Consider the following 211,130-nt stretch of genomic DNA (forward strand, 5'->3'; position numbering starts at 1 on the left):
TGATGTTACTTAAATATTTTAATAAAAGATGCCATCTGATCTAATGACCACTAAACTTCGACTGTAACTATTTGAAATTAGAAGAATAAATGAGTGTATAGCAACAAAGAAACTCCCCCCGGGAGTCTCGAGAGCCCGAGGGGGGTCGCGAGATGATTAAATAAATAAATAATTTAAAATTAAAAGTTTTTTTTATTATTATTTGTATTATTATTAACAACGTGTGCATAGACATTTTTCAGGGGTGGACTGGCCATCTGTAGAATTTCCCCGCAGAGAGGTATCATGCAATTGTTTTTGCTTTGTGTCATTAAAAGGTAATTTATTGATGGTCCCTTAGTGAAATCCCGGGTTTGGATGTGAGCGAACCATCTCCTGACTGACCGCTGGATCCAGAGTGAATGTATGTCGAAGATCCAACCTAAAACTACCGCAATGAGAAAAACCTAATTCTACTGCCCTGGGAGCCTGTAAGACTTCTTTTAAAAGTCAATGTATAACTAACTGGCCTCAAATTAAACTTGTAGGAAGCAGGATCTCTATTTTGAGCTGTCTCGTGTAATGTAGTTGATGAACTGAAATCCAACACTTTTTCCAACAAAAGGGGTTATTTTAGTGCATGTTGGCCGGTGTAGCATTACAGCTGTGGGGAAATGGGTAATGCAAACGAGGCCACAGGGACAGGAAGCAGGCAGCTGTTGTCCAAAGGCAAGTGAAAATCCCTGACCTATAAGCAGGAATGGCTGGCATGCACAGCGCTGTAGTCTCTACTGGTGCCCATGCAAAACCCTCTGAGCGAGGTATGCAAAGGTGTTGTAGAGCTCAGTGTCCCTGTTGTTTACACAGACTACACCTGTGCAGAGGTACCATCTATTGCTGTCTCATGGGTTTGTTTCAATTAAAGTAAGTGAGGATAAATGATACACTCCTTTTACACAATTTTTTTTAATGAAAAATGTTTCACTTGACACGTATTAAAACAGCCTCATTATTTATGTGAAAATCAATTAGCATCTTATATACAGTAGTAAAAAACAAAACAAATTAAATGTTTGCAATATTACATGTTCATTGGAATTTATCTGCAACAGGAAGTCAACCCATCGCACAACTGGGATGTAAACTTGGAGAAAATGCCTAATTATATAAATAATTACTGCATCCATTCCCAACAAAAGAAACAACTGACAGAATAAGATTAAAAAATACTATGTGGTATGTCTTCATTAAAAAAAAGCCCTATGAGGATGTTCCAGTTTTGTCTAAAATGTTCAGAGTCACAGCCATTTAGACACATTTTACCTGGCCAAAAGGAGGAATTATACCATTCAGATTTGCATTGTTGAATCGACATCATAACAAATATTAAATACAAATATTAAGTAAAGCTGGTAACAACACTCAAGTATATGCAGAACATGGCTGAGATGACTAGCTGAATGTTGCTGTTCATTATTAGTACAGAGATAAAAGAGAAGCAATGTTTATAACTTGCCATCCCTTTAGGATTATGCTTTAACTTGGCTTAGGCCTATCATAAGTTTCCACTGGCAACTATATTTCATAATACATAAAAACATGCAATCAATAAACATGCTCTATGGAAACAAACCCTTACATTCACACAAGAGCTGAGCTGCAATGATCCCCATGACATGTGAGCTTCATAACTTAAGACGTAATAAATAGACATTGTGAAAACGCATTCTAGGCATAAGTTTGTGCAGAGGATGTCCACAAAGGTATTCAGCAGTTGTCAGTACTGTATCAGCTATTATTAAGTTATGGTGTGTTGTGGTACTATAGGCAGCAGAGGATAAGCCATTCCCATGACAGCTCCTTTTGGTCCCACGGAAACTCTCTCAATTTTAGCATTATAAAATGATACATTGTCAAACTGCAGGATTTATACTAGAACATAATTCAGGGAAAGGAAAATCAAAATACATCATAATGTCTAAACTTCAATATCAGTGCAGTAACTATGTTTTTACATCACATACTCGGCATATTGGGACAATCACACATTGTTTTAGTCAAATACTGCTCTCTGTTAGTTGCAAATATTCCTCTGTTTTATAAATCGGAGGATTTGAATTTGATTAATTAAAAAATGTCTTTACATAATGACATTTGGAAAGACAGGACATTTATTAGAGCAAAAATACCTTGTGGTTATGTACCTGTACATAAAAAGCCACAATACTGCCACAAAGTGTGCACCAGAAACAAATGTCAGTGAAATATTATGCTTGGATTCTGCATAATAGGGTGTAAACCCCTACTCTGTTAATGGTCTTTGAAACAAGACCCAGAAACTACATTTTGACAAACCATAATGTCGTAAGGTTAACGCGTGTCACCAAATACAGACATTAATACCTTCTTTAAGACCCTCGACTGTTGTAAAGGTTAACAACCACTGAAAACACCGCACCCTGACACGAGACATGCTCACACTACTTTGTACACAAAATGCACAAGATCCGGCACCTTCCTTCATGCTCTCTTCAGGCTTCACACCACTTCATCAGACTCCAGGTTGTATTGTTCATACAGGGCATCTAGGATGGTCAGCTGATTCTCCATGGCTGGCAGGTACACTCCCAGGTCTCTGCAAACGCCGCTGGTGAAGCTGCTTTTCAGCTCATCGCCCTCTGTTGACACCAAGGCCGCGGCAAAACTTTGATAAGACGGTGCAGCTCTCAGCGCCAACTGAGGAAATAGAAGCATGCCATTGTTACACGCCAAGAACAGATCAACCTCAGAGGGGAAAAGCATTGTTGGGAATAAGAAACACCTACAGCAAAAACGCCTCGCACGACCCATCCGTGGTACTGCCGGAGAGTCTTTCCATAGGCGTTGTCTGGATGAGAGAAACATGAGCAGTCAAAGTCAACTTTATTATTAATCTTTCAGTTTGTGTGTACAGACAGAGAGATCGAAATACCGTTTCCCACAATCCCGAATACAAAAACAAAAGTATATAAAAATATGTATACACTTATACCTTTGTGAATGAACATTAGTGCAAGACTGTCCATAGCAGTGAAAAAAAAAAGTGTCTGTCTGGTGCTGGATTTGAGAGTCTGAGTGTGTGTGTGGTGTTAAAGTCCATGTCCAGTGGGGGCAGAGGGGACTAAGAACATGCAAACAGTTATATGCATTTGAACGTATTTGTTGACGTGGGGCGTAAAAAATGAAAATCGGACTCACTTAGCGCTCCCGGGATGTCTTTGGTTCCTGCGTTGAGCTCTGACAGGAACTCTTTGAGGAACTTCAGGCCTCGTCGGAGCCACAGCAGAGCCTCTGTGGCCGAGTTGCGGACCCGGGCGTTGTCTGTCTGAACTTCATGCAGCACGATGGACTGGAGAGTGGGGAAGCTGCCTGGGGCTGAAATCAGCTTCTGGTTGATTTTCTACACGGTGAAGAGACGGGGTGATGAAGTTACATAGATTCTGAAAATAAATCCTGATTCTACTCTGCTATTGGGAGCGATTTGCATACAAACTAACCGATACAACTATAAACTATTAGAGAGATATGTCTGATTCTTTACAGAATACAGAACATCTTGGTTTACACACAATACAGTAGATCGTAAAGTAATGTTGATTCATTCTATCATTCACTAGGTTTTGCATACGACGTCATCCTTTCTCTTTAGTTTAATAGTGAAATCTGCTGTAAGACAAGGTTCAAGGTTCTTTATTGTCAAACTAAGATAGCTACAGAGTAATTATGTCGTTGAAAATCTTAGGTCACAGGCTTCTCCAACAATGCAACACAATAATACAGATAAGACAATATTAAAACAATATTAAAATATACTATATTAAAAGTAATACAAAAAGAAAAATAGTTTTTGAAAAAGTGAGGAAAAAAAAGTGGAATAGTGCAATAGGCCTACGAGTCTATATACAAATTATTGGAATGATATATTAGATAATAGATAAATAATTACTAAGTAGTAGTTATGAAATAGTTTCAGCAGTTCAGTTGACTACATATCAATGACATGCACACGTACCTTGATGTTTCCAACAAAATCCATTTTAACTGGTGCAAACACAGTGGATCCCAGCTTGTCTGAGAAGAGAAAATCCATGATCATTTCTTTTGTTTCTTATGAAGTAAATATGCTTAGTTATCTGTACAATGATAATTGTCAGTCTTGAAAATGCAGCGGTCTTCTAAAGCAATGATGAAGAGGGTCGACCACCAGCTGTGAAGGGAAAATAACTGAGGCTTGTGACACTAGAAGACCTAAGAACCTTAGCAATTCAGAAAGTGGCTGCATGACGTTAATGGCGTCTGGGTTTGTGTCGAGAGATGTCATCAATTTGAATGTGTGAGCACAGCTGGAGAGCAAAACTGTAGTTATTAATACAGACCCTTGATTCACTCCTAAGTAAGTCTGATGGAGCTCTTTTGTTAACCACCTGATAAATGCCTTCAGAGTTGGTGAAATAGAAATGATGTTTTTAAAGTTGAAATCATTATTGTGAGAGACCACATGAACATATGTTTAGGAGAGTGTCAAATGTGTAATGCAGACAAAAAAGGACAACCACATTAACATGTGTAAGGTCACAATGAACTTGATAAGATAGACCGTTCGTCCCGAAAGGGTAAATACCACCACTAGAAAACATACAGGTGCAAAGGAACAAATTAATACCATGAAATAATAGGATGATAAACCCAAGAAAGAAAGCTTCCACCTCATTAAATACAGACGATGTGAAGGACATGCACAGATGAAAAGACAAAGAAGAAGGAAGGCTTCTTTATAAAGGTTATAAAAAGGTGAAATGTCCACATGTGTAGCGTTATGAGAAAGAGGGAAGAGTAAGAGGAGAGACTGAAAGTGACCGGCCTACCTAATACAGGTACTATTGCATAGCATGAGTCCAAAAACTCTTGTGTAGGGATACCATTGTCGTCGTCCAGTCTTATATCACTAAATCTAAAAAAGGTAGAACAGATTCAAACAGGAGAATATATTAGAGGGAAGTATGTCATTTCAGTTTTTATTTGATCAAATCAAACAGAATAAAAGAGTACAAACTTCAAAACCAAGCCAGAGAAATGATTCAGTGTCATGCAGTTCAATGCCTGAGACTATTCCTCTACCTTGTCTACAACTTTACAGTTTTTACATTTTATGTCTTAGACTGTCCCACATATTTAAAAAAGACCAACTCCAAAATACTCCCATCCCCCCTCAAGTGAGACAATGTTTTTTTCTTCTCCATTATAATGTTTACGTCATAGCTGAATATTACAGAATAGATCATAAACACACTAGTCGATTATTCAGTAACACTCGTCAAGGTCTTAAAGAAAGACAGTACAATACGTTTAAAACACAGAGTGAAACAAAGAAGCTTTACAAACCCAAATATCAGATGAGGGCCTCTCTGTGTCATGTGATCAAGAGAGAACACACTAATATAAAACACTTATAATGACACATTGAAATGGAATCAGTTCAAACCTGTTAATATAGACCTATTCTGTGCAACACGGTAATACAATATATATATCCACAAACTAAGTCAATGTGCAGTTTAGTCAAAAGCTGCAGCAGGAGTGCGGTGCCTCAAAGACAAAAATACTACATGTAGCTCAGATCCCTAACACTGTCATGGTGAAATATCACAGACCATCATATAGTAACAGTTGTACCCTAAAGGATGTGACCTTCCTGAGTAGCATTTTCATACCTGTGACTCATTGTGCTGAAGAAAGTTTCCACCTGCTCTGTGTCTTCTGGCTCTGCTAAATCTCTCGGGGTCTCGCCTTCACTTTGTGCCTCTTCTTGGTCTGGAACTACTTCCTGTTGGTGCTGAGGCTGGACGGCATCCACTTCCTTGTTGTTGTTGTCCTGCTCTTCTTGAATTTGGTCCACTTTGTGCTTCTGCTCTTGTTTCGTCTCCTCTTGTTCGTCAGATTCATTTTCTTCTGCTGGTTGGTCGTAGTGTTCAATCTCAGGGGCATTCTGGGTAGTGTGTAAAGCAGGATTAACTCCCTGCTCTTGGACTGAGCTGTTGCCGTTGGCAGCATCAATGTCTGAGGGAGAAACAGCAGAGAAGGACGAAAGGGCACGCAGAGTAAGGTTTCAGTCAGAATCAGATTTCATCAGCACATTGTAAAAGCAGCACTCTCTCTCATGTGGAATTATTCTTTTTAACCACTGGCAGGAAACACTGACGAAAACCTCAAGCTCATCCTTCATTTGATGTTTTATTTACAATATATTATAAGCTTCAAAAGCAGCATTACATTTTGAATTGAGTATAAAAGTAAAGTTTATTTCTAGAACACATTTGAAAACAGCTTAAGCTTACCAAAGTGAAAGAAAAACGTATTTGAGTGCATCAGTAGTAACATCAGGTGGGCGTGTTAATGTTTGGTTTCAGCTGAGGCCACACCCGACTGCGATTTAGCATTTGTGGAATGCTTTTCAATCCCTTCTCTTTGTTTTGGGTTTGTTTCCCCATACAGAAAATACCAACACCTCAATTAAAACAATATACATGTTTCTCTTTCATAGCTACTTAATGTCTGATTTGTTATATTATTTTACAGACATTTGCCTATCAAACAATCGCGTATATTCTGTCTACATTCTCTGGATAATGTGTAAGTCTTAACTGGCACTTTGGCATCACATCCATTCTGAACCAAAGTATGTTTTAAAAGAGTTAGTCTGCAAGTAAGTTCCAACAAACTTCAAAAATAAAATCCATACAGGAGACATCATCTGTAAACTTCAAATGTATTTTACTTGTTGAATAATGAATTTGCATAGCATATATATTATAGATAACCCAACATCATTAATAGGGAAAGTCTTAGGTCTTCTATTCCATCGAGGCAGAGGCTTCCCCTGAATAAAAGCTGTTACTGCTAAGGGAAATGCAATAAAGTAACTGGGGCATCCATCACTGTCAGCTCACTAAAGGCAATCAGGTATCCACTTCAGTTCAGATGATGAACACACAGCAACCATGCCATGTTTGATCTGTGCGGGCTTTCCTTTATGGAATGCAGGAATGGTTTCGGTTCAGGGAATGCCGCAGCACGAGCAGGGAGTTGTTGGGAAAGCCGACATACCTGAAGGGGAAGAATGTTGTCCTGGTCCGACTGGCTCTGCTGGTCCCTCTGCGCCAGAGTCAAGGCTCTGGTTGTCCTGTGGTACTGCTTCTCCTGAAGTTTCAGACAAATCTCTCCATCTGCAATAAATGTGTGTGGTGTGTGAGTGTAATTGAAAAAAATTAAAATGGCATGCACTTATTTTGGGCAAATATAATTGCCAATTGTGTCATAATCATTAAAAAGGACACAATATTATAACACCATAAAAGTTGTTTTTCGTTTCAGCCTCATTTTGTTGAGTGGTACTTTAAGATACATGTGACAGTTAATGAGAGGGATAAGCAGTGTAAGCAATATAAATACATAATGACGTAAAAAAAGACAACCTACTTTTCTCCAAGATTTAAATGATTGACAGGTTTGATCTGTTGAAGGAACAAGACATAAGGCAGTTCAAACAAGCCATACAGTTTTTATTAGACGTTATTTGGTTATGAGTTGACATTGTAGTGGTGAAAAATGTTTTACCTTCTGAGGTTTGATGGCTGCTACTGGAGGAGATCCTGGTGGACTGTGTGTTCGCATATCTGTACTGAACGTACGGTTTGCTATATGCATACATTCCTCAAGAGTCTTAAGGAAAGTTGTGCATGTAGACTTCACCATGTTCCCAGTGTCTATTTCTGTCTGAAAAGAGCACACACATACAAATAGATGAGTATACAATTTAGTAAAATGTTTGAAAGAAGCATACTTTAAATGTGGGGTCCTGTCTGGTCTATCAGTAAGCACAAAACAATCTGATGTCTTCTAGTTGCCAATGGCCTGCCCTATACTGCAGTTTCACACCAACAGCAGCTACTCTTATTTCGTTGGCTCATCCAAACCTTAACCTTACCTCCGCTGTGTCTCCTAGCTCATCATTCTCCTTGATCTTGTTTACTTGTTGTAGAAGAAGGTCACAGTACAATCTGAGTTCTGACATCTTAGTTTTCAGTGCATCTGTATTCTCCTGGAGCTCTGTAAGAATGACAGCCATGTTAATGATAAAATACTAGCTGTGGAACTGCAATCCATGCAATGTCCGTTTGGGATGATAAGACATTCAAATACCTTTTTCTCTCTTTGTTCGGTTATCTGTAAGGCAAGCTTTGGCTGTTCCCAATGCCACCAGCCACTTCTGCCTCTCTGCTGCATTGATGGCTCTGAGATAAAAGTACTGCTCTCCTGGTATAGTCAGGTCAACTCGTGTAGAGTCCGAGGGATTCACTGAAACAAACAGGGAGACATGTCAGGACTATATCCAAAAGGCATAAGAAAGTTACACTCTTGAGGAACGAACCACAGTAGACAGGAAATAGTGAGCCAAACTAACCTTGGATTTCACAAACTGAAATTTTAATGCTGCCCTTGCAACCTTTCAAGGCATCTTCTTGAGAGTCATAGTAAAACAAGGTTCCCCCATCGAGTACAAACCAACGAGGTTGCCAGCCTGAAAAAAAGTAATTCATATTTTTCAGAGATATGCAACGTTGCGTTTTAACAAGTTTTATAGGGGGTTCACTTTTCAAAAGTGGAAATCAAAATAAACATTGTGCTCTAGGTTCATGAACAAAGAAAATAGTTAACCCTTAGGTTATGTTAGCAGCAGCTAATCAGTTGTTAAATTACATTATATTGACAGAGACATGCCTAAATTAGATAGCGTTCCTGCAAGACTACATTAATTAGGTTACATTCCTATTTGTTAATCGGCTAACCAAGCAACGTCAAAGAAAAGCGTTAGTTAATTTAATGTGGTGGATAATCTCCGACAGTTAAACCCATGGTAGCTAACGTTAGCTTGCCTGTAAACGTTATCTCCAACTCAATACAAGTGACGTTGTCATGCTAGCTAGCGTTTTTAAAACGAGCACAAAAACCCAAAACACGCAACGTCTGTGGGATAAACTCACCACTTATGTAATTGGTCCATTTATGTAGCATTCCTTCCATGTTTAATTGTGTGTTTAGCCGTTCATTACTTGTTTATCATAACAAGATATGATGCACAGCTGATTGCAGCGACTCCATCGGGCCCCGAGAGTGATTTGTGAAGTAGCGTCCGAGGCTTTGAATGTCAGCTACGTAGATAAAAGTACGTAAACTATTTCGCGAATCGAGCTCTAAGCTCCTTTAAGAGGAGCTAACGACGTTCCTCCCATTTACATCAGATGGATTTAATACTGTGGGTGTGGTTTGTGGCGATTGACACAAAGAAGAACCAATAGAATGAGAGAACACATATAAAGGGCGGGGCTTCTGAAATATTCTATCCAATTGTAGAGGGAGGAGGGCAGACAAGCTGAACAACAGTGGCTGCGTTCATGCAGAAGTTGGCTGCCACGTAGTTGGCATTCCTGCCATGTATTTATTTTTGTAACTTTATTTTATGGAAAGGTTTAAATTAGCTTTTTGTACATTTTGCTAGTTAGTTAGTTAGGTTCTTTCAAAAATGTTTCTTTTTTCTGTTTGTTTGATTTTTCCCTCACTGTTTGTGTTCGGAGGGAAACTGCCTGAGCCAGAAGTGAAAATTGAAGTTTTACATAAACCCTTCATGTGTTACCGTAATTCAAAGTATGGAGACATGCTTCTTGTCCACCACGAGGGATACTTGGAGAGTAATGGCACACTGTTCTTTTCCAGGTAGGCTAATCTATTGCTGTAAAGTGTCATAATGCTGCATGAATTGTAATGCAATTGTGTTAGACACTCCCTTTGCAGGAAAAGTCACTGCTGGAAAAAGCTGTACAAATCTAAATATGTATCTAGACTACACTATGCTGCAGCCCAAAACTCAGCATGTGTGACCCTGTCCATTGAGTCTTTAACAATTAATGCTTGACTCTTTAAAGTTAGGGGCCAGCCATGGATTGTTATTGTACATATCTGTGTTATCAATGTTGTATGTAGTTCAAGGATGCAAGGCTTTTATTGTCATTTCAGTGGACCTTTCTTTCTCTAAATGAAATGTGATGGATCTTTGTCACTCTTGGCAGCCGGAAACATGGGGATACCAATCCAGTGTGGTTCACTCTTGGGATTCGAGAGGTGATAAAGGGTTGGGATAAGGGCCTGAAGGACATGTGTGCAGGAGAGCGCAGAAAACTGACAGTCCCTTCATCTCTGGCATATGGCAAGGAAGGAAAAGGTATCAGACACAAACACACAAAAACATGCTTGAGAGGGTCTGTGGGTTCAAAGCCCCCCTCTGTTCCACTATAAAACACTTTGTGCTTCTTTACAAATTAGCCCTTTTCTTGGTTACAGGCAAGATCCCTCCAGGCAGTACACTCATTTTTGACATTGAGCTTATGGAGATTCGAAATGGTCCCAGGTCACACGATTCTTTCCGAGAGATGGATCTAAATGATGATTGGAAGCTCTGCAGAGAAGAGGTGTGTTTTCTTTTCACAGAATATATAGATATATTTATATTGCTTGTGCTTTATTATTGTTATACTGTCTGCTTTGCAGGTGAGAGAGTACCTGAAGAAAGAATTTGAAAAGCATGGATACTCCCCAAATGATACAAATCATGAAGTGATGGTGGATGACATCTTCAAAAATGAAGATGAAGATGAAGATGGTTTTATATCTGCGAGGGAATTCACTTACCAACACGATGAGCTCTAAAGGACTGACATCATCTAACTTACTGCCAATGCTGTCTATTGTTCCTTTGTAATTGTTATCAAAAATTTGGGCCGACAATTTTGCCCTGTTACAGAAAACAGTGTTTGATTCATGAATATCCTCAAAAAAAGTTTTTTACACTCCAATTGTATTGTTTTTTACACTCCAATTGAACAGTATTGTTTCACATTTGGTTGAACATTTCATGGAAACTGAAATCCATAATTTAATTTATATCTCCATTCTGCACTGACATCCCCACATATGCATTTAAGATACAGTATTGGATTCATTGTTATTTTAAGGGATTTGGATTTTATTAAATAAACAGGTTTGAATTAAACTGAGCTATATTTTATTGTATCTTTACAATATATGTGCTGATAACTGAACCTATGCAGTCAGCCTTGGTGATGTGACACTGGAAGGTGGTACTTTTTCTGTGTATGTCTTCATAAATCACTAGAGGGCACTCTTGTCCTATATTTTGTGTCATAGTACAAACCTTGATTAAAACTCAAAACAGCAATTGTGTACTGTCAGGGGTCCCTCTTTCAGTCTCTAGATGTCATACTGTTTCTGGCAGATCAAAAGGAGATGCAGTTATATACTGTGTCATGCCTTGAGGGAATGGTGGAGAGGGATGCTCTGGGCTTATATAGAAATGTTTCAGTCACTTGCAGTAATGACTATTTATTTTTCTTTTCGGACCATGTACAACAGTAAGGATTTAGCAACAATCACATTGCCTCAATGGCACACAGAATGTAGTCCCTACATTTGCAGGGAATAGACAACTACTTAAAACAGTACTGAAATTACAAAATTGTCTTGCTGAAACCAGAGGATACATATGTTTTGTATTGATAGTCTTTCAGAAAACAAGAGGAGACTGCGTTGTTCCATTAAAGAAGAGTTCATTCAGCCAATCTTCTTTTTCTTTTAAAGCTGTACAACAGTGGAACTCAATCCCAGTAAAGATTAGAGAACAAAACCTACACCTACAGTTTATTTAAATCTAACTTAAAAACATGGTTAGTGGAAAATCAGCTCCGCCAACACTGACACAATCTGCACTTTACAACGCTTTGTTTGTACATGTGCCTTGACCTGTTGCTATCTGGCTACTTTGGGAATATGTATTTTAGTTTTGTTTTTATGTTTTCTATATATGCTTTTATCATAATATAAGCATGTATGTTGAATGTTGTTTTACTGATTGTATTTACCTGTCATTTGAAGTGAATTATTTTTTTTAGGATGACTTTCAACATCTGTCCAGGGACTGCAGATGAAAAATAGCCTGTTGGCTAACTCTGGCGCATTTACAGAAATGTCAATCAATGTGCACTGTCCCTGTCAAATAAAATAAATAAATAATGTTTTAACAGGAGTACTCATAGCTCTGTCAAATTGTATTTATTGTATGTCAAATATCCCACCACAAGCCAACAAAGAACTGTTGTGCATCAACAGGAAGCACACTGTTTCAAAGGTTAAAGTAGCTATAGTGAGATGGGTGTTTGTTGTCAGGACAGTTCTGTTCTTTACCTTCAACCATACAAATCAAAGCTTTGAAAGATTTTGGTTTAATTAATCTTGACAGTCGATTGAAGCTAAAGTTAAATAAAAAAAAGAAGGTAATATTGTCTGATGAAGTTGAAATTGAAGAGAATACAACCTCTTTTTCACATAACATAAACTGCCACACGCATGCTTACAGACATTTATTTTTTAATATTAAAGCCACTATAAAACAATTCAGTTACTCCTTAACCTAACAATAAAACGTATACTAATCTTATTGTAATTATTTAAATAAATGTGAAAGAAGCTGCCGTTACTGTTGCAATCTTTCCTGCTGAAATGATGTTCTAAAGAAGGTTGGCATGCCCCAGTTTTTTTCCTTAGGAACCACAAACAGGTTTCTGCGAGAGAGTGTCAATACTGTAGCGAGTCAGAGTGATCACTGTGGTGCAACTACAGTATGTTTTCTCACAAAGAGGCCGTTTGTTTTCTGGCAACATTCCACTCTGCTGACCATACCTGCAAGTAAAACTGGATGAGTAGGTAGAATATTTGGAAGTAAGAGATAGTATACAAGATAAGGCCTTCCATGTAAAACACCCTGCTAAGGATATTTTAATAGATTGAAAAGAAAAAAGGTTGTTAACAGCATACCTGTGATTCACTGTGCTTCAGGCTACAATCTATCACCACTAGCATAGGGCGGGCCTTATTCTCACTGAACCTCTTCTACCGTCATCACACTGCAGTAAAAGTATGTCAAAAGAAAGAATAAACATTGTGAGAAAGGACAAAGGATCAAACTTTTTCAAACTGAAGTTTTTTTTCCTTTAATAAATGAACATTTGATAAATTACATTTTTTTAGTTGCAACCGTCACAAAAATACATTTTGTTGAATGGATTTGTAGAAAGGATTTACTTAAACACATCAAACCGACTGTGAAAGAAACATGCTCGGTACAGCTGTAGTTTGACTGTTAACTTCTATGGCACATTGAAGTGAATGGCAACTACTGCTGCACCGAGCGATGTTACTGGCATACAAAAAGAAAGAAATAATGGGCCCAGATCATATAAAAGTAATCCCAAAATACAGCGTGTAAACAGAAATTCTACAAAACTGGCAAGCAACATGTGTGCAGAAGAGTTTTGCAATAATTCTGCGATAGGACTTGTAATTAAAAATGGCAATTATGAAATCCACCTTTTGATTAGGGACCATAACACTGAGTACATTGCAAATAAAAATGTTTAATTTACAAACTCGGTCTGTCCTCTAGTTAGATTTGTATTTAGACATCAATTCAACACACGTCATTCTCAACAGCATATATTATTGTGACAAAAGAACATGATGCAGAGTAAAAGACAAAAATAAACATCTTTACAAAATAACTCTTTACAATTGTTGCGAAAAAGTGCTTCATGAGCGCCCAACTGTCTCATATTTAGTTTTTTAATACACGCGTTTAAATATTGATCGTGAATTGATCTGATTTGTATCTACAATTCAAATTTGAACCAGCGTTCCCACTAAAATCACAATATGCATAGTTGTGATGTGGCAACGTTATTTACGCTGCTGCTGTGAGGCTCGGTTAAAAACAGCACCAGCAATGATTGACATATGCCTGGGGAAGATTTCACGCAGCGCTGTCATCATGACTGAGTCTACACCAGGTAGTGACAGCCTTCAAATTAAAGACAGGAGGGAACAGCACTGTTGGAAGTTTAAAATACTGGATCCTTTCCTTATATAAAAATGATGGTCTTGGTAGGTTATGAAAACCCAAAACATACAGTAACAAGACAGAGTCAACACTAAACCAATTCCAACAAAACAGTCATGCGAGAACAAAGGGTTTCAAGTTCAATTTGATTACAAAGTGTTCAGAAACTTCATTAAAACCAAGGTGGCTTGAATTTCCTCTTACACAGAATAAATAAAATGTCCTTCGTTTCTGTTAAAGTCGTGCATGCCCCAGTCCTTAGAATAAGACATCTTCATGCTCAATCATCAGCTGCACCACCAGTTTCTGCTGCCTCATGTCATTCAGGGTTATCAAGGCATTCTGCTCCGGCGGCTGCATGAGCGTTGGACCATAGACGATCCCCAGGTTCTCAGAACTCATTAAATTGTCCTTTGCCAACTGTGTCACCCTGTTAAAAAACGATAACTGGTTATTAAGGAGACTAGAATAAGGCAAACTACAAAAAGAGGGACATGGCTAAAATATTAGAATCTTGCATAATTCCCTTATTTTCCACAAATACCATGAAAGACTGTCGTTAGTCCATTTGCCAATACTCTAATTCTGCTGTACCTTTCTGGGGGAAACACCATTTTTTTTATAACAAGCTAAATACCGGTCTTAAACAGCTGGGCACTGTGATTTTATGCTCAGGTGTAACATTCTGCTGACTATTTTCTTATTAACACATTCATATCTTGAGGAACAATACACAGAAGATGATTACTGAGTATTTATAGAATTAGTATGGCGTAATTAGGATCAACTTCAAAACTAATAACAGTGGCTTTGGCCAGTAAAGCAATACTTTTTTTTTAGTAGAAATGATTTATTGTTGGCTTCAATCTTTGTAAAGAATTTGGATTTGAACTGACCTCTTGAGGTGAGCCATCAGGTAGCGTAGGGTCTCGTAGTGGGCTGGGGGAAGCTGCAGCAAACTCTCGTGAATGGCCTCCAGTCTGGATTCAGCATTTGGAAGTTCTACATGACAATAGAAACATGATTAGTATCAGAGCGCTGCAGAGTACCAATAACACAGTGATAGCATGGAATAGCCCAGAGTGGAGAAGCTCTTACTTGCAGATTGAATAAATTTGGAGTACAAGTCAAACGTGATGACTGGAATGGGAAGATCTCTCAGGTAGAGCTTCAAAGCACCAGCAATGATGTTGATGTCTGCATAGGCACTGGCGCTGATGTCAGCCTTATCCCCATCTGTTGATGAGAACAATCTAATGATTAACATGTCCTTTTACATTTGGATACAATTATAAATAACTGCTGAAGTTCCCGTGTAGTTCACAAAATAACTTGTTGTGCCGTGCTGCAGCTGGAACAAGCTCCTCATTTAAAAGTATGAACACGTGAACTAAAACCTCAGAGACCAGTAAGATCCTGGGGCAAATAAAAAGATGTCAACAAACCTCGGTCAAAGGCGAGCCTCACTTCCTCTACGTGCTCTGAAAAGCCAGACACTCGGTAGAGGCCCTCGGAGTTCATACCTGCAACAGACAATTGGGAAGCTTGTCTCAGTCTTTCAGGGGGTTTCTTTCTCTAAATCACCCCCCATGCATCCCATTATGCTACAAATGAACTGGGGGAAATGCAGGCAACTATCCTAACAAAACTAAATATGACATTTCTAAGTAAACAGAATACTTAAATGTTGGAGTTAAGCATGTAATAATCAAAATGTATCAACAGCTTTCCTTTCTATGAAGTGATTGACAAGTTACAATGTCATGACTGATTTACTGCTTTTTACCTCTCAGCTCTATCTCTCGAATGCACATGTCCACCACCATGGGTCGGGTCGTGTTATGAGCTTTGACCAGTGTGGTGAGGTCACAGCTATACACTTTCTTTATCCTGCGCAGATCCGGCTGGCAGTCGCTGGGAACCAGTTTGGAGCATTGTTTGTGTACATTCAGTCCACAATCTAGAGGAGCACAAAGGCAATAAAAAGAGAGAGGGGGAGAGGGAGGGATTAGCTTCAAACTGATGATAACACAACCATCACAGCGGGCTTAAGACAGCAGTTTGAAAAGGTTTCCCAGAGTCAGTGATGATAAACTACACTGTCAGACAGCACAGCCGCAGCTAAGCTGTCTCCAGCTCAGCCAAAGGTAGATAACAGAGAACATGATGGCAGCATGGGCGGGGGTTCTTTGAGCTAATTTAGCCACATTAAGTGTGCTGGACAGCTGTAAAGAGCGGAGTGGGTGTGAGAAGTACGTCTGCTTGGGTTGCTGCATAAGTTTGAAATTAAGGTTTTGAAGCAGCAATATTTGTCTGACTGAAATCGTTCATCACAAAGACGTTTTTACCGCCTGAGCGACGTTAACGCTTGGCTTCTGATTGCTCTCAGTCAGTGGTTGCAGAGAGTGTAGCAGGAGATAAGAACAAAAATGAAGGCCATATGGAGAGAGAGAGAGAGGACAAAGAATTATGTCCAGTTTCTCATAGCACATGAGGTGTCTGATGATACCAGTGTTTGCCTCTGGCTTATCAGCGTAGCAAAACAACAAACACTCTGTTTAGGAAGAAAGCCACAGAGTACACTGCTGTGCACATCGGTTTCATGACTGTCTGAGCAGCGAACGCATCTTGTGACCATGGAAGACTTGAAAGCTGAACTCTCACACGCAATCAATCACTTAGATCTGCTGCTATATTTGGTCCAAATGTACACAACATTTGACCTGTGTTTAACCAGAATGATATCATAATGAGAAACATAACCTGTAATCAGATGAACGGCATCAGCTTTAGATGGCCTTTTCTTTGCACAGCAACCAGTTACATGGAATTATAAAAGAGCATGTCAAAACATCTAGTTGCTTCAGAGATGTGTTCTCTACTGATGCCTTTAGTTGGCTCATTTATTTAAACTGGCCTTTGTGTTGACTCTTCTGACTGGTGTTTGCAACTGCCTAATGCTGCTTATGTTTTATTGTTTGTTTATTTGATATCGTCAAAATATATAATTTCTGATCTTTTATGAGGTTCTATGCTAAATAATTTGTTTTGATTACTTTCTTGACTGGGATCAAACAATCTTGTGGGGTGGTTAATCACAGACAGGAGGATCTCAACATGTTCATCACAGATTTATAACCAGAAAATAACCATAACATTATAAAATGGGATCAATGAGTGAAAAAGGGGAAAACCACTTTTTCAAACAACCTTCTTAACAACTGAAACCTCCATGACAGGATAGAGTTCTCTACAGTTCATATACTACTTGGCATCTCATTAGTGAAGTGATATTCTCTGTGTCATACATGACATGAAACGTTGATGTTGGGAGTGAATAGTTACCTGAGCAGCGGACACCCTGGGCGATGAGGCCCCACATGAAGTTGGCGCAGTACTCGCACCAGTGTGGCCCTCTAAAGGTGTGTACCTGGGGTTTAGAGAAGACATGGTTATTCATCACACAAACACACACCACACATTGCCATTCATTGCTATGCCCAGTCTAACCTGGATAAACTCCCTTTTGATGTACTGGACAGAGATTACTTTGTGATACCAAGCTACAGTGGATGGGACCCCTCGCCAAATGAGAGCATTTGTATATACAAGGCAGATTAAAGGATTTACTATAATGTGTCTGGCATCTGCTACTGGGCAATCGGATACATGCAGGCAGGCAGTGAGGCAAGCCTGCAAGTCAAAATAACAGATGTACACCGACTGTGCAAATTAGAGATAAGATGGTGAACGGTAGCCCCACCTGTGTGCACATGCACGCACACACACACACCTTCACAGGTACTTGAATAGGTAGCAGTCGACTGCTGAGTGAAGAGGGCATATGGCAGGTGGCGTGTGGATGGTTTTTGTTCTCTTCCAAAGGGAGTATACAAAAAGCTTTGGGGGTCATTATATTCTGCCCGTTAGCTGAAACCCAAGATACAATTGCAAGAATGTTGGGGCGCCCAGAGGCAGAGTATCCCTAACTTCTCCTTTGTATATTTAAAGAACCATAACTCTTTACTGCTCTATACAATGGACCAATCACTTACTCTCTGAAAGAGAGCAGAGGACAATATCAGTCAACTCTATAACAGCTTTTTACAAGCACAGCTGCCTAAAACAAAGATGTATCTGTGAAAGCTTTAAGATCAATGCTAATCAATGTACTCTGCTAATGGCTTACCATAGTATGCATTAGTTCCCCTCAGTGCACATGGGTGTCAGCTGTATTTGCTCTCATCAAACAGCAACACATATTATGGTCTATGATGGGACAATCAAAAAATCTGAGGCATCTGTAAATGCATTACTGTGATTACTTAACCACTTAGGAAAAGTGTGTGAGCCAAAAAGAAAATGCTGTAAATGTATGTGTTATTAGGAGGAATATAATTAAGTTGTCAGCAGCCATTGAACTTTTGATCAGAAACCTACTCACCTTGAAGTTGTGTATCTTCTCATAGAAGCACTGCTTCTCCGGTGTATCTTTCAAGGCGGTCCGTTGCACCAGAGGTGAGGAGATCTGTGGACAGGAGGCCAACAGTTTAATAGGCTTCCACAGAAGGGTTCCCTTGCTCCCCAGTTTGACTCCCAGAGCCAAAGCCAACAGCTGCTGACGCTTCCTATCTTGTTTTTTAGCCTTGTGTGAAATCAGCTCCCCTCCTCTGTTGTCTTCCGCGTCCATGTTCAACTGATCTGGCTCCCACAGACTCTCCATCTCCTCTGGGAAAATATGTGGTGGCCGGACGTTGGTGCTGTGCAGCAGATGCTGCCGGCAGCAGCTCAGCGCAGACGAGGCAGCCACACTCCACTCCTCTGTGACCCAGGAGGGAGACTGATGACAGCTAGCACAGGGTTGACTCTGCATCTGGTCTGAATGCAGCAGCAACAGCGAGCAAGAAGAGCTGGGGGAATGGGATTGGTAGTGGGCGGCCTGAGGGTAGGAGTGTGCCTCACACAATGGCCCTCTTTCACACGCCCAGAAAGGAAAGAGAGAGAGAGAGAACAGGGTCCCTGATAGGGAGGGGCCAGGAGGTTTAGAGGGAGGGCGGTCGGGTGCTGTCAGGACCGCTTCATACAGCTCAGTAAGGCAGGATCAATAGTGCAGACGCCCCCTTTTTATATCGCAGAGTACATTCCCATTAGCGCGCTGCCTTCCGGACACACTCCACTGCACTTAACTGGAGATAATACTCAACTGCCAGCAGCTCTCAGTCAGTGCTGGGTCTCATAAACGGGTCAGGCTACTGCTCAAAGACTGACCAAAGGTCCCCTGGCCTGCAGAGCCGTAGCTGTTGTCGTAATACAAACAGATCTTGACCTCCAGCTATGTCAGTTGGCTGGTGGAATTCCCCACACTGCCGTCCAGACTGGATCTTCCAGACACTCGTGACTGCAGACTACTTCCGCCAATCACAATCATCGTCTCAGAGAACCAGCAGAGCTAGCCCATCAACTAGGATTGGGGGGGGGGATTACTGCCATAATCCTTACACAGGGAATAATCCTGCAGTGCCCAAATCCAAGTAAAATCCCACAGCAGGCTCATTTGCCGGTCCGCAATCATGTACTATTTTAGCAGTGGGGGGCTGATGCTGTGTTCATGCTGAATGTGTCCCTATTAGCTCTGCTTGTAAACAACCATTAAACTGCAACAGAAGGCTTTTGGCTTTTCTAATTAATCAAGAAGCCCTGAACGTGCATAATGCTGACAACAGAGCAGACTACATGTTAAATAACAAGCTTCTGCCAGAGATTGAGTCAAACAGCTATTTTACAGAACAACTCAGCCTTAACATAGAAAAGCTATCACGAAAAAAAGAAGGGTGAACTGATTTATCACACAGGGGTCATAAAGCCAGTAAGCATTGGATGTGTGAGGATAAAGAGCTGGAGAAAAAGTTGAGTGGTGAGGGGGAAAGCAAAAAGAGCCAAGGGGCAACTGCAAAGCTGAGATAAAATGAAAGGATTGGCAGCTTTCTGACACAGCAGCAAAGTAAAAACATATTGCTCAGGGCCTTTCGTGTGACAGCTAGTTTTCTTTGTCTCTGGCGTCTGGGACAACATTTAACTGGCTGATGGCTGCGAGAGTGACGGGACAGGTGAAGATATCTGTTATTGTGGTGGACATTCCCTAAGAGACCAACACATACCATACCATACAATGCGTCTCTACAGCTAAGTCTGAGGGGGCAGATGAGGAATAGACCACTCTGAGATATTTTAGCCCTGCAAGGTTAGAGGGAGGGAGGACGAGGGCTGAGCTCTTTGTCTGCAGGCAGATGGCTTCTTGTCTCTTAAAGAAGAGCTTGAAGAAAAGGACACAAAAGGTGGTCACACAACAAGCCCTTCTCTCTTTTCACTGGCTGGGCTCTTTATCGCTGGAGGGCTTTGTGAGAGCACAGCTGAGCGGACTCTGTTGTGATGGAGTACTTGGAATTATGGGAAAATGGCACAGTGGGCACTGACACAGTGAGACAAGAGGATACAACTACCCACATCCCAAACAAAACAGCCCTAACAACATCTCTGACAAAAAGAAAAATAGACATACTGTGAAGGGTACAGCAATCAAAGATAAAGACTATTATTCAAAAATGGAAGAAATTGGCACTTTTGACACCACTGGAACAATTAAAATGGATGTATTTGTCTGTGTCTGCAACTGAAAAGAAAGGTCAAACTGTGGTGTGTACAACTAAAACACATAATCAGCTTTGTTTTGCATTTTTATAGCATAACTCCTGGGAGAGAACAGGTTATCCACAAACAACATAACAATTTATTTTTGGAAACCTTTTCAGGGCAGGCGAGCAGAGAAGCCTGTCAAGAGAGCCCCATTGAGATTAAACCAGTGTGGCGAGTATCAGGAGGAATACAGGCAGTTTCTGGCTACTGAGGAAAGTCCTTCACATGCAAAGAGGTGATTCAGGAGGATGATCTAAGTGTTGGGTCAAGTACTCCCCCTCAGCTTCTGGGAGTATTTTAATTACACAAGAATTTGCAGTCATGGCCATATGGTGGTGTCAACCTGACGCTGAGTAAATACATGTTAATGTTGACTATACAGTGAAGCTACTGTGGCTGTAAAGCCTCAGGGCGTGGCTGTGTAATTGGTAAACATGAAGTTCAAAAAAGCTACCACAGATTTGAGCCGTCAGGCTGGGTCTGTGCTTCTTGGCCGTGTAATATTGGAGAGGACAGAAAGCGTTTTTCTCCTTTGACTGGCATGTCGTTTTAAACGCTTATTAACAAAGCCTCTTCACAGCGATCACTGACCCAGATCCTCATGTGTAAATCTTGGCAAGAGGATCATGAAGTCAGTTTTACACAAGCGCCAACACAACTGACAGTGTGACATTTAGACAGAGATGTGCTCCAGATTTACTAGCCAAGTGAGGTTAATTGGAGGCGGCAGTCCACAACATTTCAAACATTATAGCTGCAAATCAAACAGAGTGCAACAATTTTGGACACTGTTCAATAACGCACCGTGTTAAGCAAGCATAGTTTAGTCTGCATGTATTGCGGTGGGGAGGAGGGGGGGAGGAGGGCTTCCTCGAGGTTGGTTTAGGCATGTGTAGCTCTAAGCTCATTTGAAACCACAATAAATCAATGGATTGCTGACTGACCGATGGCCATAAGCATTAACGGTTCATGTTTCAAGTGACAGAGGTCCGCAGCAGACACTCCTGCTGACAGGGCTGCCATGTGTCTGTCACTGACTGACAAACTACAGGCTGACATTTGGGAGACAAACAATCCCCAAAGCAAAACATTTGGTCTTCAAGCTGAGACATCGCACGACACCCTCAGATTTAATCCGATTCCAGTTTTTATCCTATTTGGGGTTCCGCCATCTTTATGTTTTTATGTGGCCCATTTATTGCTGTGTTTTTATGTTGTGTTTTCTATAGATTAATATAGCCTATCATTACTTGTATTATTATTATTATTATTATTATTAGGATACAGTTCATCAAATCTCTGGAGAAGAAAATGGAAGTGTTGTTGGCTGGCTGGTTGTGAAATGCCATGATGAATGCTGGAAACAAGTTAAGATTGCCCTCTAGTGGAAGGATAGTTAGGATTCATCTCCAGCTAGAAAACAGACATTCCTCGTTGATAAATCATTCACTGACTTTAATCCCACAACAGCTCATGAGCGCCAGTGAATACAATGTGCAATTTGTCCCACCAGTGATCATTGTGTCTGATATGCATGGCAGGCAGAGCAAAGTCCCAGTCCCCTCGGTCATCATTACCTTTTAGAGGAAGCAACCAAGCATGGCAGCAGTGAACACACCCAGGGGCCACATGGATACTGTACGTCTCACTCAAAGGACAAAGGACACTCTCTCAGTGAAACTCTCGTTCTACTTGAAGTGTAAGAAAAACGTGCAGCGGCGTGGAAGTAGATCAAAATCATGGTATTATAAAGTGTCACTGGGCTGAGGGAAATCTAACAGATAGTTTACAGCTGCCTAGATGACTAAGAGATGTTTCTGATGGAGATGTGGTGGTTAAAAAAAATCTAAACATCTAAATGTAAAATATCGCTTACTCTGACTATAACGACCGTAGGTAATCAAAGTGTTTGGTGTAGAATTAAGAGTATACAAGATTTTGATGAGAAATAAAACACTTTAAAAGGGGACCTATCATGCAAAATGCACTTTTGTACGTCTTTTATACATGAATATATGTCCCCGGTGTTCCAGGGAACTCACCAAGTGTCAGAAAACACAACCCTCTCTCTTTTCCTCCATACCCAAATCTCTTAAAAAGGGGCTGCAACGGATCTGATACAGACTGATCCAGATTCGAACACTTCTATGACGTCACAGAAGTGGCGCTACGGCTATTGGGCCAACTCCACCAATCAGGAGGAGACAGCCACGGACATTGCCGTTCGAAAGCGCTGGAGACGCTGTAGTACATATGCCAGGCCTGTAGATGGTGCTGTTCTCACAGAATCAGCCCATGAAAAGACTGTTAAATTGAGCGAAATGAGGAATGGCTAAAATACATGATCTGTTTGGTATTTTGAAAAATAAAAAGTATAAATATGCCTTATATAGGTATGGTCCTACACTATATTATTCAAATATAGTATGATAGGTCCACTTTAACATTCAATAATGAATAACAATCTTTAAGTCTGAAATAATGAGTAAGCACTCTTGTAGAAGCGTTGTGTTATCAAGGATGATGGAGATGGAGCTGGAGATAACACAATTATTTTTCTTTTGTTGATTGAGCCACTAGTTATTTTGGGAAAACTGCTTATTTATATTCATGTTTGACAATTAAATATATCCTATTCTCATGCAGCTTGACTGCTAACCTCACAGGGAAAATGAAACTCAGGAAGTTACTGATCCCAGTCAGGAAATAGTTTGGTACTCAACCCGCTATTACATCCAGATACTGTATGTCCCTTTTGAACCTTTTTTTGGTAATTAACTAATTGAAAAACATGTTAGTTAGTGATCCCTAAAGGTGCCAGTATCTGTATTGTGTTAGCTTTGGAAGGAGACAGGCTAGTTGTTTGCATCTGTTTCTAATTAATGCTAATTTAAGCTAACCGGTTGCAGTTTTATATTTTCCCTGCAAACATGAGTATTGAACTACACATCAAACTTTCGGCTAGAAAACGATGAGCCCAGTTTGCCAAATGTCAAACTAACCTCTCCATTTTAAAAACCGACAGCAACATTTTAAAACGTTAGCATTTGAGAATGATAAATAATTTCAAAATTATTTATTTAACTACATTGTTGACTTATCTTTCCACCTTTTTATCGATTAATTGACTTACATTTGTTTTTTTCTAATTGAAGAAAATATCCAATAAACAATAGCATCTGTGAAGTAGTGCTTTGATCAATGACACTTCAACAACGTATGGATGCTTGAACTCGGTACCTTCCAGACAGCCTCTCTTACAGCTCCACCAGTCCACACAAAAGAACATCTAGTAATGAAACTCACCCTTTCGTCTCTTTGGAAGGTGACCCTGCGTGGCTCTGTGCGTCCACGGCTCAGCCTGTGCACCATCTTGTCCTTGAGCAACGAGGTGTAACCAAGATGTTCGTAGATGGGGTTAGTGGTCATCTTGGCGATGTACTCCGCCGCCTTGGTCTCGATGTAGAGTGTGATGAGGGCGTCTGTCACAAGGTCGTGAACGGACTCAAACCTCTTCTCCCCGACAAAGTGCTTCCCATCGTAGAAAAGTCTGTAGTTGAGGGTCTGGTGCCCAAATCTGAATCGAGACACAAGACAAGAGGGAGTAAAGCTGAGCAGGGACGGAACCGTTAAGTGTGGATGAATAGAAATGAACCGGAATGATTGGAGACAGAGCAGGGAATGGGCTGATGATAGGACCGGGATTCTGTGCTGAATACTGATGCTGATTCTTTACTGACGGAGTTGGTACCTCAAGGCCAAGGTGTGTGTCCCTGGCTGTCTTTGGCTCTCCCTGATGAGGTACGCACCCTCTGCTCCCACTAGAAGCTCATCGGCATATTCTCGAGAGATCATGCCATGAAACCTGCAAAAAAAAAAATACTTCTAAATATGCCTCCAATGTGATTTGATCCTAAAATACACAGATTAACATTTTGGATGTTCCCCTCAGGCTCTTACCAAAGCAAAGAGACACACATATGCACACAATACACATCCACCCACTTGAACCTAAACCACATCTGATGCATAGCAGTAACGCTAAAAAAATCATTGTCTGCAGAGTATTATTTGAGAACAAAGGCATGAATATATGCGTAGTAAGTCACACTCACTCTCTGCCGTAGTATTTGGGTCTGCTCTCCATCTGTAAAGCAGAACAAGACATATTGGCTGGAGCAACATGATATAAAAGCTCAATTAAACGGCTATGTGAATTGTTCTTACAGCCTGTGTGGAAGATAAAGGACTCCACAGCACAGGGTAGATTATCTCCATCTGTGCCCCCGCGTCTATTCGCAGCTACCAAACCATAAAGCCAAATCACAGAGTGTGGAGGTGAATTAGAGGCAGTGCAAGAAAACAGCCGGTGAGAGATGGCCAGATGCAAAGATGTAATATTTTGTGTGTTACTGTGTCGCCCCAGTGTGTGTGGTGTGTCGGCATTACCAATCAAACAGCACGGCTGGAAACAATTTGTCATTTTCTACATGTCATCTAACATTTTACATTTTCAGAAACTCCTTTCATTCCCTTTAACTGAGGATAGTTCAAATCTCTTTTAAAACTGACAGTCATGAACATAATGAATTTGGTATAGGTTCAATTTCATTTTGTGCTTGGTCTTTACGGGCAGCCACAATCTCGCAGAGCCAGCTCAAAACTTTCGCTTCGCTCATCATAGCATGGCAAGAATCAAAATAGGATGAGACATGCCTCATTTCTGGTGGGCTGTACAATAGAAGCTTGACAGCTCTCCCAGTGAGGGCTGCAGGAACAAGAAGAGCAACTTGTCTCTCAGCTTTATTCACAAAGATGAATAAAGTCTATGCTGTCTATTCAAAGTGTTCCTGTTGTGTGCACTATAGTGACTGTACTCTGTAAGTCATGTGCCTGATGAAAATTGATACAGGTTTTTGCTTCCTGTACTTGTTTCATCTGGAACTCTTCCTGATGTTCTTCCCATGTAAATGAAGGGAGACTAAATGTAACACAAATGTGTTCAAAGTTTTTTTTTAGCTTCACTTCAGCTGTTAGTTATACAAGTTGATATCATCCAAAGTTACAGTGTTATCAGATAAAAAGTCCCTTGTCTATTAAATACTTTATATAACCTATTCTCTTCCATCTTAGCATATGACTGCAGTTCTGTCCTCCATTCAGAAGAGACCAAATTAAAGACATATGAAGTCCCAGTGAAACAGAAGCTTCCTTGTTTACAGTATACACACCGATTTATTAATAATTGTTACTAGCTTACGTAAAAACGTAACATTTCTGTTTTACGGAGGACAAATTATTGTAATGTGAAAATATTGAGATATTTTTGCGTATTTAGTTTGGTAGATATTGTTAAACAGGTTCATAATATTACTGTACCAGGGTTGTGATCTTGAAGGGTTAAAAGTAAATTTCACATTTCATATTGCCTATGGGGCAAATAATAAACCATCAAGTTGGAGCATTGTACTTGATTGTCTAATTCTAGCACAGCAGCACACAGTTTAAATAGCGACTCCTGAGGTGTGGGAGTTACAAGAAGCAGCAAGTCAGTCTCCATAGCTGACTGATTGGTCTGGCTTCCAGCTGCTAAACTCAATCACTTCTTACTGAATGTTTTCAGGCTGCAAACTGCAGCTTGGCTCTGGTGTGGTAGAGGTCAGAAGTCTACCAGACTATGACAATATGAAAAATAAGAAAGCTAAATAAGTTATTCCGCTATGTTTTGACGTTATTTGGTTTTTCTGTATACTTCTTATTCATAATTATAATGCATTTTATTAATATTTTGTGAAGCAAGTTGCTTTTTCATATGAAGTATAAACATAGATTAAGGGGTTGTTATTATGAGGACATCATTGTCATTAATAATAAAATACCAAACAACTGATGTTACAAGCTCCTCGGTTGGGAGGTATAACAGGTTTTCTATTTTTGAATAAAGGACACTCTGGTTTGACATTTTAACCATGTACTTATAAAATATAAAAAACAGCAACAAATACCAATCATTTCAGCCCTATACAGTAGCCCATTGTATACAGCTTTACAGATGTACTGACCGCCTGAGGACATGTGATCCTCTTTGGTCTTGGGGCTTCCTGCTGTAGCTGGTACACTGTTAGAGAAAACAGGGATGGTAATTAAGGCCCTCGGAGTGACGTACACAGCTCAATGCAAGTTGTAATTACATACATTCTGTAGATTCGTTACCAAAATAGCAACCTCTACACACACATAAGAAGCAGGAAACTAAATGGTGCAGAGCAGCTTCCAGACGATGGACACTCCTCAATCAAACACAATCTCCATTTAGTCTAGCTCTGACTCAAAGGTAACAAGGAACAACAGGAGCCATTAGCTTACAGTATACAGACTAAGGAGTCAGAGGTTTACATGGTCATACATCTGCAAACCATTTGTGTAAATCAAGACCTTTTGTTCACTTACCTAATGTGCACAATGCTGCTAAACCCACATACGTACACTTCTAAATACACACATGCTGCAAATCCAAGTTTCTCTGTATTACAGTAGATGTACTTAAAAGATCGGGAGAACTTGAAATAAAATCTAAATCAAAGTGAAAATGGAATTAAAGGATTTGTGCCAGTCTGAGTAATCACCTCAGCAGCTTCACAGAATCAGTACATTACAATTAGTGATCCAAAAGTGAGAGAAGCCAAGGCGCTGCTGCCGTTTTCCTGAACAGGATGTCAGTGGGGATATAAATATTACACCAACGGAATAATCAGTAGCTAAATGTGGTTATTTCTCTTTCTTAATATGTCTAGAAGTTGCGTTTCACTTTTATCTGACAAGCTGCCAAATCCGACTCTATAATAGCCCTTTCTATATTATCAGTTTGAACTGCTTTACACTTTAATGCTCTCACTCCTAAATGGACTTTTAGCAGTCTATCATTGTGTAATATGTGGAGGAGGGCTGAAGACTAAAACAATGTCCTCTTTTTTTTACAACTAGTAGAGTAACATCAGTGAGTGAGGTTTAGCTAAGTGTTCACAGGAGCAGATCCTCCATGCAGGGGGAGGAAGACTCCTCACTGTGAATGTTCATGTTTTGTCAGGCTGACTTAAGCCAACCAGCAAGATCTGGACATCATCCATTCCTGTGACACACTGAGCTCTAAAAATACTTCAGCTGAGGACCAGAGGAGTCAAGGCAAGATGGGAGGATTCAGAAATACAGCATTTTAGGAGAGAATATTGGGAAGGGATATTACAACACAGGGGAAATGAATAAAAAAGATTTAAAATGTACCTGGTTAAAATGTAATCAAGAACAGGCAGTTCCCAGCTGAAATGATGTGTGCTCTGCTTTAACAAAGGCCTTATATTCTGATTCCTAACCCATTTCCTCCCACATGGCAAAAAAACATTGTATAATGAGGTGGGTGTACTGATGATCTGTTTTCAGCTAAGCCTCTTTGCAGGTAGAAAGTCATATTTCTACCCCAGTGACGGTAACCCAATTTACTCAGCGATCAGGAATCCGCTGCTTTGCATTTGTGAATGTGTTGTGTGGGCATGTGTGTTTGATTGTGTGCTTTTTATGCTTGTGTATACAGCCTTTTGAAAGCTGCAGCATATACAATTGTACAACAAAACCCAATCCTTCCAATTATAGAAAAATGTCTCTGTTATTTATAAATCAAAAGTAAATATGCTGTTATTTACAGAAATACACAAAAGGTCAAAGTCAGGTCAATCCCGTCAAAACATGGCTTACTGGCATATAGCAAAAATCAAATTACTCACAGTAGGACTTCCATATGGGCGGTTGGTAATCCTCAGGGTCTGTAAAACACACAAATAAAGCAGGATTCTGTTATTAACTCGCAGTGGTATTTACAGACTGTGCCCTGTTTTTCCTCATTAAAATCTCTATTACTATCTCTTTCCCAGTGGAATGACTGAGAGCCCTTCACCATGGTCATGTCAACGTTGTTTACCCCTTTGTTACAATCATGCATATGGATCACACTGTGCAGCTGCCTCCTGAGACGCAACATTGAATACACTTCAAGGACAATCAATACAGATGTCCGGATATTTTGCGAAACATCTTGTTGGCACACACCTGATCTGTAGTGCCAGCATGGTCCCAAACAAACACACCAATCAAAATTAATGAAAGTAAATACAATTTAGATCTCTTAACTCATGGAAAGACTTTCCACTAAGAAACACAGTGGTTGATTTATGATCATGTGAACACATTCCTGAAATGTGATGGTGCTGTAACATTAGCTTGAAAAGAGTAAATGGCCTGTAGCAAGTGATAATTTAGTGTAGTACCCAGCGGCTAAAGTAATGACTTTCAATAAATATTGTCACTGAAAGAGTAAGAAAGTGGCCACATTTGCCATCGTACAGTGCCAGGAAGGTGTTGAAACGTATGGACCTCATTATGACATGAACGGCATATTTTACTCATATTATATCAATAATGTTGACAAAACTTTTGCCTTATCTCTCCACAACAGCAACTTCATATGTTAAGGAAGATCAGAGAGATATGGTTAACACATACGCAACATTTATTTTATTTTAATTTATTTGACAGGGACAGTGCACATTGATTGACATTTCTGTAAATGCGCCAGACTTAGCCAACAGGCTATTTTTCGTCTGTAGTCCCTGCCCTGGACAGATGTTGAAAGTCATCCTAAAAACAAAAATTCACTTCAAATAACAGGTAAATACAATCAGTAAAACAACATTCAACAGAGATACTTATATTATGATAAAAAAACACATTCAAACTTGCTTGTTTATATCAATATGCTGTTTCGTAGGTCAATTGTAAACCTTGATGATAAAATAATGGTGTTGCAAATTCATTATGTGGAAAGGGACCAAATGTCAAGGCAAAAACAATCGGGTGCAAGATGAAAATGATATCTTAACTGCAGTGGACAAAGATCTTCACACTGTTATGCTCCACATTAATCATTTATCTTTTCATATGATCAAGGCAATGCTTGACCTACAAGATCCTAATAAGGTGTCTGTATTATGTTACAAACAAAGCTATAATTACACATAAGGAAAAATGTATTAACTCAACAGGTACAACTTAAAGTTAGAAAATCATGCTCTCTCCACTGATCATCATTTCATGGTTTGATGCTAACAGTATAAAGCATGATTTCTTTACAGGTTTTAACCCGTAGGCAAAAATATGTGATTTTATATATCGAAATGTTACTGCAAGTCCTACATGTTAAAACAGTGAGAAGATCACACAGCATCAAACATAGCGGCCTATCACAAAGACAGATGACACTAGCTACCAAATATTTAGTATAATACCTCTCATTAAACTCCCAGCGCCACTGCTGAACGACCCAAATGATTGTGTGAATAATGAATCATGCTGGCCTGGAAGATACATGTGGCTCATTTCAAACATTCCTTTGCAGTCATCAGCAAATCGGTGCCACACCTCTCTGGCCAGAGGGAAAAAATAAAACACTCCTGAGAGAGGGAAAACCAGTGTGCACTTGTTGGGTGTGGGTATTGACGTACGGTAAGCAAAATTGTGAAACTTTCTCATATCAAATATTAAAACTAGTTCTCCTAAAGTATAGTATAAAGTACTATTTGTACGCTGCTATGGACAATCTTGCAATAATGCCCATTTCAGTCAGACAACTCACGCGGTTCTTTAACATGTTTATTAGAAGCAGCATACAGTTGAGTTTGGCGTCTAGGCTCGGACCTCATCACTCCACACATATACATGGCAGCTGGGGTGGTGGTGGTGGGGCAGGCAAGCAGCAGCGACGTGGAAGTAGCTGCAGCAATAGCAGCAACAATCCATGCATAGAGAGAGATCTGGCAGGTTAAATAGAGCGGCATATTAAGGAGACTCTGTTTGGTTGGTTGTAGAGTGGCAAGGGGCGTTATGTATGAATGCAGCATAAGTGCTCGAGTTGACTGCCTGAACTAGCTCGCAGGCTTCGCCTCATTCTATGGACAATCTGCACTAATGTATATACATTTGTTTTTATATTCGGGATTGTGGGAAACGGTATTTCGATCTCTGTCTGTACACACAAGCTGGAAGATTGACAATAAAGTTGACTTTGACTTTTGACTAAAGTATGTTTATTATGATGCTATATTATATACAACCGTCTAACTGGCAGCACAGAAAGGGCAGCAGTCAGAGTGTTTCAGCATCATCTCTTCTCATCACATTAGCGCTGTTTCTTTGGACAGAGCTACATTAATTACACACAGTAAAGATAAGTGGTCCATATGATCAAATGCTGAATAATTATGTAAATTATAAAGAAGCAGCTCTACTGAGAAGTGGATGTTTTGAGTTATCGTTGTTACCAAAGCTCTTCACAGTCTGCCTTCAAATACAAATAAACAGGCTTCAGGCTCAGTTTGCTGAAGCTGTGTATTGAACTGGCAACAGTTTGAAAGATTTATTCCACTGCGGCTTGTTTAAAAAGGATGTGATTTCATCTGGTAGGCTGCCAAATAGTCGCTTTTCAATCTGATTCTTTTTAATGATGAATGGCATTTCTGTCTGGAGTATGGCCCGGGAAAGGAAGCTCTTAATGGTTGATTCTGACTCAAACACCGGCACTCACAAACACACACAGGCAGACACATTGCTCAGACCCACTTGCAACCACACACACACACACACACACACACACACACACACACACACACACACACACACACACACACACACACACACACACACACACACACACACACACACACACACACACACACACACACGCACACACACACACACACACACACACACACACACACACACACACACACACACACACACACACACACACACACACACACACACACACACACACACACACACACACACACACACACACACACACACACACACACACACCACACACACACACACACACACACACACACACACACACACACCACACACACACACACACACACACACACACACACACACACACACACACACACACACACACACACACACACACACACACACACACACACACACACACACACACACACACACACACACACACACACACACACACACAAAGAACATCAATAGGAATTTCTAAGCAGCTCAGAGCTTGTGCAGTCTGATGATCAGGGAGAATTTAAAATGCTGGAGCAGCCAAAGGGTTCTTCCCCTCCAAAAAACAGATATTAATTGTGTTGTCCTCTATTACTCTCCAGTCAGAGGCGTTCAATAAAATAATCACCGGCGGGTGTTTGCTAAGGTGACAAAGAGAATAGGTGATGAAGCTCACCTAAGACATTTATCCCCTGAGATAATGTCTGACGCCTGCGCACATGCTCACAAAAAGAAATGAACCGTCAGCACATAAAACAGTTACTTGAGTCGTGCTAAAAAGCTATGTATCCTGCTTTAGCCCTACTATTAGATACCAGAAAAAGAACAAATGAAAAGAGTTTAATTGATAACTGTGGAATGTAAATGGCTGGCAATGTTATGACGCCTTTTTTTGATGATTTTATATGAATATGCTGCATGATTAATAGGGTAATAATTAGGATTGCAAAATTCCGGGAATTTTCAAAGATGGAAACTTTCCATGGGAATTAACGGGAATTTATGGGAATAAACTGGGAATTTTCAAAATTGAAGGTTGGCTCTTCATAGGGATCTTATGGGGAAAGTATATTTTAGCATAATCTTGACTAAAACAAACAGATGCCATTCAAGTACAGAATATCCATGCCATAGCACACTGCTTACGGCATGGCTATTGAGACCACACCCCCTACAGGCACTGTGCATTCCTCCATCACATGCACAGATGATTTTTGAGCCCAAAGCACAAGACAAATGAAGCCACATCTTTTCATTTAACATTTTGGGACTTTGTGGGGATTTTTGGATGGGGGGTGCATTTTTGTTCATTTTTTTAATGAGTGGGGTTGGGGGGGATGAGTAATATTTAACTCAACATTCCTGTTTTCGTTCTTCAATGAAACAAATAATTGTTCAATAAAATAATTAAAACTTGTTCTGTTCTACTTAAAAAAAAAAAATATATATATATATATATATATAATTTTTGTTTAATTTTGCATCAAATATTTCCAAAATTCCCCAGCTTAACTTCCCATGGAAACTTTCTGGAAATGTAACGGAAATGTTCCGTCCCTTTGCAACCCTAGTAAGAATAGGTAAAGAGGTAATATGTAACTGATCATGTTTCCCAACAACATAAAATAGATATCGAGTGGTTGTTGAACTGTAACAATACATTCAATGTCTAAACAAAGATATACTATTACTATAACATTGAATTATTATATTTCATGCCTTTCATAACTTTTACAACGTTGATTGTAACAGAGAGATACACCAATTGCAATGGAGAAGTAATGGCCTGTTAGTGTGCAAATTGCATAAATAAATACAGTCTAATGTAACATTCTTGCACCATAAGAAAGGGCTTTTTGAGTTTGATGGATTTTACTTTCTAACAACAAAAAATTGGTATCACCAGGATATATTGGACATCATTTTTGTTAACACTACAAACAGAAATCCTTTTATTAAAATGCATTTGAGGCATTTCCTGTTTGTAAACACTTCTTCTGCCAGTATATCAGATCAAAATAGGGAAATGTTTGATGGACTTCAGTGATGAAAGATCTCTCCTCTTCTCCCTATACTAGTTATTAATTCATAGTTCATACTAGATGCGACTTCAAGGACCATCTGCAAACACATGAAATACAAGATGCACAGCTGTCACTGTGCCATGTTTTCTATGCTGTCTAATTGCAAGATACTGGCTCCCCCCCATTTCGAACACTGATCATAGACACTAAAAAGGTTGAGAACGAATCACAGACATGCTTTAAAAACAGGACTGTTTTCAAATCAGCCGAGTATACACACTCCTCACAAGAAAACGATAGATCAGGTTATTCTGTTGATTTCCAGTTCAATGTCCAATGTGTTTATGGTCTACATGGTCTCATCTCTGCAGGGGTTGGGGTCTGAAGGTGAGTGAGTTTGTTTTGGTGGATCCTCAATCTTATTTCATTTCAAGCTATGAGAGTGCCGGGCAATAACAACGTCCTTTGTGATACCCATCTCTTTTGGTGAGAGATATGGGTCATTTGTATCATGACCTTGACTTAGCAATGATGAAGTTAGAATTGTAACAAACTCACACATTTTAGCCCAGCGTTTCTAAGGTGTTTTCTTCCTCTGCTACACAATAACTAAACAAGCCTTTCAGATGTGGCTTGCTCAAAAGAAATGTGCTACCTGGAACATGTAGATGACTCTCAGATTCATGTCTTGGAAGTAATGAGCACCTATGTACGTATTGTTATCCTATTTTTTTATTACACTCATTTACCCTTTAAAAAAGGAGAAAAATGTAATGTATAAATGACACAACACATTGTGGAGCACTCAGATACATGCAGGCCCTCACATAAAAGCACCTGCGCGCACAAACACACACACTGTGGTGTCAGTGGGATGCAGCAGAGCTGCAGCAGAGAGACCATCTGCGGATTACTCTGGTCCAAAACAGACATTTCAACACTGCCTTAGTGCTGAGTAGATGACAGGTAACAGGGTGCCTCTCTCAGACATGTTTGTGTGCAACTGGGCTGGACTCCATTGGGGAAACGGTTTGTTATTTTCCATTAAGAAGATTAAGATGAGTTTAGATGAGCTTTTAAAAGCACAATTTAGTTATCTGCCACAGAGTCTGTACATGTAATTAATACAGGATTGGCTACTGGGATATGTTGAACTACAATTGAAATACTTGTGGGACAAACATTCCCCTTGCTGATGCTGTAAAACACGCAGATCATTTTAGTCATTCAGCATACATGACACAAATCCAGTCCGATGTGATTTATACTGGTAAGGACAATAATTAGATGTGGTGGAAAGATTTCGAGGTGAAGTGAGCCTTTGCCAGACATATATGCAGGATCGCGTCGAGCAGATAGCCTCTCGGTAATACATACGTGGGCGACTGTGGCTGCGAGGGAGTGCGGTTGTCTTTCAACCAGAAGGTTGTGGGTTCGATGCCAGCCCATGTGGCCAACATGTCGATGTATCCTTGGGCAAGATACTTAACCCTGAGTTGCTTCCGATGGCATGGCCAACGGTGTGTGCATGTGTATGTTAGGTCCTAGAGTAAGATACACTGCTCTGTATGAATGGGTGTGAATGGGTGAACGACATGTAGTATGTAAAGCGCTTTGAGGGGTCTTAAAGACTGGATAAAGCGCTATATAAGTACAGTCCATTTACCATTTACCATTTACATGGCTGTAACTTTGCCTCTCTGACCAATGTTGTCATTTAAGGCTGAAGGCATACTTTCATGCTTTACTCTTCAATTCATCTTCAAAGCTGTATTTCCTGGAGCAGTCTGGCAAATGGTGTGCTGCTGGTACAGTACATGCTTCAATGCCCTCCCGTGCCAAGAATGTGTAAGAATCTCCTGATCTAGAACCATTTCCACTAAATATCTTTTCCAGGCAAACGAAGAGATTGCAAAAAACATGCTGCAATCCTGCTGCAGTCCTTCCAGTTTGTATGTTATCTTATTATAACTGGACTCAAATGTTCAGGGTATATCCATTATTATTCATGTATAGTGTTTTATACTGTGTGCATATAATGCAGACTAAACATTAAAATGTGGTTTGTGTCCATACCATTGTTGCTTCATTTCAATAATTAGCACAAAGTGCAGAAATAAATCAATGTCTGTGCACATAATATAATTACAGTTGCCAATATCATAAATCAATACTCAGCACAAAAAGCTGCCATCATTGACACAAGTTAAAATTAACCTTATTTTTCACACTCTGCCCCAAATAGCCTCCAAACAAAATGACCTTTTAATCAGAAGCAGCTGAAATAACTTCACCAAAAGCACTTGGTTTGTAGCCAGAACAGAAAACCCTAATATGGAGTAGAAATTGAGCCGAGATTCATTTTTGAGTCAAATGCCTCACAGACAAGATTATTCAAATGCTGTGTCTGACTTCCAAAGAGCTGCGTATGAAAATAATAATACCCTTGTGAGAACCCCTTCATCCCTGGCAGCAGCACAGCTTGTAACCTCTGATAATTATATTGAGAGCCCAAAAGTAATGACAACCCTCCAATGCCACAGAGAGAAAAGAGTTTCCTCTTAAAGCAGCAGTGGTCAAACAGTAAATCTATTGCTTTCTGAAATGCACACATGAGATAATGCTCAGTGAAGTATGTGGTTGCCACAGGGTATATCAGCTTGGAAACAACTGTCTGTCCCTCCCATTGGGCAGTACCTAGGGAAATGTGACGCTGCTGTGTGGTGGGGTTGGGATGCATAGGGAGGGAAAACGTCAAACCAACATTATTTAAACTATACAATATCCTCACCCTGTAATAAATCCTACAGCTTTGCCGTGCAATATTCAATCTTGTTTCTTTTATAGGCGTAAAAAGTCCCCACACATTTACTAGTTTCCTAGACTCCTCTTGGTAAAATGCAAAGTATAGGTGTAAACCATAGACTGTATATATGATGGAAACAGCATATGAAACAAAATGCTGAGCCTGGTGTCATAAAAAACCTCTCCCTCCCATAGTCACACACACTGTCTCTCCCACATGCACGCCCCTGGATGTTAGCGGGGCTGCCACATCAAACAGTGCTCTGATAGTGGAATTTGTACTTTATACCCTGGCAAACATGAGCAATGCGCTTTATCAACACAGAATGGGATACACACTGAGACAAGCTATTTAATTCTAGGTTTGTTTAAACAGCTGCTAACCCACTTTCGGTTCTCATTCTGTAAAAATTCAAACCTGAAATTACATTTTTACAAATTTGCAATAGGTGGGAGCTACATCTCATTATATGCAATGAGGATTTGATTGGAGTTGTGTGCACACTGTGGCAGTATGCACTGTAATATCTCACTGGAGCATAGCATATTAGGATTTTTTTGTACAATGTCAGAACATGTACTAGCCTGGTGCTGCGTTTTGGGAAATGGTAGCCTATAGGCCAACGATAATCCTACAGCCAAAGAAATTGAAAGTCAACAAGGGAGTTATGTAGATGATTGGCAATCTAATGATTACATCCAAACCCAACGTCAGGATGATTTTCACTGATCGTTTATCCTAAATCACAGCAGTCACTGGAAGCTACTTTAATAATAGGCTGCATTTGTTTATTGTTTAACATAAAATGCAAATATAGAATGTCACATCATCGCCTATTTTAGGAGCAGCTTTATACAGGATTATTTAAAAAAAAAAAAAGTTTGTACAAAATGCATACATTTCAAAAGACACAGACAAGCAATAATTAAACTCCCGTAAAGAAATGTTATATACTCCTTTTTATTATTATTATCATCATATATTACGTGAAAGCCCCATTGTGCAGTTCGAGTGTGGGTTGTGTGAACTCTTACCGGAGGACACGGATGAACCTGAGAGGCTTGAGTTACTGGATGCTGCCATCCCAGCCCAGTTTCTCGGCTCGGTTATTCCCGTTTGGCCAAGGTGCGCTCACAGCAGCTCGTCCCCGGCGGTGCCTCCATTGCACTCACGTCCCAATGTGCTTCACCTCTCATGGATCTCTCCCGGTGACTATTTCACGTCTCGTATCGCCCGGAGCCCACCATCCGTCCGTCTGAATCCGCCGAACCTTCCCCTCGGCTGGCTGGCTGTCTGAATCCGCATCCACTGAAGGTGCTTCCGCCACGGATAAAAATAGTCAGACACGCCACAGCAATATTCTCCGCGGATCAGTTTCTACAGAGCATTTCCTCGCATCGGACAGACAGAATGTGTAGGTCTAGATCTATGCCATGCAGAAATCAGCTATGGTTTCCATGTGCCACTTTAAGGATTCTGATAAACACACTGCAGCGTAGACGCGCCTTCTTAAAGTGAAAGTTTGGAGAAGGGTTGCCAGATGTAAGCAAGCCCTGCCAAAAATAAGCCCAGAACTACAGACTTCTACTCTGTTTGCAGGATCCAAGACAGACTGTTTGACTTAAGAACCAAATCTTATAGGAGAGTCATGCAAGGGTCCAACTGCCTGAACCAATTGTTACACCTTTAGAATATTTTTTATCAGATGTCATGTTATGTTCCAAGAGCCAGAATGAATGGCATGAATGGTCTTTTGCGCCATCTGGTGGAGATGGTTTGCCTACAATGTATGGGATCATGACAGATTAAAGTAAAAATATAATTGTATTTGAGGCCTGTGTGAGATGTAGCACAGATTTTTAAGAGAAATGTTGAAGCCTGCTTGATTTGATCAATGTCCCAGCCACAGCTATACCTTCTTCTTCAACTGGATGTTCTTGTAATGAGGAACAATGTGGGTTGATGATTGTTATTTTAATTTTGATGGTGACCAACAGGTGGCTGATTGGATCCGTATTGCTTAAGTACTGATGTGGTGTTATACCTGGAGTGGCAAAATTATTAGTGAAAGAAAAGCACTCCCCTCTCTGTCATTACCATTACATTACATTGCATTTAGCTGACGCTTTTATCCAAAGCGACTTACAATAAGTGCATTCGTCCAATAAGATACAAACTTGAAGAAAACAGAATCATATAAGTACATCAGGTTTCATAGAGCTAAAACATTTAAAGTGCTACTCAACTGGCTTTAGATAAGCCAGTCCTTTATTAGTAAGTGCTTTGTTAGCAATTCTATTGCTCGAAGTGGAGTCGAAAGAGATGGGTTTTAAGTCTGCGCCGGAAGGTGTGTAAGCTATGTGCTGTCCTGATTTCAATGGGGAGCTCATTCCACCATTTTGGAGCCAGGATAGCAAACCCACGTGTTTTTGCTGATGGGAACTTGGGTCCCCTTCGCAGCAAGGGTGCAGCGAGCCGTTTGGCCGATGCAGAGCGGAGTGCACGCGCTGGGGTGTACGGTTTAACCATGTCCTGGATGTAGGAAGGGCCAGATCCATTCACAGCATGGTACGCAAGTACCATTGTCTTGAAGTGGATTCTAGCAGTTACCGGAAGCCAGTGAAGTGAGCGGAGGAGCGGAGTGGTGTGGGAGAATGTTGGAAGGTTGAAGACCAGACGAGCAGCTGCATTCTGGATGAGCTGCAGAGGCCGAATGGCGCATGCAGGTAGACCAGCCAGGAGGGAGTTGCAGTAGTCTAGGCGTGAGATGACGAGAGCCTGGGCCAGAACCTGCGTCGCTTTCTGGGTCAGGAGGGGACGTATCCTCCTGATGTTGTAAAGAGTGTATCTGCAGCAGCGGGTTGTAGCAGCGATGTTTGCAGTGAAGGACAGTTTGTTATCTAGGGTCACACCCAGATTCCTTGCAGTCTGAGTCGGGGAAACAACAGAGGTGCCGATGTTGATTGTCAGGTCAAGAGTGGGACAATCTTTTCCCGGAAGGAAAAGCAGTTCAGTCTTGTCAAGGTTGAGCTTGAGGTGGTGAGCAGACATCCACTGAGAGATGTCCGCTAGACAAGCAGAGATGCGTGCGACGACCTGGGTCTCTGAGCGGGGAAAGGATAGAATTAATTGGGTGTCGTCAGCGTAGCAGTGGTATGAAAAACCATGCGGCTAATGACAGATCCGAGCGAGTTTGTGTACAGGGAGAAGAGGAGGGGACCAAGAACAGAGCCCTGAGGAACCCCTGTAGTTAATTGACAAGGGTCGGACTTGGACTCTCTCCAAGTTACCCTGTAGGTACGGTCTTTGAGGTATGAGGTGAGGAGGGAAAGTGCAGAGCCTGAAACTCCAAATTATTGGAGAGTGCGAAGGAGGATCTGATGATTCACTGTGTCGAATGCAGCAGACAGGTCCAAAAGGATGATGACAGAGGAGAGGGAGGCTGCTTTAGCAGTGTGCAGTACCTCAGAGACAGCGAGGAGGGCTGTTTCTGTTTCTGTTGAGTGACCTGCCTTGAAACCAGACTGGTGCGGATCCAGAAGGTTGTTCTGATTGAGATAACAGGAGAGTTGTTTAAAGACAGCGCGTTCAAGTGTTTTAGACAGGAACGGGAGGAGAGAGACAGGCCTGTAGTTTATAACATCAGACGGGTTGAGAGTGGGTTTCTTTAGCAGAGGGTTTACTCTTGCCTCTTTGAGACTGTTGGAAAGTGACCAGAAGTTATAAGTGTTGATGAAATGGGTGAGAAACGGTAGAATATCAGGAGCGATAGTCTGAAGGAGGTTTGAGGGGACAGGGTTACCAGTACCACTGCTGAAGTACATGTCCAATGGCCAACAGATTAAGGTTGTGTGGTTTTAGTGGAGAGCATTGTAAACTGTAAATAAACTATAGGTTACCAAAAGAGAAAAGGAGCATGCCTTCAGCTAAATTGCTAATATGAAATCAACTACTACAACAGCAGACTGATGTGATGTAATCCTAATGTCCTCACCTGTTCACATGAGCTGTCATATCATGGTCCTCAGTGTTCCTTCCAGATGTGATTAGCTTCTCCATTCCCATGGTGAACTGCCTTTTAGGACAGAGGTGTCTGTGAACACAACAGTGAGCTTTTTTGTAGTCGTTCTGCCCCCTAGTTGCCATATGAATACATGCAGCTTGAACATCCCAGGATTTAGGCTACCACACTAAAATCACTGTTTGAGTTAGTATTTTTTCTGATGAACACCGTGCATGCTGATTTATTGCGTTTTTCGCTTGTAGGACAATTTCAGGTGTACTTGATTAAATGAATAACAGGTGAATCGTCTGCTTCAGTTTGTTTTTGTGCACCGTCTCATTCATGGGTCAGACCGCATCGTTAATGATATATTGGTAACACCTGTGCTTTTCCTACTTTGACAACTACAGTAAAGAAACGACCTCTAGCACTAGAGGTTACTATACATGGTAGGGGGACATGAAGCAACATTATGAGTCTAAATGTGCTCCTTAAATATGTAGCTTTGTGACGTTATCCAATGTGTGTGTCTTATCAGTTTAAAAACAAAAGGTTTACTCACCAATGTCAATATAAAAATATAAAACGTTTAGCACCCAGCAAACAATTTAAGCAACTGAGCTGAGACGCCGGAAGTCTCCGAGTCCTGCAAGACCGAGGAGAGGGCTAAAACGCCGGCAAAAACAACAACTACCACGTGACCTAACATGTCATATGACCTTTTTGGAACTGATCACGTGACTAAACTTGACATCTCTGCACAGTGCACACTTCTGCACTCCTGACTAACTCAAAGACGTCTCTGATTAAAGAGGGACATTTCTCCTGTCGCAGTAGAGTCGGCAGACAACATGAGGTGAGTTTTAACAAATTCAAAGTTGTTTTTGCACTCATTCTGCCTACTGTGCTAATATATTCATGATTACACCTTTATATACAGTCTATGGTTTACACAGACTCACACTGTTTTGAAATGTGAGTGACTTGCAGTGTTGGAAGTTCACACATGAGTAGCCAGGTCTGTAGTCTGATATTCGTGTTATTTTGCAGGCTGTGGAGGGAAACTCTGGGTGTCCTGTTACTGTGGGCCTGTCTGCACTCGACTCACTCACGGGGCTGCTCGTCCTTGTTCTGCCGAAAGTCTCACCGTGTCAGCGGCTTGAATGGAGTCGACCCCGGGTCTCCTCTCTTCCTCACTCCTTATCTGGAGAAGGGAGCCATAGCTGAAGGTATGAGTGCACTCACACAACATAATACGTTTATAATACTACAGCTAGCCCTCATTGTTATAGTGTTCTAAGATTCAAAGGTTTTATTTCCATATGCACAGTAGCTACAGTGTTTGCAGTAGAAGTAATCATAGTAATATAATTAGATGATCAGTTGCTTATATTGCAGACATATTTTCTTGTTTATTCCAGCCAGGAAACTGAGCCTGGTCGGAGATCTGCCAGGTGCCAACGTCAAGAGTTATGCAGGGTACCTCACTGTCAACAAGAAATACAACAGCAACCTCTTCTTCTGGTTCTTCCCTGCACTCATGGTAGGCTCAGACTTCTTTTTTACAGCCGGGGCTTTTCCAAATGACACGGTAAGATTGCTGACAGTGCTGCAGTTTTAAAGAGGATTACAAGGAGGAAGCAGAGATTTTGATATAAAATAGCCCTTCTGGTGCTTTTAATACCTCTGTAACTCAACGTGATTGTACTTAATATGTTTCACTGTGCTCCCTCAGTCAATTACTGATAAGGAATTGCACCCGTGTGTGTTTAGTCAGCTGCTGTGTTATGGGAATTCTGCATAATAGCAGCGTTTTGGTGTTAAGTAAGCATGTATTTCAACCAAGGTTTTACAGATAGTGAGCTATCTTTGGGAACCTTTTTTGATGATCTGTAAATCAGTAGCCAAGTCCCACTGTATGTCACATGACACTTCCATGACAGCAAATGGGCCTTAAAGAATATTTTTTATTTTTTATTTAAGACATAGTATAAGAAATGCACTGCCATTTATGGTCATATCTAAGACACAGTGGTTGTTGAAACCCAAGCACAAGGAAAGGGCCCGTCTTATGATACCGCTAGAAACGGGTCTCCCAAGGCTGTTTGCCTGTGCTTGGAATGAACTAAAGGGCCCTATGAAAGGTTACCTATCAACCGTACCTTTAACATCTAACTTGCTGTTTGTTGAGCCACTCTCTGCCACAAATCTTTGCGTGTAAGCTTTTAACTCAAACTCAATACTGTGTTTTTAAAACAACACTGTATCAAAAAACAAAATATACCCCTCACTGTTTATTCATCATTCAATTAATTTTTATTCTGTAGGTTGTGTACATTACTTTTCACTTTACTGCTTGTTGCACCTGGTTAGAAGCTAAACTGCATTTCGTTGTCTCAGTACCTGTAATATGTGCAATAACAATAAAGTTGAATCTAATCTTGAGCAGGAACAAATGCATTTACTTAGTACATATCTGACATTAACGAATATACACATTTGTGCATTCTTTATAAATGCAAACTTGTCAAGACCACTGACGGAAGTAGTTTTGAAAAGTAATAAGTGGTTCTGTCTTTTACATGTAGGATTCAACCCCCCTTGTACTGATTTGTTTCAAAATGAACTGACACTTGAGTCATTCATTTGTAGTGATATAATAATTGTGGGATTTCTATTGCATCCACTTAATCTGCAACAAAGAACGCCAACGCAATTTCCGCCATTGCAAACCGAGTCAAGCCGACTCCGAGCTGTCCGACTTCAGGCGAGCTTTTTGAGACCTCCCCCGGCTGCAATCGGCTATTCTCGTCTACTTTCGAGGCGAGCCGCAGCTCATCTCAAACAAGCCTAGTGTATACTCTGCAATTGACTTTATGTGTACTGTACTTTCACATCTAAACACAGAGAATCTCTGAAACTTCAAAATCTCTATTATAAAAAAAGATAATTTCGAGATGAATATCTGTTAAATTCAATAGTCCTGTTTTGACATTCCCATGTTGGATGACCAAAAACAATGTTTGACCAGGAACAAAATGCTAATTTAACTAAGCCTGACTCCATTCAAATCTTTGTTGCTATCAATGGTTAGGAAGACAGTTGCGTGATAACATAAGTCTGTCTAAATGTGGTGAATTTATTATTGACCGTTGGTTAATAAACTAAAGTCACCAACAGGTGGGGCTGCGATCTTAACTCTGTGTGTTTCTCCGCTGACAGGCGACCCGAGATAAAGCTCCGGTGCTGCTCTGGCTGCAGGGCGGCCCGGGTGGTACCTCCATGTTCGGGCTCTTTGTGGAACATGGACCATATGTGGTGTTTAAGAACCTGACCGGTAAGAACTGATCCGATACTACAGCAGCATACATGAACTGTAACCCTAACCTGCTCATTCTGAGCCCTGTGTAGTTTGTGTTGTAAGCCTTATCTACTGTTTTCTGATCTGCTCGTATTTTATGTATTTGCAGTCGGTATGAGAGATTACGCTTGGACATCCAGGTATTCAGTTTTGTACATTGACAACCCGGTACGTATTATTTTATTCATCATAAATCCTTTGTGAATATAATATGTAATGCTCTGTCTTTAAGGAAGGGTTTTTGTTTTTCCAGGTTGGAACAGGTTTCAGCTTCACTAATGATGACCAAGGTTTTGCTCAGAACCAGGATGATGTTGGCAGAGATTTGTACAGGTAAGTAGACGTCCATCCAACCCAAACATGCTTGCATTTTGATCTAAAAGTCTGCTGTTTGATTGTTACTTCCTATTTGTATCTCTTCCTTTGTAGTGCTTTAACACAGTTCTTCCAGTTATTCCCCGAGTACCAGTCTAATGAGTTCTATGCAACTGGAGAGGTATGTTGTTTTTTTTAGCTTTGCAAATTAATATTGACAACATGTATATTAGTGGTGTTACACAAGTGGCTTTTTAACTTGTGCACGTTAAAGTATATGTTAATCCTAGATTAAAAAGATATGTAGCACATTTTGGAAGATATTCTTAAACTTTCACGACAGAGTTTTAACCTGTGTGAACTTTCTCCATCTCCTTGCAGTCTTATGCAGGGAAGTATGTTCCGGCCATTTCATATTACATCCATAAAAACAACCCCACTGCCAAAGTGAAAATTAACTTAATGGGGATGGCTATTGGTGACGGGCTCTGTGATCCAGAACTGGTTCGTATCTGGACATTCTTTAACAACATAATCTTGACAAACACATTTTGAATGTCATCTTATTTCTTATCACATTTTAAATTATATATATTGTTTATCTCATGCAATACAAGATAATAATAATAACTATTTTTTCATATATTTCTACACTTGAGACATCAACACACTTCACAAGTGAACGTTTTTCACAGTTCTTTAGCTTCACCCCGTCCGGTGTTGTTGATAGATATACGATGAGTAAAACATTTCACTTTTTTCCATCACAGATGCTGGGTGGTTACGCTGACTTCATGTACCAAACAGGCATGATAGATGAACTCCAACGACAGTATGTCATCCAGCAGACAGACTTTGGGGTTAAACTCATCCAGCAGGAGAAGTGGGTGGAGGCTTTTCAGGTGAGCGATGCCTCTTACATTTGTCAAAATGCAAGATGGAAGTATTTATCATTGTTTGTCTAAATTTGCAATAACTAATGTTTAATGAATACGTCCCTCAAATGCTCTTGTTATCACATCTTGCTGAAACACACATGCTGACCATTTTCTTAACGTCTGACTTCAGGTTTTTGACAGCTTGCTGAACGGTGACGTGGCACCATATCCTTCCTTCTTCCAAAATGCTACCGGCTGCACTAACTACTACAACTACATGCAGTGTCGAGTATGTACAATTTCAAAACTTTTTATACAAATAAATGTCTTCATTAAAACAGTCTTTGCAGCATTTTGCCTTTTGTGCACCACAGGAGCCTGAAGACCAGGAGTACTTCTCCCAGTTTGTGACTCTGCCGGCTGTGCGACGCTCCATCCATGTGGGGAACCTGACGTTCCACGATGGGTCCGAGGTGGAGAAGCACCTTCTGCAGGACGTCATGAAGAGCATCAAACCCTGGCTTGGAGTGTTGATGGACAACTATAGGGTGAGGGGTCTGGGATTATCCATTGTGGTTCTGTTTTGAACAGCAACTGAATATTTGGTTTTAAATTGACAAAACAAGACTACTATCTACTTTTGCCTTGAGAAACTGGGTTGGATATTTTTTCCGACATTACATAAACATGATTTGTTTAAAGAAAATGATTGTACGCTTGATCCATAATACAATAATCATTAGTGGATTCCCCTTTTGAAGGTCCCTCTACTACCTCTCTAATACTCTTTTCCCTATGTGGTCCATTCCTCCATACACCCAGGTCTTAATCTACAGTGGTCAGCTGGATGTGATCGTAGCAGCGCCTCTGACTGAGAGGTTCCTGCCAACCGTCAACTGGACGGGGGCGACTGACTTCAAAACGACTCCTCGCTTCCACTGGAAGGTCCAGCCCAGCGACACAGAGGTGGCCGGTTATGTGAGACAAGTGGGAGAGTTTTACCAGGTGAGCAGGCATCAATGAAAGAAGAAAAACAATGTGAAAAGTAGTGGGTGAACACCTGTTTTAATCCTGCAATCTGTCCTCTTGTCACGCAGGTCATCATAAGAGGAGGAGGACACATTCTGCCTTACGACCAACCGGCGAGGTCGTTTGACATGATTGACAGATTCCTGTCGACACGGGGCTGGATATGAGTTTAAGTGTTTTGGTGCTGAAACGCAGCTGATGAAAGCACATCCACTTTAAAGAGCATATTTTTTATTATTGACTGATTTTAAACACTGATGACTGTCTCAGGCAATGTAAATCAGCACGTGGTTGGATTTATAAATCTTTTTAAATTTGAAATGTTTTGTTGCAGAGGTGATATTTGGTGTGTGCTGCTATTTTATGCGCTGCAATAAAGTAAGATTACTCTGCCTGGATGCAGATGTCTGAATTCCTCCGATATCAGCAAATCATGATAAACAAATAGCCAGACTTACTATCAGGCCTGATTTCAACATAAATAATGTGTGTTTTTTTATTGTGTGAGGAAAATACTCCTTATGATGCATTCAATCTGTCCATGCTTGTTGATGAACTATAAATAAAAAACCCTGAAACCAGTTTGAATAAAAACGTTTTCTTTTTTGTCTTGATGTTTGGGAAACACTCGAATGGAGTTTGCAATCTGACAACCTTTTGTTAAATTGATTTATATTACAGGGATACAGATATGGCAGCACCTGTTGTTGAAACGGATTTGATTCATTAACAAAATGTCCACCAGGGGTCACTGTGCTCAAAGATATTTAATTGGAAAACTATACAAAAACAATCATTTTGCTACCAAAACTTCTGACGTTATTCAACATATTTAAGAAAAGTAAATGCAACAACATTTACGATTATTTGAACTTGGGTCAAAAATCATTATATTACAAAAAATATGGGCCACTGCATATTGTAACAGTAGACAATGCTTGTTGATTTCATTATCGAGTTAGTGACTATTTGTGGATTTAAAGTGTTCTCAAGTTTTAGTTTTTAGTTTGTTGTCATTATACCTCATATGTTTGTGTACTGGGGTTAATTGCCATGTTATGTCAACTATCATGATGTCAAGACAATTAAATAATTAATGAGTATTCTAAACCTTTAAAGCACCTAACTATTTAATGAGCAGTTATGTCTCAAGGACAAGCTTTGGGGAATTGCTGTTAATGGCTTGATGTCAACATTTGTGGTTTTTTCATTGAGTTCTTAAAGATTCTAAAATATTCAACATTTTAATTCTAGTTATCTGCACAAATAATAATTGTGACACTAGATGATCAAATAAAAGTAGTTGTAACATCAAATCACATTAGTTGTATGTTACAGAACAAGTGCTTTATTTTCATACCGTAATGTAACTGCAGTGATACTTTAACATCTGTACATATGCAAAACGAAATGGAGACAATGTCATTATAGACACAACAAATGTACAAAGTTATACAGGCCAGAATGGATTCATCAGTTCATTACATATAAACAATGTATTTAAGCGCTGAAATGAGCCTCGACATACAACAAAAGGCAACAAGTGCTATGTGAACATTATTTACAAACATGTACCACACATTTACTCCCTTCAAAAAGAAAGGTGGTTGCATTACATGTACAGGATTACAGAAATTAAAGACATTATGTACAATATTTATAGTTAAAGATTTAAAATAATACAATTATAACATCATTAATACATAGGAATTGTTCTCCACCTCCCAAAAATCCACACAGACGCACTCACACTGCACTTCCATTTGTCCTTTTTTGTCTGCCTCTGCAATAACAAATGTATTTTTCTGAACCTGGACCCACTGTGAAAAATGAAACTAGAGACTCATGTCTAACTCTAAAAGAGCAACAAATTATTCCAGTTGAAAGTATTTTGAAGTCATTATAATCATTTTCACATGCAAGAGGTTCATTTGGAACGGTCTAACAGTCTAAATATGGTTTAAAAAATAACCTAAAATAAGGCAAGCTTCAGTTCAAAGGGTTGGTACGACAAAGCCCTTTTTGCAGAGTATCCATTTATCTGTCTTATCGACACACACACACACAGAGTCCAGCGTTAACCCATCATAACAGTCCCAATGCTTTGACAAAACTTGAATGTAACCCGTTATAAGGATTACGATTTTCAATTTCACATCCTTCATGAATAAAAAGGGCACACACTACACAGTGCGGGGTCCTTAACTGAGCCTCATCCTACAATATGAGCTCTAGGTTCCCTTCTTTAATCTACACACATGTGATGCATGCCAGGCACAGGCTCTCCGTAAAGCCAAACACAGTTACGTTTCTCGCTGGTGTTTGAAAAAAGGGGGGGGGGGATCACTGAGAATTACTCGGACCTTAATATGGCTATTCTACCCTCTGGCAGGACAGAGGACAAAGTGCATAGACAGCTCTGCGATTGCTCCACCTGTCAGTGGAATGTATTTCATCCATCCTACTGTAAAACACAGTGCATTATGGTCATCATGCTAATGAGTCAACATTCCTGGTCATAGGAAAGAGAGAAAAGAGGGGTTAATATGAGAAGGCGTAAAGTTTCAAGGTTGAGACGGAGATTTAAAAACAGTTAGTACATCCATCCCTCTGCAGAGGAGGCCTGAGAAAGAGAGGAAGATAAATTGATGAAGAGGTCAGAGGTCAGAGGAAAGCGGTTATTTTTCTCCTTGGTCAGCTGGTTTTGCGCTTACATGCAGCAGACATCCATGATAAACCCAGTAACAGAATAAACTCATTAACAAAGCACTCAGAATGAACGGTTTTGATTGTTTGTCTACAGAAAGTCAACAAAAGATTTTAAGAAATATTCAGGCACATTGTGACATTTTGGAAAGCACAGGCATATTCTGCTCCTTTTTGCCAGTTGTGAGATGCCAATCAAACTAAAATAAAAATCATGCTCACATTCACTTTCTCACACATTTCCCCCATCATCCTTTACACACCTGCTGAACTTTGGTCTGCAGAGAAAAGAAGGGCATGCATACTCTAAACCATGGACCCTAAAATCCAGACACACACACACACACACACACACACACACACACACACACACACACACACACACACACACACACACACACACACACACACACACACACACACACACACACACACACACACACACACACACACACACACACACACACACACACACACACACACACACACACACACACACACACACACACACACACACACACACACACACACACACACACACACACACACACACACAGAGAGGCCTCAATAGTTAAAGCTTCAGTTGGTCCTGAAGGAGTGTGTTTCAACTCCTAGCTGCCTCACTGGTATCACAGTGTACAGTTCTGTATCTGTAACAGCATCGTATGTCCTGGGGACCAGAGTGGCTTGGCCATGCTGATCATAATGTGGACATACAGTAGAGAAGATGATCAATACTGGGATGTATTGCTAACATTTGATCATGTTTTCACTGTTGGGCTTGTATTTTATGACACTCTTTAAGAATACCACTGACAGGGAAAAGGTTTAACAGTCATATACTTTTCTAGGAGAGAAAATATCATTACACTTGCTTGCATATTCCTGTCTCCAAGATATCATGGAGACAGTTTGACTTGGATTCAAAAGACAACTTTAAAAGGCAGCCACATCCCACTCACTTAGTGTCTGTTGCATACTTTTAACATACTGTCCATGACTGATATTCAGAGAATGATTTAACTTATCTTTCAGTCCATCAGGCTAACAGAGATGTAAGGTCTGCTAATAGAGAGGACAGTCTGAGGCCTATTTCTCTGTCCTCTGGTTACATTACCACCGTGGTCCATTTTGTACCATTACACAACAGAGAAGTCAAACACTGCATGGGATTAGCAAAACATCCTTTTTGCTAAAAGCACAACAAAAAGAGAGAGTAAAAAAAGAAGCAACAAACCGTTGAACATGTATGCGTTAATAGGGTGGGTCTATAAAAATACATACTGCAGCTACTGTATAAAGAACAGCCTCACAGGCCTTTGAGGTTTTTCTTGATGGAGGGAGATGGAGGGTTCAGCATTTGCAGCTGGTCCCCCTCAGAAAGCAGGGGAGTAGGGGGAGTTTGGGCCGGGTTTATAGTCTGTCTTGTCCCTAGTGGATGGGGTTAATGTCTGTGCGGTGATTTGTTTGCCCGTGCACACTGCTGCCCCCTACAGTTATGGTGGAGGTGGTGATGGTGTTGTGCTGGATGACCTGCTGCTGGGAGCACGCTGGAGCTGGACTCCCCCCCGGACTGCTGTCTGGACCTGAGGAGACATCAGAGACATCAATGAAGACGGACAGCATGTGAGTGGAGTAATATAAACACCATTACCTTCAAGCTCTACACACAGTCTTTAACGTGTGATGTGTTACAGAAAATAAACGATAATAATACAAAATAAACACAGACAAATTGTCATTATTGTAAAAGAAAAATACAGCTTTATTAGCAAAAAACAGATAAATGTCAAACACATGACACACTAAATTCACACCTCATCCGTCACCTGTCATCCCAAATTAGGCCATAAATGGCACAAAAATGGAAAAGTGAATCACAACTCCATAAACACGCCTGATGGAGTTCGGACACATTGAAGGTGACATCTGTATACAAGCTAGACTCATCGATGAAAGTCTGTCCCAGCCCAGACTGGGAGTTGGCTCTCTTCTGAATAAAAGAACCATTCAGCCAAGGGGGATATGAGCCTTTTTTTCCTGAGCTAAAGCCACGCAGGGAGGTGCCTTATCCTAATTACAGAAAATGTCACTTGTATCCATATCAAAGGGTGGGGCTCTGATGTCATGCACGGCTGAGCTGAGGCACAGTCCGGTGATCAGAGAGATTTTGAGGCATCCATGAGAGTTTGGATGCCAAAGTGCCGCTTGTGACGTCTTTCCCACGTCGAGTCTCGGCTGCCTCTGTGCACGGAGGAGGCGCTGTCAGATGGAAAAACAGGTCTCATACGGGATTCAGACTACCAACTCCCAGTCTAGTCTGGCTACCAGAGTGTGCAACACCCATGTGTGAAAGGAAGAGTCCTGCCGCGAGTGTGGGAGCTGGATACCAGCACATAGGAGTGAAGAGTCTTGGCAGTCACTGTTTGTCCATCACAGTTCAGTCTGTAGAGTTTAAATCTTTCCTCTGGCAAGACAATTAACATTTCCCCGCAGTGCTATCTTCAATGTCGGGCTAAGGCACATTGATGAATGTGTGTTTTTAGCCAAATTCCCAAATGTGTGTGTGTGTCTGTGTTTATGTCTGAGCTACTCACTGAGGTAACCTTGGGAATCTTTCTGCATAGTGGTGATGGGACAGTCCTTGTGTGTGAGGAGAAGCTGCTTGAGTTGGGTCACCTCGTTCTTTAGCATGGTCACTTCATTCTGAAATGCAGCGAGAAACACAGAAGCATTTTTAAAAACATATTTCAGGAGAGTCCACAATTTAAGCAGGAGACACTATTAGTTCACCAACTACTAGTATGAGTGTATCGCTGTGTATCAAACATTGTATTTATATATATTTATCATCCTCAGTGTTCTTTTTTTATCCTGAATTAGGCTTTTACATTTTTAACTGAAAACCTGTAACATGGTGACTTGATGTTTTACAAATTAGGGCATTTAAGGCATGGAGAGTCCAGCAAATGTTGCTCTTCAGTTGCATTATGGGAAGTGTAAGATCCAGTGTTTTTGGAGTAATGCACTTTTAATTATAACCATTTGTTTGCTAAGGTCTTTATTGTGTCTAAGTGTAAAAACAGGGTGTCTTGCAGTTCTACAAAGACAGCATATGACTTATCATACTGGACTCAAGTTAATAACAAGGCAACTTATCGCTATCATCTCTGGTGCAAAAAGGGATACTAGTATAAGGTTCTTCATAAGGAACTGAGAAAAACACATGTTGAAGGAGCGCTTTGATATCCCCTCTTTCCCGTTTCTATACTGTCCTCAAAAATGTAAAAAACCTATATATTCAATAATTGTGAGTGGTACATTTAGAAGTTTGGTACACCTAAAGTTCATAGTGTACCTGAAGCTGCATGTTGGTCTGTGTGAGTTCTTCTGCTTTCTTCTCTAATGAAACCACCCACACTTTTCTCTTCTGTCTGCATCTTGTTGCTGCTGCTCTGTTCCGCTCCAGAAACTTCCGCCGACGTTCGTCTGGGTCCTCGTCCACTACCCGCCTGCGCCGCCCTCCGCTTTGTGGCGGAGAATGCATTGTCTGCGAGGGATGCATCTGCTGGGTGGCAGGTGACATCTGCAACAGAAGGGGAAGGTATCAGCATCACTGAGCTCTATGATGAGACTGTCTGCCACCTGTTTCACTGCCCAACAAGCATCTATACATTACCTCCTGCAGCCATACCAAGGTCTGGCAATTTCCCCCCAAAAAAACATCTGGTTGTGCCACGTGCCCTGGGAGCCGGGCCGTGGGCGTCAGGGGTGACAGAGTGAGTGAGAGACTGGGCTGATTCACCAGCCTGCCCACCCCGTTAAAGAGGTGTCAGGAGGCAGTTTTCCACCGCCCACTTCCACTCAGACTAACACCACCAGACACAGTCAAAAGCCTTGTTTCTAAAACTGTACTTACACTGACAGATCTTGACATGTACTTGGCAAGGTCAAGTGTTTTCAGTCTTCAGATCATTACCATTTTATGAGAACCATGGAAAAAACAAGCAGCTTTAATGGCCTCTGTGCATACAGTGAGTGTTTGTATAATGCCTTAATGATGCATTAGGAACATATAGTGAATTGCATTTCTCGATGTCAGACTGTCCTTCTTCCAAAATGCTTAGCATTGCAGAGGATGATAGACAATGCAAGGACAAGTGTCTCACATCATGTTGTTTCAAATGCTGTGAGCAAAACTAAAATTAAACCAAATATATTCTAAGCTAAGATGTTCCAGAACAATTAGCCAAGGCTGTCTGGTCATCAGAACAAACATTTATGAAACCTCTTCTACATCTGAAGACTATTGTGGAAACAAAAGGGCAGCTTGGCAGTAGATTATCGTGTAAAACACAGTTTTCCAAAGACATTTCAAAGCATCTCTTATAATGGCCACTTTACAGCCTCTTCTTGACCCTTGACCTTTATGGAAAGTGTCCTACACTGACCTGTAGCTGACAAACCTCAAAGGGAAAATTATCTTTGAAATGGTTGCCACAAAACTACTTGACATCATAGCAACTGCAAGAGCAAATGTGCTATTCAATTGTCTTACTGTAAGTTTAAAGCACTTTTTTAACTATACTGTGCTGCTATATACTAAACGACTAATAGCTGACCTCAAGACTTCTCAAAGGGCTACTAAAGTGCTGCCTTGTTTTTTGTCACAATACACACATGATATACAGTTGCTTTCAGCTATATGAGGTTTTAATGCGTTATTGAACTTGCGGCTCTGCCTTTGGCTTTTCTAAAAGCTTCGGCTCTCTGGGGAATGTGCTTTGCTTACATGTGAAGCAGAGTGCATCGGATTGTGCGGTGAGGTCTGGTGTGGGTGCCCGGGATGAAGATGGGGATTGTGGGAGTTGTGATGGGGGTTGTGTCCCTGTTGGTGGTGGTGTCCACCCTGTCCGTGGCCCTGGCTGTGGTGGTGGTGTCCGTGGTGCTGGTACGCGTGGGGAGGGGCTTGCAGGTGCTGGTGTGGGTGTGACTGCATGTGATGGTGGGCGTTTTGCTCCTGCCGCGAGGACATCATCTCCATCATGTGGCCCATGGAGTTCATGTTTCCGTTGGCGATGGGACCCGGGTGGTGTGAAAGTGCAGCCTTCAGTCTCTGAGAAGAAAAAATGGAAACAAAACATATTGAGATTTTCTTTATAATATCTTAAGTTTGTACATGCTCTCATCCATCTGTGTGCTGATTATCAACAGTTACAGAGAGCTTCATGTGCTGACTGGGAGATGATGAATGGCTCCATAAATCCATATGTCAGGAGAACAAATCAAAGCCACTTAGGCTGTCCTCTGTCTCTCCTTCAGTCGTGTCATTCTCCCGCTTTACCTACAGTGATTGCCATCCCACCAGTCCCTCCTCCTCATATTCCTAATAGCCTCCCGCTCCTTTATGCACATGTGTGTGTGTGTCTCTGGATGTCTGCCCGTGAGATGAGCTTGTTGGCGAGGTGTGAGCCTCAGACTTCTGCCTTGCTGTTGACCCAGCAGGAGGTTTGTTGCTTTAACCGAGTGGTCTCCTTAGCCCTGACTGTACCGGTGTCTCTGAGCAGCCTGGGAGAGAGGCTCTGTGAAGGTCCGCTTGTGTTCATGTGTTTACTGAATGCAGCTCTCCTCAAGAGTCTGTTTTTATGGGCATCACATAAAGACAACCGCAACATCAGGAAAAAAATCATAATCCAAACATACAAGTGCCAAAGTATGTCTTCAGGCTTCATCTAACGTACACAAACCTAGACCAAATTGAAAAGAAATCCATGTCCTAACCATTTCATGCCTTATTTACATTTAACCGCTTTAGGAATAACAAGTTGAGAGTGTTGAGACGATTGAATTTGATTAATGCACATGTTTTTCCCAAGTGCTGATGTGAATAAATAATGTAAATACTTGAATAAATGCTAAAAGCCAGTCCTATATTCTGTCTATAATTTGTCTACGTTGGACTAAATGTTAGTGACAAAACAAAGGCATTCATTTCAAGGCTACTGTTGAGAATTCCACAAAGTTTTCTATTCTTTTTCGCAGTGCTCTCTTTCCCCTCTCTGTGCTCCCTTCCCCCTTCTCCCAGCTGCTGTCAGTGAGTCCACGCTGTGTCCAGGGCTCCATATCTTTTAACAACCTCCACATTCATGATTCCCATAGGGAATGGCATCCAGCTGGTCTGGATCACAACGCTGAGACACGACCTGAGCACAACATCAGCCCTCCACTCCTCTCACACACTGTTGGAGCGGAAAGCTTTTTTACCAGGAGGGAGGAGACACAGTCAAACAAATCACTTTAGAAGCGGGATGGTCATAAAAGAGCATACCCTCCTGGTTTGTATTATATTTATAAAAAAATGCAAATATGTATTTTATCTAGGGATTACCTAGTAATTGTCTTAACTGTTCTTGGCTTTCCAATCCATACACAGCTTGCATGATATAACTGCACATGAAACCTGCACATGAAACCAGCACAGTGAAACGATGATCTTGCCAAGCCTGTTTTGAGTATAGTTTCTGTTTGTCAAAGGGATGCTTGCCATAGTGGAACAGCTCTACATTTGTGGAGTTACATTATTTTGTGTTTATCTGTTGCCCCTCAACAAGAACGTCATTATACATTTGTTATCTCTTAATGGTAATATTCAGCTGATCACACCCTGCTAACCACGTTCACCACAGCCTAACTCTATAAGGGGCCATAGCCCTTCCGCTTTGACACCAGTAATACAGGGGTTAAAACACCACACTGTGTATACTAACACACAGCGGGGGGCCACAGGCCTGCAGCTGTCCACAGCATCACATTCACACTAAGACTCTCTGAGGGACATAGCTCTGACTTTCTGTAATATCATATAAGTTACACTCTGTATATTGTAATAGTTCTGAACTGTATATCTGTTCTTGATAAACACATGCAGAAATAACAAACAGCCAGTTTACATGCAGCTAAAACAGAAGAATTGATTTAAACAAGCTTACAGTTATTAATCATAATCACCAGTGCTGACGAGGACATCTTCCGTGTATCACAGGAGGAATTCTTAAGGCTGACAGCACACATTAAACAACTTCCCTTCAGCCTTCAGCTTGTCAGTCAGCACCAGAGAGGTGAGGCCCACCCCTCTTGTGAAAGAGAAAACCAATCAGAGTTTAACAATCTCCTGCCACTTAGAGCAGGCAGTCACCTGAATGAACAGAAGCTAAAGGGACCTGCCCCCCCCTCCCAGGTCTACTGTACACTGCTTCTGAGGCCAGAGTAAAGGTCTCTCTGGGTAAGATGCTTATCTGGAGCCACCTGACTCTCTGCCAACACGACTCCCAGGGAGAAGGACAGAGAGGGTGAAAGGGAGGTGAAGGGGTGCAGTGAGAGTGAGAGAGAGAGAGAGAGAGAGAGAGAGAGAGAGAGAGAGAGAGAGAGAGAGAGAGAGAGAGAGAGAGAGAGAGAGAGAGAGAGAGAGAGAGAGAGAGAGTGGGGGAGACGATATGGCTTCTACTGTCTCCTCCCCGCACACATCAGCCCAAGACAGCTAGTGCTCATTTATCAGTGTCTCTGAGAGCTGTCCAGCTGGCAGTGCAACGCTATCTGTTTATTAATTGAATTAGCCGGCATCCGAAGAGGCCCGAGAGTGTCAGAGTACAGAGGCAGGTCAAAGAGCCGAGGGGCCGCTCCAAAAGTCTTACCAGTTATGGTTACAAGCAGGAATGAGACAACATCAAAAAAGAAAAGGACCATGCATGTTTAGTGGATCATACCAGTTTCAAAAGACAAGTTGATATTTAGATTGTTAAACTAAGACAGCATTTGGACTGCAACTACAGTAACTACATTTTCATCATCAATGATTCTGCATAATTTTCTTAATAATTGTTTGGTTAATAACTCTAATTGTAAAATAGGTCCATTGCTGTTTCAAAATCTCAAAGATATTCACTTTAAGGTGACAAACTGACGAAATGATAGAGTGTTGGAGGACTGGAAACAGCAATTTTGCAATTTTTGCAAGAAAAATGCTTTTCCTGTTCATGCAAATAGAAAAAGTACTGCAGGCGATTATTTTGATCTTGATCAACTATTTATTATATAATCTATTGCAACTCCTTACAGTAAATCCGAAGCGAAACCTATCCGATAAAGTAAATAGATCCCAGGGATAATAGAACATATAACGAGGAGAGTATACAGACTACTTATCAAAGGTTATGGCAAGAATTATATTGATATACTCACATTTTTAAGTTGAAAGGAAAACACGTGGTTCAGATTGTGTCAAGTGAAAAACCTTACCGTGAAATATACTTCTTTCTTGAACCTACAGTATGTCCGTACAAGTGCCTGCTACTGCTCCATCTGGACTTGAGACTCCAGCTCAGTAAACTGTCCTCGGCCAAAACTTAAGTCTTTGCATCCATAACCACAATGACGCAACTACGGGACGTTAGAAGAGCGATGATGAGCAGGCTGTGATTCTTAAACACCTTCATCAGCTCCCTAATGACTCTTTAACACATGGTTGTATTTCCCTAGACTGCACTAAGCAAAATAACTTAACCACCACGTTCATTTTACTCTAATAACACACACATACGTATACATTTCTTCTGCAGCAACATGGCCGCTACAGAAAACAATCATTAAATCAGTGCAGGTGTTAGCCTGTGGCGGCTCAGGGCGCTCACACATGGGATGGCACACTGTCTGTCCTGCTGTTGCTGAGAATTGAAAACAACACAGCAAAGACACATCAAGAAGATGAGCAGGCCATGACACCATAAAGACAATGTCAGCTTCTTCCAGGATACATTTATAAACTACGTGCATTTGACACTACATTTCATGCAGTCTGTAAGTGTGCTGAAAGTAGTGAGCTTATTGATTTTCCATTGTTAAAACACCATCTCTGGTTTAGCCATCTTTTGCCCAGAGGGCGGCTGTTTCCTCTGAGACCTTTGCCCTCTGACCTCTCCACTCCCTCTCCTCTTGTTCAGCCTTTCTCATTTATGTGGTTTCAGGGATACCAGGTGATCACCCATTAATGATATTTATTAATGGCTGCCTCCTCTCTGACACGGGGGGCTTTGACTGATGTCCCCGTGAGTGCTCTGGGCACATCCTGAAAACACACTCAGGTTTCTCCTCGCCAGATGACTTCATATCTATTAACCCTGGGAGGATGAAGAAAGAGCACAGAGCAGGTACAAAAGGAGATGATCACGCCCGCCTCAGGATGGGTAAATCACACACAGCCAGGTCAGGGTGAGCACTTTTATTCCCCTTAAAAGTGGAGCAGTGTACTATCAGGGGACCTGTGGCCCTCTGACGCCTTACTGCAGGTTGGAAAGATTGAACCAGTCTGTGGAGTCATTTTTTAAGTGCAAAACGATGACAGTTTCAAATGAAGATCTTCCGAGTCTATGAGGAAACATTAAAGCTTCTCTCTGTTGGTCTGCCAGCTTTTTGTTAACACTACACCAGCACAGTGATCATATTCAAGCACAGCCTTGGTAGTTGAATAATATATAATAATTGTAACTTGCCCTGGCTTTATTTTCTGTGGGTCAAGAACCCCAAACTCACAATCTTAACCCGACATAGTTTCACCATCTGCAGTTAAACCAGGAGTTGTTCTCTTTTGCTTTGCCAAGCACTTAGTGGTTTTAAATCCATCCTTCCCATCTCCATCCCCCCTTACCCACCAGTGCATGTGTGCAAAACCCTCTCTCTGTGCCCTAAAACTCCACACCCCCATTAGTTCCATTTTATTAGATTTCCCTCTCGCCCAGAGAGGCAGTAACGCCCCCCCCCCCCTTCTCTTTCTTTCCTCTCTGTCTTACACACACACCTCTTCCCTGTTCCTCCACCCCCTCTCCCTCTGCTTGCCAAGAGCTGGGGACTGTTAAACTGATTTCCTCGGGGAATGGAGAGGCAGACAGTCTGATGGGAGGGCTGTAATGCCACCCCCTCTCTCGTCTCTCCAGTTCTGGGCCGGGCAGATCAGAGCCGGGGCCGAACAGACCCTCCCTGTGGTTCCAGAGTCAGACGGGGAGATGGATGCAGCCCGGCTGTTCTGCCAGGGCCCGGCGCTCCGGTGGTGCTCGGAGGGACCGTGGCAGTACGGTTGCAGCGAGACACACGCCCACTGAGGAGCATGCTCCAAAGCATGCACTCATACTCTTGGCAGCAGCTTCTCTACTCTGTCAAGTTAATGGATGGGCCTCTGACTCTGGTCTGTATATCCCCACTGTTCCCTCTCTTGTAAAGCCCTGCTCTTGTGCAGCCTACATAGTTATCACTACACCCACTGCCACAATCTTGAATACAGAGAATGCCTCTGCAAGGAAGATAGACAGGGCTTTAATAGAATAATAAACACTAACTCATGTCTTGGTCTGTGGCATCGAAAGCGACAAATTAAGTGTCGTCATGCTAATTAGAGTAACATGAAAAGGGATGAATTGAATCAAACATCATTTGAAAAATACTTTAAATAACAGAAGAGTGCATATTTTGGCTCAAGTAGGACCGTTAACTTCCAACTCACTTTAAAGATATAAATAAGCAGTGTTCCTATTTGTGTTTGGATATCTCATTCAGACGGTGAATATAAATACTCACATTTCAACAGCTTATTTAAGCTATTTCTGTTCAAATCTTCATTGGTATCACACATTGTTAAGACACCCACAGGCACGAGATTCCTCTTGCGCTCCAACATGAGAAGCAATGTATTTTCCTTTTGAAGGGAAGAAATAAAAAGAAGAAGGCTGTTAACTTTATCACCATGCTGAGGACAAAACAAGGGCGTCTAGAAAACAGAAGTGGGTCTAACGTAAAAACATTAACTGGTTGGAGAGATGAGGTAGTGACCTAACTGGTCAATATTGAATACACTTTATCAGCCAGAAAATCTCTGACACGACAGGCTTTTTCTCCAATCAGCCCTCCAGTGTTTGAGTGGTTGTTTTGGAGTTTAGGGAGGGATCTGATCACTGCTGTGGCTCCAGCGAAGGCTCATGGTGGCTGGTCCAGTCCAGTCTGGCCCGTGTGGGGATGCAGCTGGTTTACCCAAGCTTGGCTCGTCCCATTCACGGGCCATGAACCATGACCAAATAGCCTTCACATACACCTCCCATCAGCACAGCTAAAACAACACGCAGTCATCCAAAGACAAACAGACGCGACACTGCGCCACAACCGCCACATTCGTCCAAAACCGCACACACACAGTCACACCCAGACCTGCAGAGCGTTAGGCACCCACTACTCAAATATAAATGTACCAACCCAAAGTCCTTAAAAGACCCCGGTGTATTGTAGCTTTACAATATCAACCATGAACTTTCAGCCAAAAAAGTTAGTCTGCTTTTTATCAAATTTCAGAGGACAGTCTTGTTGCCAGTAATGCTCTTAACTGCTTGGGTTGTAACTACATCCATTTTTAAACAATACTTTCTCACAAGAGGCAATATCCTTACATCTTTAATACATGATAAATGTGAATTTAATATGCATTTAGGCATGTCACTCTAATCTATTTTAGATGAATGCAGTGGTGTTGAATTTACTTGAAATGACCTGGCTCGGCCTCAAAACCTGTTCCTGATGAAGGGTCCCAATTGTCACATAAATGGTATGTGCCACAGTTTTCTATAACCTGATTATTTTTGGAATGATTACATACATCTTTAGAGTATCTAAAGGCAGTGTCATCTAGCCTTTCTCATCATAAATATATTAAACAATGTAGAATAATTCATTATTATCAATGATATCACATTGCTTAGCAAATATAGCCATAAGGGGTTTAATATTATTCTATGGTTCAGAAGTGATGTTTAAGGAGCTAAAGCTGCTGATCGCATTTATATGCAGACACACAATGCTTTCATAACTTATGAATGCGCTGTGTTTATAAATGGGGCATGTGGTTGAACTCATTGTTCATTATTACAACAAACAATAGGACTAACACAACCTGTCAACTGAAAAGCAGCATGTCCATTTACCTTTGATTTACTATTACTACATACAGTGTGTGGTTCAGGCACTCTGGCACTGGCAACACAAGGGAGGCAGAGACAGAGAGGCCCCTCTGTGGTCTGTGTCCAACACTGATAAACTGGCAGACACACATCGATCCAGCAGCTCCTCAGCCCTGCACTCCACTTTGCTGAAAACACTCGACTCCAGAGCAGTAAAGAGAAATATCATATGTGTATAATCTTCAACCTTATCTGCATCCGAGACAATGACTGCTTTCTGTATGCAACATCTCAGCTTATCCATGCCTTGTGTCCTTGTTTGACTGCAGTTTATCACAAAGCCACACATTTCATTTACTAACCAAACATTTGTACATACAGATCTGTATCAAATACTACTAATAATACTATAATCTGCTGACTCTAACTTTATGGTTTGTTTTAGCCCACTTAGGCCACAGATGTGTTTTGACACCAAGGACGATTAATGCCAGAGAGGGTGAAAATACACTGAAAGCAACCACAGTGCACACACAATGGTGAGCATGCCCACAAACATATACAGTACACATATTCTAGAGAGCAGTGAAGCAGATTCAGCTGTGCTCCTAGCTCACCGTCCCTCTCCAATGACCTCATACCCTGACAATGCCACCATTCATACAGATGTTGCTTACAAAACCTGGAGTCAGACTCCTATTGTGTGCGCTGCTCCTCCTCACAACAAGAGGTTTAGCCAGAGGTGCTCCCCTACTACGGTGGAAGAAAATGAATGGATCACGTAATAGTGTAACCATTTACGCTAATAGTTTAACCGCTTACAAATGACTTCATACTAAGATAAACGCTCAATCAATCACCATGTCGCGGAGATAAAAACAGAAACATCTTTGGCTGCTTCACAAGTTTTCTTTTGTAATTTATGAACAGAATATGCATTTTTCACTCTTTTGCTGTATAAGGTAACACTTGAACTTCAAGGCTTTTACCCCACATGCCTGTTTAAAATCTATAACTCTACTGAAACATAACAGTAAGGGTTGTGTAAATGAAATGTTAAAAAAGCTCCATTAGCGTGCTCGAAACACTTTGATTATTGGTCCTCCTGTGTCCTATGAAATGTTTCTTTAAGAGCAAACTGCTTTTTTCCCCCTCTTCAAGTAAAAAGGAGTACATTTAGAGCATGCCAGGAATTATGTCATCCACCCATCTAGTGCCAACTCCACAGCCAAGAGAGCTGCAGTGAAGGAACATATAGTACTGTTTACCTCTTAAAAAAACTCAGCACCTAGCCTGATGCTTAGTGACACATTTATTGTCCTTAGTAACAATGCAAACAATAGATAATTGAGGAGATAATAAATAACACATTTTCATACAACAGCACCAAACTGTTCGAAAAGCCCCTCTGTCTGAAATGAGCAGGCAAGCAGGATGTGTGGAAAGCATGGAGTGCATTTAAAAAGGACACACAAACAATGCGGAATCCACCATTGACAGGAGTAAGGTCATATAGTGGCGCCCACAGATGTTTTTTAAAACCAGCTTGATAAGGGCCTGTTTGGGCTTCCCTTGTTACAGATGAGACATGATAGTGAATGTCTTTCATCATACAAACAAAGACATCAAACCATCTGAGCAGGAAAGTATTCAGGGTAGAAAACAGTGCACATATGAACATGTGTTTATAAAGCACAGTTCCATGTATGAATTATTATGTGTGTAACCTTATTTCTCTGTTGTTTTTAAGCTCCTGGCTCTCTGTATGTGTATGCATGTCTGTGGCTGTCTAAGTATGTGACACAGTGTGAAGAGGATGACAGAGCCTGAGCAGTCTGTGAGTGTGTGTGTGTGTGTGTGTGTGTGTGTGTGTGTGTGTGTGTGTGTGTGTGTGTGTGTGTGTGTGTGTGTGTGTGTGTGTGTGTGTGTGTGCGACTGTTCACGAGGTCCTGTGGAGAACCGGCTCTGAGCGTTGACGTAATGCTTTGGCCGCCGTGCTGTGGAACTTGGCCTCCTCTCTGTAGCGTTTCCTCTACGCTGCGAGGGTCAACTATCCCACAACCTCCAGCACACAACACGCACCATTCTATTCCCCATGACCACAACAGAGCAGAACACAGCCACACCCGGCACCACGAGCACCCAGTGCTTCGCAAGAAAGAGAAAAAAACCCACTTGAACCAAAGCTAATAAAACACTCCCAGACAACCAGCTAAAAGCAAAAAAAAAAAAACATAAGTCGGCTTCGCTGCTCACTTTAAACGATGGCACTTAAGGAGAAAATCAGAGATAGAAGAGAACAAAGATGATGCAGATACAGTCTTTGGCCCAGAGAGCACAAACAGAGAGCTTAGAGCAAGATATGAGTCCCCAAGGGGCCACAGCAGTCCTTCGGCTCATTAACTATTTACACCAGAGACAGGCCTCCCTGCTGCTCTGGCCCACCACAAAATCAATTAGGGTTCATTAGCCCGGGTCCTGGGCATGCTTTCTCTGGCAGGGGAGGGTTAATCCTGCTACCGAGGCCTCCAGTGACCACAAAATATCAAACAATCACACACATATGTGTATACATGCAGAGGGGCTGAGGAAACTAGGCTGAGCATGAAGTGCTTTTACGGAACTCACTCATAATTCTTCCAATTTCTCACTCTCACACAGTTTGGTGTATCAGAATATCGATACCGTCTCTCACCTTTCAAATCCCCTGCTCACTCCGCCTGTCTATCTATTTCCTTCATGTCTATCAAAGTCCCACTCAATCCCTTTCTTCGCTCTCACAATGTAAACGTTGAGCAGAAAGAGAGGAACCAGGTCCGTGCCTCGGGGGTGTGGGGTTACAGTGCGGAGATTTCCCATTGGCGGAAAGTCAACATGGTCGGGGTAATGCGATTAGAGCCGGATTGAGAACGTCGCAGGGGACACATGGGCCTGATCATGGCCCGGTTATCCGATAGCAGGGCCGTATTTATCGACGTGGCCAAGCGCGGATATTACAGACATTAGAGACCCCGTCTATGCTTATGAAACCCGCGCTGGAGATCGCACCCCGATAACACAATTAGTCTCTCACTTTCTGTCCACAATCATGGAATTCCATCAGTTTCGTTCAGACATCAGGGAGCACAATCTCAATTGATCCACAATTGGTTGCTGTGCCTCACGTCTGAATGGCCAACTAACCAGAAAGTTGTATGGTCGAGGGGCCTGTAGCCATTTAGTGACTGCATATGTTTATGGGAGGCCTACCAGAGCATTTACAATTCAATTACACAGATAGGGGTGGGGGAAAAAAGAGCAAGATGTGTCTGGATGACGGCCAGGGGAGAGATAAGCCTAATACACTAATATTGTGTTACCCCAGCGTGTTACCATAGGAACAGTTGAAGAGATTCAAAGACTACAAAGACGATCAATCTTGAGAGAGCAGGAGGAAGAGGGAGAATTAAATGCCCTGGGAATGCTCCCGCTCTCCTCTATCAGAGCAATAACTCTTCTAATGACCTCTGCTATCTCTCTCTCCTCTCTCTCTCTCTCTCTCTCTCTCTCTCTCTCCTCTCTCTCTCCTCTCTCTCTCTCTCTCTCTCTCTCTCTCTCTCTCTCTCCTCTCTCTCCTCTCTGATACTCTCTCTCTGCAGAGTCCGCTATCAGTGAACCTTTCCAAACACAAAGGGCGGCCAATGTTTTTCATCATGGTTTGTGATTTTTATGATATCCAGATCATGACACTTGCTGTTATATCTTAATGTCTCAACCATTTTCAGGAATATTTATTTTGAAAACAAAGGTTGGCTGGTGGTCACGTTGCTACAGTATTAATCAGTTCCTATCACCTAGAGTGATACTGGTTATGCATTTGACATTAATCAGATGTACACTGCATTAGCAGTGCCAACATGCAAAGTCAAACTGAGTGGAGGTTTATTTTCTCCTCAGCTTCTTCGTCAGTCAGTCTTCTAACTCTCACTCTCTCAGTCTCGTTCCCACCGCTCTAACTGCCTGCTTTGTGAAGGATGAGGTCATTCGATTTTTTTCCTTGCTGTGTTAAACTAGTGCTAACAAGTTGCAGGACCTACAGAACATGTTCTGTACATTAAGATATACATCAGGCAGTCGGTGGGCAGCGCAGCCACAACCATATAAAGGGTTCTTTATTCCAGCCAGTCTCCAGTGCTGCACTGGCAGGTTCAGACACAGCTTTGATTACACCCCAAATGATGAAATCCACACAGACCTACGAGCACAGCCTTGCTGGCACAGCCAAGTGGAAAAGAAAGTTGCAACACTTTGAGTTTGAGTGTGTGCACTTGTGTTTGTGTGCATACATGTGTACATGTCCATGTGACTAGATGCATATACTCACCAGTTTGGCTTCTGAGTGCATGGAGGGAATGTGAGCGGAAGAGCAGGAGTTGTTGTGGGCGGGTCCTTGCATACCCATCATATTGGAGCCCATAGACATTTGTGCCTCCATCTGAAGATTACAACAGCATGATAACGTCATACTACATGCTGTGGAAATGTTATTCCAATGCAAAAAAAACGTTTTCATAATATGAATCAATACAAAATATTAATTTCGCTATGATTTATGCTATTTTTACCCACAAGATGCTATCACTAGTTTTACAAAAGAGCATTTAAACCGTGAGACATCATGATTATTCATGGTAAGCTGAGGGATGATGAGATGAGAGAGTATCAGAGCCTGATTTCACATGACAGCTGCCCTGTGCACAGCTCTGTGTGATGATAACTGGAGCTGACCCAAAACAGGAAGCCAGCATGGAGGGACTTAACACAGGAAGCCGGTGCAACAGGGGTGTGTGTGTTTCTGATAATAGTGTGTGGAGTGGCGGTCAGACTGACACATCAAACCCCAGCTCCTCTTGGTGCAGGGTGTGTTAATAAAGTAAACGAGATATAAGTAGGTGTGAGATAGTTTGTATGCATGCATTAGATGTGTGTTACTGCCTGCATCATAGTGACCCTGGTCAGTGTTGTCATGTGTCACAGCTGAGTCCTGAATGTGAGGAAATCAGCTGGTTAAGCCGACAGGGGTCAGAGGTCACTCGAGCAGGGCGATGATGTGAGCAGTACATGCAGGGAAGAAGAAAACCTCTGTGTGTGTTTCTGCATGCACGTGTGGGTGTGTGTGTTGTGTGTGTGTGTGTGTGTGTGTGTGTGTGTGTGTGTGTGTGTGTGTGTGTGTGTGTGTGTGTGTGTGTGTGTGTGTGTGAGCTGCTGTGGCCTCTCAGCTGCTGAACTCTGGGTGGTGTGATGGTCTCCACGGGGGAATGGCCCCTCTCCACCCCTTTTGCCTGACCCCCCGCTCTCCCCCCCCCCCCCCCTCGTCCGCAGAGACTCAGGCCTAGAACCTGACACACAGCCTTAATTGCACTAAGTGTGTTTTGTGTAAAAATATCACCCAAACCTGCACCCCTTTCCTGAACCGTCAATCTTCCCCAAAATTGCTTAGCTCTTAATTTAATAAACATGGGAGGTTTTTTTTTGTCCATACCATAAACAGAGGCTGTCTTGTGTTACAATGAGAACATATGTTGTATCATTAGAATCCTGATACGAGGAGCTTTCTTCGGGTTATTATCATTCCCAGCTTCCCAATGTGGCTCTTGTCTTGCTGGCTTAATTACAAACAAAATCTATGTTCTAAACCCAGAGATAGACTCCTTCATTTTTACAGGATATAACTTCCTTATAAACTGTGGTAAATCATTTGAATGGGGAGTGAAAACATCCAAAAGTAATGCATAGTTTATGTACAGTCTGATTTCACACTGTCGTCACATATGAGTAAGTGACTGCTGCATGTGTGAGTGAGCCCGTTGTTGTACTCACAGGCATCAGCACGGCGGAGGAGCCCGGCATGGTGGGGTCTGGCAGAGTTCCCGGCATAGAGGCAGGCAGAGGCTGTCTCTGTCTGTTTCGTAGGTGCAGCAATGAGGACAGAGAGCCAGGGACAGGCCTGGGAAGACACACACAGAGAGACATTCAGAGGACTTCAGGTTTCACACTGTTATAGATAACTGATGTTACTGCTATTCTTTATCATATAACATCAAAACCAACTAGCAACACCGCTATGGTGCTAGTTTGAACTTCTCCTGTCAGCCATAACTGTTGTGTAAACAAATAAAGACTGCTTAATTTTAACATAGATGTAACCATATCTGATAATATGTGGTACACAGGTTAAATATCACTTGTAGATCAAGGTCTACCATCTCAATGTATTCCGGGTAGAATTTCCTAAGTTGTCTTGAGAGTAAAAAGGAAAAATATATATATATATTTAATTAATTAATTAATTATTCAAATATGAATTATTACAAGTAATGTATCAATGCATATAAAAATACTACCCAAAAAATTAAGAAATATTTTACGAGATTATTTGTGTTATATTCATTCAGTCATGATAATCTATCTTTAAAGGGAAAGTTAAAATAGTTGACAACATCGGCCTACAAACTACACTATAATGTGTGAAAAACCATTAATTTAGTGTGTAATTTCTCTAAATACATGCTGAAGTTCAAAAGTGAATCCCAATCTATTTATATGCTACGTTACATAGAGACAGAAGTGAACAAACTGGTTTAACCTTGAAAAGAAATTCCCACAGTTATTCATTTCACAACTGTTCAATTTCTGTGAAAATGATTCCTGAACTTCTTTTTCATTTTTTTTTGTCCAACTCTAAAGACATAATGGAAAGCAGAGTGCGTGGCTGCGTATTCATGCTGCAGTTGAAAGCTGAGGCATCTGGCCATTTTTGGATTGAAGTACATTTCATGTATTACAATGAATAGGGATGATGGCGATGATTAATGAATAATATTTGTCAAAACGACCACATTTTGTGCATGACAAGAGTCACTTTTGAGCAACTGCTTGGCGGTGGGAGCACTGTGTGGGGGGAAATTCCCTCTTGCTGACCACAAAAGCGTGTGCGAACCAACAGGCCTATCCACACACACGGCCGCATTAATAAATCACATTTAAAGATGAGGCCGTGGCTAAACTTAAACTATTGACAGCAGTCTTGTCACAGTCATCGACTCAGGGCTGCGGCCATCCAAAAACATAATGACATCATTTATACAACTGCCTTCAAATCCCTGATGCAAGAACACTGATTCCCAGCTGCAGGGAGTTACACCACCCACATGCATACAGTAATAGTTCAGTCCTGAGCTTACAAAAACAGCATTCACTACTTGATTCTTAAACAACCTGTATCACAATAATCAATAAGTATCCAGTTATCAGTATTCAGGATGAAGGCCAGTCAATAAAGCTCCATTTCCTAGAGCGTTTAGAAGTTAGTGCAAACAAGACACATTTAGGTTAATATAATCAATTGACCACATCATAGCCTGGATTACCGTAGTAGTGAGAAGTGAAAGAGTGATGGCCAAATGAAGGGGATGGGGGGGGGGGGTGGCACAAGAGCAAACGCTCCCCCACCTGAATAAATACCTGTATTTTTCCAGACCTAAATATGTGCATTTACGCTCCAGACATTTTAGATTGCTCCACATACACCCAGGACCATTACCATCCCGACTGTGTGTCATTCCTGTCTAACATCCCAATTTATCACAATCACACTCATTTAACAGCACGTATGACATCTGAGCAACACTGCGAATCCAAACATTTCCACATGGGAAAAGTCATGAAAGTACAATGAGGTATGCAGTGTAGCTGCGAGCTACATCAACACAGTTTCCCTCTGCGTTTAAACTGCCAGCGTCCAGGAAGAAATAACAGTCACAAGGCAGAGGCAGTGACACGCTGTTGATTTGCTAAATAAAAACAGTTTTGCTGGATTTGTATTCAGTATGATGGCTGCCTGATGAGGGTTTTTCTTGCACTGCAGAAGTTGAATGAGATTTGTGGAAGATGTTTTTGACCAGAATAAAAAACAAACACATCTTTAAAACTATGCTGTAAATCTTTCTCGATCTCTTTAACAACTTGAAATTGGCTAATCCACAGGATCTAATTTAGTTTCAAAACTGGCTTGTTCAATATATCCAATTTATTTTTGGATAATACTGGATCCCAAATATTTAACACATTACAATGCTATCCTTCGCCCGCTATATAGTGTGTAGTGTGTGTGAGAAACGAAAACATTCTCTCTCATCTTTCAGACTACAACTCTCCTTCTTTATTTAAGATAAGACAAAACAATGCATCACAGCGCTAATTGTGACAACCAACCAGCAAAGGTCAGAGGCTCAGGCAGGCCGCTGGTTTTTGCAGGTCAGGCTCCCGCTTTCTAGAGAAGAAAGGCTCCTTTGAAGCCTGTACAGGTTGAGCTGCTGGGCCTGTCACCTGCAGCAGAGCAGGGGGAGGACAAACACTGCGTCCTTTACCACCACACACACCAAAACACAACGTGGTTGTCCAGTGGGCGGAAAGATCTGACAGCACTTCCTCTGGGGATTAACTCAGCTTTGTGCTAACTCCTGCTAATAGATACAGACGTTTCAGAAAATAGCCACTATGAAAAAGATCGATTGAATCTGTCTTATTGTAAAGAGCATTTCCACAATTATTTTTTATCAAGACCAACAATGTTTATTCATTTTTTTGTTTTAAAACTTTGCACTGATATAGACCCTGTGAGGTTGAAACCGGCCAGTGTTTTTAACCAATCTTTCTGTCTAAATCATGGCTTTAAAATACAAATGTCCTTTGCTCTGCTTTAGTGCCGAAGACACTTTCTTTACTTACTTAAAGATATGTGTTTATATTTGTATTTCTTCAATTAGTTGAATAATTTCATTAACTCAAACACATGTCAGCTGCAGCCCTTAGTATCCACACACATCACTCTATTGAAATGCATAATGTCAGCTGTAGCTTGTGATGCAGGGTGTCCATTATCAAAAAATACATTATAATAATTGAAGTGGTTCTTCTTCTCAATTCTTGTCTGCCTTCTGTGTTTATGCACCAGTGTACAAAGATTTTAACAGATTCATGTTGGGCCTGTTTGTGTGTGAATAAGTCCATGTTCCAGTGTGTGCATGTGTGTGTATTCATGTGAGTGAATAATGACAGGCTGTGGCTCCACTGAGGGGATTGATAATAGCCGGGCTGGGGGCCCCAGGGGAGAGCAGGTAGACACTCTGCAGTCCTGACCCTGCACTCTCACATTACTGAGTGCCTCGCTTTCAGCCCGGCTCTCCTCCACAATCCCCGCCCAAGAACCACCACCGCACCACCCCTACACCCCTACACCCCACCTTCGCTCCACTATGACATCACTGCTAGAACCTTCTTCTTTCCCCGAGTCTTTCTTTTGCTTTTATCTCTTGTTCCAAAGTTTATTTCTCTAAGTTATCCTGCGATTTCCTCTCTTGTTCTTCTCCTCCTGTCATTGTCTTGGTAATCCTCTATGACTCTCTTCTGGACCCTTTAGAGTGCCCACACCTCAACTCAAGCCCCTCTGGATTTGCTTGCTCTAACCTACAAATCCTGCAGTCTGCACACACACTAAGCTTTACTGCTCCAATCCCCACAGTCCCAACTCCAACTCAAGCACTGGAGACTTTAAACACAGGGGCTTGGCCACCGTCCAAGAAGAGCAAGAGCGGGAGAGAGAGGTGCAGTCAGTCCACTGACTCATATCCTTCCCTTTCTGACTCTGCTCCAGCAATGATGTAATGCTTTTGGCTTTTCGCCCTCCCCCACCCTGTGCCTGCCCACCCCCAGATTTCGTCCCTCCCTCCTCTCCTCATGCTTTTCCCTCTCTTTCCCTCCTCGACTGGTCCAACATCTCTGCGCTCACTCTTCGCTGAGTGAAGTCACTGCGAGCTCCGGGTATACACAGCAGCTAAAAACTTTCGAACGTAACCAAAACAGCCCAGGGCCAAGTTCCAGACGTTCGGGAGACGGTGGTGCAGTCGCCATGGGAACGGAGGTAAACAGAGGGAGAAACAAGGGCCTCAAACAGCTTGCAGCTGCCTGGCTCTCTGAGTAAACACTACACAGGACCTGCCCCTGATTTACTGCCTTTAATCACTGGTGGGAGGAGAGTGCCATGGGGTTTGGACTGAGGAAATAATATGAATCTGATCAAATAAATCAGCCCTAATGGGTTACGACACAGGCTGACTTTTATTAGCGGGCTAAAGGAGGGATGGATGTTGGGAGGGCGCTGCACTGGGATGGATCTGGGATGGGGTGTCCTCACATTAGGGAGCCTCAAGCGGAGTTTAGCCGCGTCAAAGCACAGTTGAGAAATGGCGGTGGTTTTAACTCTGGAACAAATTAGCTTTGTGGTATTTGTGCACCAAATAGATGATGGGTTGACTTTTATTCTCAACGAAAGTAAAAAGCATGCCACTACATTCCTATCAGCATGAATCAGAAAGAACACATCTTGTTACAAGCAAACCTGGCATCTGTCAGCAGCACCTGACTGATGTTGTAACATTTGGCAAGAGCGCCCCTTTCACTTTCAATGATACTTCATTTTCTCCCTCTTCATCTGCTATAATGTGATTATTAATTAACCTGTTTGACCCTCTCTTTCTTAACTAACTTCTCATTCTCTCATCCAACCCGATGCCGTCTTCCACTATCAGTCTGATCCTTCTGATCTATTTCAATTTCCATCCTCATTTTCCTTTTCAAAATCTTAGTGAATTATTTCCCACACCTTCATTCTTCTGATTGCACTTTGTTCACACTTCCATCCAAACATGTCCATCTTTTCCTTTTCCCTATGAAGGCCTGACTTGTCGAGAACACCCATGTCCTCACATGTGATGCCTCTCTTCTCTCCCTCTTCCACCCTCCTGATCCTTAATTTCCTCTCCTCCATCTACCTCCTATCCCCCTCTTCCTTTCCTCCATCCACCTCTGATCCCTTTCTTCCTCTGCTCTGTCCACCTCTGATCCCCCTTTTCCACACTTCCCTGCACTCCCCAGAGCTGTGAGGCCTGTCCCTGTGTGTGAGTTGCTTGTGCAGGAGCCTGCATGTGTGGTGGCCCCGGGGCAGGGATGACACAGCCCCGCTGGAATGAGAGGGAACAGAGTCTGGGCGTTCCTCTACAAACGCACTATTAAACCCACTGCAGTACACAATGAGCTCATCTTAATTCAGGTCAGATGTACATCCTGCATTCTCTCTCTTTGCTTTTCTCTTGTTCCTTTTATGTAATTGATTATATTGTATACCTTTGTTTTTCTGTACCTTTGTTTATGTGTTCTTTCCTTTCCTCTGCCTGCTCCTACTCCATGTGCATTAACCCTACAATTAGCCCTACTTTCACCCATATTTATCTGTGGAGAAGGGCATTTGTCAAGTTAGAGCATGAGGGCACCTCAGGCATTTGGTAGAGGTCCCGCACTCCTGCTCTCAGGGCAGACTTCCCTCCTTATCACCACTTTGTGAATGCAATCTAATCATAAACAATAATAGGGAAAGTTTTGTTTAAATTGTGAAGTTCAAGTGAGGTCAAAGTATGTCCACGAAAAGCCACTAACTCTCCGTAGAGGTGTGGAGACTTTCTCTGTTCTGGCGCGGGTGTTGGTTGTTTTATCACATGCTTGGGAAAAAAAGTATTATGCAATCTCTAAAAATGTGATATGGAATGCATCCTAGAATCATAAAAGCTATCAGCACAATACAGTACGCTACCATTGAGTAATTGTTCCCTAAGTTCAGAAGTATTATATGTAAGTATATTTTAAAAAGTAAGAGGATTACTGAATATCAAGTAAGGGTGAAAATATACTGTATCTGATAGAAAATTCAAACACTTTATTTGCACACAATTGAAATTACTTAGTCATAGTTTTGCTTTCAAGTTAGACTTCAGATCTGGCTGAATTTATATATGATGATCATAATTTATGTTAAGCCAAAAGGAATTGAAATGTGATCAGTGAAAAATATTCTTCATGAGATCTTTTACCCGGTGATTCTTGATAATCAATCCGCATATCACCAGATCTTTTTCAGAAAACACAGGAAGTTTAAATGCGTCGCCCTATACATGAGCTTTATATGAGACCCCGCTGTTTTGAAGGCATGCAAACCAACATCTATTTCTGCTACTTCTCTTAAAGGCAAAAACGAGGAACTGAAGGGGACGATAGCTCTGAGGTGTGAAAAATATTGTGCATTTAAAGCATCAAGGGAAATATAACCACAAATTGACTTCCTGCAGAGCTTTGCAAGCTCATGTGACCAAATTAAAGTTGCACAGCAATAGCAGGGTGGGAAATTACCAACGAAAAGATGAGTCCTCTGTAGAAACTTGAAAGAAGTCGCGGTGGACTGCTTTAAAATAAAATAAACTGTCCATCTCACATTGGCACAGGAATAGAATGACACAAACTTCTCCTAAAGATCACTTATGTAAGGTATCAACGACAGTATCACCATTTTATAAAAGCACCTGTTTTCATACACGGCCAAAATTGATATAAATGATTTAGGATTACCTCATCGAAAATTGATGATCAGGTATTTTACAAAAACTCTACAGTAATCACTCCTCACCAGCTGCATTCAGGTTGATTGTGCTATGTAATGGAAAATAATGGACTGAGTTCCTCTTCTGAGCCAGAATAAAAATAAAAAAGATGTTTAGTGTCTCCTGCCAACACCCATACCCGCACATCGCCCCTTGCGAGTTAAAGGGTGAGGTTTCCACAGAATGTTGTATCTCACGTGGTTGACTGGTAATGTCCAACGTATTTAACTCTGACACAACTCAGCACCAGATGTTTATAATTTAAAAACAGAAAGCATTCGAATGTGTTGGACGCTGCTTTTCTTTGTATGATAATGATAGCCGTGACATTAAATTCTGCTGGCTGGTTTCTTATGCCTGGACTTAACACTGGTTTGTGTCAGTGCGGCTCCCCAAAGACTTTGTTTAGGGACTTGGAGCAGGAGGAGAGAGAAACAGAGAAAGAGGTCCTCAGGTTTCACAGCTGCAGGCCGTGCTCAACCCTAAAGTAAATGGACTTGAGGAAAGCCAATCCTAATTGATTCCAAGCCTCAAAGCTCTTTAGTAAACATTGTGGAGCAATGAAAATGACTTGTTATACTAATTCATTGGATGCTCACGCCGCGCGTTCAGAAAACAAAGGAGGCAAATGGAGATGAGGTTAAACTGACTTTTTGGGTGATTTTTTCCTAACGTATACATTAACCATAACAATTACATTAGCAGATCCATAAAGTGTGTCAAGATCAAAAGCTGTATAGCCGTGTATGGATCACATACTAAAACAAGAGTGATTAACTGACTAGAATAACATTTTATACTCTCTCAGATTGTTATGTTTAAAATGTAGCATAAACATTTGCACATGCAAGACGAGACATGGGAAATCAAACTTATTGGAGACTACAGTTGAAGTGGCTTAACATGACAACAGGGAACCCTTCCTCTGACCTTCAGTAGTGTCCCTAACACTCAATCAGGACACTTCACTAGCCTGTGAAGTGTCCAGTTGTTCTGTGTGTGGGAAGTTCCTGTGGAGAGACCCTGTGCTCGGAGCCTTTGGTTGGCCCTAATGGCTTCCTGTGGAAGCGCTGCTTCTCAGCGGAGGGGTTTCCTATACTCATTTTCCTGCTGATGTGATCATTTCCAGGCTTGTCGTGTGAATCTACCCATCCTATTCATGTGTTACACCTTCATAGTAAACAAGTTACGCTTCTGCAGGTTGAGCACTTACAAGCACTGCGCGGGAAATTCCTCAAATAATATGCCACATATAAATATAACTGAGGCTTACAGTTTTAAACTACCACTTTATCGCATACATGCTCTGATTAGTTTTTAATGACAGGTGAAATCAGGTGAAGCAGGCACAGCAGAGTCTAGGTTACTGGCTGTGATTTCTGCTCCTCCAAGGGAGTGAAATTCCATCCCTGTTCTGGACAAAGAGCCTGACGGGGTGTCAGTCAGGCTTAGTGATGGGCCTCACATCCAATATTCACAAGCTCCTCAAGCTGTAAATCTACACAGGACAACCTCAACACAGCACAGGCCTTACACTGAGCCATCTCAATGTCTAACGTGCCTGCCACAGGTCTGGTTTACAGTAACAAAGCCCTGGCACATGTTTCAAGGTGGTTGGGGTAAAGGCATAAGGAACAAATGAGGTCAGTGGAGTATCTCTATAACGTCCAACAGCTTATTAATGTGTGTGTGTGGTCATGATTATGTTTTTGAGATATAAAGACAAAAAGTCACTATTACCCTTAAAGACCCATTATGGTTTAGTTTAAAAAAAAAAAACACATAGCTTAACCACACACAGTATGGAGATATTAATCATCATGGTCTGATTATGACTGCAATTAAAAATCCTTTAAACTTCATGAAAAAGTTTATAACTGTGTGAAATAATAAAGCAGCACACCACTCAGATTGCAGTCTATATCAGCTGGTTATTTTACACCTGTAGCATGGCAGTGCATCAGAGAAACAGAGCTCTATAGTTGCGGCTGACATTCCCATACAGTGAAAGGATCTATTTTAGAGCATGAAATGCTAAACCGCTGTAAAAGCAGTCACAGCTAAGACTTCAACAATGAGCTCATCTTGTCCTCCGGGACCCTCTTTGGCATGTTCTGCTGTGGGACAATACTGAATGGACAGCAAAACATGAATTGCAAGCCCTACACTCGCTGCTCCAAATGTAACAAATCCCTGACATTACCTCAGAGACTACGGAGGGATGACATTCCTCATGGACACGAAAGGGTCAAACCTAAGACTGTCAATCTTACAGGGACGCACTTGAAGTGAAAGGATACATCCTCACACTCCACAGATAATTAACAGTCTGTCAGCAGTGAGAGCAGTGCCTCTACCACTCTGTCAAAGATTCAAAAATAAAAACCCACAAAAAACGAATTTCCCTTATTTTTCTCTTACGAGTTTAATAAAATAAAAACCTTTGGCATTTTACTGTATTTTTTGGCCCAAGCCTACTCACCCTATCTGTCTGTTGGTGGATGGAGCCTGAGTGATGACGGAGCTGGACTGAGGGGAGGGCAGGGCCTGCTGGATCACGATGCTGGTGTCATGGTTGCCCATCCGTGAGTGGGACTGCTGGTGCTGGCCTGACTGACCGTGCAGCGAGATGGTCTGCAGCGAGGGAAGGGGAGAGAAAAGCAAGCAGAAAGTAAGGAAACTGTCACATTTTTCCCAGCTGAGGGAACGTTTTACTTTCAGCACAACTCAAACACTTCATCTGTTTGGATCGGTAATGAGGAACATCGTAGGCTATCATTCCCAGGCTGTTGCTGCATTGAGGAAACATTAAGCGTTTAATGAAGACCATGCTTCCTTATTGTTTTGTAGCCCAGCAGGACCGTTTGTTTGTTTTAACTGTTTGTTACATGTGATCTCACATATAGTACATCCCAAAATAACCATGTGCTTTATTCAACAAAATATCTTACCAGTATTGCCCGTATCTTAGCATTAAACAAACATCAAGTTGTAGTAATTTGCATTGAGTCAAATGAGAAACAGCCACAGAGAATGATCAAATACAAAAAGGAAAATACAGGCAAAACTTTTGCATTGTCAGTCGCTTTGGATAAAAGAGTCAGCTAAATGACATGTTATCTACGTGTCTGAATGAAGGAAAGGTAAAAACAAAGTTTATCAACTACATTTCTCACTCTTTACAGACACATGACTATTGGTCAAATTAATATATGACTATTAATATTCATAAAAGCCGATTGCTGTTTTCTTCAAGTTTTAAGCTCCCACTCTGTTTATTGTGATATGCACTTTTAGAGAGTCTTGCTCCGACTCGCCTCCTGCTGATTCAGCAGAGCCTCCCATCATAAACCACACAGGCTGGGGAGGCGAGACAAGGCTGACCTGAGCACAGACGAGCTCCAGAGCCAAACCACCCAGCCGACAGCTTAGCTACAGCCTGCTCTGCACATCTCTCCAGACATTAGATAAGCAGTCTGTCTTGTGGTGATTTGACTAGTACCCATGTTTCAGGTGAAGCTGCCTCAGGGTGGATCTATAATGCGCAAATGACCACGTCTTTGGTCGAATGTGAAAATGTATGGTCAGGTCATAAACGTTGTCTCAGGGGTCTGCGCGTATGTCTGGGAGGAAATAGGACTCTCTTGATGAGAGAGCACTGGAGAGCTGTTTGAAGTTACAGGTGGAGAACCTGATCTTCTTTCTCCTCGTCTGTAGTTGGTGACAAATCTCCAGCTGCTTACCCTGTCTGTCACTGTCAACAAGACTGGTGGGGATCAGTGAGTGCAACAGGTAAAAACAAAAATTACGTTGAAATATAGGAGGTGTATAAATATCTGCGGTCATCAGCTTTTTGAACAAGCTAGCATAGTGTGGTTACATCTATACAAATCTATTAAAAAATGGTGTGCATCAGCTCATAGTGTGTGGGCTGCCGTTGGTGACATGAATGATGATGGCAGCAGATAACAGTTTATAACCACCTGACCTAACCCCTGTGGGTGGCTGTGGGTTCACCTTGATTTTTTCCAGCCTGAGGCTTTTTTTTCACAGTACCTGTTTACTGTCCTCTTCTTCCTGTGCCTTGCAAAACTCCTGCTCAATGGAGCAGTCCAGCTCACTGAACAATCCCACCTCCTCACAGTTCTTCAAGAAGCGTGTTGGCGTGGGCGTCTGGTCTGGAAATCAAAGACAAGGTTTTTTAAGTTTTACCTTCAAATCAACAACTGTTAATAGTGTTTGTCAGGCTGCACATACAACATGATCGTGGACAGCAAAACACTACAGCTTATGGAGTAGAGCAGCATGCTAAATTATTATTAACATAAATGTCAGCTTTAAGCTACATTTCATCTGCAACCCGTTGGCAGATATCCATTGCAACAAAAACAAAAGGACAAAGCAGCAGCAATCCAAAAGGACACATGATACAATAACACACAACACTAAATGACACACTGTGTTAGCAAGACATACTGTATATGTTAGATTTGTTATAATGATGTCATCACATTTGTTTATTTTTCTATAGTTTTGTATGTGTTTTTTGCTAAATGTGTTGAAAAAAGTACAATCAGGAGACGGGGGTTGAAGCGTGGGAGTGTCTTAAGCTAAATTCTGTTTATTTTTGTTATTTTGGGGTCATATGGACCACAGTTTGACTACAAACTCAATGCAGATCTATATTGATACAAAAGTATAATAATAGTGTATTGTTGTTACGTATTGCAATGATTTTAAGAAAGAAAAAAACTCCATTCTGTTAGCGAGTGAGAGATACTGTGCTTGACAGCCCCATTCCAGCTGATGAAGTACAGATCCCACCTACTGAGTGGGGGTCTCATTTGTTGAGCTCGGTCAAGCTGTGGTATTCAACTTGACGTTGTGGGGGGTGCACAGGGATCAGGTTTCAGACAGTTGAAGGTGATTTTAGGATCAGGCTTGTTTCAAAGGCTAAAAGCATACTTCATGGTGTGTTTATCCATTCTGGCTAGACTGAGGATTGACTCAAACCTTCATCATGACCTGTTTACCCAAAATACAGTTCTACTACAAATATACTTCTTCCATTTCAAACAGCTCAAGCTTTATAAATAAAAAAGAGTGTAAGATCCATTTTTTGTTGAGTCAATGGGGTAGGGGGTTAACTTTGGGTCGACAGTTATAGTACTCACATTTTAAGCGGAGACCGTTTAATCACCAGCTTAGAGCAATGTGTTGCTGAGCTAAAATAACATACCATTTATTATATTCTGAGTTTAAGGTCTCTAAAAGATAAATGGTCAGAGCTGTAATTCAGACAACAAGCGATAAGAACACCCGGCCTAGAAAATCTGATCCTGCTGTCCACTGAGCGTAAATAATAGAGAAGACACAATCACGGTGGCGTGGCTTTCATCTAGTGTGACCTGGCTGTTTCTAGGAACGGAGATCTATACTTATGGATCGACTTGGGTTGACACTTGTATATGTAGTACACAATCTGTGTTTCTTTGAACAGTAGATGAATGCGCCGATCAGCATGTCACCTTAGGCGTATACACAACAATAACCTTAAAACAAATGTTAACCAACTTCCCCTACAGTGGGATCAAGACTAATTATTTATCTAATATATCACTTTCCAATTACTTGTATATAGACTCTCCTTGCACTATTTATATTCTATTTTATTTGTACTTACTTGCACTATTTGAACTATTTGATCTGTTTTATTGTGTTGCACTGTTGGAGGACACACATGACAATAAAAGCCTTGAATCTTGAATCTAATGATGATGGGAAAAGTTAATCCCACTTTAGCTTTACACGCTTATTTCTCCAGACACACGTCATCACCTCCTGAAGTGTGCGTAAAGTGGTATGCCCTGAACAAAGCTAAAGGTAATGTGTGTCCTATGATTTACATTACTGTAAACAACTGGTATAGACACGCCATGAAGTTTTCTGATGATAGACAAGTGTGTCTGACTGGGAGCATGAGTCACTGAGGCACACACCTGCAAAGGAGCTGCATGTTTCCTCTAAGCCCTGCTGAGGTAGTGTGTGCGTTTGAATTGATGTAGCCGTAACTCACCTGATAACATGTTGTCGTTCTTTATGGAGGGGAACTTAAGGGTCATCTCATGTTTGTGTCTATGTATCATCAGATGGTCCTCCGTGGGGAACCGCTGTAGATTTAAAAAAAATAGGACTGTAAGAATTGTATGTAGAAAGACAACATTTCACATTTCAACTGTGCAAACTTCAAATAGCACTTGGCAATATGGAGAAAATTATAAATCAGGATAATGTTGAACAAATACCTCTCTGTCAATATTGCAAAACTATTGTGCAATTGACTATTGGTGCATTCACATAATATTTAGACGATGAGATTTTGATAGAAACGTATTAGTAGTGTGGATAAAATGATTATGTGGGTAAAGATAGATAATAGCACAGCAAGTGTCTGGCAGTTTTAGAAAAGGAAAACCACTTTTGCCATATTATGATACAAAATATGTCTCATATCAGTTCAATATAATATCTTTAAAGAGCATTTGTTTTTAAAGGGTATTTTTACACCTGAAGGGTATTTACACTTTGTGTTTGCCTCAGTTCAATGCTATTTTGTTTCTCCTCTTTGCGTGAGGCAGTAACCCACTCCTCAGTGTTTTCCTCTTCATACTACACACACACACACACCCACACCCACACACACACACACACACACACACACACACACACACACACAACACACACACACACACACACACACACACACACACACACACACACACACACACACACACACACACACACACACACACACACACACACACACACACACACACACACACACACACACACACACACACACACACACACACACACACACACACACACACACACACACACACACAGGGTGTTGTGGTTCTCCCCACACACTCACCTGAGAACAACCAGGAGCGTTGCACACATACGGCCTTTCCTGGTCTGAGTTCATCACTCTGCCCACCTTCTCATAAAACTACAAAAAAACAGACAAAAGGAGTAAGAAAAGCGAAACATTTAATGACTTGAATTTCCCCTGCGAGCATCAAGGGGGGAAATGTACACTCATTGTTTCACGCTAATAATGGAACAAAAAATACACTGGATTCAATAAGAAAGCAATCAGCCTAACATACGTAAATCATTTGTTTATTTTCTTAAATTGAAAATCCAAAAATCCCAATAATGAAATGATAGACCAAGTGTGAAATTAGCAATCAAACACCAACACCATGTAGAAATCATAGTTTCAACTAAGTGTGTTCAAATGTTTATTTTCACCACAAAGTGACAGAATCTAGAACACATTGCGCTGGTCTGACAGCTACAACTACTCGTTTACTTTACACCTACTGACAAATCTGTGCTCTATAAGCATTTGCTCAATACACCACAGCCACAGCCACGCATCATGTCAGATGCGCAATGGATTCGGTAACAATTTGAGCTACTTTAATAATTTAGAGTGAAAAAGAGGACCCACTTTCCTAGAAAGGAGGAGTGCCTCGTACGTATCTGTGCTCTGTTCAAAAAATACTAAATGATACCAGAGTCACATAAATATTAACGGCCAACAAATTCTTTAATATCGTGTCACAGTTAAACTAAAGAAACTTAATCATATACAGCTTCAAAGATATATGAAAACAGCTCTATTATAGACTATATTTATGACAGGATGAAAGAGAGAAAAGACCAGAAAAAAACCCAGTGCATTTTATAAGCTTCTCAAGATCAAACCAAGAGCACAACAAATGATAAAGTCTTTAAAGGCCTCCATGTGCACTCTAATCATTGAATGTATTTGATGCCCCACTCACATTAGAATATTAAACCAATAACATTTCCAACAACTTCAGAATTGACCCAGCAAATAGTCTAGAAAGAAATCTAGAAATATGATTCTACTATTATATTTATAAAAAGCATACATTTATTAAAAAAGGTAACCAATATATACAGTAACTGGTAAAGGAACCTAATCATTTTTTAATACGGACTGCATTGTGTTTGTAGTAAACATTAAACATCGATGCAAGTTAACATTAACGTATTTAAATATTTTTGGGGGCTTTATCCCTTTACCTTTACTTCAATATCATGTTTGATGACATGGCTACTGTGGCTATTTTATGTATTTATTTGTTCAAAGTCTTATCGTTCAGCACGATGCAGTGTACTACAATTATTCTCATCGCTGTCAAACACAAACAACCTCTGAGAGGTCAATACATGCCAGGACTACAGATGTTAGGCACTTACTGACAGATGTTTTTACAGATATTTAGTGATGACAAGTATTAAGGTAGTCTTTAATAATCACAAGTCACAGGGGAGCATATTTATCTTCAAGCCAGTGCGTTTATCATTAGCAAGAAGTTTCTTAATTCTGAACATGCAGGTCGTTTGGTTTCCAAACTGGGAATAGACATTCAAACTCTGCACAAAAAGATCCATGTGAGGAGTGACCAAAGCCGCACTGAGACAAGTGAACATCCATGGTGTCTGGAGAAGCACATTGTACTCTAAAGAGGGTATACAGTCTTGAATTATGAAAGCATGTAGGTGGATAAAAACATCTATGACTATGACACCAAAAAAGTGAAGCAAATTGAAGACGTTTGCGGATAAAGAATTGACGGCCCACAATGCATCGTCTCTTTTTTCTGCTGTTTCCTTTTTTCTCAGTCTCCCTCATGTTACACTGATCTAATCCCATCCCAACAAACGTTTCAAATATGTCTGTTAGGGCAGTCATTTTAACATCCTTATAAGGTTGTTCATCATGTATGTTTTTGATAACAAACTAGTTGCAGTACCCTACAGCTCAATTGTTTATCACACACATGCAACACATAGTTTATTCTCCTCTATCAATTCACAAAAACGCATCCGAAATCCAAGTCAGGGCCAAGCATCACGTGTCAAGCATGAATACCTTCATACACTATGTACATGTGTGTCTTTTTCACGGGTACAGACTATTTCCTCAAGCATAGTCAAAACACTAAAATATTGTGTTATGCTAAGCAGTGCTGTTTTCCTAACAAGCTGTACTTCATGAGCGAGCCTGCAGAACAGGGTCTGGACAGGGTCTCTCTGTCAGAGAGCAATGAGCCCTGCTCTCTCTTTCTGTCACCAGTTCACTACTGCAGGGCCCCTGAAAACTCACCTGGTTTCCTTTGACACAACAAACATGACTAACACTGCTGATCCTAACTCTGAACTTAAGCTGGACCGACGATGGAAGTACGAATTAAGAACAACTGCTTCAAAAAGCCGATGGACATGTCAAAGACGTTCTCTACACTTTAGGTCACATTTGTATTTGAAATACAGTGACATCGAACTTTCAGATGTTTGTGAAACTCTGGTTGCCGCTGTCATTTTCCGGCTTTTTCCTGTACACCTGTACGACTTAAATCTAAAACTCTACAATGAATCGCAAATAAAACTGACACCAGAAAGCATTATAAGAAAAAAAGGAAACAAAGTATCAATTACGATGAAAACACATGCAAAGGTTTAACTTTTACCTTTCTGTTTCTAAAAGGGGACTTGGTCATTTTATAACTTTCAGGAAATTTGAACCATATGACACATAAAACTCTTAAACATGAATTCTGTGAATGCCTGTGTGAATTATCCAATAGCTTTCACACTTAAAATGATCAGTACTCAACGCCCCTTTCCTTGGAAGAGCACTTGGCTCTCATTTGATATAGATGTTTTAGTTTAGCAGAGGAAATTTGGTTACACTTTACATTAACTATATCCTGATGTGTGCGAGGGGAAGGATTAGGGCCTGGCGTTCGATTTCAAGAGAAGCTGGGGAGGAATTCTCCAGGTATGCCGCTTATTAGAATTTAAACAATATGGTGAGGAAAAGAGGGGTTGGGGTGCAAAGGCATATGGGGTTAAAGCAAGCACAAACATGCACAGCAATTCAAATCTCCAGCTCCCCATAGCCTGGGCCTTTGACAGCACAAGTTCAAGGTAGGATCACGGCAAACCCTGAGGCAGGGAACTTGGCCTCCTTAGACAATGTCTGCCCTGAACTCCTGCTCTTAGAGTGAATGCATGCCAAAAAAGACTGATGTGATGTAGACCTAAATACCTATCAATTACTGGTCTGTTTCACAACATGTAAACTCCTAACAAATGCAAAGAAACCCCTCAGTGGGCAGTGTTCGCTCACGCTATTTCTCATTATACCATCACTAGAATAAAGGAAACAAGTCCCTGAATGAAATGATTAGAAGGTGTACGAGTCAACCTTATAATAAATGAGCAACAGTTTTTCAAAGGTGAGACGTATGTGACAAAAACTCTTGACGGTTGTTGTGATTTTTGTCATCCGATCTATTTCTACATTAGTATAATCCTCGCCAGAGGAATGTTTCACCTTGAGCACAAGCAGCACCCATCAACAAATAAAGGTCACATTTCATTACTGCAATGAGCCGCTGCACTGCAATCAAGCTGAGCATTGTGTAAAATATGTGAAGAATTAGATCTGCATCAAGGTTACCAAATAACCAAAGATATGGTTACTGTCACTGACTAGAGTCCTTGCTGTTTTTGATGTATTTATGTAATTATTCAGAGTTGTATGTTTAACGTTCTTACTTGACTTTTCACTTCAGCAGAATATTACTAAAATATTCTTATACAAATAAAAATATATGTTATACTATTATTTTCATTAAGGTAAAATGTTTTGATTCTCCAACGTTTTTGTATTCCCTTTTGCAACAAATAATTGGAAAAGGTGAAAAACCATATCTTCCAAACTTTTCCTCAAATGGTTGCTTACATAAAAACTTTAATTTAAATTATAGAAGTCAACGAGCATAACATTATGTGCATGTTTTTAAAAGCATTTTAAGGAGACAAATAAAACTCTATCTTAGTCCAAATGAAATGAAATTATCCGAATTATTATTAACATCATCCTGAAACGTATCAGCTGCTATTTACACAGCCAATTAAAAGGGGACACAATAAATCCGGCATCCGTCACATTAATCTAAAACAGCGTGTATGAGAAAAAAGTGGTTATTGATAGTGTTGTCACATAAACATAATGACAGCGGAGAGTAATAAAATGATTAAAACATCTTTCTTTCCCTCCCAAGCCGTACAAAGCGCGCCTCGTCAGCACAACCTTCCTGAAAGTAACCCTCAACATCTCAGCGGTTAATCAAATATCGACTGGCCTGCAGAATGACGTAATGTTGGTCACATTGCTGTTTAAGACAAAAAATGGAACGTACATTTCACGGGACCAGGAGCATTACTATATTTCTTTTTAACCGGCATGACAGCAATCATTTTCAGGACGATCACTGATGAGCTGCAGCGCGTTCAGTCCGGGACCAACACCGGCTCTGCGTATCCCGAGATGGGAAAGCAAGGCAGTGATGCAGGGAACCAGCTTTAGTGCTATGGAGCTCATAGAAAATATATAAGACGAGCCAAATTGCTGTGAAATGCAATGAAACCATCCGTTGCAATGACATTCGCTTGTTTTCAGTCGGACAAATTCCTGCAGACTGGTCCCCGCTGCTATACCTGCCAGCGAGCAGCAGCAGCAGCGGCACTTGACTCCGCGTTCAACTTCCACAACAGTCAACAGATAGGCCGACGCACGGACAGCCAAGTGAGATGACAATGCACCTACTCTCACAAAACCTACATGATCCATTCCCTCTTACACTTGCAAGCATTCATGAATTGAGAAACAATTAGAAAAAAAATAAAATTAGAGCAGGGCTGCTGAAGCGAAGAACAAAACAAGCTGTTGCATGGGGAAAAAATGAGAAAAAGTAACAAGAAACGTTTTTAACAAACACAACAAACCTGCAGGGGCGCGTGCACGGTCCTCTGCATGCTGGTGTGAGGTTTTCAACTTACCAAACAAGTGTAGAAAAATGTGAAGCAGTCTCTGAGAAGAAACCACGTTGGACTGAGAAAAGATTACAATACGATCTATTTAGAGAAGCATAACGTCACCCCCGGGTGACGTCACGTGGGATTCCTGAACTTCTAAATCATTGCGGTCCGCTTGGAGGCGGCGCGAGCGGGGCGGAGTTTAGCAGAATACACACCCAGAGGCATGGACCGACAGTGCCGGAGCAGAGTGGGTGTGGCGCGAGGATGGAGCTCCAGTACTGACCAATTAGCCATGCAAATTAGATCTGGACTGCATTAACTGTTAACTCTGAACAGTCCCATAAGCAAAGTGAAATATGAAGATCACAAAACGTCATCATTTTAAATACAATACTGGCCTTACTATATAGTAAATACAAAAAAGTTAAGTCAAATAGCATACTGGAATCATTTAAATAGCAAATGATAGTCCTGCTAAGAGGCGAATAAAATGCACTTTTTGTTCTACACTATACAAACAAACACTTTTCAAAGTACAGGTGTTACAGTTAACGACCTAAGCCCTCATGCACATACAACCCTGGAACTGAAGCTGCTAAATTAAATTCAGCCATCATTCATTTTTATTATTTACACCTGTGCTTTAACTACTGTGACATGTAAAAAGATCTAGTGTGAAAAGGTCTTATTGGATTAATTATATACAGAGAAAAAAAAGGATACAATACTTGCCTTTCAGTTAAACTCCAATATTATGTCAATGTGTGTAGGGACTTGTTTGCAATATGAAGCGATGGTGACTAACCACCTATATGTCCAGGTGGCTGTCTGTAATGCACTGACAGTAATGGCTGGATTAACCTGCCATGGGGCCCGGAGGCAAAAATGAGCTGCTGGGCTACTATTAACTCCCTCCATCCCTCCTGCCCTCTGGGGAATGTGTATAGATGGATTACTACATGGTTTCCAATATGCTTTGTGATAATTTGATAAAAAACGAATTAATGTTTAAGTATGCAACATGTCAACTCAAAAGTGATAGAAACAGATTGTTGGATATAAAGGTCTTCAAACTGATTTTTGATACATGACCCACTTCAGACATGACTTGCCTAAAGAGAAAAAAAAAAATATATATTATTCAGTGAATCATCTCTATTAACTAACAAACTAATTTCGTTTTGTTTTTTTATAATTAAAAAGAACATTTGTCTCACAAATGGGTATTTTGCTGTCGTCATATGCATCATCAAGCTTCACTAGCAAATGCATTGAATGTGGGAAACCCATAGTAGTTCCACACTACCTTTCCTTATATGTGCCTTAGCTACAGCACATTAAAAGAGATTTAAAGAGCTTTGGAGTACAAAGCGTTTGTGTTGGAGCTCTGTGTGACCTGCTGGTGCCAACTGGCTGTGATTTCTTGGGCCACAGACACCGGTAGTGAAGCCGTTCTCTGCTTCAGGGATTAATGACTCCTCACACTTTGAGAAATGTTTACCACTCGCCTGCGACCACTCCACTAGACGCACTAAGAGCTCTGTCACTGAAACAATAACGCAGTCTGAAAAGCCCTCATAACTCAGAGCCTCTCCGCCTCTGTCTTTTAACCAGAGCTTTAATCAACGTTTATGACATCCTTTTGTCTCTTTATTGCCAATATATTTCCCAACCAATCCAAACATTATGCTCCCAGAGGAGCAGACAATTAAGGTTGGAAAGAGCCGATACAGTTGAGGTCAGTGACCCACACTAAAGCAGATTTGATCTATATTATACTTAACCTTTTATTATTATGCCTTTGTGCAAGGTTTTTCAGTAAGATCACCTTGGGAACATTAGCACCAGGGAGGATGCTTTGTTGCAGAAGGTGCAAAAGGTGAAGGAAGCTAAATAACAAAAGTGTCATACAGGTTTTCAATTTGTAAACAAAGTTTAAAACATCTTGAGTAAATGTTGACTTTGTAAAACAATTGAAGATAGAGGGTGGATGTTCAATCAAATGGAATGTTACTGTAAACATTGTTTCCTGCGCTCCACACCTTAGAAGACTGTGCCTGCAGGGATGGAAACGTTGGGCACTCAGTATAACTGCATACCATTCCATATTTCAACACCTCAGCAACACACGTACGGTGGCAGTCGTACATTTAGTTTTATCTCAACTTCAGGCAAACAACTCTACTTATCAAAAATGTAAAAGTGCATACATTGATTATGTTCAAATTATTCTCCATGCCACTTGCAAACTACAGTTAGATCTCCACACTGTCTGTTTTATAAAGGATTTTACATTTATAAGAAGTTCTGATGTATAATGTGTCAATAGACTCACATTGCATAACTATCACAATGTTATACTAAAGGATGCAGCAGGTAGACTGTAATTGTTGATATGGTCGAATGTACTTATTGTAAGTCACTTTGGATAAAAGCGTCAGCTAAATGCAATGTAATGTAATGTAATGATATCATGAGGTTTTCTGAATTACTAGAAAATATGTTAAACTGTTGGTCAATGGTTAAAAATCACAAAATATTGATTAATGACTTAGACCTAACATTACTGCCAAAGTATGACATTGTTGACATTGTTTATCAAAGTCTTAATAAGAGAACTCTTGCTAAATTGTCATACTCTGCAGTACGGTGATAGCAGCTAAAAGTGGCTTCAATACACAGCAAAACAGCCGTACCATAATGCAAAATCATGTAGAGTCGTGGTTATGTTGGAACCTATTCAACTTAATACTAGGGAACTATATGCATTTGTTAAAACATAAAACGTTTGTGTTACCCCCCTTATAATATAATCTCCAGAAACAACAACCAAAGGTTTGCAAATGGTGCGGGACACACTGGTCCCGAGACGCCAAACATAAGCGTAGAGTTTCATGGTGGTAGTGAGAGCCTAATTCTAACAAAACATATGTGCTGGGAGGTTCCCAGTAGATAACCCCAGTGATATTCCTGCACTCAAACACTCAACCCTGTTACATTTACATTAGGTGGCTGGTGAATGGTGCTGCCTGTTTGATGGCTCTTTAGATTTATAACAGTGTAGGCTGATGTCCTCTGTGCTCAGCATTTGTGGGTAAGTGCATCACTCTTCCTTCTGACATCTGAATTTGGCTCCTGTATGTGTTCATACTGGATTATTAAAGTCATAGGTAAAAGCATTTATAAATGTTCTCTGGCTGGGTTTGAAAACTGTCAAATAAATGGATGATAATAACAACACATTTATACCTTTCATTTACAAAGATGGGATTCTTATGATTTATAACACAACATAGCTGTTGGATTTATTTGTGGAGGAGTGTGACCGTTATAGTTTACCTTGGCCGGAAAAAATGTTCTGTTTAATTAATACCATTCATAAATAAACATGGTTTGGAGCTGGAAAAACTGTTCCTGCCATCTTTCAATACAATTTAATTATATATTATAAACTGTGCTATTTCAAATGAAATGACCTAGATGTTGGACTACGTCTCTGCTAGATGCTGAATTACAGAAGCCAGAGGAATTTGGGTGCCTCTCTCTACTGACTCCTTACTATATGTGGGAGTTAACTATCTAACAGAGAACAACATTATCGTGTTGGTTATCTCAAACTTGTTGTGTAGGTCAGGGTTTAATCACTTACCAGCAGCTGTGATTTGTGACTTTTCCTGCATGTACTTTCAAATTGAGGATAAACAACCTATTCAGTAAATCTCTACTGAAGAAAGTCACCAACCAATATATTACCGTATCTACGTTTATGGGCTGAAACAAATTAAAGAGTAATGATTAGTTGCAGCTATGCTCGTCAAGCACAATCATCAATAAATAACTGAGGGTGGCAAATGCCAACATGTTAAACTATTGCTGTCAGCTTCCTTAAACGAGAGGCTGTGTGTGATGTAATGCCTCAGTGTTGTCAAGCAAAACTGCAACATATTTTCACCATCGCTTCCTCGCCTTGTCGGGTTGGACCCAATGTAGACCCACTACACCATCAACAGAACAGAACTAAAAGTTACTGCACACCTAATAAATGCAGAAAAGGCACATCTATTTCACTTGTCATATATTCTTACGTCTTACGTGTACATTGTGCAGTCATCCGTCTTTGTCTTGCAACCAATTGCATCACTCCATCCCTTCCACTGAAAACAGAAAACAAAAGAAAAAACTTAAATTGATTCCATGCATCACACAATCCATTATAAATCAAAATCAGAAATTGTTCATTTGTTATAGGGGTGAGAGCATCTTATACATCAAAATGTATAGTTTGCCTCTAAAATAATCAAAATGACCTTGCAGCACATGATGCATCAAGTGACCGTTATGGTATCAAACCTATGTATAAATAACATCGGACAGAAATTCTATTTGAAATGTATAATGTGTACTTTAACTTGTATTTAGCAACATGTAACAACTCTCATGCCAACGTTTGGGATGGTTGATAGAAGGCTTTTCATTACAGAACAGAAAGAGCAAGCACAACTGATCTAACACTGCCACATTGTGGCCATGAGATGTTTTTCAGCTACGTGTTGCTCCAGTGTGTGATCAATGCCACTGTATATCTTCATGCTAATCTCTTAATTCTTTGATTTTGGGGCGCTTAGTGGCCACACATCCAGACTTAGATGGGATTCAAATCAACACAAACACTTAAAGCAGAAAAGTTGATCCATTAATTTTGATATTACGCCCTGAGCGGAAAAACAATAACTTAACATTTTCAAAAACTGTACATTGTCATTAAATAACAATATTCTACATGTAATTCATCGTATTACTAACTAGTAGCAGTATTTAGGTAGTGATTTTGGTATTGATGAATGGGTTAGTTTATTTGTTGACTATTGTAGGCTATTATTTTAGTCTAGTTGTTAAGCATCTTTTTGAAGTTTTGTCCATGTTCATTTTGTGTCTTAACGGTCATGTTGTGTCTCTTTGTGGTCATTTTGCCCCCATTGTGTAGTATTGTTGTGTGTCTTTGCAGTTTCTTTGTAGTAGTGTTATGTTTGTTTGTGGTCACTGGCTATTTTCCGGGGTCAGAAGGTGTCTCTTTAAAAGGACATTTTGCAGGTGAAGAGCAGGGAGGCCCTGCCACTTCCAGGCTCCATTCCTGTGCATGGTAGGCCTATCCCGTAATCCAAGGGTACTTAGTTTTACTGGATCAGTGCTTTGGGAATTGCGCACCGGTACTTAGGCTACCATACACTATCATTAAAAATAAGAATTTTAGAAAAAAATACTTTGGTGTGTAATAACCTTAACCTGTAGCTATTCATTTTTTTTATAAGTAGCAGGGATATTTTGATTTGGTAACTTAAAGATAAATACCAATCAGTTCTATAAATTCACAATTAGTTCAAGTATGTATCCATTGTAATACTCTATTACTTTCTGCTTTTCTACTGAAAGTCAGACGCTTTACTTCCGGTCTGGGTGTCTCTCCCCAGCTGGTTTGACGCAGCCCGGAGAAGTCACCGCGCCGCGCCGCCGCTCCAGCTGTTCACACCGCTGTCCGCCTGCTGTCTCCCCGCTGCTCTGCTGCTGCTGCCCCCATTTCCAATGCAGCAGCGACCATGACAGGCATCGCCGCTGCCTCTTTCTTTTCCAACGCTTGCAGGTTCGGGGGCTGTGGACTTCACTTCGACTCTCTGGCCGAGCTCATCGTGCACATCGAGGATAACCACATCGGTAAGAGAAGTACTGAGCGCCGCAGCCAGCAATGGCCGAGCTTTGCAGCTAGCAGAGGTGGCTAAGTTAGCGAGCTAGCAAGTCACTTCCTGCGTCCTGACAACACTGTTGCTAGGTGTGGTGGCTGTTGATGTTTACTTGTAGATATAACTCTTAATGTTCACCGACTACAGGTATGTATCAATGCTGTATCACTGATAAAACAGCTGCAACACCAGCAGACACACCGACAGGAAGACACTTTCTTTACGCTCCGTCGGCTCGTCGTGCAACATTATTGCAGCGCAAGGCCGGCGCGCGGAGCTCGGAAGCGTCGCGAGTTAACTTGCAGACTGCAGCAGCCAATGAAGATACCCTCACTACTTATCCGCTCGTTTCAATCCGCCTCACAATATAGTGCAGTTTCATACTGTCTGCAAGTAAGGATGCACTATCAGGTTAAAGGTGGAGTTTAGTCTAGACTCTAGGGTCATGTTTATGTTGTTGACCCATATTTATACTATTAATAATAAGTGTCTCATTATATACATACATACATACATGGTTAAATATATATTCTGTCCTGGCACCTTTACCCAAATATGTCAGTTGATGGGGGACAACAAATAATACTCTTTGCCTTTTGAAAAGAAAATAGCTTCCAGTCTTGTTCAGCCTTTCGATCCACTTAATAAGTAGACGTGTTATGAGTCATGCACATGTGTTAAAGATTTGTCATCTGAGATCATCATCACACATCTACAAGTTACCAGCGCCATTACAGTACAACCTTCTGTGAAACAACTTTGTATGATTCATTTTTAGTTGATGTTTTTTTAAGCTGTTGTCCCACTGTGGGTTTAAATTATTTACGCCACACTCAATCTGACCATCTGAAAAGTTACAAAAAAGTACCTTTAAAATTAGACTTTGATAAATTATTGCACGCACTTTTGGAGCAGTTCGTTAGAGACTGTGTTGCCTTTATGCCTGGCTAAGTATATATTTGTACTTTGCTTCATCATACGTTGTAGCCAATTATATTTGATTACTTATTGTACTACTACTACTTTATATTTCATTGTATTTAAATTATTTCCAGTCCCACATGACATGGCTGATCTGCAGTGAACCTGCACTGGCTCAGTCATTACACCATCACACCTAGCTTACTATCAATGCACCCTAAATAGCCTCCCAACAGTATCTCCCTTACTGCCATCATGTCCCACCAATAGACTGTATGGTCCCACCTCGATCAACAGCGCCACCTCTTGATCATGTGGGGCAAAACAATAGCAGTAACTTCCTTTGTGTTGAGATTGGGAAGTCATTATGGTCAAGCTATACAATATACATTTCCCTCAGCTACTGTACTTATGATAAAACAAATCTGATTTCTGAAATTTTAGACATCTATTTTGTTATTCATATGACATTTGATGAGCAATTCCATTTGGTAACCATTTCATTTGAGCATCACTTACTTGTTTGTAAATGTTATGTTCATTTTATTGGAAAAAAAGTTATTACCTGTGAACAAATGTATGTGTTTTTCAAAGCACTTTACTGTAACCTCTGTGTACCAGTAAAAATGTGGCTTTTATTTACTAACTTACTATTATGTAAAAATAGAAATATGGTATTGAGTTTATGATAGGCTAACTTCATTTAAGTTTCAACATAAAAACTGACCTTGTGTATCACAGGTCAGAAACTACAAATGAATTATGTTTAATCTTACATACATTTTGCATTGTATTAGGAACAGTACATTTTCATATCATTTGTGTTAACTAAGCCTATATAGTCTACAAAGTGAATTCCCTGTGTCACAGTTTGACACTCTTAAAGTTCCTACATCTGTTTCCTAATCCAATAGTTCAGACTCTTATTATTGAAGCTGACAAGGCCCAGCTGTCTATGTTGTTCTTGTTTGTTGCTTGACTGGCTTTAATATCCTCTGCCCTCTGATTGTGAGCTGTGCATGTGTCCAAGGTGTTAGCCTTAGAAAAAAACAAACTCCAAATGACTTATTGGGGAATAACGAGGCAATTAGTTGGCTCAGAGTGGAAAAAACCTTGCTGCCCCCCTCCTTTGTCCACTGGCCTGTGGCCACTCTGAGAAGTGCGAAGTCTTGTGCGTTGTGCCAAGTGCCTGTGAAGCATAATTACAGAGAGTGCCTGATTTGGCCTGTCTTCCTCCTCATCTGGTGGCCTGCTGCTGCTTAAAGCACATTCTGCTTTATAATTAGGCGCCTGGAAAACAAGCACACATTCTTGTCCCCATTTTCTTTAGCCGGCCTGCTGTTCAGGTCTGTGAACAAGAGGTGGCGTTGCTCTGCTGTTGGTTGAGGGTTTGTCTTTTTTTAGATGCACGGTCTGTACAGTAAAAGGGATATAATAGGCCAAAACATACTTTGCTTCAACTTTTAGATGGATAGAATTGGAGGGATGAAACCCTCTCCAATGGTCACATGCAGAGCACACAGCACACACTTGTTAATGTATAAGGAAGTTATAATTTTAAGAATACCTATACATGAATATATTGTATTTCAATCATTTTAGCATAGTTTGGTGCCCATATACATCACTTTCCTTGAAGGATATTATTACAGTAACTTTGAAATAGAAAGCCTAAAGACATCATTTTTCATAGCTGACGATTCACAGTGTATTAGCCCCTTGTTATAAGTGGTTAATAAGACTAACACTAAAACACATGAAGCTATATGAAAAATATATTATGTATTTTGAATGTCATAAAACAAATATCAATAAAAATATAGAAAAGTTTCTATCCCACGTCAGTTATAATGTGGATGTGGTGTTTGTCAACCAGCAGATTCAAGTTGATAACATTGTATTGGATGGTCCACTTAGACCTCTGTGAACGCATTGAGCTAACTTTAGGAGAGCTAATGAACCCTAATTCTAAGACGAGAAGAACATTTTGATTTTAAGGGTGTCTATTATCATCTGGCTGGGGACAACAGCTGGAAATTAGCAATGTTGGCTAAAGCTGCCCCATTTACTGTTTTGTGTGACAGTTGATTAATGGGGCCTGTCCACGACACTATATACAAATAAACTAAACTAAAACATTTGATTACCAAGACTAAGTCGTGTTAAGCTTGAAAGATCTCCTAAATAGTCTGGTGTTCTTTAAAAACCTGAGCCAGTGAGATGTTTACCTTGTCACTGAGCGACCAGGCCCCTGTGGACCAGAAGCAAATAGCGATCATGTTATTTAAACCTGTGAGTGTGTGTAATGCTGAGGCATGGTGCACTGATGGACTGCAGTGTCCAGGCTTAGTAACAATGAGTCTGTTTGTGGCCAATTCTCACTGGAGGCTCATTTAGTAGATGTTGGTATGCACCCCCAAAAATCTGCACGGAAGTAATAAATTTAGGAGGCAGTAACTAGTTCCCTGATCTGTGCACCTGGTGGGCCTAATTACATTTCCCCATCCCCCGACACCAGTGCTCCTGTTCCTGTGCGGTGACTCGACATGAGTGGCTCCTGTACTCAATAAAACATTATTCATATAACATGATGTACAGTCTGTGTTGACATCAGACAACATGGGTGTGTAGTGAGGGACAAGTTTGATATTTCTTTGGTTGAAAACCAGATTTTTTACCTGTGCTCTGAGAAACAGAAAACTGTTGGCCCTTTTTGTGCATTACACGATCATTTGAGAATAAAATTGGCGGATCAATCAAAAAATAAAATAATAATTAAATGCAATCTTAATGCATATCACAAATGTAACATTTCTGCAATGAATGTGTGTCTATTTACAGATGTCCCCTTATATTTACCTATGTGTTTTTCTATATATATGACCTAGTTTACGGAATACGTTTTAGTTGCTGTCCGAACCAAACATATTGATAATAGATCATTTTAACCTCCCCAGGTTTTTTCAGTAACCCGCAAAGGCAGCTTACACATGGAGCTTGACTCGGTTTCATTTCCTCCTCAGAGGTCACATCGTAATGAATTACCTGTGCCACCACTCCTGGTTATGTCCCCTGCTGCTCACAGCCGCCATAAACATGTCACCATAATGCTCACCACTCTGCTCTACCCCAGAGTGCATTTGGCCATGAGGGTGCATGGGAGAACCAGACGTGTGTGTGTGTGTGTGTGTGTGTGTGTGTGTGTGTGTGTGTGTGGTGTGTGTGTGTGTGTGTGGTGTGTGTGTGTGTGTGTGTGTGTGTGTGTGTGGTGTGTGTGTGTGTGTGATGTGTGTGTGTGTGGTGTGTGTGTGTGTGTGTGTGTGTGTGTGTGTGTGTGTGTGTGTGTGTGTGTGTGTGTGTGGGTGTGTGTGTGTGGTGTGTGTGTGTGTGTGTGTGTGTGTATGTGTGTGGTGTGTGTGTGTGTGTGTGTGTGGTGTGTGTTGTTGTAGTGTGTGTGTGTGTGTGTGTGTGTGTGGTGTGTGACTGTGTGTGTGTGTGTGTGTGTGTGTGTGTGTGTGTGTGTGTAAGGTCCAGGGTCGTGGAGGGCGTTATGAGAGGGCTACAGGCGTCACTTCCTCCGTTGCCTGAGGAAGGTTTGTTGTGTGATGGTCTCCTGGTTTCCTGTCATAGGGGCCCTAATGAGATCCCTGTTATTGCATCATGTTTTCTGTACAGTATTACACATGCTTACACATATACATTAACATAGTCAGTGCTTCATAGAAAGGGTTGGTTTGCACTTTTGCATTAAGGCCAAAAAAGGTTTGATGTATTCGATATGTTTTCATTCAAGGAAAATGCATCCGGTACCAAACAACTCTGATTTAAAACATAATGCATTTCAAGACTGTGTTTAGTTTCCCTAAATGTTTCTTTTTCTGACCTGCAGCAAATCAGCAGCTTTCATAAATTGTATACAGATTTACATTTGTGCTTTGTCGAGAGATAACTCTGCAGACATGTAGACCTTGCATGAGAATATCTTTAATTGGTAAAGTGATTATTTGATATAAATTATCCATACATTTTTAGATCTGCTCTTATCTTCCTTTTTCTTCTTTATCCCACACCTGACCTGACTTTACATTCTTAAATAAACATCACTTGGGCTTATAGGGACTCATTGTTTGCTTCTGGAATTAGCGGTGGTGAATAAATGCCTTTTTTAGTTTCCCAGAAGGCTTCTAATAGTCGCCCACCAAGGTGGACCACCTGTGTGGTTTGATTAGAGGGCTCCTCATCTCCACTTGAGGCGCCTTCATCCCTCTCCCTGACTGCTGGTGGCCCCAAAAGAATAGCAGAGTCTGCGGGGAAACCGGCCCCAGCAGGCCTCCCTCGCCCCAGTCCCCACCTGAGGTGTGCGTGATTTACAGTGTGTGGGAACAGATTGATCCACTGCTGTTTGAGCAGTCCGAGAGCAGGATGCTGTTCCTCTGCTTGAGTCTCATTAGGGATCTTAGGAGGGATTTCTTGTGCACTCACGCACACACATACCAACACAGAATAGTCTCTGCATTGCCTCCGGCTTTTGGCAGGGGAATTGTCCCGTTATGAGTGTGTCTTTTCCTCTCTGTTTCCATGACTTTGGCTGGAGAGTAGAGAGAGGTGTGCTGTCCTTCTCATTGGGGATAAATCCACTGCTAATGAAACACTTGCTTACGACTGAGGCCTTGTGAGAACCCTCCTGAGCCTCAGGCGCTGAGCTTTTAGCTGTTCTTAGAGCCTACCTGCCAGTATCATAAAACTGCCACTATTTCATCGTTAACCGAGAGGCTTGGCGGTTACCACTGAGTGCATGATGCCCTGCGCCTTTCATCGCCCATGTCTACTTCTCAGTAAGACTGACAGTAGTTTGTTGTCTTAGATTTTTTGTTAGACCTATAAAATGTGTGTTTTTCATTTATACTTAAATGTGGTTTTGGTTTAGTTTCTCTGGTCAACATCAACTTTCACCTTCATGATAGAATTAAGCCACTGGTTTTTACTGTGCGAGTCAGATGCTTCCTTTATAGATGGTTATGTGTTCATGAGAGTGTCTGTACTTTCGATTTATAAATCATGTTTGGATTCTTTAAAAAAGTGTTAGCTTTATGGCTTCTAAATGAGTAGGTATTTTTCCATTAAGGCCCACCCAAAAGACAAGTTGTAGAGCTATTTCGGAGTGATAACCAGACCCAAAATGGACAATCGTAGTGACCAAATTGCAACATATTAGAACTAAATGTAAGAATACACAAAACATCGACATCTTGATTTCCCCTAGTTTTCAGGAAGTGTGGTATTAAATCACAACTAAACTATGAACATGCATTTACAACTAATTTTGAATATGTTTAAATTAGTTGTTAATTGATGGTGCATTTTAATTTTAATTGGTATCAACATTGGATACCATTGATACGTTTAGCACCTTAAAACGAGCTTAAGAGTTGGTAGTCGTATTGTCATACTGATATTCTGTACAAACTGTGAAGTCCACTGAGACAAATGTAACATTTGTGATATTGGGCTATATAAATAAACATTGATTGATTGATTGAAGAGTTAATCTCATTGTGAAATCCCATCGGAAAGCACCACCAAAGTCTAATCAGTTTTCTTTGGCACAAGGACATTTGTTTTAGGGTGTTTGGGTTCAGGCGTACAAACAAACAGGAGGAAAAGCCCAATAATTGAGAATGACTCAGAGTTTTATTACAGCCTCACAGAGGTGTTGCATATTCCTTTAACAAAGACAATTACTATTCCCACACGTTTTCTATCATTGCCATAGTCATTTTCAAATGATATCACTAGGACTGGGATGTTTTGTTTTTTTGGTTTACTGAATATGTGTATTCTATTAAAATTGCACTGTAGTCATAGGTGTAATTGTTGTGTATAAATGAGCTTGTGGATGGAAACAAGCAATAGTTGTAACCACATGGGGGTAGCAGTCCTTCTGAGCTCTGAGGCAGACAGGGAGGCTCAGCTGGTAAGTGGTAGACACTGTTGTTTTATGGGGCATCTCTCTTCTCCCACATGGACGGCAGCGGGGAGAGCGTTTGAAGTCAGGCCCGCTTCACCTCAGGGTGTGGAGATTGGCTATTGTTGTAGATTTAGCACTGCTGAGAAGGAAGAATGTCTGGAGCCCAGCATGGGAAAACTCGGTACGTGTCAAGTGCGGTCATGTTTGAGCAATGTGGCGTCTGCAGAGCAGCTTTTCAAAAAGGTGCCATGGTAATTCAAAAGAAAAAGGCACGTGAGGTGGTACTTGTGCAACAGTGTAGCAGAATATGGCTTCAGACGGACTGGAATATGCATTTAACCAACTGTGAAGTAGCTTCATCATGCAAAAAGAGCACAGAGGGCAATTAGTTCATCTAATAGAAAAACGTGTAAGCAGGATTAAAGGATATTAGAAATACAGGAACTGAAGTCTAGACAGTGGTGCATGACATCGTGTAAAATCTAATTGAAATGTACATTGCACAATATCCTGCATTTTGATTATATGCACTAAATCGTTTTTATATTGGGCATATTACACCCTTATTTGTCAAGTCAGCTGAGCAGCTCCTCAGGTCATGCACACATACTCATACAGCTCACCCAGATTGGCCTCAGTCTGTTACTGTTTGTACATCAGAGAGCAGAACTTTGGAAACCAGTCTCTCAACTTCAGCAACATTCAAAAGATACAAAGTTACTTTTTGTTATGACATTTTTTTAACACAGATGTATGTACAATGCTTGAATATAAAAACGTTTTTAATGTTCAATGTTTTAGTAGGTAGGGTGCTGTGGCAGAGATTTTGATTGAAGGACTTGTTGGTACTGCATCACATATTATAAAAATGTGATGTAAGTGTCTTGAAAAAGTTTCACTCATATCCAATATGAAGTATTGCTTGTGTCTGTTTCTTGGTTGATCAACACGAAAGGTTTGCCATGATTATGTTTCCACTTTGATAATATTGTTCAACGTTGACCGACCCAGTTTTAACATTCAAACTAAAATCTGGATTGAATTGCACCCTTCAAATCCAGTCAATATAATATACCCTATATGTGCCTTGGACCTTGGCAATGCAAGGACATTCAAGGCAAGGTAATACACTTTATCAAACCCTTGAAAGACTTTAAGGATTGGAAGCCAGTGAGGGATCCACTGCACCGGTAACTTCTAGTTGTTGGAGATGCAAACAAAGAACAAGCCAATGCTATCCACAACACTACCTTATATGACACTATGTAACCCCTCTGTCTCTCTCCTGCTCAGACACGGACCCCCGTCTTCTGGAGAAGCAGGAGCAGCAGCAGCCGACTTATGTTGCCCTCAGCTACATCAACAGGTAAAGAACTATTGTTGAGAAAGAAAACGGCTGAATTTCCAATTATTTTTGCAGTATCTTAATTAAAAGCAAATCTAATTTAGAAACCTGACATGATATGGTTTTATTGCTCTTTGGCCCCATGAAGATTTATCAACAAAAGTCCTCTACATCAGTGAGTATTACTGCCGCATCATATGAGCTCAGAGGAGGTGCTAGCAGTCATTTCAAATGTCATCTGGTAGATTGCTTAGATGAATTGCTTCAGTATTTGGTATCTGTTTTTCATTGCTCCATGTGGATCCCAGTCATCTTTGATATGGTGCATCAACAGTGGTTCTTAAAGCCTTATGCAACAAGCCAGGGTACAAGAAGTTGTCTCCCGGCCTTCACAGACACATCTTGATGTGGTTATCGTTTAATTTGTTAATTCCACTTTTGCTTTAACAACGCCTATGTTAACATTTCATTTTTATGATACACGTTAACCAAAGACTTTACTATCCATCATAAACCCTGGTGTAAGGTTTTTTGATTGGAATAGAGCCAATTAAATGTTTTCCGTTACACGTGTTCTACAGTAGCAAACCTCCGATAGCAGAACTTTGCAAACATCAGGACAGACCCACAGTCGCGTATGATACATGAAATGAGATGCAATCTTTCTTTTGATAAGAAAGATTTCCAACTCTGACTGGTCCTTTATCCCACAATGGCAGGTTCATGACAGATGCTGCGCGGCGGGAACACGAGACCCTGAAGAAGAAGGTGCAGCCCAAGTTGTCTCTGTCTCTGACAGGCAGTCTGTCTCGCAGCAGTGTTTCCACTCCGCCTCGCCACACCAGTGGAAACCTCACCCCTCCTGTCACCCCACCCATCACCCCTTCCTCTTCCTTCCGCAGCAGCACGCCTACAGGTACATACCCATGGCTAACACACTCACCTCTCTAGTTAGATCTCCAGAATGTAGTGTCTGCTGGCAGTGAAATACATGTTATGCATTGTTCATTAAGCAAGCAGCAGGGTGGTGTAGCAGTAGAGGAGACTGACATTCAACCAGGAGTTCCGTTTCAAGACACCGTGAAGGCAAGCATCCACCCTGCTGAAGTAAATCTGAACCTCCGCCGGTTTAGACACCACTCTCCCCCTTCTACATTATGAAAGAGGGCATGGAGGCAGTGCAATGTCCTTTTCAGGGTTAAACAATTCACCAAAGACTGGTTCCATTGTCTTTTTACTTAAAAAAAGATATGATAGGATGAAACAGATGTCTCACTTAGCGTGGGAGGTGAAAAGAAAAGCAGCTGTGACAGCTTAAACTACAGTTAAGACACTGGCAGATATCACATAGAGTTTTAACCTCTATCTGCTGCAAAAATGATACATTTGACAATTGTCAGTAGTAATGGCTTTAACGGCTGACTAATAATAAATTGTGACATGTCTGTAGAAAATTCTTCACTCCTGCTTGGTTGCATCTCAATATTGGACTTGGCGTGTGACTCCAATGCAGTGCTGAACTATTCAAACTGTATAAATGATTATCCTGCAAGTGAAAGTCAGCAGGAGAACTTATTAAATGTTTTAAGTTAAACTCACATTCACGCTATGGGAATAGGGGCAGCTTTTATGGTCCAGCTGATACAGCTAATTCTCTGCAGTGTATACTACATAACAGAAAACAGTTGCAGTTATTTCCCTTATTATGTACTTATTTTATAAAGTATACAGTCTTTAAAGTTCTTTATTTTTTTATAGCTCTTGTGGTCATTTAGTTTGTCTTCTGGTATAACATCTTTAATTAATGAATAAAACAATTTCAGACCGCAAGACCCTAATGATGTACATACATTCTTTCCCACAATTGGCATATTTCTGTCTTTCCAAAAAAGTGGGCAATGTAGCCCATTAAGCAGGGATGACAGGAACATTGCCCCGAAGCACATGAGAACAGTCCATACTTGTGAGCCTGGAGGCTAAAGGGCCAGGATTTTATTCCAACAGATTAGTCATCTTTAGAAATGTGCATAAAATCAGAGCTTCCTGGAGAGCAGCGCGTACGATCGCATGTCTGCTCACAAGGCCCTGAGTCTGCTACTCTTTGACTTCCTGCCTTTCACCCTCCCACAGGTAGCGAGTGTGATGAGGAGGATGTCGATTTTGAGGAGTCAGACAGTGATGAATCGTGGACCACAGAAAGCGCCATCAGCTCAGAGTCCATCCTCAGTTCTATGTGCATGAACGGAGGAGACGAGAAGCCTTTTGCATGCCCCGTGCCAGGCTGTAAAAAGAGATACAAGGTACGATCCACTCAGCATCTCTCCTTAGAATCCACATTGTGTAGATTACACCTTTTTCCCATGGCCAGGAATATTACAAATAAACAACTAGATTGTTTTGCGTATATAAAATCAAAATGGATTCCCCGTTGTTGACAATGGAAAAAGAGTTCTTAGTTGAGCATTACAGCATGTCAACATACATCTAGTCCACTTCAGTGATGTGGACTTTTACAGGATTTTCCGTCCACATCTGGTTTGTGTGGTTGGGATAAATTATGTGCAGCTTGAGAACATTGCATTGCTGACGTGAATGACAGAGTTATGGGCGATGACTAAGTCGGAGGCAGCAGCCAGTTTTAGGCATCTGTTTAGGGGCAGAACAAGACATTTTATTTCTCCTCTCTAAAGCCTACTCAGCAAGCAACTGATATTTTAAAAAAAAAATGCAAGATATAGTTGTAGGAAGCTCAGTTGTAGGTGTGACCTCTTATTAGTAGGATTATGTGGTAGAAGTAGTTGTGGGGTCACTCAGCCAAAGGGATGTTTGAGTGTCCTGTTCTTTGCTCCCTACAGAATGTGAATGGGATCAAGTATCATGCGAAGAACGGCCACCGAACCCAGATAAGGGTGCGCAAACCCTTCAAGTGCCGGTGTGGGAAGAGCTACAAAACGTCTCAGGGTCTCCGCCACCACACCATCAACTTCCACCCACCCATCTCTACTGACATCATCCGCAAGATGCAGCAGTAGAGAGAGCGACCAGCACTCTCCCTCAGGCCACCTCCCGACCGTCTGAAGATCACCAGCAATGGCTGTCTCTCATTCCACCCCCTTCTCTCTCTCCCTCTCTTATCCTTCTTTGCTATGACACTATTTTTTATTGCATGGTATAAATGTGTTATTATTTATCCTTAACTTTTATTCTGAATGTTGAATCTTTGTGTACTTCACGGTTTTGTATTTTGCACATTTAGACTATCATTTATCTATTTTACTTCGACATATGGTGCTCGTCGATGATGAGGGCTTGTTGTAGACTAGAGAAAGGCCACATTAAGTCACGAGCAGCCTTGGGCCTCCTGCTTTAAAGGCAGTGTGAAGTCAGAGGAAATATTAGGATGGTTGTTTTAAAGAAAAGAGGCTCAATTACCTTTCCTCTGTCTCATTTGAACCTACAAATGTGACAAAAGAAAACAATCAGAATGTGTGCAGTATAACATTTTTCATACTATGAGATGTAATGTTTATAATCATTGTTTGACTTAGTTACTTTTCCTTTCATATCACAAGTATTCAATACCTTTTTTCATCTGTTTTACTGCAAGCACGCGTGTGGTAGCACCAAAGGATGATCTCAGGTGACGTTTTCAAGCATTTCAGCTCCACAATCCTGCCCAGGGGTTCTGATAGTATTTTTGCAGTTCAGTGGCATCATGGGAACTCTGTGTGTCGTTGCTGCCATATTCTCCCGGTCACTTTCCTGAAGACTTAAGCAGTTTTCCTTACTGTTTTACAGTAAAGGATTGAAGCACTTTTTGTAACAAGTTGCCAACAAATCAGCATTTTTTTGCCAATGTCTCGTTTCTGGTATATGTACAGTAGCTACCAAACGAGGCACAAGGCCTTCAGAGCGGAGGTTTGTAGGTTCTGCATTGAAAGATGTATACCAAACCTCCAGTGTTTTCAGTATTGTGAGATTTCTGTATGTACAGTCGTTGCCTTGAATTGTAAACCATTCCAATCAGTGCAGATCTTTTATATGTTTTTGTTTTTTTCGACGGTTCAGACAAATCCAGCTGAATGCAGACATTACAGAAAGCTCAGCCCACAGTGCTCTTCAGAGGCGCCAAGTCTTATGAAGCCAAGTGATTGTTTAGTCATGAATAGAAAAAGGTTGGGTCCAATGTTAGCCATGTATTCAGCTGTAAGAGGGGCTGTTAAACAAATGCAGCTCCCACTGTGTGCCATAATAATATGTCCGTTACTTTAGATTATATAAAACACCATTGAATCCCAGAAATAATGATCCGCAGATCATTAGATGCCAAAAGTTTATGGATGTATCAACTTTGAGCCATTTGGTAACATCTTCACTGCATTGATGTTAATTGTTAATGAACCATGGTCCAATTAAGAATTGTGACAGTATTGTACTGTCAGTATGGAGGAAAGTCTTGATATAGTGTACAGTGAATGTATTGTTATGTGTTAAGTGCATTAAATTATATTTTCATATGGTTCTGGAGTTAAAAAAACCAACAAAACAATAGTATATGTGTATGAAAATGCAACACCAGAGGTTGTTTGGAGTAACAGCTGGTGATGTACTGTATTTCTTCAAAAAGCTGCTTCATGTAAACTTTTGTTACGTTTAGAATAAAAACCCCTCTGTGTGCCTACAGACTCCTGTGTGATTAACTGCGTCCGGACACGATTCAGATTCAAACAGACTTTATTAGATCTTATAAGATACATGGAACTCACTGAACAAATGAGACATTGAAATAAGTTATAACTGTAAAAGAGAAGAACAAAAGAAAGAAATAAACATAAGCTCAGCATGCACTGATTAGCTGATGATATGAAGGTTCTTAATGATTCTGACACAAAAAAACACTTCAATACTTAAAATCAGAACAAAGGAAACCTAAAATAAAACAAATCTATATCATACACAAAGGCTTTCACAATATCATTGGCTTCAATAAATCTAAAATAGATGATCTGATGATATACTGTATTATCGTTTCTGAATGTAATCACTGAAGACTGTTACCTGACTGCATATAGTGCACCAAGGCTGCTTTCTACAACGAGTGAGCGAATGACTTGATGTTTGAGGGGGGAACCATTTAGTTGGATGTTTTAAATGTAAGTTTGGTAAACACTTATCTCTTTCCCTGATTCATTACATCCTGTAGTCTGATTGATCTGAGTTAACTTAAAGTCGGTACATATTGGTACAACAGTCGTTTTCCCTTAAATTATCTTTTAATCAAAATGAAGGGATATCTTTTACCTATAAAAAGTGTTTGCCTCAGTGGCCCTGTCATATACACTGAATCAGAATGATTTTTTTTATGTCACATCACTTCAAAGTATTCCTCTAAGTTGAAATAACAAAGCGAAGGCGAGTATAGTCCTAAAGATTGGATCTACACACCATTACATGCAGAAAAGAGTGCAGATTATTTTCAGTGGCGACAGGAAGTAGGCAGAGCAGATGTGCTGATTCTCTGATTCTCTAGTCGAAGTTGAGCGTGTGGCTGTCGAAGTGTGTGAGCACATGATTCTCAAACACCTTCTGGTCGCAGTCCAGGGGGAACTGCTCGCTGCACATGGGGCAGATTTTCCAGTGGCTCTCCACATGCTCCTCAAACTTGCTCTGGTCATAGTTGGGGGGGAAGATGACCTCACACAGCGGACATCTCTTCATGTTCATGCTGAAGAAGAAAACAAAGGCAGCGGGAGAAAAGCTCCAGTAAGCAGTCAAGTGATGATGTGGGCAAACCAGGAGCGTAGGCCCATAAAGAGCATCTGTCTGATGCAACGTGGGTGGCCTGCTGCTTGACTAATGCCAACAAAAGGGGGTTGTGCAGCAGAACAAACACTTTACACATGTTACAATGCACAGGTTTAGAAAACGTAGGGTGCGGCAAACTTGGATGGCATTTATGAGAGTTTGTTGAAAGTGAGGGTGTGTTACCTGGGATCAAAGCAGAATGCAGTTTGTCCGTCGGTCACAAATGGGCTTTGAGTTTCAGCTGCTGCGGGCTGCTCGTTGGCATTACCCTGAGGAAGAACGTTTTTATGAATATGTAGCATAAAGGAGGAAAGTAGTATTGAACTGTATTGTAGAGAATAGAGCTTACATTGTTGCCGTTGTGTTGCTTTTCCTCGGACTCCTCGTGGCCTTCGGGCCGGCTGTGGTTGCGGGTGGGTTGGATACACACCACGTTGCTGTCCCAGGAGGGTGGGCCCACAGGGGGCAGCCTCAGCAGCTGGTCATCTGAGAACTCCTCATCTCCCTCATCTGCAGGGAGAGAATTCAGAGACACGTCTACTGTAAATGCAAGTCCATTATTTCCATATCTGTTACTGGAGAAAGCTACTCCAATCCAACAAAAAGGATACCAACCTTTTGAGTCCGACATGTAAGGGTTTCCAAAATGCAGCTTACTGGGGCTCTGAGAGACCAGCAGGGGGGTGGGGGCGTCCTGGGCGTAAGGGACAGGGTACTGCAGGAATAAAGGCACAATGGACTGGATACTCTCCAAACTGGTTTTCTCACTGGCCCCCTGATCTCCCTTTTTGCCGCTGCCCTGTGCAGGAAACAGCAGAATATATATTTTACAACAAACAAAGAACAAAGTCCAAATTAAATGTTTTCGAGGAGCTAAATGCCTGATTTTATCTCACCACGACTCTTTCCAGATATACAGTGCTGCTTACAATCACACAGCACCTCCTGAGCTATAACTTTTTCTCGCTCACACAAACAATTTAATTAGTGCCCTTCATTAAAAAAGAAACTCTTCTCCTTTTCAAAGGGATCGCGACGCTGTGTTTTATTGACGTTAGTTGCAGACGCCACTTTAATTTACAGTCTAAACCTCAAATTGGGTCATTCTGCTCCTCTTAGCTGTAAGAGAATTACCTCGAGGCAATCATTTAGGTCAGCGAGGACCTTGCGGTGGTCCAAAGTAATGGAATGGAAAATAAGAACTCATTTACTTTTACAATTAGAGGCGTATTAAACACAGACCAGATTGGGTGAGGCAAACTTTCAGGGGGAATGTCACTTTTCAAGGAATTCTTAAAAGTGAAAGAAGTCTATAAAAGAGAAAAATGAAAGCTGTCACTTACCCCGTCTACTTTTTCCTTGTCCTTCAAAACAAGAGCTAGAGTGTCCTTAAGTTCCTTCAGCTCCCGTCCCTTCTCAGCCACTTGGCTCTAAGGTAAACACAAGACACACAAACAAAAGAGACATTTTTAAATGTTCAAACATCTGACGTGTTGCTGATTGAAAACGGTATCATTGAAATACTCTCAGACCTCAGGGTTTGACATTAATTGATCACAGCCATAAAAGGCTTCCCTTTGCTAGGGACTGATTTATGTTCAATACTGCGCAAAGCAAAACAACCTGTTTGAATTCCTCTGAGACACTAAGCAAATATCCGCCTGACCTGAGCCAAGCACAGCATTAGCCAGGCAACTGGAGAGGACTCCTCAGAGCCAGCAGCGCTCGTCTCCAGAGTCTGACATAAACAGCAGTAAAAAGTGGTCTCACAGATAGGCCTGCTCATAAACAACACTGTCTGAGCGGCCCTGTTCAAGGGGAGAGATAGCATCAAAGACTCCATCCCTGAGCAAGACCAGCCATACCCAGCGCTAAAATCGCAGTAAGTGTCCAAAGACAGACCTGATTTGAAATCAGCAGAGCATCACTTACAGCAAACGGCCTGACCGCAGTGCTCAGTGTCTGAACTGACCTTGTAGCGATCTTCCTCTGCTGCCAACTGCAGTTTCATGTTCTCATTGGTCTTCAGTTGTGCCTTAAATTTCACCTCCATCTTGGCCAGCTCATCGGCAAACATGCAGCTACGCTCCTTCTCCTCCTGAAGAGCAGTCAGATTTTCAACCAATGCTCTTTCATCATATTCCTCTATCTTACAATACAAAGAATACATACTGTTTATAAAACAGAACCTAGGGGTTTAAATATCTCATTTGTGGACATATGACCAATAAAAGGACATAAATAATTATTTTTTTACCAGCAGCATCTGCTTGCACTTCCTGTACTTGTCACTCCTGTCTGTTGCTTCTCTGCTGATGCCTTTGAGCTTCTCCTGGATGATGGCTTCCAGCATGGGATCAGCAGAACCTGGACTTCCTGCAAAGATAATGAAGGCATGTCAGACAGTTTGGCAAAGCATAATAAATATTTTAAATGCCATTACTCCTTGCATGACTTACACAGTTACATATCACGTACCTGGAACTGATGTGTCTGGACTCACTGATGCAGGGATTGTGGACATCTCTTGTGCTGAGCATCTCTTCGGGTCCTACAGGCAGGAGACAAACAGTGTTACAAATTAACTTTAAATTAAACAAGAATACAGAAAATAATTAATAAAACATTGGTGCAGGCCTAATGTAGATACATATAGGAAGCGTAACAAAAACACAAATGCTACTGAAAACAATTGACAACATGTCACAAAATGTTTGTTTATTTCAAAAAGACTGCAATCCAGTTGAATGAAATCATCATGTGTAAATGTCTTGAGAAAGCCCGCTTAATGATGATAAAGATTCATCTCAGGAGGTTTTGCTTTATATTCATTTGGAACACAGACCAAATAATTGCTAAAGACCTTTAACCTATATTCAATGAGATGGAATAGTATTACAGAACTCTTATGTAAGTTCTGTTCTCTCACAGGTTAACAGTATGTCGGCTGGGACCTACCCCTTGCTGATCAGAGAGTCTGAGCACTTGTTTTTGCAGTCGCTGACACTCCTTGTATTTCTCCTTGTAGTGTTCTGCAGCCATGTGCAGCCGCAGCTTCAGGTCCTCCACCTCTCTCTGCAGCTCCGCTAAAACAGCTGGGTCTGCAGCGGCCTCTTCTTCTGCTTTGGCCTGGCAACAACAACACAAAACTGATCAGAGACTACAAACACTCGTGTTCAAGCATGCAAAGACCCTTGGGAAGTTGTAGCGATATAAAATAAACTTGCAAGAACTAGCATTTAGTAAAGCGATGCAATGAGGCTGAGACAGAATCTGATCAGGAGGAGGATGGTTTCTTCTTATTATTATTTATTTATTTCAGTTTTAACCTAGCTAAGTCTGAATTATAGAAAGAGCTATCGACCCCTTCAAAGGCAGAACTGATAAAACACCCTGTGAGGCATTTTCTGTTTCCATTATTTTTCTTTTACTACTAATAAATGCATACATTTGCTTTGGTCAGCGTTGGCGTAGTTACAAAAGGTTTGTCGGTAATATATAGTACAATTATGATTTATAACATTCCAATATTTCTGTGGTGAAATACCTACCAACATTATTACATATTTAAATCAAAATCAGATTTATTTATCTTTATAATCATTATTATTCTGATTTACAGAGTATTAGAGGTTTTCTATGCTGGCACATTACCTACCACCCAACCTTCCATTATATCAAATGCTAATAAAAAATGTAATGTATTCGACAGAGCCAATGGAATTAATAAGCAGTGATCAGATTGCTAATAGTCCTTACAGCTTCCTTCTTGGCGTCTGCCTTCATCTGCTCCACCAGGCGCTCCAGGCGGGTGCACTGACTCTGAGCCTCAGCCTTGGCCTGGCGGAGGGCATCGGCCTCCAGCTTCATGTGGTACAGTTCAGACATGGTGCGGTCGCGGGTGCTGGAGGCGTCTCTCAGCTCCGCGGCTAACAGGGAGGACTGCTGCTTGTTGGCGTGGAGCTGGTCCTCCTTCTGCCGCAGCTGCTCCTTCACGGCCTTCATATCTCCCTATAAAAAATGTAAATGTTTCCAGTTAAAAGGTTTTTCATTTCTGTAAGCTCATTATAAATGTGTAATAATTGTTCTATTCTTCAAATTATCTTAACGGTCCCCTATTATACCATTTTTAGGCATATATTATAGGTCTCAGATATATAAAAAAAACATGTCTATGAAGTGTTTTGCTCAAAATACCAAACAGATCACCCATTCTAGACATGCCTCATACCCCTCTATTTCAGCCCTGTTACTAAAGTGCTGATTCTGGGTCCATAGCTTTATAAAAATTAAAAAAAGAGAGGAGAGCTCATGCAGGAGAATTCTACCGGCAGATACTTCTTATTCCTGAAACAGTATGGAGCTTAAATGATTTTTCTCTCACGGGTTTACCACAAGGCGAGTTCCTTTTTATATCCTGCTCTCTCCAGTACAGCGTTAGCTCTGAGTGTTAGCGATGCTTGCTAATGTAAACACAGACCATATTAAGTCCAAAACACGTTGCGCATTATTTCTGATAGGGCCGTGGGCCTAAAGCCAGCCCACATTTCTGTAATGCCGTCATGACCGCAGCAAATCTGGATCAGCTCCGTTGTACAACCGTTTTAAGAGATGTGGGTATGGAGGAAAAGAGAGGGTTGTATTTTTCTGACACTTTGTGAGTCACATTGGAGACACCTATTTATGTATAAAAGACATTAAAAAGTGCATTTTGCATAATAGGGGACCTTTTTTGCATAAGCTTTGATCAAGGCAAATACTTTATATGACAAATCTAGTGAGTTTTTGTTAAAGCATTAAAACAATGTGATTTGTACCAATGGGGAGACTTTGGCCAGGATCTCTTTGTACTGTTTCTCCTTCTCGCTGAGGCAGGCCTGCAGGCGTCCCACCTCCTCTTTAAACAGGGCAATGGTGTTTTCCTTGTTCACATCCACAGACTTCAGCATCTGCAGCTCTGCACTCAGCTTGGTGTTCTCCAGCTCCCGGTTTTTCAGGTGAATCTGGTGCGCACCCACACAGAAGTTATAAAACATTTATACAACACCTATCACAATCATGTACCAAAGAACATATGACTAGTAAAGTCAATGCTGCATGACCTCAATTACAAAACAGAGATTGAGGAAGGCCCGTAAAGTTTTCATAGTGCAACAGCCCCAGTGTGATGCTGCGAGTTATATTAGGTAGGGTTTTTTTTGCTTCATTTCCGTGGCGACACTGCGGCACTCCCAGTTCCTGTGCCGTGCCGACCACAACAGAGGCACAGAAACACCAGACGGCGCAGAAGAAGACAGAATAAGGCATTCCCTCTTTAGACTAAAAGTGTGGGCAAGATGATACAGAATTTGTACTTACTAGTAAGTAAAAAAAGAAACAGGGGAAGTCAATTAACTGAACCTCCAAATTGGGGAATCTAATATAACAAAATATATTGTTAACCGTACAGATGGTAAAACTGACACTGACAAAGTAGTCAAAACCAAACCACCGCTAAGCCAATCTCTATTTTGGCATGTATCCTGATGTAAAAAAGGCATAACTACTACCAGCGTATTACCTTGTAGAGTTCCTTCTCATCTTTTTCGTTCTTGAGATGAGACTCGAGTGTTTCCTTCTCTGCTGTGAGTTTCTTCACTCTATCCTTGAGACTAAAGAAAAGGTCAGACAAAATGTTAGCCAAATAGTACATCGGTCAATATTCATATTCAGAGTTCGGAAAATAATAAATTAGTGAACTAAGCGTATGGTATATGGTTCATGCTGTTTTTAATGCACTACTGCTGGAGTCACAAGCTCTCTCCCTGACTTAAGCAATAGGTGAAATATTTAGAAAAAAAAAAGAAAAAAAAAAGGGAGATATGTGATGATCAAACAACCCAAACTAGTGAATCTGCACCAACTCCTCCATCCTGAGCTCACCTGTCCAGCTCGGTTTCCTTTTGCAGGCCCTTCTGGGTGACTCCAATCAGATCCTCCTCCAGCTGTATGACTCTGGCTGTGGCCTCCTTCAGCCTCTTCTTCACCTCCTCTTTCTCCTCTTGCAGGGCCTGGGAAGAATTCTGCACCTCCTGGGAGACAATTAAATATAATGTTTAAAGACCAAAGCCCAAGTAGGGTATGAGAGAAGAATGCACATGATCTAAAATTGGCATAAATCATTCTTAATCATAAAATAAATGATTTGCTCCAATGTGTGCCAAGACAGATACATCTGGAAGGGTTCAAAACTAATATGACAAAATAATTATAGCTTCCTGGTATATGACTTATTTGATGCTATGCTGAGCCATGGCGTGTGAAAGGCTACAAAGCATAACAAGTGTATTCTCTTTGAAATGAATAAATCAATTATGCTACTAAGATGACATCAAAAAAGCAAACGGAAATGATTTTTTGTAACAGTTTCTTAATAGGAAGAATTTTGGAAATCTTTATATTCACACCATATAAAAAAACAAAACATATAAAAGTATAGTCGTAAAGTTAACAGCCACAAAATCTGTAATCGTGTTTTCATCTGAAAGCTGTTTTAAAACCAGCAGATTTATGGTTCAGGACAGTATTATGAATTATTACTGAGACTGAAAACTTAATAGTATGCTATAAAAAAAGAATTACAACTTTGATAATAAAAACATTCATATCTGTCAGAGTGTGATTTATACTCTTTTAGTGGATCATAAGTTTGGCTAGTTCAGCATATGTGTAGTCTTTCGCTAGAGGGTGCTAAGAGACAGATATAAAACTGTCTTTAACGTAACTACAAGAAATAGAAAAGGGCATCAATCATATCATTTGGCACTTTCAGCAACATGTGCTTACTCAAAAACCAAGAACAGCTATTGTAACCAGAGACGAAGGAACAAGGCCCTTTGATGAACTGACTGAACCTTCACAACAGAAACAAACATTTCCCCCCCTCCACTCTGAAAATGACTCAGTCTGTTCTCAGCTTACTTGGCTCTCTCTTCTCAGCTGGGCACAGTTTTCCTTCTCCTGCTCACACTCCTTCTGCAGAGCCTCCTTCTCGACCTCCAGCTGCTCCTTCTCCTGCTGCAGGAGGGCCATGTTTTTCACCAGCTCCTCCTTCTCTCTCTGGGCTTCCTCCACCTTTTGCTGCACAGGAGGAAACATTGCAGAGGTTTATGTTCCCATAATCCTCAGTTTCAAGTAGTATATCATTTTGTTGACCATTGTAGGTCATTTTGTTACCAAACTAATATGAACTTAGAAATGTTAGTGGAAGTTCTGGATCTGACAGCAGCATAAGAGCATTGTTGTATTGAGTAGCACTGCTAAATCTTCTGACAAACAAACGGACAGTAGGGCGAAGCATTTAACATTTTATTTATGTAACAAGCACTTATATTTTCTGTATCACTTAAAGGTGGGGTAGGTAAGTTTGAGAAACCGGCTCGAGATACACTTTTTGTTAAATTCCATGGAATGCTCTTAACATCCCGATAGCAATAAATATCTTAAGTGCTTTGACAAAAAATCCATAAAGAAATGTCATCTGTGGAAGCCGTAGTACTGTAAAAAGCATGACCAATCATTTTAGCCGGCCTGGCTAAAATAACTGGATGGCCTACCTGCCTGTCAGCCTTCCATCTGTGCACAAACTTATCTTGTGCTCTCATTGGTCATGTGTGCGTTCGTGTGTGTTGGAGGAGGGGCTCTGTAAGGAAGTGGCAGATTTTTTTCGGCGCACTCGAGCTGGTTTCTCCAAAATGACCTACCCCACCTTTAAGGTCAGTGAGTGGCATACTTTACCTCAAGGTAGCCAGCCTTGGTGGTGACCACCAGGATGTCAGAGTTGCATTCATCCTCCACGGTCAGCAGCTCGTCCTCTGAAGGGCTGTTAGCACGAAACTGGAAGGGCGTGCTGGCCCCCCGGATCTCGCCTTTGTGGGTCACGTAACAGAACTGGTAGAACTCGGAATCATCGTTGGGCACGTAATATCCTGGGGAGGGATTCAATCCAGTCAGTGAACACAATGCACAGAAAAGCCAGAGAGATATTCCTCCACAACCCTACAACTAACCCCAGTCCTTAGCTTTGCCTAAATTGCACACTTATTCCAAAATGCAGTTATAACTTTGAGATAAATGTGTGTTTAACTTCAATGATATGGATCAGAGACTTAGTCTTTGGGATGTTGTGGGTTTGAATGAAAATAAATCTTTCTCAGGTCATGTTACCATCTATTACTTTATAAAAAGTAGTATAACAGATTAAAAAAACACATAAACTGAAATGTTTTTAACCCCAGAACACAGGTCAGGAAGGGTAAGGTTCTTATTTAACTCTACCTAGTGATTCAGTGTGTTTTAACAATCCTCTGATATGCGGTTATAAAAATGTGTCAAAGTCATATAAAGCCATGGTATGATCTTACCCTGAAAGACCACTATTCGGTTGACTGCGGTGCCTTCCTCATAGTTCTCAGGGAGAGGCGACCACAAGAATGTGTAATAGTCCCTCGCTGTGCTCCAACCAACCTGTGAGACATTGTGGGGAATACTTTCAACCAGACGCTCTCACCACATCAGTGTAAGATAATAGCAATGGAGAATTAACAAGGAGACTTCCTAGAATCCGCTCAGTGCCACCTCCAAAAAATCTCAACGTGGTTTATTATAATAATTACGGGGTTTTTAATCTATGTTTGGAAGATAGGTGTCCCACCATGCCAACTGATAATTTCTATAAACCACTGAAACTCCTGCCACCACGTGCATGTGGTCCAGCCCTTGTCATGAGCCAGTCACTATGTGAAAAATGTATCTACAACTCACTCCTAACAGGAAGAGGGAAATAGGTGAAAATGTTATACATAGGTGACTTGAAAATGAAAACCTAAATGTAATTACACGTATTTGATGTGTTGTTAACTGATGGCTGATGAGGGGGGGGGGGGGGTGGAGTATAGAAAATACATCCATAACTTCAGCCCGGTGCCATAAAACTGTCAAACAAAATCAGAGTCACATCGAGCTGGCTGGCTTTCGGTGTTTGCACACTCAAACACGCACACATCCACAACAAGCCCAGTCAAACCAGCCTTTCACACCAGCTTCTGCAAGAGCACATAGATTAACGTGTGTGACATTATATATCAATATTCATTGACACAGATCAAACTTATCCTTACAGAATTTGCTCCGATGTATAGGCTTTTTCTCCATCAGGCTAGTTTATTTTTTCACCTGTGTACAAACAGCCTACAGCTACAATACTGCAAGTGTTCATCAGAGCCAGAGATAGAAGGCCACGGTGCTCCAAAACCCCCAATTGTTACCACTGCAGTTCCAGCCTCCAGCAGTAAAGAACAGGAAGCAATTAAAACATGCACCTAGTTAGAGAGTGTCATTACTGAAGGCTAGCCCTAACCAGTCCACTCATTAGAGCAAGAGAGGTGGTGCTGGGTGAAAACTCTGAGAGGAACTCTTTCACTTACAACAGAGTGGTCTGCTGTGTATAAACAGGGGGAGAGGAGGTAGAGAAACGGTGTAGAGCCTCAATAAAAACTGGACTTGTGACTGAAGCGATAACACAAGCAACATTGCAGAAGAGAAATCTCAAAATGCAAGCTGTAACAAAGTGAGACCATAGAGTTTATTTATGTTTAAACATGACTATTCAAAAGCATTCCAGCAAAGTCATACCTCTGCAAGAAAGCTGACTGAAGCCTATGGCAATGCTGCTGAGGGAGGTTATGTATTGTCTATGTGTATAAATTCAAGAGAGAGTTGTTCATTAATCACAAAGAGAGGTTGTTCTCGAAGACAGCTTAATTATAAAGCTGTGCTTGCTTTCTCCTCGGCCACTGTGACAACCTGTCCCAACAACATTCCTCCATGAAGCTCAGCACGCACTGCAAAACGCAGTATGGTAGATGTTGCAACATTGAAAGGCCATATTTGTTTTTGTATATTCTAAATATAGCATGCAATGAACTTATATCCAGCCGTTTCTTACTATTAGGTGGCTAAAATGTGTTTTTGGGCTGCCTTTGTCCATGGCAGTACGATATTTAGCTTCTGCTTTCTCTAAACTGGGGCCGTGTCCACCGTGATCTTCTGTAAGTCATATACTGACTATGGATAAGTACCTCATACAGACAGCCCCACTTAAAAAAAAACCTTTAACTAGATATAGCTGGACCGTGACTTATATTCAGATCAAAAGCATATCAAATAGATTTCTAAAAAACTGTGGTAGCACTGCAAACAAACTAAAAAAGACTTTGCTCTGTTTGACCGGGGGCCAGTAGCAACTAAATATGGGGGTAAGGAGCCGACAATGATGCACAGTGTATCCAGGTTATCTCTACCCAAACAAACCTAAAAACTTGGCACAGAACATCTCATCTGTCAGCACTGCCAGGAACATTTACACAATTTACGATCCTGCTCAGCTCTGTGTTTTAGAGGCTCAAGAAATTGCTAATTTTAAGATGTATACTGCCAATTGGTAATAGCTTAAGGCTAAAACACAATGTGATGTGGCATCCAGCTCCAAAAGACTGCTGAACACGGTACTTAGACAGCCTCCAGACATTATGTGATCGTCCTCCAGTAGCCTAGCATGACCTCATTTCTCAGTGAAGCTTGGAAAAACCCTCTGTTAACATACATTTCATAAATCTACAGACGTATAATGAATAGCACACACTAGGTGTATTAATCATTGACCTATTTTTTCAGACACAGTATAAATATAGGGCTTTCATCATTGTTAAAAATACGAATGTACATTTTTATGTCTCATGTTCAGCAAAACTGAAACAACTTGTCTCATAACAATAAGTGCACTATACGGGTATAAGGCAGAATGCAACATAAACACAAAGAGCCATTAGTTAGATTTTGTTTATGATTTGATTTACTTTCAGCTTCCTTCTTATATCCGAGGAATAAAAAGCATGCTGGACTGGAAAAGCCGGCATATGCTTCCGTGTCCAACCACGATTCACTAGAGATGAGGCTAAAACAAATGACTGCCACTGTTTTGGATTTAATGTCCTCCTATAACAAGATCCATGTGGGGAACTAAAGGGGGTGAAACCGCTCCAATCCCTCTTCCAAATAAGCACTATAATAGCTGCATAATTCAAGTTGTTCTCACTACTGAATTAATAGTTGGTTTTCACATTTTCAGTAATACCTTAAATAAAAGTCTTGACACATAGCTGCGAGGTGTTCACTGGCACTAATTTGTTCGTTTTTAAGACCTGGATAAATAACCGCAATGTCATTGCTCCCTTGTAGAAATGGAGCTATCATACAGTAATTTGAAACCGTACTGTTATATTTCTGCTACTCCATTTACACATAACCATAATAAATATGCATATACTGCAGTTTTGTTAAAGGCTTTCATAATGCATTGAAGAGCGTTATTCACCTTGAATATGCCAACCCAGTCCTTTGGATTTGGTTTGATGAACTGCGTCAGGGTGAGGTGACACTCCAGTGCAGCATGGGGCATGTAGCTCTTCCCCACATTCTGGAAGATGACATGGGCAAAGTTTGATGTGTCCATGTTGTCGTGTAATGAAGTCCCGTCCAGGAACAGTTCCATAAATCACTCAGCAGTGGCTACACAGGAAGAGACAAGAAACAAAATATGTGATTAAAAATAATAATAATCAAGTAAACAACCAAAATACCTCTCTTCATAACGAATGACAACGCCAGTTCTATATGACGAGAGAAAATGTAATACTGAGGATCCAACAATGACTTTATATGGTTATTAAATCAAATGTAATATTATCAATTGTGTAGTTGGCAGTTAAGGTAATTTCAAACAAAGCACTATAACATTGCTATTCACTAGGGCTGCTCAATTAATCGTATTTTAATCGCAATTACGATTACGGCTTGCAACGATTACGAAAACAACGTAAGCGAAATATAACGATTTTTTTATTTATTTATTGGTTTTTCAGTTGAGTTATACTTAAAGTTCAGGGTAATCAACTGTTAAAAACATACTGTTTTAAAAAAATTTCTCCAATAAATTGATGTTTTCAAAGTAAATGGATAATCGTTTTTAATAATCGTGATATCAATTATTGACCCAAATAATCGAGATTATGATTTTTGCCATAATCGAGCAGCCCTACTATTCACATATATTTTGTATTTAAACATGTCCTCATTGTATTTAAGCTAATAATTGTTCATATTGAGAACATGGCAAATTGTCAGATATATAACCTTTATTCAAGGCTATAGCATTGCGTTACAATTAGGGATGTACGATATTGTTTTTTTTAAACCAATACCGATAACTTCCTGCTTCTCAAGACCGATACCGATAATAATATAATATATATATATATTAAATGTACCTGTAGTTTTTGCACACCTGGTGGTAAAAAAAAGACTAGTAGTGAGCAAATGACATGAGCATTATTACTATGAACAAAACAAAGCCAAGAGCAGTTTTGACTCTTCAAAGTGACCATGTTTATTTTCCCAAATAAATATAATTGAGTATTTTTTTGAGTATTGCCTTTTTCAAAAGCCTCGTCGATAGGTAAAAGCCCCGGTGCCTTTGCAGCTGGCTTTGGATTCGCCGCTAGTGTAGCAGCGCATGCGTCTTCGTACGCTTTTAACACACCATCGTAGCGATGGCGATGTTTCAGGTGACTAATCAGGTTGGAAGTATTATAGCTCGTTGCCTTTTTCCCTCCTCGTGGAACTTTGCATTTGTTAATACAAATAGCAAGCGAACTATCTAACTCTGAAATAGTCCCATACTACCGACGACATGTTTGTTTACTGTCCTGGCTTCACGGCCACACAACATTTACGTCACAGCCAGGCATGAGCGAGGGAGCGCTGGATTTGTGAAAAACTCCCCTCTTCCTAAACCACTAATACCACAGTACTGGCAAAACGGGAGGAGCCGAGTAAAAACAAGCGCCCCTCATCCCAATCCACCCACACCGCAGTATTTTTGTCTTTTTTTTTACCCAAAAAATATATTTTATATTATCGTGGCTATTAATACTTTTATCGGGTTTATCGGGATGACGTCATAATTCCTAATATCGGACCGATAATTATCGTGCACCACTAGTTACAATCCATACCCATATTAAAATGGTTGTTCCACTATTTGCCTTCCAAATGTGCTGTAATGCATTTGTTCTTATTCGACTCAAACACAGTAACTCTCTGACAATCACAACAGCTTTCATGAATGTCAACCAGCGCAAGGAAACTACTATCTTACATTTTGAGTCATATAATTTGTGTTTAAGATATTAAAAGTACTAGTGTTCAATGGTGGTGACACAAGATTATGACTAGTACCATTATACCAGAATTCCCTTTGACTGGCCTTAGATTTGTTCCCAAAAAATGAGTATAACTTCAATTAAAAATCACTCATTTATTTGGTTTGCTTTTGTGATGAAATATCCCTTGATAAAATGGGCAAATACAGATGACATGTCCCAATCAAGGGAATGTCTGATTTGTTTCTTAGGTGTGGGATTACATTAGCCTTGACTAATTGAACTATGCCTTGTCAAGACATGAAGTCATCAAAAACTCCAAGTTTGCCACCAGAAAGATGTTGTCATATGACCAGCAAAATGGTACTCTTTCAGTGGGAAACATAGGGAATGTTCATTACACAGAAATGTACAGGACAAGAGATGACCTTTCACTTCCAACACATGATGGATGATCAATGCAAAAGGCTGGTCCTGTAGCTACACCCATACAACTTATCAGTACCACCCTGAGTGGTAATGGTGCCTGTCTTTACACCTTACATTGGCATTGTATTTGGTCCACTTCAGCTCATGTGTTTGTCAATGATTGCTAAAACACAACTGATAACAACAATGACATGAAATGATTATATGATACAGTGTCCCCAAGATTGAGGTAATAGGTTATTTCCACGATGTCAAAAGGGAAACAGTTTAAAATTAGAAAAAATAAACCCATTCTCAGAGGTGTAAAAAACATCTAATTACACCAATTAAGTAGAAATACTTTGTAACTGTAATAAACTCCTTTTAACTGTATTGTATATCTTTCTAACTTTTATTTGACTCTTTTCTCGTAATGACGTTGTTATTTGTGGAGTTTTTTCGTATCCAATAGCGGGTTGAAATGAACAAAGGATGATGTATGCTGAACAAATGGTATAATCCCCTGAGGCAAATGTTGTGATATAAACACAATGTATTTGACAATATTTAAACTTATTACATTTCCCAGATCACATTTGAGATTCAAAACTTACTCCTAATAAATGTTCAAATGTTTAATGCTAGAATATGTGACATTCATTCTTATGTGAGTCATTGTGTTACAAGATAATTACTTTGACTAGTTCTTATAGTAGTATTTAACTATGTTATGACTTTTAGATTTATTTTAAGGAATACTAATAATAAAGACTATCATAGTGTCACCTCGACACGACGAATGATATAAAGACTCTGCTAGGTTCAAGTAAGCTTTATTTAAACATAACACTGAGATGACGTGAGTTCTACTTCAGGGTGGATCCACCATTTCGGCCTCAGCTGATATAATCCGACGTAATTGGGCCTGTGGCAGTCACACGCTCATCTGATGGTCGGAAACACCGAACACTATTGTCATCTACAGCATTACCGAATATAAAACGCTAAACAAAACTCACGGTAGTGGCATTTATTAACTGACAAATGCAAGCTAACGTTAGGAGGCGAGGCCTTATGTGAAAACAGCAATCATTATGGCTACGCAAGCTTTGCAGCTAGCGAGCTAGCATTACTTACACCATGTAATGGAAGACATCGTAACCTCTAGGCAAAGAGACATTAAGACTAACGAGCTATATATATATACTCATCCCTGTTAAACACATTGTTAGGTGAGACAAGTTACAACGCCCTCAACGAAAAGAGCCGCTAGCTTGAGAACAGCATGCTAACAGCTGGAGGTTAGTTAGCAACGTAAACACGATAGCAATGCTATCTGTCCAACTACCTTCTAAAAGCCCACGTCAAGATAGAGAATCAAGGAGAACGGTAGAATACGTTTTATATATAAAATCAACTTTAAACATACCCAGATGCCATGATTACCAACAGCTGAAATCCGAATGTATCTTAAAAACAATTGTTGACGCAGTTCAGTGCTTTCCCGTGCCCTCTTCCTGGAATAATAATAACATTACGTCATTTCCGGGTAGGGGAGTCGGCTGGGAATCCCACCCGTCTGAGGAGAAAACATGAGATAGCAGACAGAGAATCAAAGTTACAAAATACAGACCACGATGTTATTGAATATCAATTTCGAATAATATTTTTGAATGGCTTAGTACTAGCTCGAGTATTAAAATAAAGTTGTAGTATTGTTAGTATTTGTATTACATAATAAATAAGGCGAAGTGTACTGTTCAATTATTTGTATTGTTATTATTATTATTATTACATTGCAGCTGATACTACATATTAAAACCTCATACTATACCCGTACAATCAGATTTACTATGTTAATAAGGTATTGTCTTTCAACATATACACTGAATTATATTTATACTATTCATACAGACAATGCAAAGTATCATTACTTTTCACAATATAATATATTGTATTATTATACAATATTAATCATATTATGCAACTTTACTTCCTAACTGGACACTTTAACATTATAACTTTGTCTATAATTGCTATGGTAAAGTTGTATAGTTTATATTCCTGTATTTCTTTTTACCTTTTTTTTACCTAGTCTATCTGTACTCATTTCTGTTGTTGTGCTGCTCCAACATCTGAATGTTTGCTCTGCAAATCAACAAAGGCTTATCCTCTATTTCTTTATTTGCATATTGCATTTGAACTTCCTCGTGCCATAAGTTGGATTTGGCAATACTAAATGTCCCTGAAACAAGAATGATATTAACCAGAAAGTCCTATGAACCAGCGCCATATAGATAGATTATATTATATGGCTCTGCTATGAACTATTATCGTTTACATTTTAAATCCATAGTGTTAAAGACATGTAAAACATCTGTAAACCGGAAACAAAGTCTCAGACCCTCCCCATCAGTTTATTGGCTGAATTAAGGAAGCCGTGTTACGCTGATCTCATTTGTGATTGGTCGTAAGCAGCGTCATTAAAGTACGCGTTATTACGTCATACGTAAGGTCAAGAGGAAAAGAAGCATGGCCGCTGTGTTGAGAGGTTCTCGGTTCCTAGTTGGGAGGTGTAGCAAGCATGTTGACTTTGCATTCGGTAAGGAGAACAAACTTACACCGTGTACCCATTGTGCACGTCTCTGTGCCCACCTTAGCTGCTCTTTATGTTACTTAAAGGCTATGTGTGAAATGAACACACTACTTTGCTTGAAATGTTTGAGTTAATTCGCTACTCTGTTTAGCTGCTGCTGCAGCCGTCAGTTCACCTTACTTGTGATTGGTGAAGGAGCTTTTCTGTTAAAAAATAAGTCTTGTTTTCGTGCCTCAGCTAACCGCGAAAGCTCTCTAATGCAATATTAGAGAGCTGCCTAAGGCAGGACAATTGTCGGCATATTCTCTGGTGGTCTGTCTGTATTTCAAGCCACATTATGTAATGCCAGTCCTTCTGGACTCAGGGAGAAAGTTGAAGGTGGCTCTGTGTAGCCACTATAAGAATGAGCGGCACAATCGAAACATCACATTGTTTTTACTTAAAGATACAAAAAAATCCATATATATCCTTGCCCTTATCATTTACACAACACCGATTTATTGTTTAAAGATGAAGTAGGATGTGTGATTGAACAAAATGTGGTGAAACAATCACAGCATATACATGCTTGCCTTTTTGAAAAAAGTTCTGTTATCAAATAACAAAGTAAATATTGAAAGGGCTTGGTGCCATTAGATTAGATGACTTTGGCACTCGAGGGTAATGCAATGGAAATACATTCCCTACATCTAAACAAGGTTTGTCATCCCTTGGATTGGAGAAAAATGTTTACTTTTAATTATTAACTAACTCAAACATACAGTTGGGACATTTTTGACTAATGGTAAAGCAGGCAAGAATTGCATGTTCTTCATTCATGTAACAATGATTCTGTGTCTTATCATTGATTAATTTGAACATTATCTTCTAGTCTCTGCAAGGTCAATGGCCTCAAAAACTCCGGTGGGGTTTGTTGGTCTGGGAAATATGGGAAACCCAATGGCAAAGAACCTACTAAACCACGGATACCCGGTTATTGCTACCGACGTGTTCCCGGAGTCCTGCAAGGAACTGCAAGAGCTGGGTGCACAGGTGAATGCTCTCAAACTGACTTAATTTGTATACAGTTTACCTTTTTGCTACCTTCTAATTTTGGGATTTTTTTGGTTTCTCAGATTGTGGATAATCCTGGTGAGGTAGCAGACAAGGCTGACCGAATTATTACCATGCTCCCCTCTAGTCCCAATGTCATAGATGTATACACTGGACCCAATGGCATTCTTAAGTAGGTCACACATTGGTTTTCTCTTTCAATATGTACATCATTACCTTTAACACTTATGTCAGGCTCTAACTCATTAACTTTATTCAACAGAAAGGTAAAGAAAGGCTCCCTACTGATCGACTCCAGCACCATCGACCCGTCTGTTTCAAAAGAGATGGCTGCTGCTGCTGAGAAGATGGGTGCAGTTTTTATGGATGCACCTGTATCAGGAGGTAAAATGTACATTTATGATCACGATATATGCAGAATAATAACAATTTCACTGTCTAATTTTGAAATGCATACACATGGTTGTCTAAGTTCTGCAAAAATAACTTCACAAAGACTATAATGTTTAGTTCTGGTTCAAACATTATTAAGAGGTGTTGATTCAGCTTAATTGTCATTTTGTAGGCTAGAGCTGTGGTCTATGTTGTGTCATACTGAGAGGTTTCTAATATTCAGTTATCCCTCACGGATAGAAACACTTAAGAACGGAGGCTTTCGATAAACTAGCAACTAAGCTTATGATTTAATTATTTTGAGAACATACTTAATCGGCTGGAAAATTATTATTAAATCAATCTGTAATTTTATATGTTCATGCTGCAACTAGCAATTATGTTCACTCAACATATCAACCATATTTTCCTTGATTAATCGGGTAGACTACAGGATATCAGCAAATGGCAAAACTTGCTTTGCAAACTCCCAGTGCCATGAAATAGTTTTTTATTCATTAGGGCTGCAATTACATTAATTTTAAATAAAGATGAATCTGATGATTATTTTTCAGATTAATCCAATAATGGTTGGTCAATAAAATCTGTAATAGAATAATGTATGTCAAAGTATACGGTTATGTCTTGTTTTATCAGCCAAAAACATAAAGACATTCAGTAATGCAATATAAAACATAGAAAAGCTGAAAATCCCATATTTGAGAGGCTGAAAACAACTGTTCCTACAATTTGTATTAGTCAATTAACTATTAGTAACTAGGGATGTTCCGATCGCCAATTTTGGGGCCGATCGCCTGAATCAGTATCGGCCGATACCGATCGCAGATCCGATCGAGTGGCCTATGGGGATCTTCCATTTAAAGTGATGTTTACAACTCAGTTAATGGGGCTCATTCACTGGCGCTTCCACAAACAACCAACATAATTATTACATTCAAATGAAGTAGATTATTCAAGTTTACATTCACTTTGGATAATAACACGGGAGAAATGAGCGGAAGCGCTCTCCTTTCCTCTCTCTCTCTCCTGACAGCCCGTCAGTATCGTCTCATGCAGCTCACTGATCCAGGAATGAGCGACCCGACAGTGAAGAATAAACATATGTATTACTAGTTTAACTTGTTCCAGAGGTAGATAAAATAGCTAAGTGTGTTAGGTCTATCTCTTGTGTGTTTCGCTCCGCTCACCGGTCCGTCACAGCGGGCGGAGCTGCAGGATTTCTGCTTCACACACGTTGCATACCGCTATTTTATTGTCATTTTCGGACACCTTAAAATACTGCCAGACTGGTGAAGCCATTTTGGGGAGCTTGTTTTGCCGCGCACAGAGAAAAGTGTAGTGTATTTTACGTCATGCGATCGGCTCTCGCGATCGGCATTTTTTAGAGAGCACCGATCGATCGGCAGAGAGTGAGTATCGCCCGATCTCGATCGGCGGCCGATCGATCGGAGCATCCCTACTAGTAACGGTACTATCTGTCACATAAAAAGATATTCAAAGATATTTAGTAACTATTATGGAAGTCTTAGAACCAGAAAATATTCAGATATGAGAAGCTAGAACAAGGGAATGTTTGTAATTTCTATTGTAAAAGTTAAACTAACTAAAATGTATCAATTATCAAAAAAGTTGCAATTAGTTTCATGGATCAAATATTTATTTTTGCTCTGAATTACTGGAAAGGTAGATTCAACAATCCACCTTGAGTGCTCGAGGTCTGATGTGTATTACAGTTTATGTATTGTATGTGTCAAATGCAGGGACGTGCACAGACATTTGGAGGGGCTATTGCTCTAAACTGAAAAAAGGGCCCGCCCCCGGAAAAAAAAATAAGACCAAAACGATTATTACTTGAACTAATTTGAACAGTAATTCACATCATCATCTCAAAACAAAATAAGCTAAGGCAACTACTTGCATTCGGTGACATGTTTGTTTACTGTCCTGGCTTCACGGCCGCACACCATTTACGTCACAGCCAGGCATGAGTTAGGGAGTGCTGGATTTGTGAAAAACTCCCCTCTTCCTAAACCACTAATACCACAGTACTGGCAAAACGGGAGGAGCCGAGTGAAAAACAAGCGCCCCTCATCCCAATCCACCCACACCGCAGTATTTTTTCTTTTCTTTTTTACCCAAAAAATATATTGTATATTATCGGGGCTATTAATACTGGTATCGGGTTTATCGGGATGATGTCATAATTCCTAATATCGGACCGATAATTATCGGGCCGATAATTATCGGGCATCCCTAGTTTCTACTAGGGATGGGAACGATTAATCGAATATTTGAAATTATTCAGGTATTCGAATATGAGTTATGAATATTTTTTTTTATTTATTTATTTTTTTTGGGAATTATGCCTAAGTTGATTACATATTATCAAATTGAATAATTCAATGTATATATTACGACTATGCCATAGCTAAATGTGTTAGGTGATGTCTAAAGGTGTGTTTTGCTCCGCTCACCGGTCCCTCACAGCGGGCAGAGCTGATCTCTCTCTCTCGTGTCCGGTTATACTCCACTCGCGTTTATGTCCAAATCCATCAGATCTAGCTAGTTCTAGCCAATGATATGGCTGCTGCCCCTCCCTACACGCAGATCACGCAGACTCAAACCTCATCTTAGGCCCAAATGTGGCGCAAATGAGCTCCGCAGCCGTTGCGAGGTTCCGGCGCTAACAGTTCATGAGCGTGCTCCCCCGCCCCCTGTCAACCCTCGCGACACATGAGTGGCCAGCCTAAACAACAATAAGCGCTGCTTGGCAACCGTGTGTGGCGTCAAAGTGCATAGACATTTTGACAGGAGAGATTTAGTTTTGCCGGTATTCAACATATTTTACCAGTCATAGTCCGGTAATTATTTACACTCTAAGAAGAGTCCTACACAACAGACATGGCGTCAAAAAGGAGTAATGTGTGGAAATATTTCGACGAGGTTAGTGAGTGCGGTGTAGAGGTCAAACTATGCCAAATTAAACTTATTTATACATGCTATACCTGCAACCTCCGTTCCAGCTGAGAGGGTCTTCTCTACAGCTGGCCTGATTGTGAATCGCCTCCACACATGAAAGCTGTAGGCCTATAGCTGTCAAACTGTGATCACCAGTTCAATACATTTGACAAATTCGACTTGGTTTCTACACTTATTTGAACATGTATGTATTTCTAAAAAAATTCTTGAAAACAAATTGGGTAAAAAAAAATTCTGAGAAAAGTATGGAGAAAAAATGTTTTGCCCAATTTCTTTTTTTTGATAGGATATGTACATTTCGGTTAATCGGTTAACCGTTTTATGGGGGGTCGAATATTCGAATATACATTTGCTTTCAAATTCCCATCCCTAGTTTCTACCCATGGATGCAATAAATATTATTATCGATATAGTTAGATTCCACCTTCATGATTATGAATCTGTGAGTGAATTGTTTTCTAACACGACCCTTTTATTTATATTAGGTCTTAAAGTGTTTGCATAAATTAGGGCGTGGTCACTTTGATGGACACGTACATGCCTCACTGTCAGCTAACAGCAACTTGTCCACTCTGCTAGGCTACAACCATAGAGGCTACAACGTTAGTTAGTCATAGTACTGTACTTGACGCTTTAGCCGTGTTCGTGGTGATTGTGCCTTTTAGGGAATATTGTTACAAATACCAGACAATTAAAATGTCGTGCTGTGCGCTTGAATGTACTAACAGAACTTCCAAGAAGTCTAAAATGATAATATTATACATGTTAACCCCGTTCGCAGGTGTTTGTGTGCTTGGTAGCTTAGCTTGTTACTTATTAGCCAGCTAAGGACGTAACCCTTTATGCATACATATACATTTTAGTTTATGATTCAGCCTTGGGTAAGACTTTTATAGTCTATGGCTATGACGCCCATAATGCTAAACGGGAGCAAATGTTAATAGGGGACCCGATTATCCCAGTGGTGGCCGCCGGAGCTAACGGAGCCGCAGGGGGCTAGCTCCAGCCGGCGTCCCGGAGCTAGCCCACTGCGACTCCGTTAGGTCCGGGCGGTGGAGTCCGTCTTTTCTCAACGTGTGAATGACAAGCATTAAGAATAACAAAATATAGCTAATTCTCTTGCATATTGTCTCATTTGATTATGAATGTAACGTTTATATAGGGGAACTACACTGTTAGCAGTAACTTGGTATGCATGTATTTCATGTTAGCTTAGCTTCTTAGCCTGAGCTAGCTCTGTTTACTTCCAGTTCGGAGGCAGCCGGTCCCGCCTCTTTGCCCTTATTTGGAGCAGGCGGGATTAGACTCTGACGTCACAGTCGAGCCGTTAGTAGCCGACTCCGCCTACTAAGGGCTTCACGGCAACTCTGCAGAATCCTATGGGTGACGTCACGGACACTACGTCCATTTATATACAGTCTATGGTTCACACTGAAACGAGTTCTTCATTGAAAATGTTGCAGGTAATTACATGTAAGAAGAAGGAGGAGAAGTAGTAGAAGAATGAAGCTGGTGTGTTTCTCGCAGCGAGACACTACAATACTAATTGTGGGCTTATCATGTTGATTCGACCACAACAGAAAAAAAACTCTCGCTCTCTCCAGAGGGGCAGGTCAGCCAAAAAGGGAAAATGGGCCGTTGCCCTGGCAACAATAGCCCGTACCTGTGCACGTCCCTGGTCAAATGCATGTATGAAAGACGTATGCTTTTGCAGAAACGTATTCATATGAAACATATAATTTTCCAACTGCCTAATGTTAATTCAAGTTTAACTTTAACAAGACATCAGTGTTTCAACATTTGTTTTGTTATGGTGGCAAGTCCACAAAGAGCAGCACCAGCCTCTATACAAAGGAGGAGGGGGAGGGGCAGGAGAGGGAGGGGCAGCTTCTGCCTGCACAAATGTTCCTGCAGTAACGTGTGTGTGTGCTCTCTGGCCTTCTTGGGGGTCCAGACAGAAATACAGTTTGTTTGAACTTGGCCTAGTCAACGTCAAGACGGCCACTTTCTTTGAATACATTTTGGTCCATTTTATAGCCCGGCCTTAAAGATTAGTAATGATTGATATGCTTCCTTCCTGTAGTAGTGCACATGGATTAAAGTTGTCCAGATATCCGCCTTGAACTTGTGTGTGTGGTGCCGGCAGCTTAACTGGTGCCAACCAAAGTGTATGTCATACTTTAATATATCGCTTCAATCACCTAAATTAAACGTTTTGAACATCTCCAGTGGTCAAAGAAATCAAAACAAAATACAGTGGCATGGAAGTGACCGTTTAATCCAGTGTGGTTAAAGTTTAAACATTAAAGCACACATGGTGGTGGGGACATAAATAAGTGAGCATGCGTCTGGTACTCGTTTCTTCGTGTGAAAAAAAGGAAAGATGACAAAAGGGCCATCTTTTTTTCTTTTCTCAAACTGGAACGATTGTTCTACTAAAGGGTAAAGAGTTATTAACCGGTGGTACAGAAAATAAATATGTATTGAAATGTGGTATTTGGCAATTTCCTGGAAAAGGATTGTATTTGGGGACATGGGAAATAAACACAAAATGTTTGTAGTATGTTTGACTAAATGGCCTGTCTGTGAGATATTTTGTGAATTTTCAGAATGTCTCTTCAACTAAATAAAGTGGCACTTCTTCACTTTCAGGTGTTTTGTGCTGTGAGGGTATGTTGTAACTTGGTTTTGCAGCTGCTTTAGAGAGAAGGGAGTGGAGTTGAATAATTCCTGGTATAATAATAACTTAAACAATATGAAGTACATTTGTTAATTGCTACATTATTAAGAAAGTAACTATTCAACGTCAACTCTTATTTTTAGATGTTTAATCTCACTTTATGGAGTCAGCGTTCAGTCTCGTGCAGATTTTCAGTAACTGTCTTTTACATTTTCCAACACTACTTGTCTGTGAGTAGCAGAAAAATAACTTGCCATTTATACATGGTTTGCAAATTGCACTTTTTCTCAATACATTTATTAAACACGAATGCTATTCTGCAAGCACTTTAGTGTTTCAGCTGGTCTGTTGTGACTCCCACCTGTCCGCAGCAGCTCAGTCAGTCTGTATTCTAGTCAGGACGCAGTGCTGCTGGCAGACTGCTCATGAGGACTGGGGGAGGGGAAAGCCTTAACACCCATCTTGGCTTCTGTCCATTAGCTTCCTGTAACCTTAGGATTAATTATAAGACTATGTTGGTTTATTTCTTGCCACCCATGTGGCTTGCACCTGGTTATTGTACATGAATACGCTTTTAATCAGCTGTAAACATATATTGAACACAGTTTGGTATATTATACATTTGATGCTGCATTCAGGTAAACATTGAATAAAGAATGTAGTATTGTGCAATGATGAATCCAGAAACTGCCTTTGGTCAATCTGAGCAAGGCTTTAGCTTTGACATGCCCGTCTCGACCAGGCATATGGGTGATCATTCCACCGAAATCTTTTTTAAGACAACTTTCACTGTAGTGTATTGTACTATAATTTGTGTATTATGCATTTAACCCTGCGTGCAGTACTTTCTTCTTGATTGTATACATTTTGTATTGAGTTATGGCGCATTTCCACTACAGCGCAGAGCTTGCTTTAAGCGAGCCGTGCCCGGCCCGTTTTTGGTTGCGTTTCCACTTGGCGTAGTTCCGGCTAGCGGGTACTATTTCACAGTTTTCATAAAACCGAGGTTCTTTCCGGGCCAACAACCAGGCTGAGTCGGGCTGAGTATGCTAAACTAGAGAGAGAATCGCTGGCAAGGGGGCTACAACTACAACAAAATGAACATATTTGACCGTGATTTAATTGTAATACGCGTTTCAAAATTATGCCGAAGTAACAGCATACTGATACCGGTTACTAAAAACCATGAATTAATGCTTTGACAAGTCTGCAGACAGACGGCAGGCGAAAAACCTTTTAAAATGCGTGTTTTCTGAATGGAGATCGGCTAAGCTAACGCAGTATATGCTCCGACCGTCCACACTCACAACAACGGCCTATACAGACATAAATAAACCAGCGACTGTATTCGCCATGACACAGACAGTCTGTGGTTTGTACTTGTTTAACTTTTGTCTAGTTTCTGAACAGATATGAGGAGCTGTGAGCTTGAGTGCTAACAGCTAACGGCTGATGTTGTTTTTCTGTGGTTCTCATTGAAGATGAAGTCACGGCTCCGCCTACACTGCGTTTCTATAGTTACTGCCCCAGCTACTAAACTGTAATGGAAACGCAGCATAAAGTGAGCCAGTCCTAACCAGGCCTAACGAGGCCTAGCCATACCGAGCGAGGCCTTGTAGTGGAAATGCGCCATTAGTTCTAAACTTCTAAAGAAAACTGACACTTTTCAATCAAAAAGCTTGTCCCTACTGTGCATGTGTTTATTTAAAATCATTCATAAAAATGGTGGCAGCAGTAGTTCAGGCTGTAAGGACTAAGCTTAGGAACTGGAGTGTTGTACTAGGTGCCAGTTCATCTCTTGGTTAACTGAGGTGACCCTTGAGCAAGGCATCTAACCCCCACATAGCTCAAGTGCTATAAATAAAACTCCTGCCCAATGCATCCTTATAGTAGGATTGGTTCAAATGCAAAGTCTAAATTGAGTGTGTGTGTGATACTGGGTACATGTGTGACAACCAAAGTTGATGCAACCTATATCCTCCATTTAAATAAAATAAAAAGTATGGTAGGTGCTATTCCAGCAACTTTGAGAAGGCTGTTTGGTAAACGGTACTTACTTTCTCTCATTTTAATGCTTTCAATTAACCAATGCATTTCAACTAAGGCCACTTTGAGAGAATCCCTATTTAATAACCATCTCTGTATGTGTGCACTTGGTTCATTGTATTTAAGCACAACTTTGCCTTCCTAGGTGTGGGGGCTGCCAGTTCGGGAAAACTGACTTTTATGGTTGGAGGAGCAGAGGTGGAATTCACTGCAGCCAAAGAGCTGCTCACCTGCATGGGAGCTAATGTGGTGTACTGCGGCCAGGTTGGAACTGGACAGGTGGGTCATATACTGAATGTTACTGGTGTATAGAGAGTAGTTTTAGTTTTTGTAGACATTTGTCAATTGAATAAATCAAACATTTGAGTCATAAAATACAATTAATTACAGTGGTGTTCAAGTATTTGAGCTTTAACATACTGTTATTTCATTACAGGCTGCTAAAATCTGTAACAACATGCTTCTGGCCATTGGAATGATTGGGACTTCAGAGACGATGAACTTGGGAATCAGGTGAACTCTTGGTTACAAATAAAGTAAATCATATACATTCATTTTAAATCATTGCTCTACATGCAGAAGCAACAAACTGTGTGCTAGTAACATGGAATTTGCCTTCCCTCACAGACTTGGGCTTGATCCTAAACTATTGGCTAAGATCCTGAACATGAGTTCAGGGCGTTGCTGGTCCAGTGACACCTATAACCCCGTGCCTGGAGTCATGGAGGGGGTCCCGTCTGGGAATAACTACCAGGGAGGCTTCGGCACCCAGCTGATGGCTAAGGTCAGTTTAACGACACATCGCACTATACTGTGCTATGACATTTCATCTTAAGGTTTTTACATCGCAAATATCAAGCAATACATTATATGTATGCCTTAATAAGTGTATTGCTATTTTTAATTTGTGTAGAGAAACTGTTTATCTCTATAACCCCTTATAATTTCAGAACAAAAATATACACAAATGCATTCATAATTTGTAAAACAAACATTGTTCTCATTCATGACTCTCTATGAATGAAACCGGGTTAGAATAAGTCTGTCAGGAAGTCATTTCTGTGCCATATGCCGTGCATGTGACAGGGATTTAAGGAAGGCTGTTAAAAAAAAAAAGCTCTATCCTAGGTCAAACCACTTGAAATGATGCAGTAAACTGCTCACAGCCCTCCTAAAAGTGAATCAAGCCCATATTATCACAACATAGAGAAATATTCTCTGTGGTGTATGGACTGTGGTTTTGGGTTTAGAGTTTAATTTTCAGCTCTGTTGGTTCTTCTTATGTATGTTTTCTTTTCTTTCTCAGGATCTAGGCCTTGCACAGAACACAGCCACCAACACGAAGACGCCTGTTCCTCTCGGCTCCTTAGCCCATCAGATGTATCGTATGATGTGCGCACGTGGTTATGCCAATAAAGATTTCTCCTCTGTATTCCAGTTCCTGCGTGAGGAGGAGGAGGAGGAGGGCCAGGGCCAGGGCCAGTAATGTCAGCCTCCCCCCCGTCCACAGCCCTGTCTGGCCTGGCCCTGCACAGGACTAACATAGCATAGTGAGGGTGCATTTCGCCCCGAGGACTTTCTCTTTCAAAGTTGTGAGAGAAATGAAGCAAAGAGAGCTCCAACACAGCAGATCATGTGATAACTTCTCTCCTCTTGAAAATCATGTTTCCTATCTATGTGATCTAGTTTTCTTTAATATACTACACTCCTTTCAGTTTTAGAAGCAAGTCAACTGTCATTTATACAGAGGACCCAAAACATAGCAGACTGTCGAGCAGCGGCAGCTCTGCAGATCTTTCTCTTAATGCACAGACTCCCCTGGGAACCTGAGTGTGACGAATAAAAACTCATTATAGCTCTGTCAACGTTAAACTTCTGCATCCCGGTTTAGTCTTCTTGTATTTAACAATTGTTCATGATCATTTCTTCATGTTGCTGTTTTTGTTTGTTTATGAGTGTCTGCTCTTGACATTGGAAATGTTACTTTGGGGTAAGAGTGTTATATTATATCCTGTTAGAAAATAAAGGCAAATTGTGATGTCTTAACCATTTAGCTATTTCCTTTTAAATGTCATTCATGTTATGATTGCTGGATTGGATGTTAAATTGAACTGGAATATTAGCAGATTATTGTATAACTGGAAGCAGCACATTTTTTCAGTAATTGCTGATTTGTTGTAGAAATGCCATACATTGTAGTTTTGTTGGAACTGCAAAGGGAGTAGCTTTTCATGAACACAGCTTCAATGACTGAATATATCCTGTCCATAAACTTGCATGCAAATGCAGCTAACCCTCAGACACAGAGGAAGAAGGATAGCCTACTAATTCTGACCAATGGCATGGCCATTTAAATTCTGAATGTTTTCTTTGAGATCATGCACTTCAGTGTTTCCTCAGTTTCTCTGAGTATAAGTGAGTTTAAAGCTCCCAAATATTCTGGTTTGAGTAGTGTCCCACGGATTCAGTAGTCATGACAAAAGGCGAACAGCGGTTGGCTGCGGGCAGATGCAGCGGCGGGATGCGTATCGCTGGACCGAAAATCACGCTGCCAAAACTGAGTATTGGTCCACACTAAAAGGAAGCAACCACTTTTGAACTTCGTATTTAATTATCCAGCACACACATCTCTCAAATTAAGATTTGAATAGACAGGATTCCAAAGCTTTGAAACGAAGTTGTGACCGAGTGTTGCACGATGCAGCCAGCATGAGTGATTTTGGGATGTGGACCGCATTTCTATCCCCACTTAGACCAGACCAGGAGGGCGGCATTTTTCTGATCTAGTTCGCCAAGAGCCACTGAGGGGCCAAGGTGCCATAGGTCATGCGATCACAAGACAACCCCATAAAAAGTCCATTAAGCACTGTATGTTAAGAGCTGTGTTGTCATCTGCTTGATAGGTACAGCAAACAGCACACACTCGTCTCGGGCCTCCAGCAGACTGTGACACACACACAGCCTGACATTATCTGCTGCTGTGCGCGTCATTCCTCGTGATTAGCGTATAGCTAACGCAAATAAGCGTTGCATTTAGTCAATGTGTGTTTCTACACATTTGATTAACAGATTTGGACTATGTGCATTTTGGTGCTTGTGATAGCATGGCGTTTTACACTACAGTCGCGAACATACATCTGGAAAAGGATGCATGCATTCAGTCGAAAAGTAAACACTAGACAAAATACGGATGTCTTACCGCTGATTACTATTTGTCTATTTGTCTTGACTAGCTTGTCCTTAATTCATATCGCGTCTGTTGCAACGAAGCAGCGTTTTTTCATTCACATTTTGCATTCGAAGTAAAAGGTAGCCTATTGGAAAATCCGTGGGGCTATAAAGCCTACTGGGTGTGTGCGATATTGCAAAAAAAATACATTTAAATATTGCGTTTTATATAACTGTTGACTAATAAAAACTATGCAGCCTTTGTCAACATACAATAAGCAACAAACATTGCATAGTTATTTGTATTAAGCTCGGTTTGTTTAGCCGTCATAGATTTAACTTAGGCCTATTGTGTTTATGTATTTGACATGCAAGGGGGTCGAACAGTTATAGCCTATTGGATATATTTCAGATTTAAATTGAAGTATTTTGTACATTTGTGTCGAGATGTAGGCCTATATAACTTGGAGGCAATGTGCGTATGATGGTTCGTATTTAGACACGGTCTTTAATAATACCATCTTGATTATAATGTTCTTTTTTTGGCAATCTAACACATGAATATCTTTATTTTTTATATTGCAGTTTTCATTTGGATACGCGTCCAAGATTCTGGTTTATTTGTTGTATGTGAAAGAGGGGGTAGAGTGTGTGTGTTGACGGCATATTTAAATGAAATTTGAAATGCCTCTTTATCAACAACGCGCGATCCATTTGCAATTTACATGGATCTTCTTTTTCGTTTAACTGGCTCATAAGTTCCTACCATCTGCTGCTATATGTTGAGTCAGACAGCCGCCCTCTAATGTGTGAACAACGTGGCTGAGATGATTCCTGTCCAGACAAAGCTCACTTTCTCTACAGACAAAAAAATAGGCAATTTTCCATTTAAATACATTCATATTTAGAAGTAAACTAATATTTAGAATCTCATACTATAACAAAGCATTTACACATAAACCTCTATAGCAAGCTAAACATCATGATTTGGCCTCACATGCAGTCCACTGCTCAGTCTTGCCTACAAGCTATGAACATGGGCCATTAAGATTTACAGCCCCAAAAGGTGGGAAAACTCTATTCAAATTAAAAAAGGTGCTCAAATGTTGGTGGGTATAGATTTCTCTGCATTTGTGGTCCCATAGAAATGTAAAACAAAAATGAACTCTGAAGGTGAAATTGTTTTTAGTTTGACATCAATGTGTTCAGTCTATCTCAGAACCCACACAGCTCAATGTTTCAGTGCCATGTAAATCTGAACTACAATTTTTTTTTTTAAATTATTGCACTAACAATTCATGCTGGATATGTGTGTCTACTTCATGGACCAATGAAAGACAGTGTTTAGCTCTGCGTCCTTCGTAGGAGAAAAAAAGAGCCATGGAGGCTTTTTAAATGTGTAGACGTTGAAGCGCGGGTTATTCTTCATTTAAGATATTTTTACCTAGTTTATTTATAAAACAAATCATCATAGGCCTTAATTGTGACCATTTAGTGCCAATATATTTGTGCCTTATACATTTTATTTTTGTTATGACAACCGTCTGATGGCATTAAATAAAAGGGACTAGTTTATCTGTCTTAGAAAGGAGCACAGTCTGTAGATGAAACCTCTAAAGTCTTTAGCGTGTTTTCTCTTTGGGCTTCCTGGCCTCAAGTGTTTTGGCCAGACTGCAACTTTCAACTTGACCTTGGCCTCCAGCCCCGTCTAACCCGTACGAGGAGAGTGCAGCCAAATGTGGCATGCTTTTTGTATTTTAGTGGACACACTTCTGGAATATACATTAACACGTGGCCAATAGTGTTATGATATTCCCTTTTTAAATACATCCAGAAAAAATGGTGGTTGTTTCCTTTCTTTAAAATGTGCATGCGTTATCATTGTTTCAAAGCCAGATAATTTAGGAACATGACGGTGCATTTTATAAAAGTCTGCACCTTTTGACAGAAGGTACTCTAACCTTTCCATAAAACGAAATAATGTGAAATCCTCTCATCCGGAATAGTGTTTGCTTTACACCAGAGTAAGGCGTAATGCAACCAAAATGGCATGCGTAATTACGCGTGAATTCAATAAGAAATTGTGCTTATTTTGAGAAGTTTTTTTGACGCCGTGTATCACTCAAATCATCCAATAAACGCATTGTGATGGCACTACACGGCAGACAACTTAGTATTTACATCAGAGTTACATTCAGTTTCAAATTCCAATATAATGATATTCGGGGAGAAAATACCCTAAGGGCTTTTTTGTTGCATTAACTGATGTACATTACTTCTTTACAAATCTACAACTCGATCTGCATTATCTGATGTCTAGACGTTTATCATCTCCTTTGCATATCACGTGTTTGGCCCTGGCCAATAACCTTGCGATCTTTATGTACTCAGGCGTGTTGGTATCGTTACTCTGCCTTAGTCCCTGTCTCCGCTCAGTCGAGGGGATTTTAAAAAAGAGTTGGTCGTCTCGATGTAGGGCATGCTATGACCGCTTCATTACTCCTCCATTCGCACTGGATTGACCCTGTGATGTTTCTCTACGACAACGGCTTGGATGAGAGAAGCAAGAATATGGAGGGATTTACTGGGGGCAATTTTGCTGCAAACCAGTGCAGGAATTTGTTAGCGCATCCAACCTCGCTGGCTCCGAGCACCACTTACGCTGCGAGTGAGGTGCCAGTCTCTGGTATGGGGGAGCCTGGCAAACAATGCAGCCCCTGTTCTGCCACTCAGAGCTCGCCCAATGCATCTTTGCCTTATGGATATTTTGGCAGCAGTTATTACCCATGTAGGATGTCACATGGCGGGGTGAAGCCTTGCGCGCAGCCCACTGGTTATGGCGATAAATATATGGACTCGGCTGTCTCTGGTGAGGATTTCTCCAGCAGGGCAAAGGAATTTGCGTTTTACCAAGGCTATTCCTCGGGTCCTTACCAGCCCAGCTACTTGGACGTCCCTGTCGTACCAGCGCTGAGTGCTCCATCTGAGCCAAGACATGAGTCTCTGCTGCCCATGGAGCCCTACCAGCCCTGGGCCATCACCAATGGTTGGAGTGGTCAGGTATACTGCAGCAAGGAGCAGCCACAGTCAAATGCTCTTTGGAAATCTTCATTACAAGGTATTTTTTACTGTTTTGCTACCACAGAAATGGGTCATTTCCATGGGGATGTGCAGTTAAACTTGCTAGAAAAAGGTGTGCGTGTTTGTCTTGCATATATCTGTGTTATTCCACTGCTTATTAAAGCACCTGACTGTAGAAAAATAAAAGAAGAAACAAATATTTCGTTTACTATATGATACAGAGAAGCTGATTAAAATTTGACACATTAAAATATGACACATCATTTCCCCTCTCCACAGACAACATATCTGGTGGAGACAGCTCTGGCCGCCGTGGGAGAAAGAAGCGTGTGCCTTACACCAAGGTGCAGCTTAAAGAACTGGAAAGGGAGTACGCCGCCAATAAATTCATCACCAAGGACAAAAGGAGGAGGATATCCGCGCAGACAAACCTGACAGAGAGACAAGTGACAATCTGGTTTCAGAACAGGCGCGTAAAGGAGAAGAAGGTCGTCGTTAAATTCAAGAGCTCCAGTTAGCTCAGGAGATACAGAAACAGGAGGTGAAAAAAAAAAAACTTTGCTATAATTTATTACATTATGAACGGTTTCTTTGTGGCCATATAGCGGCTCTGTTTTGACCTACACATTTCCTTCCTCACATTTTAATTGGAACCAGTCGATGCGGCCTGTTGACAGAAGATCGGAAATAGTTTGCAGGGACAGGGCGACTCAGCGAGGGATGTATGATGTCCTGAAAATATTGACCAAACAAAATGACATTTGCCCTTAAAGGCTTGAGACACCCCAAGTATGCCCTTTTAATTCTACTATATCCAATCCAGAAATGTAGACTGGAAACAATTAAGGTATTCGTCTTTAGAGGAATACATGATTGACAATTCGTCTTATGCGGTGGTAAACAAATAGGTGAACCTCAACTTCAGTCTGTGATCATCACAAAGAAAACATGCAAAGTATATAGTAATAACATAAAAAGAAAAATAAATATTTTCAATATTCATTTGCAATAAATAAATCAAATATGCAATGACAGCCTACAACACTTATGTTTGTGCCTATAGGCCTACATGAACAATTTGTTTTTGTTTCATAGTTTGGAAGAAAAAACTGTTTACATACATCCCTGCCTTTTGCATTTTAAATAAACCTCTATCTGATTACGCGTTATCACTCGTAAAACAAGCCTGAGCATTTCAATAGTTTGACCACACGGTTTTCTAAAACACTAATTTCTGAACACAGGATTGTATTCAATGTCCTGCATGTCAGTCAAGAAAAGTAGGCTTGTAATTACCTTAAGCATATTTAAACATGTAAATACTATTTGACTGCAACTATCTATTCTCCCTTTTTTGACTGCAATAGCCAGAGTTTTTTGAAAATAAATATTTGAGACGCAATGTGATCTTGTCTTTTTCATTCATATTTTTTGTCAAATTTGATCATGGATGCTTGATGGATCAAGCTTGGCCACATACATTATTTAATGGTTACATTTAGTATGGCTATAGTTTATTCTTTAAAGTGGTGTGTGAGGCCTACAGGCCTGCAGGGTCTCAGTCTCAGTGGGCTTCATCCATTCTCAGTTTATGTCGCCATCTAGGGGCGAAGCTCTGTCAGCACAGCGTCTGCACATTCACCCTGCTATACATCAGGCATATCTGCCTCTGCTCTCTCAGAAGTCATTGTGTGTTTATATGTTTAGAAAAGTGATCTTATTTGTACTTATCTACCATATTATTAATACAAGGAGTCTATTTAAATGTTTATTTTTAAATGTATAAAGTAAAAACATTATTTCTTCGATAGTATATTTATATTATAGAAATATTTGAAGACCGCAGAAATGAGAGGGATTTAAAGTAATGCCATATCTGACCAAATGTAATAGATTGAACCTTTTGAAGCATGGCAAAGTGTAGAGCTCCTGATAATGATAATAACACGTAAAAACAATAACATATGATTTGTTTTTATTTTATACACAGCTATTGTATCTTAATATTTGTTCAAAAACGAAAACGAAAAATATATCTTATGATATATTTTCCATTAATCATGCCTTTCGGTCGTGCAAAAGTAAGGTCTGTTCGTTAATTGTTGAGTGCACTTCAACATTTCGTAATTAAAATGCCTGTCTTATCCCCAATCAGAACATCTCAATAATACAGGACTGTATTATCTGATATAATTCCGTCCTGTTTTATTTAGACATATGTTCCTGAGCAGGTTTATTTTTGTACTTTCATCAAGTCCTCGTGATCTGTTGTTCAGGAAGAAATGTGTTTTCAAGACATCTGATTCGAAACAAAAACTGGAAATATTCTTAAATGCTGGATTTTAACATTATAGTCTGTAAATGAATCGGAGCTAGTGGAGAGGCCTGTTCACCCGCCGTCCAAACCACCCTTTGTCACGCACAACTCGTTTCTTTCGATGCTCGATTGCTATGTTTTGGATATATTGTCTAATGGTGTCAACATACATGTGTTGACATATTTCACGTGATCTTCACCATCGACAAACAGTTTCTAACTGATATTGCAGGCAATGTCTTGATCACAGGCAGGAGCTAATGGAATTGTAAATAGATGCCTTTCTAATTCAGTTATTAGCGAGATTACATGTTTCAATGAATAATTTGGATTTCTGCGGCCACTGACTGAATGTTGAGGAAAATGTTAAATATCGCTCCACCTGGTTGAGATGGAGTCTTAATGGGGGTCCCCTCAGTTGTTCTGTGTAATTGCTCCCCCTACAGTCAAACAGGTTACTGCATCTCACTCAAAAAAGTCCCGTATGTAGGCCTGAAGCATTAATCTGCAACAGCAATAAGCAAATACCAATATAACCAATATAAACTAATTAAGTAGTAACAACGTCTTGTTTAAAAAAGGTTCCATTTAACAGCAAGGGAATTGAAGCGTAAAAGGTATAAGAAAAACGCTTCACTTATTTAGAGGGGCCTGCTGAACTTTGGGTGGGGGAGCTGTTGAGTGTAAGCAATGACCTTCAGACAGAAATCCACATCTTGATTTTGTATTTAACGATGTACACAGTGAAAGGAATTGAGCAAACCAAGCATCTTTCCCAAATAAATTAGAACATTAATGGGACGGAGTTGGATATTTGTATTTATTTGAACGCGTTTCTTCACAACAGTCATCATACAATTGCAGCTGTAAAACCTTTTGTCAGTATTGACAGCTAAAAAAAAAAGACATTTATCAACATAAGAAAATAGCTGGACAATGATAACAAGAGTCATTCATAAATGGCAAGTCATGAAATGTAATAGATGTGTTTGCTTTGAGCAGTTTTTAAACCTGCTGCCTTTGCTCTCTCAGCACATCCGCTTGCAGGCAGATATTCTTGGATGACTGCGGTGTTTTATTTGTGAATTGAGAAAGTTGTTTATGCTTTTTAAGTGGTCGTGTTTTATAGCAGCCTTGTAAACCCGCAACAGTCCAGTACTTCCGGAGAAGCCCCCCCCCCCCCCCCCCCCTTTAGCTGCTCCCAGACTCCATCTTTTTTCTTTACTCTCTTTAGTTTTCTCAAAAAGATTTGAAACGTGCAATAACTTCTATAACTCAATGAGATGTCGTGTGCCCTTTTCTTCGGTTGTGCTATAATTGACTTTAAACAATATGATCCAGATTGCCTTGTTACGGCTGTGACAAACAGTCCATTATAAAGTAACCTAATCTGGGATCATTTTCGTTTCAACTTCAGAAGCCTTACTTTTCTCCCAAAAACACGGTATTTGTCACTTTTAAAGAAACATTTTGTCTGTAGAGTTATTTTGTATTATGAAAAACGTTGCAGCCATTTGACTGAACAAGCTATGGATGTTAATACATCACTTTGCAGTATACACCCTCTCTAAAAAACATTTTCAAATCCTCGTGAATCATTTATAGTGAAGGAACTTTATTTTTAATCTTAAATGTGTATAATCCACGATACAAATGTTAACCAACTAGTTTAAATGACTAGTTATGTTCTTTTGTTTACACCTGTAGGCCTAATGCTTACAATAATTCAACTACATGGCAAATGTTGTGTTTTCATCGACTGCTCAGCTTTTTAAATTATATGAATATACCTGTAGAGATTGGGTCTTTAAACTGTTGATTTTAGCAAGCACATTTCACCTAAATATTATAAAATGGCCCCTTGTGAAATGGACTCAGGAACGAGAAAAGGCACACATAGATTTTCAGGCTGTTAAATTAAACCGCAGTCCTCAAAGTGTCGAAGGAAAATTCAGGGAACCCAGGAAAACATGTTTTTATTTTTCAAATCACTTTTAGCTCTCTTTTAAAAGCCACATCATCAATCAGTGACTGCTCGATCGGGATTTATTTGTATACCTTCTGCTTTCTGCTTTACTGAAACAAATATCATACATTCATTATTCTGAGGTCTGGTGCAGTAAGGCCGAATGTTTTTTTCCATAAACTTAATAAACATTAAACTTAACCATAGGCTAAAAAGAAACGATCAAACAACCTTGACTTTCGTGTGTCTAAGCAATGAAAATGACATCAACACAATTAATTAACCTCTTTTTGTTCAACGTATTAAGCCATAATTTAATTACAATTTCTAAGATGGATTCATCATTGTGTGCGCTACTTATCCAAAGTGGATCTACAAATAAGGAAATGTATATTACTTGTTTTTCTTATGACAACCGGCTGGAGGTCAAGGTTTAGCAGCTTTTGTTTACATTCTTCCAACACGCTTGCTAGCTACTCGATACTAATGAAAACGTCGCAATTATATTACTTGATGAATGCGCCCAATGGCTCGGGTTTAATCGTGTAACCGAATATTTTTTTGTGGTTGAATCTGTTTGAAAACTGTGCTGTAAAACGTAGAAGAGTGAATGTGACAAACTTGGCGATGCAGCCTTGGTCTGACGCTTCGTTCGAGACGAGAGGCTGGGTAATTCATAAAAGAAAGAACATATAATTGTCAAATCTATCATGTAAAACTACTTTAATCTTCACATGAATAACTGTTTCACAAAGTAACAACTCACCGTTGAAGTCAAACCACCTGGGCAGAATGAAATATTGCATTCTCCTAATGCGTCCCTGCACATGACACACATGCACAGGCTTTGATGTATAAAAAGTGATTTCGAACTTAATTTAAAAAGTGGCCGCATAACAGGATTAAAGATACAGTATGTGACACGTGTGTCCACTTACTCAGCAGTGATGACAAATGAAAATGGATGGCAGTGTGGGAAGTAGCCCGTGTCTAAAGGTTTATGTTGGGCGTTGCAAAGAAAGAAAAGGCCATGCAAAGACTGGAGCCCCTTTGGCAAATGCATTTTATTATTCGTAGCCTATAAACAACATCATGTGTTAACATTAAGCTAAACGCATTAGCCTCACTCGAGCAGGCTGCTTCAGGCCCTTTGTATCTACTTTAACGCGTAAGAACTGTAACAATCAGCATGCAATTAAAGTACATTTGGACACAGTGAAGTCTGCAACTGAGTCGAGCTTGCATGTGTTCACTGATCCCAAAAATGCTGGCCCAAACAAGCCCATAGCAACCACAAGAGATAACCAAGCCTGTCTTTACAGGCCTTTGTCTTTTTGTCGCCGGGTGCCAAACTGGAAGGATGCCTGACAAAAGTGCAGCATGACTCGCATTGCTCCGCCACTGCAGTGGGTTAGATGTGTCTATTTATAGCCAGGGGAGCGATATTAAATTCACCCCGAGAGACAAAGAATTCATAACCTACCTGCCAATCTGCTGAAAATAGATGTAATTTATGTTCCAATACAATTGACTCATGTGCTCTTGTTTCTTAAAAAAAGACCTCAAGCTCAGAACAAGTTCTCTATTTTAGCCTATTAAATGTTATTTGTGCCAAGGATTGAGCCTCATAGCAAAGTCGAAATCGTGTCTTTAAAAGGCGTGAGGCGTCAGATGTTAAGGTTAGGGTTAAGATGAGGTTAGAATTTAAAACGAACTTAAAGGTAAGAAAATGGAAGGTTAAGCATATTGGCGTGAAATTGGATCTAATTGCATGTTTTGTTTTTCCTTTGTAATGTAGCGATTTGACAATAAAAGTCCACAAGCAAATCATAGGATTTACGCTAAATAAAACCCGTGTTTAAAATGTGTTCAAAACAGCCTAAATTGTGTCTGAGTAAAGGTTATTGGCAGTATTTTTCCTTTCCCATACGGCCGAATGTCTACTTTATAAACTCATTGACTCATATAGCCTACACATTGAGGCGTAGGCTATCTGTCATTTTGTGCCAGTGGTCACATGGCTTTGGCCCTCAGGAATGGATAGAGATGGATCCCCACGTCAGCTTGTACGTCTAAGGATTTCTGCTCCACCAGTCTGCCTCAAAGTGACTGGAGCGCAGCGCCGTGGAGGAACTATGCGAGGATTATTATAGGACGTTTCCAACAGCAGAATATGGATTTTGATGACCGGATCTCTAGCTCCAATATGTATTTACCGAGCTGCACTTACTACGTCTCCGGAGCAGACTTTACGGGTCTCCCTCATTATTTAACCCAAAGCCAGTCCTCTTGCCCCAATATATACCCATACCAGTCCTCAGCACTGCCACAGGTCCCGTCCGTCAGAGATGTGGCTTTCAGAGACTATGGGCTTGATACTTCCAGTAAATGGCACCACAGCAGGGGGAGCCTGTCACACTGCTACCCGGAGGACATTGTGCACAGGGACGGCTGGACGAGCTCGACCTCCAGGGGGGGTGAGATCCTGGTGAAAGGCAGCTCCAGCGCCAGCCACTCCAGCTCCTCCAACCCGACGCACGGCTTCTATGGCAGCGTTGGCAGGAACGGCGTTCTGCCACAGGCTTTTGACCAGTTCTTCGACACTGCCTATGCGAGCGCAGAGAGCAGCACAACGCCCACAGCACATGCAGCAGACACGGACAGACACACCGCCAAAACAAGCCCCGCTCCGGATCACCCTGACTCGGACTCCGGGGAGAGCTGCAGCCCCAAGTCGTCCTCCGGCCACAGCGATGAGAGACAGAGCAAAGGCAGCAGTGAGTACGCAGCTGAACGCAACAAGGAGAAAAATCTAACGCGTTGCTCTTAAAGCTTTTTATATGCTCTTTTATAAGCACGTAAGGTTTATGGAGGGCCTGTAGATTTCCCCTATAACAAAACTATGTTATAAACGACAAGATCACGTGCTTGGGATTGAAATTGGCCGTGAAGACTTTGGCGTTAAGCTTGTCTTCCAAGATTTCCAACAAGATCTCCACTTTTTGTGTGCGCCAGTAAACTTCATTTATATATAGTATTTATAAAACATAACTCAAATAACAATCTAACTTTTTAAAACACATTCAATCCCCCATATTTGTTTCCATAATGTATTTATTTTAACGTGAATATTTTGGGATTTCTTATTTGATTTATTCTGTGTTGACTGATGCTGAAGCATTTAAATGTGACTTTGTAGCAGATTTAGGCTTAAACCCTGCTCCTTATTCAAATGTAAATATTTACAAATTCACAGGATTAATGGGGATTTATTACAACAACTGCTTTTCGTGGAACTTGCTCTCACTAACACTAAAACAACAGCACTTTACGCACAGTGAAATCACAAACGGACAATACAAGCATATCAGATACACGATACTCATAGTTTAGGCCCACGACCTCTCAGAAAGCAGCCGGTATGGTTTTACAGATTTCAATACGTTTTCACAACTTCCGACATGCCTAACATGTCCCACTATCAAGCCCAGTCTTTGTTTACAAATCTCGGTCCTGTAGGCCTGAGAGGAGAAACACTTGACCTCCAAAGCTCTTGTAGACCACCACTGCTGACTCCAAGCAGGAAATAGACTTGTGATTGCATGTTGTTGTAATGTGTATATTCAATCTCATGTGGTGACCTTTTGCCTTTCTATTTGTTTCTTTCAGGTGGCCAGAGGACACGCAAGAAGAGGTGTCCATATTCAAAGTATCAGATCAGGGAACTGGAGAGGGAATTTTTTTTCAGCGTTTACATCAACAAAGAGAAGCGCATGCAGCTCTCACGGATGCTCAATCTGACAGATCGCCAGGTCAAAATCTGGTTTCAGAACAGGAGGATGAAGGAGAAGAAACTCAACAGAGACCGTTTACAGTACTACACCACAAACCCCCTGCTATAAACACTGAACAAAGACTGTCACTGACATGTACTCCTCAACCATACACGTCCACATTTTACAGGATGGCGAGTTTTGAATGTGCCAGACTTACTAAAGAATTTCACTATTTATACACTATTTTGTCATTAAACACCGTTGGCTTTATTATTATTATTATTATTATTAATATTATTAATAATATTAATATTTATTATTATTATTATTATTATAATCCTTTCATTCGGATGGCCCGACCAATCAACACTTTTTTAGTAATGTGGTAGTGTGTGGTTTGCTTGAACGGATCATTTCTTTGTATTATTTAATGATATTACTCTGCTGCAATTTAAGAAGGAAAAATCATGATTTTTTTCTCCCCTAAATTGTTATACATTTCAATTGTTTTTCCAGATTTACGCACAACTTTTACAGACAGAAATGTTCTAAAATATTGTTCCTGTTTTCTTCTTTCTATTATGATTTTAAATGTATTGTGGAAATAGAACTCCGGTGATTACAAAGCTATTGTGTATTTTCTGGATTTACTAGACTTTACCTAACATTGGTTATTGGTTATTGGTCATTGTTTCATAGTTAGGAAGTAATTGGAGTTATAATCTGATACCAATTAATTCAATTTAAGTATTATATTCGACAAAATTAAACATCTGCGCTTGACCCTCAACTGAGACGCTTTGTTGAGCTCTTGGATTAATCCGGAATTTCATCCAAAAGTTAAACTGATGATAAAAGACCATAACCCTCAAATGAAACATAATCTAATTTTTAGTTTTATATGCCAGCACGTGGATCGTATCAGCTGCATGATATAGGTCTGATGCTTTTTATTCCCTCATGGCTTGAAATGGGATCCGCTGCAGTTATTGTTTGATATCCATTACAAAGGGTTAATTCATTTCGTGGGAGATTAGAAAAGGCTGCTTTCTGACCTAACATGCCTGTTGGGTTTACTGAGACAATCTTGACACTTGTTTGAATGCATAGGCTATAAATGCAATGCATCCATCTAAAACATATGTATTGATTTGTGTGCATACACACGCTCTCATCAAAGTCGGTTGTTGCTGAATGACTTTATTCATTTAATTCCCTGAGAGTCAGCATGGGCCACCACACATTGACATTGCGGCATCTAAAGGGGGGTGGACGAACACCAGATGAATATAATAATCAGGTCAATCTGAATGGTCATTCATTATTCATTGTGGTGGTTTGATCCAAATACTTCACATCAGCCGCATTCCAAATATGTATTTATGCCATCAGGATTTATGTTAAACTGTAAAGGAAAGTCAAAGAAGCTCACATAAACAGATGGGTAAAAGTTGTCTTGAGGTGGCATTGTATCCGCCACCAGGCCCCTGGAAACAACTTAAATGGCATGCAATAAGCTAATAAGGGTCCCGATGCCTTCTTATACCGTGCATCCTGTGAGGCTCATAGGAATTCCGCTTTGATTGCTGCACATCCTCCCAGTTGCTCCAGTAACTTGGCCATAAAACGTGGATTCGTCTGGAGCATTTGGAGTGTAGTGCAATAAAGCGTCTGAGACCAAGGTTATTAACTGTGACTAAGGGGCTGAAAAACAACGGCTGAAAGCATTGAAAGCTTGTGATCACGGACCTTTCCGGCGTCATTTGTTTCAGCATCTTACCGTGGTAGGAATATTCTGCCTGTGTGTTGTGTTGCAGTGTAGGACCAGTTGTCTTCGTCCACTGGGTGGCGCTCCTCAGATCAATGTCATTGCCGTGAATTGAAATATAAAAGAAGTTTGACTCGTCGCTCAGCTGCTTTAAAATACATCACCACCTCACAATATCATTTTAAAGGTAAGTACAGAAATATTATCATGTTCGTGTTATGACTACGGAGGTTTTCCTAATGTGATTCAAGGAGGTGGCTCTGCTTTTCTTGTTTGTCCTACCTCAACTTTATCTATAAACTCAATATGTAGTAAATGTTATGATGTCATGAAAGAGTTTCTGTCCACATTTCCTCAAGAAAATAATGCATTTGTTTGTTTTTTGAGCATTAGATCCAGTGCTATTTATCAGGTTGCATGTTTGAAGTAATAGACAAGTAATTCGCCCTCAGAAATAAGATCACGAGGGCCTGTGTTCCAAGTATTCTGTGGCTCACTAAATTGTATAATCCCCTTACAGTTTCAAACCTAAATTATACTTTGTTTTCTCAATGATAAATTGGATTAATGTTGTTTTGTTGTCATGTAAACAAACTATTTTAAACCTGTGACATTTAGAACCATATACGTTCACTTTAAGGATGCAGCTTGTTGTGTGTCATTGCGCACGCTGGTGAGACCAACATATAGATATTTTCATTATTTATTGTTTACGTTTCTTAAACTAAATGAATTGAATTAATACAAATACAAATGTTATGTTAATATAATACAAGAGCAGCGCAAACTGATACTTCAAACAATCCATGAGGGTTTATGATTATTATCCTCCATTGCAACCCGACATGCTGCAGGTTTCACGCCATATAAAACGGCTGTACATAAACTCTGATATCTAGACTTTATGGCTCCAGGCTTAGAGGAAAATGGAGGTACGATGTTGTATTTCCCCCAAATTTGGAGACATCTTTACGCGGATTTAAATCTGTAGGCCTGTGTTGTAAACTCCTAAACCTTTTGAAGGAAGCATGGGTTTATTTTATTTTGTATTTTGTTAAAGTTGTTAGCATTCCAGGCTGACTATTTGTGTTTATGCCACACGTTTTTTTCTTAATATAATGAAGACCAACTTTGTATCTATTTGTTACTCGTATTACAAAGTAATCCATGTATTTGTTTATTTCAAGGACTTGCAATGTCTACTATTTAATATTAGGCCCAATTACATTCAAATGTCGTTATATTATTATCATATGTAGGCCTGTTGTGTCAAACATTTCATTAAACAAAGGAAACAAACTATAAAGAGATGAACAAAGATATTTATTTGTATAAAAAAACTCGAATTCAACACGAGTTAAAAAATATGCTTCGAGCTTTTCATTCATGTTTAAAATGTAGGCCTTTTGGCAGGTGTTTTTAAACATACATTTAATTTAGAAAATGGTGATTCTGTGCGCAGCGTTCGTGCGTTTCTCAATAAACAGTCACAGTGGAAAAAGGGGCAACAGATGAACTTGTTCTAATGTTATGCATATGATATACACGTCTTGAAGTCTTGCCAATATTGTGTGGCAGGAGTCGCAGGACTATCAAGAAAAAGCTATCTCCAGGGCATTGTTTAGCCAAGGCGATCCCTTCAGTGTGCCTCCATGTCACCTCTACATGCTCGACACAGCTTTCTCAGTTTAAGGTGTCTGGACGCAATCATGACATTTGCACCCACAATTCACACCACAATGATGAGTTTTGTTTCTCTGGTTTGGCCAGCAACGTGGCGAGATGAAACTGTGTGAACTGCTTTTAGACAGTCCATAAGGAATTTTAAGTCCAAACAATCCAATAATCTTCATCAGAGTAGCACAAGAAGGGTTAAGTGTCCCTGGACCAAAGGGTCACACAGGACTTTTGGATCTTTGATGCACCCTGCGCTTCTCAGAGGCACCTCTAGAACCCTTCATTTTTACAGTGCTGTAAAACTGGCCATAAAGCTATGCATTGTACATAATTGTTAGGAACATCTTTAAACAACTGAGTTGTCAAACAGGAAGTTGTTGTTAAGTTCACACATGCAGCTCTGGGCTTATAGCTGGTAATCGAGGCACCGAAAGTGAGATTCAAGGGAGATTTAAAGATTTTACCTAAAACCCTCTGATGCACCACTTTTCCTCCACAGTTTCTTTCTTACGTAGCCTAAAACAAAAATATACGACACAGTGGAGCTGCCTGGCCGGACTGGGAGGAGTCTGTAGCCGCCTGGTGTTTTAATTGGCTGCAGGCTACAGTGAGAAGCGTGAGTATCAGTAATTATTCAGCAATGTTTTGAACAAGAAATGTCAGCCAGAAAGGGCTATCTTCATCCTCCGTCAAATTATACCACAACGATGACATGTCCCAACAACCAAGCTGGAAATTCGTTTTTCGTGGACTCTTTAATTAACGTGAGAACCGACAGCGGTTCATATTACCAAAGTAACGGGGTCTATTTGCCACCGGCGTCGGAATATTCATATGGACTCTCCGGAGGCTCGTGTTTCCCGGGAATCGGTAAGCGCAACGAGCCAAGCACCCAAAGCGTGATCCCGTCTTCTGCCCCGTATGTTCAGGGGATGGAAACGTGGTTGGAAACGTCTAGATCCTGCCGGGTGGATCAGCCCAACAGCCAGCATATGCCACAGTGTTCATTCTCACCGAATATAAAAGAGGAGAGCGCTTATTGCCTCTATGAGTCTGACAAATGTCCAAAAGGAGCCACAGTAGATGACTACTCAACCGCATCATGCCCGGTTACCGGCAGCACTTTGCCAGTCCCCGGCTACTTCCGCCTGTCTCAGACATACGCGTCCTCTAGGCTTTACCATGATGTCCAGCCAAACATGAATCACTTTACTCTGCAGCGTCCTGTCCGCCTGGACAGCCAGCCCTCCCGGCCCCCGGCTGCCTCTGCTGAGCCGGAGCGGAGGGAGAGCCACGAGGAGGCGCCTGTCCCCGCGCCCTGCGCCCCGGCCAGAGACGAGGACAGCCGCCTCTCCTCGGATATCTCCTCCTCCCCTGAGCCCGAGGAGACGTGCAGTACTGAGTGTCCGGAAAAGCCAGTAAAAGGTGAAGAGTTGTGATACAATGTAGACATATGTTGCAAAAAATGCACACGCCAAGTGGGCTTATAAATAGGCTTCCATTGTTTTTTTAACCAATGATTTCTGACCTCAGAGGAATGCATGAGCCTGAATACTGATAGTCTGTTCGTGTATTAACATGTAGGTCAATGCCTGCCATTCACAAGTGTGCTTAACGGGTACTGGTTTATCGGGTATGAGACGAAATTGAACGTGACTTAACAAATCAGAGCCGCGGAGCAGATCCATTGTGCTTTATTAACTGTTTTAGATCACAAACAGGCTGTGCAGTTTATTACTGTGCTATTCAAACAGCCACCAAAGAAATGTAGATTATTAAAAATAGCATTAATTGTTATTGTGTTTTTAAATATCGTCAGGGTTTCATTATCATTGCTAAGGACAAACCAGTAGACCATTTGTCCTGTGCAGGACATAGTGTCAGTTGTCCCCTCATCAAAGGCAAGCCTTTCTATAATTTCAGCAGTCTGTGCAGGATATGTTTGATGTCTTAATAAAGAGCAGTTTAACGGGGCAGGTAGTTTCTGGTAAAATGCTGAATTGCAGCTGTATAGATATCTCAGAGATGTGGCTCTGCGTAAAATGGTTGTACAAATTAGAGCTAACAGAAACCAGTCATTACGCAGACATGTATAGGTGTCATTTTAACAGAAGAAAATGATATTCTAAATGTCCTGTTGTAGTTGAAACTATTTTATAACTTTGACTTCTTTGTTTTGTATTTGATTTGTATTGGTCCATCATTTCTACAGAGCTATAAGGTTTTTTTTCTACGACGTGAGCTAATATACACCTGTTGCCTAATGCCCTGTTTCATTTTAATTGTAGGAGATGGAAAAATGGAAACCACGGCTAATTGGCTCACAGCTAAGAGTGGCCGAAAGAAGCGCTGCCCCTACACCAAGCACCAGACTCTGGAGCTGGAGAAGGAGTTTCTCTTCAACATGTACTTGACAAGAGAGCGCCGTCTGGAGATCAGCCGCGGTGTGCACCTCTCTGACAGGCAAGTCAAAATCTGGTTCCAAAACAGGAGGATGAAACTGAAAAAAATGAGCCGGGAGAATAGGATCCGAGAGCTCTCAGGCAACTTCAGTTTCTCATGAGACTGTCTGCGTCTTTGGCGCCCTCCTCCATCCATGGCAAGGGCGCCTGCAGAGCCCCCCCTTCCCAACCCTACTGTGAGAATGTCCATGGAAACAAGGACCCTACTGCTAACTTATTGATTGTTGTTCTTTCTTGTTTTCACGTCTGTTTTGTTGTTGTCGTGGATATGTATTTATAAATGGCTACATTTGTAACGTTGATCCATTGTGTTTAAAATGTTCAGAATGTGACCACAATGTTTCAGAGTTTCAGGCGTGTACATAGTGTATAGTCAACCTGAGTGAACCATTGGAATTTGCATGCTGGACTAACCCTTGGGACACTTGTGTTACAGTTACATGTACCTTTATGTGCCAACTAAAGAGCCCAAGAGGTCTGATGAATATTTGCACATTTATTTCTGGTAAAATTAATAAAACCATCCCTGCAACTGCAGACTTCTTATTTCATTCATGAAGGGCATGCTAGGTGCTGCGCTTTGTTTAAATCTTAAAGTTGGCACAGGTAGAGTGCATGGTGCTAATGCCTTTGTGTTTTGGAAAGTGTCCGGTCTGTGTGCAGTAAATATCCTTACAGTAGAGGGTGATGTTTTTCATAGTTTAGGCCTTTAATTGAAGTCTGGTGTCTGTGAACATCGCATTGCCTTTTGTCCTTGACATCAGACTTCATTTTAAACTAAATACAACGAATGGAGGCACAGTGATGTTGTAAAATGTATTTCAGAATTGTTTTATCTTTTTAAAAAGTGAGGCCTTGTTGCAAAAAAAAAGGTCAAACAATTACAAAGGTAAAATTCTTCATTTGAAGGTTTGGGCAGCGGCGCATGTGGACTGCCTTGGACTGAAGCAGCAAAATCCCTGTTTGTGAATTGCCGCACTCGTTAGATCACGATTAAAATCTTCTTTTCGCCTTTAAATATTTCCACAAAAAAAAACATTTAATCCTGCCATACTGAGAAACTACATAATTTCTTCAACACACATTATAAGAGATATTGCTGAAGAGAAGAGCGGGCTGTTGAGTGGTTTAGGTAGTCTCATGTTGTTGGGCTTTTATATTTCTCCCACAACACGAAACTGTCTTGATTACCACAGTAAAAACTCGTCGCATCATGAAAAGTGAGTCCCTTATAATTACTCGTCGATTTGTGTTAATTATTTTTCACAGACTGCTTCAAATCACAATATAATTTGAAAAAAAGTGCAATAAAGTGTTTTATTGTTGTGCGTAAAATGAACTTTTTCTATGCGTTTTATCTTGTGAGTTTTCATTATAAAGACAATTTATCTTATCTCAAGGTATGTTACATTTAATTTTTAGAGATACAACCTTTTTTATTACCCTAGCAAAATATTTTGAGCGTCTCTATGTGATCCAACAGGCGAAAGTAAAGATGCAAGCTGTGCAATGAAAGGATTATGGCTTGTCAGTGTCCAGGAGAGGCGGAAAGGACAGACAAGGCCTCGGTTATGATCATTGCAGTCTGCCAGTTGCCTCGCCGTAGGAAATGCCGGATGCGTCTGCTAGCTCCAGAGAAAGGACACAAAGGCTTAGCTTTATTGGTGATATTTAGCTTAGACAGCCAGGTTGTAACCCAAAGAAAAACAACCCAATTGCCCGTGATAAAAAGGACTGTTATATAGCACCCAAATAACCCACCCTACTTTCCGTTTTAGATTGCCTTTAAAGTAGAAGACCCATAATCCTGCAGACCCAGCGATGCGCTTCTCGGAAGCTGTCTCTTAATGCTTTTTGATATTCTAAACTCAAATTATGTTTTAAACACATTTCTGCTTGTTTTATTTAATTCAAAAAGTATTGAAATGTGTTATACAAAAACCACTAACAAGAACTAGTAACGTCTACCAAAGTGAGAGATTTAAAGATGGAGGTCAATAAACTAATATCAATTCCATATAATAAATAATCCCATAAAGCACATTTTGAAATGGAGGTTGTTTTGTGATTTCGCAAATGGAGGCTTTTAAGCCCCCCCCTCATTTCTATCTCAACTATGTTCGATTACACCACCATACGATCTCTTGGCAGAAATCATAACGTTTATTGCTTATAAAACGAAATATTTGCCAATAAAGAAGCGCGGACTTGCTATTAAAATATGGTGGAGAAAATGGTGGCCATTTAGTTGAGCAGCAGGCTGATTTATTATTTATTGTTCTGTCCCACGGTCACGTGTCTGGGGCGCCCTATCCAGTCTTGGGCAAGGTTCAATTTACCGGACGCATTGAGCCCCTAGCTGGTGCAGGAAAGCAGCTCTTTATGTGCAATGAATCTGAATGATCTGAACATTGCAAGCCTGTAAACGCGGTTTATATATATTTTGGGCTTTTGCATTTCTGCGATGTCGACGTTGGGAACGAGCTATTACATTGAGGCTCCTGTTCTTCCCGAGCAGGACGATATGGCACCGAGGTACTCGTCAGCTGCAGGGGTGGAGCAGGCGATGCTCACCGAATATGGCGGACAGGAATCTTGCACTTTGCAGGCGAAATCTTCTATTTTTGGTGGATCTTGGAGTCCCATCTCGACCCACCCTCCGAACACGGCCACTCCGACCTATATACACCACCACTACACCAACGGGGACAGCGATGGTATGTTTACGCGCTCCTGGGCGTTGGATCCGGTCTCTGCGTCCCTGTGTTTGACGGGATTACCGTCGACGGCCATGCATTATGAGATCAAACCCGAGCCTCGGATTGGAAGTGCTGAATGTACAACTTTGGAGACGCACACACCTCTTTTGTCTGACATTGAAAACGGAGCGTCCCTTGTGGAGATTCCCTGCCAAACCACATCCACGTCTAAAGCCAATGTAAGGAGCCCGTCAGCAGAGGACGATCTCAAGAGGGAGATAGAAGCAAGTAAGCAATGCAGTTTCTATTCTATTCTCCGTACTCTTTGAGCTCATTTAGGTGAATGAAAGTGGCGTTAGCTTGGAAATTGGGAGATTTTTTTTGGGACGTAATTTATAAACATGGATATATTTGATAGTGTTTCAAAGAGATGTAATGGTTTAATGGAATGACATGGTCTTTTGTGAAATTAAATAAGACTATTCTCCAATGGGATGGTCACCCCTCACTGCATCATCCTTCATAGGAATAAATAGTGTCATGTGATGTTGAATAACCAAAGATTGTTCCTATTTCAATAATCTTGTCGGGCGTAGCATGTATTTATCAAACTATTAATCCGGAGCAGTCCTGTTTTTGAGTATTCTGAGAGTAACTCTCCTGTCTCTCGGTTTTGACCCCCCTGTTTCCAGATAACCCATCGTCCAACTGGCTTCATGCAAAGCCCACCAGAAAAAAGCGTTGTCCATATACAAAGTACCAAATCCTCGAACTGGAAAAGGAGTTTCTGTTTAACATGTACCTCCCCCGGGATCGTAGATACGAAATAGCGAGAGCCCTAAGTTTGACCGAGAGACAGGTGAAAATCTGGTTTCAGAACCGCAGGATGAAGATGAAGAAAGACAACAAAGACCGGCAGAGAGACAGTTAACTTTGGACTGATGCTGGATTAGAGAGGGGAGGAGGGGGGAGAGGGGGAGTCTGTCTTTAATATTCCTGACCTGTTACACATGTTGTTGTAAAGTGTGTGTATAGTTAAACAATGCTGGATGTTATTGTTTACTATGGTGTCCAGTGTTTCATGTTTGTGAGAGGACAAAGTGTCTCGTCAGAGTTTAGATGTGTTGTATTTGACGCACAGAAATAGTGAGTAGGTCGTTTGTTATTTGCATGAAATGATCCTTGACTATCTGAATGTATTTCAGCTACCTATTTGCATTGTTTAAGTTATTGTTTTTGCAATCTATGTGTTTTATATCCGTCTGTTTTGTTCCATTTGTGCACACTTCAAATACCTCATCCGTTCCTTGTTTCATGTAAAAATAAAAAGTAGTTTGTATATAGCACAGAAAGTAATTATGACTTATTCATTTGGTATAATGTTGCGTTTAACATTGAAACACACTGCGTATTTATAGCACATTTAAACTAAATATAGACTATAAAGACTATTGTACTGAAAAATACTATTTTTCGTTCTCTATTCTTTCTTAATTCCTTTATTTATTTGTTAAGCACATTTTACTTCCGTGTTCACCACAAGAAATTCTAAACTATTTTCACAGAATAAGTATTTTGACTTATTTCATTGAAAATTAATTGAACTAAAACAATTTATTTCAAGATGAAAAAATATGAAATAGTTTATACTATTATAGTTTCTTCTCTCTTGTAACCATTCCAAATATACCCACAGAAAAAGACAATCCTGAGGCCTGTACAAATAGTTTCTCTCAGAATTGTGTTTTTGGCAACCTTACCGGCCTAAAGTATTAGTAAGTTTCTTATGATAATATTTATAAATCAAAAATAATAATATTTGGAAAATAAGAGAGGGATTTGCATTCGATTGTAACATGGTCAATAACTTTAGATTAATACACACATTGTCCTTTTTAAAGAGCCTCCTGTTTAAACAATATTTGAAAATGGAAATTATATTTGAAAAAGCTTGTATCCTTCGATTTAAATGTGTTTACATAAATAGAAACGACAGTATAGACTATACCCAACAACACACAGCGCAGGCACAATTCAAATAAAAAGTCACGAAAGAGTCAGGGCAAATTAAACAACAGCGAAACCCATTTTAGCGTTTAAAGATACTTTCTACTCAATTATTATCTAAATCCTTCCATATATAAATGCACTATCTTTTAGGACATCTTCGGTCTTTTAGCGCGCTACAAACTAGACTGGATGCCCTCCTGCAATAAACATCGATCACAGCCTCAACTGTTTATAAGGTGCGAAAACAGGAAAGCATGAAGGCTCTGTGACAGCAGTAAAGCAGCATTTCTAATGAGCCCCGGGAAAACAGTCAAATATGTGATATTGTTTTAAGATAGGCCTGACACACACGCACACATGCACGCACGCACACACACAGAGGGACGCAGGACTGCAGATGGCTCTGTCTTAAAACCTCTAATTCCTTTACAACCGTCTACCGACGATTAGTCTGTCTCGAAGCAGAGACATCCTTGTGTTGTTTAGTCGCTGCAGCAGAGCTCTCAGGACAACAGACACACACAAACACAACAACATGTTTAACACTCTTAAAAGTTTCCAAATAAGTTTTTTTTTAAAATACGTTATTTGTTGTCCACTTTGACGAACAAGTTGAAAATTACACATTAAATACAAACACACACAATCTTAAATGAGGACAAACACAGTGTGCTGGTGGTGGTGTCACTGCTCCTCGCTGACCTGGGTGCTGATTTGCTCTGACCGCCAGCAGGTGGAGGCAGCAGCTCATCTGAAGAAAAGTGTTCAAACTGGATGGTGCGTTCACGGCACACCAAGAACATTACCCCTTTATTACAGACCTGCAGCAGTTGTCTCGTTTTCGTCGTAAAACATCCCATCTTGCTCAGTTTCGTTTTATGGTCACCCATGGCATAAATTGCTCTTTAAAAATCGTGGGGGATTTTGTTTGTCATGGGGTTTCTTTATTCTGTATTTCATAAAATAGTTTATCAAATGGTTCCCTCTGTGCTTGTGAATATGAGATATGTGATGGGAATGCATAATTCTCACACATCTACAGGTATTGATAAAAAAAAGCATACATATTTATATCCATGGAATCAATAACTATTATACCAAATGACTATGTTATAATTACTAAACTATGTGTACATATTTGTACAGGCACATTCACACATAAATCCTTTGGCATGCAATAACTTCCCTTTTTTTCTCCCAGAGTACTGGATCCCAACTGAGCGATGAACTTGAGGTCCTAAAGTAAGAGATACCCCAAAGCTTACCTCCCTCCCTGGTTTCCCATAATGCCCCCCTCAACCTCATCCAAATCCCCCTATATCAACCCCAAAGGTCACCCACATGCAGACCATTAAGTCACTTATTCCTTTTTTGGAAAACTGTAAAGATAAGCATGATAAAATAGTGACATTACACCATATATTACACTTAAGAAACCTTCAGTTAATGCTCTTCAGAGCGTAGATGGCATTCCTGTGTGATCCTGCATGAATCTTCCATGAAAACAGCCATTTGAGGAGCCATGCTGCAGAAAAAACAGAAAGTTTCTTGGACGCTGTTTGCAGTGACCTCCTGAGACCCCTATACATCAAACCTCATGACACCAACAGAGGAGGCCACAAGTGAACTTTGGAGGAGAAGTTCAGAGGAGTAGAGTCATGAGCACATGTGAGTCTATTGTATCCACTTTATCTCACTGCCAATGGTCTGCTATGAAAGTGGATAGTGAGGCTATTTCTGTGTTTCTGTAATAAGGTCTTAAAACATTACGGCAGAAGATGACTTGAAACTATTCCTAATAACATCACAGATTAATGCAGTTTTCAAGGAAACCATACTTTTAGAATTTGGACTTGGCTTGCAAGTGAACTTATTTCTCAGTTACTTATGCATTTACCTGGATTTCGATATATCCTCATCCTCAATTTGAAATGATTTATTTGCTCAGTGAATGATAAAACATCAATGTCTGCCTTTAACATGCACTGAGCAAGGACACTCGAAAAGGCTGAATATCTCTTAAAGCTGTGTTGTTCATTTTACTCTTATGATCCCAAATGTAACATTACATGTCTTGTTTGATTTCCTGAGAGGCAAGAAGAAGGGCCCAAAATGACAGTATCTCTGATTTTATCACAATATTTCTGCACATGTCGACGTGCAGAACAGTTTGATTTGCAGCCTTTAACGCCCCTGAAGTATCTGTCAAATCTGCTCATGAAACCAGGGGCTCAATAAATAAAACTGTTATGTGAAAATCCTGTCATGAGCACTGCTTTGTTTCCAAGACACACACACACACACACACACACACACACACACACACACACACACACACACACACACACACACACACACACACACACACACACACACACACACACACACACACACACACACACACACACACACACACACACACACACACACACACACACACACACACACACATACACACGTACAAAACGAAGCTAAATGTGTATTCCAGAAGGGTGATGCACGATTGAATACTTCTGTATTTTTTTTACAGTTGTCCCCCACGTGCAGAATATAATGGTGTTCACGGAATGACAAAAACAACTATAACACTTTTATGCATTTTCTCACCAATTTAACCAAATGTAATTTCAACATTTTACATAAAATCGCTTGTGCATAATGTGTAGGAAATCAATATGAAATATATGTGAAAAATCTTAAACATAAAATTGCAATTCGATACATTAAGAATTATTTTAACACTGAAAAAACAGATGGGCATTGTAAGTATCCAAATATTTATTTTTAGTACGGGCATACATTTGCATGACACTCACAAAAAAATAATTCCAAAACAAAGTCAAGACTACGAGTTATAAATATATATTCTTAGTTACCAAAAAAGCACCAAGAGTGGTGACAGATTTGGCCTGCTTGCTTCCCAGATGTCTCTTGTTGTCTCGGAACAGACGGGCAGCGCCGCTCCTCCTCACATCCAGACACCGTCTTCTTTCTGTCTGCATCCGTTCAGCAAGCAACAAAATGTGGCTTTATGTCTGCACATCTCCGCATGAAAACAGCACACTTAAATCAATATGTGTATATATAACGTTAAATATGTCAAAACGCAGTGTTCAGATCATTTTCATCATACATATTGTAGAGATGCATTTGTTATTCACAAGGCTCTTTGTTCTCTTTGTATCCTTGTTGGTTTCTACACCTGTGTCGAATTAAATCTGGCCAATAGGCTATCTGTAAAACCTAATTTTACATTATAACAAATGAGAATACAATGATAATTAACACAAGTGTAGACAATAATTTGCAGCAATAACCAGACATGCTTAACAATGAGCTTCATTTGGTTAAATTAAAAACATATTTCTAAGTCTGTTATTAATTATTATCTTCAGTTAAATTATAACCAAATATTATAGCTGTGAGGAGATTTACCATACGTTATTAAATTCGGTGAACATCCTTAAAAAAAACATAGGTCCAAATAAGTTATATGAAGTAAAAATAAACATTTCAAGCAAATGTGGTCAAATGTAATTATTAGTCTACCAGGCCAGAGAAAGACCGGCTCGCATCTGATGCAGAGAAAGGTATAGACTGAATGGGATTTCTGCTGAATGCCAACACCCACTCACCTCTGCAAACAATTGATCCTATGTAAACGCTGCTCCGTTCGTTTCTATACCACTAACCAAGTCCTTTACTCTCCACAATGTTTTTTTCTGCCAGTATAGTCCTTTTTAAAATCGAAAAACGACCGATTTTCGTCTTCAGAGGGATTTCTGATTTATTATCGAGCGAGTGTGCAACAAAATATTGTGTGCGTAAAGGCCGTGCGTCTCATCCGTCTTTAAAAAAAATCCCTTCAATTCTAAATCGAAAACTTCCTCTACAGCCTAGCTAGAGAGTGGTTGTCCTCTTCCTGGCCATATATGATCTAAGGGAGTGTTAGATGGTTTAAATGTGTTCTTAGGGCAGGGAGCTGTCAGTCCTTTTGGCGAGAAAGATTGATCACACACAGGCTACCAGGGCTCTTTGTTTAGAGCCTGAGCAATAAACAGCCATCGGATCCCCACCTTTCCTCTGCCTCACTATAGTGGCAAATCATGTCTACCCTCCGCTATGTTATAACCAATAATGCTGAGGTGTAAGGATGATGGCGTAGGTCAACATTATCCCTATAGGTGAAATAAAAATAAATGAAATGGGATGTGGGATAGGGAGCTATAAACTGTAAAATAGTGAGAATTCCCTTTAAATAACCCAACTGCTTACTTGCATTGACACAAAATCATGTTTTTCCAGGAGCTTTCCTATAAAGACTTAAATGATAAAATTACCAAAAATACCATAATGTACTGAGAAGATTAAATAATTGTGAGAAAAAACCCCTGCGAGAATCTGATGTCAACATCATTCAAATTCACATTATACATCTATTAAACAACAGTCATTTTTGTCATCTCTCTGTTTTTCTCTCTCTCTCTCTCTCTTCTGTGTGTGTGTGTGTGTGTGTGTGTGTGTGTGTGTGTGTGTGTGTGTGTGTGTGTGTGTGTGTGTGTGTGTGTGTGTGTGTGTGTGTGTGTGTGTGTGTGTGTGTGTGTGTGTGTGTGTGTGTGTGTGTGTGTGTGTGTGTGTGTGTTGGGGGAGGGGTGGACATGTTATTGAATGTCTGGTGCAGCCTTTTCTCTCCAAGCAAACCTCCAAGAGATTCTCAAGATTAACGCCCATGGCCCTGATATCGATTGGGCGTCGCTGCATTACGAGACACAAATATGACTGATGAAATGATTTGTTGAGTGCCACGCTACAAATAAATGCTCATGCACCCACATCACAAATCACATGCACGTACTCGCAAGGCAGGACATGCAAAGAAGGCACGTTTTTCTGTGGGAGGGGGCAGAAGTGAACAAACTGACCCCAAAAAATGTGTAAATAAAGCAACCCCTACCCCTGGAATGAGGCGTTACCCCTCAGACTTTCTCGATCAATCACAGGGGACAGTGGCTTCTTTTGATAAAAAACCCAAATTGTCATTGGGCAGATGCAATCATGTGACAAGTATAGCACGGCCTAATTCCAACGATGTCCTCATGAAGGCAATAGTTTATGGGATAGAGGTCTCCATACGACAATATCTAGTTTAGTCGTTTATGATAATAAACGGCGTATTAATCTGAGTTAATTTTAATGCAGCGAGATTTTCAACACAAGGAGGAGATGAATTACGAATTTGGGAGAGAAAGTGGTTTTATCAACAGCCAGCCGTCGCTCGCTGAGTGCCTGACATCTCTCACTAACCCTGTCGGTGATGCATTTCAAAGTTCATCAATCAAGAGCTCGGCGCTTTCACAGTCGACACTGATTCCTCCTCCTTTTGAGCAGACCATCCCCGGCCTGCACCCGGGCATCCACCCACGCCACAGCCGCGCAAAGCAGCCGCTGCAGGCTGGATCCCTTCCCCCGGAGTACCCGTGGATGAAGGAGAAAAAAAGCATCAAGAGACACCCGACTGCTGCTGCTGCTTCTTCTGCAACAACGACGACTGACTCCTCGCCACTCTACTTCTCCCCCCAAGGCAAGACATGATGATTAATAACCTCCATGTAAAAGGCTCCTCATTGTCTGAGGAATCCCCTCAGCATGAGCTGCATCCCGGGCCTTATGCAACACGGGCATCCCTTTAAGCCAGTGTAGGATTTTGATTTAAACATGCTTAATCTCATCAAGTAACGCACTGACTTGTGATGCAGTGTACTAGTGTTAATGTTTGACAGTAATGGAGAGTGATAGATTATTCTTACACGGGCCAGCAGCTGGCATGTTCATTAATCTTCACCCTCCGTCCTGTCCTGTCCAAGCAGACCCATCATATTCTGCCTGGGGCCCATAAATCTCCCCACTGCCGGCGCTTGCTTGCCACAATTTTCTCCCCGGCTTGTTTCCCTCCACATATACACACTCAACTCGTTGCTGATTTATTTATTTTTTGCCAGCATTTCTCTGATTAAAAAAACTTGTTTATTTTTGTTTAGGTTCCCCAGAGGAGCCAGAGCTCGGAGGGGCATCCCGGAGATTGAGGACTGCGTACACCAACACCCAACTTCTGGAGCTGGAGAAGGAGTTTCATTTTAACAAATACTTGTGCAGACCGAGGCGAGTGGAAATAGCTGCTTTGCTGGATTTAACAGAGAAGCAGGTGAAAGTGTGGTTTCAGAACAGGAGGATGAAGCACAAGAAGCAGACCCATTGCAAGGAGAACCGGGACAGTGAGGGGAAATACGCGTGCCTGGACGACGGGCCGGAGGACGAGTTTGAGCAGGAGGAAGACAGCAGTGCAGCCGGGGGGACGCTCCTGGAGAGGGAGAGGTATTTCCACCAAAATACCTTAACTTCACAACATTGTATGAACGGGCACAATGGGGACAACCAAAGCGCTTTGAACAGCAATGAGAAAAATCTGAAACATTTTCCTAACCCGGCACCCACTGTTCCTATCTGCGTGTCAACAATAGGCCCGGACAATGATAATTCCCCGGGCCTGGACGTCTCTTTGCAGGATTTCCACGTTTTCTCCTCCTCCTCCTCTTTCTCACCAAGTTTGTCAGATTCTGCACATAGTCCCTTGTCTTTATCCTCCGACACGTTTGACCTTTTCTCAGAAACACTCACAACAATCGACCTGCAAAACTTGAGCTATTAAAATATTTCAACATGTTTCATTTGAGTTCAGACACTTGTGTCCAGTTTATACTCAATTAAGTGATCTCAAAAGTAAAGACAAATACATTAGCCTATATGGGCAGTTTAGCCTGCGAGGAAATACTTTATTTTTATATGGATTTCTACTATAAGTGAGAATATTTTTCTTGAAATAAAACTTGACATTTATTGGAATCAGCAGCGCCATTGTCTTATTTCACAGTAAGAAAGTTTGGAGAGCTCATTGATTTTAGGCCTACAATACAATATAAAAATATATTAGCTATAAGAAAAAATGAATTATGTCCATGAATAGTTTATAACACATGTTTACTTTGCAAATAAAGATAATATAAAGAGTTTTATTCAAATGCCACGTGATGTTTTCTTGCAGTATAAAGATTGATGATCTCAAACGTCCTCAAAACAAATAGCAAGATTAATGAGCATTACGAAATACAAATAATAGTTATTTTCTATCTTTGTTAATTTCCATACGTTTAGTTTAAATAACTCTTCGTGCATGCTTCTGCATAGGCTATACTCAATGATTTATCGGACCAGAAAGAAGGAACAAAAAAAGCAAATTCATTGCCTCAGCAAGTTTAAACCCAGAAAAAGAACATTTGCAGTGAAAATTGCCTGCTCGGAGTCCCAGGCCAAAAGCTATGACTTTTCTTGGCTCTAATTAAATGTTATTGCCAATAAAACTCACAGCACTGGGGGTGCTTGTTTATGGCCTGATCCTCGTTGTAACACCATCTTTTTGAAATAAGAATAGCGCTTTATACGCAATCGTTTTTCAATTTTGATGATTTTAAATTAAACATTCAAAGCAGCCGAGACGTTTCCCCCAAGTCGATGTACATTTTAACTTCATTTTAATCTAGAACTATAACACAGTAGCAATAAATAGACCAGATATGAGGTAAATAGCAGGTGTTATGTATTCCATTTATTTATGGTAACATGTAACGATGGAAGTAAATGTATGTTAATCTGAACCAAACGGATTTCGTCCCTGTTTACGGCTAAATTAGTTTTTTCACACCGACTGGTTAGCCTCGGCTCGTTAAAGCGCACAGAAGCCACGATGTCACAGCCTGGTCGCTGTTTCTAATCAGGAAGCTGTTATTAAACGTTAAGGGGAAATGATCGATAAAGCCACAGATTTTTCCTGGAATAAAAAGATTAACAATCCCACTGATCAATTATTCTGACCAGAGTCTGCAGGCAGCGTGATTTAATTTACAGCCTCGGTATCTCTGCACTCATCGTGCTGCTCTCAGCCTCACAGCTAGCAATACTAAAAAAAGGTGGGGTGCTTCAATTCTTACTGAGATGCCATATTAAGCGATGGCTATGGTAATTTGAAAAGATTAAGCCCAGGTGGTCAGATTTGCTTTGGTGCTGAGGCCACTGAGCTAATTTTTAGTCAGAGCACTCTGTGTCATCAAGTCAGTGTCTGCTGGACTGACCACAAGTATCTCCTGATATTTATTATTTGAAAAAAGGTCCGGCAATGTATACCTTTGCATGCTTTGTTTCTCTTTATGAGCATAAAAATAAAACATATAATGCATAGCTTTGCCCCCCTTTACAGGTTTCACCATGACCACCCCAACATTCACATTCATGAATTTGAATATATAATTTTCTTTATTTGTTATGGGTATATGATGGTAATTTGGAGCAGATTGGTCAAGTAGTAAATTACCAACATGTTAAGAATCATACAATCTGAGGAACCAACCACAGGAAGGAGTTCAAGCATGGTAGAAAAGTAGATGAAGCGTTATGGGAAACTAGATACAAGCCTGTGCCAGCAGATCCCTCCCTCCACACATGCACACACACGGGTCAAAGGTCAAGCTGGCTCTCCTCTCCTCTCCAAGCAGAGAGGAACTACTGCCAGGTCAGGAGGGGGTCAGGTTTTGAATGACCTCAGAGGGTTTGTGGCTCATAAAGAAGGTCTTGGTTACTCGGTTCTGAACAGGAAATGACATCAGAAAATGCAAAACAATACTACCATGAAGGATATTATATAAAGTTTGTGTTTGGATTAAGACATTTGTGATTGTAAATCACATGACAATAAACCAAAGATCTATAGAGCTGGTTCAAATTTTCTCAGAATGAATCAACATCAACAATATTGTAAAACTTAAAAAATACATAAAGCAAAAGTGTAAAAAACTCTTATCACTGTCAATAAAGAAAACAACATAGAGAGTGTTACTGGGTCCAAAACACATTGGTGAAGAAAAAAGGACAGAGCAATAGGCTCTACGAACTTAACCAGAGTGTGTGTGGGTGTTAAAGTCTCTCTAAAGCTGCTGAGTTAAAACTGGAGGAGAGTCATTTGGATGTGGGACTGGTTGGCCTGACAGCACTGACAAACAACGTGCAGCACCTGCAGCTAAAGCACGAGCTGAAGCTCTTCAGCCCCTCCAGAGCTGCACTGACATCTCTGTTTCATTTCTCCACAACAACAGGCTATTCAGTTCAAAGGCTGAGCCTTTAAACCTGGATTGGGTGATTCTCACTGTCAAAAAATGACTAATGAATGACTGACACCTTTATAAACAATATGACACCCAGCTGCTTTCACTGAATACACCACGAGGCACAGGGTTGACTTGGTGTATAAGGTGAGCTTTTTGTTGTCTACTTTTGCCAGGACTTGTTTGATTGCATTAGAAAGGAACATTGTGTTAGTCTTTGATTGTCCACTACAAAACGAATTAATGTCTCCCTAATGTGATTAATATTCTGAATGTGATCTAGGAAAAAACTGTGCAAAAGTTAAATGGGCTCTCTCAAACATCTGTTGCTCAAATATTTTTAAAAAACTGGCTCCTAAACCTGCAGAACAGTTTTATATAATGGCCTCCTCAACTATTAATGAGCCCTATTTGGATTTACAATGTTGACATATTCATAAGCCCAAAGTGCTTGCATCATTGTAAAAAAGAGACACCGCCAATGTGTCCAGTGAGTCAGTCACAGACTTAAGTGCCAGAGAAATATTATCTGGAATCAATCAAAAAATATGATCATGTGTTATCCGCTGACTTTATAGGTCTGTAAAGACCCATTGCTCCATTAAAGCATCGACTCCACGTCATCAGGAGCAGTCAAAAATACACACAAAGGCTGATAGACCAATAAACGTCAGTGTGGATGTTGAACAACAGGCAGGTTTCAGAGGGGGTTTTCTACAGCGGAACTATGTGGTCAGATAATAATTAGAACTGTAACTTCCGTGTCCTTCAACTCATTGCTGCTTCCGTGTGTGAAGTCTCCCAGCCGGACGGTCACCGCTGCAAGGAACAAACTCTCAATACAATGCGTGCGATTCCCGAGGAGCTAACGACGCTCATCTCAGGTAAAATCTTTATAAGTTACCGCATATCTGCACACAATGGGTGGTTTTCCGTGTTTATTTTGTGCTTTTGTCACCACGTCCAGCTTTTAAGGGACCGTTTTGTGAAAGAGGAAGCACACACTCATAACAACGCTTTCAGTCAGGTGGACTTTAGTCTAGCTGCATCATGTCAACACACCACGGTGGTGCTATTTCATCCGTGCTGATCAGTATCAAACAATGAGCAGTTTGACTTCGAAGCTGCACACCGTGTTGTTGTGCTTTTGAAAAGTATATGTTTTCCAGTAGAAGACCTGGTTTTTGTCTGCCAAAACAGTGGAACCAGATTGTATGAATGTGTAATCTGATTTATTTTTTTTAGACCTAGAATATTTCATCTCTGATGGATTAAAAGGGGAAAATCTCAGCAAGAAGGCAAAAGAGAAGAGGGATGCCTTCATCAGACGGATTCAAGAGCTCAAATTGGGGTATGTCTTTCTGCAGATCAGAATTGAGGTACAAATAATTTTAATGGAAAATGTGAACGTTTTTAACATTTAATCCCTTTCTCTTCAACAGTTTCCCACACTATTTCAAGGACAGAAGTGAGTGCTTGTCTTACACTTTATTAAATGTACCAGTGGCTCCCAACCTTGTGTTTTAAGCACATAAGGCATGAATCTGAGGGGTCACTAATATCAGGATAAACCCATTGAAATGTATTATCTTATCTTAAAAAATATGATCAACAACTTTGAATAAATAAATACCTCCTGATACACCAAAAATGTCCTCTATTATTTTCTTTTTTTCAAAAAACTGTTTTGTGCTTTTAAACCTTCTCCAAACAGCCACAAAAGGGAATATCCCTCTTCAAATACAATTAATAAATGTCATGGATATGCACAACAGGTTGGGAGCCATTGGGATACAATATAACAGGCACCATTAACAGTTTCTGTTTGTTCTTCTAGGTGGAGATGAGGAGGATGACGAGGAGGAAGTTGACAGCAACAACGATGGAGGCTCGCAGCAGTCAGAGCGCACAGACAAGGATGAAGACGCTGGCGAAGGTAAGCCACAAACACTTAGCAGATGTCCAAACGTTGACTTGCTAACTGCTAACAAGTGGTAGATTAAAGTATTGAAAATTGCACCTTGGCATGAACATATACAAATCTCGGTGTCTGCTCCTTGGAAAAGTGACTTTGAGTGGCACAATGAGGGAGACATTCCAACTGTAACTTGGCAACATACTTGGGAAGCAATTTGGGGGCACTAGTGCTACTCCCACCACCTCTTTCACCCCACCCCTTTGAAAGCTAGAGCACGCTTTATTGCTCCCAGCCAGTCTTGGGACAGAACATTACTGCCATTGCTGTAGTTTGAGAAAAAACATGTCTCCATGTACAGTAGCCCAGTTAACCCTGTACGCTCCATTGGGGCAACCGATGCAATATGTTGTATTTATTTTTATAAATAGAGTATCAGGGATATCCTTGTGATAATGGCCATTAGGGGTCTGGGATTTATGGGCTGCAAACAGATGCCAGTTTTATGGCTGCTCTTTCACACAAAGCAACTTTGACACAGCAGTTGAACATTTGCATTGAAGTTGCACGCTGCAAGGGGAATCGCCTCCAGTGAGAAGCAAAACCTTGCATAGTAGAGCCTCCATAGATTCTGCTACTTATTTTCACATCAGTCAAACAAATAAACCACATACTTGAAGAACATGAAGTTAGTCAGAAATCAATCTGTTTATAATTAACATTTTGAAAACATAATGTCATTTTCACTTATACATCATTAAAAACATGATGGGTTTCCTCAACTGTTCTCCAGGTGCCCAGCAGTCCCCACCTGTGGCGGCTCAGGACCTGACGTATGTCTTTAAAGCGGGATACCTTGAGAAGCGCAGAAAGGGTGGGTGTTCTGATGATGAGATACGTGTTACCCTTTTTTTTAATGAGAGCGTTTTGCACACTTTAATTGCCAAGCTCCTCAGAAATGTATTGATATGTTTTAACCTACATGTCCTCCTTCCGGCAAAGCATCCATTTAATATAAGCCAGCCATTTATTAAGACAAAATAATGATACCTCCTCCTAAATGTAAGGTATTGTATGATAGTAAACCAAAGATTCCATTGGCATTTTCACATTGTTTTGCAAAACAGAGCTCTAATTACACCAGAGAATGATCTACCTCTTCTAGGTTATGATTTGTGTTGGTTTTCTCTCCACAGATCACAGCTTTTTCGGCACCGAGTGGCAGAAGAGATGGTGCGCTCTAAGCCAGCATACCTTCTATTATTATGGCAGTGAGAAAGGTTCTTACATTTTTAATTCCTTTTAATTATGAAACTGTTTGAGAAAATTAAAAGCGGTTGGATATTTAGCATTCTGCATTTGACAGTGACTTTGCAGTTGTTGCATCTAAACTATTAATAATGATGTTTTTAATTTCCTGTAACCAGACAAGCAGCAGAAGGGAGAGTTCAGTATCGATGGATACACTGTCAAAATGAACAGCACCTTACGGAAAGACTCAAAGAAAGACTGCTGCTTTGAAATCACGGCTCCAGACAAGCGAGTCTATCAGGTGCTCTTGTCTCTTGGTGATGATTTGAGTCACTGCTGTTTCTAAGTGCACAAACTAATTGAATAACAAATCTGTACTTCAGATGTGCCATGTTTAAAATTTGGCAAGGCATGTGTTTACATGCACTTCATTAAGCCGTTATTTAAAAAAACCTATTCATTCATTTTACACTGCTGCCTTTGCAATGGCTCAACCTGACACGCATATTTAAAAAGTCTAAATGAGTGTTTCTAACATTCAGGCTCTTCCATACGGAACATTTTGCTATGCATAAATGCAGTATTATTTGCTTATGTTAATTAATATATGTACAACTGGATATTGAACTGACTGCAGTTTTCATTTCTTTTTTTCCTGACAGTTTTGTGCGTCATCCGTGAGAGAGGCGGAGGAATGGGTGAAACAGATAGACTTTGTTTTGAAAGGTTTGAACTGTTTAATTCATAAAGAATGATCAGGAGTATGCTTTATAATGTCGGAAACTCAATTTGTTTCTGGTCAGTAATCTCAAAAATATTTGTGTACGCATTAGTCAAACTGTTCCCCTGACAGGAATCATCCAAGAAGAAGATGATGATGAGGAACTGTACGATGATGTTGATATACCTGCGTCTGAGCCGATTGACGAAGACATCTATGAAGAGCTCCCAGGTCTGATCTACACACTGTGTCACTGTGATGATATCTGTTGTCCCTCACAAAATCATCAAATGACATGCATCTCCTTGATAATAAGGGTTTATTTTCTAACAATCCATATTTCTCTGCCTACTAATTAGTCAGAGAATCATAAGTCATAGCACACTCGTCTATCCATTTATTGTCTGTTTCACCAGAGGATGACTTGCCCACTCCAGCAAAGCCTCCTCCAAAGGTTGAGCCAGCCAGTAAACCATCTCCTCCTGCTGCAGGTAGAAAAACATTTTTAGGAATGAACAAATGAGTGGTATATTTGATTTGTGTTTAAAAGTGTAGTATCAATCCCTATGTACATATAAAGACAAGATAGGATGAGACTGTGGTCAATAAATAACATTCAGCCACATATAGTTGAAAATCAACCTTCTAAGCTACAGCTAAAAAGAAGTGACATTTAGAGAGGAAGTTTCTGTGAACATGCACCACTGAAAGTTAACACAATGCTGGAAATAACTTTTGGCCATGTTAGCCAACTTCCCTTTTACAATAAGTGATGCATTGAAGTTCTGCAATTGCAAAAATAGCAGCCTAACTTTCAAATGTTTCTATGTAAACATTACAACAGCTCCCACAACATGATCACACACTGAGGGTCCTACAAACAGGATGTGGTCCCACTTTAGATCAATAGATAAGCTGAGCGGTAAATATTAACTGCCAAGAAACTAGCTTAGTAATACTACTAACTATTGTTATACAGCATTCTATAATGTGATATTTAGTTAACATGTTTTGCAATCAATAAAACAACAATTACCATACTTGTACCATTTTATAAAAACAATAAATTATGCAATGCACACTGTCTAAAGGCAAACCAACTCTTGTTTTACAAAAAAAAGCATATTGAGATTGATTTGTTTATTTTGACTATAATAGCTTTCTCTACAAAGGATTGGTTTAAAATGACATAAAACTGAGAATGTATCATTATTATATTTTTTTAAGAAGGGTCAATGGTCCTAATTAACATGAGCACTCAAGCCTTTTGTGTAGTGACAGTTTTAGGCAAACAGGCTAATTTTCATTAGCAGCCCCTGCAGGTTGATGCAGTTTTAACCTTTTTTTTCAGTGGTGAGCTACTCCTTTAATTTCTGTTGTGCAATGAATTGAGTGAGAATGGTGACCAACAACAGCACGTTTAAAAATCTGTGTTTTTATAGTCTGCATGCAGACTGTTTGAAAAATATTTTCACTATGTTACTTTGCCAGCATTAACATAAATACTCAAATTGAGCATATAGTATGAACTTGGCTCTTCCTCCAGTTCTGTTTAAGGCTCTCCACTGCCTCCTGTTGGTCCTTCTGCATACAGACAATCACTGCTGTGTCCTACCTGTACACTTAATGTCTTCATCGCTAAAGAAAATAAAACTGTTATCACCTCTCTCCCTTTCCATCCAGTTGATAAGAGCACAGACTACCCCAACTTCTACCAGGGCTTATGGGACTGTTCAGGGGACCAACCGGATGAGTTAACCTTCAAGCGTGGAGATGCCATCTACATCCTCAGCAAGGTATGGTTAGGGGAACCCTGCTTGTCAGATGTTAAATATTGATTTTTCCCTGGGAGTTTTCTTTTTTGGATAATGAAGCCGGGATGAGCTCAAACCCAACTGAAATGCCAGAGATGTACGGTCTGTAGACAGGGTGGTTCTGCTGGTCTCAGACCACCTAAAGTGAGTTGTTTCTAGGCCCTGAGAGGAACCGACTGTTCACATCCTTTACTGGCAGCACCTGGCCCTCCGCCTGGGGGTGCACGGCTGATGGTAAGGGGCAGACTTAGCTTGGTTCTCTCTCTCTGTCGCTGTGATGGGGATTAGTTGTGTCACAACGGAAACTGTTTTAGTGCTGCTGGCGGAGACTGGACTTAGCTGGCACACAGCGCCATTCCATCACTTCCATCTGGACTGTTTCAGCACGCTGCCGCTGCTGCCAGTCCAGGTGGTGAGCAGCCCTCAGCCCACACACCTCTCAGACGTCTCTCTCACCTCGCCAAATAGGAATGTGTGTTCTCAGGAAACCCAGGCTCAGTCCACCACTCTGTTTCAGAGCAGGTGAGGACGTGTAGTGGACGCACAATTTCCGAGGCTTGTCGGCTATATGGCATGAGTGCCAGGTATTGAGAACTGAGGGGCCGTTCTTTACCTTCATTATGTAACTAAACAGGAGCCCTTTTGTGCTTAACTGGTTCATATGAATTGTGGATTTAGATGTGAAACATTCAACAAGCTTGTTTTTGAACATTATCCTACATATAAGTCAAGGTTTATTTTACTTTAAAGATGCATGTCGACACTGTAGTTTGTGTAAAAAAGAAAGAAAAAAGAGTGGGAAATATGCACTGGCTGTTTGGGTTCAGGAGCATGAAGTCAACTGAGACATACTGTGTCAACCGGCCTGGTCCTTTTCCAGATTCAAGTCTGCCATCTAGTGGCACCTAAAAGCAATGAAGACTTAAAAACACGAAGTGAATGATGAATTTCGAACATTATTTAAAAAAAGCTTTATTTATAATTTACACTGATAATTACATTGCTTTTTAGTTAAGAGTATAGGGCGTCTTTAATTTCAGAATATAGTGTAAAATACCAATAGCCAGAGCCTTAAAGGACTTCTTTAATTTATGTTAGTCTGACCAACAGTAAAAGATACAATTGAAAAAAAAAGTTATGCATATGTTCAAACATTTTATTTGATAGTTGACTTGATTCTCAAAATAGTTAATCTTCTGTGGACCAGCTAATTGATTAATTGATTCCACACTAATGGAAGGAAACAAATGCACAAAGCAGACAGACACCATCAATGCTCACTGGCCAAATGCCTGTTTACGACTCCTTCTTCATGTGGAAAAGGACCAAGAATCAAGTTGCCCTTTCACTCAGACTGGGAGTGCCATTAGCTGAAACCTTGGTGTTGGGGGTTGTGGCCTGCTGTGAGGGCAATGACCATAAAACCTGTCTGGACTGCAGCAGCCAGCTGCAGCTGAAGGGACAGTCGACTCCCCCAGTCGCTCCCTCCTTCCTCATTCTCCTTTCTCCCTCTTCCCTGTGTCCCTCCCCCATTCCACAGACCAGAAATAGCTGTAGTGTTACAGCTGCGAGACCCCCCAGTCAGGACCTGGGTGTTGATTATAGGGCTTGACCGGGAGTGAAGGAGAGTGTGTTGTCCGGATATGCTGCACCACCCCCTCGCCCCCCCCCCCCCCCCCCCCCCCCCCCCCCCCCCCCTTAAGTCACAGCACATAAAACTAATCGGGAGATGTAACATCTCACTTAACTTAAGTGGCTGGATGGGTGGATAAAAGTAAACACTGTCCAAACATGTTGCTGCTGTGGTCCGTGTGCCCATGATGTTTTCACTTCATCACATTAAAAACGTTTGCAAACTGATGGATCAGCTGTGGAGCGTTTCATTAGGTAGAGGTAATAATATTATGGGACATAAGTATTATCCAGTTGTGTGTTAATAATGTATGTGTTGTCACAGTGTGTGGTATCATTAGTCTTCCACAGCTCTGATATGTGTTCTCATGTTTTTACCCCGCACTCACTCAAGCATGTCTTATTTGTCAGCCAGAACTACACAATGAGGTGTTGGTGTTTTTCAAAGGCCGGCTGCAGGAAGTCATAACGTGCACACTCACACACTCAGTCTTGCACTACACACTTCATGTCAAGCTGCCATATTATCCCTCAGGGATGTGTGAAGTGTTGTTTTAATAATCTGACACATTAGTTATTTTTTAAAAGTTTGTTTCCTTTTCAATTTTCTGCTAATCATTAAGATGTACTTATTACTTTTTATTATATTCCAGTCCTGTGTATAAATATTTGACATGGACAGTACTTTTTTATCTGACGTGATGAATGACCCATCACCAGACGACAGTCAATCCTAGCCATCACTATTGTTATCGTAATCTTCTTCTACTACCATAAGATCACTTACATTTATTACTCTCTCTGGGGAATAACTGGACACAGATGTGGTCCCTCCTCGTCCCTGAGTTTTGGCATAGATTTTGAACATTCACAGGTTCCTTTTCCTTCAGCCTTGTCAGAACGTGATCTCCAGAGTTGATTCATGTCCTGGAGGACTTTGATGTGAGGTCAGTCTCTTGGCCAGAGAGGGAGAGGGGTATTCTCCTCTTGTCTCAGATCTCTCCTCCCAGTGTCCCCCTCACATCTCAGCATGCTGACAGCCATTTGGAGCTATTACTTGTCATGCTGTGACAGATTTATATGTGATGTGCTCTACACACACTGAGGTTTTTGTGTGCAGGAGCAGGGATGTGTGTGCGGTTTTGAAACCAACAGCAAGTATAGAGGCAGGAAAGCGAACAGGAGATTTAAAGTTGTTGTTGGGATGTAGGAGTGAAAGGGAAGAAACTGTGTGAATTTAACAGGTTGTGTTTGTATTACGATGGTATCAAGATGATAGGGAATGATAGGAAACAAGAGTCCGTGACCTGTAACAAACCCGGGATGTTGTCAGTCACAGTGGGCAGCCTTAACCTGTGCCACCAGGGTGCCATTATACTTCTGACTTCTGTTAGACATACAGTCAGTCTCAAAGTCTCCAAAGCAAGACCGCTGGTTTCTGTAACTCTAGAGTTTTACCATCAGATCATATTTTTAATTTTAAGAAAAACCTCAGCCTGTGGTGTGATCATTGATAGTGCTATTTATTTTTAGAACAAGTGTTTGCTGCTCAGTGTTGTCTATAGAGACAAGAGGAAATTAGTGTTTTCTCCACTTTGTTTTCAGGAGTACCAGAGCTGTGGTTGGTGGGTCGGAGAAAAGAACGGATCTATAGGAATCGTTCCCAAAGATTACCTGATGGAGCTTTACGGTATATAAACACACCCATGTAAGTTGTTCAGACCTCAAGATGGCAGTGAAATATCTTACACCTTTAGTTATTTAAAGAAATATATAACTGTGATAATCCGTTTTATTGTAACTGGTACATTGTGTCACTTACAGGATCTTCCATATCCACTCCAACTGATTGATGATTGGATAACATACATATTCATCTGACTGAAATACATGTTAAAGAGTATTTTTCTACAGTTTCTGCACTTCTTTTTTGTATTTATTTCCCATCCTCAAAACCGTTTTCCCATACCATTTCATAATTTACTTTTGTCAGTGTTTTTCTTTGCAAATGGCTTGATTAATAAACGTTCAAACATATCTGTTGTGTCAGAGCATTATTTTAGTTATTTGTATTCCTTGGACTTAAGCCACAAGGTGGCAATAGAGTCTCTTCAGAGGTCACACATTTCTACATCTGTAACAGAGGTGCTCAAGGCAGAAATACCACATGCTAGTTTTTTTTTATTGCAGTGGGACACAATTTTGTATATGATATTTGCATACTGAAATATGACAGGACAAGATGCAAGAGGAAAATGTTTTAAACATAAATACCTTAAAATAAATAAAGTTATGCAGTACATTCTTGAGGGAATAAACATGCATAGACATGGAAAAAAGAACATGTATCAATAATAGTTAAGCATACTTAATCAAATTGTTTACCTACTGTTATGATATCAGGCCAAAGTCAATATGAAATCTTCTGTATACACCAAATTTGTTTACACAACCCCTTTAAATAAAAATGATATATTTTTAAATATTAGATGTATTCATTTGGTCAGCACTTTTGTTCCAAGCTTCAAAGGGATGCTGTTTCCTTATGACACCTGAGAGACTTTGCTGGGCAGAGGATCACAGCGCGGCAGATGGTTGGCTGTGCTGCGTGCCCGAGTGAAACGGCTGATGTGCACTAATAAGACAGCCACACAGAGAGCAGGGCGCTTATCACCCTCTGAGGGGCTGTTTGACAGCAGGCGTGGTGGTAGCTATTGGCATATCCCACCGAGGTTACATACATACTGTACATTTTTTTACGGCCTCCTTACTGAAATACCAAAGTTGTACTACAATTTTATTTATCAGGGTAACCTGTTCCAACTTTGGTTTTCTGCAGACAAAAGGGGCCTTGTCAAGGTTTTCTCAAGGTTAAGATAAATGTGAAGGAAAATGTGCTCATTAACCAATAACTCACTGCATCTTTCTCTGCTTCTTCCCTCTATTCTTTCTCTTGCTCCTGTCTCTGTTTTGTTGCTGTTGAGTGATGAGCTAGTCGCCTGTCCTCTGGGTGACATTCAAAGCCAACATAAATCCTGCTCTTTATGGTACAGTGCAGCGATAAAGCCTCTCTGCTAATTGGAGCTGTAATGAATTACCATAATTAGTTATTGAATATGCTACATTGGATATGGGGAGAAAATGCTTTGTTTTAGGGGAAGAAAGGAATGTGGTGAAACGATGTGAAATCCAGTGATCACCAAATGCCATTACTGATGGTGTCTGCAATTCCATCATTAAGGCAGATTATGTAACACATGACACATGTTTTGGTGCTAATGTTAAGTTGTGGATTTCACACAAATATTTCTTTATGGCTGACGTAGCTTTCCAGCTAAGAGTCTTCTTTTTAATGTTAGGCTATGGGTTAGGTTGCCAAAGGCAAGTAAGGCTAAATATTGCCTCTCATTTTTATGTGCCAATAAAGGATTTCCTTAATGGATGTCAACTACACCCCCTTCCCCCTCCGTTAGATTTGGACAGCCATATCTTCGGAATATACAGGTTCTTTTATTGCAATTTAACATCAAGATATAATGTTTCATAGATAAATGCCACCGGGCCATTAATCTAGTAGGCACTAAATTACACTAATGATACCAGAATATCACTAATTAATACTTGCAGCCATAAAGATACACTTTTACCGGTCAAATATATATAGATTGAGCTGCTGAGTAATAATAAATAAAATTCAGATTTGCTGAGAAAGGTGATGGAAATATAAAACAAATCTCCCTTCAGGACAGAATCCATTTTGTACTGACAATTTAGAGCTTATGGTGTTCAATTTTCACACAGCCAAGTGTAATATACTTCAAATAACAAACATACTGCATAACTTCTGGGTAAATAACTCTCGGGAGGGACAATATAATATTGTCATTGATAGCTGTTCCTCCTTGTTAAGTATTATCGTGTACCATCACCATTGTGTACCTTAACCCCTGGGGCTGGTGGGACGGCTAAAGACTTGATCTATACCACTTTAGAGAGGTAATCTTGATCAAGCTGTCAGCTGTTTCTGCTGCTCTTTAACCGGGTCATTCAGCCGTAGATCACCACAGCTTCATAGAGAGTTTCTGTCAGGAATAACACTGCCTTATTTATGTGGTAACCACTGGCATTTTACAGGAAATGTATTACCTCTCCAACTTGCCCTCTGTCAGCATTCCATTAAAGCCTCTCCCAACCGGTCTAAATCTTAAAATCTGAAATAGACACTTTTTAAATGCAAGTCACTCTTAATTGAGGTCAGTTTCTGTTAGCATAACTCATGGCAACTGACAAATTAAGGTTTCCTCAGCTAGTTTATGACATTGTGAGAATAAGACATTGGGTATTTAAAGTGAAAGCTAACGAACATTTATGACAGGCTGCCCTGAAATTCATATTTCTGGAGTTTGAGGCTTCGATTTTTGTGCCTTTCAGTGATTTTTCAATATATAATGTGTAATATTTTGAGCTGGAAGCCAGGGTTAGTGGCAGGCCAGTAAATATGGGTCTAGACAGGCCATTTATTACAAGCACCACACCCATCTCTCTCACACGTTTTCAGTGTCTGTTTTTCCTTCTTGTTAATTGCCTTCTGCGAGCTGCAGACAGTGATGTCGAGGGAAGACTTTTATGTCTCAGGTGCTGGTGGCTCCACTGCCTGACAGTGTCGTTTCTGGCCTTTAAAACATCCCCATCATCCCAGAAGAAGATGCTACCTTGATCACCATCATGTCACAGATTATACTTTCCACTGATGAAGGTGCTTGTCATTTCTCTCACTCAATGTATGCACAATTGTTACAAACAGGTCTCTTGTCCCAGGATGTGTGATTGGCAGTCCAGGCTGTCACAGGCAGAGTAGAGCTATGTGCTGACATGTCATTCAGGATAAATCACTCACTATCAAAGTGGCAGTTGTTTGTCCACCTGCAATAAACATCTCCCACGCCTCGCTCCTGCTCTATCTACTCGCAGATTATTTATAAGGCTCCAGCCTCTGTACTCTGGTCCTGTTTACTCTCTGGCTGTGCCATAATATCAGTTCAGTGCTCTGCTACTGATTTACTCTACTAGTTAGTGAGGTGAGTAATGACCCTGGATGGTCTGGGAGGATAGTTTGCAATCAGGACGGGTCAGAGATGTATCAACTGTAATTGCAGCCGTCTCCACACTGTTCCTGTAACATTCTTATACCTCACAACTGTCAATCTTGTGTAAACTGAAACTTCACTCTTGCCACCCTCAGAGTTAAATGATTGTATCCCACATTCAGGATGAGGTCGAATCTGAATGTCAGCTCTTAATTTAGCAGTTTTTTTGTAATACAGCCCCATGACATAGGAAGCACACATTTGAGAGTTGAGTTACAGGAGCTTGCTGAGCAAACAGAGTCACTGGATAGGAGATTGCTGCCATCACTCCCACTTAATGTCATCTGTGGTATGTATCTGAACACAGGGCCAGCCAAGCTGACCTGAGCTTATTTAGTGCCCGGGGTCCGCCAGGAGCTGATGGTCTTTACAGAGTGACCATGGTCTTGAGGTGGACAGAATAACAAAACTGATTCAGGGTCACCATTGAGGGCACTAAGGTAACATGCTCAGTATAACAGCTGTTTGTTTTTTTTAATCACCTGAGGAGTTTATAAGAAATAGTTACACACAAGTCATTCAAGCTGAGTTTTAAAGCATCCAAATTCTCCAATTGGACAGTTTTAGGCAAAAAGTGTCGATTAATATTTCTCTACAATGTACGTCAGGCTTTAAAAAGGCATTAAGACAATTGTGTAAGGAGATCAATAGTGCAGTACATCACTATAACACTTTGCAACATGTTTGAAATAAAAATAACTCACACAATTTCTGATGTCCCACCAAAACATTATTTCAGGGTTGGAGGTATTGGTACAATGGTACAATGGGAGATACCTGTTCTAAACTCCTGGCTGCTGCTCATGAGAGATTTAAACAAGTCCAAGCCACCTCTGCTTTGTTTGTTGTTGGATGCCAAGCATAAGTATTTGTCAACTACTGATATAGTATTTATATTAAATGTTCCTTGTGGTAAGTTTGAACTTTCCACTGTTCTGCTTCAGTGTCAGTGTAGTTTGTCAGTTTTGGTCATGAATGTTTCCCTTCACATGCTGTAAATCATGTTGCAGTTTTGATTGATGCACTCACAGTTCTTTGAGAGAGGGTTTGGCCTCTTGGCCTGCTGGATCTTCTCTCATGTTACTTTAAAAATGTGCTGTAGGCCTACGTGTTGATAGCTATCCTTGTAATAGTGTTGGCAGTTGCTCCTGACTGACCTTCAACAATTGCATACGACCAAAACATAGCATGGTAAAAAAACAGTTACCGCAGCACGCTATTTTTTTTAAAACTAATATGTATTTTGCAGTTGAAATGTTTATTCAGAATGTATCTAAATATATTTTTTATAAAACATATTGACATATAAATAATGTATTGTTTTGATCACCCATTGTCAAAAAGCTGCAATAAATCTATTCAATAAAACATGGAAACCTCTTGTGGACATGTAAATCAGTGGTTCCCAACCGAGGGCACGGGGACCCCTAGGGGTACCTGAGGGGTTGCAGGGGGTACGTAGAAAGATTACGGATTGCAATACATTTCCATACAAAAAACATTTAAAATCAATTTTCATAATTCTGGTGTCCTGCCCCCAGCTATCAATGCTTATGAAAGACAAGCAAGCTCAAGTGTATCATTAAAAGCTCTAGTCTTAACAAAATATGTTGAAACTGCTAGAAGTGAGTCTTAATATTAATATTTTCATTATTGTATAATTATTTATTATTGTAAGTGTAAATGTCAAGTTAAAATGCATAATAAGGGTGAGTTACGCAAGGGATTTTCATCTAAGGAGCAGTTGGGTTACATATGATTACAAAGGGATTTATACAAGAAAAAAGGAAGGTGAATCATCACTAGTTGAGTGAGGGGGTACTTGAATGGAGACCAGCTCAATGGGTACACCAGACAAAAAAGGTTGGGAACCACTGATGTAAATAACTATGAGCTAATGCTAAATCTTAATGGCTAAGAGTCAGAAGATGTAAAGGAATTGGATACATTTGATTGTATGAATCATTCTCCTTTGTATAACTGATAACACATTCCATACATTTTCGGTTTATGTCTCAGCTTAGTTGACAAATAGGCTACACGTTTTCCTTTCTACTTCATGTGCTCTTATTTTGAAGCCTTGAGGTCTTATTTTGACGCCTTGACTCGTCCGCTAATTAAAATGGCGTCCCAGGTGGGTCATTCGCATTTTAAATTATTTTGTTACCTGTAAATACTATGGGTGACTAATCACTAATGCCAGCAGACTGGACTGGACCCAAACTGCCACAACATGTGAAACACGGTAGGCTAAACAACACAACTCATCGCTCATGATGTTACTGTTTGTTGTGGAAAAAGCGTGTAGGAATCTCTGCTGGGCGTTTGATGGAGATGATTGGCAATTAGCAGCGGCTACATTGAACCTATGCAGTGTAGGCTATGTAAAACAAAGATTAATGAACAAAGAGACGTAACTATGGTGTTGAGTTTTGAATTTAAGGAACTCACAAACCATATTTGCTGACGAAGACCTTGGAAGTTGTTTCAAAGTTGGTAAGAAACCTATGGAGTTAACATTGTTTTTGTCAAGAATGAACTTCTGCTCAATTGATTCAAAATGTTTAAGACAACAAGTTTAAACATGTTGATAAACCTCTGCCTTGTACTTTATGTGTAAAACTACATCTGCAGAACTTCAGACAGTCCACATAATTTCATGTGCATATTAATGAATTTGACATGGGCCCTATTAACATATCATGAATGATAATCATGTGAATAAAGGGTAGGCCTACTCATTACATATGTATTACATGAATAGCAGGTGGGGTAATTTGAGTAATTTGTGGCTTTATGCAGACAGTGATGATGGACGGTGTCTGGAGAAGACAAGCTGAGCCGGCCGGTGAATCTACTGCAGAGTAAGGAGAATTTAGGCTCATCATAAAAGATTTCTCCTTGCCTCCTATTTCACTTGGACATTTTAATGTTTTTTTTATTTTCTACCTCATTGCAGCCGTGAGCTGCCTGCTGATTTACACACACTGGCAGCGAAGCACAGAGGCCTCAAGAGACGGTGCCCTCTACCCCTCTATTTTTTCACTCTTTGTTTCTTCATCCGCCTATTCTCGTCTCACTGCCACCATTGCGTCTTTACTGTCACTGACCAAAGAGCTCCACCTCTACCTGACTCCTCATCTCAAACACGACTGTAGTCTGGACGGCTTGTTAGTCACACATGATCTTGTGACACACAGAGGGGCTGTTCCCATGTGCAAAGACACACAATCATAAGGATGAGCAAAATACATCATAGACACTAAAGGTGTCTTACAATACCCACATTTTTACGAGTTCTTTCACTTTTGTATGAGCTCATTTGTAACCTTTAGGGCCCTGCGTGTACAGTATGCATATGAAGATATCTATTTGAACACAGAATGTTTGTGAATGCATATACAGACAGACATGATTTGCTTACTCAAGGCCCATCTTTCTGCAACTGGAAACTTGTCTGATTTTACACACCATATTATTTCAGGAAATTATGAAGCAGTGATCTCAATTTCCTCGTTCTCCCCCAGGCTCATGTGTTGAAGGCAGAGGAGCTCGGTTTCACGCTTATCAGTCCTGATTCCAGGAGACGAGAAGCTGTTGCTCGCTTCGGTACAGTACACTCGCCCGTTCCCAGTAATTGCTACAGCCGTGCACCAAAAGGCGACAGCATGTGGAGGGGAAATAGCAGGTATAAACCGTGCTGAATTGAGGAAAAGGTACCGGGGCTGTTGGGTTTGATAAATGATGGATAGCTCTTAAGTGAGCTCATTTCCATCTGTGACAATAGACTGACAATGAAAAATGTTTCAGCCTTGAGAAAAAGCCTTTTTCCTCCAGATTGAGAGAGGTGTTAGGATGGGTTGGTTGTGAGCGCACACACACACACACACACACACACACACACACACACAGCTACAAGGACAGATGTAACATCTAAAAAAATCATTGTTTGACTGTCAGGTTGTTGAATCTTTTAATGGCCCTCAGTAAATCAGCGCTTAGTTTTGGCATAAAATGTGGGAGACCTTGAACAATTGCGGAGATGAGGCGCTTGTTATTAACAATTCAATTAACCCAAGACCAACATATCCTTTGCTCTTTACCTTGGCTCATGGTATTGTCTTGCTGTATAAAAAGCTACACATATCACCAGCCAGTGCCATTAGAACTGTTGTTGGTGTGTAACTCTGGCATCCTTCCTGTCGGTCTCTTCCCGTATCTATTGGCAGTGCAGCTGGGCTTCTCTGATATTGACTCGTCCGGATTTGACTGAGTTGCAGGCAAAGAGATTTAATATCTCAAGTGGCGCTGAACTCCTATTGCTACTAATGGATTCTGTATAATGTGGCACTTAAAATGCATGAGCAGTCTCTGATTTATCTGTAATTTGCATCCGCTGGAGCGGATCTCCCTCAATACTTCCATTTCTTTTTGGCTCTGTGCAGTCAGCTCAGTAAACGAACCCTGATTGTGGTTTCACATTGTTGCATTTCGAGTTTGAAAATTTGTTATTTCTTTAAATGTAAAACTGTTGAAAAAGGAATTTGGGCTCTTGGGGATTCCGTTTTAATTACATGACAGAGGGAAATGTAAGTAAAGCATGAGACCACTGACATCAGGTGAGGTATATTCGAGCTGTCGCTGCAGAAAGGCATGCTGACTTGTTCAGAGGCAGATGGGCTCCTCCCCGAGGGGCCATTTCCCCTTATCTTATCTTCTACTGTTTTATGTATCAAACAATAAGCATACTAATTAGATTAAAATGAGCTAAAGCATTTGTAAAAATAATTAAAACATGATTTTGATCTTGTAGTTTTCTGAACGGTTGTGATTATGTCCAGCTAAAGACCGAGCCTGAGAGGAGGGATTTTATTCGCTCCCTATGTTTTTACGCCATTTTACCCCTTCAGGGTCACGCAACATGGAGCAGGGAGCTGTTAGCCAATCGATCTGATGGGTTTAAATGTGTCAGTGTTGTCATGGCTGCAGAGCCGTACTGACAGGCTAGGCTACATTGGCTCAAGGTTAACGGCCAGTGGACCGGAGTCACAGACCATTAAAGAGAAGTCAATAGTCCTGGACAGCTCAGACTCACACCAGCAGGGTAAATGTTTCAATTCACGGTGCTGTGAGTCACAAATAAAGCCTTTCTGTTACAGAGTCCTGTTAGCATGGGCTAAACCTTGTGGGGAAAGTGTGATTTACCTAACAGATACAACCACATACATTTGCATAGATTCAAATAAAGATTAAAAAAAATACTGAGGTCAGGAGAATTTTGACCAGTAACCAAATCTAGTCTTTAGGATGTTTATTTACTTTGAATGTATGTGTCTGGGCCAGAAAACATTTCAAATATGCTGCTTTAACGAGCTATTGGATCATCTGGGGCAGGCCTACTCACTGTCCTCAGTCAGAACCAGACATGCAGAAGCAACTTTCAGATGTGCTCTGCAAATCTGGAATGAACTACCACAACATCTGAAGTCCCAACCATGAGTTTTTTTAAATTAAGGCTAAACAATTTTTTTCTGATTACCACTGCTTTTCCTGAGGTCAATTAAATACATTGGAAATACAGTATAGTCAGTATAATACAATGTGAAAGGACGTAAAGGAAGGAAGCAAAGTTAGCATAAGAGCCTAATAATTAATTAATGGAAACATTACTGATTGTAGAATAAATGCACTGATAGACTGAGTGGTAAGGCAGTATAGCCTGTGCACACTTGTGTAAAAAAAAAACGCACTTACTTTAACACTTTAGGTGGACATGAATGCCTTTTTGAATATCTAGCCAAAGCAAACATCTGCAGCATGTGTGTTCGAAGCTGCAGGGTAATGCTGCCCCACATATTGCATATGTGGATGCGCAGTAACACATATACACCACCCACACATCTTCAGGGAAGACACCCCACCCCCCCTCCCACACACGCACCCCAAATTGAGTTAGTGGGCTTTCCTACTGTCTAAACTGTCCTGCTGCTCAGAGCAGATCTGAGGTGCCTCTCTGTTCTCTACAACACTAGCCCATTGTCTGCTCTGAATGTATAATGAATATCACGACTGCTGCAGAGAGACAAAGCTAATCTCATTAGCTGTGCCGATATGTCAGCCTGCCATCTCTCTGTTTAGTGGTCATTACCTCTGCATAAGCATGGTGCTGCTCACTGTGGAAGCACATGCATGTTATGTTCAGCATGCAGGCACATGCACAGAGGTATGTGACTGTAGTGAACCGCTCATAAAACTACAAAGCCAGAGAGAGAGAGAGAGAGAGAGAAAGACAGACAGGTAGAAAAGGTGACTTGTCAGTGCAGCTGGCGTTTTGTTCAGCAGGGAGCAATGCAGCCCGTCTACCTGGTGGCCCTCTCAGACAGGAGCGAGTCCATTGGGATCCCCCAGGACCCCCTACCAGCGCTACACCTGACAGGGGGGCTGTCTGAAAACTCTGCAGAGACCTTATTATACATCATACAGCTTAGCACTGCAGCGGCTACACGACAAGCTTCCAACACCTTACAGTTTATTAGCAGGGGAAAGTTCAGCCACATAAAGAGACATTATTGTTTTTTGCACATGTGGCAAACTCAACCCTTAAGAATGAAAAGTAAATATGGACAGTGCATTGTCTAAGCAACTATATAACATATTAATGTAACAACACTGCCATCTTCAGGCAAATTGTTGCTACAACTTTATAGATGTGCAGACAGAAAACATTGAAAGCCAACATTTTATTAATAATTGTTACATTTGTATTACTATTAACCGTACATGATACATCAAACTTAAATGCCCCAATGAGAACACAATGTTGTTTTTTTAAGTGAAATATATTAGGAGCAGTGCATTTTTGCTTGGGTTACAGGAACATCTCTTCTTGAAAGGTCTAAACATTTGCACTTGAGATGATATGATGAGGCTGTTTTCATGTAGAACCACACAAGCAGCTGAGGATCCCCTCCTGGCTGGTTCCCATGAGATTAAGTGAAGGTGTACTCGCTGCTTTGTTTATTGCCAAAGCCTTAATCTGAAGCTTTGGACCTTGACTGGAATGAGAAATACAAGTATGGAAGATGGAAAGTTCATTTAAGTGTTTAATTTAGGGAATAAGGCAGAAACACTTCTTATATTATCTCTTGGAAAAATACATCAGTGAGTGTATACTTAAAATCATATTTAGCTTAAATGCTCATACATACAAAATAAACTCTACCATTAAAAGTAATAGGCGGTTACTGTAGCTCAACTGATGTGTTTTTCAGGAAGAAGTCACACTTTTGGAGTGGAAATTGACTGTGGCTTTAAAATACCTGTCTGAGTCAGAGTCACAGGACGTGCTGAGGTTCTTGGTCAGATCCTCTTCAGAGTGGAAACGCCTCAGGCCAGAGCACTGAACTGCCTGGGCCACAGTGTAGCGGGTCCTTCCAGTAGCACAGGCCTCCATCTTTGAAGTGCTGAGCTGTGACTGCAGGAAAAGATGCAAGCAGCTGTCGGACAGCAGCACAGGGCTCTGGACTGCCCTGGAAAACAAGGATAATACGTTTATTGTGTTGCTTGTTTATGTGAGAACGGCAGTCACATGGCCTGGTGTTTGTGGAAACTGATTTACCAGTTTTGTTTGTGTTGTACTGTTTTAAGTTCATATGTTTATTGATCTGAGAGATCATTCTTACTGTTCCAAAAACTTCTGGAGTCCTTTCATCCGCTCAGTGATCTGTTGGGCATTGTTCAGACTGAAGAAGGGATTCTTTGGGGGAAGCTCTGGTAGCTTTAGCCTGCAAAAGACACGTATAGACCTTTTTTAAATGATAGCAACCATAGTGCAGTTTACTTTAACAAAAACACTTAAAGTATTTGTTTTCAAATTGTCATTAACTTACATTAGCTGTGAATTTGCTTGTAGCTTCTGCCTCAGCCATACAAACTCACTGTACCTGCGTCTCACAATTGAGATCTTCTTAGTGAAGTGCACGCTGTTGGACTAAAACAGGACACAAGTGTGACACACATGGCATTAAAGCTCCAATACTGGACTATAAAAGTAAAAAACAACATATTTTTTTCATTTTACTTACATGTAAGCAAATTTCATAGTCTATGTAGGCATGCCAAAAGTCGTTCTTTTGTATCCTCGGGTCCCGCACCCAGACACTGATCACCTGCTGCATGGAGAAAGAAGGAGAGATACTGGAATGAATGCTTTGAGAAAAAGGGAAGTGTTTTATTTGCTGGTAGAGGAAGTGCAATAACCAACATGACAAGATTCAGGATAGGAAATTCCCACCAAATATCCTTTGTTGCTCAGTACCAAAAAAACATTTCAGTGTTTTCAGTTTTAAAATAAACTATTAAACTTTAAACCTACCTGATCCTCAGCGTTATCATTTTCTTCACTCATAATCAAGATATTCTTGTTTTAATTTAACATAAAGCCTGATAATGATGTGCTGGCATGTTGCTAGATCCTTTTATTTCCAACTTGTATTGTCCAAGTGCAAAGGTTTCAAAATAAAGTCACAAGACTGAGAAAAGCTCCTCCTCATAACTGTCAGGTCAAATCAACAAAAGTCTCAGTTAACAGGTTTTATCAGGTATATTGCTTATTGATTGTCATTTAGAAACAGTCAAAGCCCATTCTATGCCTTTAGATACTGTTTTTAATTGATATTTCTGAACAGTTGATGCTTCTTCCATGTGATTTAGAATGTGATTGTTACAGTAACAAAAATTGGAAGAGAAAAGCTTCACAAAAAAGTTTCCTTTATTCACAGACTTCACAGATCCATGGTCAACAGTTAGTCAATAATTCAGTAGCATGTGTGTTTTAGGAGGTTTAAGGTTCAGCTGATAACAGTCATGGGAGATATGTTGAGTCAGGACACTGCCATAAGCAGGAACAGTAACATACCCACAGACCTGTAAGGTCACTGGAAGAGAATGACCCGTGTAGTTTTACAGGCTCGTTTCTAAAGTGTTACACTTAACAATCTCATTAGCCATCATAGGTGCACAAAAGTTATTGTTTCTCAAAAATTCACTTTAGAAATATTACTCTGAGTAATTCTGCCAGTACTTCACTTTGTAATAATTTAGTTTTTTAAAAAGCTAATTATATTCTTGTTATAATTCAATGCAGAGATGAAAATATTTGGTTCTTAGCAGCTGATTGGAAATACAGGGACATTTATTGTGGGGAACATTTTTTAAATGTTTGACATCAAACACAAGGGTCATACAGAAACACAGTTAGAGTTGTGGCTATAAACACTTCAGACAATACACGTTCAAAAAACAGGTCTACAGTCTTGAGCTTTAACTAAAAGCTACGAGTTAGTTCACTCTGCCTACAGTTTCGCTATTAAAAAAATATAAAGCACACAGATAAAAACCAAGACATAGCTAAACACAACTTTTAATACTAGGTCACTATATAACAGTAAAAACTACACATGTCCACAGTGATTGTGTCTGCTTAAGCGAGACAAAGCTGCTACAGGTTAGTCTGACTTTAAATCAGCTTCTTCACACAAAGGTTAGTTTAAGTCTCCTCACAAAGGCACAGAGACCTCGTTGAGCACCACAGGACTGAGAATCCATCCCTGCTGAGGATCTTGCACCTGCCAGAATCTGAAAATCTACCTGCAGTGTAATTTCACACTCTGAATGTCAGCTGAAGGAGGACACTTGATGGTTAGGAAGGTTAAACTAAGCTTCAGGTGAGAGCACAGCTGCTTATCAGTTCGACACACTTCACTGCTCCTCGTCCCCGCAGTGCCAGGTCAGCTTCTGCTCGTAGAAGTCGATGACCACCTGGGGACACCTGGTGCTGGCTTCACGAGCCGGCAGCAGGGCCACGTCGTCAGAGTTCTTCCTGTCGGGAAACAAAACAGAGGAGGAGACCATTAGGACGGTGGCCCTTTACTTTAAATGTTTCCGCACACACTCCTACCAGTTTGGAAAAGGGTATTGCAAAAAGAGAGGCTTAGGTGAGTGATCTTTTTTTAGGGGTACAGTCAGTTCTGTAATTTTGAAACATCTAATGACAATAAGGGCCAGAAGGGCTATTAGCACTGTATTTCAGTAAAGGTATTTGATTCACATTAGATATTTAATAATTCTGAGGTCAATTTATTTGTTGTCCTTTTGTATCGTTTACTTATTTTATATATTTGTTATGTTTTATACACATGTATTTGCCTCATCAGAGCACTTTAAATGTTTTTTTCTAAAAGGTTCTCATAAATAATAATACTGATAGATCAAGCTCCCAAAATCTAGAACCTCCACTCCAACTTAAAGCATTCTTTACATCTAAAAAAAATGTAAGGGCTGTTGGAAAGGTTTTTCTGCTTCTTTATCATGGCGGCAGGCTCTGCATAGTGTTCTGCCAGGTGGTCATTGTTAATATTGTCTTTCTTCAACAATAAGATGAAAAACCCCTGACTAGATTCTCCATCGTACTTTCTTTAGTAGAACCCGTGTCGCACGATTGAAGGTTTAAACGTTGACTCATTTGACTTTCACCATCACAAACAGATACCCGCCCCAATGGCATTTACGCAATGACTAGAGGAACTATCGAGTTACCATTTGACGAGGAACATGAGCTCTCCCTTTCTGTCCGCGGCACCAATGATGCATTCAGGCTCGAGGTGAGTGCTGAGGTTAGTGGGGGTGTCTGACTGATCATCATTTGGCTCGCTGTTGCTCTGCACAGTGTGAGCCTGCTGCAGAGACTGCATACATGACTGCAAAGAGAAGGACAAGAACAACAGTTGCAGCAGTTAGAACTAACCACAACGACAGCATCCGCATAGGAAACCGCGTGGTTCGGCCCGCTTCTCCTTTTCTTCTTCTTTACTTTACATGCCTATTGCGAAGAAAACATTTTACTACTTTTACTTCCAGGATCATTGCAAAATTAGCCACTTTTCGCACCATTTAGTTTCAAATTCAACCTTCAAACTCAAAAAGTAGGAACAAATATGTCAAACATGGTCAGAAGTTTTTTAACTACAGACGCTTTACATTTCTGAGTTTAACATGCTACAAGCATTCTTATATGATGTTGTTTATATCCTTTACAGATTTAAATACAGAAGTTCTGTGAATAACATGGAACAAATATTAGTTCACACACTCACAATTTCCGTCTCCTGCTCTGTCATTTCTTCTTTGAGAATGAACTCTTGCTCATTTTGCTCTTCCTCATTAAAAAAATGGGTGTTTCTCAGAAACTCTTGGATGAGTTCAGGACAGTCCAGATTGTCCTCAGGTTCCCATGTGTTGTCTGCACTGCAGTAACATCAAAGTGAGGAGAACATTTTTAATATTATAAAGAAAGAAAAAAACATATCAAATATAATATAAGCAAGCATCCGTCACTCACTCTGTGAAACCTTTCCACTTCAGGAAGTACTCTACTCTTCCGTTAAAGATTCTGCGGAGAATTATTTGTTCTACCACAAACTCCTGCACAACTGGAGTCTCCTCGGTCTTCCTCTGTTTGGCAGTCTGCTTCTTTCTCATACTGCCATGAATACAAATAAAATATATTACAACCAGCGTGTGTTACTTGCAAAACAAAATATAAAGTGTGGAGTTTTTGTTAAAACCCCAAAGTTACGTCAGGAATCAACACACGTCTCCCTGTTGCTGGGTTACATGGCAGTGGTGAGTACAGCTGTGCCCTTCAGACAATGATCCATGCTCTTATTATTGTAGCGCTCCACCTGCTGTTTCTTTCGGTAGCATTACACACTACTTCAGCCCAAAACGCAACACGTTCATATCTACACACGTGTATAGCTCATTCAGATACTTTAGTTGGAGGAAGAAGCGAACAGCAGCCTGGGAACATGTGGAAACGTGCCTGAGAGATGCACAAGACAATACGCTGAACAATATGCACGTACGCTTTCGCTGTTTACTTATTCTCTGCGGACAGCCTGCTGCGGTGCTGCTCGGCTCTGTTCGGAGCACGTCGCTGGAAACTACATGCACACAGCGCCGGAGATGCTGCTTTGTGCGCAAATGTGTCACTCGGCGTGTTTACATGAGCGAAACAACTTTTCATGAATGACTTAAAATTTAAAGATGGCCGTGGATGCTCGGAGGAAGTGGTTGCCAAGGGAAAAGGTCATGCCAGGAAAACCGGGAGGGGACGCGCACACCGCCGACCAATCAGATAGCAGTCCGTCCCCCGTCCAGTGGTCCGGAACAGCCCTGCCACCCATGGGCGTCCTCTGGGTATGGCAGGGGGCTGAGTGCACCTGACATGTTTCACTGGGATTAGAGACTGGTGGTGCCATGGTTTTCCTTCTTTTATCTTTTTGATCATTGTCAGTGGAAGCAAGGTTTATATATTTATTTATTTTATTTGGAGGCTACATGCAGAAAACTATTTATCGAAAATATAAGCTGATTGAAATACGTCAAAAACATTTAAAAACAGCTAAATCATCAAACTTGATATTATACATGGGTTTTTACCATTTGTACTACTACTATTTTATATTGTATTATCATTTGTTATGATATAGCCTACTTATAACTATATTATTTACATTCAGAGTACAACTTTGAGGTATTTGTACTTTAACTCAGTATTACCATCACGTCTCTAGTTATAATTCTATTCAACTGCACTTCAGACAACCATTTAAATGTGCTATTAAGTCTGAATCCACTCATTTTATTTTACCCCCATTGCTGTTATTTAATTACCTTTACCGATAGGTAATTAAATAATTGGCTGTTTTCCAATCTTTATTCCAGACTCAAGGTCCATATCACATACAAAAAGACAAAACACACATCAATAGTGGCTGTTATAGTTTATAACAGCCAATGATTTTACGTATAAAATATATAGTATTATAGATTAAATTATCGAACAGTTACACGTAGGCCTAATTTACATCTCGACAACACTAAATTTGATGCAATTTTAAACAATGTTGCTTAAATGATAAATACAGCAGGTTTTTGGTGTTACTTTAATCAAAAAAAATCCACATGCACTAAAATGTTTTCACGGAGGGGATCTTTACTCCACGACCTCCAAACCCACATTGAGGAGAATACAGAAAAAAAACCTTTGGATGATTTGATTGACAGCTCGCTGTTAGCGAATAGGAGACCCCAAAGCTTGTGATTGGCCAAGTAAGCACCACTCAGAAGCCTCCCTGTTAGACAAAGTTTAACTTTTACTCCCGGCAGTTACGCCATACAAGTTTGTAACATACCACTAGGGGGCGCTGCCTGCTTGTATTGTTCTGCCAGGTTCAACTCCTGCACCCCAGATAAGTAATGAGGATTTATTAATGCTGCAAAGCTCATAGCAAAAGGAAGCAGAACAAAAGGTTTTACCAGCAGATGGACTCACATTGGAGCTGCACAGTTGTTTCATACCATTTCATCCTCAAGGCAGAATTATGTAACATTGGGCATTTAGTTTAAATGAAATGTACTTATGCATGCAGTGCAACAGCACCATAACAAAGTAACACATATACATGGATGCCTACAGTCGAAGAAGCACATGATGATGTGTCACAGTCCTGAGAATTAATACCTATACTTAATTTGAAATGCAAAAAGAGTGGGCAGCCTCTGGGGATGTGATTAAAAGTGATTTCAGTGGAAAGGCTGGCAGAAGCCTGCATGGAAGATGAATGTGGTGTGTATCCTATCCAGAAAAGAAGCTTATTGATCCTGGTCTCAGGGGGGACAAGACACAGGTATTATGCAGGCTGCAAATCAATGTTTTGTCATTTGAACCTGACACATCCACCCAATTCAACTCTCAGTGTAGTGGATACTTATTGGTATGATCATCAGGAATCCTATGCTCTTTGTTGATATAGTTGAAGCCTGCTGTTTCCTCTTTGATTTTATTTTTATTTGATTAAATATTAACACTAATGTATAAGCCATAAGACAAACTCTTCTCCCTGTTGTCTGAACTGTGACGGACCTTTTGGTAAATGTGATACAAGTGGTATCATCCTAGAATTTACACTTCTACACATTGTAAGAGGTGCCAGAGCTTTAATGTTGGCAATAAGGCACATTTTGTTGTTTTTTTCACTGGTTAAAATAAGCTGTTTTAACTTACTGTCTATCATGTCTGTACTTGTAAGTGCTAATAAATAGATTGTGGATTCTCTGCAGGGAAGTATGGTCCATTAAAGAAGTCGCTTTACTGAATTAAACGACAAAACTGGAGGAGGATAAAAGCTGGCTAGAGATGTTTTTACAATATAGAAACCCAAACGTTGTTCTTATTAATAACCTGTAACTCAATTAAGAATGAGTGTGTTGTTTGCTAACCATAAAAAAAAGCCATAGTTACAACATATAAACCCTGCACAAAGAGTGCCAGGTCAACGAAACCAGACCAAGATTACTTTACATCTTGCAGAATGTTTCCCCCCATGCTCAGACCCTGAATTCAAGGCAAGACATGTGTTGGTTATCTGCTGCTGTTGCCCTTTGACCCCTACCGTCGGCTCTTTTGGGGTTTTAGTATTAGTTGCCGTAGTAACCGAACAGCTAATAGGGTTGAGCTGTCGTTGCAGGCGCTGGAATGGCAGTAAAGCATGCAGTGATGTCCTGTCTGGATTTACTGCTCTGCTACAGTATGGATCCCTTTGGGTTATCTTAACCAAACTCTGGAAAGTAAGGAGGTTATTAAAGCTTGAAAATGTCCAGAAATCCTGGACAATCATTTTGTACATGCACAACAATTTAAAGAGGTTTTATTTTGCCTTTATTGGTTAATCTCACAGTAAAGATACATACAACAAATATAGGAATAAAAGGCTATGAGATGCAAGCAATGTCTCCGGCTGGAGGAAAACCGGTGGCTACATTCTCAAATAAATCAACAATTTCAATATTATGGATATAATGGATAGGACTTGACGTTTAAGGGAAAGGAAGAAAGATTTAAGATGTCTTAAAGAATGAAAGTCAAGTTGTACATAAATGATATCCTAAATTACTCAACAACAGGAAAACTGAAGTGATTTGAGGGCTATTTTTGTTTCTAAAACCAAACGGACTGAACCCAAGATTGACCACTGCGCTAAAAATGAATTACAGATGTTGATGAAATGACATGCTCCGCTGTACAGGGTGGAAAGATATATCGTGTTGCGCCGCCATCCCTTAAATCTGCTTAGTTCTCTCCCAGACAAGCACATTCCTGGGGCCCACTGTGAATGCAACTCTCATACACATGGGCCTGAGAGCTACACTCTGTAGCTGCTCTGGGGCAGAAATTAGTCCAGATGGCTGGATCCCGCTGTGAGGGGCTGTGGATGGAGTGAGTAGTGGTCTGTGTGGCTCAGGCCAAGCCTGACTGGACCCTTTTCACACTGAGGGCCCCTGGCTCTCCCTCGGTACCACCTCGAGGCTCTCGGGTTACAGCCAGGGTGAGGACATTCACATCGGTCCTGTTATTTCTAACGAGCGTTAATCTGGTTGTGTAAAGAGCGGTTTAACATTAATATTGATGGCTGCTCTGAGGGGAAAGTTATTCAGTTTAGCTTGTGACTGACCGATTGATTGATTGGACACATATTTGCATAGTGTTTTCTTGGAGATCATTCTCACATTGGGATTAAAGGCAGCAGTGTGAGAGCTGAGATGCTTTACTGTCACCAAGTCTGCCACCACTGCAAGAGCTCTCAGCACCTTCATCAGCTCCACCCGCTGTCCTCAGATCAGATTTAGAGTCGCACACTGAATCAATCTGGCTCTGAGGCCACAGCTACAGTGCAGTTTACGTCCTCTGCATGAACGCAGCGGCGGCAGACAGAAAGGTGACTCTTTGTGAGTAACAGAAGATGTGGGACGGCGGACCACCTGGGTTTGCTTGGGGAAATCTGTCTCCTGTTTCAGAACACTTATAGTGATACAGATACTTTCTTCTGTGTTATTCGATACCTTGTTCTGGCATGGAGGGCTGGAGGGGGTAGTTATTGCTCACTTTATGTCTATAGAGTTACTGTTGATGAATACAGTAGGAATGTATCTTCAGAGTATTCGTTTCACTAACGGTTTTGATTAAAAGACTTGAATGCATTCAAACTCTATATTGTTATACACGCAATGCATACATTTCCTCTTACCTGCATGCTATTTATCAATCTAAATTGTGTTGGTGTGAGTTGCTGAGGGAACAGCAATGTGTCTTTCCAGAAATCATGGCCTGGTTACTAAAGAAATATATATATATATATATATATATATAACATTTCACTACAGTTTGGTACAAAGAAAAGGAGAAAGAGACATTGCGTTGAGTTTTTAAATGTTTTGTTTTGTGTCCGAGCAATACAATCTAAATTAATCATTAGCACCACAGGTAATACAAAAGATATGTACTTATGATTTCAATGTGAATTGTCCATTAAAGCCCTGTATAAGTATAATATGCATCTCATTTTATAAGCTAATTGTAGCTATATAAAACCCAATTATGCAAAAGATCCACAAAGCCTGAATGCCAAATAAATGCGTAAAAAACGTAATATTCACCCCATATAATTTGTTGGGTAGAAGTATAAAGTAGCAAAACATGAAAATACTAAAGTAAATCACCATAATGCCGTATAAGTAGAGTATTTCATTGCTTGACTTGTCCAACATATGGTTTCTGTTTGCCAGATGTGTTGCTCAAGGTTATACTGTTGTACCATAACGTCCTAATGACATCTGTCATTTCTGCCCATAATTTACCAGTTGAACACCCTAATGGAAAATATCCAGAATGTAGATTATGAGTGGAGAAAATCCCTCCTTAAATTCTGTTTAGTATAGCTGCAGCTATACATTTAAATGTGCAGTGCTGTCAGTCCAATTGCTACAGAACGTAAACATGAATAGAATATCACTGCCAAGTCAGTAGACATAAATTAACTGAACTCTTGGCACAGTTTAGGATTCTTCACTTTTTTTTATGGAGGAGCATTTCGATAAAGGTTTAATGATGTCCCCCAATTCCAGAAAGCAAAGAATTAGGGTCATTTGAGCTGAAGAAAAAGTTCCCGACTTTTTTGATGGTAGCGTAAACAGGTGGTGATTTCATGTTTCATGCCTCTTGGCCAGGGGTTTCCACTCCCCAACATGGAGCACATTGGATCCTGTAACACTCTGATTGACAGGTGAATGGCACCAATGACAAGCAACCCCCATCCCCCCCAGGGGCCAATGTGGCACACATTGAATGGGTAAGAGTAGACAGGAGAAAGATCGTCTTTGAACCTAAAAAGACTATTCCCCCCCCCTTCTTCTACTTCTCCTTTTCTCCCAGTCTCTCTCTGTGTCATTCCCCTCACTTTTCTTTCTTTTCTCAGTGCGCTGTGTTTTGTTCTCATGAATTTTGTGATGAAGCTCGTTGACTCGGGGCAGAGTAGAACGGGAGGATAGTTAAATTAAGTCCTTTCAGACAGACATGGAGGAATGTGTCTGTCAGCTCACTCACAGGCCTGTTTTTGTCAGAGGGGTTTTAGAGAGAAAATGTAAGTATGCACTTCAAATGTCATGAAATGTATATTTGTTTGCATACATTTTAAACTTTAGCTGAATGTTACTCCTAATATGATCGAATTTTAGAGGTTTGTTTTCAAAGCTCCTGCAAAATGCTAATAATGATGGCATTTTCTTATAGAGCTTGATTGTAATCATTGATTTTGCGTGATGTAATTTGAGATAAAACCTCTGTCTTTGATGGATGGCGCTCCACTGGTTACTCACAAAGCATTGTCTGCTGCTGTCTACACAGAGATTGTTTGCTTTCTTGTGTCCAGCCATTGTCACACACACTCTTCCATCTCAGTTTCTTCGGATGTGAAGTGTTCCCTTACACAGCTGCCCATCATCACCATCCAGTGAACCCTTACAAGGAAAACTCCCTCAAGACTTGTTTTCTTTCCTATTGGGGGAAGAGAAACGAAGAATTCAGAAAAAAGGATTGGCTCAACTGCAGGATTCGAAAAGAAAAACATTGTAATAACAATTATTAGTATATGAGCTCTTAAGATGCTCATATAACTGGGTTTGGTTATGTTTGGATGGAGCCAGGATGTTTCCCCCTGTTTCTAGTCTTGACACTAAGCTAAAAGCTGCTTGTGGTAACTTAATATTACTATACAGTATACATACATGAAAGTGGCACATTTAGTGTGATTTTCAGTGATGCATAAGCTGTTTCTTTCTGACCTTTACAAATGCAAATGTTCTGTATACATACTGACATTATGTAGTATCTCTTTTACATATTCACCTATGAGGGCTTTAAATAATGGCTAGACTCTGAGTGCACTTTTCAGCGGGTAGACAGCTGAATAGTATCTCATCGTGAGTGGTGAGGAGACCTTTGCCGTGGTAGATCTCCTTGTCAGAGTGCAGCTGCCGACTGTCTGCTCTCATCGAGTGCGGCTCCACAAACCACCGAATCCAGTCTGTTGACCTTTCGCCCTTTCTCTCACTCACAGCTGTATGCTTTGAACTCTGGATGTGCTTCGCATCCAATCAGGATTCAACCCCTAAATGTCCCCACTCTAGCTACATGAAACCAGCCCATCTGCAATCAAAATCTGTGTCTGGTGTGCACAGGTCTGGAAGCTAGGCTTTTCCCTTGAATACAGAGCATTCGCTTCCTAGGTCCTGTGGATCTAAAGCTTTTCTTCCTCAGCCAAAAGTACTTTGACCATGACCCATTCCAACTCAGCCAGGCCTTTAGCAGCTCCATGCCATCTGAAGTGCTTGCTGTTTAGGCTCCAGCATGAGCACATGGTGGGACTAACCAGCTCTCGAGTCTTGCCTGCCTGCCATCTGGAAAATAACAGCTTTAAGCAGGTCCTGCCAGTAATTACCCCTGCAAACTCTGAACAAAAGCCCAGAATACACTGCGGTGAAATCTGGATAATTGATGGAGACAGGCCAAAGTAACGGATAGGCTCCTCTATTCCAAGGGGTGAACAGTTTAGTGTTGGCTTAAAACACTGAAGTCAGGTTTGAGAATGTGTATTTGGCCTTAATTATGTATTCTACACAATAAAACTTACAGATGGCTTTTTAGCTGGAAAAGTGCATAATTTAATATTTAAAATGTGTTTGTAATTGTGGACTTGAAAAACAATTCTTGGCCTCATGTTGTCCCTAAAATCAAACATGTGTTATGAGTAAGAGATACATGTAAATTATGTTGTTTTCATATTTACTCGACAGCAAACACATTCAAGATGACAAGAAAAGAAACATAGAGTTTACATTGTTCAAAGGAATAAAAGGGGACACCTCTAAAGCTCCCAAAAATATTGTAACTATATCCAAAGTAAACAAAGGCATAGCAGTATTTCACTTCCTGGGGTCTCTTCTGGTAGCCTGGTTACCTCACTGTGACAATTAGCATGCTAATTAGTGAGCTTTAGTAACTGTTATAGCCTTTTTTAATGAAGTCAGACTAGCTTATTCTCCCGTTTTGGTCTTTGTGCTATGATGAAGTTAAGGCGCCAGTATGCTCTAACAGAATGTGTAAATTGGTCGAAAATCTCAAACCACACCTTGGGGGGGGCTCTGTCTGACCATTTCTGTACATTTATTAAACTGACAATCTGAATATCATTTATTTTGTATGCAGTGATCGGCTTGGTGTGCAGAGTTGAGACAAAGGGCATGGTTGGTACAGTACATCTCCTTCAAGCTCACATGTGTCATTCTTAACATGCACACCGATTTTAAAGTCACTTTTTGCAATCTGACACAACACTATGAATGTTTTTAAAGAAATGTTTTGAACGTTTTTTCTATTTAATTTATAATGTCCCCACACCTTTTGCTTTCAAAAGTCGTCAACTTACAACTTGTTATTTGTATACACCAACCTTAACCAGCTTCAGAGCAAGGGTATAAGAGTGATGTTTTTATCTAACTAAACAAAATAAATCAAATGTATCTTAAAATGTCTCCTAAACTACTCCTTTAATCATTCTAGTTTCACAGGGAAAAGCCAGATGTGTAACATTTGTCCTTTTTTAAATGTGGCCCTCAACTCTGAGTTAATTTAAATCAAAGCCAACACGGTTCGTAGGCAAGACAGCGTTTCCTCAAGTAGACAGCTTTATTCTTTCCATGAAGTGTAGTTGCTGGGTGTGAAAATGTGTTTCCAGCGGTTGCTTACCACGCATTGCTATAAAGCACTGAAAAACCACAAACTCTCCCTCGGTTTTGAACCCCTGCCTGGATCTGACAAAACATGAAGCTGATTTACATTGTCCATCATCCAAAATGTCTCTTTCACTTAGAGTCCTATCCGGGGCTAATCTGGAAACTGTTACTCAGTGCGTCTTGAAAATAAATTGTTTGCAGCTGAGAGTCGAAAGTAAGGGAGGGAAAATCAGGGGGGAAACAAGTGGCAAAGTCCCTCCGGTGAAATGCCATGTTTAGGCTGATGCACAGGAAACAGGCTCTTACCAGCCAGGAAATTAAGCGGCAAGAACAGGCCAGCTTATATTTCCCCTCCTGCTCTCTGATGGGCCTTGTTAGCAGGAGACACTAGGGCTCCAGCTTTTGTTCACACAGAGCCAATAATAAACAACACTGCAGCGTTTTTAAAGGACTTTAAGTGCTTGTGATGGCTGAGTGGTATGTTGCCATGAGGTCTTGAGTTTCTCAGACCTCCTTATTCCTAAACCCCCCTCTATCTCTGAGGGGGAGCTGAGTCAATGGTCACCATGTGAAAGAGCTGAAACTAATTTATGTGCAAGTGAGGGGATAGAATTCCCTGACTTGTGTTTTATGACTTTTGTTGCTGCCTTTGAGGAGTAATTCGAAATATCTTTTGTATAGATTTTACTTTTATGTCCCTTTTATACTTTTTTTTCTTTTTCTTTTTGACCACAAAGCAGAAACATACTACAGCTATGGTGCAACAAATAAAAACAGCATTTGGGAATACTCAATTTACTGAGTAATAGAAGGTAAATTCATGTTGTACTATGGTAAGGGAGATGTCCTTCAGATTAATGTTCAGCTTTACAATCAACACAATGAATCATAAATCACTTGTATGAAGGGCCAACAAAACAAAAATAATCCGGGAGTTATTTGTTATGCTATAGAGACCTTGAGGGTGAAGGCTAGTGTTACAATTAGACCCTGACATTGTGCGATATGTTCACCTTGACTCAGAGTGATGAATAAAGTGCCACAGCTGCCAGTAAAAAGGAACAAAAACTATTTTTTTTGGACAAACCAAGGCTGAGTTTCTAAGAGAAAAATACCGACATAAGATTTACAAACCACAAGGAATTAAGTAGTCTCAGTTGAATTCTGAATGGTGCAATTGGATAACCTCTTCAATTATGTATTTATTCATAAAGAAGTTAGTATAATCCAAGAAGTAATTTTTTGAAGATGAATTTCAGTAATGCAAATGTCACCTTTGTATTCATGTTAAACTAAAAGAAAATCTATTTTTCAAAGATAGAGAAGCCAGCTGTGATGGTACACATAATGTATAGACCTATATTCATGGCAGACATTTTGACTTGTCACAGCAGGTAAAGCAAAGGTGAAACCATTTTCCAGGTTTCCAGGAGGCTGCAGAAATGAGCATGCACAATATCAGCTCCACCAAAACCAATGCATTCATTTCTTTGTCATCAATTACTTTAGCTAAAACAAGACAAAAGGTTGGCTGTGATAAAGAACAAAAATAAAGACAGTTTCCTTTTGTCACCAAATTAAATTATTTCTCCACATAATGGTATTTATTTTTTCAAAACAAGTAGATGAATTTAAGCTTAGACGTGTACACAGTTTTGTCTCACTTCCTGTTACTCAATCAGGATCAGCATTTTGTACAACAACACTTACATCCTTTGAGACTCTGTAAGGCTCACAGATAAATCTAAATGCTAACGTCAGACAGCAATCATCCAATAGTATTGTAATGTTTACAATGCTCGTCATCCCTTTTAAGCATGTGAGTATTCTAAATATACATATATCATCTTAACAAAAACAAATATCAAGCTTATAGTGGTGCTTGAGGAAAAGTTTGGTAGTACGATTCATCCTCTGGGGAGCATAAATGTATACAAATGGTGGCCCAACCAACAGCACTCATGTGAACATATGTGTGTTCATTACATTATTTTGAACAACAGTAGCCTTACTATTAGTAGTATTATCAAAAGCCTAAATGTGCAGCAATAACATTGTACAGAGAGGACGATAGCTGTCTGAGGCTCCTGCAGAGAGAGATTTCCTGTTTGTGTTCACATGTTGGAAGGTCAGAGCTGGCTGGTTGCCCACACAAACTCAGCGCTGCCTCTCCCCGATGTTAAAGACCACCTCAGTGTGAAGGCCTGCCACGATGGTGGTGAACACTGATTTATGCCGAGGAGCTCAGGGCTAAGTTAAAGTCAATATAAACAATTACACTTGATGTACTCCCGAGTGTACGTGAGTCAGAGGGTTGAAGTACAAGAAAAGAGAAATACTGCTGCCTGTCTCAGCTCAGTGTACATGTTTGCAGTAATTTCTCCTCCCAGGGCAGACAGAGGACCTTAGCTGCTCATGTGGCGCCGGCCATGGAAAACACACTGATAATGGTAAAGTGTTGAGGGGCTGCAATTCAAGCTGAACACGGCAGAAGTGATAGGACACTCAGACGAGTGAAGCCAGAGTGAAACAAAAACCTTTTTACCTAAGTTGTATCCTTCCAACTGATCCTTTTAAACATACATATCTACACAATCAAACATAATTTAGTGAGGTAGAGGCAAAAAAAAGTCTCTCTGGCCTTGGAGATCGCCTGTAGGAGAATTGAAAGAAGTATCTGAAAGTGTTTGCAATTTAATCCAAAGAGCTTTTCTTAAAGTTGCTTCAGAAAACTGGCTAAGAAAACATTGCTACTCTTGATTTTGCTCTGGACTGAGAACAATTCCGTCTTCGCTGGTAACTAGCTTTTGGCTGACTTTTGCATCACTTTTACACTCCATCTCACCAGTGGTTGTTTCCATCTGTTTGAGCGGAGGTTAGAAGTTGACTGGCAGAGGTCCTGCTCTCTGAAAGTCAGCGGCTCGCTAGAGGGGCTTGTTTCTATCAGGGGTGAAACAGCCGCCCGTCCATCACCCTGACAGAGCTGACAGCCATTAAGCCAAACCAGAGGAGTTCCTGCCAACAATCAAAGGGCTTTTCATTGAAGGAATCCAGCTCCGGCCTGTCATCGGGGAGGGGGAGTTTCCAGCTGTCAGCGGGACAAGAGGATACTCTGGGTATCCTCCCTCCCCTTTTTATTCAAAGTATCTGGTCAAATCCATTGCATTGGTCAAGAGCAAATGCTCCGCCTTCTCTTCCTCTCTTTCTGTCTCCCTCTCTCAAAGTAATTTTTTCTTCAAATTCAGAAATCCTGTTATGTTGTGGGGCATTACATAGCTTTTGAAACTTTTCTTACTTTTAAAATCTTTGTTTTTCTTAATTTCCAATTCATGATTTTTCCTTTTTAATTTTCTTTTGAGATACGGTTCACTTGCTCCCCAGTAATGCCAGTGCTCTTACTCACCACATGAGGGAAGCAAAACAAAAAAAATCACCAAGGAGCAAAATGTCTGTGAAATATATTCAGTAATATTAACACACATTATCCCTGACTGTATTAGTATACATTAAGTATGTCCTTTTTCGTCCGGAAATCTATTGTCTGATTGATTATTTGTGTGCTTTATTAAATCATAAAAAGTGAAAATCTGTTTACTGGAGCTCAAAAAGGTAGCAATTCTGTGCATTAAAGCTCTGTGCCCTGAATCTGCAACTTTTCAGAGCAATACTGTAGTGTTTTTCAAATCTCTACATTCAATAATTACACATTGTAATCAAATCTCATGAATTGTGCTCATTTACACAATCACAGCATATTTCAACAAGCTGTCGTAACATTTCTGTCTTACCATGCAACACTTTGTCACACTCGAGCCCTGTCTGATGCTTCACTGGGTCTACTATTATATAACCAGTGAGCTGCCTGCATGAATCAATTATTCATCTCCATTTCATAACACTGAGGATGCTTTGATTATGACAGACAGCCAGACAAGGCAGCGCAGTAAATGGCTAAAAGCAAACACGAATGAACTTCCACTGAGTCTGTGGCTTCATCATATGACCACTGAGGGACAGGACCTACAAATAACACGTGTCTCCACTGCACTAAACGATTGCCCGAATGCTTGATTTGAATATCAGCCCTGGGCAGTCGGGGGATCAACAGAAGTCTATTCCACACAAGTATGTCTGTAAATCTTTCCACATGGGGTTCACAGAGAGCCGTGGTCAATCCAGGGCCGACTGATATATGTTCTTCTTCGTCTAAAGTGTTTCAGGCATCTTTAACAAGCCTCATAAAGGCAGGTGGTGTTGTCAGAGTACAGTGATCGGTTCAAAGGTTAAGTAGTGAAGCACATCTTGATTTATCCGTCAGGATAATCAGCTATGAGCATCTGTTCTGGACTTATCTGAAGTCAGAGATATAATGACAACTGTAAATGTTCAAACGCTTGTTTTTAAGGTGGCTGTGACTGTCTCTGCACTCGGGGTGAAGAACAGCTCCATTTATGTCCACAGAAAATCACGAGGTTAAAACACGCCATACTTCATAATGACGGCCTGTCCTTCATGTCTTTTGTACTTTTTCTGTTAAATCCTGGCTCTGCATAACACCATCTGGGACCCAGCAATGCTACAGTGGTTACAATAATTCCCTGTCACTGCAGCTATGATCAAAGCCCCCTGCTGGTCCTGTTTTTTTAAAAGTACATCCTGCACACCAAAGTCTTATGTTGTATTAAATAAGACAGTTAGAGCTTGGGTGAATCCTCAGAAAATCCTCTGTTCCACCACCCATATACAGGGTGAAAGAACGATGGAGTCTGGATAGCTGGCGTAATCTAAGCGAAATTCAAGTTTGCTGATATGATTATCATCAAATGTAAGATGATCAAAAGCTCAAGAATAGATACTAAATGGACATTAAGGTGAGATTGTTTTGCAAACTGCTGTTTCCAACTTCAAGACTAAACTCTGAAACTCCGCTTTGCTAATGTTCCTGGTTTAACATTTGTTTGCATTATTAATCCAAGCTGATGTTTAGTGAATCTGGGGATGCATGTGAAAAAGCCTCTTAGTGTTTTTTTCTTCCTTATAGTTTCGATTGTATTCAAGGTCTAACCTTCCTGATGCGCTGGTGAATATGTAATTATTAAAATCATCGCACTAATGCCTGCTACTGCTAGCTTTAAAAAAAGAAATGGAAAGAAAAAGCTTATTCATAATAGAGTCTCAGTGATGTATCATGAAAATTATATTCACAAAACAAAATAAATAGTCATGAGGCCAACAAAGCTATTCCTGGTACATTACCATTAGTTTTGAGAGTATGTATTAATATTTATAGTCTACTATACACCATTACATTTGCATGGCTTTGCTCGGCCCAGTCTAGCTTCTATAAATGGATATACGACATTTCCTCTAGATTTACAAAGCGGCGGTAAAGAGCGTTCTCATTACTGTGGTTATGTGTACACACACAGTTTTTAATTCCTTTGCTAGAACTCATTCTCAGAGGTTATCGCATGATTGTTTAGTTTCTATTTTCAGCCTCCGCCGGATAAGAACTCAGGATACAAACTAGGTGCATAAATATCTTAAAGATGTATTAAACATTACACAAGTCCCTCCGGGGTGTTTGTTTTTCGCCCAGTTCGTTAAGTGCTTTGCATCTGTTTACGAGCGTGAACATTTAGTACAGAATATGAGATTGATGAGCAGTGAGTGAGGGAGAAAACAGCAGAGGAGAGAAAGAGAGAGAGGGAGAGAGATCAAAGACTATAGCCCTGTATTAGAAATGTGGTTGGAAGGCTCTCCCTCCTCTCTTCATCCGGCTCTCTCCTGATCATCGACCCTGAGGAGAACAAACTCAATCCATGTTAAATTATAGATTAAGGCCCGGCTCTGACTATGGCTCAGCAGCTGGTGGCATGTTACACCCTTCTGCTGCTGCTACTGTTGCCTCACCTAGCTGCCTTATTAAAATCAACATCAAACTCTCTCCACAGATGAATAACGGGATTTAAAAGAGACTGTGTGAACATGTACAGTAAAGCATCTCTTGACATTGTGCTCTCTGAGAGGCTGTGGCTGTGTTTTGTTGGCTTTGTGTTTAGCATCACTTCTGCGCTCATGAGTGTTTTTCTCGCTGGTTATATTTTATTCACCAATGCACTTTGTTCTTTTAGCTCAGCAATGAGATGATTGGGAAAGTGCTAGTTAACATTTGTATGGATATTACACTCTGTTATGAAGAAAATGGTGCAATCGCAGGACTGCAGAGCAACAGAAATGCAAATGTCACAAAAAGCTATCAATATCCATATCTTCAGAGACTAATATATGACATGAGCAATAAGAAAAAATATTTTCAACTTCAAGTTGTGATAATCAGGAACAGGCGGTCTCCATAGGCTTTTGGAAAATAGCTCGAAATAAGATCTGTGAAAAACAAACCTGTTTGATAAATGCACGTTTTGTTCAGCCGGATAATCTCCACATGTCTACCCTACTTTTATCATTTTGAATCGTAAATCGCCAGAAGCAAAATGCTATGGGCTGTTGGACCATTGGGCTGTGGGAACATTGGGCTGTGGGACCATTGGGCTGTGGGACCATTGGGCTGTGGGAACATTGGGCTGTGGGAACATAGGGATGACACTAAACAAAGCTTGAGAATAGAGGCCCAGACACTAAAGTATTAACGTTTTATATTATTAACACTTCTAGAATTGTAAAGAGTTCATGTATTATACATAAATAAATGTATTATTATATTATATTACCACTAATTAATTAAAAACATTAATTTAAATGTGTTTAAAATAGGTAACAAACATATGCCCTTTTTCCACCAAACCAGTTCCAGTTCTAGCTCCGTGCTTCTGCTTTTCGGGTTCCAAACTGGTTCTTCTTTATAGCCCCAGTTGTGTTTCCACCGCCTAGAGCCCGACTGGTGCTGCGTCATGACGATAACCCTAACCCTGACCATTTTGAATCTGTATTTTTGAATATTGATCTTAAGTTGGCGTGACGTTGAAGTCATGCGACCCTGCTGTACTCGGCTGTAGTTCGTTTATAGCATAACGTTAGCATTTTGCTTCTGGCGATTAGATTTATGATTTGAAAATTATAAAAGTAAGGTAGACATGTGGATATTATCCGGCTGAACAAAACGAGCATTTATCTAACAGGTTCATTTTCCACAGATCTTATTTTTTTACAATATTCCAAAATCCTATGGAGAAATCCCATTGCTTTTTTGTCGAGGGAATGCTTGCACAGCTTATTTCCGGGTAAATAAGTCATCCCTGCCCGACTCTATAGAGTGGTGCAGGGATCACATATTTACCCGGAAGTAATATCCACATGTCTATCCTATTTTTATAATTTTCGAATCATAAATCGAATCGTCAGAAGCAAAATGCTAACGTTATGCTACAAACGAACTAGCCAACTTAAGATCGATATTCAAAAATACAGATTCAAAATTTTACAAGTTGAAGTGTTTGTTTGCAAGAGTGCAGGTACTTGCTTTAAAGCAGACCAGAGCAAACAAACGTAGTGTTTGGCGTAATGACGTACAACGTCCTCGACAACTTCCATAGTCCTATTCAGCCACTTGTTAACAACCATCGTTTTTCAGACACGTAAACTCTTCAGTGGTGTCACTGTTGATGTATTTAATGTCGTAGAACAAAACGTGATCCGTCTCTTAAATGTGTCAACCAAAGAAGAAGGTTTTAGGACTCGTCACTGCACCACTCTATGCCGCTCACAAAAACAACCATGGGGGACTGCGGCGCACTCTGTCTCAGTGACACATTTTAGGCATGACAAGAAGAAGAAAATTGGATTGGACAACAGGAATATATTGTTGTTTTTTTATTGTAAAAGATACATTTAAAAATCAGTTCGATCTGTGTTGTCGTCATATTTATGTCCTCTGAATGCATTTTGAATCCTGTTGGCTTGATCCTTTGGAGTCATGATGATGTCAACACATTTAGAATGCTGTTTACTTTGATGCGTTGTATTGCCTTGAACTCATGTCACATTCGATGTTGCAGCCTACGGGAAGAAACAGATTCTATCACATTTTGTTACATTCAGTGTAGGAAAAAGGAATCCACTTTAAATCGACTCAAGTTGGAGAGCATTTAAGCACCTTTTACAGCAAAAATGTATCAAACATTTCAGGTAGAGAAAAAAGACATAATCTCCAGCCAGACCGCTAACTACCTAGTATTGGACTTTATTGGAGAGGGAGGATTTGGTAAGGTTGCAAAATGTGTCAACCTAAAAACCTCAGATTATAGCCATTAAGATTCACAAAGACAGTGAAGATCAAGTTGAAGAAGTGAGAATGCTAGAAAAAATCAGGAAACTTGACCCAGAGAAGAACAACCTGATCAAATGTATTGACAATTTCTTTTTCCGAGACGTTTCTTGCCTCGCATTTGAGATGTTGGATCAGAGCCTTTGGGACTTTATGATGAACAGAGAGAAAGCATATACGCTTAATGAAATCCGTCCAATCACACAGCAGCTACTTGTAGCATTCAAAGCCCTGAAGAGCATTGGCGTCATTCATTCAGACCTTAAACATGACAACATCATGCTTGTGAACCACCAGAATCAGCCCTTTAGGATTAAATTGATCGACTTTGGTGAGGCCATCCCAACATCTGAAGTAGAAATTGGAACAAAAAAGCAACTTCTACCATACAGAGCTCCAGAGGTGAACTTGGGCCTCCCCATTTCTGAGGCCATAGACATGTGGTCACTGGGATGTATTATTGCAGAGATGTATTTAGCTGCTACCCTCTTCCCTGAAAGCTCAAAATACTTTATTATGAAAGTCATTTGCCATATGATTGGTCAACCAGGAGACCACTTGCTAAATGCTGGAAAGTTCTCCTCCAAGTACTTCATTAGGGAACGGAAAAATAGTCCAGAGTGGAGATTTAAAACGCCAGAGGAGTACAAGGAAGGAACCGGTGTCGAGCCCGACATTTCAGAGTGTGCTTTAGACCAGTATTCAAGTTTGGATGAAGCAATCAAGGATTACGCAGAGGAAAAGGGCAGAGTTGTGTTGATTGACAGGATGGCCTTTGTACAACTACTTAAATGGTTACTTGACCTGGATGCTAACTCACGAATCACACCCGAGCAAGCCCTGACTCACAGCTTTGTAACAATGGGTCACCTGGAGGAGGACTTGGACTGCAGCCCTTATGTAACAGATGCTTTTAGGTGGATGACCATCTGCAGACTGGACCATTCTGATGCATCGGATGTTCCTGTCAACAATTATGAAACTGACTCGAGTGGTGGAGAGAAAGACATGGAAATATCCAGTAATGCAGACGCACGGCCAGATGGTTTCCGTCAAGATCCTCCTATCACATATTGTAGGAAAAGCTCACAGAAAGAGCAACCCATGACTTCCATTGCTCACAATTCAAATCTAGAGAAGTCCAATATTGGCACAAGTTACACACAAGTCCACACCTAATTCCAACGATGGTGCTGCAGCCGCCATCACACCTACTGATCAGGGCGATGTAGACAAAATGCGCACAGGATTACCAAAGAGGCTAAATGTTTTTCAGCGAATGAGAAAGAGAGTAGTTTCCTTTTTCAGACGTTTTATGAAATAATCCCCTTTTTCGACTTGCTCTATCAAAATCAGTCATATTGAAAACAAAACACCTAGAAAATAATTGAAAAGAAATATCTAATTTGATCTAATGGATTGTAATTGCCCCAGAAACTTTTGTTTTCCTCTGTTGAAGTTGGGTTTTCTCCAGGTATGCTGGTTTCCTCCTGCATTATAAATAAATGTAAAAAAAAAAACAAGCACAATCCTAAAACATAATATAGATATTTGAAACCCCCCAGATAGACCATCCAAAGCTTTCAAATAGGGGCCCAGACCCTAAACAGAAAGTCCCCTTAATTTTCCCCTCACGGCACAGAGCTCTGTCTCGTGTTATTGGTACATACCCCCATGGCAGTCTCACGGTCTACACAATCAGCATGGTTCGGATTCTAGCTGGTGCCAGAACATTAAATGAAACAATACTGCAGATACAGCACGGATTATATTGGTTTTGCTGCAGTGACATTTGCTTAGAGTTGTTGTATATGTTTTCTGTATTTCTATATTTCACAATCACAATCTGTTTGAATACTTTAATTTAATTATTTATTTGTGCAAATAAAAATAAAAAGCTCAATTCCACTACTTTGAGTATATTTCAACATTAATGAGTATCGAATCAAATATTATGTTTTAGAAAAATGCTTTTAAGGCAGACATATAAATCTTCTCATACATGCTGATTGCTACCAGCTCTTTTAAACCTGATCATCTGGTTTGTTTACAAAACTGAATGAAGTAAGATGGAAAATATGAAATAACAGAACATACAATATAAGGCCTTTTTAAAATGTATTGCTTGAATTGGTTAATATTGATCTCTTTTATTAAATGTTCTTAAACAATCTTCAACTATGCACCTACCTTTTTGCAGTATATAATCTGTGTTACTACATTTCACCAGTAGACGTCTCTCCAACTCTACTCTGAGCAGCTACAGAGACACTGAAGGAAGAGGTGGGATAGTATAAAAAACAGCTTACAGAAATTACCATATAGATAGTATGTTAACAAAGGGAACATTTCTATTTAAGTATTAAGCAGCAGTGACACTATAAAAACAATGACAAACTCCCGTCACAGCTACATTAAGTGAACAGAGCTAGCTTTTGCTGTAACGTCGGGTACGGGTATGGAAGCCTGTTTGCGCCACAGAAAAAATCTAAAATAAATCCTGTAAGACAATATTATGACTTACTATCTCATTATTTCGACTTATCTCATTATAATGACTTGCAATCTCATTATTATGACTTAGTATCTCATTATTTTGACTTGCTATCTCATTATTATGACTTACTATCTCAATATAATGATTTACAATGGCATTATTTCGACTTACTATCTCATTATAATGACTTACAATCTCATAATTATGACTTTCTATCTGATTATTTCAACTTACTATCTCATTTTTTCGACTTATAAATGATTATTATGAATTACTGTCTCATTATTATGATTGAAGCCGACCACCAGCAAGTCGAAGTAAGTTGCTATACTGTAGCTTTATGCAAGCAGGATTTTGGAGCACTCTGGAAGAGAAAGATATTGTTGTGCTCAGTTCGGTAAAGTTAGAAATATATTGAAAGCTTCAAATTTGGAGGATCAATAACTCAAACAAATCGTTGTAAAAATAAAAACAATGTGACTTCACAACTATTAGGCCAATTAAGAGTTGTAGAAGTAAAAGTCCAATTGAAATCCATATTAAGGTCAGATTTGCTACCACTACAGGAGTTTGTGAGTATCTTTCCGTACTATCCCACTTCGGACCACTGGAAGTCTGAAGTGATCTCTGAGGCGGACTGGCACGCAGACTTCCTGTTTCCTGGTAGCATTGCCGACTGGCCTCCCTTTATTTCCTATGCTGCTGTTAGCCAGTCAAGGGAATCCTTAGTACCACAGGGGTTTGCATCAACATAGCGCCACATAATGTCACCTTGCAGTGCATAAGAGCGGACTGAGTCTCTCCCACAGTTTGCGACCAACACCAGTAGAGGCTCCAAGACACCAGGGTGACTACCCTTAGATTATTCCTGTTTCCAGGGGCGGACTGGCCATCTGTGTGTTCTGGAGAATCACAGATTGTCCGGCAGGCCAGGGCCGTTTTTTTAAAAACATTTCTTTTTAAATTCATCATTTAAGTTGCGCTGACAGGCGACAGAGGGCCACAGTTTCCCTGCGCTAACAGTTCACGAGTGTGCTCTCTATGTGAGTGCTTGAAGTTGGGGTTAAAATTAATAAAAGCAAAGTCCTTCTCAGTCTGCTCCAGGTTTAATTATACTGACCTTTATTTGAAATAGCAAAACAAAGATCTATTAGTTAAAATGTAGCCTTTCACAACTGTAATTTAAAGACTGTAGCGTGTACAAAAGAGTATCGTACTCAAGTACAGGTTAGCACACTTAAAATACATTTTTACCCAAGCAAAGTATATAAATATAAAGGTGCTGATCTGGAAGTAGAACTATGTGCATATATTTTATTTAGATATGTTCATTTTGAGAAGCCTAATCAGCAATGACAAACAGCCAAATCATCCATCTAACATTGAGCATGTTGACATCTGATCTATCACATGTAGGGAGGATCCCTACATCATTCAGTGCATCAGGTTTAATCATATTTTTGGTTCTTTATTCATTCACTCACTTATTTGTTTTAAGGATGATGTACTGTCTGCAATTACATTAAGATTAATAGGGATTATCCATAAATGTATACAAAAAAATAAATACAACAAAATGTCAGTTTTCATGCCATAGCATTTTATTCACAAAACCAGCAGGAGATTGATTCATCTGAAGTTAGCAACTTTTTGTCTCCTCTAATTATATCTTTTCAGTGGACGTTTTTATAAATAGCAGGAGAAAAAGGCCAATTTTGCATAAATATAGTCAGAAGTACGAAAAATTGTGAATGTATAATTTCAGTACAGTCTGTGATCGAAAATAGAAATCTGTATCTGTTCTCAACAATAGTGCAGCGACAATATTCCTACTTAACAACAATAAGTATATTTCTTACAGTAATTTCATGCAAAGCGAATCTCTTAGGGCAGTCAAAGGCATCAAGATAATGTTCGGTATCAACATCAAACATAAAACATGCAGTTTCAACATTATTTGACATGCCAAGTTAATAACTACAAAACATTGTGATGAATCAAAAGAAACCAATGGTTACATAAACTCACATTCTGCTTAAACTTCCTTAAAATATATATGTTGGCATTTTTACTTCCTGTTTGTACTGCTGTAGGTGTCTAAAGCATAGTTCAGTGTTAGGACATACATATATATGTGACAAAAACATGTGCCACACTTGGCTTAGCAAGCATTTATGTGTGGAGTCATCAGTGACATCCTAAAGGGTTTACCGAGACAAATTGTACTCATTCGCATACAAAAACGATTACAGTTACATGTGGGACCTTGTGAACAAAAATAAAGATAAGGCTGCACAGACGTACAGGCTGGTGTTTGTCTCAAAATAATATAATTTATGAAAGCCCTGAAAGGCAAGTGAGGAAAACTAATCTGGTGATCCATTTTCTGAGCCAGATTTAAAAGTGTTCTCATGTGAAAAAAAGGATAATCTTTCTAATTTTATTAATTATTTATTTTGTATCTATTTGAAAACAGATAGTGAAAGTTTTGCTTGGAGTATATTTCTGTGATGGATATTTGTTTCATCTCTTCAACAGTTAAACAAGTTATGGCAGTTTTTGCCAGGATTCTTTGTGTTGTTGTAGTACTCATGTTGGCCACAAGAGGCAGAAATGCACCACGCTTTCTTCCAGGCGGGTTTTGCAGTAATTGTTTCATGTACTTTAAACATAAAGCATTTGTATTGTGTCATAAGTTATGTATGAGTGATTTCATGTCTTTCTGTAAACTAGGAATGTACCCTATGAGACCCACGGGGCCGTATACGATCCCAAAGATCACGTTGTGTTCAAAGCGTCATAACTTCTCAGCTGTTTCAGCCAGAGACATTCCGTGTTTTTCCTCTTAAACTACAGAAACGGCAATAAACAACTCCATTAAGTTTTTCCTTGAGAGGTGTTTACTTATTTTGGTGAAGCGAATGAGCTTAGAGTTTTAAAAGATGCAGATAGTCTCACCTTGATTCTGGCGCATTGCTTATCGTTTCCTCTTTTATAGATCTATTCTCATCCACCATCTTTGTTTGTGACGTAAAGAGTGAAAGAGTCACGTTTCTGAATCGTGGATGCAGTCACAGCCAATCGGAGTCTGATTCAGAGGGTTGCCTGTCTGTTCTGATGTTATGTTTACTGAAACGAGAGCCGGTATAATTCCACGCGCGAAAATAAAAGTTGGAATACGTTCTTTTAGTGTTTTGAAAGTAAACTGAGGTATGGCAAGGACGTTTACTACAGCTGAGGCTTTGGAGCAGATTTTTCAAGGGGACAATGTTGATGAAAATTCAGACGAATCTGCTCAGCATGCCATGTGTGATTGTGGACATGATATATCATGTGTACTCTTCAAAATTGGCAGGACAAAAAATGACAATTCCTCGCAAAAAAAACGCCCATGGACACTGCCCAAAAGAATGGGCATA

At 40.4% G+C, this 211,130-nt stretch overlaps 16 protein-coding genes across 23 annotated transcripts; 10 read left to right on the forward strand and 6 right to left on the reverse strand.

Annotated features, from left to right (window-relative positions):
* Positions 1 to 974: 974 nt before the first annotated feature.
* plekha8 (pleckstrin homology domain containing, family A (phosphoinositide binding specific) member 8) lies at positions 975 to 9,345 on the reverse strand. The gene is made up of 13 exons (XM_034228124.1): positions 9,060 to 9,345; positions 8,480 to 8,596; positions 8,218 to 8,373; positions 8,003 to 8,124; positions 7,633 to 7,791; positions 7,495 to 7,529; positions 7,123 to 7,241; positions 5,730 to 6,075; positions 4,884 to 4,969; positions 4,031 to 4,089; positions 3,217 to 3,418; positions 2,805 to 2,866; positions 975 to 2,715 (listed from the first exon to the last, which is right to left on the reverse strand). Exons 1-13 carry the CDS (start codon positions 9,097 to 9,099, stop codon positions 2,518 to 2,520), a joined length of 1,701 nt encoding a protein of 566 aa, XP_034084015.1. The 5' UTR covers positions 9,100 to 9,345; the 3' UTR covers positions 975 to 2,517.
* Positions 9,346 to 9,438: 93 nt separating this feature from the next.
* Positions 9,439 to 11,308, forward strand: fkbp14 (FKBP prolyl isomerase 14). Its single transcript, XM_034228125.1, has 4 exons — positions 9,439 to 9,789; positions 10,143 to 10,294; positions 10,414 to 10,541; positions 10,621 to 11,308. The coding sequence occupies exons 1-4, from the start codon at positions 9,599 to 9,601 to the stop codon at positions 10,777 to 10,779; spliced, it is 630 nt and encodes a 209-aa protein (XP_034084016.1). The 5' UTR covers positions 9,439 to 9,598; the 3' UTR covers positions 10,780 to 11,308.
* A 1,812-nt stretch (positions 11,309 to 13,120) lies between these two features.
* chn2 (chimerin 2) lies at positions 13,121 to 40,865 on the reverse strand. Of its 2 annotated transcripts, XM_034228112.1 has the most exons (14): positions 40,765 to 40,865; positions 40,194 to 40,292; positions 28,510 to 28,548; positions 26,794 to 26,849; positions 24,847 to 24,878; positions 24,483 to 24,596; positions 24,038 to 24,308; positions 18,483 to 18,566; positions 17,384 to 17,468; positions 15,825 to 15,998; positions 15,484 to 15,561; positions 15,137 to 15,274; positions 14,935 to 15,040; positions 13,121 to 14,468 (listed from the first exon to the last, which is right to left on the reverse strand). In XM_034228112.1, exons 5-14 carry the CDS (start codon positions 24,876 to 24,878, stop codon positions 14,297 to 14,299), a joined length of 1,254 nt encoding a protein of 417 aa, XP_034084003.1. In that variant the 5' UTR covers positions 26,794 to 26,849; positions 28,510 to 28,548; positions 40,194 to 40,292; positions 40,765 to 40,865; the 3' UTR covers positions 13,121 to 14,296. The 2 variants fall into 2 exon arrangements, with proteins under 2 accessions (XP_034084003.1, XP_034084002.1); XM_034228111.1 differs by lacking the exons at positions 40,194 to 40,292; positions 40,765 to 40,865 and adding an exon at positions 37,234 to 37,931.
* A 34-nt stretch (positions 40,866 to 40,899) lies between these two features.
* On the forward strand, positions 40,900 to 46,379 carry cpvl (carboxypeptidase vitellogenic like). Its single transcript, XM_034228110.1, has 13 exons — positions 40,900 to 41,058; positions 41,253 to 41,431; positions 41,624 to 41,745; positions 43,425 to 43,539; positions 43,673 to 43,731; positions 43,817 to 43,896; positions 43,993 to 44,059; positions 44,260 to 44,382; positions 44,649 to 44,780; positions 44,947 to 45,045; positions 45,131 to 45,304; positions 45,579 to 45,761; positions 45,854 to 46,379. The coding sequence occupies exons 1-13, from the start codon at positions 41,054 to 41,056 to the stop codon at positions 45,950 to 45,952; spliced, it is 1,437 nt and encodes a 478-aa protein (XP_034084001.1). The 5' UTR covers positions 40,900 to 41,053; the 3' UTR covers positions 45,953 to 46,379.
* A 2,586-nt stretch (positions 46,380 to 48,965) lies between these two features.
* Positions 48,966 to 85,021, reverse strand: creb5b (cAMP responsive element binding protein 5b). Of its 2 annotated transcripts, none has more exons than XM_034228285.1 (11): positions 84,961 to 85,021; positions 79,943 to 80,020; positions 79,085 to 79,178; positions 77,065 to 77,186; positions 75,491 to 75,642; positions 66,341 to 66,467; positions 64,845 to 64,955; positions 53,284 to 53,607; positions 51,850 to 52,077; positions 51,089 to 51,197; positions 48,966 to 50,077 (listed from the first exon to the last, which is right to left on the reverse strand). In XM_034228285.1, the coding sequence occupies exons 2-11, from the start codon at positions 79,994 to 79,996 to the stop codon at positions 49,923 to 49,925; spliced, it is 1,476 nt and encodes a 491-aa protein (XP_034084176.1). In that variant the 5' UTR covers positions 79,997 to 80,020; positions 84,961 to 85,021; the 3' UTR covers positions 48,966 to 49,922. The 2 variants fall into 2 exon arrangements, with proteins under 2 accessions (XP_034084176.1, XP_034084175.1); XM_034228284.1 differs by having other exon boundaries at positions 84,907 to 85,007.
* Positions 85,022 to 90,390: 5,369 nt separating this feature from the next.
* Positions 90,391 to 103,593, forward strand: jazf1b (JAZF zinc finger 1b). Of its 2 annotated transcripts, XM_034228286.1 has the most exons (6): positions 90,391 to 90,648; positions 98,857 to 98,929; positions 99,057 to 99,083; positions 99,628 to 99,824; positions 101,039 to 101,208; positions 101,764 to 103,593. In XM_034228286.1, the coding sequence occupies exons 1-6, from the start codon at positions 90,534 to 90,536 to the stop codon at positions 101,938 to 101,940; spliced, it is 759 nt and encodes a 252-aa protein (XP_034084177.1). In that variant the 5' UTR covers positions 90,391 to 90,533; the 3' UTR covers positions 101,941 to 103,593. The 2 variants fall into 2 exon arrangements, with proteins under 2 accessions (XP_034084177.1, XP_034084178.1); XM_034228287.1 differs by lacking the exon at positions 99,057 to 99,083 and having other exon boundaries at positions 90,393 to 90,648.
* Positions 103,594 to 103,624: 31 nt separating this feature from the next.
* tax1bp1b (Tax1 (human T-cell leukemia virus type I) binding protein 1b) lies at positions 103,625 to 119,959 on the reverse strand. 3 transcript variants are annotated; one of them, XM_034228077.1, is made up of 19 exons: positions 119,810 to 119,955; positions 117,079 to 117,095; positions 116,127 to 116,320; positions 113,116 to 113,218; positions 112,490 to 112,680; positions 111,674 to 111,832; positions 110,636 to 110,784; positions 110,274 to 110,364; positions 109,531 to 109,716; positions 108,473 to 108,724; positions 107,672 to 107,842; positions 107,192 to 107,264; positions 106,971 to 107,089; positions 106,686 to 106,811; positions 106,057 to 106,143; positions 105,329 to 105,512; positions 105,063 to 105,223; positions 104,897 to 104,982; positions 103,625 to 104,633 (listed from the first exon to the last, which is right to left on the reverse strand). In XM_034228077.1, the coding sequence occupies exons 3-19, from the start codon at positions 116,301 to 116,303 to the stop codon at positions 104,435 to 104,437; spliced, it is 2,514 nt and encodes an 837-aa protein (XP_034083968.1). In that variant the 5' UTR covers positions 116,304 to 116,320; positions 117,079 to 117,095; positions 119,810 to 119,955; the 3' UTR covers positions 103,625 to 104,434. The 3 variants fall into 3 exon arrangements, with proteins under 3 accessions (XP_034083968.1, XP_034083967.1, XP_034083969.1); XM_034228076.1 differs by lacking the exon at positions 117,079 to 117,095 and having other exon boundaries at positions 119,810 to 119,959; XM_034228078.1 differs by lacking the exons at positions 106,686 to 106,811; positions 117,079 to 117,095 and having other exon boundaries at positions 119,810 to 119,959.
* Positions 119,960 to 120,846: 887 nt separating this feature from the next.
* hibadhb (3-hydroxyisobutyrate dehydrogenase b) lies at positions 120,847 to 132,176 on the forward strand. Its single transcript, XM_034228079.1, has 8 exons — positions 120,847 to 120,982; positions 121,848 to 122,008; positions 122,092 to 122,201; positions 122,292 to 122,413; positions 130,273 to 130,406; positions 130,564 to 130,640; positions 130,755 to 130,911; positions 131,434 to 132,176. The coding sequence occupies exons 1-8, from the start codon at positions 120,913 to 120,915 to the stop codon at positions 131,611 to 131,613; spliced, it is 1,011 nt and encodes a 336-aa protein (XP_034083970.1). The 5' UTR covers positions 120,847 to 120,912; the 3' UTR covers positions 131,614 to 132,176.
* A 3,591-nt stretch (positions 132,177 to 135,767) lies between these two features.
* hoxa13b (homeobox A13b) lies at positions 135,768 to 137,778 on the forward strand. The gene is made up of 2 exons (XM_034228268.1): positions 135,768 to 136,413; positions 136,656 to 137,778. The coding sequence occupies exons 1-2, from the start codon at positions 135,780 to 135,782 to the stop codon at positions 136,892 to 136,894; spliced, it is 873 nt and encodes a 290-aa protein (XP_034084159.1). The 5' UTR covers positions 135,768 to 135,779; the 3' UTR covers positions 136,895 to 137,778.
* A 4,916-nt stretch (positions 137,779 to 142,694) lies between these two features.
* On the forward strand, positions 142,695 to 145,061 carry hoxa11b (homeobox A11b). The gene is made up of 2 exons (XM_034228186.1): positions 142,695 to 143,436; positions 144,329 to 145,061. The coding sequence occupies exons 1-2, from the start codon at positions 142,833 to 142,835 to the stop codon at positions 144,559 to 144,561; spliced, it is 837 nt and encodes a 278-aa protein (XP_034084077.1). The 5' UTR covers positions 142,695 to 142,832; the 3' UTR covers positions 144,562 to 145,061.
* Positions 145,062 to 148,502: 3,441 nt separating this feature from the next.
* On the forward strand, positions 148,503 to 151,681 carry hoxa10b (homeobox A10b). The gene is made up of 2 exons (XM_034228185.1): positions 148,503 to 149,305; positions 150,169 to 151,681. Exons 1-2 carry the CDS (start codon positions 148,537 to 148,539, stop codon positions 150,441 to 150,443), a joined length of 1,044 nt encoding a protein of 347 aa, XP_034084076.1. The 5' UTR covers positions 148,503 to 148,536; the 3' UTR covers positions 150,444 to 151,681.
* Positions 151,682 to 152,431: 750 nt separating this feature from the next.
* Positions 152,432 to 157,309, forward strand: hoxa9b (homeobox A9b). 2 transcript variants are annotated; one of them, XM_034228188.1, is made up of 2 exons: positions 152,432 to 153,329; positions 156,253 to 157,309. In XM_034228188.1, exons 1-2 carry the CDS (start codon positions 152,807 to 152,809, stop codon positions 156,276 to 156,278), a joined length of 549 nt encoding a protein of 182 aa, XP_034084079.1. In that variant the 5' UTR covers positions 152,432 to 152,806; the 3' UTR covers positions 156,279 to 157,309. The 2 variants fall into 2 exon arrangements, with proteins under 2 accessions (XP_034084079.1, XP_034084078.1); XM_034228187.1 differs by having other exon boundaries at positions 152,436 to 153,329; positions 153,734 to 157,309.
* A 2,530-nt stretch (positions 157,310 to 159,839) lies between these two features.
* hoxa2b (homeobox A2b) lies at positions 159,840 to 161,951 on the forward strand. Its single transcript, XM_034228221.1, has 2 exons — positions 159,840 to 160,632; positions 161,090 to 161,951. The coding sequence occupies exons 1-2, from the start codon at positions 160,245 to 160,247 to the stop codon at positions 161,755 to 161,757; spliced, it is 1,056 nt and encodes a 351-aa protein (XP_034084112.1). The 5' UTR covers positions 159,840 to 160,244; the 3' UTR covers positions 161,758 to 161,951.
* Positions 161,952 to 164,904: 2,953 nt separating this feature from the next.
* On the forward strand, positions 164,905 to 173,630 carry skap2 (src kinase associated phosphoprotein 2). Its single transcript, XM_034227933.1, has 13 exons — positions 164,905 to 165,144; positions 165,506 to 165,611; positions 165,703 to 165,728; positions 166,098 to 166,196; positions 166,969 to 167,049; positions 167,372 to 167,455; positions 167,603 to 167,727; positions 168,089 to 168,152; positions 168,280 to 168,378; positions 168,564 to 168,638; positions 169,831 to 169,943; positions 173,199 to 173,301; positions 173,418 to 173,630. Exons 1-12 carry the CDS (start codon positions 165,105 to 165,107, stop codon positions 173,289 to 173,291), a joined length of 1,005 nt encoding a protein of 334 aa, XP_034083824.1. The 5' UTR covers positions 164,905 to 165,104; the 3' UTR covers positions 173,292 to 173,301; positions 173,418 to 173,630.
* A 9,835-nt stretch (positions 173,631 to 183,465) lies between these two features.
* On the reverse strand, positions 183,466 to 185,232 carry snx10b (sorting nexin 10b). The gene is made up of 6 exons (XM_034228283.1): positions 185,115 to 185,232; positions 184,825 to 184,911; positions 184,630 to 184,730; positions 184,423 to 184,524; positions 184,060 to 184,269; positions 183,466 to 183,795 (listed from the first exon to the last, which is right to left on the reverse strand). Exons 1-6 carry the CDS (start codon positions 185,145 to 185,147, stop codon positions 183,675 to 183,677), a joined length of 654 nt encoding a protein of 217 aa, XP_034084174.1. The 5' UTR covers positions 185,148 to 185,232; the 3' UTR covers positions 183,466 to 183,674.
* Positions 185,233 to 185,492: 260 nt separating this feature from the next.
* LOC117553844 (chromobox protein homolog 3-like) lies at positions 185,493 to 188,890 on the reverse strand. Of its 2 annotated transcripts, none has more exons than XM_034227917.1 (5): positions 188,665 to 188,890; positions 188,139 to 188,279; positions 187,894 to 188,044; positions 187,337 to 187,497; positions 185,493 to 186,620 (listed from the first exon to the last, which is right to left on the reverse strand). In XM_034227917.1, exons 2-5 carry the CDS (start codon positions 188,276 to 188,278, stop codon positions 186,500 to 186,502), a joined length of 573 nt encoding a protein of 190 aa, XP_034083808.1. In that variant the 5' UTR covers position 188,279; positions 188,665 to 188,890; the 3' UTR covers positions 185,493 to 186,499. The 2 variants fall into 2 exon arrangements, with proteins under 2 accessions (XP_034083808.1, XP_034083809.1); XM_034227918.1 differs by lacking the exon at positions 188,665 to 188,890 and adding an exon at positions 188,393 to 188,647.
* Positions 188,891 to 211,130: the final 22,240 nt, after the last annotated feature.

The sequence above is a fragment of the Gymnodraco acuticeps genome, unplaced genomic scaffold (genome assembly GCF_902827175.1).
Source record: "Gymnodraco acuticeps unplaced genomic scaffold, fGymAcu1.1, whole genome shotgun sequence".
NCBI lineage: Eukaryota > Metazoa > Chordata > Actinopteri > Perciformes > Bathydraconidae > Gymnodraco > Gymnodraco acuticeps.

What these genes read in the sequence shown, in the direction of transcription:
- plekha8 (XM_034228124.1), bottom strand. Translation starts at nt 9,099, where the DNA reads ATGGAAGGAATGCTACATAAATGGACCAATTACATAAGTG. An exon ending in CCGAACAAAGAGAGAAAAAG is followed by an intron (nt 8,125 to 8,217) that starts GTATTTGAATGT and finishes TCATTCTTACAG; the next exon opens with AGCTCCAGGAGAATACAGAT. An exon ending in CATTTAAATCTTGGAGAAAA is followed by an intron (nt 7,242 to 7,494) that starts GTAGGTTGTCTT and finishes CATTTATTGCAG; the next exon opens with ATGGAGAGATTTGTCTGAAA.
- tax1bp1b (XM_034228076.1), bottom strand. Translation starts at nt 116,303, where the DNA reads ATGGAACTGTTCCTGGACGGGACTTCATTACACGACAACATGGACACA. An exon ending in ACTGGGTTGGCATATTCAAG is followed by an intron (nt 113,219 to 116,126) that starts GTGAATAACGCT and finishes AATGTCTCACAG; the next exon opens with GTTGGTTGGAGCACAGCGAG. An exon ending in TGGCCAAAGTCTCCCCATTG is followed by an intron (nt 108,725 to 109,530) that starts GTACAAATCACA and finishes CATTTTTTATAG; the next exon opens with GGAGATATGAAGGCCGTGAA.
- hoxa2b (XM_034228221.1), top strand. Translation starts at nt 160,245, where the DNA reads ATGCAGCGAGATTTTCAACACAAGGAGGAGATGAATTACGAATTTGGG. An exon ending in ACTCTACTTCTCCCCCCAAG is followed by an intron (nt 160,633 to 161,089) that starts GCAAGACATGAT and finishes ATTTTTGTTTAG; the next exon opens with GTTCCCCAGAGGAGCCAGAG.
- hoxa10b (XM_034228185.1), top strand. Translation starts at nt 148,537, where the DNA reads ATGTCAGCCAGAAAGGGCTATCTTCATCCTCCGTCAAATTATACCACA. An exon ending in TCCGGAAAAGCCAGTAAAAG is followed by an intron (nt 149,306 to 150,168) that starts GTGAAGAGTTGT and finishes TTTTAATTGTAG; the next exon opens with GAGATGGAAAAATGGAAACC.
- hibadhb (XM_034228079.1), top strand. Translation starts at nt 120,913, where the DNA reads ATGGCCGCTGTGTTGAGAGGTTCTCGGTTCCTAGTTGGGAGGTGTAGC. An exon ending in GCATGTTGACTTTGCATTCG is followed by an intron (nt 120,983 to 121,847) that starts GTAAGGAGAACA and finishes ATTATCTTCTAG; the next exon opens with TCTCTGCAAGGTCAATGGCC. An exon ending in GGACCCAATGGCATTCTTAA is followed by an intron (nt 122,202 to 122,291) that starts GTAGGTCACACA and finishes TTTATTCAACAG; the next exon opens with AAAGGTAAAGAAAGGCTCCC.
- jazf1b (XM_034228286.1), top strand. Translation starts at nt 90,534, where the DNA reads ATGACAGGCATCGCCGCTGCCTCTTTCTTTTCCAACGCTTGCAGGTTC. An exon ending in CATCGAGGATAACCACATCG is followed by an intron (nt 90,649 to 98,856) that starts GTAAGAGAAGTA and finishes TCTCCTGCTCAG; the next exon opens with ACACGGACCCCCGTCTTCTG. An exon ending in GCTGTAAAAAGAGATACAAG is followed by an intron (nt 101,209 to 101,763) that starts GTACGATCCACT and finishes TGCTCCCTACAG; the next exon opens with AATGTGAATGGGATCAAGTA.
- chn2 (XM_034228111.1), bottom strand. Translation starts at nt 37,282, where the DNA reads ATGGCAGCATCCAGTAACTCAAGCCTCTCAGGTTCATCCGTGTCCTCC. An exon ending in CCTTCCAAAGAGACGAAAGG is followed by an intron (nt 18,567 to 24,037) that starts GTGAGTTTCATT and finishes TCCTGTCCACAG; the next exon opens with ATCTCCTCACCTCTGGTGCA. An exon ending in CCAGGGTGTCCGCTGCTCAG is followed by an intron (nt 15,999 to 17,383) that starts GTAACTATTCAC and finishes GTGCTCCTCTAG; the next exon opens with ATTGTGGACTGAATGTACAC.
- snx10b (XM_034228283.1), bottom strand. Translation starts at nt 185,147, where the DNA reads ATGAGTGAAGAAAATGATAACGCTGAGGATCAG. An exon ending in ATGATAACGCTGAGGATCAG is followed by an intron (nt 184,912 to 185,114) that starts GTAGGTTTAAAG and finishes TTCTCCATGCAG; the next exon opens with CAGGTGATCAGTGTCTGGGT. An exon ending in CAAGCAAATTCACAGCTAAT is followed by an intron (nt 184,525 to 184,629) that starts GTAAGTTAATGA and finishes TGTCTTTTGCAG; the next exon opens with GCTAAAGCTACCAGAGCTTC.
- fkbp14 (XM_034228125.1), top strand. Translation starts at nt 9,599, where the DNA reads ATGTTTCTTTTTTCTGTTTGTTTGATTTTTCCCTCACTGTTTGTGTTC. An exon ending in ATATGGCAAGGAAGGAAAAG is followed by an intron (nt 10,295 to 10,413) that starts GTATCAGACACA and finishes TCTTGGTTACAG; the next exon opens with GCAAGATCCCTCCAGGCAGT. An exon ending in GGAAGCTCTGCAGAGAAGAG is followed by an intron (nt 10,542 to 10,620) that starts GTGTGTTTTCTT and finishes TCTGCTTTGCAG; the next exon opens with GTGAGAGAGTACCTGAAGAA.
- hoxa13b (XM_034228268.1), top strand. Translation starts at nt 135,780, where the DNA reads ATGACCGCTTCATTACTCCTCCATTCGCACTGGATTGACCCTGTGATG. An exon ending in TTGGAAATCTTCATTACAAG is followed by an intron (nt 136,414 to 136,655) that starts GTATTTTTTACT and finishes CCCTCTCCACAG; the next exon opens with ACAACATATCTGGTGGAGAC.
- cpvl (XM_034228110.1), top strand. An exon ending in AGTTCTATGCAACTGGAGAG is followed by an intron (nt 44,060 to 44,259) that starts GTATGTTGTTTT and finishes ATCTCCTTGCAG; the next exon opens with TCTTATGCAGGGAAGTATGT. An exon ending in TGTTGATGGACAACTATAGG is followed by an intron (nt 45,305 to 45,578) that starts GTGAGGGGTCTG and finishes CCATACACCCAG; the next exon opens with GTCTTAATCTACAGTGGTCA.
- hoxa9b (XM_034228187.1), top strand. Translation starts at nt 152,807, where the DNA reads ATGTCGACGTTGGGAACGAGCTATTACATTGAGGCTCCTGTTCTTCCC. An exon ending in CAAGAGGGAGATAGAAGCAA is followed by an intron (nt 153,330 to 153,733) that starts GTAAGCAATGCA and finishes CCCTGTTTCCAG; the next exon opens with ATAACCCATCGTCCAACTGG.
- hoxa11b (XM_034228186.1), top strand. Translation starts at nt 142,833, where the DNA reads ATGGATTTTGATGACCGGATCTCTAGCTCCAATATGTATTTACCGAGC. An exon ending in GAGACAGAGCAAAGGCAGCA is followed by an intron (nt 143,437 to 144,328) that starts GTGAGTACGCAG and finishes TGTTTCTTTCAG; the next exon opens with GTGGCCAGAGGACACGCAAG.
- LOC117553844 (XM_034227917.1), bottom strand. Translation starts at nt 188,278, where the DNA reads ATGAGAAAGAAGCAGACTGCCAAACAGAGGAAGACCGAGGAGACTCCA. An exon ending in AAGTGGAAAGGTTTCACAGA is followed by an intron (nt 188,045 to 188,138) that starts GTGAGTGACGGA and finishes ATGTTACTGCAG; the next exon opens with TGCAGACAACACATGGGAAC. An exon ending in CTCATGTTCCTCGTCAAATG is followed by an intron (nt 186,621 to 187,336) that starts GTAACTCGATAG and finishes GTTTCCCGACAG; the next exon opens with GAAGAACTCTGACGACGTGG.
- skap2 (XM_034227933.1), top strand. Translation starts at nt 165,105, where the DNA reads ATGCGTGCGATTCCCGAGGAGCTAACGACGCTCATCTCAG. An exon ending in CAGACAAGCGAGTCTATCAG is followed by an intron (nt 167,728 to 168,088) that starts GTGCTCTTGTCT and finishes TTTTCCTGACAG; the next exon opens with TTTTGTGCGTCATCCGTGAG. An exon ending in CCATCTACATCCTCAGCAAG is followed by an intron (nt 169,944 to 173,198) that starts GTATGGTTAGGG and finishes CTTTGTTTTCAG; the next exon opens with GAGTACCAGAGCTGTGGTTG.
- creb5b (XM_034228284.1), bottom strand. Translation starts at nt 84,936, where the DNA reads ATGCAGAGGACCGTGCACGCGCCCCTGCAG. An exon ending in TCCACCAACAGACAGATAGG is followed by an intron (nt 66,468 to 75,490) that starts GTGAGTAGGCTT and finishes GTGTCTTCCCAG; the next exon opens with GCCTGTCCCTGGCTCTCTGT. An exon ending in AGATTCCCAAGGTTACCTCA is followed by an intron (nt 50,078 to 51,088) that starts GTGAGTAGCTCA and finishes ATGTCTCCTCAG; the next exon opens with GTCCAGACAGCAGTCCGGGG.